This window comes from Sander lucioperca, chromosome 3 (genome assembly GCF_008315115.2).
Source record: "Sander lucioperca isolate FBNREF2018 chromosome 3, SLUC_FBN_1.2, whole genome shotgun sequence".
NCBI classification, from domain to species: Eukaryota; Metazoa; Chordata; class Actinopteri; order Perciformes; family Percidae; genus Sander; species Sander lucioperca.
The window spans coordinates 12,185,092-12,473,449 of record NC_050175.1 but is presented as its reverse complement, the minus strand read 5'-3'; the positions used below and the strand labels follow the sequence as shown (position 1 = coordinate 12,473,449).

The 288,358-nt window shown below is 39.9% G+C and overlaps 12 protein-coding genes and 1 pseudogene across 39 annotated transcripts in view; 8 read left to right on the top strand and 5 right to left on the bottom strand.

The window, feature by feature from the left end:
- Positions 1–16,471: 16,471 nt before the first annotated feature.
- ube2q1 (ubiquitin-conjugating enzyme E2Q family member 1) lies at positions 16,472–30,093 on the bottom strand. Of its 2 annotated transcripts, XR_004896840.1 has the most exons (14): positions 29,353–30,093; positions 28,865–28,969; positions 27,020–27,142; positions 26,165–26,218; positions 25,565–25,705; positions 25,146–25,230; positions 24,454–24,514; positions 24,277–24,367; positions 24,115–24,173; positions 23,895–23,943; positions 23,658–23,753; positions 20,372–20,438; positions 17,961–18,165; positions 16,472–17,898 (listed from the first exon to the last, which is right to left on the bottom strand). XR_004896840.1 is itself a non-coding variant. In XM_031281481.2 (13 exons), exons 1-13 carry the CDS (start codon positions 29,509–29,511, stop codon positions 18,134–18,136), a joined length of 1,122 nt encoding a protein of 373 aa, XP_031137341.1. In that variant the 5' UTR covers positions 29,512–30,093; the 3' UTR covers positions 16,472–18,133. The 2 variants fall into 2 exon arrangements, 1 of the variants encoding a protein (XP_031137341.1); XM_031281481.2 differs by having other exon boundaries at positions 16,472–18,165.
- Positions 30,094–53,063: 22,970 nt separating this feature from the next.
- Positions 53,064–63,514, top strand: chrnb4 (cholinergic receptor, nicotinic, beta 4 (neuronal)). The gene is made up of 6 exons (XM_031281596.2): positions 53,064–53,419; positions 57,520–57,665; positions 58,757–58,801; positions 59,044–59,153; positions 59,624–60,677; positions 62,690–63,514. Exons 1-6 carry the CDS (start codon positions 53,371–53,373, stop codon positions 62,852–62,854), a joined length of 1,569 nt encoding a protein of 522 aa, XP_031137456.1. The 5' UTR covers positions 53,064–53,370; the 3' UTR covers positions 62,855–63,514.
- A 2,508-nt stretch (positions 63,515–66,022) lies between these two features.
- Positions 66,023–74,372, top strand: chrna3 (cholinergic receptor, nicotinic, alpha 3). Its single transcript, XM_031281595.1, has 6 exons — positions 66,023–66,178; positions 67,436–67,575; positions 70,824–70,868; positions 72,270–72,379; positions 72,685–73,894; positions 74,024–74,372. Exons 1-6 carry the CDS (start codon positions 66,118–66,120, stop codon positions 74,150–74,152), a joined length of 1,695 nt encoding a protein of 564 aa, XP_031137455.1. The 5' UTR covers positions 66,023–66,117; the 3' UTR covers positions 74,153–74,372.
- Positions 74,373–77,710: 3,338 nt separating this feature from the next.
- LOC116037602 lies at positions 77,711–83,775 on the top strand. Of its 3 annotated transcripts, XM_031281547.1 has the most exons (11): positions 77,711–77,794; positions 77,906–77,941; positions 78,058–78,357; positions 78,436–78,762; positions 78,894–78,983; positions 80,921–80,948; positions 81,201–81,283; positions 81,810–81,840; positions 82,132–82,202; positions 82,293–82,361; positions 82,824–82,925. In XM_031281547.1, the coding sequence occupies exons 1-10, from the start codon at positions 77,746–77,748 to the stop codon at positions 82,340–82,342; spliced, it is 1,065 nt and encodes a 354-aa protein (XP_031137407.1). In that variant the 5' UTR covers positions 77,711–77,745; the 3' UTR covers positions 82,343–82,361; positions 82,824–82,925. The 3 variants fall into 3 exon arrangements, with proteins under 3 accessions (XP_031137407.1, XP_031137406.1, XP_031137408.1); XM_031281546.2 differs by lacking the exon at positions 82,293–82,361 and having other exon boundaries at positions 78,436–78,756; positions 82,824–83,775; XM_031281548.1 differs by lacking the exons at positions 80,921–80,948; positions 81,201–81,283; positions 81,810–81,840; ... (1 more) ...; positions 82,293–82,361; positions 82,824–82,925 and having other exon boundaries at positions 78,436–78,756; positions 78,894–79,076.
- Positions 83,776–85,041: 1,266 nt separating this feature from the next.
- Positions 85,042–87,182, bottom strand: LOC116037595 (UDP-glucuronosyltransferase 2B4-like). Its single transcript, XM_031281535.2, has 2 exons — positions 87,022–87,182; positions 85,042–86,913 (listed from the first exon to the last, which is right to left on the bottom strand). The coding sequence occupies exon 2, from the start codon at positions 86,904–86,906 to the stop codon at positions 85,311–85,313; it is 1,596 nt and encodes a 531-aa protein (XP_031137395.1). The 5' UTR covers positions 86,907–86,913; positions 87,022–87,182; the 3' UTR covers positions 85,042–85,310.
- Positions 87,183–87,631: 449 nt separating this feature from the next.
- chrna5 (cholinergic receptor, nicotinic, alpha 5) lies at positions 87,632–99,669 on the bottom strand. Of its 3 annotated transcripts, XR_004896839.1 has the most exons (9): positions 97,659–98,208; positions 97,145–97,288; positions 92,686–92,837; positions 92,561–92,605; positions 91,549–91,658; positions 91,051–91,228; positions 90,083–90,778; positions 89,158–89,593; positions 87,632–88,941 (listed from the first exon to the last, which is right to left on the bottom strand). XR_004896839.1 is itself a non-coding variant. In XM_031281538.2 (8 exons), the coding sequence occupies exons 2-8, from the start codon at positions 97,236–97,238 to the stop codon at positions 89,435–89,437; spliced, it is 1,434 nt and encodes a 477-aa protein (XP_031137398.1). In that variant the 5' UTR covers positions 97,239–97,288; positions 97,659–98,208; the 3' UTR covers positions 87,633–89,434. The 3 variants fall into 3 exon arrangements, 2 of the variants coding, with proteins under 2 accessions (XP_031137398.1, XP_035855197.1); XM_031281538.2 differs by having other exon boundaries at positions 87,633–89,593; XM_035999304.1 differs by lacking the exon at positions 97,659–98,208 and adding an exon at positions 99,565–99,669 and having other exon boundaries at positions 87,878–89,593.
- LOC116037598 (UDP-glucuronosyltransferase 2A2-like) lies at positions 99,650–109,762 on the top strand. 12 transcript variants are annotated; one of them, XM_035999297.1, is made up of 4 exons: positions 102,803–102,903; positions 104,370–104,500; positions 104,673–105,982; positions 108,922–109,762. In XM_035999297.1, exons 3-4 carry the CDS (start codon positions 104,699–104,701, stop codon positions 109,228–109,230), a joined length of 1,593 nt encoding a protein of 530 aa, XP_035855190.1. In that variant the 5' UTR covers positions 102,803–102,903; positions 104,370–104,500; positions 104,673–104,698; the 3' UTR covers positions 109,231–109,762. The 12 variants fall into 12 exon arrangements, with proteins under 12 accessions (XP_035855195.1, XP_035855186.1, XP_035855196.1 ...); XM_035999296.1 differs by lacking the exon at positions 102,803–102,903 and adding an exon at positions 103,251–104,118; XM_035999298.1 differs by lacking the exon at positions 102,803–102,903 and adding an exon at positions 104,148–104,164.
- On the bottom strand, positions 108,944–162,827 carry rec114 (REC114 meiotic recombination protein). Of its 5 annotated transcripts, XM_035999306.1 has the most exons (7): positions 162,589–162,827; positions 160,037–160,126; positions 155,901–155,984; positions 155,397–155,570; positions 154,216–154,314; positions 153,795–153,989; positions 108,944–109,188 (listed from the first exon to the last, which is right to left on the bottom strand). In XM_035999306.1, the coding sequence occupies exons 1-6, from the start codon at positions 162,664–162,666 to the stop codon at positions 153,825–153,827; spliced, it is 690 nt and encodes a 229-aa protein (XP_035855199.1). In that variant the 5' UTR covers positions 162,667–162,827; the 3' UTR covers positions 108,944–109,188; positions 153,795–153,824. The 5 variants fall into 5 exon arrangements, with proteins under 5 accessions (XP_035855199.1, XP_031137402.1, XP_035855200.1 ...); XM_031281542.2 differs by lacking the exon at positions 108,944–109,188 and having other exon boundaries at positions 152,509–153,989; positions 154,216–154,311; XM_035999307.1 differs by lacking the exon at positions 108,944–109,188 and having other exon boundaries at positions 152,509–153,989; positions 154,237–154,314; positions 162,589–162,826.
- Positions 115,463–153,590, top strand: nptnb (neuroplastin b). Of its 3 annotated transcripts, none has more exons than XM_031281540.2 (9): positions 115,463–115,975; positions 130,859–131,206; positions 136,099–136,273; positions 138,405–138,499; positions 141,874–142,007; positions 146,295–146,568; positions 152,181–152,190; positions 152,308–152,381; positions 152,474–153,590. In XM_031281540.2, the coding sequence occupies exons 1-8, from the start codon at positions 115,900–115,902 to the stop codon at positions 152,366–152,368; spliced, it is 1,173 nt and encodes a 390-aa protein (XP_031137400.1). In that variant the 5' UTR covers positions 115,463–115,899; the 3' UTR covers positions 152,369–152,381; positions 152,474–153,590. The 3 variants fall into 3 exon arrangements, with proteins under 3 accessions (XP_031137400.1, XP_031137399.1, XP_031137401.1); XM_031281539.2 differs by having other exon boundaries at positions 115,467–115,975; positions 152,169–152,190; XM_031281541.2 differs by lacking the exon at positions 130,859–131,206 and having other exon boundaries at positions 115,468–115,975; positions 152,169–152,190.
- On the top strand, positions 162,039–230,647 carry hcn4 (hyperpolarization activated cyclic nucleotide-gated potassium channel 4). 2 transcript variants are annotated; one of them, XM_031281534.2, is made up of 9 exons: positions 162,039–162,353; positions 164,384–164,425; positions 187,597–188,020; positions 199,481–199,642; positions 203,761–203,979; positions 215,395–215,541; positions 215,828–216,068; positions 225,008–225,172; positions 227,223–230,647. In XM_031281534.2, exons 3-9 carry the CDS (start codon positions 187,616–187,618, stop codon positions 229,529–229,531), a joined length of 3,648 nt encoding a protein of 1,215 aa, XP_031137394.1. In that variant the 5' UTR covers positions 162,039–162,353; positions 164,384–164,425; positions 187,597–187,615; the 3' UTR covers positions 229,532–230,647. The 2 variants fall into 2 exon arrangements, with proteins under 2 accessions (XP_031137394.1, XP_031137393.1); XM_031281533.2 differs by lacking the exons at positions 162,039–162,353; positions 164,384–164,425 and adding an exon at positions 166,001–167,370.
- A 23,817-nt stretch (positions 230,648–254,464) lies between these two features.
- On the top strand, positions 254,465–260,994 carry LOC116037552 (annotated as a pseudogene).
- Positions 260,995–262,345: 1,351 nt separating this feature from the next.
- Positions 262,346–267,193, top strand: dhdh.2 (dihydrodiol dehydrogenase, tandem duplicate 2). Its single transcript, XM_031281410.2, has 7 exons — positions 262,346–262,596; positions 263,563–263,674; positions 263,977–264,140; positions 265,269–265,521; positions 266,220–266,344; positions 266,595–266,745; positions 267,001–267,193. The coding sequence occupies exons 1-7, from the start codon at positions 262,396–262,398 to the stop codon at positions 267,108–267,110; spliced, it is 1,116 nt and encodes a 371-aa protein (XP_031137270.2). The 5' UTR covers positions 262,346–262,395; the 3' UTR covers positions 267,111–267,193.
- Positions 267,194–267,653: 460 nt separating this feature from the next.
- Positions 267,654–288,358, bottom strand: part of pkma (pyruvate kinase M1/2a) — a 24,138-nt gene continuing 3,433 nt past the window's right edge. For 3 of the 5 annotated variants that reach the window (XM_035999290.1, XM_031281409.2, XM_035999291.1), the window contains exons 2-11: positions 281,488–281,672; positions 281,040–281,131; positions 274,670–274,801; positions 274,375–274,561; positions 273,981–274,251; positions 273,592–273,742; positions 273,177–273,329; positions 271,100–271,266; positions 269,119–269,300; positions 267,654–268,952 (exon numbers count right to left, since the gene is read on the bottom strand). In XM_035999290.1, the coding sequence (XP_035855183.1) occupies positions 268,846–268,952; positions 269,119–269,300; positions 271,100–271,266; positions 273,177–273,329; positions 273,592–273,742; positions 273,981–274,251; positions 274,375–274,561; positions 274,670–274,801; positions 281,040–281,131; positions 281,488–281,672 (1,627 nt within the window). In that variant the 3' untranslated portion in view covers positions 267,654–268,845. Of the gene's footprint in view, positions 268,953–269,118; positions 269,301–270,524; positions 270,692–271,099; positions 271,267–273,176; positions 273,330–273,591; positions 273,743–273,980; positions 274,252–274,374; positions 274,562–274,669; positions 274,802–281,039; positions 281,132–281,487; positions 281,673–286,580; positions 286,868–288,358 lie in introns of those variants that run through there. The other 2 variants (XM_031281407.2, XM_031281408.2) reach the window with 2 other exon arrangements.

The following is a 288,358-nucleotide window of genomic DNA, read 5'->3' as shown; positions in this document are numbered from 1 at the left end:
CACAGCCCATTTCCAAAGGGGCGTCACCAACGGACGCCGCTCAAATGCCTCTGGGCGCAATTGGATAGTCCTTCAACCAATCAGACCAACCATCCAGGTGACGTAGCAGCGACAGCGGCATAAACGGGTCGCTGAACATCGGTGGCTATCATGTTGAATGTAAACAAAAATCTGCTTGCCGTCGTTGCGCTATTGTCACCGTGTAAAGCCCACCTCAACGGTTGTGATTGGTGCCTCGAGTGATTGGAAATGGGCATGAATGGGCCCTTGGCTAGACTGACTTGCAGATCAAATCTCAAATTTGCTGGAAGTTCGTCAGGGTTTTCCCAGGCTACCAAAATACACTTTTAGGTGTGTATCTGTGTTTTGTTATTACTGATAAGATTTGACCCGTAAAAAATTTAAATATAATTTATTTAATGGTTGTAATATAGGTAATTTTTTTATATACTGTATAATTACAGGTAATTTCTGTAGTTTGAATCATAACATAACATGGAATTAAATCTTAAGAAATTACATCATAATAATGTGTTAAATTCCTGTAATTACTTGTAGTTAAAGTTTAATTACCCATCTTAAATTTATACCCCCAAATACTGCCTCACATCTGCATCAGAGTCCAAAGCTGCCTTGCAGTTCACTCTTCTTCTGTTCAAACTGTCAAGCCAACTCTCAGTGCCTCACACTTTCACAAGGCATTATGGTGTAGAACCAACAGCCTTCTCTCTTCATCATGGCGATACATTAATACATTAACAATAAATAATGAGGAAATTCATCAGAGGAGACTTTGCATATAGATAGCCTACTTAAGCCGGAAGCGACCATTAACATAACTTGCAGGCAGTGGTGGATAATTGGAGTGGCTCTCCTTCTTTCCTCCCCTTTCTGTGACTAATAGAGAGACCATGGTGACAGAAGGAGGACACATAACATGCTCTTACAATCCCTACACCATGAAACAAACCAAACCCTTAAGGTTTGTGACAACAGTCTGAAAGTTAGCATTATATATTGTAATGACTGCTTTTAGTTTGAACGGATGTATGGTGACCAGCTACTTAGATGGAATGCAGAGGGGGTCTTACAACCCACAGCGTCAGAGGTGTGTGGGTGCGACAAGATGAGTTGAGCACAGCTTTCCCAGGGCCGGTTATTGCCACGCCAACTGCCAACCCCTAGAGGGGGAAACTCTGGGGACTGTTGGCAACTCCAGTCGTTCACCTTTGAAGGGGTGGGGAAGGTCTGTGGCATTTTATCTAAAGGAGCTGGGTCGACACAGCTCATTTGATTTCATGTTTTACACTCCTATTTAGAAACTTCCGTATCTCAACTGATGACATCATCTATGACTACACAGAACAGGCAAATACTTTAGAAACGGAGACCAGTTTCTAGACCAGATCAAGATAATGCCTGAACTGTGACATCATCTGTGAGGAAAAACATCAGATACATACCCTGTTATTTTTCCTCTGATGATGTCATCAATTCAGTCAGGTTTTGGGGACACTGTAGATAAGATAAAAAAAAGATCTTCCTTAATTATTAAACTGTGGTCGAAACGTGAAAGTTGATAAGATGTCTGCATTACAGGCAATATTTGATCAATCCCAACAGTAACAAAGTTAGGACAACTGCAGACCTACACATTACATTAATCAAGTCATTAACATCTGAGAAATATAAAAAAGAAAAGAAAAAAGAAACTGTTTGACTGCAGAAAGTTTTAATGGTAATAGTATACATTTCAACTTAACTGATCTTAACTTTCTATTAGGTGGTTTTGGTAGGTCTCCTGGTTACTGCTACAGACTGCAGACTGCATGATGAACAGCTATCTGAGTTATGAATTATTTTAGTAGAGATGTGACTTGCTCAATTGCACCTCAACAGAATTTGTTGAGAGTGTGTTGAGAGTGATTCTGCCTGTTACACCCAAAGGATTTGAATGTTCCTCCAGGTTCAAGCAACTTTCCTTATCATTTGGTGCAGTGGTGTGGCTGGAGGAGAACTGATCCTTCTTGCTGTCAATGTGTGTGAATTACACTTCCTTTTCTTTTTTTTTTTTTTTTTTATCTACCATAACATAAGAGACATTTAAGCCACTGCCCCTCTCGCCAGGCTCAAGTGCCCATGTGGTCAGCCGAAGTGCCCCTCTCGTTTGATTTTAAGCCAAACATTCATTCTAATTCTAAATCTGACTGAGTGATTAGATGGTAGCTGTGACAGTTTCATGTCCACCCATGGGCTCCTGTAGTTGGTTATTCAACCACCGTCGACCTACGAATCTTAACCTGATAGATGAAATGCTTATCCCTGCTAGATCCCTGACAGCACTCACCTAATTATACAAATCTCTGGGAACAGGTCATTAAATACAGGATATATTAAATATCCTCAGGATTTAGACCCAATCCATCAAACATCCTGCCTTTATTCCCATCGGCAGGATGGATCTTATGCACATCAATCAGAGCAGGGTGCTATTTACAGTATATGAAGCAGGTGGAGGAGTTGCAGGCATATGCTAGAGAATTGGACTGGGATCCAGAGTTGAAGCATAGGCTGAAACCATTGCCTCTTGTGTAATCAATGTTGGCAGCATGATAGCAATTTTGAAATATGCATGCAACTGTTTCCCTCATTACCTTGCCAATTTTATCTTTCCTGCTATCAAATGCTTCTCACTGGCATTAGCGACCCTAGTTGTTTTCATTTTGTTCTCTTGAAATTTACTGTCACACACACATAGAAAAACTAAGAAATGACTAATAGCTAGCTAATGCGGCTTGGCTTAAGTTTGGATGACGTTGCAAATGAAGGAGAGCAATACACACCAAAATCTGCTGAAGCATCCTTATTATGATGCATGCAACTTTCTTAAGGGCACCACCTGCAGTGCCAAGTGATATTTAAACAGCTGGAGATACCATTGTTATTTTATCACAACATTTTTCATAACTTTGGATGACACCTGCAAGTAACACATTTCCCATGATTCCCATAAAAACAAAAAAAACAAAACTGCAGGTGTTCTTTGGGACATTAGCTGAAGAGAAATATGCTGTGCCTACATTTTCTCACTGGCATTTAGGCTATTATCAGATTATTCTGAAACATAATTGGACTCTATGTCAAAGGTGCTGCAATAAATGATGTTATTGGTATATTTGTAGAATTAATTGGTAATTATTAATATTTTCCCACATTAAACTTTATATATATATATATCTTTTATTAATATCTTTTTATTGATTCCACAGGGAATGTTACTTTAAACATAAGGGCTTATTTTTTACATTTCCACCCCAACCCCAAGTCCCACATAGAGTTTGCAAGTATAACAGCAGAAATTATTTGTACACTCATACACCATTTCTTCACTATAACAGTGAAAAATCCTTCAGCAGTTCATTCATTTGATGTCTTTGCCATAGCATGAGTGGTATGTTAGCAGTGCAGCCTAGTGATTTGAAAAGAGTCATGTCAGGGACCTGGAAATTGATTCAAGGACGTGACAGGGCCCATGTGCATTACTCAAGTGCTTGACTGCTGCTATGCGTCTCTCTGAAGGTCTGCCCAAGGCTGCCTGCCATGCATGCAAGGGTGAGAGTGAGACGTCAGGCTGTGAAAATATAATAATATTAAGACAAAAATTCTCTATATCTATACTTTGCATACAGTCTTACCCTGAGACATGACACGGCACTGCCAGGTAATTGTTCATTCATCACATTCATGTATTGGAGTGTGTGTGTGTGTGTGTGTGTGTGTGTGTGTGTGTGTGTGTGTGTTCAAAGTAGCTTATTGTCATTATATTGAGGGGTCAGACAACAATATAACGAAATTTGGGTGGCAGTTCCATGGGGGCATAAAAACATTACACAGTTAAAAAAGACAATTACAACAGCTAAATACATAAAATTATTAAGTGCAATGCAATGTGCAAACACAGCGAGCAGCAGCATTGCTGTATAGTAACAAGGGCAATGTAAACAACAAAAACAATTCAATGTTATGTTGTGTTATTGCACGATGGAAATAGTTCAAGTCCTCCTGTGGGTGTGTGTGTGTGTGTGTGTGTGTGTGTGTGTGTGTGTGAGTGTGTGTGATGTGGAGGGGGGTCTCAGGCCATGTTCAAGAGTCTAACAGCTTGAGGGGGATAAGGTGTTTTTTAGTCTTGTTGTGTGTGTGTGTTTGAAACTCTTTTATTAATAATGCGTGGCATGCAAATTTGATCTTAGGTTGATGGAAATAAATGACAATGTTGCTGTAAATGGATATCAGAATTGACAGGACATGACATGTTTTATTAGCCTGGTTGGCACCAGACCCTTCTCGGTTGTAACTGAGAGTGGGTCTGGGCAAGCTTCATTCGCAGCCCATTTCCAAAGGGGCGTCACCAACGGACGCCGCTCAAATGCCTCTGGGCGCAATTGGATAGTCCTTCAACCAATCAGACCAACGATCCGGGTGACGTAGCAGCGACAGCGGCATCAACGGGTTGCTGTGCTTCGGGGGCCGTTATGTTGAACGTGAACTAAAAGCTGCTTGCCGTCGCTGCGCTATCGTCATCGTGTAAAGCCCGCCTCAACGGTTGTGATTGGTGCCTCAATTTGGAAAAATTGGAAATGGGCTTGAATGGGCTCTTAGCCAGACTGACTTGCAGAGCAAATCTCAAATTTGCCGGAAGTTCGTCAGGGTTTTCCCAGGCTAATGTTTTATGCTCCATGTGAAACAAAATGTGTGGCCACATTGTTCATGTATATTTTCTGATAAACAATTTTCTGGAAACTCACGTATTCTAGTGTTGATTATAAAGATGAGCAGAGTTAGATGAGAATGTAAATACCACCCTCATGCTAAATATGATGCTACCACTAGGATCAATCAATCAATCAATAAATCAATCATGTTTTTATTTCTCACATGTAATCGTACGAGGTACAATTCACTTTATTGTCATTTCACTGAGTACTTGCATATTCAGAAGAAATGAAAAGTTCTTTCTCATCAGTGGTAATGTAATCCCATCAGCTCCTTTAACGTGTGCAAGATTCATCATAACGCAGAATGTGTCCGTCAGAGTCACCCGGTTGAATGGCACCAAGTCTCGGTGAAAGGACACCATGGCTCCCGACATCCCGCTGGAAACCGATGCAGGCACAGAGACATGGAGGCCACCCAGCTCACCGTTCAACGCCTGCACACTGGCCAGCAGGATGCCCAGCAGAGAAGTAGCAATCGGTGTTCAATTCCTCCACACTTGCCTTGGTGGCCCTGTGATGTAGAGATGGAGATGGACACAGAGATGGTCTTGCTTGTCCACTTGGTCTCGATCGTATAGGTCGTAGCTGATTGCCATTTTCACCTTTTCCTCAAATGATTACATTTGAAAACTCCGACAACAAGGGAGTGGTGAGTTGATTTTCCCATCCTGATGAGTAATTCACAGTCATGCGATGACCGCAGAGATGGTCATGTTAGCTTGTGCTCATCTTCACCACCTTTTCCTTTCTCTGACATTTGAAAACTTGAGTCAGCAGGAGACTGGCAAGTCAGTGCAGTGCAGTAGCATAGCTATATGCTATTTAGAAATAACAGCAACTAGATTGCCTTTGGCATAGTACATCTGGATATTTATCTTACCGTCAATCCATTTGCCTGCTTGTCCTTATGTCTGCTTATGCAGCCATTTATTTGTATAAATCTATATTCTAAAACTGATTATCTTCGGTCTCAGATAAAGTCTCATCCATATATAAGCAAAACATCCATGCTGCAGCAACAGGAGGAGGAGGACGGCAGTGACGTTTCCCTTTGTTGAGGACAAGAGGAGAAAGGAGAGAAGGTGGAGGGATTGTCAGCAGTGTTCATTTCTTCCTCTCACAGTTGACGATGGATGGCTGCAACACTCCCGTCGCTGTTGGCGTCTGATAAGCCCTCTTTCTGAGGCCCAAGGTGGAGGGCCCTCTTAATGGAATTGCTCTCATCCGGGTAGCATTGGTGTATCGACTGCTCTCTCCCAGTGAAAGAGGATCCCCTTTGTGAAGCGAATGAACTGGGAGATTGATGAGGCTTGGCTATGTGAAATCAGCCCAGCCACATCTCCAATCTAGGCCAAAGCCACCAAAGGGGTACTATTTAGGGGGCATACTTCATATGTATGTGAAAATGAAATGCCCCCTATGGTTGTTGGAAAAGCAATGTAATGCCAATATATGTCACAGTCAAGTGAAACAGCCCTCCTGTGTAATTGGCAACAGAAAACACACCATAATGTGTGTCTCTGTCTCAGTGTTGTGTATCACCAGCCTCTGCAAATATGATAACATAGACTGTACAATAGAAAAAGATGAGAAATTGTTACGTATTAGTACAATAATTAATGGCACTGCATAAACTTTTAGCATGGCCCATCTTCTGCCTGAGAGAAATGATCCATGAGTTAACTGAACTGTCAAAGGGATGTTTTTTCCTAAATGTATGCTGTGCAATGGTAGAAAAACAGAAGAGTCCTTTGTCTGCAGGTAGCAATGGCTGTCTAACATTCTGTAGTACAACAGGTATCCTCTGAGAGTTCAGGAGGCAGACGACAGGCAGATAAGATACTTATCACCGCTGAGGCTCTACAACCTTATCTCTCTTATAGAGGCTCTTACCTTTTGGCTCTCACACAGCCAGACAATTATCCTTTCTCAACAGGACTTTCAGCTCTGTGTAAAGGAAACAATTTGTTGTCTTTGTCAGTTTTCTGCAACCTGTCTGAACTGCTGTTCTACTGTTGTGATGTGGTGGAAAAACAAACACATTATTAATATATATATATATATATATATATATATATATATATATACATATAAATTGTGGACATTTGGGCCACAAAGTTTAGTCTTTTAATTGAAAAAAAAAGTTTTTACGTTCTGTTTTTACTCATATCTGCAGAACGCTTTTCCATATTTGTGGTCATGATTAACACTAGCAGTAGCCTAGGAGATGCACTTTGTGCAAATAGCAATTCAAATATTACTTCATAGCAAAAAATCCATTCTGTTAATGCAATTGTCCCCCAGTAATGGAGAGTCCTTTGTCTTTTCTGTTGGCTCCTGTCTCATCCATGGTGATATAGCCATTTAGCCAATGTAGAGATGTCATTCATCAGGCCTGTGAGTGCCCTCATGTCTGCTCATCTGTCACCGGCTTCCTTACGTCTTCCACATCCCTCCTACTGCTTCTCAAAATAGAGCAGGAGATTAGAAAGAGGGGAGCATTTTAGCCAAGTCCCAGGAGGTCCATCATCCCCCTTCATCCCTCCTTCAAACCTCCCCTTTCTCAACCCCCTCCTTCCCCAGTCCCTCCTTAAACCACCCCCCTTTTCCACCCTTCCTCTTCGTCCTTCTCCTCTCCATTTCCTCCAGCATCTTCACCTGATGGAGCCATCAAGGGGAATCATTGTCCAGAAGTTGTGCTGTGTGCTTCGGGGGCCACCATCAGTCACAGGCAGACACACTAGTCCAGACATGGACACACACTGGTGGAGAAGAAAGGACAAATATTGACTAATTGCTGAGACAAAATGCACTGCCAATCAAAAGTTTCTGAACAACCTATATTTTAGCATTACTGCTAAAATCTAAAGCAGTGTAAATGTGAATTGCAAATGGTCTAAAATGAAAGAAAAAAACACAAATAATAGAAATGGGTGAACTGAGAATTGCTTGTTATTTTTAGTTATGTGCAAGTGGGCTAGACCTTCAGCACTTTAGAAAATTTCTGTGTAGCACAGTTTATTATTAATTAGAGTAAATTAGCATCCCATCCAAAGACATAATTTTTTGTGTAAATAACGAGTGACTATTCAAGTTCTAAGATCCTCATGGGACGCTTTATTTTTTTATTCCTGAAAAACTTCAACAAAGCAGGTAATAAACTCTGCCTTACAGACATAATTCTACTATAGTGCTAATAGACCTTTTTTCACAGCAGACATTTTGACATGTCATAGCAAGAAATGCACAAGTGTAATAATAACATTAACAATGGCTCTGTTCCATTCTCAGTAAGTTGGTCAGTGAGTCACTATGCACAACAACAGGACCCTGGAAATAGGGTTATATGCATGGTTAAAGGGCATTCACAGTGCTTCTATGGAAACAAAATAATGCAAATATCATCCAACCATGTTTTATAAGATATACAAATGTAAATTAGGTTTTGTGAAGTGAAGAAATTAGACTTGTATCTGAATATTTGTGCAAAACAAACTAAATTCACATTTTTACATATCACAAATGTACACTGCTGGATCTCAGGTACAAAACTAGTGTAGTGGGAACAAATCTTCATTCGCATTTGTGGATATTAATTTGTGCATTTGTCATTTTCATCCCGTAGGTTGAAACCCACCCGGCCCCCCCGGGGTTTTTTTGCACTGCTTTTCTTTGTCAGTATCACCAGGGGCTCTACACATGAACTTGAGCATTGAGAACATTGTTTGTGTACACAGAGTTTACTAAAAAAGAAAGGTTTTGAACAACTCACTTTAGCAGTTGGTTTTTCCGGTCTCCGCCATCTTGCCAGTCAAAAAGAGTCGATCTCCGAATGCAACGTAACAGGGAGGAGAGTAAAGATGGAAAGCTCCTAAAGCTTAGTTCTATATAAATGCACGGATAAGTCGTTGTTTTGTTGTTAATGAAAAACAATATTGACCTTGTGGTTGAAATAGGAGCCTCATATAAGAATGACATTTTCTCCTATGGAGTCCGTTCTTTCGCATTCGGAGATTGACTCTTTTTGACTGGCAAGATGGCGGCGACCGGAAAAACCAACAGCTAAAGTGAGTTGTTCAAAACCTTTCTTTTTAGTAAACTCTGTGTACACAAACAATGTTCTCAATGCTCGAGTTCATGTGTAGAGCCCCTGGTCATACTTGGAGAAAAGTTTCAGGTTGTGTCGAGCCTTATTAGTGTTTTAAAAAAAGCGATTTTGATGCAATCATAGTAGTGCCCCTAGCTCTCCCATTTAAAAGGCCATTTGACGGAAAACAAAAATACACTAAAATCTTAAAAGTGGCGCTTCCGTCCTAATTATGCTTTTAAACTAAAGTTTCACTCGGGTGCATTCACAAAAAGAATCTAGGTTGCATTTTGGCGAGAGTTACGCTTTAACCAAGTATTACAGTTAGAGATGGCTCGATACCATTTTTTGCTTCCCGATACCGATTCTGATACCTGAATTTGCGTATCGGCTGATACCAGTGTGTCATATATTTTATTGTGTTTTAACAGCTGTATGCTACTACACAGAACACATAACTTTCTTTTATTATCCAGTTTGACAGTCAGTTATAACGGAAAAAGAACATAAATAAACTATTTTAACGTAGATTTTCTTTAGGGCTTTATTATGTGGTATCGGATCAGTGCATAAACTCCAGTACTTCCCAATACCGATACCAGCGTTTTAGGCACTATCGGAACATCTCTAATTACAGTATGCACTCATCACAGGGGATGGTGGGCAGTTGTAAGGAGTGGTGAAGCTACAGCTATAGGGAAGGAGATTTCCCCCATGAAAAGAATCTGATCTTAACACAGCTGACAGTCAAAAAAACAATTGAGTTTGTAATGAATTAAGAAGTTCATCCTTCCACGATATGTTTTGACCTGCAGAGCTAATTGCAGGCTTTAAAAGATGTGTACCAGTTCTAATTCAGGGCACATCACTACAGGTATTTGTATCTTTGGTAAATTAGCTATTTTCATTAAGATTCCACAGAACCTCTACGGAGAGAAGTGAGTACTGCTTCTTTAGACAGTTTTAAATCGATGCTCAGACAATAATTCAGTTCCATCTCTTCTCCTCAGCTGCATAAGGGAATCACAGCAGGATGGATGGTCCATTTCACTGAGATTATTGCTTTTCCTATTGATCGTCCGATGCAGGTCTAGCCTGAGTCCAGACATTGCTGAAGAGATATATACGTAGTAGTTTAGAGGAACATAACACTGCCCTAAGCTCCCCCCCCCCACGCACACACAAACAGATGTTGATACAATGTGGTAGTTTCAGCTAAGCAAGCAGTGTCAGAGATGCATTTTAACTAAACTAATTCCCATTAGTTGTTCTGTATTGCTTACTTTGCAGAGCTAGTAAGCAATCTGTCTTGTTGTCTTCCATGTTTATTTGTGTACGCGTGCTTCTTCGTTGAACAGCACCCATACTGTTGTCTCCACACCACAATACCAACGACAACCCTCCTTGCTGTGATAATTGCCACACAAGTAATGCAAAAGGTACGAGGCGCAGACCTCTCTGGACGCTATCTCATACAAGAATGTTTGGTTTTGTTGTCCTTTTTGTTCTGTCTGGAGGAAACTTTCTGCTACAGTGCCCACACAGTATTGAGTAAGCATCTGGAATGAGTCATAGCCCCTCTAATGGAAATCCATTTAGCTTGGTCTAAAGTATAAGTCGGCGCAGGGAAGCATATCGTCACGCTGAAGTGAACCCCTGGCTACCTTTCAGTAAAGGGAGGACAAGCAGGCAGCATTCAAGGTGAAAAGAACTCATAGACAATCAACAAAAAAAGCTCATTTTGAGACCAAACAATGACAAATATGCAGCACAGAGTGTATGCAGCTGGATTGCATCTTTATCAAACTATTTTTTTTCGTGTTAACCATTTTCTCGCTAGATACACACAAATGATTGTATTCTAATGCAATAAATGTTAAGCGCATAATCTTGGGTGATTGAAAACTGAGTGTCCTCAGTGAAAGAATGCTTTGATCTGAATGAATGGAAGTTTTAGCATATGAGGCAAAATGCAGATCCATTGATCATTAATATTTACATATACTTCAAGCCTGGGAGAATTGGATTTTGAGGCTGGCCTTTTAGTGTAATGTATCCGCTCTGACTCTTGATTGTGACGTTGCTGCGGCCTGAGAGGCAACTGTGAATACATTTGAAGTGAATCTTTAAATGGAGTATTTTGGAGACATGAAAGAAGGCCCGTGAAGGTCAGTCTCTCAGGGGTGCTGTGAGAAATTGTGCTCTCCTAAAATGTTTGGGTTGCTCAAAATGAAATAAGACTGTCTTTCTTTTCCAAAGAGGAAGTACTGTAATGTATTGACCAAATTGTGCCGTCTTCTACTTTGCCACTGGAAATATGAAGCTTATGTTTTCTCTGGACCAGAGGATCATCATTGTAAAGCATTGTTGCTGGTGGATAAAAGCACTGGATTTCTGAAAGCTTGGTTATGGAATAAAAATGCACTGGTATTCTTTATCTTACAACATAAATGTTTTAATGATTTCACTAAACTAGATTTATGAAACTTATTCTGCAACATATCAAAGCAATAAAGTACAACACCAAGTTAGGTATCACCTTGATATTCCATTTTCTCCAGCAGAGGTGGTGTCAGTGTCCCTATAAAGTGACACAACTGCTGAAGGAGAAATGAGCTCCATCACTTTTTTCATGTCTTTGCCCATCCCTCTCAACTTTTATCATTTTAATCTGTGTGTGTGTGTGTGTGTGTGTGTGTGTGTGTGTGTGTATATATATGAGAGAGTGAGAGTGAGAGTGTGTGTGAAAGTGAGTGAGTGAGAGAGAGTGTGTGAGGGTGTTCAACATAATTTATGGTTCATTTACAATTCTTTGCCCTATTTCAGTGGCAATTAGAGCGATCGATGTTTGTATGAATTCTCCCTGATGAAGGTGTGGGGGCCGAAAATAAAGTGTGTAAATGTGATCAGTGTGACCAGAATATAAGGTTTCTTTTTCTGTCATTAAAAAACCCCAAACAGTCCACTGTGCAAATTTACTTTGCTGTTGATTTAAGCAGGAAGACCTTCCCATCTCCCTAAAAGCTCCTCTGAGTCCATCCAGCCAAAACTCACCTTGGAATAAGTTCCACAAACATAGAGCATATTTTATTCAGTAGCCATTCACAGTGCTCGCCCCATGAAAATTACTCCCCACATAATATATGACGACCTTATCAAAAATATCCTGACCTTAGGTCTAAATTTAAAAACAATTGGCTGTAAATGTGTAGTAACAGTGTCTGTGGGGATGACACCTGTCTTATTGCTCTCCAGATGCTCAGCTCTAACATCAGGTCACTGAGAGTCACGCTGGGATTGATTCTTCTTCAGCTACTGATTCTGCTGTGTCTTTCAAAGCCAGATGCCATTACTGCAGCTCTGTGCCTGTGTTCTCAATTTAACTCTAACAAGGCTCACACAGACCACTATACAAGTGTTGGTTGTCTATTAATATCCCCTGCTGTCTGTAAAAGCATCTGCTTTTGTGTGTATGCTGCTTCACTGTTTAAAGCATCTTTGGGACACTGACCAGAGGAGTTGGCAGGAACAGATTACATTAATTTAATGAATCTGGGGGGAAAAGAAAGGTAACTGCAGGATCTTGCAGTTATTTACATACTAATGAGACTGTATAGGTAGTGCAGGGATCAGGTGAGACTCCAGGAAGTTACTACTCCCAGCCAAGAAGTAATCAGGCACAAAACCCCCTTTAAACAGAAAATTGTTGTTTTTACACTTCGCTTTTTGTATGGATTAAACAAACAAAGATGTATTGTGTTCAGTGAGCTTAGAGGTGCGCGTAGGCCGATTCGGTTACCTTTCAACACAGCCAGAGTAGCTGTTTCCCCGTTTCCAGTCAGTATGCTAAGCTAAGCCAATTGGCTGCTTGCTGTACATTTAAAAAATAGATATGAGTGGAATCTTCTTATTTAACTCTCAGCATGAAAGTGAATAAACATATTCCACAAAATGTCTAACAATTCATTTAACATAAGCACAAAAATGTGTTGATGGAATGGAATCTGTGGGAATCAAATCCATAATGTATGCAGCAAATCAAAACCGACTTATGTCAGTCACGTATTAGCTCATTTATCTGTATTATAGCATCTGAGCCAACTGGTCGTTGAAAGAAGGATGAAGCAAGGCAAAAGACTGAACTCCTCGCAGCTTCTCTAAAGTTATTCAGTCTGAATCTGGGTTTACACTTGTATTATGGAAGGCAAAGCAGTGAGAATCGGGCTCTGGATGCAGCAGTTAAGCTGCAGGCTATCAATCAACTCCAGCTGATTCTGAATGCGGCCCACCGTGTGCTGGGCTGTGGCCCAGGGTGAAGGAGGAAAAGTCAGCTATTTCTTTGCTGTCTCAGTGTGGGCACCAGCAAGTTAATCACAGAGATGCACAGCCTCTTTCCTCCGGGCCCAGAGCCTTGACGGCCTCCTCACGGTGTTGTGTCTGAGGCGGGCGACAGGCTGGACAAACAGATCGGCTGAAGCTGGATAATTAGGCGGGCTCCTCTCCAGCCAAGAGTCCTGCTAGCCAAACCTACACATAATAAACAACAATACAAAAGTGCTACAATAATAGGCAATTAGCCTTTTCGTTGTTGAACTGCAGATTTCTGAAATCGTGAAAAAGTACACTCTGGTTCTTGATTTCTAATATCCAAACATATCCAGGCTGCAACAACATGATCAACCACAGACTCAATAGGTCACACCATGGTATCTACTTCAGCCCTCCTGCTTCTCATAAGAACGGATGGGGATTGATTCAGCTATTTATCACAAACCTGACACCTATGAGAGCAGCGCTCGCCAACCCACCATGACAATATCTGACTCAAACACACTCAGTGGAGAATATGAGCTGTCCATATCAGACTGTGTCCCATCAATAGCAGTCCTCTCACTGAAACAAATGATCTTCACTCATTCAACCTTGAAGGAAATGAGCTAGAGATGTTAAGAGCAAGAATGAGTGTAATAATGGAGCACTGACTGCTGACTGAGGTTACAAGCAGGCAGGAGTTTTTGACTGTTGCCAGTGCCTAAAAAACAATAGCCTGGAGTTACAAGAGTGCTCCAGTACCATCTAGTGGTGATTTCTAGCCAGCCATTGTACTGTAAGAATTGCCACTGTAAGAATTTCTAGCAAGTCCAGTTTCCTTTGCTTATCACAGAGAACTACCATGACCTGGATGACTGAGAACCTTCAGACTAGTTGTTACTGGTGTTTTGTTGTGAGAGGTTGAAGGTGATGTATGCTGTGGCCATTTTCTGCATTTTATGTTGTTAAACAAAATGAATGTGATGATGTTGATGGAGCCATGCTGCCACACACACACCGGAAACAAATTGTACCTGCTTTGCTGCATCATCATCCTCACACCTGAGTTGTAATGTTTTTTTTTTTTAAATCAATAGCTAGTATACTTTGAGCAACAGAGGCCCTTGAATGCCCACCGTTTGAGTCAACAAGGGTTCCAGTAATGTATGTCAGAGACAAACCAAAAGAGCACTGCCTCAAGTGCACTAGCTCAGTTGCTGGGGCAAAAAGGGCAAGGGTGGTTGTCCCCCTGGCTGTTGACGGCAGCTCTGGATAAAAACTGAAACCTGAATCTTCTGGCAGAGAACACCATCTACTGGAAAGCACAAGAAATACATTACCTGGAAAGCCAGGATCTATGTGGAACATCTGTAGCTCTGTAAATTAATTGTAGATTGGTGGGTAACGTAATGCATGTATAAGGTTCGTTTCACTGCTACCAGAGAGTTTAGGTGCCAGAATCAATTAGCCAATCAATAGTTTTAACTGTTCCTATACAGGGGTGATACTTTTTAATTCAATAGCAGGGAGATTTTGGATAGATTCCTCCTCCAGGAAATAGTTTTACCTTTCCTACTGAACAATTTTCATTTGAACAGAATAAAAAGATATTTCATAAAATTCTTTATTTATAAACTTGATGCAAGTTTACAAATTACTTTACATGGTCAAAATCACCCTTGCAATGGAAAAAAAAAAAAATGAAACCAAACCAAAGCATGCTAACAGTGCATAACTTTATAACCCGGCCACTGCAGTTAATGAAGCAAGGTAAAGATCCCAGAACCAGGCTAATTCAGAACTCAGACCAATATGTCACTCGCCAAAGCGGAGACATTGTTAGTCAAACAACAGGAGTTGGTGTGAGAGAAGCTGTTATTCAGTACACAACAGATTGAAGTTCACCATTATTTCAAAGGTCAGGTTAAAGATGTGGGCTTACAATTGTTCTGATGGCACACAAATCTGAACTGCTACTTTTGTTGGGAATCCTGGCATCTTTAAAGGTAATCCAAGCAGGTAGGATGTCTTGTAAGTCCATGCGTCTCTCGTAGTATCTGGCCTGGTTCAATAAGCGGCACACAGCGAGAAATGATCCTGTGCACTGATGTAGGAAACCACGAGTTAAGTAAACACTTAATGAAAAACGGATACATCTAGTCTTTTTACCAACCTAACCCACCACTTCTTCCTTCAGTAGCTTTGGGGAAAAACACCCATTGATATAGTGACATGCAAAATACAGCAATATCAAAGAGACGGGGTAGATGTGTTCTGAATCCCTCACCAAGAGCAAGTTAATCTGAAGGTGGGAGCAAATCCCTGCTCCATACATCTAATCATTTCAAAAACTTGCTTAATTATTGAACCTCAACAGTTCAGAAAATCTAAGTGTGTGCAAATCGACAGCAAAACACACTGCAATGCCTATTGGTAAAACAGATGCGTCATTTTAAAAATGGCCCAAAAAAAGATCGACACATTCAATCTTGCATTTCATGGCGATATTCTGAAGCAATCCTTAGCAAAGCCGAGTGTGCAGTATGTATTCCTGAGTTTGCTTCTCCAGAGAATGCAGGGGTGGGCTCGACAAAGTGACCAGAACGAAGTGATTAGTACATTACCAATGGCATCACAACAGCTAACAACCATGCCAATGATCCATAGTCATGTTGGGATTTTGCTTTTGGTGTGAAACAAGAAAGGAGGGTGACACTTGTCAAACATATCCTGCAAGTCTAAACAAATGTCAAGACGTGTTGAATATGAATAGGCTGTATGTTTTATAACCCATCTCTACTGGTTTTGAAAATGTTGGTGTTGTGACTGAGGTTAGTATTACTGAGAACAATTCTAAATCAACTTAAAAATGAGGAATGACTGTATGAATTAGCATAACTACGCTTTCTACGCTGGTTTTCAGGACCATATACTTAAAACAATGCAAGTAACCACACAATAGAACACCCACAACAAACGTGTAACTGCATTAATTGGAATGCTCCAGTTTTCTGCATATTATTCACATTACATCAAAGACCCAGCACGCTGAGGGTTACAGCTGTGCTGAGAGTGGTTATGAATAGCAACCAGAGAGGTGGTAATGGGAAGAGCTGGGTCCCTACAAATATTTATCAAACCTACACAAATACTCTGGAAATGGAACAGCCTCCAGTTGAACTTCCCAGGTGTGAAGCCAGAAGGTATACGGTCGAGACTATTGCTGTGAATTTGAAACTCTGGCTGCATTTTTAAACAAGCCACGAGGTCAAGGAAAAGTCAGAAGGTAAAAGGTCACTTTTTTTTTTTTTTTCCCCAGACTGTTACAAATGCAGGATTGGCAAAGTGCTCAGGATGTGAATCAGCTACAAGAACTAAGCAGGTGACTACACTGTTAAGCTGTTAAGACTAACTTTCTTCAGTACAACAAAACTCCACAAGACTGTGTCTTCACTGCATAGCCTTACTGAGGTTCATCCGGTTTGAGTGATTAGATATGAATAGCCAAACCTCTGGAATGCCAGAAACAGCCGTATCTACGCCATTATTGTTAGGCCATTGTAGAGGTGCCATCAAATAAGGGGAATGGTACTGTCGGTGTTGTCAATAACATGAGGATTACAAATCAATATTTAAAAAAAAAAAAAAAAAAAAAAAAAAAAAGGACAAAACCGCAGTAGTCATTAAGCTTACATAAGATCACGGTGTACTTTTGTTTCCTTCTACAAGAGTATCCATGAAGCAATGTTTTCTTATTCTAAATGAGTCTCGAGAATTTGCAGTGCCCCTGCTGTTAATAGACAAGGGTAAATAGTAATACAGTCTTTGCCCAGCCAAAGACCCAGACAAGGTTACATTATAAACAATTAAATCCTTTTGCAGAAATACAAATTTACATGTTTACATGTGGCGTTAAAATCAACTACATTACAGTGTGATCCAAACCAAACACGCCCCTGCTTTGCCTGGTTATACTGTAGTTCTTGGGTTGCCAACATAGGACACACCAAACCTCTCCTGCAGGGAGTTGTCCAGTTGCTGGTTGTGATGACGACGACAGTGGTCTCCAACTTTGGAGCTCAGCAGCTGCTGTTCTTCATTATGGGGTATCCCACCCAAGTCTCTATATCTTCCTCCCGACCTGAGGACTTCAAGCTTTAAAAGATAAGAGATTTGAAAGCAAGCTAGCCTCAGAAACATGTTATTCCAGAGGAGGGATCTTGGCATTGCAAAGATAATACATGAGCACAATATTACAGAGGCCGTCCATGGAGAGAAAAGGTAGTGGTTCTTCCACCACCAGCATTTAAATGTCCTTCCCAGCCACCACTGCATCATATCAGGAAATGTCACATGCCATTCTCGGATCCAGTCTGTGGCCAGAGAGGCAGTGTCTGGCGACTGGAGCATCAGACTGCCACTGCTGGCGGATGAAGCCATGCTGCATCTTTCAACTCACAACTTGCTGATCATGCAAGTAACCTTGGAATGCTCAACGCCAAAACCAAAGGGTGAGTTTGTGTGACATTTAGTCCACCGGTTTCCTTGAGTATGGGATGAATGTCGCAATGGAAAAATTAAATTGTATCAAACAGATGTACAGAGAGATAAATATTGAGGAGAGGACACCCTCGCAGGTAGCTGATGAGCTTGGATGTAAATTTCAGGTGGGAGTGTGTGTGTGTGTGTGTGTGTGTGTGTGTGTGTGTGTGTGTGTGTGTGTGTGTGTGTGTGTGTGTGTGTGTGTGTGTGTGTGTGTGTGTGTGTGTGTGCGCCTGCCTGTGTGTTTATGTGCTAGTTTCTGGGTGGGCACTGAATGAGGAATTTGGTTTGGAGTTCAAACTCTCATGTAGAGAACACAATGGTTTGCAGGATAAAAAAACAAAATAAAAATATTGGTCGCAAGGAAAAAGTAAATCAAAGACATGTGGTCCCAGTGCAGGAAAGGCAGGAATCTGTTTTAGCCGTCCTCCTTAGGGGGTGTGTACCAGCCTAAGGGAAAAACAACAACAAAGAATGATATAGAAAACAAAAACAATATACAGTCAACAGGGGTTAGTGAAGATATCCTAGACATTTTGAACTTGCTTCGTAGTACAGGACCCAGGTCTCCACCACCAAAAGTATTAGGGTTACATGTAGATGCTTTTTGCATGTGCATAATTTTCTGCCCCATTGTCTTGTATTAGGGCTTGGTGGTATATCAACCTTTTAAAAAGGTATATCGCTATATTTTCAAACGAGACATGGCATGAGCCATTACCGTTTATATCGATATAGTTTGACGTTGCGTTATATAACACAGTTCTTCCGTAAAGCCGCGCCTGCATCTCTCGTCTCTCCGGGCAACCCTGCTCCCACTCGCTCACAGGCTCTCCCGCAAAAGCACTGGCCCACACTGCTGACATTTGCCTACTTTTATTGTTATTTGCACAGCTGTACTTTTTTTAAGCAGGAATGGAATATCTCTCTCACTCTCTCTCTCAAAATACAGAGATGCCTAATTTCTGGTCCAATGCCCTAGCTTGTACCTACATTACCAACCATGTCTGGTAAGAGAACCAAAACACTGGATAGAAAGTGTTCAGTGGTTAGGCCCAGGGCACATACTGTATGGCTCATATGGTTAACGTTCAGCCAGGCTTTCAGCTCTCAACTTTCACATTCTACTGCAGTTAAATATAGCCCAATGTAGCCTGACAGAATAAAAGAAATTTACATATTTTCACTGGCACTTCTGGTTTTAAAATGCAGCGGGGTGTTTTAACAGAGGTCAAGGACAATAAAAATCTGCATTAATGGTCATCTTTGAGCAACAGACCTAGCAGTGCTGTTCCTCGAATAAAATTAACTTTCAAATTTAAATATTGATTCTTATCTTGCTCATTCTATGCAATTTGATATTCAACTGCATATTAATTGGATTTGACTGTGCACATCATTTCTTTATTTCGGCTCTGCAGAAACAGCCAAATATCAATTATAATGATCAAATTCAAAAATCACAAAGCATTCAGTTCATATGCAGTAATGTGACATGTATGTGAAATAATGGTAAAACATTCATCATTGAACCTGAACATGACATTTTGGTAAACAGCAAGTTATATAAGTAAATGTAATAGTAATTAAGACCATTGTTTAGGACATTTGTCATCTACCATAATAGACAAGATAGAATAGTGTGTAACAAGGGCACCTTCGCACTCCAACTACTTTCCTGACAGTGTATAAGCAACACTTGTACACCTTTAATGTTAGTTAATTATGGATTCAATTGCTTCATAGAAACCTAATCAGAAATAAATTAATAATAATAACCTTTATTTGTATAGCACCTTTCATACACAGAGTGCAGCTAATTAAGAATACCAGCACTAAATAACTGTTGTTAAACTTCATATCTCTCATAATGCAGTTTAAAATACACATGGACAGTAGAGTCTAATTTGTCTTGCTTCCAGATTCTTTACTTTGTGTTACACACTCCTGAAATTGCCAAATTCTTAGCTGAAGGCAAAAGGTCTGAAAAATTGAGATTGTTTACGGTGCTAAAAAGGAGCGTTTCAGACCGAGGGTAAATACAGTATAATCAAAGAAAAAATAAGAAAAAAATAATTTAGTTTTTTTTTTTTTTTTTACATTAAAGCATGTAAACGTGTTCTTGCAGAAATCCAAAATACAAGTATGAACATGAAATGCATTATATGTCTCCTTTAAACACTTAAATCCGTCTGCTGTAACAAAAACCTAGAACCTAGCTGGTGTCTCTGAGGCTCACACAGACTCCAATAAGACCCCCAAAAATAAGCTGTGTGCTACTGTAAGGTCAGTAAGATCTTTAACATTAAATGTAAAAAATGGTAAATGTGATCAATAAAATGGTCTGTAACAGACTTTAACAGAGTCATAGTGAGAGCACAGCCAAAGTGACATAGTTAAGTATAAATCTATATGCGAATAAATGGCCGTGAATCACATGCATGTTGTACTTACAGTTTTGTATGTGTATTGCTGTGTTCTATATCCTGCTAGCTACTATACAAGTTATACAAATGGAGTGTAATAATGTGGACTACAGGCATGTAAATGTTGTCCATGTCCATGCAACATTAGAAGCAACAATTGCCCTCAGCTTTAAAGCATTGGAGGGATTTGGTTTCAGTAAACAAGGTCAGTTATGCACAAAAACACTCACCGTTCTTTTCATGGATCTGAACAAGGGATTTGTAGGACTGCTGTGCTCTGGCAAGATTGTACTGGTTCTGCATTAAAAAAGAAAATGAAATCAACCTTAGAGTGCGCACTGGGTTTATGATGACAGTACAGAACAGGAAACAGCAATGACAGCTGTTTTCTACAGGCAAAAAAATAAAATAAAAAAAGCTTCTCTCCATCTCCAATTTCAAGAACAAAACCCAGTGTGTAGCGCAGGATAACGAACCTGCATTCTTCCCTTGTTTGACCATTCATACCAGATTGCTTTTACACAAACCTGGCCATCAGCATTCACTGCATAGAATTACACAAAACTTTGTACAAAATTAAAAAAAAATTTTTAGGACTTATTTGTCTTTTGAGACTGTTTTCAAACCTAAACAACATGGCTGACTATTCAAACCACTCAGCTCCCTTCACTTCAGCAAAAAACTGTTCTGGAAGAAATCAACAGTTACGAGGACATTTTACAGGGAAAATTCAATGGGAAAAAAAACTTCCAGTAAAATGAAATCTCAACACTGTGCAGACATGTAGCAGTTGAGATGCTTTGGCTTCTTAATGTGGCAGGGCTGAATACTTTTGCTAACTCGTCCATCAGGCTCAGGATCCTAAGGAAACTCCTTAGGCAAACAAAAACTCGATTCCCTTACTAGTATATGTACCTGTATGTATATTTCTAACTTGTTACCATGGGCGTAAACCTGATCTAACAGTAGAAAATTTCTGAAGAGCAATTTTTGAAGGGGACACAAATAATACAGCCACAATTATACTCGTAGAGGACATGTGTACACAAGCCACAGAAATACCTTAAAACATGACTTATCTTGAAAAAGTCTCCCCATATAAAAGAAATACAATACTTTTGTACACTTGTTAAATTAGCTGATCATAATGTAAATTAGTGAGCCACTAGTAAAGCTCATCAAATAAGGATTAGGATCATAGGTTCACCACGTGGTCATATTATAACTATAAAATGATCTTGCGTCCTCCGCATAAATATTAGGTTTCTTCTGGGACAGAGGATATATATTCAACTGCAGCAAACCCACTGATCAGCCACTTCAAACACAACTGTAGATCTTCAATATTAACCCTAATATAAGTTCACACACACAACGTTAGGCTTATCGCCGTGTTAACGTTAGTTGGAGTGGGTGCAAGCTATTAAACAAGCTAGCTAAAGTTACATGATATTACACTAACATAGCGAACTTTTTGTCATAACTAATTCATTAATTACTCAGCATCATTTCTATTTGAGAAAAGAACAACTTCATCCGATGTTTAATGTGAATAAAACAGCCTTGAACCACCTACTTACTAGCTACATTCCTGTCACTACCGATGTGACTGTGAGTCTAGTGCAGATCCGGTTCCTAACATACAGCATGCAGTGGACCAAACCACTGTGAGGCAAAGGAGGGGGGACTCAAAATGTTTCTAAACTTAAAAAGCATTTTTTTGGGGTTTGTATTGTTTTACTACTTACACAGATATTTTAAGTATACATCATTATGTCCTGACCCCCCTGGGATTTACGCCCTTGCTTGTTACTGCAGACTCTAAAAACACTTTTTTGTCTTTTGGTGCCACTAAACCAAAGCATGTTACCACAGAAACATTGCCCCTAGTTCTGAGTTAGCCTCGGTTTGTAGGTATAATATGCTAATTTTTTAGGCGTACAGCAAGTCAGTTTGTCAAGTTTTGCGAAACACACATTAGACTAATGTATGAGAAAAATTAAGACTGGCCTAAAACTACAGATCGGTCTAAAATCTTTGTTAAACCGACTTTAGGCAACCAAGTAATAATTAATTATGGCCAAGAGGACTTAAAGTTGCAGCCAATAATAATAATAATTTATACTTTAAATTTATACTGAAATACACACACGTTCTCAGTACCTATACATGCACTAATGGAGAGATGTGCTGCAGCTGTCGATGGACAGGCGCCCCGAGCAGTTGGGGGTTCGGTGCCTTGCTCAGGAGCACCTTGTACGTTAACTTGTCTACAAAGAAGGGGGTTTAGCCACGTTTTTCCAGTTGTCCTTCTCAAGTGCGTTTAAAACCAATACGCTTCTATTTTAATCAATACAGCTGTCTGCACGGGCCACATCATGGCTCGTATTTCACTCGCATTTTACGTGCGAAACTGCAAACCAAAGCATGTTTTTATGCATCGAGTCTATCATCCTCCATTTTATGCAAGCACATTCAGTGGTTGTGTGTTGGGCACTGAGCGCCTCAAAAAAGTAGATGACCTAAACTCAATACTCTGCCTGAACACATCCCGTGTAGACACAGAGGGAAGACTGAAACTGCCCTGCTTACGTGCTGCTTTTACTGTGTGGGCTGTGTAGAAATTGTGCAAGACTGCGGCAATTCTATAGTGACGCTAGAGAAACTATAGTTTTTAAAAGAACTTCACATTTTCATACTAATCTGAAGTGGTTTCAGATTAGGTGCTTAACCCTGACTGAGACAGGTCCTGACACCAGGTTGTCTAACAGGTGTTGACCCTTTTCACGCCGACAGCTTATAAAGCATAAAGTTGGCAAGTTGCGGGTCGGGTTCACGTAGTTGATTATTGCGGATCGGCTTGCACACGCAAGACGCCAACGCTGTTGTGTTACACACAAGTGTGTGTTCTCCAAGTAAAAAAGTAGCGGTTATAAGATGCACTCAGTAGTCAGCTAATTAAAGTACCTCTTACATTGGAACAGTGCAGAGGTTCAAATGTAATGTACATTATGCGTCCCCAGCATTTATCAGATTGGGGGAAGCATGAAAGCCAAACACATAAAACTAAAAAGTGAGCAAAATCAACTAATTTAAGCCATCATACATCAAAATATATGACACACTAAATGGGATTTGCATCTATGAGCTTCTGAGAGGGGCTTAAATATCTATGTTTTCTTGGGACTTAACTTATCAAACTCTGAGAAAAGCCACTAGCCAGATTAGGTTTCATTAAGAGAACATGACAAGTACAAGTGACAGCACAAAAAGATAAGCATCTACCTTGGCCATCCCAGTAGTGACACCCTGCACATCCCACCCCATTCCAATTGCAATACAAAAAATAGCACATAACTAGCTTTGGCTGCAGAAACAGGAGATTCTCACACAGCACAACAGGCCGCCGTTATAAGGCCTCTGTGTCAAAGCACTGTCATCGTGGTCCACATCATTCATTATGTGAGCTCAACATTATCACAGGATATTTCCTGAAAAAAAACCTCTAGTGCTTACTTTATTGGCTCCAAACTGCACTCTGGCTTTTCCTTTGACTAAAGTGGCATTGATCTGCATGATGACAGACTCAATGGAATAGGCACTGCTCCATCCCTGCAATCAGGAAACCCAATGTCAATAAGAGTAGGTTTCAAAAGCGTAAAACAGATGCAAATATAATCCAAATGTATATGTAATGTTATGCAGTGCAAATTCACATTAATGTATGGCTTTAAACAAATACATTTGGCATACCTGTTTGGTGAGGAGTTCCATGCACAGGGCACCCCCTCCAAGAACATAACTAAAGCAAAGACAAAAAACAATTCTCAGAGAAAGGGCTATGAGAACAACACAATGAGGTACTCTTTCAAAAAGACCCTTTTAAATCACTTTGTTCACAAACTCAGCCTCAACTATAAAATAGTCAATGGGGATGGAAGAAATAGTGAAAAGTGTACCAGCTAAAACTCACCCTCCAGAAAGCACAGGCGAAACCACGCGGACAAACGGTGGATCAAAGGGGAAATTATCCTGTAGAGCAGGACCAGCAAAAATAGTCAATTTACAGACTTCAAAGACTTCAGACTCCAAAATGCTCCTTCATTGTTATTAATGCAAAGTAAAGTTTACTCACTTTATATGAGAAGTTTAATAAAATGTAATCCATTCCTTCCTTCTCCTTTAGTACTTGTAAATCACTGTGTAAGGGACTATCTGGATCCACCCTGTTGGTCAGTAAATTATGCAATCAATCTGTGTTTATGTTGACCTAGGGAACGATAATGTACGACACAAGATCCCAGTTACTTACGTCCTTAGTTTGACGTGCCATTCATACAGGCTGTCGTTAACAAGCTCAACTGAATAGATGCCTGCAAAAGAAATTGATTAGATATGAGTTCTCAGATGTCTCCCAATGCAAGGTCTTGTAAAAACTGTAATGATTTAATCTCCCCTTTCATTTTATAAACTGAAAGGTAATACAGTGAGGCAATGCACGAAATGTATTTTAACAGCTCCACTACGTCATATCACTGTCAGTTAATTCTGCAGAAATTTGAAGACTTGTTCAATTGTGAAACAGTTATACAAAATAAAATAACAATCATCAAAATGGTCTCTGCCTAATTTTTTTAAATGTGTTTTTTCCCCCCAAGGAATGCCATTTTTCTTTGTTAAGACAAGAGATGATTGCAAGTTACATTAAAAGACAAGAGGGTGGAGTTGACTTCACATGGACAGGTGTAAGGCACCATTTAAATTCTGCACAACTAAACTTACTCTCAAATGTTAATTTCTGATTGTGTCAACATCATTGTTCTTGTATTACAATGCTTGATGTTCACCAATACTCACCAATCAATCACATAAAGTGGATAGAATTGATGGTGATTGTGTGTGAGGGTTTGTAGGATTATGTTAGTTTCCGGGTAGAGTTATTTGTAAGTGTTCTTTTCACTCAGATCTGCACCAAAAGAGCAGAACATTGTACAAAGTGCATACCGGTCTTGTAACTCTGAGACCTGTAGATCTCTCTTAGCTCCTTCATCAGGCGGTCAGAGGCTTGCACTGAACCAGACACGGCTCCCTGCAAAATTCAAAACAACAACGGAAACAATAAAGACAAAGAACACAGTGCTTTGCAATTCACCGTGAAGGTAAACCTGTCATCGTACCTAACATGGGCCAACATCAAAGAGAAAGCTTTATTCCATTAGACATCAATATTTATATTAATACACCCCTTGAGAGAATGTTTCACTGATCCTCAAAATACTTTTTAAAAATGGTCAAATAAGTGCATGAAAGATGCAACACTGGTTCCATAGTTTAGATATAATTCAAAATAAGTTATCAACCATAAGCATCTTAGCACCCCAAAAGGTATACACTATGTACTTTCTTCCTATTTAAAGACTTACATTCAAATGGTCCTGCCTCTGGTTCTTTCGAATCTTCTCCAGGATGGCCAGATTCTCCTTCTCGATGCCATCATCCTCGGATTTCTTCCCATCCACAGGCTCCTCCTCTTTCATTTCATAGTGGTCCAGATCCTCTATGTCCTGTTGGTTCATATTTGATATTTTAGACATTTTAAGTAGTTTCTGGCTCTCCAGCAATGCATGCAACATAAAAATACGGCCCAGGGATCAAAGCCAGTGCCAAGTCAAAAGATGTGATAAATCTCCCTTGTTCACTGGAATAACATTAACATTAGCTCAACAATATCCAGGGTGACTAGATCATAATCAAATCATACCTAAAGACAATAACCATGTGTATGTACTGGGGGAGGATAAGGATCAACATACCAATCAAAAATATGTAAACATTGGCATCTTTAACGATATGCTTTCCCAAACCACATACCATACTAACATGCAATACCAACAGCCTAAATATTTCTCTTTCAAATTATGTTATGACTAAGATGGGAGGAAAATTCAAGAGTTTCATTCCTGAACCAGCACAATCTTATAAGAGTAATACATTAGATGTTTAGACCAAAGATTATTACTTACCTCGCCCATCTCTTCCTCCTCTTCTTCTTCAGATGTGACCTCCTCTGTCCCATGCTACACACACACACACACACACACACACACACACACACACACACACACGCTGATTAAAGTCATCTGAAAGAGACTCCCTAAGCTGACTGGTGTTTTTATTGGCTAGGGGTGTAACGATTCTCCAAATCCATGGTTCGGTTGAGGGGGGGAGGGGTTAGAGAAAACATCTGGGTTTTATTTAAGTCAATTACAAAAAAGGCAGATAAAATGCATGGAGACTCAGAGCTAACAGTTCGAAATCCGGGTTTCAGATGCTTTCTTTAACGATCACGTGACTGGGGTTACACCACCTGTTATTCACAATCACAGCAAGCCCCCCTGCATTCGTCTTACCGCTCCCTCCGAGGTCTCTGTCCGCCCGTACCGTCTGAAAGCTGGCGATGGTTGCGCTTGTGCCTGGAATGTGTCCATGCAGCCATGTCTCTGTGACAGACAGAACGCTGCATTCATGAGACCGCGACACGGAAGACGGGACTGTGACACGAGACCGTGAATGTTTGTGTTGTGGATTTCGGTCTTGGTTTCAGAACCGTTACACCCCTACACAAGACCACCGTTTCCTGACCATAACCACGGGAAGATCAGCTTAGAGAACAACTTCACATAAATCAACAAGGCCCTCTGTAATGTAGACTGCTATTTCATTACTGAGCAAACGTGGTTCAGAAGTACATATTAAAACATCCTTGTTTAAGTATGCATGTCTTATTCCTTAAAAGTAATCAAATACTGGCCATATCCTGGCCACGCCATTCAATGCCATGCAGAGGAATTTCACAAGAGCGAACTAGACTGCCTTGCCTTTCGGTCTGGTCCCACAGGGCCTGCAGGCAGGGGCTGGTCAAGCATCTCCACATCTGGATGTTGGGGAAGGTTGTACAGCCGACAAAGGTCACAAATGAGTTTCTTCAACTGCTGCAAAAGCTAGGAAAGACAAACCACAAAGAGGAGGGGATACAGAGTTAGATAAACCAATGCAGCTACACAGCAATGCCACGTGGCAGACATGTGACAGAAACAGACAGGCATGAACAGTAGTAGATTATCTTTAATTAAGTCTAATTTGTATTTATATAGCCCAATATCACATATTTGCCTCAAGGGGCTTTACAATCTGTACAGCATACGACAGCCTCTGTGATTTGCTTCAGATAAGAAACCCACCTCCCCTCCCAATTTGTTTATATATATATATATATATATATATATATATATATATATATAAATAAAGTGAGTAGATTATATATATATATATATATATATTATGAGAGTGAAAAAAAAAAGAAATTACTCTCATATGACTGCAAACTATAAATTTAAAATAAAAAACACTGACATTATTTGCACAGATAGAAAAAGGGTTAGGTAGCATAGTCATTAAGCTGCCATCATAGTGTGTTTTGCCTTTGCAAATTTGGTGCAATTCAAATATAGGGTACCGCTAAAACATCTGTGCAACAGTAAGAAAATAGATTGATCTTATCTATTCACAGGAATGTAAGGTATGTCCCTTACCCCCTACCCCACACAACATTAACAATGTTGTATTCTTTATCTGAATGTAGACTAACTTATGGTGCAAACTGCAAAAAAAAAAAAACTCTCAAAAGAAAAACTGACAGCACTTCTATAAAAAGCACATTTTGTGTCCTACTAACAGAGCAGCATGAATAAGTAGGCGAACTAAGCTCAGGATGGCACCACACATGTAGGATTACATAACAATCTGCTTGTCACAGACATTTGACCTCAAAAGGTTGTCCCAATGATCTAATGACACAACCATTCAGTCTGCTGAAAACTTGTCTGTTTGTACCTGCCAGGTATACACGTTTAACCCATTCCATCAATACAAATTGTCACACACATTTATGCAGTACATGCAAGCTGTTTTTTAATAAACCCATTTAAATAAGCTCCTAGTTGTGTACATCTTGTGAATACACTAAAATGGCAAAAACTCAACCTGCACCAGTGAAAACTCTGTTTTAACTAGTTCAACATAAAAGTATGCAAATAAATGTTAAAGGACAACACTTTGTGAAATGTAGTCTAGAATACAAATATAAAATCCAGTAAAAAGTGAACTAGGGTTAACACATTTAAAGGATAGCTGGCTTGACAAATCAAAGTCTTCAATAAATGATTTGCCTCCTCCTGATGAAGCTCAACACAGCAGGCTGGCATTGTGTCACAATAATGCAAAGAAAATGCTCCTGTGGAGAGGCAGCCTGGTCATTACTTGTTAAGCTAATCAAGTCAGTTAAGTCAAATAAAGTGTAGTCTTTTTATTCAGCAATATGCCATATACCTCAGACATAGTATGAAAGCATTTGGGCTGCAGTTGTATCAGATATATGTTTAAATGTATCAGGCTAAGAATAAGTCAGCTGGGAAATAAAGTATCTGCTCATTATTCATTTTTGTTTACTTGAACCAATTGCTGTATCACACAATAACCTATGTGTTGTAGTAAGTATTCACACAAAACCTAGGCCTATGTGATCAGGCAATATTTTTTTATCGAGGTTTTAAGGTTAACATTCACTATGAATACTAAAATTGTCCTCACAAAGTATACATACATCGTTGAGTTTTCCTCAATGACACAGTGAAAAACAAGAGTGTTAGGATAGCTAACGTTACCAGGGTGCTGCCTTTTCTCACATCTTCCAACCTCTCCAAAACTTGCGCCAAGCTTGGGTCATCAGAGTCCACAAACCATATCGGCGAAGTAGATGGATACGATTCCTAAATACAGTGGAACACAGCAAAAACAAGAGTAAAATCAACACATGTGACCTGTATATTGCGTGTCGCAGGGCTAAACATAGAATCAGTAAATAACGTACAATTTGAATTGGTGACATTAGCATTGAGATTGCTGCGTTAGCTAGGGTTGCTTATCAATTCTGTTTAATGTCGGATTGTCAGACCAAAAACCCTCAAGACTGCGTAGCTTCTACTGACACCGGCTAATGAAAATACGAAAAAGCCTGTCACGTACAGCATCAGATTATACAGTTGTTGAGATAACGTTAGTCTGCTATCTGGCTAGCAGGTTAACCAGCTAACTTTAGCTCGCTAACGACCAACAAGGGATACATCCCGGCACTTGTATTCCTTCATCTTACCGTTATATTACAGTGGATAATTAACAGCTTTTCCCCAGTTACATTAAACTGACAGCTCAGCTCGTCAGGCTTCCAGTCAATGATCCTAAAGCGTTCGTGGTTTGGATCAAAAATGGATTCCAAAAACTTCAGTTCGGCCTTCAGCCCCGACACCGACATCTTCCACGCATCTCCGGCTGGGCCGCTGGGGAGGGGGAGAAGTCGGGACTTAGCTTTTAGCTAGCTAAAGCCACAACGTAAATTTATGTACCAAATTAATTAAAAAAAATGTGGCAAATAAATGGTTGCCTGCCCCTGTCGATGTAGCTGGATACCCAGTGCCAAGTATAAACAGCGTCCCGGTCAAAATTCACCGCAACCGGACAGATTTGCTGATGAAGTCACTCTCGGATGAAGTAGCTAACGTTAGCTAGCTTTTAGTTAGCATTTGAAAACAGCGCAGCACTCGGCAAGATGCTAGCGAGCGACTTAGCGAGCTCCGTTGTTGTTGTCTTTCTGCCTATTGTTGTTGTCTGTCTATGATAACAACAGCCTAGGCTTCTCGCAGTGTCCCGTGACCGTTTCTCCTTACAGTCCCACCGACAGTTCCTTATTGTTTACTTGACCGGGAAACAATCACACCATCTCCACGATTTGAACTTATATCCCGCTGTAGTGTTTTTCATCCCGGTGTACAACTGTAGCTGGCCTCTTGTGGGGTTTAAAGATGGCGTTCTGCAACCTCCCCGTTCCGTTCCCGCAGAATCCCAGCATACAGCGCGTTCTCAATTTATTTAAGATAAATAAAAAAAAATATTTAATAAAGAAAAGTTGGATGTGGACAGTGGATCATTTTGTCAAACATTTATGTGACTGTGAATGTGATTCAAAAAAATTGTAAGGGAAAGAACCAATTTCCTGCTTCAGATAATACCAGAGAAAACTGGTGCGCATAACTTAGATAGAATTGGCCTTTTCCAGTGAATAATTCTACCTTGGTACCTCAAAGATGGCTGAAATTATTCAGAGTACGTTTACGTAGAAATTATGTTTGATGCAGTGTCAATCCAAAATGTTTGACTTTCTTGATATTATGACTCAGCATTAGTGTTCTTTAATATCACAATAATCAAACACTATCATCATTTCAAATTGTGTTTTACTAAGAAATGTACAAATATATCTAGACTGTAGCCTATGTAAATGTTTACATACTAGGCTTTGTTTGACAATTTGAGTGTAGGCCTACACACCATTCTTATTGACTTCCTGTTTTTTTCAGTTCAGCACATTAGTCTGATTTGGCCTGAATGAGGCTATATGATCCCAATTTATTTTATTCTGATATTCTAATCTGTATGTTATGTCTCAACAGATGGTCATACCTGTGTCTGTCCCATCTTGAAGAAGAGGAATATATGTAACAGTGACTTTACTTATTATATAAGGTCATACATGTTTAATTATCAAAAGTATATAGGCTACAATTACAGACATAAGCATGGAAAGTTAGGATCATGTCCAAGGCCATCTAGTTGGCAACTTCTAAAGAAAAGGCATGTAGTTTAAAAATGCTACTACAGTTGGCTACAAAATTGTCTAGCTAGGAACAATAAGCAGGTGTGATTGATATTCACATCCAAAGTTAAGTCATTACAATTTGTGTAATCCCAGCCATCTGATTTATGTAAGTATATTAAGCATGTGTGTGTGTGTGTGTGTGTGTGTGTGTGTGTGTGTGTGTGTGTGTGTGTGTGTGTGTGTGTGTGTATGTGTGTGTGTTTTCTGGTGTTTTGTCTAACTAACCAGGATTGATCACACTATATATCATTTATTTTGTAAGATATTACATCTAAACAAGTATATGATATAATAATAATAACATACTATATAATATTGACCTTTAACATGTATTTTAATGGCTGTTCAGCCCAACTGTCATTTTCCCACCACCTGATATTGAGTTGCAAAAAAAATCTACTTTGCTCACAAGGATCCATGAAAATGACATGTCGTAGTCCACATGATATCTGTGTCTTTCTCCAATAGAAACCATAAACAATGTTTATCAGATCATGTCTGTAGTAGTACCTGGTGCCCACTAGGAGGTAGTGTCACTCAAGGTTTGAACAACTAGGGTTAGGGTTAAAGTAGGGTAAGCTTATGAAAACACACTATGTTGTTAGTCCTGCTCTCTAGTAACTGGTGGTTATTGTGTTTTAGGTAGGCTACATGAATATCTCTTCCATTTCTTTATATTTATGTATTACAAATGTTGACGTAACTGATGGTTGAACAACTGACAAAAGTGTTTAGATCATGTTTGCCGGGAAACTATTTTGATCACTGTCTCTTATTAAAACTGGAAAATATTTTGACTTTGAGGTTGAAAGCCAGACAGGTTCAATAGTTTTTTTAATGCTTTAATTAAATTAGACAGATTGCGTAAGTTTCAGGGAGCACACCAAACCTTAAAAGCAAACTTTAAAAAGCCTTTGTGAGTAACTCTGTTATCGGCAGAGAGATTTGGAAGTCACTGACTGGCCCAGAATAGTGCAGTGCTGTCGCCTCTAATTATGCTATCATAGGTCTCCCTTTCAACAGGGATAACCTTTCTTTTGTTTGGCCCTCTCTGAATTAGTATTCCGTGACAGTGGAGGACACAGCGATTCACTCGAACATTACTTGTAGAATGTCAGTGCTAGTGTCTAATTTAGTCATATGTTATACCTCAGACCTCTCATACCTCTGACATTCAATGTATTGAGCAGAGGAATGCAAATGTCCTACTAGCTAAGCAACCCATGTTAGTGTGCTGAATTGTTTGCCCCAGTACTTTCAGTTCTTGAGCTACGTTGCAGTTTGAGGTTTAAGTGGTAAGGAACAACATACGATTTGCCATTTTAAAGGCCCATAGGGTTGGGGGTGGTTGGCCCTCTTGTCCAAACCTGTGCACACCACTGGTGATGTGAATGGACCTACAGCTGCAGACCCGGGCCCAGTGTGAGCAGTGATGACCAGCATTCTCACATGTCTACTTATGCGAGTTGACACATTCTTAAAATCACTGTGTAGAATATTGCAACTATGAGCAATTAATTCTAGCAATCTACCTGAACTCACTAAGTGTGCAGTAAGGTCAAGGACTTTGTTAAAGGGTAACTACTGTTTTTTTCAACCTGGACCCTATTTCCTATGTTTTTGTGTCTAAGTGACCGATGGGAACAACAATCTTTTTATTTTTTTAAGATTATTTTTTGGGCATTTTTTAGGCCTTTTTTATATTGGACAACTGAAGACATGAAAGGGGAGAGAGAGGGGGAATGACATGCAGCAAAGGGCCGCTGCTTCGAGGAGTAAACCTCTATACATGGGCGCCTGCTCTACCAGGTGAGCACCCGGGAACAACAATCTTTGACATTGCTCCAGTATTTAGCGAGATTGCTGCAGTCGGCAGCGGCAAACCACGCTACAATGTAAGTTAATAGGGCAATTGTCTTGCTTGTATTTACCTTCACAAATGTGCTCTTTTTGCCGCTGACAGACTCAGATTAATATTCTAAGTGTCTGACAACATTATGGAAAGGATCCCTTCACAGATAGACCTTTAAAACCTCTTTGAGCCCTTTCTGTTTAACCAGTAACAGCTCTAAAGTCGCTAGCGCTAAACCCACCAGACTCCATTTAAAAAAAGCAATACTTTTAGCGTGTATAGAGCCAACATATTTTTACATGTAAATCAGTAAACTGTAAAATGTGTTTATTTCAACCAAAACTAGAGTTGTGATGGTTGGAAAAGTGGAAAAACAAACCCAGAACGGTTTTTCATAGTTTTATTTTGTTTCTGTCAACTTTGAATGAAGTGTATTTTACGATGCTAAAATTACTGCTTATTTACATGCAGTCTGGTGGGTTTAGCAAACGCAATTTCACGGATGTTTTTATGTTTAAAAACAGGATCTTACTCTTTAACAGAAAGGTCAACCTCCATAACGTTGTCAGACACTTACAATATTAATCTGAGCCTGTCAGCGGCGAACGAGCACTTTTGTGAAGTGAAATACAAGCTGGACAATTGCCCTATGAACTTACATTGTAGCTTGTTTCGCTGCTGCCGACTGCAGGGATCTTGCTTTATACTGGACCAATTTCAAAGATTGTTGTTTCCATCAGTCACTTAGACACATAAACATAGGAAAATAGGGTCCAGGTTGAAAAAAAACGGTAGTTACCCTTCAATGCAATGGTTCCACAAGAAAGGTCAAGGTTCCAGTCTAACAAACACTATAATTCATTTTTTGGGGTTTGGGCAGCAAGAGTGAAGGTGGTGGTGTAAAATCAACAAGGATGGATGTGGAGAACACAAATTGTGGCCACATTTTCTTTTCTTTTTGTTTGGTTATGTATGTATAGAGGTCTAAGCCATTTTTTCCAATCTGTGTGTCACCTGGTTTCATTGTGTAATAATACTTGTATATCCTCTACCCTGTAATGCACAATCAAGTTATAGACATCATTTTTTTCAGGGCAACCTGGGCTATAAGGATAGGTATGCTGCAATCTCACAGAAATGTATTGAAATCACACAGCGAACAATTATGTGTAAGACTTTGGCTTTTGAAAATTGTTCTCCCCAATTAGGGGAAACACAAATTAACACTGTAACTAACACAAATATGAAACTATGTTTTTTTCCCAGAAAAGTCCATACTCTTTTATCCAAAAAGTTATTTATATCATCTACAATGCATTTCCTGTCTGCTATTAGACAACAGGAGGCCAATCTCATTTACACATCCAGAGCTGCCTAAATGACCTGCCTGTGTCTGCATCATGGATGTATAAGCCTGCAATAAACACAGAATATATACAAGGCCCTCCTGGTTGTATCAGGTTAGGGTTATCTATTGGCTGAGCAAGCTGCCTGTCTCCTGACATAACTTTATGTGATTTGTCAAGACAGCCATCAGTCAAGACAGTCAGCAGCCAAGATGGCAGTGGCTAACAGTAAAAGTTCGCTTTTCATATGAAAAGATGTCTAAATTATAGATTTATCATGGATTTATCTTTCTGCAAAGTCTCCGAAAAGTCACTGAAGATCTAGGCAAGATTACTAAACTTCTGGAAGGGCTACAGAACGAGACTAGCTTGAAGAAATGCGGAGATATTGGAGATTACGTGACTTGATTTTTGAATTCATAATTATTTATTTATTTTACAAAGACACCGAAATTCCATAATGTATTAAAAAGCTTCTGGATGGCCTACAATATCATGAAGGAACTTGTGTAAACAGCACATTTCTCTGCTTCTGAACAAACAAAAAAGTAAGTCACTCAGTCAGTCATTGATCTGAATATATTAAATATGCCATAAGGTGAGGTCGCTGGCGTCATATACGACGATGTATTGAGTAGTGGCTGTCTCTTAATGTGCACTTCTGTGTGTTTTTGTGCAATGAATTATCAATTCAGAAATCAGGGTATGGGCCAGACTATGATCATCATAATTTATTCTGAGTAGGTCACAAAGGTTCAAGTAATTAAGGAGGGAAATTATTTAGTTCCCTGTTCAAATTATAATATCACAGCCTACTTCCAGATATGAAAATAGGCCAGTTAAATGGGCTGCAGAAATAAGGAAACACAATTCGCTGTATCAGTCATGAGCAACAAAAGACATTACAAGAGCTGAAAGTATTAATAAACTTAGAAGATTACATCAATTATTGATTAAACTAGACTATCTCTGTTTACAACTCTTATTATAAAGTTCAATTCATTAGTATGAAGAAAAAGTGTTGTTTTTTAACGCGTATCAATCTTTCACATACTTTCAGCGCTTTCACCTCACTTAATTTCAGTGTCGCTGACATGTATTAACACAGTTCATTTTCCACTTTGTTGATGGACATGTGTCTGCTGTTAGGATGCCATGTTATAAAAGACAGCAGTTGACAAAAGCAATTAACCCTCCACGTTAAACATGTTTCAACTTCTCACAACTGTGAAGTTGCCTTCATACTCTTAGATCTCATTAATATACCAGAATATGTCCTTTTAAAATTTTTAAATCAAGTCAAGTCAATGAAGTGCTTGAGTAGAACGATGTTTCATATATTTTAGGCTGAGTGTATATAAAAAAAATTCTTGGCAGAGCATATCTTCAGGGATGTCACAAAGTCAAGCTTGTCAAAGGTCAGAACACACCAAAACAAATGTCTTTGGTTGAATCCTGATTGTCTTTTCAGCCTTGTTTTATGATTGAGCAGCTGACGTGCTGTTTGTCACAGCGTGCAAGTGTATGCACTAATAAAGAGGCAGATTGCTGTTGTCCTCTGTGATTTATCCCGCTTTTCTGTCCTCTATCTGCACTAGACGGAAAGTTAATTAAAACCCTGCCATGTCTCCTCATTCCATCCCAGACAGCAAGAGCAAATCATCTCCCACCATTTCCAGCCTTTATTATTTCTTCATGAACAACACCAGAGCAGAGGTCAAAAATGCATGAAGGCTCTACATGCCTTCATTTTCAGCTTGAACTTAATCCTCATTATAAGATGGAAATGCACAACTTTTAGCATGTTTTATTTCCGTCATCCCATTTATACACTCTCTTACAAATTATTGCCTGTGAATAAGAGGCAACATTTTCCTAATTAAATTTTAAAATGCCTGGCCTATCTTTGTACTGTATTTACTTAAAATTAATAGTAAAGCGGAAGTGAAACTGAACCAATGGTTCCCCCTTAAGCTCTACTTCACAACAGAGTGCATTGTGCATGGTGTCAATGAGTTCAGCTCAATAGTCCTTATCAACAGTATTAGTTAAAGGTACAATATTAACATTTCTGCATTAAAAGGTCTAAAAACGACTAGTTGCCGACTTACACTATCCTAAATGTTTCCAACAACGTTCAAACACAGAGAAATCTGTTATTTTATTTTAATGACACGGGACGTATCATTTAGTCACCTGCCAGTGGCGTCATAAAACCTTTGACTCCTCTAGTTACTCTAACTTCCGTCAAAACACGGGAACCCAGATGATACATTCGAGAGTAATTGTAAATTATACAATGTCATAGAAAGAATAATACATAGTAACCGTAATACAGCTTGCTTTCTGCCACACAGCATCATTTTTTCATTGATTACATGCCACTTACAACACAGTAATACAACAGAGACCTAATTTATTGATACATTTCAATATCGATTGATCCAGCTTAACGTTATATGCTACGTTGACAAGTAGCTCATGCTAATGCTTAGTGGGGAACGTTATAAGTTTACAACATCGTTCAACACGCTCATCAAGTTATTTTAAGTATAATTGTTTCGATTAAGGTAAAGTTAACGTTAAACAGCACTGGGCTAACCCACGATTACGTTCACCAGCTAGCGTTAATGTTAGCTGTATGGATAGAAGACAAATCTAATGCTAATTTAGCCAGCTATCCCACCCTGGTTTTTCTGCCTCACTCCCCGCCGCTAAGGGACTTCAGTCGGGATGAGAGCGGACAACAGCCCCGGGACACGACATATCCACAGTTAGCCAACAGCCAGCAGCAGGACGCGGCTCGGCCCCGAAGATACTCGGCGGCCAGCCCCAGCCGCGAAGTAGCTAGCTAAGTTTCTCAAATAACATCCAAAAAGTGACATTGATGTGAAATATATTGAGATATTGTGGTGTGAGTTGCTGACTAATGTTAGCTTTCTTGCTCGCTAACTGGTCAACTACCAATACAAATTGAATCAAGAACACGTAATTATGTGGGGAAACTGCAGCTATTCTATCAGAATGACATCAATAAACTCTACTAAACGTAACGTGGATAAAACTGTAATGGATGGATCCATCCGTGAACAGATATATTTTAATCGGCAATTGTGTTAAACTATGAAAACTACAACTCCAATAATGCCACTTCATGACGTCATCAAAAGTCTGTGTTTACATCCATTGTTTTGATTGAGAGACCCCTTACAGCAGAAAATTACATATTGTACATTTAAGAAAAGTGTAAAAAGAATTAAGCTGCATCTAAGCCACTGTGGTGTTAAACCAATGTCTTGTATGGATTTGGAGTTGCTTCGATGTAAAGCTTTGGATAGCTGAAGCCATTCCTCAACCACCCCTACTGCTGATTCACCACATGCAGCAGGGCAGTTTGTCACAGGAGACTGCACCAATCTCACCAAGGAGGAGCAATATTCAATTTTCTTCTGGGAAACAGTGAGTAAACGAGCAGAGACTGAGACGTTGGCTCACATCCAGGACACAGAGCCCGCATTTATGTGTGTGTGTATCATTCTGGGCTGAAAACATAGGCTTCATTATAATTTATTTGGTCAAGTCAATATTTCATATATACCCAGGCAGAGCTGACTTAATCTAACAATAGGAAATACATGGGACAACCATTAAACATGTTCCCAAGTCTGACTTTTAAAAAGCCAGGACTTGAGACCCTGTGTAAAGGTATGGTAGGTGGTGCAGTTTCTTATTTCCATTGGTAGGATGCTCCATATATGAAAGCCTTTACAGAAAAGCATGATTGACTGAAGGAGCTGGGCCTGTAAGTCCCCACTCATTTATACTATATGGTACATCAGTAAAGTACCTTACTGAAAATGTCTGATTTTTCATTTTGGCTTTTAGATGTTCAGCTATGTTGTTTATATATGCATACCTATCTTTTTTTAGCATCAAGCCAGAGTAACACAGCCCTCCAGGCTTATTTTCAATCTCTAATGGGAGGTGTCCCACCTGATACTGACAAGCATCTTGGGAAATTGTCCCCCAGATGTCCATGAAAGTTTTTTACTTTGCCTAGACCCTGCAAGCACACTGCATCTAGAACACTGTTAAAAAATGAACTGAAATGCTAAGACAGCAAGCTATGTGCAATAGTAAAGTACAAAGCTGAACAATAAAAAAATGTTTGGCCAAAATGTTTAAATCCCTGTACTCCTGTGAAAATCTACTCAGGGGGGAAAACCCTGTTGTTGCCGGCCACTAACCATGCAGATCCATAGGCGCTTTCTCCAATGTGCATTTATATTTTACTGTAACTACACACAAGGACGGATTTACCACCGGGCCGACTGGGCCAGTGTCTGGGGGCCTCTGACCTCTAGGGGGCCTCCAAAGAAAGAAAGAAAGAAAGAAAGAAAGAAAGAAACATAATTACATAAAAAAGGCACTTGTCAATTCCATGGGTCTTAGTCGACTTAAGTGTTTCTCCAATGAGCCCACAGAGGGCCATTACTCTCAAACAGTACTGAATAAAGAGCCAATGTCACCTTGAACAGCAGTGGCATCGCCAGAAGTGTCTTAACAGTCCCTTTTCTTCATTAGTAAAAAAGTTAAAGCTATAGATGGAGTCACGTTTTAAGGAGAAGTCTACAGGTGTGACACTTTGTATTCAAAAGCATATATGAAAATGTAGGACGGTAACAGATGTATCACATTGAAAAGTTGCTGATGATTCATTGATCATTATCAAGTTGACGTCATAGTCAGTTTGTTGTGGTAACACAATAACAGCAGCAGGTAAACGGCATCAACAACAGGATCAACTTTACATGTAATAATCTAACACATCTCATCAATGATGCTGTTTGTAGGTTTTATAGCTTGAGATCAAGATAGCGTAATGTTACCTTGCTCTTTCTATAGTAAAATGCCAATCATTAAATCAGATTGAAGCCATTATACACACTAATATATACAGTACATGTGTGGGAAGAGACAGGTTAAAGAAGAACTTTATTGTGAAATGGCAATATCACAGCATGTAAGGATGCAAAAAAAATAGTTTGATGGCAGTCTTAATATTTTGTAAGGTCATGTATTTTTCATACAATTTACAGTGTAATGGATAAATGCACTGTGTGATGCCAATCTAATTGGATAAGGGTTATCTGTGGAGCATCGCTGTTCAGTGGGATCTGTTGTTCCTCATGTGGTCTAACCAAGTAAACTGCTGCCTAATCACATTCAAGCTACAGTCTATTTACTTTCTGGGGCACTGCTGCTCTGGCAAGAGGGAAAATGGCCCGGCTGGAAGGGGTCTCGTAAATGAGTGCACCATTGCCAATCTATTCGTCCTAATGCTAATACAGTTTACAGGGCCAGTGGGAAACCCTGACAGGCTGACAATGGGGGAAGGAGCCCCAGCTTAAATCAATTAGCTAAGAGGACAAACATCATCTAAATCATACCCTGCCTGGCCGTGGGCAACAGGCCTAAAATGGATGGTACATGTAGGCAGAGAGTAGCACTTACTCAGTCCTGGCCAGAGTTATGATTGAGGTGCCGACAGTTAGCATACATTTACTGTATTGACTAGCTCAGAACTGATCGGGCACCAAAAGTCGAATCTGAGATCACACTTTTAAATAAATCATTTGCCTCATCAATCAAAACACTGTTGCATTAGAGTCAGTGTTCAATATGTCCACTTAACCTTTTGCTGTGCAAAACTAAGCCAGAAGTTAATAGTTTTCATCTATAAATCATCAATATAACACGTCAATATGGTTCAAAGAAAGTGTGTGTCAATGTCTAAATCAGGGGTCACCAACATGGTGCCTGCGGGCACTAGGTAGCCCCCAAGGACCACATGATAGCCCTCAGGCCTGTTCTAAAAATGAAAATTTAATATTGATATTATCTGTTTCCCACCTTGTTAAGTCATTGTTGATAATTATTGTGAGAAATCATTAACGTGATCAGTGTCTTCACATAGATGAGTATCATTAATCATTAATAATCATATATAACTAAAGGCAAACTGAGCAAATTTGTTATTTCAGAAGAGTGTATCAAACTGGTAGCCCTTCGTATGACTCAGTACCCATGAAGTAGCTCTCAGTTTCAAAAAGGTTGGTGACCCCTGGTCTAACTTGACCTCTTTGACAGCTTCAATTATTTAAAAACTCCCTCAAAGAGACTTTTCCAATAAATACATAACAATAAATGATCAGTTGTATGACTCCAACTGCGCTAAGTTAACTAACTAACCCAGCAGATCCTGCTTCCTGGGACTGGCTGCTTGATCCTTTCACTTTTTAAGGTTGTACTTCACCTGTAACTGTCTGCTTTCCTGTCCTGTGAGCATGGGAGGGTGTGGAGAATAGGGAGGGATATCACACAATTAGAAAAGGTGGGGACATATGGTGACTGTGCTGAGAAGCTGTGTGTGGCAGATAACATTTTCCAGCAATTGTGATCACAGAGGGGACTTCAAGAAGGATAGGGTCTAAAGGGGAGCAACATACCATCTGGAATCTTGCGAGCTGTGACACATCGACTTTACCTCTACCTGTGGACCAGTCTGTGACCTCTCTATAGTCCTCACCGGGGCACCATCCAGAGAGATTAGATGTAGTCACACCTGACAAGACACGACTGTTAAACTTTTTCTATGGATGTCCTCCACATCAGCTACAATGCCGTAAATGTACAGGGATGTAATTAATTTTAAGATTAGCAGTCCAGACTAAGTTATGCAATGCTAGGATTACAAAATACATTTAATCAAGCCAAGTACGTCACCCTAACCTCGCTCTCTGGTCTAATGCCAAGAAAGCCTCTTTCATACCATCATATAACTAGACTAGTTACTAGTCTAGTTACTGGGGATGAAAAGTCATCAGTCACATTTTATACCAGGAAAATGTCTCTCTAATAACATGTAGCTTACTTTTGAACAGTTGTGTTATGTCTCGTCAAGTCTGTTAAGTCACTCATGTCTAGTCTTGTTGTGCACTTCCTGTTTTATTTTGTATTCACCTTTCCCTCTGTGAATTTCCCGCCATTGTGATTGTCTACCCCACCCGATTGGTTTCACCTGTTTTTCCTTACCTCATGTATAAATAGTCCTTGTCTCCCTTTGTCTTGTGCCAGTTTGTCTTGTTCTGTCCATGTGATAGTGTCGTTAAGTGTACCAGCCAGATCTTCATGTAATCAGGTTTTGTTTGTAGTTTTTGTGACATTGTTTGTTCCTCCAAGTGAGTGCTTTTCTTTGTTTGAACTTTTTTCAGGTAAATACTTTTGATAAACCTACTGTTTTTCGAGTCGTGCATTTGAGTCCACCAGTGTCGTGTCTAAGGTCGTTACAAATTGTCTTCATATTAAACCAACAAATGGGAATAAAAGCAACAAAAATACCACATTGAAGAAATTGATCACCCTCAAAAATGTAATTTGAGGCTCAAATTACATTAGTGTCAAATTTTGAGGGTCATCTCAAATGTCTCAAATGTCTACACTAATGACCTTATGTAAAATGTACTTTCTTATGAGTTCTAGCCAATAACAACACATAATCTGCACAGCCCACTTTTGGTGCATGTATCCTATACAGTATCTATTATACTTTGCTTTATCCATTATTATTTACTTATTTAATTCAGCTTAAACTAAAAAAAAGCAAAGACTGCAAACAGCACAGACGTTCAAAAGAATAGTTCAACATTACACTTATTTGCTTTCTGACAAGTTTTCTGGATTGTTACATGAGAAAATTGATAACATTGATACCACTTGAAGTAAATATGAAGCTACAGCTAGCAGCCGGATAACTTCAGCATAGCATCAAGTCTGGACCAGGGGGAAACAGCTAGCTAACAGGTGTTTCAAGGGGAGATACTGTATGTGTGTAACTCATAGAATGTATACAGTCTATGATGTAACTATGTCTCAACCGCGACCAGTTACTTCTTGAACCCTCTGCTGGTTGCATGGCAACTGCTCAAAGGCAAGAAATAGTATTTAGTTAGTTTAAGATTGGCTGGGATTTGACAAACTCAGGCTAGCTGTTCCCCTGTTTCCAGTCTTTGTGCTGAGCTAAGCTAACTGCCTGCTGGCTGTAGCCTTAAACAGACATGAGAGTGGGATCGATTTGCAAATATGCATATTTCCCAAAATTACAAACTTGCTTTTTTTTTTATCATAGCCTATCTTGCACGCAATCAAATAGTCATCCTATAAGGTAGAATTTGCATGTCATGTTTGCACAAAATGGAAGGTGCTGTTAAATCGATTTTCATGAAATTCAAGGAAATAATGTCTTTTATTGCCCCAATCTTTCATTTTAAGCAGTGCTGGCTGGCTGGATGGATAGGTGGGGAATGCAACAATATGTAGCCTATTTGTTACTGACTACCCAAGCAGTGCATGCTTCATTTGTAGAGACTAACCTACTATTTTCTCTGTACACCCCGTCTCATTTTTGACAAAAATGGTATTACCCCATACTTCAAGATCCCAGTACCTGGTGCAATATGCAGGCCATACAAAGGATGGAAAGCATCTATGTGTGTACACATAGCTAATTGATGGATGGTTGGATTTCAATGTGGGAAATGCAGCTTCACATCCAATCTTTTTCACTTGTTTTTGAGTAACTACCAGCTACGCTGCCTGTGGTTAGTTGATTATCTCTGCTCTGCCTCATTAGCAGCCAGTCCAGGCAGACGCGCAGCAATCAGTCACTTTGCCATCTGAACCCAGCCCCCAAGGATGAGCTCTCTGCGATGATGAGGGCCTGAGGGTCTATTGGGCACCATGGATGACAGACAGAGTTCATCCTCTCTATCCCTTTCCCTGGAGAGTGGGTTGTATGGTTACACAGACACTGAATTGAATTACAGAGACATAATCCTGCCCAAATGTACAGACATCATTGACCAAAGATATCCACAGAGCAACAACTAAAAGGATATAGTTGCGTCATGAACGTTCCAGTCACATACAGGTCAGTTACATTAATCACACAACTCTAGCTTTTATAGTGAAGTTTCTAGGTACTCTGTATTACTGCCTTTTAGTAACTGTGATGTTTTATGTTGGTCACAATGGATACACATGGATCCAAGTTAAGAAAATAAACTCACATGAAATCTATCCATGAAAACCTGTAAGACATAAGTCATATATGCTGTATTAATGAATAATAAGGAGTGTCCCACCGCTTTCAACTGTGGATTAAATTTTGTGCTTGTAAAGATGAATCCTCCCACTGGGACTACCCTTGTAGTGGTATCTCACACTCCTGGTCAAGCTCAGGTGTGTCATTTCCATGTCCAGCGTTGATAGACAGTGATTGAATCTGCTCATCTCTGAACTTATGAGTCCCAGGAGAGGAGTTCAACTTCCAAGGTCCAATAATGCCAGAGTTGCAATGTCAATCCTACTCCATCATAATTATGTCCAGCCAGGACCAATGTCTCCGGATCTTCCTGTTCAACACAAATGCGTTCAGAGAAATGAATGTACTGTAGCACTAGATTTTTCATGCTGCAATATCAATGGCAGACAGAGGAAATTTTATTTCCAAAATGAGTGAACAACATAATAGTGTGCAATGCAATACTGGAATGTACTTAAACACAGATGTCTTCCATGATGGAATTGTATGTAGGTGTATACTTTTGGAGAACTGAGTAATACATTTTTATGACAAAACTAAATGCCAAACGCTAAATGATGACTTCCATTTTGATTTTTATATAATGCTGTAACAAGTTTCATTTATTTTGTCAGTGGAGTCAATTTTCACTCTTCACAGATATTGGTAACAGGTTTTATTTACAGTCATGAACTACCTCCGCAATATGGAGTGAAGGTTGTTAATACTTTTGTCAATTTTTGTGCGCAAGTTGAGAAACAATCAATATTTTGAATCTGCATCATCAATCAGCATCTCATCCACATCTATTACTAGTCACTGACTAACATGTTTGTCTCCCTGCCTGTCTAGTACAGACAAATACTATTACAGGAGACTGGATAACTGACTTCTTGAACATTTTCCCACATTGACTTGCATGAGAAATATATATCACTAATATTTGCAACATCAGCACCATCTATCTATCTACCCAGTAAACTTCCTACAATCTTCTTAATTTTTTTTTTTACTGGCTGCTTCCTTTGTCTGTGTCTCTCCCAGCTTTCATTTTGTTACCGACATCTAACCTATCCTTGTGACCGAAGAAGCAGAAAGAAAAGATTTACAGATAGACACAATTTGCTTGGCTTTGCTTTGATCGGGCTCTTGTCTAGGAGCTCCTAGACACACCTTTCTAAGCACATTAAGATCTCATCTAGGGTAGAAAGAATTGATTTTAGTCAGCTGTGATTCTGCGGATGCATGTCAGTAAATAGTGCCTTTGTGAAAGACCTCACAGTGACAAATGGGATCAATTTTACAGTTCTGTTAACACAGAAAGAATGTGGAGGTGTTTTGTCATTTAAATTACACACATGCAGAAAGACTTGTGCAGTCAGAAAAAATCACCTGCACATAGGCTACAAAAACCTGTTTATATGCACACGCTCTTAAACACATACACTGACTTTTGTGTACATTGACATCTATGACCACGTCGCTGCTTCTTTTTTCTCAATATTTTGTATTTATTCTGTCTCCAGGGCACCATTTAAAAAGCTGTAATTTCTTTCAAATACCAGCAAAGTCATCTTCTCAGCTTCTAATCTGTGTATTTTTTGTGTGTCATTTTGTAAAACAGCCATTCAACTTTCAATCCCCTTCGGTGAAAGCTTTGATGGCTAAAACGAGACCAGACAAGCGACTGTGGACATCAGGAGGCCATCTCTAAATCAGACTTATGGGGGAGGGAGTACAGTAGATCAGGGATTGCCCAGACCAGTGAATCCCTTTAGGATTTGTGGCATTGTGCCTCTAGACAGGTGTGGTTTAATACCCCTCCCTGAGGTGTAAAGAATGGCACTGCATAGTACATTCAGGAGGTCACATTAAGTCCTGCTCTATCTGCAGGTGTCACGGATGACAATTTATCTTTATCTTACTTGCTCTTGCTGAACGACATATTGGACACTACACTCAGGAGCGGTCTCACCATCCTGTCTGTCACTCACTGAGAAGCTGAATACATTAATGAAATCTGTCTTCTCCAGAGACTATTCATTACTAGTCTATATCCTTGACGTTCCACTTCCGGGATTGTGCCGCAGGAAATTCCGCCGGATGCATGTATTTTCCATTTCCTTCCGCTTTCTTTGTGTTGGAATTTTAAACTCTGGTGGATTTATGAGAACTATGGTTAACTGCTCCTCAGATCTCTGCATGGTAAATTGAGACAGCTAGCTAGACTATCTGTCCAATCTGAGTTTTCTCTCGCACGACAATTTTACAGCGGCTCTGTGCGGATCTTAGCGCCGCCCATGACGATTGTGATTGGTTTAAAGAAATGCAAATTAACCAGAGCACGTTTCTTAATAACACTGTCCATCCCTAAGAAATATTGCAAATATAGTGTGGATTTAGCATTTACATGTTTAGCAGAGTTTCACCTCATGTACTTTACCTACACTTTCTTTTAAAAAAACAGCCTGTGAAAATGGTTAGCTTTCAGGAATATGAAAAAATGAACAATAAGTAATTAATTTTGTGGTCAGATCATAATGCATTTCTGCAGAGTTTGGAGATGGTCTTTTAGTGGTTCATGCCAAATAAAAAGTGCTGAACATTGGATGCCTGCCAGTGGCCACTGATAAGCAGTTCCAGTGACAGGCCTCAAACAATCAAAGCGCTTCCTATTGAAATCCGCATAGTAAAGCTGTTATAGTAAATACAGCTATGTTCACATGTAGTTTAGGTTACTGTGTGTGTTACAGCTCAGAGCACCACATTTGGATCACTGTTACAGCACTGTTTGCTCATTTCTGACCATCGGTGGAAGATGTATTCTGATCCTTTACTTCAAGTAAAAGAAGCAATACCACAATGTAGAAGTAAAGTATTAAGATCAAAATGTATTTAAAAGAATAGAAATGGCTGCTATAAGTATATTATATATATTATATTATTGAATAATGTATTATTAGACTGTTAATACTGACGCATTAATGTATAACTGGCATTTTATTTTTACACTTTAGCTGTTTGAGGTAGAGACAATTATATTTACTCACTAAGATCATCATTTTTTGTATGTATTCTAATGTTAATCTGCAAGTTAATTGGAATTTTACCTATCAAAAATGTAGTAGGATATAAAGTACAATATGTCCTTATAAAATGTAGTGGAATGTAGTATAAAGTAAAAATAACCATTAAATGGAAAGTAAAGTACAAGTGCTGTACCTCAAATTTGCATCTACGCCGTAAGAATAGTTTGAGTGACCTTGTGATTTTTACACTACATGCATTTTAAACCTGATCAGAGGAAACATGATAGGGACAGACATCCACACACCCACACACACACACACACACACACACACACACACACACACACACACACACACACACACACACACACACACACACACAAAATCTCAGTTGTAACACTAATCATGCATGAACCAATGAGATGGGTTGATCCCTCTGCAGGCAGTGGATGGTGGCCAATCGGTCTCTTCACATGAGGCTGCAACTTTCTGGTACAGGAGCCAAGCACTCCAGGTAATGAACTGCCTGCGTGATATATATCATATCCCTCAGTGATGCAACATGGTACTGCAACAACAGCAATTCTTTGATTAGTCATTGATCTTACATTGTGCTTCCCTGGCACGCAGAGAAATCTCTAACACACATACACTAACTGTCTGTCAACATGTCCATTGTAAAACTGACATGTGGCTCCTGCAGCACACTTACAGGGTTAATACCACCCTTCACACTGCAGACACAGACAGTGTTGCAATGCTTTTGACACTTTTTAATCCATGGTCAATAAACCTAATTTACATAACATTATATCTCATTTTTGAGTTATGAAAAAAAAGCAGAAATTATAAATGATTTTGACTAATAGTTACGGTCAGAGGATGTTGAGTGGATCACAGACTGGTTTATGTCAAAGTTTAGTCAGGATACTGTTTTGAATTTTTTTTTCAAATGCTATAAAATTGAATAAAACACCCAAAATTCAATAAAAGTCATCATTAATTTTACTTGCGATGAACGTTGTATGGAACCCATACAACGTATATCCATGCATCATAGTTTTTTTTGGGCAATTTGGTTGAAAGAAACCCATATTTCTGATATAAAAAAACTTTTGAAAACAGGTCAAATTTGACCTGAGGACAACACAATGGTTAATTACAAAAAGAGAGAGAGAATGAGGCTTTCTATGTAAAGCCAAATTGTGAGTTTAAGAGGTTTTGGGCTCTCTTTTCATGATGCCATTGCAAACGATTTGTAACCCCAGCCTGATGTGACACCACACCAGGCTACTAGTAATGACACACTTAAACTGTCTGAATCATTAATAGATAACCAATGAACATAAATGTTTTTTTTTCTATTCAACTCCACTAAAATGTAAAGCACTGAGAGGTTGACAGTCTGCCATATATGTATGGATCAACAATCATATTTGGAAATGTTTCCTGTTTTTATTGAATCTATTGAGAATCCAGACAGACTTCCTTCTAGAGTGAACATGATTAAGATGATTTAGACGTGAGCAAAATGCTGTATAAGCTGATACACTTCACATCCAGAACAAAACAGGGCCTCTGCTGACATGCGAGCACACCAGCCCAGACTTTTAGACCAGAGATCTTCAACAGGGGGTCCAGGACCCCTAGGGGGTCCTCAGAGTCAATGCAGGGGGGCCACCAAATAAGTTGTTAATTTTTGAAAGTTTTTTTGAAAGTTTTTTCAAAACTTAAAAAGTCTTAACATGAATCCAATATACTATTAGCAAATATAAATCCCCACTGCTTATTGGCCTATAGGTAAGGTAGTCACTAAGGCCATCCACAGATCATACAGTTAATCCTAAGGATTCACTGTGCCACATGTATGTTGGTGATTTGTGAAATCATGCCAACCCTTATTAGGCTATTTTAATAGCTTAGTATTCTATGGTCTAAAAAGGTATAAGATTTAGGCCGCCCTACACGTTATTGTAGGCCCAGTTAATTTCATACAATACATGTAGTAGGGGGTCCCTGCTCTGTCTCTCTTTCAGTTAAGGGGTCCTTGGCTTAAACAACATTGAAGACCCCTGTTTTAGATAACATACTCTTCAGCTGACATATGCTGTGACCCTTGAATCTTTTATTGGCTGCTTGTTATATTGCTGAACATAATATATATTTCCAAATGTTATTCTACTGCTTCACCTATTTTAAGTGTGTGTAGATGAAGTGTAGAAGTGTCAGCAGTGTCAGAATTTTTAAATTGGGGATTCATTTTCAAATTCTTTGCCATAATTATGATTGTCATTTCTTACACTAACTGTGAAACGATATACACCAATTAGGTAAGATATAAAAAAAAAATGAAATATATCAAAATATTAATAGAGATTATTTGACCCTGGTATGTAATGCTTTTCACAATCATATTACATTTGTTATGGTTCTATCCAATTACATTTGCTGCTGCAATGATCCATTTCCCCACCGTTATGATTAAAGATACCCTCCAAACATGTTTTAAGACATTTAAAAAAAACTCTGCTTGGAATAATAAGTTGTGTCTGATAATGTTTCTCCACAAAAAAAGTTACATTTCCTAGTTAAATACTTTTAACAGCGCACTTGCTCCTTCACCCTCATTGAAAAACCCAGAATATATGAATATGCAAATTGTAACTGGACACAAGGTGTCACAAAATCATCTCGTACATACATGTCTCAAACTCAGATTTAAGGAGGGCATAGAGAAACGTTCCCCTCTCAGCAGATGAAGGTCAAACATCCAAGTCAAGTAACAAAAAGAACACATTTTTGAGTGGAGGACTTCCATTATATCTTCCATTAACATCCAACTAAATTGGCATACATTGTTTTTTGTGGTGAAGCCGTTAAACTTCTAAGGCCCCATGTTGTGTGGCGATAAAGCTTTTCTTTTTGGCTGGGCTTTTACTTTGTGGCACTTAAACCTTTAAAATGTTGCACCTCCCTAATGAAAAAGGAAAGCTTGCACTTCATGATTCAGAAAGGTCGGAGAGAATCTTTCCCCAGGGCCTTGTTACTGGGGTTAATAAAAGAGAGCCACCAACATCTTATTTGATTCTATCAAATAGTTTATGTGCCTGCTTACTATTAAATGTTATGTGTGTGTGAATATATACAACCATTTAGAAGACATTATCAGGCAATTCCAACATAAAAATCAGTTTGCATCAAACTCGTCATCACGCTAAAAAGTAAAATGTTGACCAAGCACAACTGATCGAATTTCTTGTTTGACATGTACACACATTTATACCCGGGAGCTGCTTAATGCAACTTCCATACTGATTGGATATAATAACCACCTAAACGTTTGTATAAAAGTTGCTCTTTTTGAATCAACAAGTATATGTTATATGTCAATCAAGAAGTTAAGAAAAAGAAAACCAGAATGGTGCCAAAGACCTGTAACATCTGCAACCCCCCTTTTTGTAATTAATGATGCATTTATCCTTTTATCCTTTGAGATATTAGAGATGATATCCTATAAGTGATGGGATGATTGGCTTCAATCCAAACTCCAAACAACATTCTTGCTTTCTAATCAGAAATGATATTGTAGATATGGAGTATTTCACAAAATATGTCCCTGTAAATTGTCATCACTGTGTGATATGTTGAAGTAGGCGGCCATTTAAGAAATGAACTGGCCCATGGTTCATTTTTGAGCTGATGTGTCACCACTCATGACTGCACTGCAGTTCATTGCATATTCAAAGTATACTGTCAAGGCTGGTGCTTATCGGAACAAAGTTCTCTCGAAATAATGACAGCTGATTAATTGTATTGCTTGTATTTTAAAGATTTGTCGTGGCTTGTTTTGTAATGATGTGAAGAGAGTGTGATAAAAATATGACTCACATAAAACACATGATTTATGGTCACTTATGATACATTTAAGGCATTTCCTACCAGCTTCTGGTGTTTCAAAGAAAACACAAATAATGTCCTCACTACTTTTCTCTGATTTCATTATGAAAAAAGAAAGTAAAAACTGCACTGACGGGAGCCACACTTTTTGCTTTTTGTATAAAGACTTCCAACAGAATGACATTTGCTGAGGTGAAGTCAGGCTATAGCATGGCAGATTTACAGTACTAAACTTATGGTACACCATACAGTAACTATATAAACTAAATTAATGTGTTTTTGTTCTTGTTGCTTCACTTGGATGTTTGAGCTTCACTGTGCAGATCGATGTGCAGAGTTAGAAGGCTGTTGTCACATTTATCAAGGAGGAAAGTTTCTTTGTGCCTACCTTAAATCGAAGCAGGATATTGTGACATCACAAATAGTTTTGGTCCGACATGAAAATGTAACATTCTGGGGAAACTAGAAACCTCCATTGCACACACACAAGAACGTGTCATGTCTGGGGATGCAGGCTTAGACCCAAAAGTAGTGGACAATTTTAAAAGATTTATTAAATTTATAAAGCTTACAACTAAGGAAGTCCTGAGACAGGCAGGCAAAAAGGATTTCCAAAACACTCACAACAGAAGACTAAGGAATAAAAAAACACAAGGACCAGAGAGGCGTAGGGGGTAACAAACACAATCATCTGACAACAGACAAAGGAAGCACACAACTAAATACTTGAGGTATTGAGGGTAGTAACGAAGGACTAGTGACATGAGGGCTGATGAACAGGTGAGACACATCAGGGCAGGGCAGGCAATCAAAAAGGCGGGAAAACACAAGGCAAGAAGTAAAACAAGACATGGCACAGGAGAAACAGACACTACAAAGTAAAACAGGAAAATGAAGCATGAAAACACACACAAGGATGGAACTAGGAAAACAAAACACAGAACGAACACGGATAAAACATAACCATGAACAAATAACAGGGAAACCGTTACACACAGGGAATGAATTGATAAAATAAAACAGGAAAAACCACAACTGAAAACCACAAGCATGACAGAGAAGTAGGAAACATCTTGTGTCCAGCAGTTTTTTCTAGCTTCCAGTCAGTTGTTGCTATTCATTTCCCTACTGTATGAAATAAACTTAACTAAACTAAACACTTGAAACTTATTATAAAATATTCTATCATAGTGCCCATCATATCTGCTTTTATTTTTGTCAAAGTCAAGCTGTCATTGAGTTGCAAGTCAATTAGTACTTGAAAAGTACTAATTGCACTGTGCAACACTCCACAATATCGTAATTGAAAAGTAAAACAACAGCAGACATAATGTTCACTGTAATGCATCCTCTATCTCTGCAAATGATATACAGTGATATCATACAAAGATTTATGAAAACCAGCGGCTGACTGTATGGTAGGAAAAACATATTTAGCAGTCTTAAACACTGTCATATACTTTGCAAAAAAGATCTGCAGTAATGTAAAGTAAGCCCTGTACATAGTTTGTAGTTACTGGGATTTTAAGCCTGTGAATGCTGGATAATGTGTATTGGCCGCTTCAGGGCTCCTATCAGAGAACACGAGTCACCAGGTGGGGTTCAACTTTTTACTTGGTAGTAAGATGGTGCATTACAGGCAGTCACAAGCTGCCAACATATTGGTGGATAACGTTTCTGAAATAAACCCAAAAAAGGTACATTAATGTCACAGCTCTTATAACTACTATTATCTGTTATCAAACATTAGGTTAACTAGACCAAAAAAAGCAAAAACAATAGTTTAGTCTTCACCATGGATCCGATTCTGTCTGCATCTGGATTTAAAAATACAATGTTGTTTTGAATGTGTGATACTAATACTGTATAAACAATATGTCTGACACATATATACGATTTTGCAAACAAGTGCAGTCAAAGGTGCTTTCCCCTTCTACCTGATAAAAAACATGTGAGGGTCAAAACCTAATCAGCCCCCATTGATCTGCGCTTAATGATCCAGAATAGAAGTCTTTGGAGTTCAAAATTTATAACCCCAGACGAGTCCTTGAGGCTGCTCTTCATGCTGGATACAGTTCCTTTACTGACCATTATAATGAGGCTTTAAGCAGCGTGGCGGCTGTAAATCTGCCTCGCTAAGATTGCACTGCTCCTGTTCTGACTGGACCTCACTTCACTAAATCTCACATGCAGGACCAGAGCATAATTTATTGTCCTCTCCTGAGCACAATCGCCAAAGCAGTGTGAAGTCAGCAAATGATCACACGTCACCAGGATGGTCAACTAATGTTTGTTGGTGGGAAGAGAATTAGGCCCAGATGTGTATATCAGCATCTGGACTCAGATGTCTGGGTTGTCTCAATGAGGATGCTGTTTGACAAAAGCTGTGAGGACTGGAGGTGTATCGCATGTATGCTGACATACAGTACATGCTGGGTTTAAGACAATTAGGCTACATAGCATAAAACTGTCCTGAAAAAGTCTGTAGAACACCCTCAGATATGATCTTTCAAAACTTCTCTTGAACATGAACTTGTTTTAATTATGAGTATTGCATGAGCAGTAGGCCTATTCAGATACTGAATTCACATCCATATGCAATCATGTATTAGGGTGTGCGGGCTACAAAAGTCAGATAAATAAATATGGCTCACAGTGCACTGACTGCATATTATTACTTCCCTAACATGCAGGCATGGCCTCACCAAATCCAAGTGCAAAAGTATATGTTTAGAAATGAATAAATCCACTTTCCCCTTTCAATTAGCCTATCACAATACAGCGTAGGCCTATACCATATTTAATGGCACGTAGGCTACAGCATAATGTAACCTACCATATAATACATCTTCTGAGCTGGTGTACAGTAGCCGATCACAGACCGGGTACAGGACTTGCTGGGGACAGAGAGAGCAGGACAGGCTGCTGCGCGTCGGCAGAGCGTGAAGACCCTAGAGGAGACTCGGGGATTTTTTATGGGGCGTATTGCTGTAAAGTAACCCCACGACGGATCAACAGACCGCTTTTCGGTAAATGATCTCCTTTTTAAGGCATCAGCACAGTGCTGGTTGAGTATCCAAACCGTGAGCGCGTAGATTCCAACAGCGGCATGTCCGAGAGGAAGAGTGCTCAACACCGCAGCTTTGAGGCTTCATCACCGACAAGTCCCGCGGATCAGATGGTGCCGAAAAAATGACTCGGGCTCTCTCCATCCTCGCTTACTTTTTCACTTTGATTCACTGTAAGTGTGTATTTCTTTACGTTATGTGAATAAACCTACTATTGTAGGATGTTCGAACATGTGCTTGTGTCTGTGTCAGCTCCGAAATTTATTTCGGGTGAAAGTGCTTAGAACTGTGCTGACAAGGGATTGTCCCAAAGTCGGATCGCAGCCTTTCATTTTGAGTGCAGCTAAGTTTTCAGTGCAGTGGCTCAATTGCATAGTGATAACAAAAAAATGCAGAGACCCCCAAATGTTTTGCTTTAATTTTGAAACCAGTAAAGTTTTCTTCAGTATTTAAATATAGGCCTACAGCAAAACACATGCATGAATACCATTAACCGTTGTTGTTTTTTTCCCCAAGTTGAGCTTAGAGATAAGATAAGCTGAGATATTTTAGCCTCCTTCTGTATTTCAACACTGTGGAGAAATTTGATGAATCGGTCCTGCTATCAAATGAGGCCTGTATTCACCTAATCAGGACTGATATGAAGGTTTCAGATTGGGTCGAAACCAACATGCATCTACAAAATATAGAGTCTACGTGTTGCATTTGTACTTCCTTTTCTTCACTTCTTCAACATTATTATTTTACGTGACCAAAGTAGGTTTACTAAGGGAGATCAAAAGGACTGAACATTTCAACTCTGTCTAACAGGATTCGTCTATTTAATGGAGTGCAAAGTGCAAAGAGTATATGCTGCGACACTCCCTGTACATGTAAAATGTCATAACTGACTGACTAAATACTTACTCAGTCAGTTATGACATTTTAGTGATGAATCCTCATGTGTTACAGAGACAATTATCTTTCTACTTTTTTCTCCATATAAAAGGGGAAAAGACAAATAAGAATATTTGATAATGCCCTATTCTTATTAATACTGATTACCACATCACTAAAATCTGGAACACAGAGGAGTAGAAGAGAAAATTTTTTTTATATTGTTTATAATTTATAACACCTCACTCAACCTTTGCCCCATGTTTTGGTTCACTCACACACTTCATTATGCTCTCGGATCTCTAACTGTATTACATTTTTGTAGAACAATGTTTTTCAGTGTGCTGTGCAGAGTGACCTTATCCACAACGGCCGACTCTATCAATGTATTAACACGCCTGACCTCACTTTGAATCAACCTAATGTCAACACAACACTTTTGAGGCGCTTTTCATTTTATACATTAAACCTACACACACCCACACCACACACCCACACACACACACACACACACACACACACACACACACACACACACATTCACACAAACACACACACACACACAAATATACACAAACACACAAACACACACACACACACACACACACACACACACACCAGCTGTAGCAGTTCACAGCAGGTAATCACAAGTTTGGGTGGTGTGCCACTGGCCTTCATCTTTGGAGAAGGCAGAGCTTGACTGTGCTGGATGGGACCTCAGCCAAGTCGCTGACAAAGGCACAGTCACGGCAGCATGTGCTGACCCTTGGGGCTAGACTGCCGGCACGCCACGCCCTGCAAAGCTCCAGGAGTCTGTGAGCCGATAATGGCACACACAGTTTGATACAGGGTAAGAAGAGAAGCATTTGCGTTGGAAGTTTAACAGTGTTCTTACTTATAGTAAACAGAATCATCACATGGCTTCACAAACGGCACAAGTGCTGATTCTCTGAGGTTCTGCAGCCATGAATATCACTCTGCTGAGTATTGACAACAGTAGCGAGTCTTCTTCTACGGGCCCATCAGTAATAGTCTCACCTCATTGGAGTGTTTACCACGAGTAAGTCGACTCAGCAACTCTAGACCATATGGGGTCATTAATAACCAGCTGCATGTAAAGAAAATGGAAGAAGTAGTGCTACTGTATTCATTCTGGTCCAGATGAAAGGCACTGATCATCAGTTTCAATCAGGCTTGTCTTCATCCCTGACATGGGCTTCATTTGTCAGGGATGGAGGGAAGGAGGTGGAGTTTAAGTGTTGGTATTCATAGCTTATTCTCACTTAAAACATACATCCAGTGGTTTGGCTTTAGGCAAAAGCTAGTCTTGCATTGCCAGACCTATCTTCACAGCGCTGTGGAGGAAGGTCTGGCTAGTCCACACAACATTCCTGGATAGGAGAAAAACATGTTCTGGTTTATTGCCATTTCTTTAAACCAATCACAATCATCTTGGGCGCGGACACAGTAACAGTGCCTATGCAAAATAGCCTTGGGAAGGAACTTGTTTTGGTGGAACATGTACGTAAGGAGGCGAGCTCTGGAATTAAAATGGCTGCTGAGTGTGTGATGAGAATTTTACTCAAACAAAGATAAACATAATTTGATTGTCCGTTCTAGCTCGGAGGATGTTTCCCGAATCGACCGGAGTTTAGAATGCCAACACAAAGAAAGCGGAAGCGGCCGAAAATGAGGAACATCTGGCGGAACCTCCGGCGGCACCAGAAATTTCCTGTAAATGAAACGACATCGATGTAGACTAGGAAAAAGCAGACTTATTAACATGCAGTGAAAATATCTGCCCTCATCCCAAATGCAATTACTTATTTGGAAATTTGGGCCCTCATTAAATTTCAGTATAATTCCACAACACAGCCATCCCTGGCTTTCTTAATTGACAGATGCTGTTTCCCTTGAGACTATGCATGCATTCATTTGTATGAAGCAGTCTCACGGATAGAGGAGGAACAGATTTTATACATATTTTGCTAAACAGGATTTGTTCACGTCCTTTTCATAATGTTTTAGTGTTTTAGCGCAGAGGTAGGCAGAGAGGGTATACCTTTCTACATGTAGCTAAGTATCATAGGCGTCGATTTCGGTGGGGACGGTGGGTACGCGTACCTATCAGATTTTGTCATGAGTCATTTTGTACCCATCACTTTTTCTGAAAACCTCGAGCTCAAAAAAAAATTAAGTTCATAAGACATAACTCTTGAGCGACAGATGCCAACAAATCCACAAAAATCTCTATCCCCACAGGGCAGGCACAGACACAGCCGTTCTGCTACTGCGCTGGATACACACTTTTCTGTTCACAACACTGCAACAACTTTTTTTTTGGAAAACTTAAGGCTTTCTTCTTCATCACATTTTTGTATACATTTTTATTCATTTGCATTAGTAAGCTACAGGACAGCGTCTTTCAAAACATGACCTGCGCGAAAGAGACAAAAAAAATGAATGCATAATTGTACCCAGCACTTCTGAAAATGCACTTCAGAATGCGTCTCTGTCCCCAGCACATTTCAAACCAAACTGACGCCCATGCTAAGTATTACTATGAATTACATAGATATAGGACCAATATCATATAATGCCAACACTTAATGCCTAAGCAGGAAGTGTAAAGAGAAAGTAAGGGTGTGGAAGTCAGGGTGGTCGACAGTCGTGTAGCTTCCAACTTTTATATAGTACACTGTGAGTTCATGTACTGTCATCGACCAACAGTTAATGTTGGCTTGTAAATAATGTAACCACAATCTTTCACTAACCCTAAAGACACAGTGAAATACAGGTTTATCCTCCGTCCTCTATAGCTCTATATTTGTCTTATTTGCTAAGCCATGCCCATTTTAAGTGATCCAATCACTTGTGAAGAATCTGAATTTAAATTCTGCTACTAATTATACCCCATCCATTATGCCTTCTTTTGAAGTTGTTATAAACACTCTGTGTTTCAGTTCTGAATGCCCAGAACAGCCAGAAAGCAAAACAGCCATTGTCTGGATTGTTTGGACCATAGTTGGACCACTGCAGTATACCTATCCACTTGTGATTTCCAGACAGCTCCGTCCTCAATTTAAAAAAAATAGTTCAGCTTAATGTAGTGGCTTTAAACAACCAACTCAGCAGTTAAGTTATGCAAATGTGAGCCAATCTGTAATTATGATGGTCCTAATGGATTAAATGGATTGAAAATCAGCAAGGAATATACCAGCATAAGATAATATATATGCAAACAAGTAGCATAGACCTTAAATTGTTCGAGCATAGTCTCTCTCGATGGAACACTGAAGGTCTAATGTTCTGAACCTTTTGTCTTGATATTGATATTTTGGATGTGTATACACTACCTGTGGATAAAAATAATCATTGAACAAAATTGTGTCACCAGGTAGCAGCTGTGCTGACTCAGAGGAGCGTCTCATGAACTGGTTGCTGAGAAAGGATCGCTACAATCTGCTCATCCGCCCAGCTGTCAACAGGACCGAGAGAGTCCCAGTGAAGCTACAAGTGTCTCTGGCTCAGCTCATCAGTGTGGTAAGACACCAAATACTTCTGCCCACCACGAGGATGTATGTGTATTTATTTATGTGTGTGTGTGTGTGTGTGTGTGTGTATCTGTGTGTGTTTGTGTGTGAGGGAGAAAATATGTGCTGGGGAGACAAAGAGGAAGACAGAAAAGGAATGACAGAGTGAAAGAAAGAGGATTCCTCAACGCTTTGAGAAACCAATTAGTTACATACCATCCTGTGCAGAGAGGCCATAGCTTTAAAGGGAAGGATGTAGTAGAGGATAGATCTGCTCAGCTGTGATCTCTGCCTCTGTCATGTCCAGATTGAAAATTCAGCACATTGGATTAAAAGGGGCCATAAAGCTGTTTTAGCCACAGTGATAGAGGCTCTCCTCTGATTTACAGTGGAGGCTCCTCCCAGCTGCACACCAAGGCAGCAAGGCTCATTCACAGCCTCACTTTATGAGTTTGCATTGTACCCCTGGGAGTATTTGGCATTTGGTATCACTTTACTGGATGTGTATGTCATGGGAGTGTGATTACAAAGCCCTCAGCAAATATGTCAACATGCAATCAGGGAAGAGCGGAGGATGTAAATGCATTTATTTTTAATTTTTTTACTACACTTCAAAGTAGATGCCAGAGTAAAAATGACAGTAAGCAGGAAGGTTTGTCTAATCCAGCTAATTAGTGTTACAAAGACTCTGTCCTTATATCTTGATAACTTTTGCTTTGCAATGAAAGTTGCCAGAAAGATACCTGGTGGTTAGTAGGTTGGTGGTAGGTATGTACTGTGCAGTCATCCTATTGTAGCTGTAGCTTACTGGTTATTGTAGATGTACTAAAGATCAGCATTACATCTTTTTAATCATATGTGGCTTTATATTTTCCTTCTTCACACGAAAATGTGGATATACATATATATTAGTTTTTGTCATAATTTTCCTTTTTTTTCAAATCAGCTATTCCACAGTTTTTCCACTGCCATTGTGAACTATAGTAGTATCCTGTAGGGTACAGAACCTCTGGTTGGGAGTATTTCAATGTTCAATTACAATCGTATTTGTGCATGACAACTGTTCTCAAAGTAATTCCCACCCTACTTGTACATTTCCAGAATGAAAGAGAACAGATCATGACAACAAATGTCTGGCTCACTCAGGTAAGTGTGATGAAGCTCAGAGTCATCTACTCTCAGTCAGCCTATGTCTTGTTAAATGTCCTTCCCCCTGAACTTGAATTAAACCATATCCATTCTTCCTCTCTCAATGTGGAACAAACTGCTTCTGTAATTGTGCTCCAAACATACTTCGCTGATAATGAAGCATGTAATTAGAAATGAGCTGGTCTTGAGAAAGTGTGTGGAAGTCGGACTTGACATCCAGGTCTCCTCTGTCTCTCCAGCACTGGGTGGATTACAGGTTATCATGGGACCCCGCAAAATACGAAGGTATCGACAAGCTGCGCATTCCTTCCAGACACATCTGGCTCCCAGATATTGTCTTGTACAACAAGTAAGCATAACAGGACTGTTATAATATATTATATTATTATGTGCTGCCTTCTTGGCCAGGGCTCACTTGTAAAAGAGATTTTAATCTCAATGTGATTTTTCCCTGGTAAAATAAAGGTTAAATAAATAATGTTATGATAGCTTTTACATCCATATGTGCCATGTTTGTATTAAAGATAAAAACAAAAGATTACTATATGGAATAATCTGTTTATGCTTTCTCTATACGATTAAATCTATGTTTTTGGATGGGAATGGGAGCTAGACATTTGAGAATTTTCTCTGTGGATTTTGGTTTCAGTATTGACTTAACTGTCCTTGGCTGTAGGAAAAAAACAATACAAATGTTCAGCATGAGTAGCTTTCCTGTTATCTTCCCTTCACTGTGATTGCAAGGTTGATAACACAAGCCTCAGAAATTGATTCACAGGCTCCCTAAAGTTTTCTTTCTCTTTCTTCCTCTTCTCATAGTGCTGATGGTACATATGAGGTAACAGTCTTCACCAATGCCATTGTCCTTTTCAATGGCAGCATCAACTGGCTTCCTCCGGCCATCTACAAAAGCGCCTGCAAGATCGAGGTCAAGCATTTTCCCTTTGACCAGCAGAACTGCACCCTCAAGTTCCGCTCTTGGACATATGACCACACGGAGATTGACCTGATCTTGAAGTCTGAGGTGGCTAGTATGGATGATTTTACTCCTAGTGGGGAGTGGGATATCCTGGCGCTGCCAGGCAGACGGACTGTCAACCCTCTGGATCCCACCTATGTGGACCTTACGTATGACTTCATCATCAAGAGGAAGCCCCTTTTCTACACCATAAACCTCATCATTCCCTGTGTTTTGATCACCTCTCTGGCCATTCTGGTCTTCTACTTACCCTCAGACTGCGGGGAGAAGATGACCCTCTGCATCTCTGTCCTCTTGGCTCTCACTGTGTTCTTGCTTTTGATCTCAAAGATTGTTCCTCCCACCTCACTGGATGTGCCTCTGATCGGCAAGTACCTGATGTTCACCATGGTGCTCGTGACCTTCTCCATCATCACCAGTGTGTGTGTGCTCAACGTGCACCACCGCTCCCCCAGCACCCACACCATGCCTTCCTGGGTCAAGCTAATATTTCTTGTCAAACTGCCTGCCTTACTCTTCATGAGACGCCCTCAGAATAACTCTGCACGCCAGAGACTTCGCCAACAGCGGTGTCTACGGGCGAGGAGATCCATTTTGGGCTTGGGTTATCCGGTCGCATCCGAAACAGGTATCACCATGTCGACTTCTGCCCTGCTGTCTTCTGACTCTGCCTTCTCGACCCCAGGATACAAAAACGTAGCTCATCCGTCGGGCTACAGCCACTCCAACAGGAAGGGGAACTTGCGCTCCACTGATTACCTTCCCAGTGGTTTCACTTCTATCCAGGACCTCCAGCCGAGAAGCAACTCAGATTGGGCTGCTGATGTCCAGGAGGCGGTGAACGGGGTGCGCTTTGTGGCTGAGCACATGATGGGAGATGATGATGATCAGAGTGTATGTATACACATTTAAACCAAATGTTTCTTTGCATCTATACAGTGCTGTAGCCAAGTTTTTACTTTGCTATTCTGCTCATCTAATATCGAGTATGATGTATATTGAATGAGCACTGTCACTGCATACACATATATTCTTACTCATTCACCTAAGTAAACTACTCAGTCCCTACCGACCCCAGAGGTGATTTTCTGTATCTGCCTAAAATAGACGAGAAGTGAAATCTGGAGGTGTGGAGTTAGAAAGAAGTGAGGTCATCAGATCTCTGTAACCTGATCCTCATCTCTGAGGCTAGAAGCTCGAGGATACATTAGTTGCTACTAGTACACACCTGAATCTCCATCCAAACTGTCAACGCTCAAGTTGCAGTGTGGGTATTGTAGGTACCAGGTTTTAACCTGGGAAGAAGAATGCATTGAATAAAAAAGACAAAAATATCCATGAGTCCAACAATGCTATATGAGTGCAATGCTAAATTAGTACTCTTTTAAGTATGGAGCTGAAGCCTAGCTTAGCATAAAGCACCAAAGCAGAAAGAAATAGCTAGTTTAAATCTCTCCAAGGTTTGAAAATCCACCTTCAAGCACCTCTGAAGCTTATAACTGTAATTGACACATATCTTATTTGTTTAATTTGTGTACAAATCTTAATGTAAAATTGATAATGGTTTTATGGGAGGTTACATGCTGCTGTCACTATATTCAGCCAAGCTGAGATGCTGCAAAAAGTAATGGGGGGCCAGGATGTTCATAAAGGAATACTATAGTTACTGCACAAAGCTTCTTCTAAAACCACAAATTGGTGATTTTTACATTTCTGTTGTGTATGGATTAAATGAAAAGGTTGTTAATTTGTGATTGTAATTAGGTATTTGCTAAATTCCATCCCAATAAACTGCATCAAAGGTGTTTTTATTGGCATGATAACATTTAGTGCGTTCTTTGACCCCCGAGGTGCAGAAAGCAATACCACTAATCTTAAGTAGTTGCTGTGACCTTGCAAATTAAAGGAAGACTTTTGGTAATCACTCTCTTTCTCTGATAAATCAATAAAATAAGGAGGGAACCAGGAATGAGAAATGACTTGTTTCAAAAACGACCAAGGTCGTTATTGAAAATGTTGTAAAAGGGTCAACAAGCTATTTCAGTGAATAGGTCTCAGCCATATGGAAACGTGCTTACAGGAATATAACTTAACTATGCCAGCAGTCAGCATCCTTAGAATAGGCATAGCTATACTAAGCAATATTATTGGTATGAACGGATTTAACACATTTGAAAAAGTATATTATAGAACACTTTATGTTCCAATTCAATCCTATTTAATTGCTAGCAAACACAATAGACTACAAGACATATTAACACAAGGCTGCCCAATTTGGGGCCTGCAGGCCAAGTTTGGCCCCTGCTCTCTTTGTTTTGGCCCGCCATGGCATTTGACATGCTCATGCTTATTTGCCTCTTAATTGGAAAGTGCAGTAAAATCCTAACCGTAATGACTATAAAACGTACATTTTGTGCAGCTAAAAAGTACTTAATCTGAGTTTTATGGCAATGCAAAGCACAGTGCCGGTAAACCTTCCTATTAAATTACATACGTAAGTTTTATCTACGAAGAATTAAACGAATTATGGTATTCTTTAACATCAACATTTATTTTTGGCCTGTGGCCTTCCATCCAGATACATTTGGCCCTTCATCTGAAAGAATGTGGGCACCCCTGTATTAACATGATGTCTGTTAATTGTGTCAACAGGGTTTTACAGTTTGTTTGGATGTGAAGAACCTAGATTTAAAGTGAATCACTCTCACACGTATTCACTCATTCATTCACTCAGTTACATTCTCTGCCCCCGAGTGGCTATACAGAGGCATGGCAGCGTCTGCCAGACACTAAAGCAGGACTATTTTGGTCCTCTCAACCCTCTGCAATACTGCTGATTTGTAAAATTAGTTGTGACAAAAACATGCACACTGACTAATTTTGATTTGATTTCTGTATATTTGCAGGTGATAGAGGACTGGAAGTATGTGGCTATGGTGGTGGATCGTATGTTCCTGTGGATCTTTATAATAGTGTGTGTCGTAGGCACCCTGGGCTTATTTCTCCAGCCTGTCTTCCAGAGTCAGATTGTTCCCAACCAGCAGCCCAGCTCAGAGACTCCTCGCATATGATGAGCTACGAAGAAGACAGGGCTAGTTGTCGTTCCTTTAAGCAATCAAGCTGTTAGGAGGCCTGTAGTTAGTGCAAAGTCTTTTTGTTTTTTGCTTAAAGTCTGTAGTACCATATTGGTGGGGTTAAAAAGCAATGATAGCAACGTTGTCTGTGCCAAACCTCACCAATAAGGCACCTGAGAGTTAAAGCAGACAAAAATGTACTTGCAACCACTCACTGTGTACATCAATGGAACAGACAGCATATTTGTGCAAAATAGAACATGAATCAAATGTCTCCTAATAATTAAAACTACATGGTCCACAGCAATAAAACCCTCTACAGCAGGAAGGAAATGGTACATCTGCAAAGGCCCTAATATGACATCAGTGCACTGAGGTCATTTCCTTTCATGTTTACAAAGGACAGCTGCAGAACTGGACTGAATGTAGCTTTCACTGCGTTGAAGTATGCCGAATTGTTGAAGAAGAAGAAATATACCCAATAATGTCTGAGATATGAGGAACATCGGTCTGCTGTCAGATGTTGTTTGACTCTTGATTTGTGTTTAAGTTATATTACCATGTCATTGAAATGTGATGTGTGATTAAAGTATAAATAATGTCCTCTTTCGGTCTGATTAAATGTTTAAAATCTCCAATAAAGTCTTAAAATTGTCAGGGTCTTGCCAAAGTGCTTAGTTAATCTGTGTTGCCGGTGATAAAGTTTGTCCTCAGAGCCAATACGTTTGCTGAAAATGTGCCAATTAGAACATTTCATCACATAGATAAGACAGCTGTTCACTTGAAATGTGAGAGGGTGTGACCAGGCAAAAAAAATTGTTGATACAACAAAACTGTCAGAGAGGGAGCTGATCTGTAATACAGTGTCTTGAGGTGCAGCCATAGCCATAGCTCTGACACACATCATAAAGCTAAACAAAGATCTGCACAATGGCTTTGACTGAACCCTCACTCCCCCACACGCAACGTTTACTGCTCAATAAACAGTGCTGAGTTGGCTCGTTAGAGATTCTGCAGACTGTTGTTTCTTTGGTGAGACCTTCATTGAAATCAAGAGACAGCAATCGGTGTATGTTTACACTATTCAAGATCATTCATGGCTTTCTCATTCACCTGTTAGATTCCTGTCATTAGTGAAGAGAGGCAATGCAGTGCAGCAAATCCATCAACAATCCATCTGTTTCAGTTCAAACAAAGCGGGAGGAGTCGTCATTTAAAACTCAATGGAAGGTATCATAAATCACAAGCCTTATGTCAGCGGCCTTCTGTCATTAGTCTCCAATAAGATATGCATGGAAGCATTGTCCTTGAGAATTGTCCTGCCCAATAAGTAAGGATTTAAGAGTTTTCAACACATTTCTACCATAATATAGTCCTTGGGACATAGGTAGAGGGTTCAGTCAAAATAACAGGTTCCACAAGTCTTTTTTTTAACTCTACAGGATAACCTTTGCAGCATGAGAAGTCTTGTTAAATGACCTGAGACTCTTGTGTAGGTGTACAAATAACCTAAGTTTCATTCTGTGCTGTCTGGAAGAATAAAGGTCAAATTGACATTTATTTATACTTCTATGTGATGTAATCTTATATTAATCCTTCATGGGGACAATTCTCTTTTCACTTGCCCCACTTAAAGAAGTAGAGAGTGCAGGGTCAGACAGCATCTCTGGTGCTGGTAGGGATGTATGTATCGTAGGGCACTTCAGCAAAGTGGATGTTAGCTAAAAAGCACTTGGACGTCCCCTTCATCCAGGAGAAGGACAGAACTGTCAAACCATTGGACCACCCTGCTGACTACAGGAAAGAAAAATGTTTCTCTGAACTGACAGTAAAGAAAGACAGAAGGAAAGCTGGAGTCAAAGACAGAGCTATATATCCCAATTAGAAGTGGGCTTACCAGCATATATTGACATATTTTTGAAACACAGGATGTTATGCGGGAAAAAAAGAATCAATCAATCAAGATCAATTCTGAAATGCTCATAAACTGATGCTGAGTGCACCCAAACCCCAACCCATGGTAGCACACATGCAGTGGCTATTGATATTGGTTGATGAATTGAAGGCTATTTGGTGATTTAATGAATGAATGAATGATTTTATTATTGTGTCATGCATAAAAAAATATATGCCCAGCCCAAACAGACACCATTATTTACCCCAAAGGACAAGATACCAGAATAGCTGCATGAATTAATTAAACAAATAAACCTTTCTGTCGTTAAAATGAACGTCCACACTGTGAGCTACATCAAGAAATGTTCATTCTGCACAACCTCGGTGCCAAAATATCTTCGTGCAAGAGATCCAAAAGTTCAAATATAAAATTTGGCTTCAAAACTTTTATTATAACATTGTGTATGTATCACTAAATAAAAAATAAAGAAAAAAACAAAAAAACATCTTTAAGTATTATTTGTTAAGAGTTTACTACTGAAAAACTCAGCTGATCTGCTCCATCAAGACTGTGTGTGGTTTGATCAGATTTGATTGACAGTAAGAGCCCACAAGCTGATTCGAATGCTGCTAAATCCTGATTGGTACACAGGAGTACGTGTCATCACCTTTTTCCAACGGAGCCCCACCCACTTCAGACCAGTGAGATAAGCACAGAGAAAGAAAGAAATAGGCTACAGAAATCTCTCAACCTGTTCTAACTTTTGCAGAAAACAATATTTTCACTCAAAATAGTCATCATAGTCATCACTCATAGTTAGAGGGTTATTGAGAAAACAGAAAATGCTTTTTTAGGGTCTTTAATATGAAAGATTTTTTTTTCTGTCCCATAAACCTCCCAATTAGGAAAATAGTAAAATATTAAATTTTTTTTATTATATTTTTTAGTATCGTAATCTAATTTCAGTAGGTTGGCGTTTTTACCAATTCCAAGACATGTTATAACAAAGCAGACACATCCTGTCTTGGGAAACTAAAGGAACTAGTTAAAATCAATGAAAGGGTTGATTTGTAGCCAATACAAGCTTGTTGTGATCATTAAGGGGAAAATTTGCACCACTGACCAGTTTTCTCCTTGTTTTATCAGATTAGCTCGCTATAGGTTGCACATTTTTTTTGCAGTGCAGTGTGCCTCCTATCAGTGACTGTGTTCCTCAGTGTGGCTCTGCCTCCCTCTCTCTGCTCTCTGCTTCTCTCCAGAGCTGCGGATCTGCTTTCACTCTTCCCACTTACTCCTCCTGTCTGCTCCGCAGCGCTGCTGCTGCTGACCCTGGATACCATTTCAATTTGTCATTTGAAACAGGATGAAAGCCAATTTTTGTGTCGTTCTGCCCACATGTTCCTTCCTTCTGTTTCTTCTGCCAGGTGAGTAGCCTAATAAGCTACTACTTTAACACATCACCGTCTTATTACTTAGCCTACTTGTTGCTTTACTTAGCCTAAATGTGTTGAATAATATTGCCAAAATTAATGATTTTTTTTTTTACTTTACTTGCTATTGTTATTTTTTTTATTTAAAGGGATGCATTTATAGATGACAATTATTATTCTATTATTCTACACTGAAGAAAAACTCAAAAAGAAATCAGACCAACAAAGCATGATTGAAGGTAGACTGGGATTTGAAACAAGTGGTTAATACAGTTTACAGGTTAAATCAGGGCCGTAAATATAGACAGTGGGGCCTGTAGGGGGGGGCATCGACAGAGCGGTCCCTCCATCAATGTTTTGGGCAAAGAGCGAGACTTGCGAGTGATTTCAATTTCCACCTTGGAAATACGTGTTCAAAGAACTTACGTTAAATGAAAAATGGTGCAGTTTGCTATACATGCCCTCGAAAAGGCAAACACAGCTCACAGCTGTTTTTTTTTTTTTTTTTTTAATAGTCAGGAGCAATCTATAAAAAATGATATGCTTATTCTACATAAACTACTAAGATGATTCAATTAAATGCAGGGGTGCAAACTCACCAGGGTTAAAAAAGGTAACAAAGATGCCCCCATATCAGTTTTAAAAATGTGGATTACCGGGCGATTTTAGCATGGGGATATAGAGGAAAAACTCACCCTAGAATTAATGTAATTGCTGCTACAAATGTAAAAAAGAAAAAAAACAATCATCAGAGCGACACAAATCACAAAAACAACCTATTTTGTGGTGACAATTTTATCCACTTTAAATGAATATTTTTTTATTTCTTTGGTATTTTTGTCATATACAGATATGCAAAGATGTTAGCTGGGTAATATGTTGATGTCCAATGTCAAGTCTCTATTTGATCATGTGACAAGACGATACAATATACGGTGGCTAGTTTAGGCACAAAACCTGTCAAGTCTGACTGAGCACATCTGCAAGCCGAACACCTAATGGCATCGTGTGTGTGTGTGTGTGTTCCTAGTGTGCACTAGGGCCAGTCATAATAGCATGCACTGGGGCCCGTCGTAACTACCTCACCCATAACAAATTTACTTAAATATGAAGACATGCACTGCTCCCCTGGAGTGATCACAAACCAGCAATCATCTGGTTGTTAGTCACCTCGTAACCAAGCTGTACTGTATAACCCACTAAAGCACATTGCAGTGATAGCTCAATGTCTGACCCTCTGCTCTTGTTCAGGGGGCTCCTCTTCAGATGCAGAGCACAAGCTCTTCTCTGTGATATTCTCCAACTACAACCAGTACATACGACCAGTGGAAAATGTGACCGACCCAGTTGTTGTACAGTTCGAGGTGTCCATGTCACAGCTAGTCAAAGTGGTAAGTAGCCTACAAAAGGCCTTTAGACATTAAGCTGATGTCTATAGTACATGTGAGTCATGGGCTACTGTTTCATCACAGTCAGACATACATATATCACTCTGCTTAATGAGCAGTCATGACCAGGGATGTGCACAGACATTTGGGGGGCAGGGGCTAAAAAATTATAATTATAATTATTTATTCAAAAAAACATGTTTTTTTCAAATGTTAACGATACTAACACAACTCTGACTTCCTTACCAATTTATTTTAATTGGGACTCAACAAGTCTAATCCCCTGACTGGATATTTTGATTTTGACGATTAGTTTGACAGGAAAGCTGTGCGCAAACAGGATATATATTCATTTATTAAAAAAATAAAATAAAACTCCCAAGAAAAAGGGCACTTTCTCTCGAGGAAGAAAAAGGGCAGGTGCTCAAGCCCCGTTTGATGTCTATGTGTGCACATGCCTGGTCATGACCTGAGGAAAATAAAAAAGGAATAACATAGACAGCAAATGTGGAGGGTCTGAGCATACGAAGAAAAAAAAAGTTTGTGTTGATTTGTGAACTTTGGGCAACAACGTTTTAGAGAAAGGGACAATTGCCATTTGAGACACGTAAGATACACAGTAACCCCTTGTTTAAAATCCTCAGGAGGGAACTAAATGAAAGAAGGAGTGGTCTGGCTGTTTGTCTGGCCAAAGCAAGATGTGGAATGTCAGCTGTCTGAGTACATCTCAGTTTAGGCAGCCTCTATAACTCAATCACTGCCACTTCAGATGAGCACCTCTGGATTTAACAGCATGTTTTGCTGGCACTTGTTGGCACTTGTTGACTGCAGACGGAGAAAACAGAGACTCAGACACGTCTAGAGCAGATGGTGATAATTAAGCAAAGAGGCTTCTGTTGAGGACAGGGAGGACAGCTTCAATCACAAAATGAACAACCTTGGATGTATTGTTCTCTATCACATTACCCCTCTGCTTGTGTTGAATGACAAGAGGAGATGCTCATCAGATCTTTCATCTGAGACATTTTACTAAAATTATCCCCCAATCCCCAATCAAATTGATTTATATTAAAAGGAAAAGTTAATACTTTTGGGAAACCCACCTAATTAAGTTCTTGTTGAGAATTACATGAGACGAATACCGCTCTCATGTGTGTATAGTAAATAAATAAGCTACAGAAAGGAGACTCAGTAGCTTAGCTTAGTATGTAGATTGAATGTATTTCCCAAAATGTTCCACTTTTATTTAAACATTAATATTCAATCAAAAAAGTTATTAGTCAATAGTAGCTAATAGCATAAATGTCACAATGTATGAAGTCATAGCTATACACAAGGTTTATTCTAGACAGTTTGAATGGATATGTGGGGCCTTTCTTTTGTCTATTGCCAACAGGCAAATTCTTTCCTTTATTTTTTTCTGAAGAGCTAGATAAGTATTAAAAACCTGTCTGATCTAGAGATGTCAAAAAGATAACGTATGTTTAGTTTTATTCTCCTTAACGCAACTGATGTAGCAGACTGCAGTGCTCCCCGTGCTGATGGATGACTATTATTTTCCTCCCCACACCTGGTGCTCCTAACACAGATGAAATTGGTATGGTCAGCCTACAGCAGTTACAGCAGGGCTAAATGAGCTCATTTAGACCATCAATAGCTCATTGCCCGTGGTGGCTGAGTCATCATCTCCCAATCAGGCATCTCACACAGGCTCTGTGTTTGTGGGTTTTAGAACAGGGGGCACAGTGGTAACAGAGGCTGTTTTTCAAAGAAATAGTTGGAAACGAAAATTTGCTTATTCACTTTCTTGCAAGAGATAAGAAAATTGATGCCACTCTGAGAGTCGTATCGATCGTCTCACCTTACTCACCTTACTAGCGTAAATTTCACACTATTCCTTAAAATGTTAGGTTTGATCACCACATCAGATCATGTGGTCAACTATGTTTGGTGTGTATATTCGCAAGGTAGCAGGTGAAATGATGCTACTCCTGCATTTCGACCATTCCAAAGATCATACTGTTACCATAAGATGCACCGTCTGATGCCTGCACACTGGCTAGCACAGGATGCCCAGCAGAGAAGTCGCAGTCGGTGTCCAATTCCTCCACGCTTGCCTTGGTGCCCCTCTGATGCAGAGATACAGATGGACGCAGAGATGGTCTTGCTTGTCATAGCCGTAGGTGGTAGCTGTGGTAGCCATCTTCACCTTGTGTTTACTCTGATGATCTCAACCATAATATACTGTGTTTCCATTCTGCCCATGCACTTGGTGGTGATAAGATACAGAACGTGTGCTTTGGCTATTATAGTGCTGTAAAATCCCCAGTCTCCCAAAGATAATTTGATAAAGATTGTCCTACCGCCTTCTGTCCACCTGTGTTTACCAGCCATGTAGAACCTCTCCTGGATACTAAATGGTAACATCAATGGTTCCTGAGATTGGTTGTTTAACGGTCTAAGTCACCAAACACCCACAGTTTTTCTCCCTTGCTCCATTAGTCCCTCTGCTCACGCTTTACCACTGAGTTGTTAGAATTAAAGCTTAAGGTTGTGCTGGGACCCCCTGGCTCCAGCTGTCATGTTATGCTCCAGATGTGAAGGACCCAGGTGGGCCTCTCTTAAAGTGCTCGTATTATGCTCATTTTCAGGTTCATAATTGTATTTAGAGGTAGTATCAGAATAGGTTTACATAGTTTAAGTTTCAAAAAACCTGTGTGTTGAGCTCTCCATTTTAGCTACCGAGTGGGTCTTCTCACTTCTGTTCCATCTTTGTTGGGAGTCGCACATGCACAGCACCTAGGTCAGTCAGTTGCAGAGTGTGAGGGCATGCCACACTAGCAGCTAGGCGAGCATTATATTGTGTGTTACAAAGTGACGCACGTTCGTCACAGAAGTAAAGGCTGGACTACAATAGAGCTGTTTGGAGCAGTTTGTGAACAGTGTTTTCTGTTGGAGATGGTAAGTCCCTTTGGGGTGGACTTTGGGCTTTTTCATTTTGTAAACCTATAACATGCACAAAAAAGATATATAACACAATTAAGGAAAGGGAAAAAGCCAACAAGCATAATATGAGTGCTTTAATACTCTTGTCCGATTTACACAGAGCTCTGACCCTGGGGAAAGCAAACAAACAATCCTCACTGGTGAATTGGATGATCGCATGTGACAGTCCTGTTTGAACTTTTAGATGTTAACATTAATGCTTTTGTTCTTTACTTAAATGTCTTCATTATCCATTCTATTCTCAGGATGAAGTCAATCAGATCATGGAGACAAATCTGTGGCTGAGACATGTAAGTTTATGATGCATGACTGTGCAAATGGACCTTGAGCAAGGACATCAAGTATGGATCCAGCCTTCTGTCATACATGATTCTTTGGGACTACACTGACATGCTGAATTATTCATGGAAGGAAGCTTTTTAAACAAATGGATCCTTCTTGTCCTATTTTTTGGAGAAAAAAAGAGAGAAGAAAATCCTATGAACCAAATGAGACCAAGATTTCATGGTCAATTATTATGATACATAATTTTGTAGTTTGACAGTGGTCTGGAATTTATGTCATACTTGTCCATAATATTGTTTTTGACACTGTGACAGAAACCTCTATGCATCTGCAGCACACTGAACCTAAAATATAAAACAGATTTTACCTTAGCTGTATTTCATAATCATATAGAAAAAGTATACAAAAAAAGCAGTCCATACACGCTGTATGGCTTGATGGTTTTGCCATTTACTCCCAGTCCCACATGGTGTCTTTGCTGCCATGATGTAAAGTGTAGTGATCCAGTTGTGAATCAAATGAGGCAGGGCATGTCTCTAGGTCCCACATTACAAGTGCTGAGCAAATACACATGTGTGCTGGAGCCATGTTCATGCTAAAGAGTTGAGGTGTAATTGCTGTAATTGAGTCTCTCTAACCAATGTATATATTTCCCCTGCTGACCATCCAAATCTTACAACATACTTTAGATAATTACTGCTTCTTATTTAAGTGAAATGATTGCAGCTCTCTGAGGTTACTTTACCATTGTTGCTTTATGAGTCTCACAAGGATCAATGGCTGTCCTCAAGAGGGGGTCAAAAACAGTGGCCAAAAGGTCCATAAAACACACTGTAAACTGTGGTCCATTATATCTCCTCTCAGACTGCATAAGCTCTGTTTATATGCCAGTTGGAGATGACGACTTGTCGTTGTTTTTATGGGACATTTCACAATGTGTTTAAAATATAGACCGTATTTAAATATGGACAGCTTGTCAGCTGTGAAGCCAAAATGTCTCGTTTTCCACCCTGGTGGCAGGCTTCAGTAAAGGGCATAAACCCCACGCCCTCCATGTTAGCAGATGGGACATGGGCCAAACAAAAAAATCTAAGTACACCTCAAATACATTTTTAATAAAAAGGATTTATGTCATTTTATGTAGTTCTTGTCTTGCTGGTTTTTATGTTATTCCTTCTAATAATTTTGGTTTTAATTAGTTATTTGATTCTATAAAAATTGGAGTGAAACGTCATGATTGATTTGTGATTGGTCTGGCTTTGATAACGCAGCTCCACTGTCTGATCACTACTGCGCAGACTCTGGCTCCAAAATTACAAGATGGCAGCGCTCGTATCTGGGATTGTCTACATTGTCATTTTTGTCACTTATTTTTAATGTAAAAAATAATTATGTTTTTTTTTTAGATCTGGAATGACTACAAGCTCAGATGGAATCCAAGGGATTTTGGAGGCGTCGAGTTTATCCGAGTGCCGTCAAACAAGATATGGAAGCCAGACATTGTGCTCTACAACAAGTGAGCATAACAACACATTGATTGTTGGGTGCATTTAGAACAAAGGATTACAACAAAGATATCATTCTCCATTGCTCATTTTACATGGGTAATTTGTTGTTTGCATAATCTTAAGGGGGTGTATAGGAACATCTGAGGGTGTGATTTAGTAAGACCACAAGGCATCTTTTTTGATTAATATCACCATGACACAATAGTCAATTGATTAGATCCTTCAGTTTATCTTCAGTGACTCATCTGTCTCCAACCTTCCCTCTGTCTTCCTCTTTTATTCTCTCACTCTTTCTTTTTTTCTCTCTTCACAGTGCTGTCGGAGATTTCCAGGTCGATGACAAAACGAAGGCCCTGCTTCGTTACAATGGTGATGTTACCTGGATCCCTCCAGCCATATTCAAGAGCTCCTGCAAGATCGACGTCACTTACTTCCCCTTCGACTACCAAAACTGCACCATGAAGTTCGGCTCCTGGACGTACGACAAGGCCAAGATCGATCTGGTGTTAATTGGCTCAACCATCAACCTCAAGGACTTCTGGGAGAGCGGCGAGTGGACGATCATAGACGCCCCTGGTTACAAACACGACATCAAGTACAACTGCTGCGAGGAAATCTACACGGATATCACTTACTCTTTGTACATCCGCCGTCTGCCACTTTTCTACACCATCAACATGATCATCCCCTGCCTCCTTATCTCCTTCCTCACTGTGCTCGTCTTCTACCTGCCGTCTGATTGCGGGGAGAAAATCACTCTGTGCATCTCTGTCCTGCTATCTTTAACTGTCTTCCTCCTCGTCATAACAGAGACCATCCCCTCCACCTCGCTAGTCATCCCCCTGATTGGCGAGTACCTCCTCTTCACCATGATCTTTGTCACCCTTTCTATTGTCATCACTGTTTTTGTGTTGAACGTCCACTACCGCACACCAAAGACACACACTATGCCCTGCTGGGTGCGGACTGTGTTCCTGGGGCTGTTGCCCAGGGTAATGTTCATGACCAGGCCAGAGAGGGACCCCGAGACGGTGGCAGTGACCAGCAGTGTTCAGACGATGCATTCAAGGCCCTGTGCTGTGCATTCATCAGGTACTTTGCAGAAGCAGCACAAACCTCAGGCCCTGGCGTCAGGCCAGGCCAGCGTGGTGTCCAGCCTGACAAACCGCCAACGGATTTTCAACAACACAGAACTCTCCAACCTCAATAACGTAAGTGGCGAACCAGCCAAAGGTGCAGGCTCTGTGTTTTTGTGCTGTGAGGGCCGTTGCAACCATTGCTGGCACCAGAGATCCAGCAAACTGCCTGCAGACTCTGGGGGAGGGAGCGGAGGACTGGGCAGCCTGGGGGCGCTGACTGGAGGCAATGCTGTTGGGACCGGAGGGGAGAGTCAGTGCTCTAGCTCAGAGTCTCTAGATGGAGGAATAATGTCCCTGTTGCCCCTCTCCCCTGAGGTCAGGGAGGCTATTGAGAGTGTCAAATACATAGCAGAGAACATGAGACTACAGAATGAAGCAAAGGAGGTGAGTGCTCACAATCATAAAAAAATAGATTTTAAACCTTTATAGGTAATTTGCTTTCAACGAAGCTGTCATCACATCCTTGAAAATGTTTTGTTTGTCTGTTGTTTGTTCACTGTGATCCTCTCACAGGTTCAAGATGACTGGAAGTACGTTGCCATGGTGATCGACCGGATTTTCCTTTGGGTTTTTATCCTTGTGTGCATCATGGGAACGGCTGGCCTCTTCCTCCAGCCTCTATTACTTTGGGATGACATTTGAAATAGTTTGATAAAACAAATACTTCAATACCTTCGAACTGCACAGCATTCATCACTTATAAGATTCTCGCCATGGCTCGGACAATGCAGGGTGGATCCAAAGTCAAGAAGAAAAGATGACTGTGTCGGCCAAATGTTGATGCAAATGTATTAGTGACTATGTTTTCCCAGATTAGATGATTTATGTGTGATGAAGTGGTTTTAGGACTCACCATGAGGACATGGTGGTATGGAGGAAATATTTATTCATAATTCAAATTGAAAGTCCAAAGAGAAATTGAAAGTCCAAAGAGAAAACGAAGCGAGATCAAATTAAAAATATTATTATTTTTTTAAATTTTCCATTGATCAAATTAAAAAAATACATATATTTTTTTAATTTTCCATTTGGCTTTTCCATTTGGATTTAATATTTGGCTTTTGAATTTCAATTTAACATTGGCTTTTCCATTTGGATTTAATATTTGGCTTTTGAATTTAAATTTAACATTGGCTTTTCCATTTGGATTTAATATTTGGCTTTTGAATTTCAATTTAACATTGGCTTTTAATTTGGATTTAATATTTGGCTTTTCGATTTCAATTTAACATTGGATTTTCATTTGGATTTAATATTTGGCTTTTGAATTTACATTTAACATTGGCTTTTCATTTGGACTTGACACATGTCAATGTAAATGAGGAGGCGTGGCCCAAAGGCTGGTGGGAGGGTCTGAAACGAAAGGGGTGCAGAGGCACCTTATGAACAGCAGGGGGAGCTGACTGCTGGAGAGCACACTGTTGAGCATCTGTCTGCAGTTTGGCCACAAGGCTGGCTTATCCTCTTATTTCACATGATAGAAACTGATGATGTAGGCTAAACACAAACGACATTTCATGCAACAACCTGTGTTAGTGAGGACTAGGAACACATTGTCATCAATATTAACAAGGTTTGAAATGACCCATTTTTCAAATTTGGATATCGTTTCAAAATCGGAAATCAAATGAACGAAAAAGTAGCCTACACAGGCTGTACAAAAGGGCGTCAATCAGGAGTGATTGTTGTGAGTACGTGCCGGAGAATAGCGCGGACACGCACCTCACACTGACGCACCACCCGGAGAAAAAAGTGAGAGAAAGAAAAAGGAGAGGTCGCAGTTTGGACGATGACTACCCGGTTGAGATTGTGTATGTGTGTGTGTGTGTGTGTGTGTGTGTGTGTGTGTGTGTGTGTCCTCAAGATCTGACAACACACAGACACACGTAGCAGAGCTACCCACACCCATGTTTGTACTGTTGCTTAATTAAATAAAACATCAAAAGAGAGAAGTTGTCTCCGTCCGTGTTTTAAACAGACACACCTGGGGCGAAGTTGGAAACCAGAATCAGCTTTAAATACAGTCCTAATCTAGTCCTCACTAACACTAAATGTAATTATAGAATTAAATGTAAATTCAAAAGCCAAATATTAAATCCAAATGGAAAAGCCAATGTTAAATTGAAATTCAAAAGCCAAATATTAAATCCAAATGGAAAAGCCAAATGGAAAATTAAAAAAAATATATATATTTTTTTTAATTTGATCAATGGAAAATTTAAAAAAATAATAATATTTTTAATTTGATCTCACTTCGTTTTCTCTTTGGACTTTCAATTTCTCTTTGGACTTTCAATTTGAATTATGAATAAATATTTCCTCCATAATATGATGGTGAACAAACAATTGCAAAGACCATGGTAGTTATTTCATTGTGTACAAACTAGTTCTGCAGTAAATGACAGTATATAATGCCATGGCAACATCCTTGCAGAATCAATTATTTTGAAAACTAAATTATGGGAACAGTGATAACATTTACTGAACTTGAAGCACCTAATTTCACATTAAGCAAGTATGTACGTACATTCACAAATGCAACCATTATGCCACCAGAAAGCTCAATATTTGAATTACTATTATGTTTTATAACAATAAAATCTTGAACATCTTTAAATGTTAAGTCTTCATTGAGTGTCATGCCAAATTAATGTATTAATGTATTAATAAATGTGTTATGGAGATAACAGAAAAAAAGACAAATAACATGGATTGATTTGATGGATTTCCATGTTTCTGAGAACTAAGCAAGAATGTTGACTGTGTTCAAAGAGTGACATCATGTGGTAAGTATTTGCTACTGCAAATTATAACAAGGCCTTTAAAGGTATATGTCACCCATTTTGTCATCATCTCTGTTGTAACATATTCCCAGTTGTAACATGTTATGAAAATAAATACTAATATTTTATGCATTTAAAGCATAACATGCTGTTTGATCTGGATAGCATGAGCCTCTGGAAAGGGTGACATGAGAAAATGTCATCAAGGATTTTTTTGTTGACCTTGTGAATTGGATATTTACAATGCCCTGAAGGTATTCTAATTTCAAAGCGAAAATGCATCTATAAATATATACATTTTACTTCTGTTTTACTTGCATATTTCTGTAAATACATCTTAACAAAATCGTTATGTAAAGGTGTAAGGTGGAGCTCTATTGTATCTTCTCTGAACTACCAGTATTTCTGACACTGGAAACAAAAAGCTGTGGGATGTATATGTAATTTCAAGGAGGCCACGAGGCTCTGTTTGTTACTCTGTTCCACATCCTGTGTGGCCCCTTGGAGCTAACTAAGCTTATTGGATCACAATGAATATAGAGAACGAGTGATGAAGGACCTTATTGGATTCCTGTATTTTCTTCATCTAACCCTCCTTCCTGGCCATAATACAATTTTCTGCTCTTACTACACGGGGTCTGCACAGCCTCTTAATAGCTCAGTGCTTACACCACAGGTCTGATGCTGTCAGGGGTAAGGGTCAAATTCTCCCATGTACTTTATTTTTTTTATTTTGCTCCAGTTGCGGATATAATGTTCTGATGGATATTACACTTAAATCACAATCTCAATGTTAGGTACAAGCTACAAAACCCCTAAGTAAGTACCTACATGTACTGTGGGTCTCAGTGCTCAAAGAATCTCAGCGTCCTGCATGGGGTCTTATTATACAACAAAAAAATCAGAGCAGAAAGCGAGCTATGTGATTACATAGAAAATCTAGCCCATATTAAATTGAACGCTGGCAGGGAAGCACAGACAGATACTGTATATGAGCTCTCTGTCGCATCTGATAAGAAAACCCTAGGCTAATAAATGTAATTAAAGCTCACTCAGAACCCATGTGTGGCTGATCTGCAGGCGAGCAGGAGACCTGCTGAACAGATACTGTATATGATGTACCAAATGAATGAGCTTCTAAAGGTATCACTGAATGTTTTTTGATGTGTCCTATTGGGAAGGTACATCCTGCAAAAAATGTATATAAATACGGGGGAAGAGGAACAAAAATGAAAGAAAAAATGTACAAGTTTTACCTGCCAACAATCAACAACAGTTTTAAACTGATGCTATTTAATTTTGGAACAAAAGTGTTCAAATGTCACAAGACACCACATAGTGCACAGGAAGTGGTTTATTATAGTGTCTGCACATTTATTCTTTTAGCTGGCTGTGGGTGTAGACAAGAACCTGATAGGTGCCTGCAGGGTTTCACAAAGTGCTGTGGAGTCTATGGGTGTCACATTGCTTATAATCATGAACACAATCACCATTCTTCTGTGTAAGTATATTGACAAGTGATATGTTTAATTATTTGTTTGTATTTATAATTGAGTGAACCTTTGCATGCATGTACAGTATAAGGATTCATTTTACTTTTCTTTTTTTCAAGGTGTTCTTGCAAATCAGGTCACAAGTCAAACTAACGGTAAGCTTTTATTTAGGAAAACACATCTGTGTGTTGCATTCTCAACTATGATTGATTTGAATTGTATGATGTATCAATTCAAAGTCTGTTTCTGTTTCAACAACTCAATGTTACAGATATTTTTCCTGCGAGGATCCTGGCTCAACAAAAAGCTATAAGTGAGGACAGTGACCTTTATGTAACCTGCAGTACATTTGGGTTCAAGAAACAGATCGTGGTTTATGTTTATTTATGCAAGGATGACATTTGGATCAATAAAAATATGCAGAAGCCAGATCAAAATGACACCACCTTTATGATACACAGTGTTGGTCTTCATAACAGTGGAAACTACAGCTGTGTTTACTCCATTTGGAATAATTCGCTTCCCAAAGTAGCCATGAGGGGAGACAACGTCATTCAGATCCTGGTCATATGTAAGGATTTTCATCCCTGTGAAAGCATTGTGTCAATGTTTTTTTCTCTCCACTCATTTTGTCCTTCCTGCCGCACAGCCAATTTTCTCCCTGCAGATATTTCAGTCGCTGGGCCGTCCACTATCAGCGAGGGAGACCATGTGGCATTCAGATGTACTGTTTCTGACACCCTGCAAACACTCGGTAAATGTCAACTCATCCACTCTTACCTAAGGAGGAATGAGACCATCCTCCAAGTGCAACCATTTAATGTCACCCGCATGGAGGCGACTTTCACCATCAAAAGTGCCGTCATGAGGGATTCAGGCCATTACAGCTGCGTGGTGCTGCCATCTAAATGCATCCGAGAGCATGAGAAAACACTCTATGGAAATAACGCAGTATTACTCGAGGTCACAGGTGAGGGTACCAGCTGCTCATGGTTACAAAATGCAGAGCTTTAGATAGCACTTTCTTTTTCAGTAAGATTTTCTCTTTTCAAATGGTAAAAAATCTTTTGAAAAAGTGATGTCCTTTATGTGCCTTTTGCTTTCCAGTAAATTGGGTCCTCCCAGTGTTTATCTCTTGTGGAGTGATAACCCTGATTCTATCGCTGGGTCTGAGTCTGTGGTGGATCAACAAACGAGGTCAGAGGATCGGAAGGAAATCGAAAGGCAAATCACTCAATTTTAGAGTTCACATTTTGTATTAAAGTAGTTCTATCATTGACTGACAGACAACAAAAAGATCTGTTACTAGTAGGGCTGTCAAAATAATGCGTTAATTTCGATTAATTAATCTGAGAAAAAATAACGCGTTAAAAAAAAATAACGCAGATTAATCCATTCCATATTGACGTTTGACCCGGAGCCGTTCTAGCCACCATTCGACTGTAAAATGAAGGAGGGAGACGAGAATGTGCTGCCTGGATCATTAACTGGAACATTTACTTGTAAAAATCTTCTTCCTGCCAACCCTGGCTACCGAAATCTGGTGCCACTGATATGTCTGCGCTTCTCTCTGGTGCTCTGAAGACGATACAGGCAACACAAACACCGCTGCATGTGACGCTAGTTAACACTATACTCGACAGCAGCTAACGTTAGCCTACCGCTAGCTAGTAGCTGGATTAAACACGGTTACAATGCTGACAGCTAACGCTGAACGGTGTAAAGTTTGACTGTGTTTTACCAAAGCCCGTCTACAGAAAGCCGTTCCACTCCCTATTAAGCCCCAATGTACCTACTTTGGTTGCAGTTCCACTGGGGGTGATCACGGTCCAGTGCAAAATGAATGGGACCCTATGGAGCTAAATTTGTCTCTTTCGCCTGATTGTCGTTGAGAAATCTCAGATTTGATTGTAGTTTTTGCAAGTTCAACATGGATTATAGGTCAAAAGTTGAATGAACGAGTACTTATGCCCTTTCGATTTGTTACAGGTTGAGTCGTTGTTGCCCATAACACGCTAGCATTCTGCTAATAAATGCTGATTGGTCAGTGAAGGACTGATTACGATCGGAGATCCCGCTTGACGGCATCCGAAGCAGAACCAGAATGTCAGAGTGAATATTTCGGCGTGGTCTTTAAAACATTAGCAAACCTCTTTCTAGCACGTGTATTGACAGGGAGAGCCTAACCTGTCAGCTGTGTTGTCGATGCCTCGAGAGAAAAAAGGAAGCGACTCAGAGCTTGGCGTAAAGCAGTATCTCTGGCAGTATATGTGTATGACGTCATTGACATTTTAAAAGGCTTTTTAGAACAAAAAAAACACTTTAAAAAAATCTAACACCCAGCAGTGTGTATTTTCTTAGCCTCCCCTTTCGAATGCAACATTCAAATTACTAGACAAAAAATTATATCCTGAGAAAAGTGGATTTTGAGGGGTATAGCTCCATAGAGCCCCATTCATTCTGCACTGGCCTGTGAGCACCCCCTATATGGAACTCTGGTGGAACTGCAACCAGTTCAGAAGCCGGAAGTAACGAGAGAGTGGAACTTCTTCCCATATTAGAAATTCTTTGGTTTTACTGTGGAGGACTGTGACTCAACAGCGGGATGTAACAATCTGCAGCTGCCGAGCTGCAGTCGGAAAAACAACACAGACGGTGCGTTCAATGAAACTAGTAAACTACAGCTTCATGGTGCATTTGAAGTTATTGTAAATGTCCTTTTCCCATCTGGTGGTTGTTTTTGTCGTTCAACAGCAATTTACTAGTGAAATAAGTTATTGTTATACATTATTATTAAATCATTTAATTTTGACCATATGGCCTTAACAATAAACAAGCCGTTCTTTAATGTCACCAACTGTTGTTTAGTACCCTTTGTTTTCTTTTCTTTTTTTACTTTCTTAAAAAATATTGGTTCAGGCACCGTTAATTATGCATGCGATTAATTTTGATTAATTAATCACAGAGTCTGTAATTAATTAGATAAATTTTTTTAATCGATTGACAGCCCTAGTTACTAGTATTCAGATGTAACTTCTATTCTGAAGTGGCCTGTCACATCAATCACATCAGGACCTTTACTATATAGTATGCATGCTTTCTTTTACTTTAAAATTATTATTTTCCTATTTCAGCTGGCTACTCAGCTTCATCTAATCCATGGTGAGTTTTGACCCAGTCTCACTGATGCTGTCTAATGGATTTAAAAGCATTCCCAAACATATGAGCAGATAAGCAGAAAGTCATGTTTTTCATGTTTTCATTGCTGTGTTCAGCGATTTGTGCTAAAATATAATTTTTTTATATGCAGGATGTTTACAGTGAACTAATATATATATTGGATACACAACTGAATTTGCCACTGATGTGCCAAAGCTGAGTTGATTAAAGGGCTTGAATTGTGTTTTCTTACAGTGCGGCGAGTCAGCAGGCTAATGCAGACATGGTGGAGGAACAGCAGGTGCAGACAGAGGGAGAGGATCTGGACACACAAGAGGGTATGTTGAAAATGGAATTATAGTAAAGGCATACCCTGGGAAGTTCATAATGAAATGACCCATGATGACTTAGAAAGAAAACATAATCTAGCTACATTACGGCCTGTTATTACAACAATTCCTCTCCCAGGGTGTATAAAACATTAGGAACACCTCCATATTTGTTTTTACATTTTTCTAAGGAATAAAAATGGGTTTTTGCCAACTATCTCCTAACGTGGATCAAAACCTAAAATGCATGAAAGATTATGGCTTTTACATGCATTCGTGAGGTCATCCCAATTCCTGAACAACAGCCGGAGATCCCCATATTTTGTTACAGTAATTCTGTTTTGTAAAATTATTTTCGTCATGTCACGTCTTGTGCTCATTGTCAAAGCACTTTGTGACTTTCTTACGAAAAGTGCCAGTTATAATTATTTGTTGATTAGATTGACATGCATTTAAAGTGATAATAGAACAACATGTAAGCCATTTATTTCTCTCTTTTATACATTTTTCAATCTTTTTTTTATACAACTTTCAGGAGACTCTTTCAGCATGGAGGAGGAAGAAGAGTAAGACTATATATTCATTTTAATACAAATTATTTCAGTGTCACTTTTACGCATTTGGCAAGTAAGATTTGCTTTATGATGTCATATTATAAAGGTGTATGTGTATGTGTATTATAAAGGTGTATGTATTTTACCGCATGAGAAATAATAATTTGCTAAATGAAACTGACTACATTTATTGAAATACACAAACTTGAATTTGAGCTGAATAAATGTTATACATCCTTTACGGTTTCTATAATTCTTAATATAAAGACATGTCATTATGATTGATTGAAAACATTTCCTCAGGTATCAAAATACTGTGGCTGCTGAGGACTTCACTTACTCCGATGATTGTGAGGGAGTGTACAGTGTTGCGGGTAAGTGACAGCTTACTTTGCGCTATCGCAGAAGTGGTTTTTCTTTGCATATTGAAGATCAAGTCAATGACTTTGATTTCCAACATGCAGATGAGGTTGATGATGAGTACGATGACATTGATCAGATGTGTGCCAAGTGACACATTTTGAGTGCTAAAGGTACTGTAAAATGTATCATTATAGTGCGAAAGACTATAGACAGTTGGCAATGTGAGAAGTAGTCACTCATTAAATGCACCGCCTGTTCTTGTTATTTCGATTTCTTTTTTAATTGCACTGCTCAATAACAAAAAAACAGGGACAGAAATTCAGAATAATGCAAGTAATAAAGTATACAATAAAGTCTAGAAGGCATTACACAGTATGATGCTGCTTTTCCATTTCAGATGAGCAGGTTTTTCTGTTAGCGAGTTTAGTGCATCTTACAGGAAAACCACATCTTCATTTAAAGCAGTGGCGCAGATGTGAAGAGCATTTCGTAGCATGCTATCTGACTCACGAGAGCTAATTCTGTCATGACGTGAAATGAAAGAGTAAAAAAAAACAGAAGAATAAATACACGAGCGGTTTTAAACATTCACGGCATTTACCCGCTTTTTATGTGTGAACTTCTCACCACAGATGATCCACCACCTGCAGAACCAAATCCGGCATGTTTGTATGCCAAGTCCTGCAGACATAGAAAAACACCAGATCCAGGCCTCACCTGATTTTATTTTCACTTAAATGCAAAACTGGAACACCTGCCTGTGATGTTTTGTTCAGTCTGTGTCTCATGAAATTAAGGAAATGTTAATAATTAGAATGGATGAATGAAGATGTTTTCTGAAAGTGCAGTGGCTGTCGAACATCTGAACTTTACATTATTACAGTCCACCATAACAGCAATATAGCAGGAGGTTGGATAGAAAATGTCCTCATACATTCAATTCTTATAAGGATCCTTTCTTTGTTGAGGGGCGAGATTACCTTTCGCATATTTAATGAAAAGACTGGGTGTTACTGCTTTATAAAATATACTACAATTTGTTTTCAGTAATAAACACGGCAGGTGTTGTAAATTGTGTTGATTGATTTGAATTTGTATTAAACATTGTAGAAAACAAATCATTCCTCTTGTTTCATTTAATCAGACACATTTGTATGTTGTTGTCTCCATTGTCCATGTTTGTTTTGTAACACTGTCTAATCAGTAATCTAGTAGCCACCTGCATTCATTGTTACCACAGTGTCCCCTCATGGAAGTTCAAGCCAAGAGAGCAATGACCAATCTGATAAGAAAGGCACTCCATCAGCAGCAGTGATTGTAACGACTAACCATGTTGTTCAGCTGATGAGCTACCACTCAAGAGGAGCATCCAATATCTGTGTCGCAGCTGCTTTCCTCCCCTCTCTCATTACTGCCGCAGCTCCTGTGGGAACGGAGGAGCTGATGGAAAGAATGAAGTAACGATTTTGTCATCAAACAATAGGGAGCAGCATTGTGCAATGCTGGAAATGTTCAACTTTCATTTCATTTTATTATTTATCTCGAACAATCAACAATGTTGCAAATGAAAACAAAACAAAAAAATTAAAACCACACAATGAAACACAAGCATTCATAATATAACAAAAACCAAATAAAAAATTAAAAAGTATTATTCCGAGAAGGAGCATGCAGAAGCAAATAGCTAATTTGGTCCTGCCCCTATTTCACAAAATCATATTATTACAAAGCAAATAGACATGCAAATACAGCATACAATTTTTCAGGTTTTACAATAACTTACAACAATACAACAAAATACAACAATACCAAACAATTCCATTCCTGCATTTCGGTCTATTCTTTTCTGTATTGGTCATTGGTTTCTTTAATCTATTTTTGAACTGAATGATATTATGGCCCTGTTTGTTGTCATTGTTCAGTCCATTCCATAAGGTCACCCCACAGACTGAAACACACATGCTTTTAACAGCAGTACGCACAAGAGGTTGTTTGAACATACATTGTCCTCTTAGATGATATCCCCGTCTCTTTCATTAAACATTGCGCATATGTTACATGGTAAATTATTTTCTTTAACTTTAAACATAAATTGTGCAGTTTTAAATTTAACATTGTCCATAAATTTCAGAAAATGTGAATTAAAAAACAGATGATTAGTGTGCTCATAATACCCGCTGTGATTTATTATCCTGATTGCTCTTTTTTGCAATGTGCAAATATTTTGTAAGTAGCTTTTGTAGGTATTTCCCCAAACTTCCACACAATATAACATATATGGTAAAATAAGTGTGCAGTATGTAATGTATTTTGGTTCAATATGTATCTAGTTTTGCTCAATATACCAACACTCCTGGCCATTTTCATGCACAGATAATTACTTCTGTACACAATTCTGTTCATATACATATTTTAATATATTTCATTTGTGTATTTCCTGTTATGGACCTACTTGTGAGTCTGAAATAAAGATACAATAATATTATTATAGAGGCTTTAACTGTGAGCCATGTCAACTGTTTTTCACTGCGATTTTTCTTCTGAACATGTGAGGTCACCTTACGTACCAGATCACGTGGAAGAAAAACTATCTCAGGTTTTACCTACCATTAAGCCTTAAAATGTAATAAACGTGTTACTCATAATGAGTGACTGCAGTATTAGCAGCCTGCATTGAAAGAAAACATCTAATCAAACAGCAAGTGGCTCAGTCAACCTCTAATCAGCATTTCTAAGTGCTTGCTCTGCCTGCCTAACCTGAATCTGGATTGTGTCACACTGGTTTTCACCCTGCCCCTCCTTGGAAGAGGCCTGGCCTATTCTCATTGTTACACAGCTTTGAGGAAAAACTCTTACACAACCAATCTTTATCCTACATGGAAAAGTAGAATTACAAATTCCTGTTATTCAGTGAAGGCTCACATATGCATCCAAACCATCACTGCTGTTCCTTGAATGGGACCATTAACCAGTGCACATGGGTGTACCTGTTTTATGTTGTATTTTTCGTTTTATGAAAATGTAATGAATTCCATTTCAGTTAATTAAAAAAATAATCCGTAACGACATAATCACGTATAATGTTTTTGTAGAACGAGCAGGACAGAGGTCAGTGATTGTCATTTCTTATTGGTTTTTCTTTTCATACATTTCTCAAGACACACATATCTGACAAACACTAGAGGGAGAAAAGTAATCACTGCAACAGTAGCCAGGAAAGATAGAACTACATCTACAGAGTGGTAGGAATACCAGGGCATTTTGTAGGACTCTGTTCTCAGGTGAGCTGCACCTTTGTGTCTCATGACAAACTCTATCCAGAAGAGGGCGTTATCTAGCGGCGTTATTGGCTGATCTCTGTGCAGCCTGGAGAGTCTCTGCATGTTCATCCTGTAGGAGGGCTCATTCAGGACTTCCTGAATGGCCTCTACGAAGTTGTTGTCTTTATCCACTGTATTAATGGTAAGAAGCGTAGCCGCTCCTCTCTCTTTTAGGCGCAGCAGGTTGTCATATTGGTCGAAAAACACAGGTAGACCCACAACCGGGACTCCGTGATACATTGCTTCTTGAACTCCGTTTGTTCCTCCATGAGCTACAAATAGTTTCATCTTGGGATGTCCTAAAAGATCATTCTGTGGCATCCAGTCGACTATTAAAGTGTTGTTGCCCAGAGTGGCTGGTCTGTCACCTTTATGCCTCCAGATGACTTTCTGGGGTAATTTAGCAAAAGCTGCAGCGATCACGTTTGTTATATCAGCAGGAAGTTCACTCACAAAAGTCCCCAGAGACATGATAATGACCCCATGCTCACCAGAACTCTGTACAAACTCCTCCAGGTGTTCAGGAAGAGGTTTTGCTGGTTCGCACTGGAATCCGCCAATATAGATAACATTAGGCATGGTGGGTCGAGGGAACTCAAAGACAAAGTCCACTCTCATGAGCCACAGATCTGCTCCCTGTAATAAGTCACTATATCTGACTTCTGGGCCAAAGAACTGATCACAAACAGCTTGATATTGAGGGTGAATTAAAAATCCATCCTGAGCTTGCCAAATGACAGAGAAAATGAGATTTTTGACTCTTTGTATGAAAGTCATTTTGTCTGACAGTCCTGAACCTGTCAATGGGATATAAGATAAAGGAGAAGGTGCAATGGCCATATGTCCTTCTCCGCTAGTTATCCACCGCACATTATAGACCAGAGGTAGCTTAAGAGCATGAGCCAACATTATACCTGTACCCCATGCTGGGTCAGTAAGGACCAGGTCATACTTACTCTCATTTAAACTATTCATTAAATATTTATCTTTAAACATGTTAGTAGCAAATTTGCACATTATTCGATGCATGTTAAACATGGCAGTAAACATCTCAGCCTGCAAACTTGCAAAGCTCCAAAGTGAGCTCTCTCCCCTTTCTATATCAATGATCTTTTTTATGATTGAGTTAATGAAGTCATGATTAAATGCTTCAGTGACAGGAACTGTGATGGTCCGGTAGTGCGGAGAGTTATCCTGGATGTACCAGCTTTTATTGGTTCGTACCACAACAACAGAGTGTCCTCGAGAGTGGAGGGCTTTGATCATAATGTCCATGTTCACCCAGTGGCTTCCCTCTAAAGGAACAATCAAAATCTTCCCTCCATGACAAATTCTCCACGACAAGAACACAATAGATAATAAAAGTAGAAAAGCTGCATTTCCTTGGGAGGGCATATTTAACCTGAAAGGCAGAAAAAAACAGCATTTTTAATCCCTCCGGATAAGAAAACTAGCTTTAAATGGCATAAAAATACACGTATTACATACGTAAGATTAAACGGCAACATACCTGTTTTACATGAAGTAGCTCCGAGCATGCATGTGCGTCAATGTTGGTGTGAAAGACCAAAGTTACCACTGAATATATAACTATAAGTTCCAGAAAAGCTTATATAAGGGGATTATAGATAAACTTTTCTTTGGGCTTTTCTTCAGGGATTGACAACAATGTGGCCTCTTTGTTGAAGCTGTGGGCAGAAATGTGTTGGAGCTACTTATTTGTACCTCCTTGTGTAAATACTGTTCTGATTATGATGATTATATATATATAGTCAATGACAGTGGATTTTGAAAGGTATGCACATACAAAATCACCAATAAGATGAAAAGCCTTTGTTACTTTAATAGTTTCATATTGTATTTTGTTAGATGCCAAAGTACATGTAAGTTGGTGTAACATGTTCTCCCCTCAGGATCCCAGACCAATCTGACTTGTGGGTGGATTTATTTACTATTGCCAAGAAAAAAAAATCCAATCAACCCACGTGTGGTGCCATAATGTGCAACTCTGCCTCAGATGCATTCCATGTTTTGGTATTTGTTTCAGCCGTAGATGTTTTTCACCATTTTTAATTCCATGCAAAACCTTTATACCTATTATAAAAAAGGAGACAGGTGGAGACAAGATAGAAAAAAATGTATGGGGCTGATATGAAGGAATTGACAGAATCCGGGGCCAAGAAACAGATAAAGGTAGATAGTAGGTAATGTTAAACTGTTAAACTGACCAACTCAGTAGAAGCCCTCACTTGCTGAACTCTTCTCTTCTTTTCCCCCTTAATTCGTCTCATCCATCTTTGTTTGGATTAAATAAAAAGACAAAAAAATGCCTTACATTCTCTATCTGTGCTTGTTTTTTGTTTGCCATTTTTATTTACAGTCTCTATATTTAGCAGAACAGTAACTGGAACTGGAATGTTACAGATTTTATCATTACAATAACCAACATGTTCGTGCTGGCGGTGCCTTTGTTGATTTTTTTCAGCTGTAATGTGAAGACATGGCCATGCAGAGGCAGTGCAGGCTCAACCAAAGGCTGAGCTGCTCAGCTGCCCAAACACAGAAAGTCTTCCTGGTTATTGGAGAGGTTGATAGTGGTGTAGGGAACCTAAGGCCTTTTACTACATTTCTCTACAGTATTACATCATCTGAGGTATCTGCATGCAACACCAATACAATAACAAGACAGATTTGGAGTTGTTATTAGACCTATTTTCACTTTTGATGGAGCTAACTTTTGTGCTGAGCTACATAAGGCTTAAAACATCCTGGACCCACAGTGCCTCTGCACTAATCTGTTACTAAGGATTGTATTACAGTCCCATAAAGAATGTGGGATTTGTCCTCAGGCTGAAAGGAAGGGCTGCCAGAGACACTCAAGTCTGGGCAAGAAAGGCCACCCATTCTTTCACGCACAGTCAAGCAGAACGAATAGAGAAACTATTATCTAACTCTGTTATCTATGTGTATCCCTGAAGAGTAGTATCTGACCTGCGTGGCACTCACTGAATTATGATCTATAGATTGTGTTTGTGTGACTGTGGTCTTCTGAATGTACACAGGAGGAGAAATAACTTAAAAATACACGTCTTTTATTAGAAGGAAGGAATATGTTGTTCTATTCTTACTTCCTTGATTTTGCTCTTGATCACATTTGTGAAACTGGAATTACAGGATAGCAAAGTTAAACTATCACTTTTATTTGAACTATGCCCCACAGATAAAGTGGTCATTTTTCCAAATGTTATACACAGCTGATATGCACACAGAGTAGTATGTAAAATGAGAATGATGGTCTTCTCCTAACTATTGTGTGTGTCTAACTAGTGTGTGTATCTGCCAATCTGGGTGGCAAGCTGCCATGTAATTAAAGAGATAAATAAAGTTATATTGAAATTAATTAAACTGAATTGATATTCATCACTGTGTCCTGTAACCTGCAAAAACAAAGGAGGCATCACTGGGGCATTTTTCCGAAATGATCCTGTTAGGACATGTTGTCTTGCTATTTTGTATCTACGAATCTCTATAAGACCTAAAGATACATCTGCACGCTATGATGCCAGCAAGTATAGTAGGTGCAATGTATTGAAATTTATTGATGTGTGAGATGTGGACAATGGCAGATTTTTCTTCTTCGTAATACATCAATTGAGTCTTTTCATTTATCGTTACTTAACTCAGAAATACATAATAAACAAAACAAAACCATGTGTCTGTGAGATACACTCAGCAATCGAGTCCCCAAATCTGCAGCTGGATCTCTGGCACAGCTGTGGCTTACAGAATGACTGTGGATAAGCAGAGCAGGGCCCTATCTGAGTGGTAATCACAGTATCTCAGTCTTTCAAATCTCACAATGGGACCCATAACGAGCTGTTAATGTGCTTTGCCTCCATTTGTTGTAAGTTGAACTGTGGCTCTTAGAGGGTACTTCCAGCATGGTTAGGGACAATGATGTTGGCCCATTTGTAAATGACTGGGATGAAGAGGAGAGCAGTGCCCAGGATTGACACCAGGAGGAAGGCCCAAAGAAACACTCGATCCAAGACCTGGGCTACAAATTTCCAATCTTGAACCACCTGGTACAAAAAAAGAAGCACATCAACGCTATAGTTATGCACAGAGACATGACATACATTTTGAGAATCTATGTGGTGAATAAGTAACATACATTTTCTCATCTTATGAGGTTTATTACAGCTTTTGACATCAGTAAGTAAGTATGGGGCCAAAAATCAGAATCAGAATCAGAATACTTTATTGATCCCCTCAGGGAAATTATTTAGTTGCAGTTGCTCACAGTCAAATGCAAGGTAAAATAAGAGTAAGAAAAGTCAATAAGTGTATAAAGTAACAAAAGTAACATAGCTACAGTAATAAATAAATAAAAATGTTAAGTAGAAGTGAGAATAGGTTACAAGTAAGAGTTGGTTAAAAAGATTGTTTCAAATGGATTGTACAAATTCTATTGTAGTGCAGTGTCAATATAAATACAGTATGAACATAAATAAGTACAGTGTGAATATAAGTAGCAGCAGTGGATATCAGTGGCAATCCAACATACTCACCTCTCTGACCTCATTTTCTTTAACCACATGCATGTTTATGTAGCGAATAGAATCCAACGCTGCTTGTAGGTTATGCCTGGTGTAGAGCCGAGGTGTCAGTTCAGGTGCTGAGTCCTCCGTCACACCCTGTCCTACTGCTGCTCCTGCTCTGGCTACTCCAGCTGGGTCGTAACGGTCCACATGGCTGCGCATGCACAGCAGCTTAGGCAGTCGATGCAGGAAGATCCTCCTCACCCAGGGTGCCATGCCGTGATGGGTAGAAGAGGAGCGATGGTGGATGTTGATGGCGAAGACGGTGATGATGATGGAGAGCGTGACGAAGATCATAGTGAAGACCAGGTACTCCCCGATGAGAGGGATGGCCTTCGAAGATGAAGGAATGATCTCCTCAATGACCAGGAGGAAAACTGTGAGCGACACCAAAACTGAGGTGCAGAGGGAGATCTTCTCACCGCCATTGGAGGGCAGATAGAAGACAAGGATGGTGAGGAAGGACAGGCCAATGCAGGGGATGATGAGGAAGAGAGTGTAGAAAAGAGGCAACCGGCGAATGATGAAGAAGTAGGTGATGGTAGGATAGGAAGAGCTGTCGGCTGTCCTTAGACCACGGCTGCCTGTGGCCTTCACTATCTCCCATTCACCATTGTCAAAATAGTCCTGCTTGTCCACGTGGAAGTCCTCCAGAATTATGTCCACCTGTTAAATACGGAGTGAAATCTCATGTCAATCACTGGTCATGACCAGGGCCACACGGAATCTGTGGATGCAGAATTTCACAGAATATCCCGCAGATTTTAAACAAATTTAAAGAATTAAAACTCATGTTAACACATCTCCACCCCAAAAAGAAAACAGTCTGCTTAATCCGCAGATTTTCATTCTGTATCACTGCTGAAAACTGTAAAGAAACCCGCAGATTCTGTTAGGGTCTTGGACTATCAATAACATACTGTAGAGTAGAGACTCACCTGGGAGCCATCATATGTCCAGGAGCCAAACTTCATTGAGCAGTTCTGGAGATCAAAAGGGAAGAAGGTGACATCAATGGTGCAAGCTGACTTGTAATTGGCTGGTGGTGTCCATGATATGGTTCCATCATACTTAACAACTGCCTTGGTGACAGTACCCTCAAAACGCCCATCTGAACTGTTGAAAAAAACAAAACATTTATTCATCTGAAAGATTAACTGATAGCTAGATTAGTTGATTTATAGTCATTGTTAGAACTTCTAATTCATGCACAGCTGCACGTTTCTTTCAAGGTGTACATATTATTCCACACTTGGAATTTTTTAGATTGTACTCTTTCTGTGTAGGTCCTTTAAAATCCTTCAAAGATTTTGTATGATACAGTGCTGTCAGCATATCAGTATGGTCATGATTGTTATAGGTATACATTTTGAAAAATATAAAATGCAGGACATGCATGTCATTTCCATTTCCATACACAGTATAATGACACATACTTATCATACAATACCACGTCAGGGAGCCAGATCCTGTTAGATGGGACTCGGATAGTTGTGATCCCCAGATATTCATCAGGGTTCCATCTGAGTTTCCTGTCAAGCCACTCCTACATAAAATAAATTAATAAACTCAACACATAAACTCTACACTTTAAAGGAATGGAAGTGCTTTAAAGGATGGGTTTGACATTTTGCAAAATATTCTTATTTGCTGTCTTGCCAAGGGCGAGATGAGAATATTGATAACATGCATCTGTCTGTATGCTAAGAAGCTACAGCCAGCCTGGCTCTTTGGTAACAAAATCTGCCCACCAGCACATCTAAAGCTAACAAATCAACACGTTGTTAACACAATTTACTGTTATTAGATTATTAACTACAAAATTGATTTGATTTGGCTTAAATATGCTTTACATGGTTAGTACCTTGTAAGAGAATAATCTGGAGGGTTAACCAGTGTATCAAAAAAAGCTAAAGCTCAGCATTTTTTTTCTAAATCAAAAAGGTGACCGCCAAAGGAAGGAGATAAAATACAATTACTAAATATGACAGACTTTGAAAATTACAAGTATGATAGATAGACATCACTACCGGGGCCATTACCCTTCCATCACCCTTTTTGCATAATGCAATCCATCACTGTGAAAGGGAGCAAGTGAGCCGGGTGGCAGAGTCTGGTCTGTGGGGATAACTCAAAAGATGCATGACAGACAGGACACCAGAGACCATGAATAAGCTGACAGGAGCAGGAGTGGGGAGGATGCGGCTTGTGGAGGCAGGTGCGTGGGCACAGGGCCGAAAGGACTCATATAGATGAGGACTGTCAGCGAAATGCCACCAGACCAGATTAAAAAGGGATGACTAAATGCCATGTAAGGCCAGAGGTTGTTTTAGAATATTTCATTGACCACAAAGTCACCACTAACAGCCATACCCTAACAACCTTACCTGTATGTTTTCTGATGATGGTGAAATGTAATGTTTAGGTTGGATGTGTAGCTCTACTTGCCTGTTTCATCCATACATTGGTTGTCATTCGCTGGTTTTTCTCATCCTAGAACGGTCAAACAACAAAAGTTAACATTTCAATTTAAAAAGTAGGTATATCAATAATGAGTGCTGTTCTGTGCTCACCACATCAACTAACTGGGAGATGGCCAGTCCAAACTTCACACGGATCGTCTGGTTGAGGTATTCCACTGGACGGACCCATTTCTGGTAGTTTACAAAGAGGTATTTGAACAGCTTGTCCTCTGCTTTTGCAAAGGAGGAGAGTTTTGGAACCCCTAAAAGGTGGGGGAAATTTAAAAGGTTTAATCAAAAAATTACAAACTTATATTAACCTGTAGATAATTCAGCAAATAAAACAGAACCTTTGATTTATTCAGTAGTCCCATGCTTGATGATGAGTCCGTTACCAGGTCTGTTTCTAGCATTGCTCTCAAACAGCACCGCATTTACCTCTCTGACTTTACAGTGTGTATGCCACTTGGAGTTTCTGAATAAGATCTCCGTGGTAAAGCTTTGGTTTCAAGAGGCAGAATAAACAAAAGCGTTGACCTAAACACACACAGAATATACAAGATCCAGGAAGGATCCTAATAACACATTATGTATGAAAGCCAAAATGACTCGATTGACCCTTCTCTGAATGCAGGTGTCCTTGATTCAGTTAAGCGTCTGTGATAGAGCCATTACCAGAAAGAAGGATAATATTCAGGAGTTCATAAACGGAGCGTATTTTTTATATCATTTAGCAGCTTGCCTTTCAACTAGAGCCAACCTATTTCAACAGAATTATGTTTTCTCTTAGTGCTGTGCTCTGTCCAGATAAATACAGTATGAGTCTCAAAGGAGCTCCAGTCTGGTGTTTATATTGTCACTTGTTATTATTCCATAGCTGCAAGCTGTTATTCCATAAAAAAGCACTTTGGTAACAATGCATTGCACACAAGGCTGTTGATGAATGGTATACCAACTAAGCATTTTTTTTTTTATATGATTGGAAAAAGAGATTTGGCCCACTTCCTATTCCTACTGCATGTCCTTCACTACAGTAAGAAACTGGTATGCCTACAGTATTTACCTGTTTTGCACTGGAACTCATATGCATTGGTGAGTGTAAATAATGCATGCACTCTCAAGTCAGGGTGCATGCTTTTTATTAAATGAATAACCGCTTACCAATGGATCTTGGGAGAATAGGTGTAACTGTAATGAAGGATACAGTAAATTGATGAAATGAAGTATGTTGCGTGTCAAAAAGGACAAGAGCTACAGGTCAAAAAAGATGTCTGTGGACTGATGCTGGTGATATAGCTAATTATTGTATATTGACCCCAAAATGTGTCCAATTATTTGTTGTACTTTGACATAAAACAATTTGCCAAGACATGTAGTTATGGCATTATGTGCAGTAGGGGTGCAAAATTCTGAAAATGTCACAATTCGATATTGATTTTTAGGCTCAAGATTTGATTCAAAATCAAATTTCGATTCAAAAACAATTCTCGATTAAAAAAAACAATTCACAGTATGTAAATGTAATTACTTTTCCCATGTGATTGCAGTAAACATACAATTTAAAAGAAAAGAAATGCAACAAATTAAATATAGTTTGATATTACTTTATATGTCTTCATACAAAAATAAAAACTTTTGCAACTAAAAACTGCAAAGTGCCAAGCTTTGGCCAGCTTTCAAATACATTTAATTCAAGTATAAAATAAAACTGTTAAATAAAAAGAGCTTTTCTTTCAGAGTTTGGTGGAAGTTTAGAGCATTGAAAGAGAGTGCGTTGGTTGACTGGTATGTTAGGTACTTTAGGTAGTTGTTCATCCACGTCTTTAATGTTAATCTCTGGGTGATGGCGTACCATGTGATTTCTCAAGTTTGTGGTGTTTCCAAAATACTTAACCTTCACTTTGCAAAGCCTGCATATAGCATGATTCCTATTAAGTTCCATCTAACCCCTCGAGGTTATAAAAGCCGAAATGTGCCCAAACTCTCGCCTTCAATGAGGATGGAGCAGGGTGAATAATTCTTTCTGTGAGGTTTGCCATTGTTTGCGCCGACTAAACTACATCTGCTGCACTCGTTCTTCTTTTGATTATAACAAGAGTGCCCAGGCTTTAGTGTGAATTCGATGCAGCGCCATCTATGGGAATGGCGAGCTAAACTCATTTCAGGACAATAGTATACACGCCATTACAAAACGAGAAAAAAACAACAAAAAAAAAAAACAATATATGAATCAGTTTTTGGAATTCTATGAATCAATTTTGAATCAGTAGAGCTTGAATCGCAATACGAATGTGAATCGATTTTTTTGCACCCCCCCTAATGTGCAGGTACAAGATGAGTGAAACTGAACTGTTTTATATAGCAGTGACACTGTTTTAATCACAGTCAAACGGGTGCATTGTTTTGCTGAAGCCGAGCTCCTCTACAGTGTAGAGAAATATTGATTATATTTTGAATTACACATCATTTCTTTCATCCCGCTCTTTAAAGCAGCCATATTATGCTCATTTTCAGGTTCATAATTGTATTTTAAGGTTGTACCAGAATAGGTTTACATAGTTTAATTTTCTAAAAACACCATATTTTTGTTGTACTGCACCGCTCTCTCTCACTGCTGCAGATCCTCTTTTCAGCTGGTCTCTGTTTTAGCTACAGAGTGAGACCTCTTTTCTTCTTCTTCTTCTGTACTATCTTTGATTGCACTGCACATGTGCAGTAGCTCAGATGTAGATCATGTCAGCTAGCTAGCTCCATAGACAGTAAAAGAAAGGCTGTTTCTACAACTTCGGTCAGTTACAAGGCAGGATTAGCTGGGAGACTTCTAAATGAGGACGCACATGGAAGTAGTTCTTTTGTAGATTATGGTGAACTTGTGTGTGTTGTAGCAGTGCTTTGCTATTGAGAATGAGGTAGCATGCTAGCATTAGCATTAGCGTTAGCATGCTAACGCTACGAGCTAATGGTTACGGTTAGCCTGCTCGTTTCGGCTTGTGACGTCACAAGCCGTGCCGATTCTGAACAGCTCACCCAGAGACTGAAGGCAGGACACATTCAGAAACCGTATCTCACTCTAAACAGCATGGATGGATTTTTTTCAAAGTTTGTATGTGTGTGGAAGCACCAGAGACACAACATAACACCCCAAATTTCATAATATGGGCACTTTAAATCATTCACCAACGGGGTTATAAACTCAATTTATGGATGGAGAATGTGGCTGGAAATCTACCCTAAGACTGACCACAAATGTATATTGTCACTCTCTCAGTGTGTGCAGATCAATAAAGACAAGGCTGCAACACCCTCAATCAATGACTGTGTGATAAGCAAATTCATCATCTCTTCAGTCTCTCCCCCACCATCACCAGCATTTAGTTTGACCGAAATGCAAGCTGCAGATAGACAACATTACATCCAGCTGGTGGAGTCATGTTTTAGTGTATGATAGATGGAATGTATTGAGTCAGAAATACACAAAGATGATGTATGTGATACAGTATAAGGTAAAGGAAATGATCATTTGCAGCTCATTCTGAGTAAAAATGAATACTTCCAAGGACACCTGAGTTAATGCTGTCTGCTCGGTATCGTGGGTAGCATGACAAACAATAAATCCATATAAATTAAACATGGAATATATAGTGTATGTGTGGTGTCCTACCATGCAGATGGTTTAGGATTACAGTGAGATCAATGATGACAACAGCCAAATATGCAAAACATCATAACAGAAAAAGAGAAACCAATAGAATGCATAGCAGAAGGCAAAGAAACCCATATGCTTCATACACATACGCACATATGCATAAACATAATGTATTAGGAGACAAATCTTTGGTTATTGTGTTTCTGTTTTTGAGTTTAGAAATGTGCTGTTTGGGGCGACAGTAGCTCAGTCTGTGGGGACTTGGCTTGGAAACTGGAGGACCGCTGGCTCAAGTCCCAGTACAGACCCAGTATGGAGAATGGACTGGTAGCTGGAGAGGTGCCAGTTCCCCTCCTGGGCACTTTTGGAGTTTGGTGCCCTTGGTGCCCTTGAGCAAGGCACCAAACTCCAAACTGCTCAGAGTGCCTGTCCATGGGCAGCCAATTCACTCTGACATCTCACCATTACTGCATGTGTATACTGTTGTTCATGTGTGTGTATTTCAGGCCTGTGTGTTTGTAATGTGTAAAATAACAGAATAAAGAAACTGAAATTCCCGTCGAGGGACTAATAAAGGTATGCTTTCCTTAGCTGGATAGTTTATATACTTTATATATATGAGCTCAATTATTACAGCTTCCATGCAGCTGACATCATTAATTGCCAAAAAAATGGAAATCAAACTACCTGAACAATTTGAAAATTTGATATGAAAAGGTAAGTGGTCACATTGACACCAATACTTTTTGTTTGATTTGGCAAGCTCTCTTCACTGACCATCTGCCAATTTCTATATCTTCTTTCTCTCATTCTATATATCCACTAGAGTCCAACTTATCTTCGACTATGCCATCTGTCACACTGAGGCTGTTTCGTTCCACCACGGTAATTTGATGAGGCATTCCCAGTCGTTTGGAAACTTACGCAGTGAGTGGCACATGTGGCAGCAGCACAGCAGCGGCAGCAACAGCAGCAGCAGTCCGAGAGAGGTGGCTGCCCCTCCTGCTCTCAGCATCATATCAAAGGTGGCACTGGATCCACACAGCTGGTCCCACGGGCATTACAGAGCTGGAAAACAAATATCAAAAACAGTTGTATGAACTGTAGCTTTTGTGTACAATGGGCAAACATCTGAGCTATTACGAGTATGGCTTTAATCATGCCTTGGGTTGAGGGTTCAAATTGCAAGGCAGCTACTCCTGCTCCCCTTTGCTAAAGCTCCATGCAATCCCAGTTGCTTAGTTCAGTGAAACGGCTTTCTAAAGCTAAAGATCCTGATGCCGTCCATACTAAATAACAAACTGCATTCATCACACCTTTAATATTCAGCATCCTGCAAAAGCCAAGAATGCACTCTACCCTCACCTTGCTAACCTGACCCTCTCCAAGGTAATTATTACATTTCTCGCAGTAAGCATGCCAATGCTGTATACGATACCTGCTCTGAGTGTCTTCCATTAACACACAATCCAGAGTGGCAGCAGTGGTGGAGGCGGTGGGAGTCTTTATGACAGCGATAGTGATGCTCTAGAGCTCCTCCATTCCATGCAGGTTCTTTCTCTCGCCTCATACAGATGCTGCTTCACTCCCTGCTGCCTCCAATTGGGCACAGGCAACAAATCCTCATCTCCTCCTCCTCCTCCTCCTCCTCCTCCTACAGCAAGTCCGCCCCATGCCCAGCCCCCCTTCTCCTAGCATTCTCGTGGTCACTAATCACAGACGGGGATAGTCGCCTCCTCCATGCAGCCACCTCACTGCCTCTCCACAGCAGCATCGGGGAATGGCAAGTGCAGCTCGGTCACCCATATTCTGCTTGTGATCTGATGCTACGTTTTGTATACTCTCTCAGTTCTTCTCTCTCAGTTCAGTTTTTTTTGTATCTGTGAGTGTGTGTGCTTCCATGGCGACAGCATATTATGAGACCCAGAGATGATGTATGGGATGAAAAAAAATCTGTATTTTGGTTTTTGTTGTATTGTATTTTGAGATTACTTCAATTCAAATATGTCAGTATGACCATGGTAAAGAAACACAGGAGTTTTGCTTCATTGCACTCCACTTTATATTTGTTGCTTGTAAAACACTTTGCAAGCATTTGATTCATTTTTGTTGTTGTCTTTATTTAATTTCATATATATATATATATATATATATATATTTGATGTATGGAGCTATGATAGTCCAACACACACACACACACACACACACACACACACACACACACACACACACACACACACACACACAGAGTCATGTGACACAAACTATTTTCAATCTTAAAAAAATAAAAAATCTCTGTATCATCTTATGTTTGTTAAATATTAATTAAACTAATGGCTATGGATGGCCTGCAAGGCTACAGTTGAATTATCTATGAAGTATGATTACATAGTCATAAAAGCCTTGAAGGCTTCTTCAGACTACTGCTATTAAGAAATGAAAAATCATTAGGGCCTATGTGAAAATTTAGCCTACTCCTGAAGTGACTTTTCAATTTGGTGAGTAAACAGTGTTTTGGAGGCTGTGTGAAACCAATCTTGTTGCATCAATATGACAAGCTCCTTTTTCAATATTGCATACATGAAACAAAGTTCAATTTTACCTACTGCATGTTTTATAAAATGGGTGTGAGCGAATACACTCCAAAAGCTTAACCAAACTATACATCCAAATCAAATCCATCCAAATATATAGACCTAAGACCTATAGATAAAATATCCTTTAAACATATTTAATATGAATAATACTAATGACATACAATATGTCCTCTACAGAAAATGTTGCAGTTTTGCTATAAGATTTTGATATTGTGTTGGTTAGTAATGTTAATTGTGTCATCACTCAGTGAATGCTTTAAACAGCCTACATACAGTACGACAGACAAGAAGAGAACTACATCCAGATACTGTAATGCTGCCAACTCAGGGTCACTAACAATTTAGGTTGTGCTCTCAAATTATAGCAGTTCAGACTGCAATGGAACAAAGCCAGAGCAGATTAATATTACCCCTATTTAAATTACATTTCATGTGTAGCCTGCTTTGTAATACTTTATTACTATAATTATAGTAACAAAATTATGATAAGATGACAAGATTGCCATCATGTCATCTTGTGTTTGGCTGGTCAACTGAGGTTAGGATTAGGGTTAAATAAACAGACAAATGGCCATAAAGATGATGATGAATGACTGAATGAAACACTTTAGCCAAATAGTCAGCAATTATTAAAGCACAGCCTTTGAATTCATTAAGTCGAAGCAGACACATTAATGATTCATCGTACGAAAGTATTTCATCACACTACAATGTAGCCTATAGACTACTAAAGCTTTCAATCATTAACTTCCTTATCGCGTTTCACTCATCTCTTCCTCGTATAACCGCCCCTTCCTTCATGGTACTGGCCTGGACTCGCTGAGTTTGGTAGGCAGCTAACGGTGGGAAAAGCAGTTTACTAACTTTTCCTGTGTGGAGAAACGTGTACAGACCACGTAAGTACAGACGCTTCGTGTAAAGAATGTTTGACCGCAAATATGCGAGTTTACAGACCGTATGAGTTAACGGAATGCTAAATGTACTGCTCAGACAGAAAAGCGGTGGTCAAATCCTGCTGCAGTTTGTAATCTTACTTTAGTATTTTGCAAAATGTGTGTGTGTGTGTGTGTGTGTGTGTGCGCTGAAAGAGCAATCACACACTACAGACGGCATATAACTAGGCGCAGTCAATTTAAAGGACTTAGCCTACGTCAAAACAACCGACGTTCACAAGCACACATTTTAACCCATCCCCCTGATTAAAAGAAGTGGTTTCAGTACAGAATGATGGAGGTAGGCTATACTGTATCAAATTGATCATGAAAGTAAGAAATAATAAATTTTCCTGCAGCATGGACACCATCACTTGCTGTTTAAAAACATGTTTCTTCCCCCCATGGTCATTTGATTATCCATTGTTTTCATTTCAGATGAGGGTGATAATTTGCTGCGGTGCTTTGCTGCTGCTCGTCCTCATTCCCAGAGCCTGTCAAGGTGGCAACATCTTGGTCTTTCCCAGTGAAGGCAGCCACTGGATAAACATGGATATTCTACTTCAAGCTTTGCACTTGAAAGGACACAATGTAACTATTGTGCGTTCTAGCAAAAGCTGGTACATCAAGGAGAAATCCTCTTATTACAATACCTATACGGTCCACGTGGAGAGGAGCTTGGATCAGAAGTTCATTACAGAAATCATATCTAAAGCCATAGAATTTGAAAGGGGGGCTCTTCCCTTGACAAGTTTTCTCCACATGACTTTAGGAATGTTGGGCACATTTGTTGATGCTCACGCAGCTCTGGGTGAATTTGTATCAGCAATGCTAGATGACCAAGACTTGATGAGAAACATGAAGGACAGCAGGTTTGACCTGGTACTCGCCGACCCCTGCTGGGGTGGTGGAGTCATATTGGCCAAATATTTGAACCTTCCTTTGGTTTATAATGTTAGGTGGGTAATAGCTGGAGAGGGTCATCTTGACATTGCTCCTTCACCTTTATCATATATTCCTATAACGGGATCTGGAAGCACTGATAAGATGACCTTTTTTCAGAGAGTTAAAAACATTGGTTTGCATCTATTTAGCCTGACACAAAATCAGCTGGTGACAAAGCTTGTATACCAGAAAATGTGTGACAAATATCTTGGGCCCCATAATGACTTTAACCAGTTAGTGCTTGATGCAGACATTTGGCTCATGAGAATGGACTTTGTTTTTGAGTTCCCTCGACCCACCATGCCTAATGTTGTCTATATGGGAGGGTTCCAGTGCAAACCAGCAAAACCTCTTCCTGAACACCTGGAGGAGTTTGTACAGAGTTCTGGTGAGCATGGGATCATCATCATGTCTCTGGGGACTTTTGTGAGTGAACTTCCTGCTGATATGGCAAATGTGATCGCTGCAGCTTTTGCTAAATTACCCCAGAAAGTCATCTGGAGATATAAAGGTGACAGACCAGCCACTCTGGGCAACAACACTTTAATAGTTGACTGGATGCCACAGAATGATCTTTTAGGACATCCCAAGATGAAACTATTTGTAGCTCATGGAGGAACAAACGGAGTTCAAGAAGCAATGTATCACGGAGTCCCGGTTGTGGGTCTACCCTTGTTTTTCGACCAATATGACAACCTGCTGCGCCTAAAAGAGAGAGGAGCAGCTACGCTTCTTACCATTAATACAGTGGATAAAGACAACAACTTCCTAGAGGCCATACAGGAAGTCTTGAATGAGCCCTCCTACAGGATGAACATGCAGAGACTCTCCAGGCTGCACAGAGATCAGCCAATAACGCCGTTGGAGAATGCCATTTTCTGGATAGAGTTTGTCATGAGACACAAAGGTGCAGCTCACCTGAAAGCAGAGTCCTACAGAATGCCCTGGTATTCCTACCACTCTGTAGATGTAGTTTTGTTCCTGACTGGAGCTGTGCTACTTGTACTATCTACTATTTTCATTTTCTTCTGGTGTTTGTACACTACATTGTGTAAACATAAAGTGAAACGTGACTAATCACTCAAGGAATATACATTTTGAAAGCAAATGTATCAATATGAAAATTGATTTTGGGATTACTATAACAGATTATTATGAGATTTGTTTGACTGGCCATTTAAGCAACACGTTGGTAGTTACTAAGCAACAGCATTATTATGCATGTTATTTTATTTTGTTTGATTATATTATGATTATATGATTATAATGGATGATGTGACTATTTTCATAACCAACACTGAAGTAAAATACTAGGAATTAATTTAACTATTTTATTAGTCCCACTGGGAACACTTTGAATCTACAGTTGGATTAGTGCTACTAATCCCTAATGTGTTTAGGTATTATGAGGTAGCAGGGGCTCAATTGGGAACAAAGAAAGACCACAGTTGGGGTTAAACCCTGTATCTTATCTAAGTTGTCCATACTTATTGTAGCTAAAGGTAGCTATATGAAAAACTAATCACTAAAAGAGAGTTGACCAGCTCTGATTGTTAAGGTCTGATTCATTCCGGAGAAGCTAAAATGTGTTTTCTGACTCATACATCACTTCCCATTTGTTCTGTGTTGTGAGCCATTTTCATTTCTACACCTCCTACTACTACTACCAGGCGGGGCAATCTTTCTTTTGACATAACTGATGTAGATGTACTTAAGGAGGTAATTGTAATCAGCTTCAGGTGTTGCTGCTTTGTGTTGTGTGAGAAGCATTTTTTAGTCTGCCATGCCGAGCCACCGCCTTTGTTAATGCCCAATTTTGTGGTTTGTAATTTTCGTGATACATTTGAAAAGGAAACATTTGACAATACTGGATCACCAAATGGTAAGCTGTAAAGAACCATCCAATAAATAATTTCTTGATCTTTAAACTGGGTATTTATTGAAAGAACACGTCACTACTAAGTCTCACAGTAGCAGCCATTCAGTGGCTTTTTAAGGGTAGATAATATGTACCACACTGTTTGACCTTCTACAATAAACCAAGAGGTGGAGTCTCTACCTCAAGGGTGTGCACAGGGATATGCAGGTACTATGATATTATAGGCGTGATCAGTACTTGCCTTTTATTACGGATCCGAAGCTCAAGATGAAGTAATCTTAGATCAAAGTGTATGTCAATGTTTTGACCTTAGACTGAAGATTCAGCTGAGTGAGTTCTGTTCATCTTTATTAATTTGACATCTTGTTTATGTTGTCTTGTAGTTTCAGATTACTTCAATTCTAATAGGTTGAATGTCAGTATGACCATGGTAAAGAACTTTTCTGTTGATTACTTTGGAGTTGAGCGGGTGAACGTTCCTGAAAGAAACAATAATTTAATGTTCAGTTTGGCAGAACTGCCGTCAGGGGCAAGGCAAAACAAATACATGTATATACGTATATATCAGGAAGTGTTTTTTCAGTCTCGCTGGTTTGAATACAGCACTGCACAGTCCTTCCTCAACAATATAAAGCAGAAGTTTAGCAAAGCAAGAAGGTTTGAATGTAAGTTTGCTATTTATAGATTTGTTTCTCGCTTGTTGTCATAAGATTTGTAGATGCTTTGTTATATGGAATAAAACTGCTATACTGAAAAAAATGTGAATTATCTTAGGCTTGTTTCATAGCCTTTGAAAGTTAAACTTCATAATTTTACTATATCAGGTCTGTACATTTGAGAATTATGTTCATCAGAAGATGTATGTAACAAATTAAAAGCTGTCATTTTACATGCTCCTACTGAGGGAGTTTGATATATAATGCATGCAGTATATTAATGTGATTTAGATTCCTCATTGTACATTAAACTACTGGCATTCAACCACACTCACTGCTTACTGAGGTGTCAGTTGCACAAATGTCACACTTAATGTGTCATAGCAAATGTTTTAAACAGCTTAATCAGTAAACCTACCATCCAAATTCCACTGTATGCGGTGCAACTATAATATCCACTGTTATTTAAGGAGCACAAATCTTGAGGCATAAATAAACAGAAATATTTTTCATTTTTTGTCTTTGTATTGGAACATATCAGTAATTCTAGTGCAGAAGGTCCTGCTGCATTTTAAAAGAACATGGTGCACTGACTTTGTTAGAGGTCAAACTATGAAGTACACCACATATGTATATTCATTATACAGTAACTCTTTCCTGTTGACAACACTGCAGCTCTGTCTTATTTCACCATGATGACTAAGCTTCCCCAGTAAAAGGGACACACATCTTTTGCAACTGTCTTGTGGGTGGGACAAAATAAACCAGGAAGTGTTTTATAGCCAAACTGGTTTGACGTAAAGCTCTTTAGTGGTCAGCTTTGTTTTGTTTGGGGCTTAACAATCTGGCGAGAGAGTTTGTTGACATCAGTGCCGGGAAAGATTTCACTGTAAGCTTGACATTTAAAGATTTTTTTTTCAGTTTATGAGAAAACAGTAAGTGATCCTCGTGGAGAGGGTTGTAAGCAGCTGTTCGGTACTAAAAGGGAAATATTTGTTTCTAGCTTTTACCAGCTAATGTTACTGAATCAAGTCCTTTGTTGAAAGACACTTGATCAATAGGAAAATAGGTGCATGGCATTTGTTACACAGGGATTTAATGTTTTTTTCTTAGAAGCTATTGAATATTTCTTTAATGCAGAATGAAGACAGTTCTGGGTTGTGAAAACACTTCTGCACAGGGAGATTGGGGTCAGAACAATATGCATGCAGAGCTCTTGGCACCGAACAGCCCTCTAATTTCCTGAGAGAGGCTCCATGTGCTACATCCACGTGAGGGCTGTCAGAAGGAATTTTTCCACACAACTAAAGAGACAATTGAAAGGAACATCATTGTAGCTTTCTGTTGTGGGCATCCTGCTATATCAGCCGCCTTTGTGCACACATTTCCTGGAATACTTAACTAACAGCTTCTGCTTTTTTGTTTGTTCTACTTGTATTTCAGACTGCACCGTTTGAAAAGATTTGAAGATGGTTTTGTCATTGGCTTCCATCATCTCTCTTTTGGCTGTCATTATTTCAGCTGCACACGGTGGGAAAGTTCTGGTATTTCCACATGACGGCAGCCACTGGGTGAACATGAGGGTACTTGTTGAGGAGCTGCACTCAAGGGGACACACTGTGACTGTCATTCGTGTTGCAGACAGCTGGTACATCAGTGAAACGTCTCCACATTACAATACTGTCACAGTGGATATTGCTGGTGGTGCAAATGAGGATTTCTTTCGTCTCTTTGTCTCTAAAAGTATTCAAATTAAACGAAGCAAGGGGTCTGCGTGGGCCCGTTTTGCTTTAGACATGGAGTTAAAAGACAAGTTCTTTGAATTACACAAGAAAGTCTGTGAAGTGGTCATGTACTTATTTGAAAACAAAGAGTTAATGAAGTCCTTCCAAGACGCCAAGTATGATGCAGTTTTGACGGACCCTGCTAACGGAGGAGGAGTGATGCTGGCTCACTATCTTGGATTGCCGTTAGTGTTTAATGCTCGATGGACTGTTCACGGTGAAGCCCATTTTGCTATTGCACCCTCTCCGCTTTCCTACGTCCCATTTCCACCTTCAGAATTAACAGATCAAATGACTTTCTTTGAGAGGGTCAAAAACCTTGTTTTTTACACCATGAGGATGTATCTATACAAGCAGATAGTTGGGCCACATTATTCTGCATTGTCCAGCCGCTACTTTGGTCCAGATGTAGACTACTTCTCCCTGTTTCAAGCAGCAGACATTTGGCTCATGAGAGTGGACTTTGTGTTTGAATTCGCACGGCCCACCATGCCGAATATTGTCTATATGGGAGGGTTCCAGTGTAAACCTGCAAAACCTCTTCCTGAACACCTGGAGCAGTTTGTGCAGAGTTCAGGAGAGCATGGGGTCATCATCATGTCTCTGGGGACTTTGATTGGAGAGCTTCCCCATGACCTAGCTGATGAGATTGCTGCAGCTTTTGCTAAATTACCCCAGAAAGTCATCTGGAGATATAAAGGTGACAGACCAGCCACTCTGGGCCACAACACTTTAATAGTCGACTGGATGCCACAAAATGATCTTTTAGGACATCCCAAGATTAAACTATTTGTAAGTCATGGAGGAACAAATGGAATATATGAGGCTATATATCATGGAGTTCCAATTGTAGGCATTCCCTTTGTGTTTGATCAAGCCGACAACCTCTCTAGACTGAGAGCAAAGGGCGTTGCAAAGGTTTTGGATGTTTCTGAATTGGATAAGGAAATATTTCAGAATGTCATACAGGAAGTCCTGAATGAGCCCTCCTACAGGATGAACATGCAGAGACTCTCCAAGCTGCACAGAGATCAGCCAATGAAGCCGCTGGACCGCGCCATCTTCTGGATAGAGTTTGTCATGAGACACAAAGGTGCAGCTCACCTGAGAACCGAGTCCTACAAAATGCCCTGGTATTCCTACCACTCTGTAGACGTCGTACTATTTTTACTTACAATTGCATTTCTTGTTTTGTTATTTTTTGCTGTGTTGATATGGTCATGCTTTAGATTGTGTTTGAAAAGAAAAGTGAAATCTGACTAACCAGGAAAAATGATTTTCAACTGTACTTTGAGTTGACTGCAAGTTACTTGAAAGTTTCTAGAACAATATGTAAAGAAATAAAATGTAACTACCAGTTTTGACTGCCAACTTGAAAGAGTGAAATCTGTTTGATTACTTTGTCTAAGGTGGAGTCATTTTAGTTGATCTTTATGCAAGCATCGGTTTACCATGAACTTTTGGTTACAACCAAATGAAAGTCTGACAACTCCCATCAAACTACCATAAGACTAGTAGATCAACTGACGTCATGACCCTGGTTGTAAATTTGAACCCTCTAATACTCCTCTATATACTGTATAGTACATTGTGCTAAAATCACAATGTTAAAGGATGGATTCTGAAAAATAAAAAAGACTCACAATGTCAATAAAAATACATAAAACAAGGTGGGCTGTAAGACTTTGCCCTGCTGAAAGGCTTGTTGAAATTGATGTATTTTAAAAATCTAAATGAGGATTTGTTGATACCTTTTACTAGCAGGTGATGTTTTTCAGCCATTTAGAGTATCCCCCTAGCCTCTTAAAGAAAAATACCAGCTATTTTAAAATATGACATTTTTCACAAGACAAAAGAACACTCATCTTAGTATTGTAGCCCACTAAAAAACTATTATCATGGAATGTTACTGTAGCTTTATATATACGGGACTGGATTATGGAATTGCATCAAAATAAACAGTTTAAACTGAAATGATTGCACAATCTGAACCTTTTATGTGACTAAACAGCTGTAACACAGGATAATAATCCTGCTGTTTTCAAAGTAATTTTTTGTGTTCTAATCATTTCGTTTACTACTATTAGGTTAAGAGTTAAACACATGGACAACTTTTATACCCCTTTTCTTATCACCTGTGCGTTTAAGAACATTTAATTGCAGTACCAAAGTCCTACTCGGGTTGGATCCTGGAAGGAATAGAACATATTCTGCTCTCTGGCAAAGGAGAATATTGGAAAACATACATTGGATGCCAAAAAGGTAACAATAGCACTTGTTTAATATTTAGCCATTATAGGTGACTGATAGCTAACTATTTGAACTACTATTTTTCAAAAGAACATTTTTTATGGACATTCAATAGATTTTCAGTTCAGTTTTCTGTGATGAAACTAACTGCAGCAGGCTACACATACTACTGCAAAATTATTTAATGCAAAACGTGAACAATTATAAACTTTTTAAATATAGAGGGTAAATAGCAGGACCTTCACTGACAAATAATACAAATCTCATTCTGTATATTTAAGTAAATGCAGCATTTTGATAAAAAAAAAAAAAAAAAAAATTTAAAATGATGCATTTGCTAAGATACAATATGCTTTCTTCCCAACTTTAGAATAAAAATGTATTGGAACAGCATCTGGATTACTCTCTGCTTGTTCTGTCCAACTGTGATCTCTGGTGGGAAAGTTCTTGTTTATCCGGTGGACGGAAGCCACTGGGTGAACATGAAAGTCATTATTGAGGAACTACATTCAAGGGGCCACCAGGTTTCTGTTGTACGATCATCAGGCAGCTGGTACATCAAGGAGACCTCCCCATTTTATTCTTCAATTACACTCAATATAGATTCTGAATTTGATGAAGACTTTATAACTACGTTTGTGGCCCAGCTGCTGGAAATCCAGAGGGAAGGGAAGTCTGCCTGGACACGTTTTAAACTGGAAATGGAACAAGTGCAAAAGGCCTCTGAGATGCATGAAAAAACAAACAAAATGCTTGAGCTGCTTTTTGAAAGCAAAGATCTGATACGGTCGCTGCAGGATGCCAAATATGACCTTGTGCTTACAGACCCTGTTATACCAGGGGGTGTTATACTTGCTCACTACCTCAGGTTACCTCTTGTTTTCAACGTCAGATGGACTAGTCAAGGTGAAGGCCATTTCTCAATTGCACCTTCACCTCTTTCTTATGTTCCAATGACAGGGGCTGAGCTTTCATATAAAATGAGCTTTCTTGAGAGGCTTCTTAACGTAATCATTTTTGGCTTCACAGAATATCAAATAACACAGTATATTGTACCACATTATGTTGGCTTAATTGATAAATATTTAGGTCCAGACGCAGACTATATATCCCTGTTTCAAGCAGCAGACCTTTGGCTCATGAGAGTGGACTTTGTGTTTGAATTCCCACGGCCCACCATGCCGAATATTGTCTATATGGGAGGGTTCCAGTGTAAACCTGCAAAACCTCTTCCTGAACACCTGGAGGAGTTTGTGCAGAGTTCTGGTGAGCATGGGGTCATCATCATGTCTCTGGGGACTTTGATTGGAGAGCTTCCCCATGACCTAGCTGATGAGATTGCTGCAACTTTTGCAAAATTACCCCAGAAAGTCATCTGGAGGCATAAAGGTGACAGACCAGCCACTCTGGGCCACAACACTATGCTAGTCGACTGGATGCCACAGAATGACCTTTTAGGACATCCCAAGATAAAACTATTCGTGGCTCATGGAGGGACAAATGGCGTTCAAGAGGCAATCTATCATGGAGTTCCTATTGTAGGACTTCCATTGATTTTTGATCAGCGTGATAATATATTTAGAATTGAAGTAAAAGGAGCAGGGAAGCTAATTGATATTTTTAGTATGAATGAAGACATCTTCTTTCAGGGTATTCAGGAAGTCCTGAATGAGCCCTCCTACAGGATGAACATGCAGAGACTCTCTAGGCTGCACAGAGATCAGCCAATGAAGCCGCTGGATAACGCCCTCTTCTGGATAGAGTTTGTCATGAGACACAAAGGTGCAGCTCACCTGAGAACCGAGTCCTACAAAATGCCCTGGTATTCCTACCACTCTGTAGATGTGATGCTCTTCTTAGTTGGAGTTGTGCTGATAATTCTGGGCACCTTTGCTGCCTTAGTAAGGTGTTTCTGCTCCATGTGTCTGAGAAAAAAAAGTAAATGTGATTTAAAAAAATCTAAGTAGCAATCACAATGAAATCTAAACCACAAATATGCTTTAAATGTGTAAAACACGACAATGTTGGCTCAGCTAAATTTGTACTAGTTATTTAATGGAGATAACAGAAAAACATTTCCATTGAGTTTCGAAACCTTTGTCAGATTATAGTAAAAAAGACAACAAACCTAAATCATTCAGTGATTTATAATTCTTTATTTCATCAATACGGAAAAACACGTGTTTAAGGCTGATTATATTTGTTTTCACCATATTCTTACAGTATTGTTATTTCACCAACCCCATACTCTGGATAAACAAACATGTCATACCTTTATGCAATTTGTCTATGCAGGTTGGCAAGTACATTATTTTGAAATATTCTAGTCAGGGTTTCACATCAACCAATCAATACTCTTTGAATATGTGGCCCTAGATATCTGCAAATTTAGATCAGAGTACACATGGATACAATGTTAACCTTTAGGAGAAAGGGTTACCAAAATGTACAGTAACATTGCTGTATTCGAGGGAAGAAAATAAAAGCATTTATAAATTATACTGTTCATGAGTTGGTCTTTAATTAACCCACAGTGGAAATAACCTTTGCATGCGTTTGCTTTTATCTCTTAACTTCACTGATTTTCAAGACTGTTCAAATTCACTCTTACACTGTAGGACAATATATTTTGCATTTTTAAAACTACTACATACTTTCCTCAATGTTGCAAAGTATTGGTGATACATGTTCTTATAGCTTCCATGCAAAGTGTAGGCTTATATAGATTTAAACAGATCCAATTTCACACTTGAAGATTAGAGTGAGACACCAGAGCTATACTGGCCCTTATATGCAAAAATCCTTTCTTTATATAAGCCTTAATGTGTTTTTACAGTAGGATTATGTAATATGGACTATTTTTTGATAGCTCAATCTCGGTTTTTAATACAACGCATGCAATTACATTAATTCCAGTTATGATGAGAAGCCTCTCTCATTTTAGTTTGATCACCTGGCTTAGAGATTTCATTTTAGAAATCAACATGTTTAGATAACACACACCAAACAATTACTTTTTCAACATGGATGTAACCTTTTTAAAAATAAAGAAGTCAAGTGCTTTTGAATGCTATTAACTAATACAGTATTTCTGTTTTTTTCTAGCAATGTTCTGGAGTGGCATGCACACCATATGAACATTTTTACTTTTGATATTTCTCATGCCTGTTTGACTGTCTTTATGCCTTTATGTGAACATAAATGTCATCATCAAAAAAAACTTCAACTTCATTAATAGTGTGAAAGATAGTAAGCATTATGATTTGTACTTAACGTCTGAGAAAATCAGCCATCTTTGCCTTTACGTAACTAAGGAACACCTGGCTCAGGTCTGCTTTTAAAATGCTCTTATACTTACAAGCAGAGTGTGAGTTATTTGCCAAACAACAGTTACATGTTATTTGTGATGAATACTTTGGACCTGAAGCCTCGTACGTAATATAGGATCTATGGCTTTGGAAAGTTGCCGTCGTGCTTAATTCTCCCTCTCCCATTTCCCCTGTAGCTGTCCCTTAATTATTGAATGTGGCTATGTCTCTGGAGACTTTTGTAGGTGAAATTCATGGTACAAAAAATTGAGCTAGCTGCAGCATTTGCCAAATTACCTCTGGGAGTCATAAGAGTGATAGGCCGGATAATCTGAGCAAGAACAATTTACCGTCAAGGTCATCCAAACAGTTTATTGCTCATGAAAGAAAGAAAAGTAATTCAAGACTCCATTGAGTCCCAGTTTTGGCCAATAATATGATGCCCTGCTGTGTCTACAAGTTAGGGGAGTGGAGTGGATAAAGACAACAACTGTCCTGAATAAGCCCTCCCACATGATGAACATGAAGGGTCAGCCCTGATTTCCACACTTAAAGGGGTTAACTGGCACTTGGGCAATGTTGTAAATAACTACAATACAAGTCAGAGCTACACTACTGCTGTATCTGTTGGTTTTGGCAGACCTGTACAGAATGTCCAGGCTGCAGAGATCAGCCAATACAGCCTCAAAATCACAGTCCCTTCTGAATAAAGAGTCCTAAGACACAAAAGTGTTGTTCACCTGAGAATCTACAGACAGTCTTTGCATTTGCCTGTAGATATACTATTTGTAGCATGTGTTACATTGATTATTCAGCTGTTCTTTTTTTACAAAGGGCCCCTGTTTCAGCTGTGTTAAGGTATTGGATGTCTGGCATTTAATATAAGCCCAAAGTTGAAAGGATATTCCAAATGTTACCATGCGTTGCTTTGAATGACAAAAACACAGTATTTGTAATTCAAATGATTATGTTCTGTCCCACTGTGTATTGGTATTTGTAAAATTCACTTGCTAGAGAGATGTTACAGTAAAACCTACCACACTTTAAGACAAACTCAAATTCCCAAGACTGCAGGTTTGTGTAAACTATCTGCTAACTAAATGTATTATGACATGACTGTACAAAATCCCTGAGGGTTTTTCTTAAATAAATAAATTCTTTTATTACAAAATAATAATAAAAAACTTACTGCAGATTCTGTTACAGAATTTGTTTCTACATGCTGCTATTGGCTGGTTGCAGCCATGATACAAATCAAAATGTACTGTACATGTTTTTACATCTCTAGCTGTCAGACAGGTAAATCATTAGGAATATCAATTCAGTCTGAATCGTCACTGTTAGGTAGTATTAGAAATGACGGGGGTCCGACCCTCCATAACTCTGGAGACTCCTTGACACAACCCAGGAAGGAAAACAAAATTATTTTAAGTGAAATTTCACCTTGATGGAACATTTTCATTTTTTGGCACACACACCTCAAACTAATAGTACTTGTCAACTAATATTAGTCAGATCAATATTAGCTGCCTGGTGGACTCCACGAAAAACCTTCCAGGTTAAAAACACTGAAATGTTATTTTCAAGGAATAAAAAGTTGAAAGTGAGAGAACAGTACTAACTGAGTTTCTCAGAGCTGCTGACTGACAATTCATGTCGACTGAACACATTAAATGTGCCTAAGTGAAATATCACTTTAAATGAATAGTTTGACATTTTGAGAAATATGCTTATTTGCTTTCTTGCTGAGAGTTAGATGGGAAGATCTATACCACTCCTATGTCTGTCCGGTAAATATGAAGCTGGAGTCAGCAGCCAGTCAGCTGGCATAACGCATGAAAACAAGATAATTCACTGTTTTATAGAGGGTTCTATGGACTATTTCTTGCAGTAATTTCCTAGAGTCTCCACTGGTTGCTTGGCAACTGCTCCCATGCAAGAAATAGTCCAGCACATAACCCCTTGTAAAAAAGCAAATGATTGTTTTTACACTTGTACGGATCAAACTTACGAGATATAACGGATGAATTAGTAACCTTTAGAGGTGCTGGCAAGCATTGTGTTACCTTTGGACTGAGCCAGGCTGGCTGTTTCCCCCTATTTCCAGTCCTTCCATGCTAAACTAAGCTAACCGGCTACTGTCTGTAGCTTCGTATTTACTGAGTGGTATCGATCTTCTCCTCTAACCCAAAAAGCAAACAAGCATATTTCCCAAAACATCAAACTATTCATTTGAAGACAGGTAAAAACAAATAAGTCGCTGCACAAGTATGAGATGAACACAGACACAAGACAGGTTACATATTCAATGGTAATACAGAAAAAAAAATAGAAAGACTGTTTTCAATAATACTCATATTTACGGAAACTTCATAGGGCAGCATCACAGACCATTCACAGACCTATGTCCAATTAGTTTAGGGAAATACTTTGAAACAACACTTATTGACAATAGTTATGAAAAGTCATAGTAAAGTCTGTTCAGGGTATTTACAAAGTGTCCATGCCAGCAAAGCAGGTGTGGTGGGCGGTGTAAGTCCTCTCATGATGTCCTGGTCCGTAGAGAGCTCATCCTGAGCACAGTGAGCTCAGCTACATCTGCATCCTCCATCTCCACCTCTTGTTCGCAGCTTTCTCTGATTACATACACTACGAGACCCACACAGATGAAAATGAGCAGGATTATGCCTATAACCTGGGGTACAAAAGAGTAAAGCAACACTTTGTTTAGTAAACATCCACAGGAAATTTGTATTTTTGGTTAACAAAGTGTATTAACAGAGCTATATTATAGTTTCCAAAGGCTAATGGCATTCATTCAATGATACTTTCTCTACAGTTTTTTTTTACTCCACTCATCCTACATAATCTTCTGTTATCTAGAACATGTTCAACTTACCTGAGAAAAAACAAACAGCTGCTGTGAGCGGAGCATTAGTTCTTGTGGGGTGACATCTCCCTCACTAATTGGCTCACACCACTTCTGCGGAGCTGCCTTGTCAACTAGTACAAATCTACCCTCCCAGTCTGTCATAGCACAAGCAAAGTATTGGCCATCGAGGAACAACAAAATCAGCCACACGATAGCAGGAACGAAACTGGAGAGGGTAACAGGTTTCCGGCACCACATATCACATCTGCATCCTTGAATGATCAGCATCAAGGTGAAGGCCATGACGGCAGGAATTATGAAGAATGCTGATGAAAACACTCCGTTCCATGTAGGGTTGCAAGGACACTCAAACTCCAGCTCCACCAGCTTCTCTAGTCCCATGAGGATAAAGCCAAAAGCCACATTTGATACCAGAGGACTGTTGCTAAGTTCATTTTTCAGCCTGGTAAGCCATTGTTGTCTACTTTCCATACTAGATTGAGCGAAAAATGAAGACAATCGCTGTAAAAAGCCCAAAAGAGGGTCCACCGTTGTGAACACATTGGCAACAGCTAAGTGATGCGTAATTAACTCATCCAGGGGTAAGTTTTCCCCTCGGGCAAAATGCCACACTTCCACTCTGATTGGTTTTGAACAAAGGAGGGTGTGCCGAGTGCTCTGACATTTCTCTAGCTGATTGGTCTGTGCAAGTTTTCAGGTGGGGTTACATTTTAAATGTGGTCTCCCATGCACAAACTGGAGGGAGGGCTGTAAAGTGGAGGGAAGTTTGTTCTGCAGTTGAGCACAGACTGGCCCTTTTCAATAGTCCAGCAAAAAAAAAGATGCATGGAGGTGTTGGCATTTAACAAGATGCAAGCCTTTACATTGAATAATCAAGTAACAGACCAACATGCTCATTAAAAAAAGGACAAATAGGACAATTCAAAATATATTTCACTAAAGAGAGGTTACTGAATTAATCAAATCAAACCACAAGCCTAGTTATACATGTATCAAGTGCTCAGGTGTTTTTGGTTCATGTGTTGCAATTGTCTGCAATTGAAAAAATGGAGTGTATGCCGACTCTTTTCAGTTTACCTCAACTGGCCACATGAGGTCGCCCATGTAGCAGCACAGACTAAGGATAGAGGGGATTACAGGAGGCCATGTTGAACTTTCAAGGGGATGTGGTACATACAGCTTGAGAACACCCAGGCCACTGATGTGATGACATAATTTATAAACGACCTCAGTGAGCTCAAGAGCATCACCATAATCTCCTCACATTGAAACCTGACAAGACAAAGTATTTAGGCACTGTGAAACAGGCTTGGAAAGATGTGACTGGTAAAAAAAAATTGCGGCTGGGTTGCTTTCAGTTCGTCTGCATAGATAGATAGATAGATAGATAGATATTTATTGACCCCAAAAATGGGAAATTACAGTGTTACAGCAGCAAAATATCAGTCACACAGCACAGAATATACTATACTAGGATACAATGTGAAATAATAGAATACACTATACATACATACAATATACATGAAATAATAATAGGATAGAATACAAGAACAATAGGCTAACCATTGCAATTGTTTCAAATCTTGCCTGTAGAAATATCTGCCATTTGTTCTGCATATAGTTTGTGACAACTCTGACTTGACTACTGGTGATAAACGGGCTGACAATTTATAGTTACATTAATATTGCAGTATGTTGAAAAGAGTAAGGGGATCACATAGGGCAGGCTGGTTATTACTGTAGTCGCAGACAGTTTAGTAACTGTATTAGCAGGATGAGGTGACATGTGCACGTCACCTCGTTAAAAAGATACAAATTGACGCTTATAAGCGGAGGAAATGAAGACTGAGGAGGCACATAATAACTGCCTGAGTTCACAAACAACATCAATTACATGCGTGTTATGTGTCTGTGTGTAGCCTATGCCTGTGTGTATTTATCATCGGTCATGAGCGCATAGGGCACGCGCAGCTTTTCGTTGCTGCCGTTGGTGTCCTACCAGCATCTGTTCTTCTTTTTTTTGGAACAGACTCATGTTTCGGTCACGTCGGGAATAATTTCTGCGCTATACTTTCATTTTAAATCACCGAACCGTGACCGCAAATGCGCATCGGTCTGCGCATCTTTGAATCTTTAGAACTACACTGTGGACAATCTCCCTGACATCCAAAGACCTCTCCTCCGCAATCCGACGAGGCGTCTTCATCGCCTATGGCCGCACATCGGCATCCCTGAGCCGCTGGCCTCGTCCCGGACCTTTCACCCATCGCTGTCCTCAAAAGGTCTTTGCATCAGGAACACATTGCAGCAAACGATTTTTTTTAAAGAACCTGGTGCTATGCTGGGCCCATCTCTCTAGATCTTGTGATTAATACACGATCTCTCCTCCCACATTCGTCCGACCGAGACGCTGGTACTCTCATCGAGCCCCGGCAATGCATCCTAACGCAGTGATGCTGGCGGTGGTCCTTTTGGGGAACTTGATGCTGCCTTTCATCTCGGCTCAAAACGGTAAGAAAGCAGATGTGACCATGGCATAATTGTAAACATCGCGTTGAGGGAAAGTGACTTGACTTGTGTGAGGACGCCCCGAGCGAAATGTTTCTGAAGAGGATTTTGACTTGAGTGTGACTGCGTTAAGCTACTACTACAGTTCCACGCATCTCGACAATAAGGCCAGAGTTAGACGCCGACACATGAGCTTCAATTAACTGACCACAAAACGGAACTCTTAACTCATTAACTATACAGAAAACTGACGTTGTTGTGACGTTTTTGCAAGGTTATTTACTGGCAACTGAGTATACTGTGAATACTGTATACTGTACTGTATGTCTGTAAGGGGATTTAACTGCCACTTTCGGGCAAGTCGAATATGTTTTCAAATGTGTTTTAAAATAGACAATGAGTAGTGTTGCTGGGGTTTTGCCATCATGGAATAAGTTGTAAATATTAACAGATAGTAGTAGCCTAGCCTTAGGCTGCCAGTTTGCCGTTAAGTAGTCAAAGGGGGTTGGGTAGCAGAGTGTGTCACGCAAGACTAACCTGCTATCCAGTAACATATTATCAACACCCAGCACAGACTAAAGACTCGCCCTGTGTGTAAATAGCCTACTGTAAGTACCAGGCCCTTCTGGATCAATGCTATTAGGCCTATGTATCTATTTGATTGGCAAAACCTCTCCCTATACTGTACCATATTTCCTGTCATGTCAGCTTAAGTGGATCTTTCTCTCATGCCCAACTGGTTCAGTCAGTGCTAATTGCAAAACTAAATGCACACAAAATATTTTTCTGTTCATTCATGTTTGAGTACCAGATGTTTGTCCTTTTCAAATTTTCAGACAGGGAATAAGAGGTTGGTTTATAGAGGATGCTCATTTGTGACTTTAATTTCAAAAGTTCACCATGCATTAATCACAATAAAACTAAGGATGATTTGGTTTGAGTAAATGTCAGTAACATGCTGTTGGGTGTTCCAGGCTGCCCTGCTCTGACACAGCATGCCCTGACTTCAAATTCCGTTGAATCACATCACCCAGAGGGGCACGCAAATCAGTAGCCATTTATGAGATGAAAGTGGAATCTTTTCAATCTTTATTTTTTTTTCAATTTTTAAAATAACCACAATGGGTCCCTTGAGCAAGCCTGACATGATTGTGAAGATGTTGGCGCTTTAATATACAAATAGAATGATCACTGCCTGTATTCACATCGTTTAAGAAGCTTCTATACCCACAGGTCAAGACACCTGTGTTGACAAGTCAATATCACGGACATGATCTAATCCACTTTTGGAGAAAAATAAGGCAGGGAATTACTCCGCATACTTCAAATTTGAATGCTTAATGTCCACCTCGTCTTTCTGTGGGATAATCGGATACCCACTATGCAAGACTTATTAATAAGACATGCATTCTGATGAGAAGGTTGTGTAAAACCTCACTCTAGCGCTGGCCTACCTTTACCTTTTTATTATACTTGCAATGGACAATGTCCAGATTATTTATATCTAAAGAACTAAACTAAACATTATACATTGGAACAGTTTGTACAATTTTCCTGTAATACTAGTAAAACTCAATATTACAAGAAAAGCACCGAAGCAAACCTATGTCTTCAGATTGTGAGGAGACTAAAACTAAAGTACCACAGCTGTTATATAACATAATATTATCCCCTGAATTCCTTTCTTTCTTCTTCGTTAATTTCTCTGAGGTGTTTGAAGTGTGTGCACACACAGTGAGGTGTTCTCTGATCTTGCAATCTGGAAAATCAAATACCTAATAAGCCCTCCATTGTTTGATAAAGCTCAAGCAAAGGCATTCCAAACACTTCCTGTGGTCTTTGCCCAGTGTTAGTGCCCAATCACTGAGGCCCAGTTCACACCACATAAACTAGCACACACATACAACCAGGGGTCAGTGAGAGACAGACTGGTGCCACCCAGTCACTAAATGTGTGGGAGCTTTATCTGTTTTATGTGGAAATCCTAAAGTTATAGCTAATCGACAGACCCATTTCTATTTCAGTAAACAGACCCTACATTCATCACAGGTTTGATCACAGTTGTAATAACTACAGTTATTATTTTACACTGTTGGTAATATTTTGATATTTGCTCTCATCACATTCATCCAAAGTTTAAATTTAGGGTAAAAGATAGGGGCATGGTTTCTGATGCAATCCTAGATTTTCCTGTTAAATTACAGAACTCAGACAGTGGCATGGGGGAGAATAATAATTATAAGTGCATGAGATGTAATCACTGTATTTGGGAAGCAGAGGGAATTCATGTCAGTATTTGCTCATGTTCAGGGAAAAGTAGGCCTACTATAGGTGGCCAGTTTCTGCGACAGATATTTGGAGGACTGTAAATAGCATCCGTTCATTCTGCCTCGTTTCTATTTTTACCACCGAGACACAGCACTGAGAACTGTGGCTTTAAGGTCCTTTTGTGAAAGGGAATTCATTAACTCTTAATGGACGGCCTCCTTGTGCACAGCTGCACAGCCTTCTAAAGACTCACTAGGTGGCTGTGAACGATTTAAGCTGAGAGATGATGCGTGATCTTTATGCAAAGAAAATAAAGGCTGTTGAGAAAGGTGGCTGACATGGAGAAGTGCTTTTGTGTCTTATATAAGTTCCTCCTCACGAAGCATGTAGCCCGCTCCTGCTGCCAACTTTGTTGTATTATCACGGCCTGTGTGAACCAAAACATGCAGATCATGTCAATACAACCTTTAGAAAAACAAGCTGATATTACTTCCATGTTAAGAATTAACTATTTAAATTGGGTTTCTCTTATTTAACTGTTTAGTTAGCAGTTGCTTAAGATTGAGCGCATACAACAGCAAATATTTGTCATTGTTGAGGTTACACAATCAAAGTATAAAAACATGATGTAGAGAATGCTATGCCCACGTGGATTTCAATATGTACTGCAATTACAATATGCTGGTTTATTTTGTCAAAACGTGGCCCTGTAATTCTTTTCTATGTCACATTATAGAAGAATTATTATCTACAGAGGCTACATTTCATTTTAAGATAAGCATTTTACAGCTATATACCATTCAATCAATAGACCAATGGTATATGATGCAGCAGCTTGTCCATTATCATGTCTCTGTTCAAGCTCTGGACAAGGGCACATTTGCGAGTCTGGAAAATATGCTGTAGGACTCAAGCCAGCTCTTTACACTGAGTCACGCTTGCCCACTGTGAAATCTGATATGGACTGCATTGATTAGGAGCAGCGTCACACAGTATAAAACACAGTGCAGGTATATACTGATGCGCAACTGTAAGGTGAGCAATGCTTTTTTTTATATGATGATTTGTCCAGGGACAGACATGCTGTTTCTGTCTTTCAGCACCACCCTGCTTCACATTCATACAGTTACACACATTCACAGCTGGAAGTTCCCCAATTTAGCCACAGCCCTGTACTACTGGCTGTTCTGCCGGAACTGCTCAGGTTAAGTGTGCTGCACAAGGGCAGCTCGGAGAGAGAATATTCAAAGATGTTACTTTCTTTTATACATGGCCCTATTTTTCCCATGGCCCTGAGTATTTTAACTAGTGACCTAGCAGACACAATGTTGTTGTTTTTTACCAAGAGGATCATGCCAGCTGATATTCAGCATAGGCTACCATGGTCATTGAAGTTGACAAATAATACTACTTGGAAGTATGTAGGAGGTTGAGGAATAACATTTGTCACCCCTATAGTAGTCTATTATCCACGATGTTCCACTTCCGGGATTGCTCCGTTGCCATCGGAAATTCCGCCGGATTTCACTCTTTTCAGCCTGATGTCCGCTCCTTCTGCTTTGTTTCTGTTGGAATTTTAAACTCCGGTAGTTTTATGAGGACTATGGTTAACTACTCCTCAGATCTCTGCAGGGTAAATCCAGACTGCTAGCTATACCATCTGTCCAATCTGAGTTTTCTGTTGCACGACTAAAACAACTTTTGAACGTACACGTTCCACCAAATTAAGTTCGTTCCTGAGGCTATTTTGCAGCGTTAGCACGGCTCCCTTAGCGCCGCCCAAGACAATTGTGATTGGTTTAAAGAAATGGCAATAAACCAGAGCACGTTTTTCTCCCATCCCGGAATGCTGTGTGGACTAGCCAGACCCTCCTCCGCAGCGCTGTTGAGGAAGGTCTGGCAAAGCAAGACTACCCCTATAGAGAACAATTAGTAGGACCTTCTAATTTTAGAAGTTATTTCGATAATGAGAATCAGTGTCCCATGATGCATCTGTCTCTGTGCGTCTTGGGTTTTACATCAAATCATTTGAATTCCCTTGTTTTGACCTCGGAAAGAGAAATAGGAAGTGTTGGTTGTGATTAGGGGATGAGATTAGAGCATTTGTACCTAGCACAGGGGTTATTGGGATTTAAATCTCATTACACTGTTGCCTCTCTTCTGTAATCTGAATGACAGATTTAAGTATTACCAGCAAAATGGAAATGGTACGCTTCCTTTTTCTGGAAATTCAGCTTTGCAAATAATGGCAGTATTCTGTCATGTTCATCACAGTGACATCAACTAATGTATAGCAATAATGTGATAAAGTCAGCGAGGAAAAGTATAACCACTCTGTCATCAGTGTGTTCAGGGCTATACATCATCACAGCCTCTCTGTGACAAATTTAGTTATACTACATATCACACCTACAAAGTGTATTCCAAGTGTATTGTAAGTTCTTATATACATACTTGATGAATTGTTAATTTATTTTAGCAAATAAGCAGTTTTTTAAAACTATTATTATAAGAGCAGATCAATATTAAATCTAAATTGAGTTGTCAACATTATATTACATTACTTCTACACATTGAAAAGCATTTTTACTGTATGATATGCCAATATTAATATCGCTACATTTGCTTGTAGGGATAGAAAATTGCCTTCTAGAACTTCCACTGGGTGTTTTGCATGACATACATTCTTAAACAAAAACTATGACATGTACTGAACATTACTGCTGATGTTATGACCATTAAGGAATTACCTACTGTCCACTGCATACATTGTATTACATTCATTTTAGTATATATGAATGTTGACGCATGTAATTCATCATATTAAACATAAGAACAATTTAATTATTTATCAATTTCTTGACAAAGGTAATTGGTAATTCACTTGCGAGCAATGTATGTTTTAGCTGCCAAACAGCAACCATTTTATTATAAGTATGTACCAGACTCAGTGTAGAAGTATTATTTGGCTTCTGGATTTCATCAACAAGGCTTGTGAATGATATGTTGACAGCCAGAAATATAGACAGCCAAAACTAAAAAAAGACTCCATTAATGTGTAACATCACCTTATATAATTTATGTATATCAATAAAAAATGTATCACAAAAAAAAGAAACTACAGTTCAGGCTATTCCCTATGTCAAACTAGTTATTAGTTTCAGAAGAATATAAATGAATAAGTAAGTAGGGAATTCCTCTAAAAACTCAAACTGTAAAAAGGATAGAATTTAATTAAAAGGTTGGCAGAAATGTGAAATACTTGTGACTCATGGTTAGGGTTGTGTCGCTCCGAAACGGACGTAAAAATATCACACTTTCTCTGTAGTTTAACGTTAGCTAGCTACCGTAAAGGTAGGCTACTTTTAAAATGCCATATTTTCCCTCTGGGCTCACCAAAACGGATGTAAAAGCATATTAACCACCCCGAGCCGAGGAAACCGAGCGCAGTCGATAGATTTGTGCCTTTCCGTTGATATCTAGCACCACGAATCAGCGAGACAACGGACAGAGCTTTCCACCGAGCCCGGCCATGGACGAACAGGCGGGGCCCGGCGTGTTCTTCAACAACAATAACAACTCTGTTTTACCTGGCGGTGGGAAAGGACCGCTGCCTGATGGCGACGCTGGAGAAGCAGCTAGGGCGCAGTACAGTATCCCGGGGATCTTGCACTTCCTGCAGCATGAATGGGCCCGTTTCGAAGTAGAGAGAGCACAATGGGAGGTGGAGTGGGCTGAAATACAGGTGAAAACCACTACATTTTATGTATACACGGTTATATATTAGTAGCACTACCTGGGTATTGCGCTGCTCCTTTCTAGTAACATGCGTTGAGTTTCTGTGTTTGATTGGTCTGGTTACTAGGCTAGCTTGTTAGCTTTAGCTCAGGAGCCAAAGGAGCTGCAGCGCCCCCTGATATCTTGAGAGCTGTCAGTGCAGACAGCTTACAACACATAAGCGACTGTGGAATCAGTATGTCTTGTTTATGAATCTTATTATACAGGCCTCTTCGACACCATCGGAGAATTTTCTTCTGTGCAGGACATGCCATAAGTCAGGAGAGGTGTCGTATCTTGCCAGAGAAGGCAAATATGGTAATTTTTCTGCAAAAGAACTGCTAAAGTTTGAAGCTGGTTTAGTTAGCATACCAACTCAACATTTATTTTGTTGTGACTTGTTAATAGTCAGTCCCTCCAGAAAAACGCGATTATGCGATCGCATAATTCAATGCATAATCAGCCAAAGTCCGCATATTTATGTGGGGACCACATTTTTTCAAATACGCCGCACTTTCACCGCATAAATTGCCGATTTCTGCGCAAAATATGCGGGGCTTGCATGATTTCATAATCCCCGCATTTTCGTTGCAAAAAAGTCACATATGTCTTAGCAGAAAGTTGAAAAATGTTGCGTTTACTTCACACAAGAGCAGCCAGTTTCCCCTGTTGCCATGGGAACGTTATGAAGTGACGTAATTAGGCGACGTGAACATCATCGAAAAGCTGCAAACCCCACGATGACGCCATGATGAAACCGCAGTTTTTGCAAGTTCCCGCAATTTCATCGCATAAAATTGCATAAATATCCCGCATATTCCATCGCATAATCAAGGATTTTTGCCCACAACAATCACAAAAAAACTCTGCATTTTTCTGGAAGGACTGAATAGTGTAACTGTTATTTATTGTTAAATTATTGTAGTTGTGTGTTAGGTGACTTACTTATTATATATTTAAGTACTTTAAAATGTTAATATATTGTTAAATTGAAATAATTTTCAATAAAAAATAAATAAATAAAAAAAACTCTATAAAAGAGCATTTCTTTGATATCATTTTACAGTTTTTCAAGAATCGGTTTAGGAATCGGAATCGTTTGAAAAGTACCGGTTCGGCATTGGAATCGTAAAAATCCAAACGGTACCCAACCGGTACCCAACCCTACTCATAGTTGATGGGATATAAGATGCAAGACCACCAATATGGCCCTTTCAACATTAACAATGTCAAGGTGCACAAGGGTGTTCACCCTCTGGTAGATAAAAAGTTAAGAAGAAAAGGTTAAAGAAAAAAGAAAACAAACATAAACATATCTTTGATGTTGGCTCCATATATACATATTATGACAAAACATTTAAACACTGTGGCTAATCTAGACACTGATAGTAAACTCACACAGGTGTTCTCACTTATGCCTAATTTGGCTTTTTTTCCACACACCTGCGTACCTGTGGGCGTGTGCAGACTGTTCGTGACACTGGCGACTCCCTGTCTCATCTTTTTTGTTTTGTGAGCAGGACAAGTTACACCCTTTCTGATTCTTTTAGGTATTTGGAGACTTGTGGCAGGTGCAAAAAGCATCTAGTATAACTGAAAACCGCTGTGTGGATATAGGTGGCCTTTGAATCTTACCAAAATCTGTCACAAGGTTAAATCCTAATTGCTTGATTTTGTTTGAGTAAACGACGATTGTCACAACTGTATGATCTATTGTGTTATACAAATGACCCGTAAAGGCACACATATCTGTCACAGTACGATGCAGGTACAACAAAGATGCGCCCGCACCGCAAACTTAAACACACACATACACACTGCCAAGCTGATAACTAGTTCAGTGGCCCTGGGGGGTTTCCTACTCGCTGCTTTCTCTGGTTGTAGGAAGGCAGCTGACTCACTCTCAGGCTGCATGGTGGTGTTTTGTGGCTTGCTATCAGTCCTCAGGGGAGTTTTCTTGTCTACCTACATCAGTAGAGTATGTAGGCTGTAATGACTGTGACTTCCATACAGCCTTAGACAGAGCTTGTCACAGAAAATAACGAGTAATTTTGTGATAGTATTGTGAACATGTCATAAGGGCTAAAGAGCTAAAGCCAAGAGGATAAGCCTTTCTCCGGAACGCGTAGCTCCTATGGCGCCATTCATTTTGGCGCAACTTTGACAGCGAATAACTTTACATCTGAAGCGTTTAAAGACTCTATTTGTCCGTTGTTTATTTCTAAAGAAACACGACAATGTATAAAAGCCTCCATTACCTTGTATCTCACATTATGGCTCCGTAGTAGACGTTTTTGTAAAAATAGGCTAACGATTGTGTCATAACCACACGACTTACTGTCGCATAGTAGAGGAATTACCGTATAGTACAGGAGAAGCGCGCAGGCAGTTTCGACTTACATTCGCTGTTTAAGTTTAATTACTAATGTTAACTAGCATTTTAGTTAGCAATAATTAGCCTGTGCCTATGTTATCTCCTTACATATACCTACGCTCTCAGTCTCTGCAAGATTGGGAATGATTGAGATTTCTTTTGGCACAGCTACCAGAAGACTTACAACTTTCAGACACGTTGCTCACGTCACATCTACGTCTTCAAGCAACTCAGTTTTCACAGAGCTACATTTAAAGCCGACAGACAGCAAGTATTTGGTACTCAAAAGATAGATTTATGGTAGAATAATTAGTGGACAGAGGCCTGATCTACATTTCTGCGGGCTTTACAGAGCTTTAAGGTTATAGTTTCACTTACTAAAACTTAAGTGAAGCTTTTAGTCTACATGTCTTTAGTAGTTCATGAGTGCTGTCACAACCAGCATTCCCCCCCTATACTGTACATACAAACAGACACATCTATTATTGTTAGACTTTGTTTTATGTTCTATTATTTCCTAGGTCAATCTATGTGAGAGAGCTCTACTGTTTGCACATTTTAATACAATAACTGTGCAGTGGCTTTATCATGTTCACCAGGTCTCTTGCAGCCAGCCGTGCTGCTGTTGCCTTTAAGCACTGCTGTCACAAACCACATACATAGTACTGTTAAATTGTCCTAAAATGCATGGAAACATTACATTTTTCCATGCTGTTCCAACTGTTCATTTTCTACAGAAGACTTTGCCATGCAATTAGTCAATTCATTCATTAGTTCATAAAATGGATCAACTGTTTTGATTAGAGATGAAGAAGCCATAAGCCATTTACCAAGCAAAATGTTGTGGTATCGCTGCATTTCTCAGTTTTATATTGTTTTAAGTTGAATATCTTTGAGTTTCGAAATAAATATCAATTCGATGACATCATCTTAGGCGTTTTGAAATACTGGACATTTTTGCATTAAACAATATATTGATTAAATGTAAAAAAAAAAATATCAACAGATGGATTAATAATTTAGATTTACTGTTCCTTGCAGCCCTAAACTGCTATCATCATAACATAAGATGATACCAGGCATAAAGATGAACGCCGCTCATCACCAAGTTGCTGAGATCTGACCACCCTCCTTTGCACCTCTCTTTGTCACTTCTTGTCTCCCAGCACGCCTTTGAAATAAATGAGTACCGGCTGGCTGCTTTGTGTTTTGTTTTCACTGCCAGTATAAGCTCCTTGTTTAAACAACACGAAAATTGGTCTGCTCACTGGCCGAGTGTTGTCTGTAGTTTGTTCTGTGGGTATTTCTCCACAGAGCCTCCCTGAGCCTGAATTTAAATGAAGTCATCTGTTCCATTTTCTGATTTAATTTGCCATCACCTTGGAGGACATGCAATTATTTTAAGCAGATACTATACTGTGATTATGAGCACTTATGCATGGCTGACAATGGTTATCTGTGCCATGTGCTGTGGTAAAGAATGCCATAGTAAATGTTCTGTCAAATTGAAATATTGCTTTAACAGTGTAGGCGGAAAGGCTTGGATTCACCCTCTGGGATTATGTGGTGAGCTTGATGGGCCCAGATGTTTCCAGAGAAAAGAAAGAAATGCTAATTACTCTGCATATCTCTAGGCATTGCACACAGAAACACAAGTTGTAAGCACCAAATATCCTCAGACACATCTCCTAGCAGGAATACTCCAATTACTATAATATTTATTTGCTAAATTCCTCAGAATTTCTCTTTCCTCTCATCTAATTCATTTTCATATCGCTGTGAGTCACAAACTGGTGTCAAGCAACAGACACTCACTAACTAAAATTCATGTATTGTTAAGTGTATGAAATATATTGGCTGTACTCGCCTTTTTGAGTCCAGTGCACAGAGAATAATGTACTGTGAACCTTGTGAATGGTATTTATTTTCACTTGTCAGTTATACTTTCAATCATTTAAAGGGGAACTATGCAGTTTTTTTAGCTTAATTTACCTTAACTGAACAGCTTTGGAGTCATTGGAATGGTTATATGATTTTTTTCGAGTTGAATGGTGGTCATCTCGCTTCCCCCTAGCGCCTGTGAGCGGAAAAACCACGCTAGCCAAACTTTCGGCTGGCGAATCGTCGGCCTCAGCGTCAGGAAGTATCGCGTGATATCAGGTCTCGCGATGTAGCGAATTGCTTCACGGCACTACACACATACGCCCATTCAGGAACCGGCTAACAAGGTAGCGATGCAGTTTTTCACACTATCGTCATGGCTGAGCATACGGAGCCCCAGACATGACATCCGAAAAAAAAAAAAAGTGTGGCAACAAAATGCTAATTTGTGGCCACAAAATAGTATTTTGGAGATAACGACGTAGCCTAACTATAATGCGGGCAGTTCTGCTATACCTGTGTAGGGCACATAAGCTACCCAGAGCAAGCTAAAGGTGCAGTCATGGACAGAGATGATTTGATTGAATTGTATTTTAGGCTGGGAACGGTGTAAACATTAATACATTACATCCACGGGTGCAAGCTGTATGATTATTCATGGTTTGTAATTGCTTCCTAAGGAGAAAGAGTAAACCGCTGGTGACCATATTAACCACCTCAGGCATAGTAACATATGTGGTAGGTAGGTTAATGAAGGTAAATACAATATATTAAGGTACATTTTCTCTGCAATTTTTCTAAACATGTATTTCTTTGTGACTGCATGCACAAGTTACATTTGTAATAACCTACCTAAAACCTTACACTAGACCTACATTTAAAACTTAAAATAATCATATTCTACTGTAAAGAAAAGAGATAACTAAATATTTAATGGACCAGCACATTGGGTAAATTGTCAGAATATGTGACCCCACTGTAACTGCTTAATAAAGGAGTTAAACTTCAAATATTGTTTGGGGTAGTTATGTCATCCCTTCACACTAATCTGGACACATGTTTTCTTATTTGGAGTCATCACAGAGCCAGTACAACAGAGGTCACCATATCTGACAAGAAGCAGCCATCAGAATATGTGACCCCACTGTAACTGCAACTGTACTTATACTATATGGTGACCTCTAAGGCAGGGGTTTTCAAACTTTTTGTGTGTGTGGACCACTATTTGTAATCAAGAATTTTTGCGGACCACCTCATAATACACATAATAAAATATGTCTACACACAGTCCTGCCTGAATTAATCCGCACCTCTTAATAGGCCTACTAGCACTAAAACTATAACTGGTCATCGTATCAGTACAACAGGCTCGTTGGCTGCCACATATTTAATTTTTTTATTTACTCAAACGCCCAAGGGCATAATCAGGTTCATTAACAGGCTTATTTCCATAGCAATCGAGTATTAAATCTATACAGTAATAAGAACACTTGGATATAGTCAAAATTTCAAAACCTTTGGCGATTTTAGGGTTAGGGTTAGGGCCGAGCGCCACTAGCCTATTTTAGTAATCACACAATAACTTGACAATTGAATTTAAATTGAAATTTGATATCAATATACATATTTTTTATTTTTTATGGAAAGTTCCTGGTAAAATGAAGGTTAAAAAACCATTATATTATATTTTATTTTGCTTTTCCACAGACCACCTGCAGTACCCTCACGGACCACTAGTGGTCCGCGGACCACAGTTTGGGAATGACTGCTCTAAGGTACTGGCTCTGTGATGACTATAAATAAGAAAACGTGTCCAGATTAGTGTGAAGGGATGACATAACTACCCGCATTATAGTTAGGCTACGTCGTTATCCCCCAAATACTATTTTGTGGCCACAAATTAGTATTTCGTGGCCACAAATTAGCATTTTATTTATTTTTTATTTACAGGTTCTCATTTGCAATGGCGAACTGGCCAAGAAAAGCGTAGGCGTGCAAGACAACAAATAGTTTCACATTCAATACAGTACAAGAATACAGAATATAATATGCTAGATAAAGTGCAGAATAAGTGGGCACAAATTAATATTTCGTGGCCACAAATTAGTATATTGTGGCCACAAATGAGTATTTGGGGGATAACGACGTAGCCTAACTATAATAATAAACATCTTTTTTTTTCTTCTTTTTTTCGGATGTCATGTCCGGGGCTCCGTAGAGCCGGCAAAAAAGAAGCAGAAAGCTAGGAAAGCATTGTCGGAGGAACAGAGAAAGAGGAAACGGTAGACTGACCGAGCGAGGACTCAGACACAAGTAAACATAGGAGCTGCCAAATATCTATTCCGAAGCTTTAGGGTGAGCGCTATAGAGAAACCTGAGAGCAAAAAGTGAGAAAACAGCAAAGAAATGGCCAAAACCGCATAGCGCCCCTTTAAATGAAATGGATCTGGCTTCATTATGGGGATGAGCTGAATGTAGTTGTTAACACTCCTTCCTTATGCTTCCACAGGCTTATCTGTTCATGTGCTTATGAGATACATTACTTTGAGCAGGGCAGACATATCTGGGAGGGCCTATACGCTGTTGTATTTAGACACAACACACAGTCTAACACTCAAGAGACCACAGGCTCTTTGTTGCCATTTCCTCTACAACAATTCAGGGCAAAGTTAAGGCAATGTTATTTTTTTTCTGATTTACTTAAGCACATGGGGTTTACAGCTGACGGGCTGCAGGGGCGGCAGAGAACAGTGTCTGTGGTCCAGATGATTTGTCATTAGATGAGGTTCATTAAGGTTGCCACTGCATTTCATATTTGAAATGTGTTTCCAATTCCACATGGCAGTAAGATGGTTAGAAAAAAATGGGGGTTGTTTGTACAACTCCTTAAGATGAAATGCCAGTGGCGTGATGTAATGGGGATATGATTGTATATTCAGGTTCCGCTTGTTACTTAAATGAAGTTTACTTTAAAAGCACAAGTCAACTTTGTGTGATTCTATCCAAACTATCCTGTTCCACTGTGACCATATGTGCATTTTGTGAATTTTGAAAACCTGCTCTTAAAGTCCAGCTTATCCAAAATGAGAGCTGGCTGTCCTAATTTCTGGTGTTACCAGCAAAAGCTGATATGGAGATTAGATTTATACATACATACAGTTGTATTTGTGATGATTTTTGTGAACTGCTTTTAATTGGCATTTCAGGTTCTTAGAAAAAAAGATAAACCACTTGATTTGGCATGACAATTTGAATGCATTAATTATTGTGCAAGTAAAATATCTGCATAACACAGAATGCAGACTTCAAAACTAATGTGAGCATTTTCATTCAGTATGTTTTAAAAATGTTTTAACATGCACATTCATTTAACATGCTACAATATCATGTACAAGAATTGCATGGGTTTCCTTCAACATCTCAGGTTTCCTCCCACAGTCCAATGACATGCATGTTATGTGAATCGTGACTCTAAATTGCTTGTAGGTGTGAATATGAGTGTGCATATGTTTATTCATGGGTGTGTGTTAGCCCTGTGACAGACTGGGCGCACCCTACCTACCCATGTGTGCTGGGATAGTCTCCAGCACCCCGTGACCCTGAACAGGACAAGTGGGTGTAGGAAATGGATTGCTGGATTATAAGAAACTAGTGTAGCATGTCAAAACATTTATGAAAAAATACATACAATATCATACAAGTGTATATACAGTATAATATTTACCAAATTTGGTGAAGACAGACACACTTGCAGGACTGGCAAAATATAATTTTGGCACGCAAAAAAAAAAAAAAAGATTCGTTGCTTTAGAAATGGCCACTATATGGCATAAAACCAACCAAAAACTTTGACTGAGGACAAACTTTCAAGATCTTATTGAGATATTCTTCTAACAAACTGTTAATGGGGTCATGTATGAGGGATGCCACTGATTGTTGCCACACAGTAAGCGTAGAAAAGGCTAAAGTGATTGTTCACCTACTTGACAAGGCTTTCTGATAAACAAACCTTTAAGGAGACTGATTAAACTCAGTGAGAATGCACAAATAGTTCTCCCCTTTACCATGTATTTACTGATGGATTTGTGAAATTTTAAAGGTCAGGTGTGCTTTACATGCTGCATTCAATGTACTGTAACTAATGTTAACAGTTTGCTCAAGTATAAGCACATGAAAGGTACACTTTAAAAATCCTGTTGCACTCATCTTTATAAGGTTAAATGTCAGAGAGAGAAAAAGACAAAGCGAAAAGGAAAAGAAATACACAAGATATCAGCACTACTTGCTGCCTGGACTTGGGACTGGTTGACTATGACTCTGTCTGACAGTTGTATGGCCTTAGTGGGCCACGGAACCATGATGTTGAACGGACTGGATTTAGGTAATCATTAACCTTTTCTTTTTCCACCTATCAATGATTTGATGATTCGCTTCGTTTTCATTTGCCTTTAATCATCCACTCTTTTTTTGTACGTACTCTGATCCTGTTTAATTTCTTTCTCCATCCCTTGGCCTTTCCACACCTTCCTACTGCTCTAACCCTGTTCTACCCTTTCCTTCCATCCCAATACACTTTTCCTCTCCAGCTGGGTTTGTGAAGTCGCCAATGTCTGAGACTAAGCTTACGGGGGACACCTTTGAGCTGTACTGCGACGTGGTTGGTAACCCCACTCCAGAGATCCAGTGGTGGTATGCTGAGATCAACCGAGCTGACTCCTTCAAACAGCTGTGGGACGGAGCCCGCAAGCGGCGGGTATCCATCAACACGGCCTACGGCGCCAATGGGGTTAGTGTGCTCGGCATCACGCGTCTCACATTGGAGGACTCTGGGACCTATGAGTGCCGGGCCAGCAATGACCCCAAGCGCAATGACCTCCGACAAAACCCTGCCATCACCTGGATCCGTGCCCAGGCCACCATTTCAGTGCTACAGAGTGAGTGGTCTATGTCCCTAGTACCTAGATGATGAACGAACTACCAATCCCCTGTCCCAACCACTCCAGCCCTTAAAAAACTCTTACCAGCCCACCCTCACCACAGCGGTCACTGGCCAGACAAAATTTAAAACAAACACCAATCGTGTTATTAATATATATTTTTTTAAGTTGTTTTTTACAAGTATTAATAGAAGGAACATTCAAATTGTCTAAATACATATGCCAGTGGTTGCCATTTGCGTTTTGTTTTCATTAATATGATTTTTTTTCTTCTTAATTTGGGAAATATTTACGTTCTCTTTTACTGAACTCCGTAAACTCCCTGTCTTATCCCAAATCCCATAGAGCATCTGGTTGTAAATGACCACAAACCCAGGAACTTTACCTAGTCTCTATCTACATTTTCTTCTTTTTCTCCCCCCCAAACCTTTGTTCTTACTGTCTCATGTGTCCTTTCACAATATTCTGATCATGATATTGTTCTCTGTATCCTAATTCCACCCATTTCCTATTCCTAGATATATTTGTGATACTTATTCCCTTAGCATTATGTTGTCTCCTGCGTTACATTATGTGTTTTATTTACTTCAAAGCCCTGCCTGCTTAATGGAGCGGAAACCTAGTGGTGCTTTGAAGTAATGGTGCTTTTGATTTGGCCATCTGACTCTGGGTACAGTGTAAATGGGACTGTGAGAAGACACAAGGAGGGATCCGTTAAGGTGTAAAAGAGTGATTCCTACTGTCAACTCTTTCCGGATAAAAGCAAAACATATTCTGCTTTCAAATTTGTGTGTGGTAATCCAATAAAGGATAAGACCACGTGAGGGCCTTGAGTCTCATTCCTCGTTCAGATGAGGTAGAGATTTCACTTCTACAAAACAGTCTCTCTGGTCTTGCCTGTGCACTGTGTAACCTTGTGCCTTCTCAGCCATCAAGCATGTGACTGTGAATCAGTAATGACATCATATCCTTTAACCTTCTGCTCTATGCACATAAACATTCAAACAAACTGAATTTCAACTGGACCCTTCTAATCTGTACATGCTTCAGTGCTCTGCCCACTGGAGCACAGGGATATGTGGAATGTTGTTAGTAATGGTGAAGCTCTCTGAGAAGCTTAGAGGAGTTTGATCCATGCTGGCTCTGCTGATTTGACTGACAAATTTTGATTTCTGTGAGCACTACTTTATTAGGTGTTGGGCTGATGTAATTTAAACTATTATAAGAAGTGCAGCAGCACATTTACTTGTTTCCCACTTTTCTTACCACAATGTAACTCATCAAACCTGCAAGTCCTCACTAAATATATTCTGTCATTACTGAGGAGTGAATGTTCTCCATATATACATGTAATGTCCAAGTTATTACATGTATATAGCAGGCTATACATAATAGCCCATTGATATGAATGTATAGTTTGTAGCTGGGGAAACACGACAAAGTCTGATTGTCTTGTTTTTGGCTTTTGTTTAATTTAGTTTGTTAATGTGGATCGCTCTTAATCAGTATACCCAGAATCAGTATATTTATGTAGTATTTCATTCCCATTACAAAGGTCTTTATTCAGAACTTTTTGGCATTTGGATTTGTAATATTAAAATTTTCCAACCACCCCTCACCCCCCAAGACAAAAAATCTACTGAAGATAGATTTTTTTTAACATATACTTTCTACATGTGCTTAAAGTGATACTCTACCCAAATGTATCCTTTGGGTATGAAACTCTCAATGTAATGTTTGTATTCTAATTAAAGGTGCTGTAGGTAGGATTGCGAAGATCCAGGACTTAGCCAAAACAGTTGAACATCGACATCTTCTCAGTCCCTCCCCCCTTTCTGATAAAGCCCAATATGGTCTCCTAAGCCCCTCCCCCCACAAGGGAGAATGAATGTGTGTGCATGAGCAGTGACTGACACACAGTTAGACACCCCCCTGGCCCTGATTGGTGCATCTGAACAGGGAGCTGTGGATTTTTGCCAGAGGAGCCGGATTCTTTTTTTAAATTACCTGCTTCATGTAGTTCTACTCGAACATAGGGGCAGTTTCAGCAAATATGACAGAAAGTTAGTTTTGTAGGTCTTACCTACTGCACCTTTAAAAGAATAGTTCGACATCGAGAACATCGATACCACTCTCATGTCGATACTGTAACTATTAAACTACAGCCAGCAGCAGGAAACAGTCGTAAACAGCTAGCTTAGCCCTGCCCCAAAGAACAAAACAGCCACCTCCAAAGCTCATTAATTGACCTGTTATATCTTTTGTGTTATATCTGTACACAAACCTTAGTGTAAAAACGTCTCATTGTGGCTTTACGGGGGTATGTGCCGGACTAGTTTCTTGGCCGAGAGCAATGACTTCCTAAAGCCAGGCTAGCTGTTTTCCCCTGTTTCTAGTCTTGAAGCTAAGCTAAGCTTCTAGGCTCCTGGACGTAGCTTCATATTCAGTGTACAAAAATGAGTGGACAGTTCTTCTCCTCCAACTCCAACAAGAAAGCAAAAGAAGCACATTTCCAAAATGTTCCACTATTGCTTTGGTCAGCTTTAATTCATGTCAAATACAATTGATTCCAACGGTTGTAAGTTTTCAAAACGTCTGTAGAAACATCTCTCCCCACTCTTGCATCATTGTCGGTTGGTACACCAAATACAGTGCACCTGTGTCACACTGCCTTTTCATCACCCTTCTTGAAACTGAAGCTTCCATAAAGTAGTTTATTTAGCGTAGTAGTTTGGTGAAAATAGAAATATTCTAATAGAAAATAGAATAGAATGTAATTGAAAATACAAACAGTAATCAGAAAAGTAGATCATGATGCAGGAATGGTTTGCGAAGTTTCTGTGGATGATTTTCCACTTTTTTCCAGCGTGAAAAGCTTTTCACCTTCCAAATTCATTGTGGCCCATATGAATTCAAGCTGAATACTCTTTCTCTATGAAAAAGTAAACCTCAAACCTTTTTCAGCCACTTTTCAAGCCTACAAGGGGTGAGTGTTTCATAAATACATACACATGTATGTTCTATGTAGTATCACTTTAACTAATAAAATAGATCTCAGTGGATTTTGAGTACAGACATACTGTATACTTCAAAGCAAAGTAGCTATTTTACAGTAAGCACATTTGTGAGACTTTGCTTTTTAAAACAGTCATAATGGTATGTGAAGTTCTACTGTTTGTATTGCAAAGTAACACAAATGTGTGTTGCACTAAACTAACAAGAATGTATTGAAAATTGCATATCCTTATGAAGAATGAGTGGTTCAAACCATTTAGCTCAACCACGCGCTCAGGAGGCCCACTATTCTCTCTTTGCCAGCACAGTTAACTGGGACATCTCCTTGGCCGTGCACTTTTTAGTATTGTGACACAACATCACAATTGGGGCCTGCCTTGCCTTTTACAATGATATGATGCTTCCCTAAATATAGACATTGCCAAGTTGGTTACTATGTCTCAGCTATTTAGTTTAATAGATTAAAAACACCTAGGAAAAATGTAACAGAATGCAGCCCTACTTGACATTCAATCAAAACTGACAAATTTAATAAAGTAACATCCCTCATATAATATCTGTCAGTTAATTGGATACAATCTTGATCTAAATGCAGCACTGTATTATATTGTACCAACAAGAGGAAAGGGGGGATGAGGTTGACTCATTTAGAGCAACATTTTATATGTAGTTCCATTCTGATATGGCGATACACCACATTTTAAGTTGTGACAAGGTGTCCGACAAACAACCTTCTGGTTAAGTTGCCCGTGGACCACTGTGCCGTGTTTGCTAAATGTTAATTTATGTACCTCACGTTGTGTGTGTATGCATGTCTCAAAGATACTATTAATAGTACATGTGGTTCTGCTTGGTGGGGGAGGGAGAGATGCAAGGGGGGAGGGAAGAGAAATCCCTTTAGCTATTGAGTAAACAGAATTGCAAGAAGGTGCCATGAATGCTAATAAAAGTCACTTGCAGGTCTCAGTAGCCATTCTTTCCCCTCTCCACCCTTTTGCTAGTGGCCTGTGATAGCAGCAGTCAGTAGTAGGATTATGATGCTTCTCCTCTCTGCTCCTCCTCTCGGGGGCTCCATCGTTGCCATGGTTGGCCCGCCCTGAAGGAGGAGGAGGGGCAGGGCGGAGGAGGCTTCCTGCTCACTACTCAAGGCAGAGCAAAGGGCGCCTCGCTCTCAGATGACACCTCCTGCTTCCCTGAACGTCCTTGAGAAATGGACCCTAGTATCGTTTAGTAACCATTGCTCAGCAATTTAACGAGTTAAGTAATGTAGGTAGTTGTGCAGCAGTAATCTTAAATGTCAAAGGCCTGTTCAGTGTCCAAGTACACATCTTTTTTTTTACTTCTATATTCTGATGACATTCACATGCGAGCACCATCTTTGAGAGCCCATTCAATTTAATTCAGACATTAAATTACTGCAGTTATCAGCTACGGTATATCGTCTATCTGTCAAATATCCTCCTAGAGTCAGTGTGACTGTACAATTAGAGCATTCAGAAAAGCCTTTATAAATGCATTGCTCTAACAAGGGATAGGTGTGATAAATTAAATATTTAGTTTGCCACAATATAAGAGAGAGATGTTTTGTTAGCATTTTCTCTTATACTCTTGATGTCGATCCATCCAGAAATATTACTTAATCACTACTTTTTTCTCTAAAGATAAATGATCGATACAAGGCTTAACAGCTGCTTCATGTACTTATGTCTTTTGTTTATTTGTTGTGTGCACATTTGTCTTCCCTTCATAGACACTCTCCTACACAGATCTTAAAAAACAGCATACAGCCTACAGCTACTATAGCACGAGAGGAAGCATTAAAACAACGTTGAGCCCCACTTCTGTGATAAGGTTTGACTGTCTCTGTCTTCCAGAACCAAAGATCAATGCCTCTGATCAGACCATCCTATCAGCGGACACCCCTATCAAACCAGTTACCCTGCAGTGTAACCTCACCACTGCCCACACTCCCCACAAGGAAAGCTTCTGGGTGAAGAATGGAAAGGAAATCACAAACACACGGACAGAGCAGAGGAACACAGCATACAGGTGACAAACAGCTTTGCCTCTATGTAGTAAGTAGGATATACTTTTGGTGAGAGGAAATTGCACAAGTATTCCACAAGTATTCCCTGCAATGGAAAGTGAATAAGAATGTATGTACAATTTTTCTAAATGCTTATTTTAAAATGGAAGTGGCTACGCAAACAAAAAGCAACGCTGAGGTAGTCTTGCATAATCACATCTCGGTCTCAAACAGTGGGGGTCTGGTAAAGTTCTTGTCAGAAAATGTTGGAGAGCAGAACCTTGCTGAGACAAAGGCAGTATACTGATTGCTCTCTAAATTTGAAGTAGGAGTGTTGCTCACATTTTCAGAAATCGTAAATCAGGTTTGTTGTTCAGCTTGGATAACTGACAGTCAGTATCGAATGGGTCAGACTACAGTGTTTTTCATTTCCCTGTTCTACTATAAGTAGTTAATGTGCATGTTTTGTGCATTTTCCATAGACATGGGAGATACAACAACTCATTGAAGCTAGATTCAGGGTTTCCGCTATATACATATAGCAGCGGGGCACCGCCTCAAGCGACCAGTCATCCGCTCTCTCTCCCCTTTGAGGGTGAGCAACTGGAACAGTGACAGGACGTCATCACTCGCAAAGTCATGGCAACCAAATAAACAACAGCGCGAGTATAGGCGTTTCTCAGGCAGAGTGACAAACAGTGACGAAAGCCTCCACATGAAATATGACAGCTATATTGGAAAATAGCGTTACGGACACTGAATTTGATGAATTTACTGTTTATCAGACCCCAGATGAGACAAAAAGCTAACGTTTTACATGCTGTATTAACGTTATTGTTTAAAACTTTCCAGGTTAGTGGGGGTGCATACCGCTCAAAACCAAAATGAAAAAACTTAGTAATGTTCCCTCAGCATTTTGTTTTGTTGCTAAACCGTGTGTAAAATGAGCGGTGACGTTAAATCACCTGTTTCAGGTAACGGTATCCTAGGGTAACGGTAGATAACGTTAGCAAGACCACTGACAGCGATGTTATGGTTCATGTTTTGGCACAATATTTTGTAATGTCAGTAGTAGTGGTCATAGTGAGTGAAAATGTGATTTGAGATGCACATTGAAAAATGTGTTATGTATCTGGAATTATTCATTAGCTATGTGTGATATTTGTAAAGCTAAATGTTTGCAGTAGTAACATTAGGCTTAGTCCATATCCACGACGTTCCAATTCTGGGATTGCTCCGTTGCTGTCGGAAATTCCGCCGGATTTCACTCTTTTCAGCCAGATGTCCGCTCCATCCGTTTTCTTTGTGTTGAGATTTTAACCTCCAGTCGATTTATGAGGACTATGGTTAACTGCTCCTCAGATCTCTGCAGGATAAATCCAGACAGCTAGCTAGACTATCTGTCCAATCTGAGTTTTCTGTTGCACGACTAGAACATCTTTTGAACGTACACATTCCACCAAAACAAGTTCCTTCCCAAGGCTATTTTGCAGCGGCACCGTGGCTTTTCCCGGTGCTTAGTGGCGCACATGACAATTGTGATTGGTTTAAAGAAATGGCAATAAACCACCACACAAATAAAGCAAACTGTTGCTAAAAAGGAACTACACGCTGTTTTCACTTAGGTAACGTTACTATTGACGTTTATTCACCACGCAGCTGACATTTTTAAATATCTCCAGACTGCCATTGATTGAGAACAATGCTGAGATAACTCCTGGATTTCTCACCAATTTGATTTTCAAAAACGATATGCAGCATATCACTGCCTTAAGCCAAATACTGAAGTATAGCTACCTATGCATTTAACTACAAAAAACGACCATACCTTAAGTACCAACTAGTTGTTAGTTCCTTCTGTCACACAGTATAATCACTGGAGCACAAAGCTACTGTCGCCCCCGTAGACATACCAGACTTTTCCTAGCCACAAGATAAGACCAATTGGTCTATTCCTTGTCATATTACATCAGTATTACTCTGACGTTTACAGCTAAAATGCCCATGGTGCCCTTCCTTGCAGAATCCAGAGCTGCTGTTACATAATATAACAGCATGTCCAAACTAATAACTAGAGTTAAACTGACATAAGTTGACTTAATTTACTTGACAGTGTAAGTGACTGGTGTTGGTGTTTTGTATTTTTGTGTGTAGAATTGCTAAACCACGGGCAGATGATTCCGGGGAATACATGTGTGTTTACACATTTGACATGGCACCGAATGCAAATGCTACAATTGAAGTAAAAGGTAAGATTAATCTGTCACATTTTAACACCTCAACCTTTGTTACATGTATGACTTCAAATATCACTTTTGATTTCCACAATGATGTATTAAAATTCTGAAAAAGCTCTGGCTTTAGTTTTTGCTTTTACCATGTTATTGTGGTTTTCTACTGAGAGATGGAGAGATAAAGGTCTCCTGAGAAAGTTAACCACTCAAAGCTGTGTAAAGAGGTTCCTTGTTGACGAAGATGTTTGAATTCATCCGGTGCAGTGCAGATGACAGGGGCCAATCCTGAGGCTGTTGTCACTCTTGGCTTTCACTGAGACAACAGTCAAAATAGACAGTCACTGGGCGCCTGGGTAGCTCACCTGGTAGAGCGGGCGCCCATATGCAGAGGCTCAGTCCTCGATGCAGCAGCTCAGGGTTCGAGTCCGACCTGTGGCCATTTGCTGCATGTCTTCCCCCCCTCTCTCTCCCCCTTTCCTGTCTACAGCTGTCCTGTCTATTAAAGGCTAAAATGGCCCAAAAAATATCTTTAAAAAAAATAAATAGAAAGGCACTGCACATGCTCACCAATACCTGCAAACACAAAGCCCACTAGGAGGCATCCTTAAGAGCAGTTATACACTTTTGAAAACTAAATTGAACTAACGATTTAAGGTTTGTAAATCACTTTTATATTTCATAGAACTAATAATGGTTTAAGTAGAGTAAGTGAACTAGGACAGTCTATGTAACAGCAAAACAACCTAACCAAAGAACTACTGTGTTGGTTTCATTCAAGCTGACAGCAAAGCCATCAACTTGAATAAGGATTCTTCTCTGAGAAAGGGCAAGTGAAACCCTGTTCAAGAGAAGCTTGCCTGTGTGTAGTGCTTAAGCCAATTTGTTGTGGCATGGCTATAGTGCATACTGAGCATGCCCTGACTCTTATTCCGTGGCTGTCTTAAAGCGCTGCCTGATTGCATAACATGGGTGATGACCATGTGTGTTCTGCTTCCACTGGATTGTGTGATGATGGGACTCATCACCATTCAAACTGAAGTGTGCTCGCCATCACTAGACTGCCGGCCTGTGACTGTTGAAGCTTGCTATTTGTCCCCTGGAGGAAGAAGTCAGTCTTTCAACTAAACTGATGATGCATGCCCTTTAAATAGGCCAACATGCAATGTCTAAAAAATCTTTAAATAACAGAATGTGTTGACATTTACAAAGCATTTTCTTCAGTTCTTAAACACTCTTATAATTATCTAGAGGTGTTTGAGATCTTTTGTGACCCAGGTAGCAAGCTCGCTGTTATGCTAGCCAGCTTTGCACTGCGCTTCTGGCAACAGTTCACTGAGATCCCTCGCCTACAGTGTCCTTGGCACACTCATCCTTGCAGGACTCAGCTCAGAGGCAACAGATGGAGGATTTTGTGATGTTGTAGGATTAAGGCTCTGAATCCCGTCCCAGCCATCTCTGTGGTTTATTGTCTGCGATACTAAGCTTACCACAGATACATATTTGGTACCTTATATAATAAGGTAGTTAATTAATTTAATTTTAGTAAATATTAAGCACATTTCTCTATGAAATTGTTTTAACATCCATACTAATAAATTCACATTTTCCTTAAAAATCAAATATTGATTGGCCAAATTTATACAATTTTAAACAAATTCTCAAAACCAAAACATGTAGCCACTTAAACATAAAGCAACTAATGAAGGATTTGATTAAATGGCCCATTCATGTCTGATGTCATCTTAATCAGCTTTTTTTCTATTCTTTCTGACAGTTTTGACCTTGCTCCTCTGCTCACACAGATTAATAACCACAGTAATCGTAGTCAGGAGTGTGAAATGGAGGTTTCTGCGTGTTTAAGCACCACTCTGAGGGCTGTCTCTGTGCTGTCTGTCACTGAGATAATACAGTCAGGATAAGGCTCTGGGAGCACGTGTGTACCATAATTAGAGCGGGGTGATGTCACCACAGAGCTCAAAACCCTCCTGCTTCATTATCCATACACAGCTGAAAAATGCTCACTCCAGGCCTTTCTCTTATCCTGCTTAATTGCATGGAAGGAATTATTGTAATTTTGAGGATTAGTGGAAAAGCAGGAACTGTTATCTTCCTGATGTTGTGCAGAGTTACATGGAGAGTCTGTGTCTCACCTTTGGGAAAGACTATGTTCTATTGATAGAGCACTTTGACTTGGCATCTGCTGCAGTGCTTAATGACATATGCCAACATTTATTAAATTCATAACCTTTTTGTTGCTTTTTTGTTATCAGTTATTTCATTAATTAGGAACAATTCACACCATTTTCCTTGGGCTCAAAATCTCTTTTGTGGAATTCACTGTGGAATTATTTTAAAAGGGAACATCTGGAAACTCTCACATCATACTGATCCCCCTCTTCCCTGACCTCATTTTGAATTGTACTGGAATGCTTTTTATCTCTTCCAGGGTGATAGTCCCCATTGCTGGGGTTTGGTGGTGGGGGTAAATGTGGTTCCAAAATAACTGCACACCCAAAAATATACTTTTTATAAGGCAAGCCTCTGTTCTACTAGACTCAATGTAGTTTTACAAATAGGGTTTCTTTCATTTATCTTTCTCATATGCTAAAAAATCATACCAGATTATTTTTTCTATATTTTAAGATTATCAGGTATCTACTACCAACATAACTACTATTATCTTCTACTTAACACAACCTCTTTATATTAGCAAGTTATTTTGTAAGCATTCATCAACTACTGCCCCTATGTGGTTTTCACTGCACGCCTATGTCAAAGACTAATGGGAGCTGTAGTCTAATACTTAAAATATAATTAATGTTATAGTATGTGTTAAAATGATTGGGTGTTAAAAGTATATTTGCAAATATACTTAGATAGATTAGGTAGATACCCATTTATCTTAGAATAAGATCAATACCCCCTGTTATGTTTTAGCTTTTCTTTTTAGAAAGAATTAAAGAAAAACCTATCAAGAGATTGCAGTCAAATGGAGAAAAAAAAATCCAGTGACCTCTGTGTGAGATACTGTTAAGTACATATGAAGTAATGACATGCCTTGAACTAAATTATGCAGTGTGATGCATGATTTTTTTTAAATCTCTGAAAATAGCCCACAAACTATCCTTCTTATCAACTGCAATTGCTTTAAGTTACGACATTTCTGAAGGGAAATTTACATGCCACTTTAGTGTATCAACCCCGCTATAGAGACTCTTAATTACACTCCTCTGTCTTACATAGACATCTGAATAACACAACGTATTACCATAGCCAGAGCAGCCAATCATGCTTTCTTTATTCATGCCATCTGGTCGGAGTTAAAACGTTCTTTTGAATGTCTTACTTCTGCCAACTCAGCTAATGATCCATTTATTTTACCTTTCCAGCAAAACCTGATATCACTGGCCACAAGCGAAGTGAAAATAAAAACGAGGGAGAAAATGGAATGCTTTACTGCAAGTCTGTTGGTTACCCACATCCCACCTGGACATGGCGTAAAGTGGACGGAACATCCTACACGGTATTACTACACACATACACACACACACACACACACACACACACACACACACACACACACACACACACACACACACACACACACACACACACACACACACACACACACACACACACACACACACACATACCCACACACACACATATATATTAGTGCTGTCAATCGATTAAAAAAATTTAATCAAGTTAATCACGATTAATCACAAATTTTAAATACTAGAATTTACTTATAAACGTGCAGTGTTAAAATATATCAATACATGACAAACTGGTTTAAGAAACAAATTATTCAGTTGTATTATCTCAGCCATTAACATTTATTAATCAAGTGTTCAATAACAATCTTAATTTGTTGAAGCATCCATATGAACTGCAGAAATATTAAGCAGTAACTAACAACTGTTACAAAGTAATGTCTGCTACAAAGTCACAAATAGCTTACCTGTAATTTGTTTTACATAGTAACATCAACTCAACTGAATGCAACAATAAGTAGACCTATTTTAGGAATAGACTGCCATAATGTATGTGGAGAGGCAGAGAGAACAGTCTCTACATTCTTGGTTAAAGATAATTACTTCAAAAAGTGTGCATCTGTGCATCATGCCTCCTGTCAACCAATCACACAGTCTAGTCTTCTTTCAACCAGTTGCTCAGGCAGATTTTCAGATGATAGAGCTGACCTCTTCTTCTGCAGAATGTTGCCTGCCAAAGAGAACAGTCTCTCACATGGCACTGTTGAGCCAGGTGTAGCCAATTACCTTTTTGCAATATGGGCCACCTTATCATAAGCACCTGCTTGTGACAACCACCACTGTAGTAGACATGTCTCCATGCTGACACAGGCCTCTGCCTTGTACCTCTCTAGAGGTTTATCTGTGGGCAGTATCTCATCATCAGAATCTGACTCTGATCCCATCAGTAGGAGGGCCATCTTCTTCTTTGGTGGCTTCAGCATCTCACTCAGCTTTTGCCACACCTCTCCCCTCTCTGCTCTGGGCAAGCACTTAAGGTCTAAGTCTAAGTTCTCCTTTCGCCTTTTCGCATTTCCAACTTTGCCAGCTGGTCATATTCAGCTGAGGTTTGCATGGCTAACTTTTGCTTTTGCTGTGCCAGCGTTGCTTTCAGTGGATCTTTGTTGTGTTGAATCCGCCTGATCATTCCAAGAGTTGAATTCCAGCATGTCAGTACATCCTGGACGAGGGACTCTTCTATTAGTCCATGAGAGGATTGCTGAGCTTTCAGCTCTGCTGTGGTTGCGGGACTGTGCCTAAAGTGTTGACTATTTTACAGCATTTGGCTAAAACGCTGTCAAATCTGCTGTCCCGTAAAGCCACGTGATCACCCTTTGTATCACGTGCGGCACACATGGCAAATGCTCGAATGGTAGACTCCTTGCAGCGGCAATCATATTGCGAGCGCTGTCTGTTCCTATAATTGTGACCTTGCCCGTTATGTCCCACTCATTTGCAACTTCAAGAAACTGGCTAGCGCATTTTTTTGGCAAAATGCCTTTCTGCTGTTTTTAAACACGCCCAAAGAGAATGAGTGCAGCTGCCAGTTGTCATCAATTGGGTGCGCTGTTTGCCGAGACACACGTATCACACAAAGCATGACCATCCGCATTGCGATAATGGGAAGAGGTTGGGGTCAAACTTAAAGGGATATTTCACCGCTGGAAAGATGAATATGTATTTAAAATGGGTCATTTATGTAGTAGAAACAAGAAATAATTTTAGAAGTTGGTGCCTTTTAGACCGAGTATGAGAAGAATTTTTTTTGGCTCATGTGGATGAAAGACAACAACTCCCAGAATGCACTTGCTTCGCTGCCCTACGAGGCCACTCCCAAGCCACGCCTACTGGTTACAGAGGGCAGTCAAGTCAAGTGAAGTGGGCTTTATTGTCATTTCAACCATGTACACTGCATATAGTGAAACGAAACAACGTTTCACCGTGGCTCAAGTGGTGTTACACATTTAAAATATATGAAAACGACATTTTATAAAAACGACATTATATAAAAACGACATACGAGACAGGCTAAATTTAGTGCACACACATTATAGACTATACATAAAGTGCAATTACTACTTAAAGTAGAGCATTTAAGATAGACGTGAGACAGGACAGACAACAGACAACAAAAGACAGGGCATAAGTAGACTTGTAACAGAGCACTGATTGTTATAAGTTAGGTTCACCGTGAGGTGAAGGTAGAATGTAAGAACTTTCTTGAGATTTGCATGGTTAAAATCACCAGCAACAATAAATAGTCCATCCGGATGTGCGCTTTGGAGCTCACTCCGTAAAGTTCAGCTAACACATTGGTAGCATTAGCGCTTGGTGGGATGTAAACACCGAGTATAAACACAGCCGTGAATTTGCGTGGAATGTAGAATGGTCGGCATTTAACAGTCACAAACTCCACCAGCGGTGAGTAGTAGTTGGATACAAGCGCCACATTTCTGCACCAGTCCGTGTTAACATATATGTACAGCCCACCACCACGAGTCTTACCTGACAGAGCAGCATCTATCTGCTCAGAAGGCTAGCAGCCCTGGTAGCTGGATAGCGGAGTCCGGTACACTGTTGTTCAGCCATGTTTCCACCTGTTCCATCAATCCCGCTTGTAAGTGTCCACTCATTAGACAAAAACTGGACTACATCCAACTTCAACCAAACTCCCAACGCGAGTTCAGAGACTGCAGTGTTTTTGTTGTTGTGGAAACAACAGTGTACCGGACTATCCAGCCTGTTTCTCTGTCGCCGGGTAAGAGTGGAGATGGGCTGTGTTAACACGGACTTGTGCAGAAATGAGCTGCTCATTAACCGGTGATCACTGGACGTCAGTGAGTAATCAACATTATTTAGGAGTTACTAAACACTATATTGACTCTAGTGAGGATAGGGATTTTTAGTTTTTTAGTTATGTACCTGGAGGAATTGTGCAATAATGACAGATTCACACATTTTTCCTTTGTTTACAGTAAATAAATAATTACAAATCTTAAAATCAAGTTCATAAAGTAACTTTCTTTGCATTCATTTGATTCCCAATCAAGATACACTGGTAAAATTGCTTTCAATTGTTAATATGTGCTTAAAAACTGTTCTGAAATGCAAAATAATAGAATTTTAATCATGTGATAAAATATGCGATTAATCGCAATTAACTATAGAACTTCAGCGATTAATCGCGATAAAAAGAAATTAATCGTTTGACAGTCCTAATACATGTATATATATATACTGTACCTATATATACTAGGGCTGTCAAAATAACGAAAAAATATAAAAATAACGCGTTAAAAAAAATAACGCAGATTAATCCATTCCATATTGACGTTTGACCCGGAGCCGTTCTAGCCACCATTGGAATGTAAAATGAAGGAGGGAGACGAGAATGTGCTGCCTGGATCACTGATTACTTTTACTACAAATCTTCTTCCTGAATAGGGTTGGGTACCGAAATCTGGTGCCACTGATATGTCTGCACTTCTCTCTGATGCTCTGAAACAGACGTTACAGGCAACACAAACACCGCTGCACGTGACGCTAGTTAACACTATACTCAACAGCAGCTAACGTTAGCCTACCGCTAGCTAGTTAACACTATACTCAACAGCAGCTAACGTTAGCCTACAGCTAGCTAGTAGCTGGATTAAAAACGGTTAAAATGCTGACAGCTAACGCTAAATGGTGTAAAGTTTGTCTGTATTTCACTGTAGAGGATTCAACACCGGGGTGTAACAATTTGCAGCTGCCGACGTCGGAAAAACACAGACGGTGCGTTCAATGAAACTGGTAATTTACAGCCTTGTGGTGCATTCGAAGTTATTGTTAAATGTCCTTTTTCCCATCTGGTGGTTGTTCTTGTCGTTCAACAGCAATTTACTAGTGAAATAAGTTATTGTTATAGTTATTACATTATTATTAAATCATTTAATTTTGACCATATGGCCTTAGCAATAAACAAGTTCTGTAATGTTGCCAACTGTTGTTTAGTACCTTTTTTTTTTTCTTTTTTTTTTTTACTTTATTAAAAAGTATCGGTTCAGGCACCGTTAATTATGTATGCGATTAATTTAGATTAATTAATCACAGAGTATGTAATTAATCTGATTACATTTTTTAATTGATTGACAGCCCTAATATATACATATACATATATACTGTACCTATATAGGTACAGTAGGTAGAAATGATAAAGGGTAATGCTATATATCTACTCCAACTTTTGTTAAACATTTTCAAATCAACTTTGAGAAATGATAATTGTGTTCCAGGACATTGACAACTCTACTGGACGTTTCTTCATCACAATCAGAGACAACTACACAGAGCTCAACATACTAAACCTGGACATAAACACCGATCCTGGAATATACCAATGCAATGCAACTAATGTGATTGGAAACACTGCTGAGACCACTATACTTCGGGTGCGCAGCAACCTTGCACCGCTTTGGCCTTTCCTGGGTGTGCTCGCAGAAATTATAATCCTAGTAGTCATCATTGTTGTGTACGAGAAACGCAAGACGCCAGACGACATTATTGATGGTAAGAAAACTTTTGCTCTGTTACTAGCAGTAGGCATTAATAAATAAACTATGAAATTAGATATGACATTATTTATGTTTAAATTACAACATTGCAATTTGAAATCTGTTGTGTGATGTCTGGTCTTTGCTATAAAGGTATTGCAATATTTTAAAAAGACATTACCTTTGTACTGTACATACTGCCCTGAAACTGAAACTAAAACAGAGATGGACTTGTCATATGTGTATCCAGTGACGCCCCCAGTAACTGAATTTAATCGCAATAAGTAACCAGTCTCATGTTCGATTTCTCACATTTATAGCACACCAAATTTCAAAGACTTCGGTTAAGAATTAATCGAGTTACAGTCCATTTTGTAGAGAAGTCTGCATCTTTCAATACATTGTATTTATTTTCTAGCGGATCTTGACTGCTTTCCAATATGGCAAAATGTGGTATCTTACCTACAGTTGCATAAACCGACTTACAGCGTGACATGTTAATGTAAATCTACGTTGTTTAGTTTTATAGATCCATATGCACATAAACAAACTGCTTGCAATTTGCAAATATGCTGGAAATCAGTTAATCCATCAAAATACTTTATTGATCGTGGCGGTTGTTACATTGTTACATTGCCCCCATTCTTGAGTAGAAATATTTAGAGAAGTTATAAGAACAAACAGAAATAAGAAATGAATTAGAATAAGAAATATGTTAACACAATAGAGGTAAGAAATATATATGTAAAAATAAAAATATGTGCATTATCCTAAAACAATATGTAAAAATAGAGAATATATGAAATATGTGAAAATATGAATACTAAAATATATACAACATTGTAAATAATAATAGTGCTGAAAAATGGGATCTAATGTGCGGTATTAATAAATACAGTATTAATGTATGTAAACCTCAGTATTGCACAGTTGAATTATTATTGTAGTATTCACACAGTGAATATTGCACCATTGAAAATATAAATAATGAATAAATAAAACAGCTGAGAGGTGTGAAATAAGTCCAGGGGCCAGTCTATTGACTCAGAATATCTGACACTCTGAGGAAGTGGTTGAAGAGTTTGATAAAGCGGCATTGATAAATAATTTTAAGCATTCATAGGAGCAGGAGCCGCCATATTGGGGATGAACATTAATAGTGTGACGCATCGACCCATTCCATGCAAATCAACATATTTACGTGTGTTACGTGTCGTTCCAGCTAACCTTTCCAAAAGTTGGCTATTGGTGTGCTGTGCTAATGGCAATGGTAACCGCACATTTGTTTCCATGTTGATAGTTGATTGTAGCACAATAACAATGTTCATACACATGTGGGGTTATCAGCCTGTGGCTATTAAACATAATTTAAAAAGACATAACTTAATTGGTTACTATTCTTTTCCCCTTCTTTCCAAATGGCAACATAATCTAAATGGGTGGTAAGTGAGAGATCCTGCATGGTTTCAGAGATTTTATTTTTTTTCTGTCAACTTGTATGTTTTTTACGCGCCTACAGTCCATCCAAAACATTATGATCTTTGCTGAGATATTAACACAGTAAATTAAGTTTATTTTTGTACAAGTTATGGTGTCTTGATTCATTTCCTTTTTCATTAGGTTTAAACCCGAAGTCTCGCATGTTGCCACAGGAGATAGTTCAACGATTTACAGTAATAGGTTTTGACATGGATTCAATTCTGTACATATCTCCAAGGAGCCATTATCTTTAGTCATATTAAAAGCCCAATCAAGATTTTTTTTTTTTTTTTATAAAAAAAACCATTACTATTTGGAAGGAAGAGATAAAGTTATCCCCTTATCCACCTTGCGACAGAATATTCCTTAATATTCAATTGTACTTTTACATATTCAAATCCAAACCACCTGCATGCCTTGATTCAGTTTCACAATATTAGGGTAACTGTGGCTCCTGCTTGCGGAATACCCCCCTTTCTATTTTGTCAAAGGTGCCCTGCCACACTTATTTCATTACTTTGTGGTAATGTTTGAAGTTCTACCATGGACTCTGAAACATTTTTTTGTGGAAAAAATGCCTTGGTTACCTTGTTTCAAGCCATTCTAGCATGGTATAGAAAGCCTGCAGGAAGACTCAGCTTGATTTGTGCCAGTTTTCATATTTCAATATTCAACGAGCTAAGCTGCTTGACTCTGATTGGCTAACAGCTAGCCAATGAGAGCCTGGCTATCAGCATCCTTTACCCAGCGCAACTGGGCAAGCTCATGAATAGTAATGAGCTCAGGCAACACCACGTCAGACTGACTAGCTTTTGTAATTGGCCTGATTTCTCCGCTTTTTTCTTTTCGGTGGCTAGAACTGACAGAGGAGGTAGCAGTATATTTTCACATTCACGACATAACACAAACACATATGGACCTAACATATTAAATGAAAAAAATGCAAGTAAAAACGGTTTTGTGTGGCAGGGCACCTTTAAGGTAATTGACATATCATTTAAAACAAAAATGTTAACACCCTCAAATCATTTCTCCTTTTGGACTGAGTCACTCAGACACACTGTATATGGGCACCTGCCCATCCTGCCTAGCAGTATTAAGGCTGTATACCACCCATATAACTTTTTTTACACGAATAGGACCACTTTGAAACACGCTGATATTTACTTCATTCAATAAGACCATCTACTGGTTTCTAATTACTGTACTTTAACGTGTGGTCCTCTAATACAGGGTCACCCTTGTTTTTCAAAGTAATCTATAGAATAAAAGAAAACACTGTACTCTATTCGGGTCAATACAGTAGTAGCATTACAGAGCTACTTGACTATTAAGAGTACAAAAAAACCTCAAGGGCTCCTACTCTAGTGGCCAAATAAGGTTATACCTAAGCATCTGCAGTCTGGTTCTGAATATTGTACCAACATATCAAAACCACTAATGTGGCCAAAGAAATAAAAGAAACAAATGATGATTATTAATTAATTTTGAATCCATTTACTCATTCTTTGTTGGTTTTGTCAACATACATAACCAATGTATGCATTTATTTCAACCTGTCTAGTGCCCCCTGCATAAGATACATTTGTTCCATTTTACAAAATAAATGGCCTATGCTTTAGGAGGCAGACACAAATCACATGATAAGAATGTGACAAGATGAAAATGTCTAGAAAGCCTAAGGGCCTTTCCAGTCACCACAGGTTCTGTCTGACCTCTACTCATGTGGCTTTGTCTTTTTTTTCATTTTGGAATATAACAACACAAGCAAAATACAAAGCTATAACCACTAATATGAATCATTCCAATTGGGCAACAGTTGTACTCCACACTCTAATACAGACAAAACAAGTAGAGCTTCGGGGAATATCCTGCCTTTTATTTACTTAAAAAGACGTCTAAAAATGCAATCGTAGTCCATACAAAATAAGATTTACTCAGTCAAATGGAAGGAATATTAAGTCAATGAACCTGTTTAAGGCTTCAGTGTCATCAGAAGTGGTCATCAGATGTGATGCTGTTTCTCTTTTCTAGTTTCTTCCTCTTAACTCCCCATATATACTGGTATACACAGACTTTAGGCAATCCCACAGTAAAGAGCGACAGTTTTTAATAGCGACCAGAACACATTTCTAAAGTTGAACATATGTTATTAACTACTAGCCATTATTTAATGTAGAATGTATGCCTTTACTGAACCAATAAGACACTGTGGTGGCTAACAGCATCTATAATCATCTGTTATCTTTATTTAAATTGCATTAGTTAATCATGTTACATTATTTGTTTCTGACTGGTACAAATAGTTAATTACTTGATCATTAGAAGAAAATACAATGTTTTACTTATTACTTATTTGCTTCAAATACATGCACACACAAACCAAACAGCTCAAGTAAGCTCTGTGCGTGGCCTCTAGTTTGGTTTCATCTACCGGAAAAATGAAGCGATTAAGGTGGATTATATTTGCCATGTTTATGTCATTCAAATCAGGAATGAGGACTCCCTGCTCACGATGCAAAGCCTCTCTAAAATCTCCTTTTAGCATCCCAGATTCCCGGAGGTTTTGGCCCCTGCCAGGGTGCATTATGAATTCTGGTCTCTTGATGGCTTAGCTGTGTTTGAACACTTTTATGCTCCAGAGCCAAGGGCTGACATTTCTATCCTGTGTTTCAAAAACCAGCTAAAAATACAGATTTTGCTGTGTGATTTGCTAAATAACAGATCACTTTATGTAATAAGGCAAATTTTAAGCTAAAATCTTTTTTTAAGCTAACTATAACTCATGCAATCAGACTTGATGCGGAACAATGGTTATTATCAACATTCAACTCAATCTCACACAGAAAAAATCTGTTATTTTATTTGTGCTTGCTAGGCCATTATAGTAAACATAGCTTTTGTGGGGTATACATATGAGGTGTGAAAACGGTGTGATAAACCGACAAATGTTCCTCTTCGAAGTGATCACAGAACCATGTTTTTTTGTCTAACATTATAACTGTCATAATCTGCTCCACGTTAATGCCATGGAATGCTGCTAATGCTGCTTATCTTAGACTTGCATAACTGCATGGAAAATATCTCACTGTGACTGGTTACTAACCTGTTGACACATTTTCATCAGTATGCCAAACACCAACCCATGTCAACCCCAAGGCTGTGGATTATTTAACTTATTTGTCACTCAATCCAACAGTATTCAGTTCCTCTTCCTGCAGTGTTTCTTATTGTTATATTGTAATGGATATGTATTGCACTGTTGTATGGTGAGAGAGAAAATATTTCTAGAAAATGTGCATTTTTATTAATTTGATGTTGATAATGTGAATGTAATTAGTACTGAATAGAGAGAAATGAACCAGTGTACTGCAGAGAATTCATGCTGAGAGAAAGCTTTGAAGGGATTCGTATTTTTATGCCAAGTCAGTCACAATGTCACACCCATGTACTAGGCTCTCTCAAAACCACTATGAAATTGCTGAGTGTAATTAAAAGATGGCTTTAAGTGAGCCATCTGTAACCCTCCTACACATATGCTCAGTCTGAAATGAACAGGAATCCCATGAGATTCAGATAGTATGTGAGGTTAAGTTTAGAACGCTTGGCATTAAATATGTGGTTATTTAAGAGACCATACCACAGTTTTTTTTTTTCAGATGTCAGTCCTTCTACGACAAATGTGTCACAGCCTTCAGTAGCTTTTAGTGTCCGAAAACCGTTTTTAATGCAAGACGCAACTAAATTCTGTGTATGCTTAGTGCGTTCCTTCTGAGTCTGTTAATCAGACTCACGGCTTGTGCATACAAAGCTGTTCAGCAGCTGACTCCCATGTCTGTGATGTCAGCGCTTCCCACCAGTGCACGACTCTGCCACACCAGTATTAGAGTATTCAAAGCAATCTGTGCTTTCAGCTGCATCATCTGACAATATTTATGTTCACTGATGGATTTGGATTTCTGAAAGTTGATTTTCACACCAAATAAAGGAAAATTGTGAAAACTGTCCGCAAAGTAAAGTACATATTATTTGCAGTAAATGTGCTAAAACATGCAACACGGATATTTTGCTTTTATCTTTATCTCATATTTGACTTATTTGTTCTGTTTTTTGTCCTGTTCTCTTCCTGTGTCAAAGATGATGAACCAGTTGGACCAATGTAAGTAAATACATATTCTTACTGCTACACATTCATAATTCATACAGAAATACTGGCTACTGTGATTTGAATTGCTATAACCTGTAGGTCACTAAATCATAACTCCTTTTTTCCTAGGAAAACAAATTCAACAAACAACCACAAGGACAAAAACATTCGCCAGAGGAATACAAAATAAGCAATTTACTCAAGTAAGACACTCGTGTAGGGGATGGGGGCTAAATATAGAACACACTGTGAGGATTATCCATAGTCACGCCTTCTCTTGATTTTCTCTTCACAGATGAGATGGCTAAACTGCATTTTTTGACTACATGAAGGTTTCAGAGATGGATACAGCTCCGGGCAGTTTTGAAAAAGGCATATCTTGTCTCATTTTATGAGAAACAATATCAGCATAACACTGGCAACAAAAAGAACATAATGGCTGTCTTAAGCATGCCTTATTCAGTCTGACGTGGAGATTTCAGGATGACGAATAATGACTAAAACCACCACAAAGGTGTACACATTTTTAATGTGCTATTGATGTCTCCTTTATTCATTTTATCATATCCTCAAATGAGGTGATCCCTTTTGTATTACATATCATGTACAATGCATGCAAGATAATTACGCAATAGGATACTCAGAATAGACATTTTCTGTTGTTATCCCTCGTGTGGCTTTTTTTGCATCTAAAATGACCTGTTTTTTATGGAGTAATCCTTATAATATATATATATATATATATATATATATATATAGTTAGTTAGTTTTATTCTTGAAAATTTGTACAGCATATCATGGTCATTTAACTTTGATTGATTTTGTGACAATGAGTCCACTTTTAACAGAACTTGTATTGTGAAGCAATGGCTTCAATGACTGACAGTATTTAAATTTAATTGAGAGTGGTTACAGAAAATGACTACTGTATGTTTAACTATCTAAACAAAAATGATAAGTGTATTATTTTTTTCTTTCCAGAGTAACTTAGGTGTCTTGTATATGTTGAAGTATGAGTGTTCAAATGATAGGAAATCTGTAAAAAAAAATATTTTTTTTATATTTCCCAATTTCATCAATTGATTTTTATTTTGTATTTTTTTCTCTCTTTAACTGTATAGCATGGCTATAATCCTATGCAATATGTATTCTTAAATAGATATATGGGGGCAGGGGGGGGCAGTTTATTTTACTCAGTGAAGCTTTAATATCGTGGGATCACGTGGAAGCTGGTATAGCAAAATTCACTGCTGTAGCTGCATGACTCCTCATTCAATACAATGTATCCATGTGTGTTGCAGTGGAAATGGGCCTGCATTAAGGTGGGAACAGAGGGACCAGAGTATATAGCCACGATTAAATATATGAGTGAGACCAATATTTTTTTTCTGAATAAAAAATTGAAAAATGAATGCAGATTTTTTTTTTTTCTTTTTGGTTTTGCAAGTTCTTCCTTATATTCAATACCATTCAAAGCATCCTCTTCAGGCCATATACAATACCAACCAATGTGTTACATTTCAAACAACATCAGCAGCACAGCAAGAAACACTTCACCACCAACAGGCACTGCCCACACAAACTATATACGAAAAAACACATTGCACTGACTTGACCTTTCTGCCATCAGCTGTTGTTTATATTCTTCACTCTTGAAGCAGTTTCCTCAGCTCCCCCTCCACCTTCTCCACATATGCAGGAAAGCTGGGATCCAGCAGACAAACACGCAGGATGGGCTCCAAGTCACCTTGTGCCAAAGAACTGTGGCGATATACTTGAGGCAGAGTCAAAGCAGTCTCTCCCAACATGTGCTGTGGAAGGTCCAACAAATGCAATAACAACAAATGGTTGAGAAACCTATTGTTAAATCTCATAATTTAAGGAAGTAAATGAACTGAGCAACCTGTGCCTCATGAAAATCGATGAAAACATTTTTGCTCCTTTGTTTAATTTAGTTTAACACGTTTAGGTTAACACAAAATGACAAGTAATATGTCGCACAGTGGATGTTACACTTTGCTAGTTGTTAGCTCTCACTTTTAACTTAACAATCACTACCTGGCTAAGATGCTTGATGGACAATGATCCTTGGACAACTTCAGGCTCAACTTCCACGGCCTTTCCCTGCCATGTCTGCTGACACACAAAAGAAGAAAAAAGATTTGACGAACACAGCAAGACTCCACAGGGTTAAGAGGCCAATCAATGGCTTCATTACTAATTGACACATATCCACCCCTCAAACCCCTTTGATCTTAACTGTGAACTCTTTCAGTTTGTCTCTTCACTAAAGGTCACATTCAAACCCATGGCAGACTCCATCCCTTTCTCTGACCTTCATGTCAAATGTTCAAAGCCAGATGGCTTTTATTCCAAATTGACCAGTAATTAACCGTATGCTCTGAGTGTTTTAAAGTTTTTTAAATAAAAGGCTGCTACCGAAATGAAGCAGAATTGTATTATATAGCACCAACTATCTTATCTCTATAGTGTGTCATTTTTTAGAGTGTAAACCTCAACTGGTTAAATGCCTTGATAGCATGTTGTATGTTTGTTGTTGGTTTCTAGCTTTGGGACAAACATTTTTGTTTTAATAATCAACAGCAAAAAACTATTTGACTGTTAAAGGCAATATTAAAAATATTTAATGGGATGCCACTTTGATGCTTGAATTTACTTTGTATAAATTTATTATATTATTGTTCTGCATTCCTGTCTGTGCATTTGTCTTTGGGGTGGGATACACTGTATTCTACACCATATATTGTATTGTGATTGGCTAAATGAGTCATGTACAGTATATACTATCTCAGTCCACCTGCTGTAGCTGTAGTGTCACCTCTGAAAATAAGACAGTATTGTAAATAGCACCATCTAGTGAGGATAATGGCCACTGCTGATGAAGTTGACACCAGCATTGTAGCACAATACTGTTGATTAAGCAATCGGTATTGAATATAAACTGCAATTATGGCACTTTAACTTACACTGAAATACTTTTTTTTTTTTATTTACAAAATACTGTACAGTGACATAGGAGATCAACCAGTGCCTAATTTCTACCATATCAAAGAGCAGTAGCTCTTTGATACTCTACAGCTTCGAACCAGACTCTCAGCTTCAAGTTCTCTATTTTGGGGATTTCTATGGGCAACACATTTTAAATGTCACAACAAATGATCTGGGCGTCAGTGCTACTAAATTGTAAAGTGGGCAACCTGTATCACTGCTGCAGAGACCTCAGCAGGGGACTGATTAGGAGGCAATGGGGCGTCCTCCTGATTGGTGACAGGCATGTACTCCATCAGTTTTTCCACAGCAGTTGAACACTCCTTTATAGCCTCTTCCCTGCTACGTCCATCAAACTGCATCCTCATCATGCGGCTCTCTCCCTGCAGAAATCCACAAATACATTCCAGCGGTATTTGTCAGTCTAAACTGTGCCAATAATAAAACTGTGATTTGTATGTTGCTTTTGCTAAATCAACATCTCATTACATTCCAAATGTTTTACAAGTTATCTGGGTAATAATTTCAGTATGAGGAGGCCGTTCATCACAGCACCTAAGTAAACAGTATTAAACAAATCCAAACCTATTATTTTAATTTGTTGTAGTGTAATAAATGTAATGATTCTGGTATTGCAAGGCAATTAAGGTACTAGGACGGACCATGAGAAAACACTACCCATTGTGAAATTTGCAATGCACCTCACGACTCACCTTCACAGAAAATCGAAACATAAGGTTATCAGATTTCTGGTGTACTTTGAGAAGATCGGATCCCGTGAGCAAAGGGACTGTATCCTGAGAAAAGACAAGAGAATAAATGTCTTCAGCTGCCAGGACAGGAAATATTTTTTTCCCCGTAAGCTGCATTAACTCATGGATAACATAAAAAAAAAGAAATTTAGTGATTTTTAAGAATGTAAAATTGCACATACTTGAGGTAAAAGCAGCTTGATTTCCACTTGTACACTTGTAAAAATGACTGGATGAAATTAATTGACATAAAAGAGTATTATACTTTTATCAAGCTGACTAGAAAAAAATACTTACCTAAAACTGTCTGCAGGGGTCTCTATTTACTCATTAACCTCTGAGCCTCAGCTTTTTATAAGCGTTTCCACACATGGAATCAAACAAGCAGATGTATAGCCTAATATTGTGACCAGCCTATTTTGTTAAATATGCTTTACAAATACATTTGTGTTTTGTCTTTGAAAATAACAATGTATATCTATCAACAGGGTTTTTCATCTGAACAATGGCACTGCAGCAGTGAGTACTGTAGGTGCTCTTCTTTACTGTAGCTCCATCATTCCACATCCATAGCACTATTATGCTTAGTACTTTAGTAATAGTATGCTCACATAAGTGTATCTGGTTTCAGTGCAAAACATATATTGCTGGAAAAGAGTTATTGCAATTGTGGAAATAAACATATAAGTAAATGTGTAATCATTTCAAGGCAAACTTTGGGGATAAGCTTGTTTTCTGTGGGTTATTTAAATTAAGGAAACACATGATTGGCTTTTGACCTGGTGACCAACTGTGTGCTACAATTTACTTTAAGAACGAGAATTATAACCTTTTTAAACTCCAGTGATGAAATATTCAGCTGTGATAAGGTTGTGTGTGTAAAGCTCCTTTTGTATGAAAACATGCAACTGATTAGGACATAGGCATGCATAAAAAGAGTAGCTTCTTATTGCATAAGTGGCCCAGGGGTGTAGACGATTAATTGAAAGTGGTTTGGAGCACGCACTCACGTGTCACTCAAGCAGTTAGCAGCTGGCACGCGCCCCCGGCGACGAGAACCGGAGCGCACAGAGCAAAAGTCTGTTGTCCTGCTGGGCGCAATCTCGACTTCTTTAGCAATACTCTTGTCAAAATGTACTTCTGCTACAATCGCAACCGTTGCCTCGGTTGAACCCGCCATATAACGCCACAGCTTGCTGGTCTGTGTGCAGGATTGGGTGACTGTCGGGGTGGACAGATCATGACCTGGCTCGCCAACCCTCCCCTTCTCCCACACATTGGCCAGCTCTGGCAGACTAGCTCTCTCCTTGTTTTCCAACATGAAATAAAAAATATAAAAAAGTCATCAAACTTGCAGGTGCGAGTAGTTAAAAAAATACTCACACTGTCTCTTTACATTGTGTCATGAATATTGCTATTTTATGGAGAGCACAGGAGCTCCTCAGTAACCCATAGATTCTCTCTAATACAGAACATTTCAGTTATGTTCAAACTTGAGAAAAATCCAAACGTCTCCTTCAGACCTTATTATGCAGCCTAAAGGCCTAAGCTTTCTGTATTGAAAGTTCCTAAACATACATTCCCAAATCTATAATAGACCAGTCTATCATCCTTGGTGAAAGCTCTCTGCAGTCCGACCTGAATATCTGTCTGGCTCGGCACCCTGGCGCAGCAAGATAGCTGTGTCACCTGCCATAACTCCATTAATGAAACATTGAGTACTCCCTTACATTTCTGTTAAAGTTAACTTTTTTATGTCTGAAGGCCCTGATTGTCCAAACTGGTATTGGCCTATTTGTGGAATTAAGATGTACGTCACTCTGCTGTGCCAAGGTTGGCAACAAACCAACGTTCGAATGGGACAAGAAATGTCAAATCTATGCTCTATAAGGAATATAAAATAGAAACTGAATAAATGCATGTAAATTTACGCCCGACCTGACCACATACAATCAAATCAAAATCTGAACCAAGTCTGAAGTGGGTTTTAGCTTTATGTTAGCCTGAACCTGAAAATGTCCCCCATAATAGCTTATTTTGAACCTGTACCCAAAAACTTCTGAGGAACATTTGGAGTGACCCAACCAAATCAATAATCCGGTCAAATGTCATCGGATTTGAGCAGAAACGTCAAGCTCTTCAGCAGAATATTTCACATGGCCTTCTTCGAAGCCTTTTATCTGGAAAGCAGATTTCCGTTACAGATTTAAATTAGGGCTGAACGATTTTTGAAAATAATCTAATTGCGATTTTTTTTCTAAAATATTGCGATTGCGATTCAATATGCGATTATTTTTTAAGCTCTTTGTCTTCTGTATTATTCAACAAAGACAAGCAATAAATGATTATATAGTATGAACAACACAAGATTAGATAGATTAAACTAACTGTTCTTTCCTGGAGGCCAGGCTGGATGTGATGATGAAATTAGGTGATGCATGAATTTATATGAATGACATCTTTTATTTAACTACTTCAATCACAGTAGTATATTGAGGACTGACCACCTGGTGTAAACATTCATATGAAAGTCAGAAACAAATCACACAAACTAAAGTGCCGATTGCAGAAATATAAAAACAAATATGTGGCTTTACCACACTTAGTAGTATTTAGATGATTTAGTTGATTGCACATTTTAAATACTGTCTTTGAAATAGACAGCTAAATAAGTAAAAAATATATATGAAACGGTGTATTTTTTACAGCGCACACAGAAGAGCTGCCTCCGGCCCCTCCCTTCCCTTATGAAGTTGCGTGCCGCGTGCATGACAGCGTCACAACGTTGCACTTTCTCAGAGAGGCTATCGTTATGTTAGTAGTAGCATGTTGCTGGTGGTCTTGCCGTGGGATTAACTGTACTAATAAAACCGTTGAAACAACGCAGCCACGCTGCTGTGAAAGCTCCCCGAATGTCATTTATCAGAGTCTGGTTGTTACCCCTCTCCTCCACTCCATAGATTTATAACGGAGCTAGCTAACTGGAGCTAACCGCTAATCAGAGCTAATGGTTGCTAACAGAGCCTTGAGTTCTGCGTGTCTGTATTCATTAACTGCATGTATGGACACGAGCCCGAATAAAACCCTTCATTTTATTAAAATAGCTGTAAAAGTTTTAAACTACAACTAAAAGTTGTTTGAATGACTGAAATCTGCTCAAGGTACGGCGTAGCGTTGGCGTGCTAAGTTGACGCTTTCTCTGCGGAGTGCAGACTGATTTGCTCTTGCGAGTCACGTGACCAAATCGCAGCCTTTGCGATTAGGAAATCGCGTTTTAACGTATCGCGATATAATTGCAAATGCAATTAATCGTTCAGCCCAGCCTCAGAAAATCTGCAGAGAGAATGGCAAACTTTTTCTTTGACCATTTTGTGAAAGGTGTAAACAATTCTACTTACTGTATACTGTCTTTACAAAAACATATAGCTTGTTAATTATTATTATTATTATTTAATAATAACATGTACACTGCGACACCTATGCTTGACAGTGTTTCGTGCACTGACACCAGCTACAGTCCAAATGTCAGGGTCTAATGAGCTAGAAGTCTGTATGTGAACAAAATGAATGGATGCACACAACAGAACTGCTACAACAATTTTAAAGTTTATCTTGAAGGAGACTACACTAAACATTGAATATGCTCATGATATTTTGAACCAATAGCTTTTAAATGTTTAATCTAATTCAATCTATAATTGCTAATATTTTAGAATACATATATGGAAACCCAAAATAGTTTTTTTCCCCCCATGTTTCTTTCTATTTTCCCTGTAGAAGTCACAATTCAAATAACATTCATTTGAAAGTTAGTAAGATTCTACAGTGAATTGATAGAACTGGAAACACCAATAAAGTGAATCGAATGTATGGTATTAAATCACATCACAAGTTTCAAAAAGCTGTAAAGAAACAATTTAGGTAAAATAATAGGCCTTCTCGCCCCCCACGAGCACACTCATAAGGCTGGAGCTAAACATACAATCTACCAGGACCTTGAAAATAAGGCTTTAGATGTTGCGTGCATACCATAAGGGACAATGCATGGAAAACAAAACAGATAACATAAACAGTAAGTCTAGCAACAGTCTTCTTACCAAGCTTTCCTGTCCTTGCATCACCAGCAAGAATCCAGATTCCACAATGGTGAGGACAATTTCAGGTTTATTGACATTAGCCTCAAATATCTGGTGAAGAGAAGAGAATTTTAGCTGCTGCAAAGTTATAGTGGGCAAATCGTTTTCCTGATCAACTTATGATGGATCTATATATTTCAAGTTAAGTTAAATGTAGTCTAGATCAATGGAAGTACATTTCCAGGATAAAGCCTGACATCCGATGTGGCTTTGCCCCTCACCTTCCACTCTCTTTGTGCCGTTTGCCGTTCTCAAAATCCCTTCGCTACGGGAAACAACAACAACGCTTCGTGCTAGCAAGCTACAAAAGTTTTAAAGAAAATTTGGATCGTAAAATAAGACAGGCCTGCTTGGTTCTTTCGGGGAATGATCGTTAGGATTTACAAAGAATATGTTAATGGCATTTTACTATCTAACTGGGACGTTTTGGGACCGATTGGCAGGATTGCTGTGGACGAAGTTCACACGGCGATACACTGGTAAGAGCAAATTATGTTTAACCAGGCTAATTAAAATAGCTCACGTTACTGTATTGGGTAAACAGTTAACTTCATTTAGAAAATGTTCCACCAAAACAAGTTCCTTCCCGAGACTATTGTGCAGGGGCACCGTCACTGCGTCCAGAGCTTAGCGCCGCCCAAGACAAATGTGATTGGTTTAAAGAAACGCAAACAACCCAGAGGGTTTTTTCTCCTATCCTAAAATGTGGTGTAGCCAGACATTACCCCACAGCGTTGTGGAGATAGGTTTGGCAATACGAGACTAAGGTAAATCAGACAGTCCATGAGCATGGAATTACACAGTTCTATCTGTTCTATGAGGTGTTTTATTGGATCATATGTGTGTAGAATAATTACTTTTTATTATATAAATCAGTCAGATACTTCAGTTCTTTACTCAGAGTTGTCACACAGGCCTATACTGTATAACAGATATATTTTAGTTTCACAGCCATCCATCCCTGCCTTCACGCTTAACATGCAGCTCCAGCTTTCCATCTAGAGTCAGATGCTGTTAATGAAAGACAAAACACAATCCTTAAAAGAAACACTTCCTAAATGTGTTACAGCACACAACAGCATCCCCAAATGTCTGTATTCCCAGCTCACAGCTGAAAAATCAACACAGATGGCAAGTTGAGGATGAATAACAAAGTGAGGGAAAAAAATATGAATCTAGAAATGAATAAATAATAAAGTTTGCCAACTGTCAAAATTTGAACACCTGATTATGTGTGACATTAGCAGGCAATACAGACCTTCAGAACTCTCACACAGTAGTTGCCAAATGATTGTTGTATCCACTGTATTAAACAGTAAACAAGTTCACTAGTCAATTATAGTAGGCTGTGGACACATTTATAATCTTTGATAATTTAGACATTTTATTTATGTATGTGTTCGTGTAAAAAAATAGCTTTACATTATTCATTTAGCGAATGCTTTTATCCAAAGCAACTTACAATAAGTGAGTATTACTATCACATTTAGTTGTCTTACTCTTGCCCAGGCAAAATAAGCATTTCCAGGTCTTCAATTTGAGCTCTGACAACATGATGGGGATGGTTTCCCTATTTTTGACATTTTAAACACTTAATCATTAACTCATTATGCAACAAATAGAGAAAAAATAGCTACTTGTACATCCAAATGGTAACATCCTAAAATGTATATTTGCTCACTTTACATCTCAGCCAGAGATCATTTGCAGTATTAATTAGAGACATATTTTAAATTGAAGCAGCCCAACTGTGGTTGTGTTAAAATGAGGCTAATTATTTGATAAACAATATTTATCAACAGACTTTAGTGGAGTTCACCCAAGTCTTTCATATCCTGCATGCCCTTTAGAGTATCACTGCATTGGGCATTACAATACAAGAACAATAAAAAGCATCATGAGCCTGTATACATGGGTAAATACATTGTTTTACATAGCTAGATGCGCACACCATAATAATAATAAATAATAATAACTTGTTTTTGTTATACAGTGTACAATGATATGTGTCACGTTGGGCTACAATCTTAGAATGACCAACCACTTAAAAGCATTTGTATTGTGCAGCAGACAGAACATTCTGTTTAGAGTTAAAGAGGATGATTAAAATACATTTAAAACAGCGGTTAGATTGTTAAACAATCTTCTGGGTTTTTGAAATGACACCAGCAGTTCATGACTTCAGCAAATTACAAACACACAAAAACCTTAGCTCTAGCTGTGACTGGGGAAACGTTACTGACACATCAGAGGCACACACTGGGCGTGCAGGTAGCAGGTAAGTTTTGGTCCAAAGCTATTAACAATATATGAAGTGAGTCTGAATTCATATGTGTGCACACAATTATGTTATAATAACCCAATACAGGGTAACGGCCAAACTATAGTTGATTGGGAATAAGGGCAGCTAATGTCAAGACTATGCAACGAGACGCTAACGGTAGCTTAGGAAAACTAACGTTAGCTATTCTTAGCTAGCATGATGCAGTTTAATAACTTGTCAGTTAAGTTACCTTCCAAGGCTTTTCCCCTGTAGAGCCTGGAACGAAACGCCCATAGCGTTTTAACCTCCATGCCTGACTGGTGGCCATTTCCAGTAAGTTAATTCTTTGTTAATATTTTAATGGCTAACCAACACCTGCCGTGCAAACAAACAAAGTGTGAGTAGACTAGCTTGGTTGCGTCTTGCGTGTTGGCGCACGGCGCGAGCACACGCCTGTTTTACCCATAGACTACCCAGGAGCGTATACAAAATGATTATATTCCTACCAAGCAATCAATGATAGATCGATGGATAGACAGACGGATAGACTGCATGTCTCAAATATAGACTATATTTTGTTTACAGGCAAGTATAAAAATACTTTTGACGTTAATACAGTATGTAGGCCTAGGACTTTATAGGTACCCAGCTAACAATTTATTCCGGGAACGTTCCTTAACGTTCTCTGAAGGTTATTGTTAGGTTCCCATGGAAAGTTTTCTTAACGTTCAAGGAACGTTAGGTTTTGGTTACATGCAACCTTTCGTTCCCCTAACGTTGTAACCTTTAGGCAACGTTCCCCTAAAGTTCTACATTCCCCCTAACCTTTAAAAAACTTTAGCAATCATGGTACCAATTTTATTATTACTTTAAACTGTCTGTGCATGAGCAGGAATTAATTATTATATATTTGCAGGAATTAATGAACAGGCAAGCTTTAATATACAATATAAAAATAACAAAATATAATAATAACAAAAAATATAAAAGGCCTAAAACAAATATACACAAGAATCAGAATCAGTTTTATTTGCCATATAGACACATAATAGTGCAAATGTAGTGTGCAAGATGCATATTGGAATGATAAAGTATGTAATGTGTAGGTGAATGGCCAAAGTGGGGATGACCCCACTTATCAGCAGTACATAAAGCACATAAAAAATAAACTATAGTTTTATGTGCGTAGAATGCACACAGCCTTTTGAAATACATTTGACAGTACAAGTATATTATGTACATACTCTCGCACAATGTCTGTATTGTATTATATTATAAAATATACAGTATATGTAACAGTGGTGAGAAAATGTGGTTTTGCAAGAAAAGTTTTAAAACTTCACATAGCTGTGTTACAAAATTAAAGGTCCACTTACTAGCTTTTTGAGCTTTCAACAGCATTGTGTCGTCATCTTCATCAGCTGGCAACATATGGGGATAGTAACCCCTCTGGGGTTCTGTTATTACCCCACTATAAATAAAATGGATGCTGTGACTTGGTCAGCTCATACTGGCCATACTATGGTAACTAGCCCCAGTTTGTGCCTCTTAGAGAGATCTCCTTCTATGACCAATCACCAAGATTTAAAGTTTTAGTACCAGGTTCAGTTATTGGTACTACCCTGTACTACCTGAAACCTGGTACTAAAATACTTGATATTTCTCTTGCTTATGTTTGTTTGGTTTCAGTAACTTGGGGAAACTATATGTTTTGTTTCCAGCTGGATGAGAAGCATTTGAGTGTCTGCAAACCGCGGTTACTTTCTGTCAAATGACCTATGGTTGGCCCACAGTGATGGAATGTGTCTGATTTTATATCATTACGGTCCTGAAATGTTTTTGTTCCTGGTTCAACTAAAGCATTTTGTGAATTTGTTTTAAAACATGCTGTAAATTGTATATTATTATTATTATTATTATTATTATTATTATTATTATTATTTATATCTGCAATAAGCTAATATCCAGCTTTATTAGATGTCTGCCATGTCTAGCTCAAAGCAGTTTGCTAGTCAACATCTCCCCTCTGAATTTTGTCTTCACAGACCCAGCTGCTAACTTGACTAACTAAGAGAGGCACAGCCCAGGTAGGACATAAGACAGAAGATAGTAAGAAAAGGTATAATGGTGTTCAAAGAATTTTACAACAAACTGAATCAATTACATTTGTATTCCCTTACAGTACCCTGAACAACATTGTCCCTGAACATTTATGTCTGATCTAATGTCTTAAATCATATTGAATAATACAGAATCAGGCATTTGAATTATTTGAGTTTGAAGGTTGGTATGGCGTTAATCAAACGCTATCTCCACCTTCCTTCAGTGTTCCACTTTGACACTTTCACACTGTATAACCTGACAGATGCTGGATTTGTGAGACTGATACCGATATGATATCAGAGTTTTAAAAAATCCAATAACAATATTATGTAGGACGATATTTTATTACATGAACACAACATAAAATTTTTTTTAAAAGTTATAGGCTCCCTTTATTTATTATTATTTAGGCCTGAGCAGCACATTTTACTGTTAAACTTGTCAGTGCTCGGTGATGGACACACTTTATTGGCATCACTGTTTCTTAATGACCAGAGACATATGTTTGGCATTTCTGCACTTCACTGTCTTGTTACTTACTACAACACGTCCAATATGTTGGTCGGGCTCTCCTTGATTTTGCTGACCACAAGCTCCCTTAGGCCAGTTAAGTGAGGTGTACGTGAAAAAAATAATTGTTTTTAGCTGTGTTTGGCAACCCCACAATAGTTTTCATTTGTATCTATCTCCCTTCAAATTGCAACCAGCCAATAAGTAGGTTTAATAATAAAAATCTGGAAATGGGCTACTTAGATTATGTGTATTAATTGAAATCAAACAACTGGGAGGACTTTCCCTGGGTGCAGTGTATGTATTTGTGGCTAGGATTCAGTTCATTCGTTTTTGAATGGGGAGCCAAAATGACATTACGCAAAAATATGACCCTACTTTGGGCATTGTGAATGAATGACACTAACACTGAGAATTCAGGCTACCTGTCACTGACAATGAAGGTGCTTCCTTTTTCACATAGCTTACAGGTGGTAAATGTTAAATTATTTTAGAGCAAAATTATGGTGATGTTAATGGTCATTACAAATCATTACTGTTGATATTACAGAATTGTGAATACATTGAGCCATGGAATTAGATCGCCTGCAGAAATGACAAGGAAACAACAAACTAAATATTTGCAGGAAGGGTTTACTCATACCATCATAAGTCTTAATTGCGGTAAAGACTATATTCGTTGTTTTTTATCAGCCTAGACGTGATGGAAATATTTCAAATTTCGAAAATATATGTATTCATTTCAACAGTATGGGCGATGTGTTGTGGCACAATCTGTAAAATAGGCTTTGTGAATTATAAATCCATAATTGGACAAATACAATTCAATTGCAATGTATGCATGTAGTAATGTATTGCCATTTGAGAAGTCACTCCCATGCCATGTTTGATAAAACACCTTTTGCCAAATTATAGACGAGCCTATTCCAGTTTCAACTGTATTTGTGTGCGCAAATTACGCAGCGCGTCAGACTGATAAGGGATGACAAACTTGGTTTTTCAAAGTGAAGCCCACAGCAGGGCTGAACAATGGGTTTGCATTGCCTACCTGTAGCCTTAACTTAAGAGAGCAGGAGAGCGTTTTAAGAATGGGAAGAGCATTCCCCTTTAAACAAGGTGGGCTGAGCTTATTTGCAGTTCTCGCTCCTATGGCAACCCAATAGATCAGCATCATGAATATTCACAATTCGCCAAAACGCACCATGACAATGGATCAGTGATGTCAGCGGTCCTTGAAATGCTCTACTGTATTTTGCATGATTGTGTCGCCTTGTTTGATGGCAGCTTGCAAGATCTCTGGTGAAAAGAGCATCCTTCGTCGTGCATGACCTTTCTCTCGTCTCCATATCACCGTCCGTCGGCACGTCCCTCACATGTCACGCTAAGGTGACTTTCAAGCAGTTTTTTCCACTTTTGCGCACAATGTCGGAACGGCACACATGTGCACATCGGGGACGCAGTGGCCAAGCGGACCGCCCAGGCTGTGCGTGAGGACATATGCTATAACTGTCAGGTAGTCTAATTATGAGAAAGATTATCTTTCATCTGTTTCAGTAGAGCCACGGCGGTCCATGTCATGTGTAGCAGGGTAGCAGGCTTTCAGGGATTCAGATTAGCTCCAGACTGATCGCGCTCACAAACAGATAGGGAGCGCGGGGCTGGTGGGCAATAATTGTTGTTCAGCCTAACAACCTGGATTCATTTAATTTTCTCCAGTAAGTCTCAATGTCATAATGGACAGGCTGCACTCCTCCATGCGTAAAAGACTTTACAGTTTGCCACAGCACATTGGACAGAAAGCATCTATAATGGGCGAAGGAGAAGACGCAGACAAGGACACCCGGAGGAAGAGTCTTCGGATGAAGCCTCTACCGTCACCGTCGGCGACCTCTGGGGGAAGCTGCAAAGGCATCGGGGAGACCAAAAACGGGGAGTCTGTGATAATGGAGACGGACATAGGGAGACAGACGAAGACCAGCTCAAATGGTGATTGCCGGAGGTTTCGGGGCAGCCTCTCGTCCATCACAAGTCGCCATGTGCACGACTCTGACTCCGCGGAGGAGAGGCGCCTCATCACCGAGGGGGATGTCACCCCGAGCGAGGAGAACCCCCCCGGAGCCATCGGTGATGGGCCGCCGGACCAAGGCGCGCAGGGAGCCAGCGGTGGCGGTGGTACCCAAAAAGATTCCCCAGAGCAGCAGCCAGGGTTTATAAAGTTGGACGGCATTGATCAAATTTTGCCGGAAGACGAGCGATTATATCAAGCTGGGTTCATACACAGACAGTTTGGAGCAATGCTTCAACCAGGGGTCAACAAGTTCTCCCTGAGGATGTTTGGAAGTGAAAAGGCGGTTGAACGGGAACAAGAGCGGGTTAAATCCGCCGGATTTTGGATAATTCACCCGTACAGTGATTTCAGGTAAATTTAGATACCTTATACTCTCCACACAACAAACGGTTAAGAATAAAACATCACGTTGCATTTCACAGGTCCAGATGTTTTTTCTCAGTGGTTTTATCATTTATAATGGCATTCATTAGCTCAAGAACAGCCCATTCATTGTTTTAATCAGATTAGTAGCACCTGCAATTATCTTACCCATTCACTTTGAAAGATGACATTTTACTAAAGCCCACATAATTGTTATCTATTGGCTTTACTGGCTTTATAAAAATCCATACAAATTACCAATTATTTCATTGATTAATACTTATTTTTAGTGCCATAACAGAGTATTAGGATTATATTTATTTGTCTGAGGGTAAATTACCCAGGAGGCTAGATACATGTGTTTTGTTATGGAACAACACACAGATGCAGATAACACAACCTTTGCTAATTAGGCCAATTTACCCGTCTTGGACAGATGCTATCCAAATTGATGCACAGTTGAAGCCCACTAGTGGTTTCATCTGTATTTGAGAAAACTTGTGCTCAGGGGACATAATGTATCATTGATTAGGCTAAGTGATGATGAGGCCTTCACTTGACATTGTCTTTACAGGCTTACATATTGATTTTCTTATTCTTCTTTTATTTTAAGACATAAGTTATTTTATTTGAATTCATTTTGATTAATAGTTTTAGAGCAATTTTAAATGATCACATTGTATGTCTGCATTTAAAAGTGTTGTCTACTCTAGTGACAAACTGCAGCTGCAAAATCAATAGAGAAAGTCCATGAGCACTCTTTTGTTGGCCTACAGATTCCTCTCTGTTGTTAGTGCCCTTGAGTTTGTTATTGGCCATATGTATCTGATTCATGGCCACATGGAGGCTCTTAACTGCTAAGCAAGACTAGATTTAAGATTCTTCATCCTTGCTTTTAGGATTCATTCAAATGCCTACATATGCATATGGACTTGTTTTAGCCTCTCAGATGATCAATTTCTAAGAAGTGCCAGTGAGCTGTGGGTGTACCCTCATTTATTGCCAAAACAGAAATATGGTGGCTTGAACTACATACGGTAAACACCACACACGCTATAGTAAACACATTTGTGTATATCTTGATATTATTAGATGGGCCTCATATAATGATATTGTTTTGATTGAAAAGTGCTCATATTTGCTTTCTTTAACCTATCCAGTTAAATCAAATTTGAAAAAAAACCTACCTACCTACAGCTTGTACGGTAATGATCCTTATCTTATTTTTTTTAATTGAACACATTTTCCTCTGGTTTAATAATTCAGATAAAACGGTTTTATTACAAGCTGTGTCAGCCTTGGCATTTAGTTCACATACTGTATGCACCTATCATTTAAATAATTTAAATCAATCAACATCTGAGTTGCTGTAAAATGATACGGAGCAAGATCATCACAGTTACTCATTCTGTATTTCTCTTTGTCCGTGACGTTGAATGTTGTCCAGCCTGCCTGGTGTTTGATTGGCTACAATGGTGTAATGGCATGTGATATAGAAACTTACTTACCACAAAAGTGTGTTTCTCTACCTCAAGAACAAGATGTCTGACATTGAGAGACATGCGAGTTGTAGTGCGAGTTTCTTACAGGCCCGGGATGTCAGTAGGAAAGGCTTAATGAGTCTTCCTAGAATAGAAAACAGACACATCTATCTGCCTGTTTATCCTGAGAGAAGGGACAACTGTGGTGGCTAACATTGCAGGATGTGTTCTGTTGAATTTTATATTTTTTAAGATTGACTCATTTGTCAGCTGTCATTAGCAGTATTTTTTAATTTAACAGTTTGTTTTTGTATATTTATACATTCCCTACTCGCCCCATACTGGGTGTTTTTTTTCCTTCCTCCAAGCTCGGGTCCTCTACCAGAGACCTGGGAGCCTGAGGGTTCTGCGCAGTATCTTAGCTCATCCTAGGAATGCCCTCTACAGATTGTCCCAGTTGGGGGTTACAAACCTGAGTGTGTGTGTTTAGTGTTTCCAATCTGTGATTTGTTTATTCTGCATTAAGATATCTTTCTGCTGTCTACTCAGGCAAAACCTGTAAACAAGTGCAAGCCTGTCCCAGGCATCTCAAGCATAATGTTGTTTGAGAGCTATGTGCAGCAGATTTACTAAAACACATAAGCAATTGCTATTTCCAAACCCACCGTTTAGACAGGTCATCATCAGGAAGTGAGACATGTATTAGACAGTTTGCCATTTTTGTTATGCTCCTCCCAGCTGGTTGTGTTTCTTCTGACCCCCTCTGCTCTCTTACTCACTGTGGTAAATGTCATGTGGAAGGGTGATGTGGGGCTTGGGGAGACTGTCCTGATACCGAAAGGTCAGCGGTTTGGCACCAGTCATCAGTTTTGAAGAGCACCATGCTGAAAAAGGGGCTCCACACTGCACTCAGTGAAATAGGTGGATGTGTGACTCTCTCAGTGTGATGTACCAAAATAAATAGATAAATGAAAATGTGATGTGAGTGAGAAGTGCTCTAAAAAATGAGGTTAGCCACCCACTTGTTCAGGGTCTGAGGGTAGATACTGTATATTACCATAATTAAAAAAATTGCCAATCTGAGAGAAATTTGCTTGTGGTTAGACCACTCAACACTATGATTACGAAATTACGCAACACTACAATTAAAAACACAGATGTGGCACTCAATCAGGAGAGTAGAAGTACTGAGCCTGTGCTTCGGGTAACTCTATATATGAAAAGTTGTGTGTACATTTCTCTGTGACTAACATGAAACAGACATAGCAGCTCCTTAATTTACAAATAGATTAAAGGGTAATGGCCAATTGAACCCCTTTTAAACCCATCTCCATGTCAGATGGAGAAAAATGGTAAACCATGTCAGTGAGTTATCAAGCGTGTTGAGATGAGTTACAGCTAGTATTTTATCTTTAATGAACTGAAGGAGAAATGTGATATTTGGACGCCTACTTTCTCCAAAATCAGGATCAGAGACAGGGCACTATGACTGTAATTAAAGTACACAAGGAGATGAGGGGGAACTTTTAATGGGCCCAGAGAAGAGAAGGGTCTCTGTGACTAAAAGTGTTATTCCCATGTCTGCATCAAAGCTTTGGCACTACAGTATAAGCTCAAATTAGAGTGTCACAAGGAATCATATAGTCATCACTGCGCCGGAATTCAGCAAAATCTCCTCTTGTCAAGTATTGTATAACGCTAAGAAGCAAAGGAGGAGCAATATCTTGCAAGGGAAAAAGGCGGATTAAAATTGGCATCATAATCCAATCTACAGCCTCATTTCCAGATCCAAAGCTGAACAGCCTCCTTCGGTTTGGAACAAGCATCTCCCAGTGAGCAGATGTGGTCAGTTAACCAGAGAGTGAGATCTTCAACCCGAAAAAAAAAAAAGGATACAAGTGTTCGTACAAAATGAGTTTTTTAAATAAGGACGATTGTTACTGTCCTTAAGCAAATTCCAACCATGATGAAATATCTGTCTGGGTTTGAAAGGATTGTTGAACAATACATAACATTGGGGTTGAGATTCCTGCCCGCTCTAGTTCTTCACTGGATGCTTTTGTTTGATATCTACTCTGCTCTGCTACTACTTACTTGTCATGAAAATGTGACTTTGTGTATGCTGTTTAAAAGCTGCTGTACCATAAACTGTGCTGAGACCTAACGATGCCCCATGTCCTTGGTCACAAATAGAGATTGATAAAAAAAAAAAATCATATAATGCTTATTGCCCCTTTTGAAGATTGACTAAATGATACCCTTCTCACACAATAGATCTTCTATCTGTGCATGATGAAAACCAGGTGATTTTCTTACCTGTTTGCATAGAGCCCTTTGAGTGGATTCTATCAATGCAGCAGCATTGTGCAGAGTTCTAGACAAATGATGCGGTGCAATATTAGAATACAGCCCTCTGATCGTCAAGTGCCTTTTAATTATCTTGTGATTCAGAGCCCAGAGGACACATCTGTTGGAAAGTCTTCCGCATTTCCCTGGAGAGATAGAAAAGAAGGTGTCGCACGTTAGAACTTGTTTGTTTTTTTTTTGCACTGAAGGCTCTATTAATCCCCCATTTTCCTTTAGAACCGCGTTGCCAACACTATCAGAGATGGGGGTCGGCTGCCCTGCAGTTTCTGTCAATCACTTAAATCCCATCGCAACAGTCAGGCCAATTCTTCCATCCCCTCCGCAAAGTCCACATTTTCAACAGCCTTTTTTTATTCCTACCACACATCTAGACACTTACCTAGACAGTGGCAACAATAAATCCTCTGAAAAGACAACTTACATCTTCTGTTATTTTTTGTGGAGAATTAATTAAAGAAAAGTAGAACAAATGTTGTCACGGATGTGCACAAGCTGTGATATAGGTAAAGGGAAGTAACTTTTAGGCAAAGTGTTGTTCATTCTCTTGCTACAGTGAGCATTTTTCATAGCATTTTTGTATGTTCTCCATTAGTCCAAAAAGAAGAAAAAAACCTTTTTCGGACAGCTTCTCTTGCTGTGTTGACTTTTGCATGTTTGCATGTCTCAAAGACTAAAATGGTGAGGAAAAGTTCAGTGTACTTGATAAGAATAAAAAGAGAATGATAGCTGTGCTACCTGTACTCAGACTGATTTTGTATTTTGCGGGGAATCTGGGGAAAATAAATCCATTGGTATTCCCTTGGTGAATTTTTAGATATTTGAATACTGCACAAATAGTACACCTTAGCTTTACAGACCGTATCAAGCATTCGCAGCCAAGAACAGGGACAGGCTTTTTGTTGAAGATACAGTGCTCGTACTGTACCGGAGTGTGCGCATGTGTGTTTGTGTGTCTGTGTGTATTATGTTTGTGAGGTATCAGATTTAATAACAGCATTCTCTATTTCAGTCAGGTTAATTAGGGTCGATTTGAGAGTATGTTTTGCCATTGATTTGTTTGGGTCTCGTGGGGCCTCCAGCTTGTCATGGGTGGATTTATTGAAAAATGAGATGGAGAAACATACACGGCTGCAGCGAGCGTGATTCCCCGTCTTGTGGCGGTGGCAGGAGTCAGAGTCTGGGTGAGAGTTACACAAAGGTGAGATGCAGTAGAGGACCCCAAAACAGTTTGAACCCCATTCAAACCGTTTTTTAGTGCAGCAAGTCTTAATGATCATGATCGCAAGATCCATACGAGATCAAAACCTTTTAAATAAAAGATGCAGTCCAGACTGCAGAGTGTTAGCGTGTGCCCTCATGAACCATGTCTTCCTGTCTTATACCGTAGTGCTAATCTGCATGGGAAGGTGGTGGAAAAAAGCGTTTTGACACTAGGATGAATGACACTCTATTCCTTTCGGTCTCCATTAAATAATTCCTCCTTTTAATTGAGTGAGGGTAAAACATGGGGATTACAGATGGTTCTGGCTGGGCCTGAAAGTGGGGTAATCAAAATAGGCTGCTGTGCTCATCCACGGATATTAGGAGCCAAGAGATTATTACGGCACAATTTATTTAATGGAGGGAGCCCAGGGATGATGTGCGTGGCCGGTGGGTGGAAGGTTGCCTGTCATAGTGGCAGAATGATTGAACGGTACCGCGTGACCTCGACAGGCACACTTGTGTGGGAGTGTGAAATCAGGACTCGAGATCGCAACTGTAAAAGAATGCCCCTTTTTTTTTCATGTCAGTGTTTTTTCCCCTTTCTGTTATGCCATTTAATTCATCTTTACGTATTAGGCAGAGAGCTGAGTTTAACCTTGGTAAAGTGATGATAATCTCAAGGTGAGATTATATTGATTGATTGGACATCATATACATGGTGAAAATGGGAAAGCCTGCTGCATTTTCTGTTGAGTGCCGTCACCCAGCTGGTGTGCTTGATGTATTTTAGTCACCTGACAAATGTAATGACGTGTGTCCTTCCCGCACCACTATCCTCTACACTAAAACATTAATTGATAATCTTTTCAGGTGAATACACAACAGTACTCAGCCAAGTTTTTCCTCTTTTAACACATTTCAGTGTCAAATGTATTTCTCTTGCCGCTGGACAGATGGAAATATGTCACTTTCCCTTATCTCAACATTTCAGGGTGGTTGATGGAGAAAATGTGTAATTATTTATTTGATAACAAATTATTAAATTGTAGTCAAGTCACATTTGAAGTGTCTTTTGTGGGACAGTGACCATGACCTCTGTTGACCTTTCTGTGTTATTATATTCTGCTTCTGGCTTTGCTATGGCATTATTTTAGCACTGGTTTGGAAAAGAGAGTAGTTAAAAAAATATATTAAGCGTGCCCACTCCCTCCATACAATGGACTGACACTCCCTTATTGACTTCACCTGTCCACTTGGCTCATGCAGGGAATGAAACATTATAGCAGGATGTGTGAGCATTGTGACAATTAACATATAAATTATGCCAAAGGGGCTGCCATTGATTGTAACTGTAAGTAGATACTCTGAATTTGCCAGGGATGCCTTACTGTATGTTCTTTTTTTGGCCTGAATTTTATTTTCCATCCTGGTTATAAATCTCATTTTACATATTTAGGTTTAATTTCAATCTGACATTTGACATGTAATTAGCGCTGTCCAAAAGGCAATCAGCGTCAGCACAGATTATAAAACGGGTAGCTCAAATCAAGCAATCTGATTGGTTCAAAGCCGTGATATAATAACCATGTACAATGGCTATGACGTCTAATTCCTTTGCACAATAAGTATCACTCTGCTCTGAGAAAAAAAACGTTAGACTAACAAACTGATGGCTGGTGAAGATCCCTTTAAGTGTACACTATATTTAGAATATTTTCACCGCTCTTTGGCTTTACTTTGCAGCCAGACAGCCTTTTTTCTGACGGGAAACTGAAGCCATTATCAATGCTCTTCTTAATTCCACTAGGCTCAATTGACAAAAACAGATTTTACCCCGCAAAAAATGGGAGTTGCTGTTCTACGGTTAGTTTTTTTGCGTTATTGTGTGCCTTTCTTTAGCACAAAGCAAATTAAATAGCTTTTGCTTGCTTCTAGTGATGGTGAATGTTACCTGCGCTGCATTCAACCACCACAGTATGTGCAGGCAGCCAGCCCAGAAGGGCCTATTTTACTGTGAACCTATTTAATAATAAAAAATCTATTTAAATTGGAATGTGACTTTAACTGTCATATTGCCATACTTGATGATCGTTTTGTAAAAAGCAATAGCTGACGTGATCTATTGCTTAATTATATAAAGTAGGTGTAATCTTCCAATGCTACCCAAGAGGGCATTCTTGACTTTGATTGCATGTACTGCAGTGATTCAGCCTTCGGCATCATTACCTAATTGATAACCAGACTAAAGAATATTATCTCTGTTATTATCGCTTTTAATGACCCAAGTGTAATAGCTGAATAACCTATTGCCTATAAGAAATAAAAACTTTTAAAAGAGAAATGACTTGATTTCCAGCAATCAAGAAAGCACAGCATGCTTTATTTTATGGAAATCGTCAGCATAGTTGGAATGAATAGTTAAGATTGCTTGGGTTAAAATACCTCCTCTATGCTATCAATTTTCTCTGATGTCTTCCATTCATAGTCCAGGCACTTTATTAACACACAGACCTGGGTGAAATAAAAAAATAAAAAATGTTTGCAACTATGTTTCTTGGTTTCTCTTCATGCCTAGTTAGAAACCAGATGGCTGAGGTTTGCTCATTTTAACAACGCAACAAGGGTCTAACACGGACATTATAAGGCAGTTCAGTATACCACTGTTTTTGATCTGAGACACAAAATGGCCTGATATATGAAAGCCCATCCTTTCGTGGTTAGATTTATTCAGTGGTCAAATAAACTCAAGTAGTAATTGCAAACTATACTTTGGCCGTGGTTCGTCCTTCAGCTAGAGAAAAGTGGTATGCTGAGAGATTGCTTAGTGTTTAAGTTTCCCAAAATATATGCTATGTTTTTATGCATTGTTTGTATAGTACGGTTACCAAATCTCAGCTTCCCTTGTGTTGACCTCTGCATGCACGCTGCAGCCCCAGCCTGTTCATTCCTCCTCACACATTCTGCTACATACAGGTTGACCTTTTCAGCGCTGCCTGTGTCCCAGGTGGATTCTCACACCCCCTGTTCCCCCCGAAATTGGATTGCCTTTTTCCCTATCAGCCTATAGGAAATGGCTAAGATGTTGAACTGGCACTGATATGCTGCTTCAGAGGGGGGGAAATTACTTTAAATTTAATGCAAGACACTCCCCATTACAAAGTCTGCTTCATATATATATATATATTAGTTCTATTAGGTTCAGAGACAATTAGCAGAAACAATAATCGAAAAAAAGACTGTCACACCATTCCTATCTTCTACATCTTCATCATCGTTTCTGTTTTTCTTACTATTATTACATTGCTAATATCACTCTCTCCAGCCACATGTGCAGAACACACATGTGAGGAGAATGGCATTTCATTAGATATACTCTGTAAAAACATGTAGAAGGCTAAAGCGCTTTGGAAACAGTTGGGTTTCCACTCAGAAAGGGGCCAGGGGCCAGTGCGCTGAATGAAGAACTCTGTGTGTAGCTGGCGTGATTCACAGGAAACACTTCCCTGGATCAATGTGTTTGGCCTGGTCCTGCTACACGCTGGGTGTCTAGAAAGCTCAGACAAATAGCTGGAAAATGAGACATGCAGTGTTGAGAGACAGATTGTTTCCTCTCCACTGCTATGTTGGGGGGGCCTGATTTATCTTCACCATCTCCATAGTCAATTGCATGTCCTCTTTTTTCCCCCACACCAGTTTTGGTTGTACCAAGTCACCTGGTGTTTGATTGAATAGGGAGGCAGCAGCAAAGCTGTTGTGTATAAATCCAACCCTGACCCTGTTTAGCATGTACAATCGAGAAATTATAGAGCTAACAAATAAACATGATAAATCCTGCCCTGTTTGGTTTAATAGTCAGATAAGCCTCCGCTTTTGCTTACTCACGCAGACCAGCAAAAATCAGCTAAACTGCATCTCCTTTCAGATTTGATTTCATTTCATGCTCCGAGTGTCTTCTTAGTGAGGCTTTTCCATCAGCTTTACAGCTGTATTAGTTTTATTCACCTCCAGTTTTGTTCCATGTTTCTTAAAATAACAGTGGGGAAAGAGAAGTGATGACCATTTCCAGGAGACCATACTGACATAGATCTCTCCTCATGCGCTCCCTCTCTTGGTTGTCCCTGTCCTTTTGTCCTAATATGTTGAGTCTCATTTTCTCTCACTGTTTCCACATTTTCTCTTATTTTTTTCGTGTCCCTTCTTTCCTTGTCACCCTTTGACCTCAGATCATTGTTTGGGAGATGGATAGAAAAGGCTTTCATTGAGCTGCTCCATGTGCTGATTGCAGCACCTGAAATGGTGAAGATAATGGCCCAGTACGGGTCCAGCCCAGAGCAAGGGCATGAGGTGATAGTGTATAGTGTGACCAGCTTCCTGGTATTATAGACATTACATTATCTTAGCACTTCATCTATGTTAAGAGAAAGCCTGTTGTGCCATTTCTCTCTCAGGCTCTCTCTCCTGTCCAACCGAGCAGCGGGCTGGCAGAGGGGTTTTTGTGTTCAGTTGGGAGACACTGGCCAGTGTTTCCTTTGCCACACTTAGTGGCTGGCTGACAGGGGGCCCCTTTGACATTACCCTAAGGACCTTGTGGGAGATAACAAGGCATCATGATAAAACACAGATGCAATTAGTGGCAGGATGAAAGCTGGAGTGCAGATACTGGCACATGCTAGTAGGATAAGTGCATGCTGATGGAACCACCTTGAGAGCTTTGTGTCCTCTCCGTGTCTTCAACAGTATAGCCCTGCCGCTCACTGTCTCTATTTTTTCCCCACAGAGGGCATATTTATTTTCTGACTGCAGACTACCTGTGTACAGTTTTTGTTGCTCTGAGCAGATAGGTAGCAGGTTGCGCTCTGGGAAGCTGTGAAGGACTCTGCAGGCCTGCAGAGACAAGGACAGGGATACTGGGTAGCCACTAGTTGTGCCGGGCAAAGCCTCTCCAGAAGAAAAAAAAAATCCCACTGGTATGAAAATGGGACAGACTTCTTTTCAGAGGGCTACCTGATTACATCTGTTCAGTTTGCAAAGTGGCTTTGGTGATTTCATGGTTTAGTCAGAGCTCCTAAGTGCACACTTCTGAGCTATTGAAACATCAGAGCAAGTTTAGGCTGGACTTATTTCAATGAATGGATCTGATGCTGTGACATTTAGAAAGTTTTCCTGGTTCAGGACCTCTGAATCACTGCCCACATCTTTGCATCTTATTAGACTACTAAATGGTTTACATTCCCTTTAAACCATTAGAAACATGAAAGGGATGACCTGTGCTTTTTGTAAATAAACCCTGTGATCCAATTAGAAGACTTGCAGCAATAGCAAGTCTGTATTTTTTAGATAAATTGAAATCCAAAAACTGTACAGTGATCATACTGTACACATTATGGCATCATATTATGAGCATTATAATGCACCAAACACTAAATGACTCACAGACCAAGGGAGGTGAGGCTGTTTTTTTTATTAAAAAGTATTTTTTGACCATATCAATATAACCAGTTTGACCTGTAGATATACTCAGTGTCTGTATATGTCTTTGCTGATGTAAAACCAAATAGGCTAACTTAGATTCAGTGGTTGTCAAGTGTTACTCTGTGATTTAAAAATACCTGTGGATCGGTGTCAAAGTATACTATATCCACAACATTCCACTTCCGGGATTGCTCCGTTGCCAACGGAAATTCCGCCGGATTTCACTCATTTAGGCCGGATATCCGTTGCCTTGGGCTTCCTTTGTGTTGGCATTTTAAACACTGGTCGATTTATGAGGACTATGGTTAACCTTTTCTCAGATCTCTGCAGGGTAAATCCAGACTGCTAGCTAGACAGTCTGTCCAATCTGAGTTTTCTGTTGCACGACTAAAACAACTTTTAGACGTACACATGTTCCACCAAAACAAGTTCCTTCCTGAGGCTATTTTGCAGAGGCGTAGTTGCTCCATACTTAGCGCCGCCCAAGACGATTGTGATTGGTTTGAAGAAATGCCAATAAACCAGAGCACGTTTTTCTCCCATCCCGGAATGCTGTGTGGACTCACCAGACCCTCCTCCGCAGCGCTGTGGAGGTAGGTCTGGCAATGCAAGACTAGTGTCTGAGTGTTGGCAGGCTCCACTCTTGTGTTTTCAATTGTGGTGGTTGTGCGCCTCCTTCTTTCACTTTTGTCAATGCTTACCTTTAAGGGGTCAGACCTCTATCTATTAGATAATGTTCTACTGCAGCGGATGTGACATTGTCTTTAGCATTGTCTTTCTCAGGGTTGTGTTGAATAACAGTTCGAGACAGAGCTTTAGAGGTGAATGAAAAATCATACACTGTACCCCTACCTTAATGGCCGACCATAGAACTACTAGTAATTCTATTTCTGGATCTCTTTTAGCAGTGTTAGGTAACGTCTACTCCTTTCAGTTGATTTTACCTCTCCCCTCTGTAGGTATTTGGTAAATCCCTCTGGTTTCTTGTAGCCTATAAGGTTGGGGAGATTTGCCTCTTCCTCTGATGAAATCTTCTTAGTCCAGGTTTGATAAAACAGCGTGCCTCACCTAAATATAGCCACCTGCGACTGCACAGCCCCAGTGTCAGTAATGTGTTTGCAATGTGCCTGCTGGCTGTGCTTGGCAAAGACAGGGCCGTTATGACAGTTCATTGGAGCGGGTGACAACAAAAATAGGATTAACCCTTTAAACTAATTTTTTTTTTTTTGTTCTCCTAGACACTTAAATCTTTCTGTTTGCCAACTGGCTTGTTTAAACCATTAGGCTGCTCTTTAATGGGTAATACACAGGCATTTATTTGTTGTTAAAGATGTTCTCCTGTTAAGTGTGACAGGCTTTCATAGCCACCTCTTCCTAAGTGAGGATTATGTAAAATTAAATGATTTCTTTTCTTTCTCATATAGCCTTTCATGCTTAATTTTCCTTCAATCCTCATTTATGTCTTCAGAAATGGCAATGGACTAAATGAGGCTGTTGCGGTGTCAGTTATCGTTTAAGTTTAACTGCAACTTAGAACAGGTTGAGGTTGAGGTTACTGTACATTGGTGCTAAGACAGCTATGTGCAGTTAACATTCAGCTACTTTGGCAGTGAGCTCCAAACAGTAAAGTGAAGAGTAAGGTAATAAAATAAAGTAGTAAGTTACCCTCACTCTGGCTTTAAAAATAATGGACACATTTTAAAATAAATGATAGAATGGTAACACTTTACTTGAAGTTTTCTACATAAGAGTGACATGACACTGTCATGAACACATGAGACTGTCATGACACAGTGATGAAACATGAACACACTTTGCGTCAAACATAGATTTAGATTATGTGCCCTTAAACCACAGTTGAACAATGTATGCATCAGATTTGACTTAGACATCAGCAACATCTAATGGTAGTTAGGTGGTTTCTCCAATGAAGGCCAGTAAACAGTTATACCATAACCCAGCTTCTGCAGATAAAGAAAACTGTTTTAAGGGCCACCAGGTTTTGTTTCAGTCAAATTGGATTTAGACAAGACTGGCCCCACAAAAAGAAATCGCAACAGGATAATTCAAATTGGTAAATTTCAGTAAACATCACTGAGAAGTGACTTCATGGGGTCATGCAAAGTGCAATATTGTTTTATCGTCATAAAATAACTTTTAAGTAGGAGGTCTGAGTGGATGACACCGGACACCATGACTCACGTACTGTCTTTTACAAATGTCTTTTAACTATGAAAGTATTATTTCTCTAAACTTAACCAAATCATTTTAGCTGACCAAATTTAACCAAACTGGAACCAGAGAGGTGACAAATCAGAAAACACTCACTAACATGAGACAGACACACACACACACACACACACACACACACACACACACACACACACACACACACACACACACACACACACACACGACTGAATTAGCCTATTCAGAAGGGAAACTTTTTTTTTTTCTTTTTTTCTCATGCAAAAACAGACACATTTCAATCATTTAATCAGCCCAATTCACATTTACAGTGCACATACAGTGTTGGCTGGTGCCCTCGTGGAAGTGCAGTTTGGGAGCACCCACTGTTCTTCTGCTGTTCCCATTCAGTCAGTGTGGTACAGAATAAAGTGAGGCCTTGTTATATGCTGTCTGTCACTTGTACCTGACATGACAGATGATCTGCTTGCATGCTATGCCATCATTCTCCCAGCATGGCAGCAAACTGATAGACATATCTTCAAGAAATGTAAAAAAAGGCACACTAATGCACAACTAAAATCATATACCGCCTCTATGTCCCCTGTATTTGCGGGACTCTATATACCCTATTATTGTAACCCCTGTGCCCATCAATTGAAATATAGGCTACTCCTAAAGTGTGTGTCTCGGACTGTTTGTGGTGGCTCTCACAGTCCCTTTCAGGTAGCCTTACTGGCAGGGTGATGAGAATGAGAGAGGCTTATCGTGTAGTCAGATGCACTCTGAGGGTGACAACATGTTCTTGCTGTCCCTGGTCACCCCACCGGAGAGCAGAGTGGGCTGTGGCTCTGTCCCTACAGACAACAAAATGTCAGGGCTCCCTTCATCAGTACATTGCACTCTCATCATCACAACAAGTTATGTGTGAGCTATTCTGCTGCCTCTTTTTCCCAATGTTCCCATTGTTTCTCTGCTTTTCTGGACCTCGTTTTCAAAGTTTTTTTGTCTACTTCCTTGTCGTGCAGACAGCTCTGATGTTCCCAGTGATCATATAATTGTATGAACACACACACAAGCTCTGGACAGAGATTGTATTTATATCTTTTTTATTTTAACATGTTTTTATCTGATATATTCTGTTTTCTGCAAAGCACTTTGTCACGTGTATATTTTGTGCTTTGTCTTTACTACCAAATGCAAGCGAGACAATGGATTCCTGTAAAAAAAAAATGTCATAAAAGTCAACAGCCGTTTCCATTTCGATCTCTAATTATTTTCATACAGAAATTAAGACTTTAATTGCTCTAATAGCTTTAATAAATATAAACTGGACTTTTCACTTTACATTTACGTGGGGTTTAACATATTGCCAGTTTTGCATTTTTTTTGTGTAGGCTACTTATCTAATAAAATAATATAAAGTTTTAAATTAGATGTTTCTCTCTCCCCTAACACCTGGAATATCACCATGCTGCATTTATACCACCAAACAGCAGGAGTCAGTGATATGGGATTGTTTAATGCCTCTGAAATGTCCGCCTAACATGCCACACTCGCCCAACTGTATTTATAGAACAATGTTCTTCTATGTCAGGGTCCCAGTGAATAATAAAACACAGTAAATGGATCCTTGCTATGTTTAGGTGGCCTGACCTCCATTAGGAAGCAACCACAAGAGTGAAAAGGAGAAATCATGAGCATTTACACATGCATGCACGCACACGCACACACACACACACACACACACACACACACACACACACACACACACACATGCATGTAAAACCATAGTCTATACGTACTAGAGATGTTGAAATTAATCAAATAATCGACGCATCGAATCGTGGACATGGACGATGCTGCATCGATAATCGGCCGGGCCATAATTGATTATTTCTGTTTACAATTTAATGTATGTCTAACAACCTTTCTGTTTACATATTCTGTTATGTTTTGCACATTCAGAAAGTGCCATGTGCTCAGTGCTGTAGTTTTATGTATCCAATTTATTTAGTATTAGAGCACTGCAGAATGTTTTGTTTTTGAAGCTTGAAAAGCAATGAATTAAATATCCTATATGGCTTTAATAGAAAAATGTAGTTGACGCATCGTGATGCTTCGATATATCGAATCGAATTGCTGACATGATAATCGTAATCAAATCGAATCGAATCGGGAGATCAGTGAAGATTTACACCTCTAATATGTACACATGAAAACACTAACACAGCTCTTTAAACATTGTAGTTGCTCAATCACATTATTTGTTTCAGGGGTTTCCTCCAACTCTATCGGACTTGTCATAGGATGTCGTCCACTAGTAGAAAAAAATCCAATGGTGTCACAGAAAGGTACCATGCTGTGATTTGTTTTCTCTTTTTTTCCTGTTGGAATGTGATGTATTTCTCCTTATATTAAGAAAGATACATTTTTACATGAGCATTCACGATGCTGCTGTTGGCCTAATCTTACCAATCCCCACACTCCTATAACACGTGAGTCTTACTCAAACAGTTGGCAGCAGTAGCTGTGTTCTGCCAGAGTGGAGTCCAGAGGTCTTAAACAGCATTCTGTCTTGTTATTCTTTCTGCAAAGATGTTGAGAAGCTCTCTTCTGGCACTACTTTTTCTATTTCTTTTACTGTTCCTTCACGCTTTCATTCATGCCGCATCCTAACTGAAGCCAGATATCTTTGTCAGGCCCCGCCACTATGGCTTGTCTTGTTCTTTTCTGGATCTGAAAGATACCCAGTTGATGAAGAGTGCATTTACACAGCCAGGCTAGTGGCGTGGCTCACGAGATGGCACTGTTGGTTTGTCTGCATCGTCAGATCAAAGCCCATTTGACCACATACTATCTTCAATTCTATGGTACACTTCTGAAAATGGTTGCTGTTTGTTATAGATTTTGTAACAAAGAAGCTGCAGACCTGCAAAAACACGGACATTGTCCATGTGAAAATAAGTATTATGTGTGGTTGAGTCATCACAGTTATACAAATAGCAAAACAAAACAAAGGCAAGGATTTGCGTTGGTTACTGCATTGAAAAATGGATTATCTTAATTCATCGCCGATAGACCCTATCAAGTGCTGGGAACACACTTACATCCTGTTAGTAAACTGTGTAGCTTGGGGGATGCAACAAATGCACAGGCTATCTAGCATTTATATTATTAAGGAACATGGCAATATGAAGAACAAATGTCATTACCTGTGTTTGCGTTTCTTCTTTTGAAGTTTTTCTTGTCCTCTTGGGCTTTCAGTCTTAACATGAGCAAACACAGTGGTGGCAAGGTCTGTCTAAATATAACTCCACTTGACAACATGCTGGAACAGTAGATACCCTTTTACTTTGAAGAATTCCAATTACTGTCACTGTTTTCTCTTGTGTGTGTGTGTGTGTGTGTGTGTGTGTGTGTGTGTGTGTGTGTGTGTGTGTGTGTGTGTGTGCAATGGACTTGAAACTGAGATGTGTGTCTAATGTATACTTATGTATGCATGTGTAAGTGTGTGATGCCACTATAAACTGTAACCCAAGCATATTACGACTCAAGTGTCTGTTACATGGTTTTGCAGTATTTTACAATTATTATTAATTTAACGTGATGTAAAATCTGTCCACAGATGTACATGTTAAATGCAATGAGACCTCCTGTATCCAAATGCGACAAACAGACAAACAGTAACATGGAGATTACAGTGATTTCTAGGGGTTCACGATTCAGAAAATGTCACGATTCGATTCAGTATTGATTTTTAGGCTCACGATTCGATTCAAAATCGATTTTCGATTAAAAAAAGGATTCACAGTATATAAATGTAGTTACTTTTCCCACGTATGTATGTATGTACATACATGGGAAATATATATATAGCTTATACATCCCTTAGTACATTCATGTGGATTTTTTATTTAGTTTATTTAGTATCTTTTATTGTCCATATTATTAATGTGGATTTGTTTGGTATTTGTTATTTCAACATCCTGTTATGATATCGATGTGTATGTTGTGTGTGATGTCTGTAAGCTACTGGGACTTTGAATTTCCCCTTGGGGATCAATAAAGTATCTATCTATCATGTGATTGCAGTAGACATACAATTAAAAAAAATGATATATATATATATATATATATATATATATATATATCGATTTTTGGAATTCTATGAATTGATTTTGAATCGGTAGAGCTTGAATCACGATTCGAATACGAATCGATTTTTTTGCACACCCCTAGTGCTTTCCATCATCGATGTCTTTTGTTTTGGCTCCAAAATGCATCAGTAATGGTGTGTAGTCATGCTCACAGAAAGATAATAAAACATTGTTAGCAAACAAACTCTCAAATTATTGAATCAACTTGCCTTGCCTTCTTTTAGAACAAAGTGGGACATCAGTGATTGCAGTAGCATCAATGGGAATATCAAGGTACAGTATAAGGCTAAAACTATGTGAAATTATTGCGCTTCATCACAAGCATGTCTCGAAGGACTTTAAAGAGAAAAGGGTGTTTTAAATCTAACTAATCATCAATAAAATAATGAACTGTACACCCTACAACAAAGCAATCAAATGGGGAAAAAAACAAAAAAACACATTCTCTCATGAAAATCTCACAAGGAAAGAAATGGAAGACATAGTATGTGATAGGTTATCTCTATCTTTATGTTTTTGCTCTCTGAGGCAGACAGTGTACCTGTACTGATAACAACATTTTTACTCAACTCGACATGACATGGGCCAGAGGACTTTTTGGATCAGGCTGTGTCATCCTGTCGAGCAGCAGTTCATTGTTATTTACTTCAGCACAATGTGAATCAACCATGAAATCAATAGACATCAGCTGCAACAAGGAGGAAAGAGCAGTAATTACTTGCTGTAGACGTGCAAGCTTGCAGTAAAAATGCATATCCTACCCTGGTTATGTATGTGGCATCCTTTTTCCCCTTGTTTGTTATGGCCCTGCTCTTGAAATTGGTTCTGTGCAGAGACAGACCTTTGTGTCCCAGTAAAAGGTGAATGGGTAAATCACCCAAGCTCACTGGGCCAGCATACCATGCAGAACCCCCTCTTGGTGCGATCTATGGAGTATCCAAGATATATCACCCTTAACACAAAAGAGGCAATCTGGATTCAATTACCAAGCCAGCAGAGAGTGCAATTTATATCCAAACTCTCAGGAATGGAAGACGAACGAGGGCACAGTACAGTTTGTAATTAACAGTTAACCCTCATTGACCTTTGAGTTGTGATTTACAGTACAAACAAGCAAACTGGCATGGTGGGGAGGCTACATATGTATTGGTTATTACAATATCATTACACACTGTGTGTATACCAGTCCCTCCAGGATTTCGCGGCCTTTTTTTGAGATTGTTGCGGTCCAAAATGCCTGATTTTGCGGGAGCTTTTGTAAAAAAATTGCGATAAAAGTTGCGACGTCTTTTGTGTTTTTGTTGCAATGAAGTTGCGAGGGACAGTGAAAGTTGCAAAAAAAGTTGTGATTTTATTTGTATAGTTCTTTAAAAATAAAAAAGAAACTTGTTTCGGGGAGAATACAATTACTTTGGGCTGAGTTTTCCTAGTAACCTTACCAAAAACGCTCAGGATGCTGCAAATGTTGGTATAATATGAAAATGGCTGGTGGATTTAAGACAAAAAAATAATAAGTTATTGAATGAATCAAATTTAAACATATGGTTCAGTGGCTTGTTGATCTTTACATTGTTAGTTAATTTCCTATCCTGGCCTGGGACACACATTCATATGGTTTGATAAAGTACTTATTGGACTTTAACTTATCATTGCACTTACAATAATGAGCGTAGCTGTCCTCAATTTCGGTTATCCAGTACGTCTCATCTCCGTTTTTTTCTGCATCCACCGTGTGTTTGTGTGTGTGTGCGTGTCAGTCGCGAGGGGAACTGAGCAGCAGCCCGCCTGCTGCAGAGAGCCGAGAGGATTGAAACAGCAGCAGCTTTTAGTTTAGTTTACTTTAGAGTGAAAAACGTTACAGTGTACATGATGTTAAAATGTATACAGGTTGGCAGGACGGTCTGAAATGTTTTGCACGGTCTTTCGCTGTACGTTTTGTTGGTAAATGTGAGATGTTCGAATCACACACGTCTTGTCTTCATATCAGAAACAAGGAAATTAATTTGGCAACGTACGTCATCCCGTTCTCACTCCCGCTTGGTCATTGGCTCTCAGAGTCACATACTGATACAGAGTCTGGCACGTGGGACTGCTGGGATTGGTTGAAGTCGCGGGAAACTCCGGTTATTGGTGAAATTTGCGGAAAAGTTGCGGTGATTGGTCAAAATTGCGAGTCACACCAAATTCGCGGTGATTGGTTGAATTTGCGTGAATTGGTGCGATCGCAACATCGTGAAATCCTGGAGGAACTGGTATACAGTCACTTCTACTACACATGCACAATACCCAAAAGTACCTTAGGTTAAAACAGGCTTGTAATGAGTCCCAGAGTGCGTCCCATCACTGATTGTTTGCACAGTAAATCTGTGGTTAGATAGATAATGTTTGCCAAGCAGTTGCATTGTGTGTGTGGGTTGGTGTTTTGTGGTTAGGCCATTTTCTAAAAGTCACTTTTAAAAGATGGAAAGTGTAGTGTAAAATAATATTAAGACTTGAGCAGTAGTTCAAAGAAAGACTTGTGTTCTTTTACAAAATGTTTACACACGATAATATAGATAGATAGATAACTTGCGTACAAAAATAGATAATTGAACAATATATATGATCTCAGTAAGCCATAACAGCAAAAACAATTGGTCTGATTAAACAGAACAAGTTATGTGAAAAATACCTTTATGATTATCACAGAAAAAACATCACAAGTGAACATATAACTTTATTACATCTGATAGAACTTTTTTCACAGAAAACAAAAAGCCCAGGTGATACTACAAACATTAATGACTCTGATCTATTCAGGTGTCTCATTGAGCCATGACAGTGAGCCAGCATGAAAAATACCAGGACGCTGATAGTGAAGCAGCTAAATGGAATTCAACCATCGTTAATTTTACTATTACACGTTTCCAACGGTGACATGTCAATCGCTTCTGTGAAACACATTATTGTCACAATAATAAGACATTGCTCATTTAGAAATGAATTACCTTTGAAATGTATTTTTTGACTTTGTGTTCTGAGTCTAAGTTACAGAAAATAGATTATATATTTGTATTATATATTTGTTGGATGACTATAATATACATAGATACAGTAGTATGCTTTAGACAAGGTGCCTTGTAAAGTTCCTGACACATCTTATTTTTATAGGCTTGAAAAAATGGCAGCTCTTCTTTGAAATGTTTTGCTATTGTACACTGTGTGATGCAGAGGGATACACATACAGTATGTATATAAATACATCATGCTGTCCATATAGCTAGATAATTTGACTATGTTCTGACATCAGTATTCTCTCTTTCACCATCCCATCTCTGCCTTTCTCCATTTCTCTCTCCAATAAGGTTTTACTGGGACTTGACCATGCTGCTGCTGATGGTGGGCAACCTCATCATCATACCCGTGGGCATCACATTCTTCAAGGACGAGCACACGCCCCCCTGGATCGTGTTCAACGTTGTCTCCGACACTTTTTTCCTCATGGACCTGGTCCTTAACTTCAGGACGGGTATCGTCAAGGAGGATAACACAGAGATCATCCTGGATCCGCAACAGATCAAGATCAAGTACTTGCGGAGCTGGTTTGTGGTGGACTTCATCTCCTCCATCCCTGTGGACTACATCTTCCTGATTGTGGAGACGCGCATCGACTCAGATTTCTACAAGACGGCGCGCGCCCTGCGGATTGTCCGCTTCACAAAGATCCTCAGCTTGCTGCGACTTCTGCGCCTCTCTAGACTCATTCGCTACATCCACCAATGGGAAGAGGTAGGAAAGTGCACCTCGGTGTGTATAGTATATGTATAGTTGTGCTGAATGTTGCCCACTTTCCTGTATGATGTGTGCTATTTTGAGTTGGCTTTGGCAAACTGGATTCCCTGAATGACGACAAGTGGATTCACACAGAGCGAAAATACCAAGGTAATCACAATGATTGACAATCATACGAGCGTACTATTTGATGAAGCTAGTCAAACACATAGGGCCTCACTTCTTAAATCCAATTATAATCCAAATGGTATTCCCGTGCTGGGGAGTTGCTGTGAGTATGTTTGCAGAGCTCTGTACCTTCCTGTTTCCCCTGGGAAGGAAATATGGATAGATGCTGCTTCTGATTACATCCACCCTTGAAAGGAGTGAAGAGGCTCTTTTGCTGTGCCCTAGTCACCAATAAATTGACAAGGCCGGGATGTTGATTAGCATTTTCCCTCTCTGTGCCCATCCAGCTAGCAATGGGACCACAGAGCCCAGTGAGGCATTGCTGCGATACAAGCATGATTATAATTGTGGCAATAATTAGGAACGTTCCAATTGCTCTCACTGGATGGATCTTGTTGTTTAGTCTCAGAGTTAAAAGATGCAAAGTAAAGCATCAGTGTCTCAGTGTGGAGTCAACAGGAAGAAACTCCGCTAGAGGATAACAGTTTGTGTACCTCCAGGCCCAGAAGCCATTTAACAGAAGGGTGTGTAAGCAGTCTATAGAGCTCATGTATTACCCAGTAACGACTTTTTAGCCCAGATACATTTCACCCGATCACTAAATTAGTATTTTTTACATCAAGGAAAGAAATTAAAATTATAATTTTGTAAGTAACACCTGTTACTGTAATATAAGTTTTGATACTTATAGTATGCAATGGGAAATTACACATTATTTCTATAAAACATTTGGAAAGTTCGGTTTCAGTTTACATAAAAACTATAAAAGCACATAGAATAGACCTGCTCCATAACAATGACTAGGAAATGTATTAATAGTGTTCTGCTGCAGCTTCATTTGGCTCTAGTATTACTAAAGAAGAGGGTAGTTTGTCTTCATCAAAACAATCAGTCAACAAAACAATTATTTTAATGTGAGTCTGTGTGTCTCTCTTTGTGGTAGGGCTGGGCAATATATCGATATTATATTATTATACTGCATTACAGTAAAGTGATGTCATTTTCGGTGTTACCAGACTGTTCTAGCTCTTCTATTATTTTTACCTTTACCTACTTAGTCATTAGATCTACATTACTGAAGATTATTAATCTTGAATCTCATTGTTGAGATATTTTGTTAAAGCACCCTATAATATCGCCACAATATCGATATCGAGGTATTAGGGAAAGAATATCACGATATCTGATATTCTCCATATTGCCCACCCCTACTTTGTGGCACCACAGATTGGAGTTCTTTGATTTTATCTATGAAATGCAAATATGAATGACACATAATTTTGGTTCTTATTGACAAATACTAGCAAACTTTAAAATGATCATGGAACAATGAACATTTTCATAATTGAGATCCTTAGCTTGACTGTGTTGTGCTTTAAACTAGACAATTTTAGAGAGTGCAGAGTGGCTTGCTCAGGGTCAAATGAACAGAACATGTTTTTTTCTTTAAGTGTGAATTGCCTTTGCCTTAATTTCACATACTAACAACACTGTATTGATATCCATTAATTAGCCTGTTTGCACACTATTGTCAAAATGCAGTGCCACTCGGTTAGTCGGTGGGTGTGTGTGGGGTGTTTCCTGAGTTTATGACATTACATGGACAATTGGAAAGGTTGAATAGCAAGCTGATTGCCAATCATACCACAATATCTCAAGAGCTGCCCACAGGCATTCTGAAAAGCTCCTGGTTTTCAAATATTCAGCTGGCACTGTGTGTAGAACAGTGCATGTAAGTGTGGCGATCATTAATCATGCACGGCCTCTGTGATGCCATTTCAAAGAGAGGAAAAGTTCAAATGAATCACTTGGGGAGAATCCCTTTGCCACTTTGCGCCTCCATTCATGCCTGCTGTTGTACTTCTGAGGCTTAAGTGAAGGCAGGGATACTTGCAGTTGAGGCCAGCCTTCATTTGAATAGGGTAGTCACGCTGACAGTGAGCTGTCACATGTTCAGCCTGTGCAATGAGGCAACAAAGAAAGGAGAGGAGAGACAAAGATAAGGTAGAAGGAACTAAAAGGAAGGAAAAAGCAGTATAGCCTGACGAACTACCTGTCTCGAGCTATCCACGATCGATTCCCCACCCCAGACTAGTTCTCTGTTTTAGAGGGAAAGGAAGACAGTAAAGCTGTGTTCGAAACCATTCCCTATCACGCAAATAGTGCACTATATAGTGTTTTCGCCATTTTGTAGTGGTGTTCAAATTCTCTTAATTTCATTTACTATATAGTCCACTATAAAATACCCACAATGCACAGCTAATTTAAGTGTACATATAATGTACCCTACATTTTACTCCCATATACCACAATGCAACGTGGTCGTGTTTTCCCAGAGGAGAAGAAGAAGCTGAAACACCTGCGAAAACTGAAAATGAAAAATGGAGCGGGCTTCCGTTTCTAAACATTGGAATTGTAACATGTAACATACTGTATATACAACCTTTTATTATTCTCCTGAATACTCGGTTTGTTTTAGGGACCTATTAGAAGTATTTCTGTTTTGATTTGTTTACATGTTGCTGGGCGCACCCATTATCGCAACGATACTTTCAGTGAGTGTCCAAAATCTTGCTTGGTGGTTCCCTATATAGTTCACTATTTAAAAAACACTATACAGGGAATAGTGAGTGAGTGAATGAGGGAACGGTTTCAAACACAGCTTAGGATGAGAAGAAAACAAGGACTAAGAAAAAGAGGACAAGGACTTTGCAGGACAATGATAACTACGAACAAACCACCGAAATCACATGCCAAAAGGAGGGGACATTACACGCACACAGCCAGATGCCATTTACATGTCTTGTGTGCGTGTGTGTGTGTGTGTGTGTGTGTGTGTGTGTGTGTGTGTGTGTGTGTGTGTGTGTGTGTGTGTGTGTGTGTGTGTGTGTGTGTGTGTGTGTGAGTGAGGTTTGCTGATGAATGCTACTTAGGCAGACAGAGTGAAAGGCCAGCTTTGCCTCAGCGCCACAGTACTCCAGATGCAACCTCACAGAAATGTCATCTGTCAGTGCAGAATAACTTGTCGCCAAGATCTCATCACCTGACTGACTTTTTGACTTTTCCTATTGACAGCTACACTTCAGACAACGTGTATGTATCTCATCGCCATTTGAATATTTTAGTAACACTTCACACTGACCTAACATTGGTCTATTTGTCGGGCATATTGAGCTTTAGAGAGAAACATCTGCGCTTTTATACTATACTGTCCTGCAAAAGTTTTATTCTGTTCTTACTTTTTCATAGATAAATGCACAGTATTACACAAAAAATACATCAACTGTAAAAAAAATTGAAGCAGGATCCTGGTGAACCATGACCCTGTGCCATTTTTAGCCCCTGTAATATCACTGTGTTCAGCGTTTCTTGCCACTAAATATGGCGCCCCAATGACGCACACTTCTCTGACATGGCAGAATGATGTCCCAATGTCCTCCAACAAACAAAGCTGATTTATTTACTCATATTTCACAAGTATCTGCAAACTTTAAATAGTCATGCACAAATTCATTTGGAGTGTTATTGTTTGAGTTGTATTCCCTCCTCAAGAAGTCACACAGAGGACACTTCTTCACTTCTGAATACAGCTCAGTGAACTGTACTGCATGGTTTAGAGCGATACTGTCAAATTTTAAAAATAGAATATTCTCTCATGTACTCTCTGCGGTGAATCAAGATTTTTAGAATAAGACAAAGAAATAAAACTGAAGAGGTATCAAGATACCAAAATGAGGGACAAAATCAGGGACAAAACAGAGCTCAAATGTCGTCAAAGATTTCAGGGATTGGCACAAGACTATGTCTGTTTTTAAATTTGTCAGAAATATTATAGTAGCATAGAGGCCATATAGAGGCAATATAAATACGTCAAAGGGTGACTGGGCTAATCATTTGCTCCTCTTGCATCCTCACTCAAAAAATTGCACCAGTGTGACCTGCAACTTTCACAGCAATAGGCCAGTCCAACACATCATAAATCTGTTTCATTATCCTTTGGGGACACTTAGCTCACTCCCACACGTAGTATCATCCTCGGTCATAGCTACAATATTTCATAAGTGAAATAACAACATGTCTGAAAGACATAAAGGTGCTCAATCTACTGATGCTTCCTTAGAACCAAAAAAAGAATCTTTACAGTTCCCTTGGCTTTGGTTTTATGAAACAGCTTGACAGGTCAAGGGAATGAATCAAAATCTGACATACACATGTACATGTACATATTTGGCAAATACTTTATCATTAAGTGCATTGCAATCAATATACGAGTCCATTCATTGTAATATATGTGCAGTATGTGGAGTGTATGCATGCTTTTGCTGGCTTTGTTGACATGGACTATAATTGCATGTCCTTAGAAGGGCATAGTGTGCTAGTAGCCTGAAGCCTTGAAGTGTCCTTAAGCGTGATGCTTGACCCCCAAACTGCTCCAGAGGGGCTTCACAAAAGAGTGGATTTTAGTATAGCTACAGTGTCTTTAGCAGCTACAGTCGGAGCAGTAAAAGGCTTGTCCACGGATAACTGTCTACCAGTGTGTTTTCACAATTGATTAACATCCTCACAATCTGGGAGGGACAAAATGTCAATTTGAATACAAAGCGCAAAATGCTCCTAGGACGTTTCAGCAAGTAAAATGATGTCTGCAACTGCTATCATATATCATCTTCACCTCCTCAAAGACTCTAATCCGAACACCAATAACACCATCAGTGCTGTTTTGCATAACTGAAGTATGATGCCCCGATCCCCCACCAGCTCATGAATCTCAATCTAAGTCCTTTTTGTCACAGCTGTCATAAATTTGCTGATTGCTTCCATTTCCTCTCCAAACACTCCAGATTAAAGTTCTTCTTTTACAACAGAATGTTGTTAATAAACAAGGAGGTTTTGGTGCTGGTGGCTATATGCCAGTGATAACACTGTCATGCACAATGGCGTTCAACATGGTCTGCAGATATCCATCTCACACACACACACACACACACACACACACACACACACACACACACACACACACAGCATACTGACGTTATGGCGTCCTTCCTGTCTCCCTCTTGTCAGCTTCTTCTTGTCACTTTTCATCGGGATAAAAATAGGACTGTGACCGGATATTCTCCTCATTGGAGTTGTCTCCTGTTGACAAACCAGTGACTTGGATGAGATTAGTCATCCTGCTAAATAATAGATAATAATAGAAACAAAGCGATACATTATTAAAATGTTCAGGTGCTTTGATAGAAGTCCCGTGGGTCTAGAGAAGGAGTGAGGCACCTTTCATTTCCACCCAGTAAATCTTTACAAAAATATTTAAATAAGGTAAATCAACTAATCAGCCCCCCACTCACTGACCCATTTCCTTGGCCAAGGACTGGTCTTTTAGAGATAAGAAAGGCAGGAAGAATAGATTTAATGGGCTATTATTGAGTGCACAATGAGGATTGCCAGCAACAGTGACAGGTCCTCAACATTCTGAATGAGCCTTGTGTGATATCAATACCCACTGTGGATTTGCTTAAAAAACTATTACACAAAAAATGTGTAATCCTGCACAAACCCAATAGCGCATCTTGGTAGGTAGCATAGTGAAAGTGTTTTTTGTGATCCGAGCCCTCCAGGCTTGTTTAGACAGATGATGGAAGGGTGTTCCCAGTGGTCCACTCCCAGGCCTACTTCTCATTCTCCGCATGTCCTTCATCCACCAGGACAGCATGCATGAGCATGACATTTTGGTCGAGGCATTTATAGTGAGAAATCTAACCCCTGCCCACTGCCTGCTCCCAGAATCTGCCATCATGTGGGATGATTCAAAATAACACTGTGACATGCGTGGATTGATTTAGATGATACACCTAATTACTCATCAAAGGGAAATCATGCCTCGCTCAAAAACAGGAAGGTGCAGCATGTGGCAATTAACAGAATATCTTGGAAAAACAATACATGCAATTAAATTACTATTTAATACTAAAGCACTATTTCTAGAGAAAAGACAAATGACATTAAAATATCCAGCGTATCCATCTGAAATCTTTTATTTGTGTTTTGTAAAATGAGAAGTTGAAATGTACATTCAGTATGAGGCTCAAACTTAGCCACTGTTGCCTATGTGTTTTAAACTGATCAGTAACTTTCGGCACATGCGTTCCCATTCATATTTAAAACCATGTCTTTGTAGTACAAGCAGTTGATAATGAATCAACACACTGAGCTCCACTGTGTCTATAATTACATGATTAATGTATTTGTGCATTAAACACAAATATGAATTATTGGAGAGGTGTTCTGATCATGATGTTTGGAGACAACCAATTTCTGAGACAATGAAATGCAGTTTAGCATCTAACCAGAAGTGCAAAAAGCAGAGTAATGTACAGAGAAAATTGCGAACAAAATAAAAAAAGTATAAATTATAAATAAAATATTTAGTGTAGCTAATTATTTAAAAAAAACTGCTGCAGAAATGTAGTTTGTACAATTGAACTTAATCAGTACATGAATAATGCGAAACATATTAAATTAAACCTAACAACTTTAATAATAAAGGACATCACTTGTGCATACCAGTAAATCTCAAAAGCAAAGGGGCTTGGGGTGGAGATTTAAGGTAGACTGGGCATGTGTTGAGGTTCAGTTAACAAAATGGTGTCAGACAAAACAATATGAGTGAAGAATTTTGCTTTCTCTTATGTGTCTGGTCGCCATCATGCCCAAACATTCATCATCATTAGCAGGGTGAGCAGCAAACACCAGATGCCTCGGTATAGTGCTACATCAAATGTGTCTGGGCAGCTACCATCAGCACCAAGGGACATATGCATCTATTCTCTCACCTGGATCATGCTCTTCTCACTCCATCTGTTTGCGATGACTCGGCAGATGCCTTCACCCACTCTGTGCCTGTGTGGGCCTGATCGCTGGCTCACAAGGATACAGATTGGTTTATGACTTTAGTGCGTAACCCTGTTTTTGACCCCTGTCTCGTTTATTGGTCTTTATTTTCTGGTTTTATTTGTCTGTGAAACGCTGTGAATATCTTTGGTGTATCTCTCCCATAGGAAGTAGTATAGACAAAAATCAATTTGTGATTTTTGCAATTATATGTAAAACTTTGTACATTATGGATACCGGTATATGTAGCAGCCAACATGACATCATGACTTTGCGTAAACATACACGCCACTTTCCTAAAGCCAAGAGGTGTGTTATCTGTACACATTTTCAGCTGTCCGCATGTATGTTTACGTTGTATACAGCTGACTGCAGTCTGCAACGTCTTTCTAAAGCCACATGGCGTGTGGGGGTTGGGTTGAAAAGAAAAAACGGTTTGGATTAGGAAAAGAAGAACAGGGTTGAGTTTAGGGACACAAATCAACCTCCTCATGGAGATTTTCGGCCTTTTATACGGCGTCAATTCACACGCAATCACAAGGTAATGTAAGTCAATGGAGGCTAAACGGCGTTGATGAACACGCAAAATAGCGAGTATGCATCTTTATAACACGCAAATCATGGCATATGAATTGGCGTGTCATACATACGCCACTTCATGAGATCAGTCTGGTAGCAGCAGTAGTAGTACTACTACTAGTAGTAGTAGACAGCAATGGTAGTCAGCAGGGTAAGAGAGTTTAGTAATCATGTTATTTCTAGCAGCAATGAATTAATTTCCATTTGAATTTATTTTGCCTCATAACATTGCCTGTGGTTGAAGTGGCTTTTCCCACACAATTACTGTTTATAAAATACAGCCTCCATCTCAAAGTGCTTACAATTATGTAACTGCTATTTCATTAGTTGCATTTATGAAACCACTATTCATTATGGCATTGACTTCCTATAGGTTATGTGATGTGACCCATGTTTTTGATTTAAAAAAGGCAAGCAGATATGAGCATGGCCTCTCATATGGAAAGGCCTAATGAGGGTAGTGAGAGTAACAACAAGCTGTTGTGTTTCGTCTCTGTGCCCTCATCAATCAAAGCTCTCTTGTTTGTGCTGATGCTAATACTGCCAGGCTCACTCTGTGTCCCTATCAATTAAAAGAAAGTGGTCAGCCATCCATCCTCGTCCATGTAACACGCCGTGTTGTGAATATGCAAACGGTGCGTGAATTCACATTGGTGCATTTGTGTTAAATACTGTATGTCTGCATTTTTATAATACAGTACATGTGAAATTACACAGAGCACAGACGTCCTGCTGTATGTGGCTATTTTTTAATTTACAAGAGGTGACAGAAACAAAAGGAAGAAGACATACAGAGAACTCATTTCTTTGCCTCGGAATAATCATCCTTTAACAACCTTCTAACAGAACCCATCTTGGGAACAATTTTTCTATAACTGGAAAGTCTGTTCCTGCTTGGCATGGGTGTATTTGAATTGATTACAGCTGTGAAGGGAGATAGGGGAATCACCGTCCTCCGGTTTCAGTACATTTTTGCTTACAAACTGGAGATTTGCATGGCATTACCCTTGACGCTTCTCATAGGCTTTATTCTCCACACAGTGGAGAGGTGCCAGAGGTCTTTCGAGGGCACATTTACAGTAGCAATATGGCAGTTTTATGTAGAAGATATTATGTAGCAGGAGTTATTGTTAAACAGAGTCATTCAGGCTGTGCTATGAGAAATTGAAATTAATTTTGTCCTGCTTCAGAAATATACTGACACTGTAGAGAGTACGATACTATCCAGTATGTTGACAGGTTCAAGGCCAACCCCACACAATGCAATGCGACAGTGCATGACACACCAAAGACAGTAGATCATTCCATGCTCCATCAGAAGAGTAATTTCCCAAAATGAGCCAGTGCTACGCACCATTTTAGATGATAGAGGTAACACCTGTTTATCAAGCTCAAAATGAATAATGTTTTTTTTCATAGTTGATAAAGGGCTGCTCCAGCAATTTAGTTTGTAAATCCATAAGTTTGGGGGACTCACAAGAGACATATTTTTAAAAGAATTGATGCAGCAGGGGCAAGTATCCTGACTTTTAGTTTTTAGATGCTCCAAAAATATATTACATCCTACATTTTCCATAATGCAACTTGATAGAGGCTTTCATCTGTCTGGTAAACGCCCACATCTATCAAACTCCGTAGGTAAGATAACCCTGATGACATAACTATTACATCATCAGGGTTATTTTCTCATGTTTTAAAAAGCTTGAAATTATATTGTTTTCACACGCTGTATAGTGCCTCCCAATGACAAGTAAGCTCATTTTGATGTGTGCAGTGTCCCTTTAAATGGACTGCATTTATAAAGTGCTTTTCTACCTTTCCAGATAAAGCACGTAACAATTTGCCTCTCATTCACACACACTCCCACACGTGTGTGCCATGCAAGGCGCTTGCCTGCCCATCGAAAGCAAATTAGGGTTTAGTGCTTTGCTCTAGGACACTTCAGGCAGGAGGAGCCGGGCATCTAACCATCAACCTTGTGATTGATAGCAGAACGTTCTACTCCTGAGCCACAGCCGCCCCCCCCTTAAATTTTTGTCCTTTATCAGACCGAGCTGGAAACAAAACAAATTGAAAAAAAAAAAATAAATCCGTTAAGACATTTCACATTTTATATCTCCACATTAAACCTAAATATCCTGCTTTTACATCAACAAAATATGCAGCTTCTTCTGGCAGAGAGCTTGAGGGTAAATGTTATATTGCAACGGTAATTATGCCACAATCTCAAATGACTAATTTTAAAAACAGTGATTTGAAATGTAAACAATACACTGTGCGCTTGTAGGCTTTATATCTTTGTCAATCCTTAATATCCCAGGAATTGTTGTATTTGAATTCACATCCTGCTTATGATGTTTTTATAGATTTAAAAGCAGTCTGTGTTTTTTATAAAGCTTCCCTTTCCTGTCTGAATTTGCCATTTCACAAATGAAATATATATCAGGCTCAATGTGGGAAATGGAAAGGGGTATGTCATGATTTATTCATTTGCCACGGAGTGAATTTAACACTTTAATGTTATGGAATGCCATTTCGGCTTCTGCAAGAACTTTGATATCAGATAACTTAGATAGCATAACATATTTATCACTTTGTTGAAGAAAAGACTAAAAACATTTGACGTGGAGCTGTGAGCAAAAGTGTAGAAAATTAGGGGATTTGGTGGGTTGAGCAAGAAAAGGTGCAGCTGAGTGAATGATTCAGCTTAGGTCATTTTGAACAAGAGCCCAAGGAAAGATGCAAAGGGACAGAGTGGTAGAGAGACACGTTGTGTTTCAGTATGTGTGTGTGTGTGTGTTTGTTTGTGTGGACAGACAGGGAGTGCTTGAGAGGGGATGTCTCCATCCACTCTGAGAGAGCCTGGCTCCCCTCCTCGCACGGCACATTTTCCCGGATAATACCTCTGGGTTCATGCTGGCCTGTTGACGGAGCTAAATTGATGTGATTTGATGGTGCAGCAGCACCCACACTATCCCCGACAAACACCACACTGATCCCTGCCAGCCTCCTTCTTAACACGCACACAGAAAAAAATACACAGATGTGTACTCACATTTGTATGCATTCAGATGGAAGACCCATGCTTTAGGAATAAGTGCTGTGATTAAACTTTGGATGACAAATATGTTGATGTCTTCATCTTCCTCTTCATCATTACCTACTGCTGAGCAACAAAGTGAAGATGGAATATCCCCTCTCAGTCTCAAGCCTTTAAAAGGCGCTGAGTGGATTTTAATAAGGAGTGGAGCGGTTAGCAGTGCACACCGTGGTCTTCAATGGGATTAAGAGGCTTTGAATGGTTGAGGCCATTAAAATCTACACAAGCCCAGAAGTCCTGGAGCGCCTTATGAGTATATTTATCATTAGGATTAACAAACCCAGCCTGTGAATGCTCTCACCCCATTGAGCGCAGCCACCTCTACCCTTGTGCCATTATTGTGTGTGGCTGAGTGGCTGATGATAAGAGCGATTCAGCAGCAGGGGAGATAAAGCTCTGGTCCCAGTATGCAGACCATCCCCAGTGGACCGTTCAGCAACATCTGCATCCACCTACTCATCTGTGTGCTATGTAAACATCTATGGTGTTTTACAGGCTAAGTACATTGTTGTCCAATAAACTGCAAACCTTGTGCATGATGTGATCAAAGAATCGACCCAGAAGTCGTTGAACTGCTTAAAGGAGAAGGAAAATCCCCCATTAAGACGTTTAGGTGTGTTCTTTGTAATAAAGAGAGATTTTAGGGATTAGACCATCAGCGTGTTGAATCATCCCACCCTAACCTGTTTCCTGGTTCCTTTCTCTCTCCCACCCCTTAGATCTTCCACATGACCTATGACCTAGCCAGCGCCATGGTGAGGATAGTCAACCTGATCGGCATGATGCTGCTGCTGTGTCACTGGGACGGCTGCCTGCAGTTCCTGGTGCCCATGCTGCAGGACTTCCCCGCCGACTGCTGGGTATCCAAAAATAAGATGGTGGTAAGTGCTTCTCCTGCACTGAGACCTCCTGCCTCTTTGAATCAGATTATGCCCTGTCTTATCTCCTCTGTCAGCTTCAGTAATTACTGTACCAAATTCCCTTTAGTATCCTGGGAAAGATTGCCTCACATATCTGTCATTATAAGCCCTAAATCAAATCTATTTATCTGCTATGTTTGCCCACATGTATTCAATTTGATGATTATTTATTATTTATTTGGAGCTCCCAAAATCTGTCCATATTTTTTTTTTAAAGATATTTTTTATGGCATTTTAGGCCTGTATTTGCATAGGACAGCTTAGACTTGAAAGGGGAGAGAGAGGGGGAAAGACATGCAGCAAAGCGCCGCAGCTTGAAGTCGAACCCGCGGCTGCTGCTTCGAGGTGTAAACCTCTATATATGGGCACCCACTCTACCAGGTGAGCCAACCGGGCGCCCAAATCTGTCCATATTTTGAAAGGAGAGAGACACTGAGGCTGCACAGGGAACATTGATTTTCTAAGGAGGACAGATGGCCCTCATTCAATATTGGTTGATTATTGACAGTTTCCAGTGAGCACTCATGCTGTGCTTTAATTTTGCTGTATTGTTAAAACAGCTGCTGGAGTAGAGTCTCTGTTAAAGCTGGATTCATAATAGAGTTATCTTTTATTTGCTTATGGAGGCGGACTGTGTCACACCTGATGTGCGACTCTGAACCACCCGCAGCTGATGGCCCTCATGCTAAATGAGCATGGGTGTAGCTCCAAAGGAATCAGAGTTATTGACAGGTTTTGTGGTGGAGCTCTCAATAGGGATTGATCTGTCATCAGTGAATGGATCTCTTTTCAGTACAACATACCAAAAAAATATGTTTAACCCTTAAAGTAACTACAAGGAACTTTGGCGGCCCCTGGGGACAAAAGCGGTAGTGTTTCCATGAGCACCATTGTCCCGTGTCATAAAGATGATGCAATGTATTTCATACATAAAATATACTTATTATATACCTGTCTCGGAGGAAGAGTGCCAATTCAGGATACGTTTTGAATCCTTTTGTGGTATATTGACCATTCTATAACTTTCTATAAACTTTGTCCTAAAGGTATGTTATAAGGGAGTCCTATGAACTTTACTCCACATTTACTGAGAACATCTGGAAACTGTTAACATGAGCAGAGGTCCCCCCAAGACAGAAGAGACCTTTTTTGGAGTTGTGCCAGATAACAGGCATTGATTGGTCAGTTATCTGGTCCAATGGTATACTTACAAATATCACGTCCTATGTTGATACAATGCACAGGATATATACGGTGTGCACACAAAGAAAAGGCAGAGCGACAAATTTTGATTGTGTTGGTCGTTCTCCAAGCTCTCTGCAGGAGTTTGTAAAAGTGATGCTGAATCTTTGCTTGTAATAAACCTTTTTATAATCAAGAACAGTGTCGGCGGATTCCTCTTCATACAGCATCACAGCATTACTATTTAAGGCACCACACTTTCAAATTGCGCAATTCTCTCCATCTGTTGAAAGATAAACATGGTTGACTCGTGTTTTCGCCCATGCTCTATCACTGTCCCTTTAAGCTTTTTATTGTTCTTTGGTCAATTTTTTGTTTTTGCTGATCTTGCCCCAGTATGAGCCATAACCACAAAATATAAGGTCAAAAATAAAATTCTCAAAAGAAAAATCTCCTGCTTCCTTTTAACTGGCTAACATACTACTCACTGTGAAACTTTGCCAAGGAAAATGTAAACATAAGCTCTAATGCGCTGTAAATCGTTTCATCTGATTTTGCAGTGAACTGAACCCGGGGACAGGCTTTAAGAATAACTATATACAAATTTAGAATGTTTCATAACCTGTTAAAAACTCCTTGTAGTTGCTTTAAGGAATGCGGCTGAAAGGAGTAGTTCCCTTATTGACAGCTTTTCAATATACATGTCTATGTACGTGCCAATAGGGCAATGTTTGAGATAGAATAAAAGCTTCCTGCATTGTATTAGTTTATTGGTGACATTTCGAACCTTTAATTTAGTGCATGCAGCTCTTTGGTTTCCATTGAATGATCACAGCCATTCTCTGTCACAATACTCTTTGTTGAAGAATACACAATGTCATATTCATTCGAATTTAATACTTATAATACAGGCTAAAATGACTTTTTGAAGTAATTATTCATATTTAAAGTCGCAGACAGAATACTACATTTATTAAAAGAAAGACAACAGATTAAACTGTGGCAACAAAACAACAAATTCAAGGAAGCCTACTTTGAGTTATACATAAACCAGCTTCGAGTCAGCTGTATGTTCAGCTCTCCGTGCCAGAACAGATGTCACATGAGTAGTTACATCGCTCAAGGTATGATGCATTTGGTTCATCATGCCTCACTGCCTCCCTGACATGCTCACTTGTTATATTTAATCATAAGAAAAGACAGATGTTGCAAACCACTGTCCCTTGAGATGTTTCACACATTAGCTAATTTTAGCTTGTTTGCCATACCTGTCCGTGCAGAGATACACACACTCAAGGACAGCGTCAGTACTGGGGATCAAACCTTCCACTTTAACCAACCTCTTTGTCTTTCAGTTATCTGGATTAATATGGATTAAAACAAAATACAGACTTCTATGTTGCATGTGGTGACATCCAAACCGTGACCATATTTTAAATTACATAAGGCTGAACTGTCAGGCAACATTGTGTTAACTGTGGCTCATCATCAAGGTACAGTACAGTACAGTATGCATGGATTAAGATTGGATTTGATGTATTTTACTGCAGCAGTGAAAGCAATATTAGTTTCATTCTGAAAAGCATATGGCATGTGAACTTTAAATACATTACATATGCAGAAATAATACTGTATGATACACAAAGTCACAACAAAGAAAGGCAGTACTATATACCTACTTTTACTTCCATTAAAACCTTAAAATCCAGTTTAGCTTTTCTTGAATACCTCCATCTCAGCTGCTCTGGAATATGGGCTTATATGGCAAATGCCTTGTCACCATGTGATTTCATGCAGTTCTGACTAGATTATATTTAGGTGTTTTCTACTCCTCGTGTTAACAGCTCAGAGTCGTGTTTCTAAAACTTCTACAGAGGTTGCACTGGCTGCCTCCTCAGATTTCTGCACCCACAAACAGCCGTTTGCATCTAGGAGTGCAGAGGCCCTGAGATGTGAGGAGAAACACTTATAATATACTTAGTTTAAAATCCCGTGTGAGGGATGTAGCCTCTCATTAACATCAAAATGGAGTTTGTTTTGTTTCACACAGTAAACGCTGTCTAATTAATTGCATTACGTAGAAAAGTGGCTCTCAATGTGACAGAATAACAAATATATCTTTCTGAATTAATTCAAGCCTCGAGGGCAGGCACCTCTCTGATGGAAAACTCCCCATGTTTTGCTCACATTACCTGCTAGACAAAGAGTTAGTCACTCAGTTGGTTTGGTCCTGATTAGAATCATTAGGAGACATTTGTTGTCTTCTTTTACAGTAGCTGTCCCATTATCTTGCTGGGTCATCGCTCCTTACCTTTTCAGGAGGGCACTAATAAAATTGCTATCTCTCTCTGCTTTTACCGCTGTGGAAATGAGTTTGAAAGCAATTTGGACATGTCACCCCCAGGAGAGAGTTGATATTGATTTGCCATGAACTACCACCGGGATCTAAAGGAAAAGGGGCAATTTATCTACAAATGAGAAAACTCACAGAGAAATGTTCTAAATAGCTGACCTACTTTCCGTCATGCAAGCCTCTAGTGTCTCATGCTCCATCCGCCCATTCTCAGGGCTCTGTTTTAGGCTCTTGCCCAAATGTCTGCTTGCTCCAAATGTTTGCATATTGAAAACTATGTTTTGCCCTGCCAGCTGCTCTGTATTGAACCCAGGCTGCCTGAAGTGGACGTCTGCCATTAGTTTTGTCTTAAGTAATTAGATGTGTGCCTGTATTTGTGTGAGCTGTCAGGGTGCTCATTGACCTTTAATTTGCCATCAACGCCCATATGAGAGATAGAGATAGAGAGAGAGAGAGAGAGAGAGAGAGAGAGAGAACAAGATAGAACGATAAAGTGTTCCAGTATACTCACCCTGACTAACCCCATCTCCTCTGTTTCATCCAGAATGACACATGGGGACAGCAGTACTCCTACGCACTTTTCAAAGCTATGAGCCACATGCTGTGTATTGGGTATGGCATGTACCCCCCGGTGGGCATGACAGACGTGTGGCTGACCATCCTCAGCATGATTGTGGGCGCTACCTGCTACGCCATGTTTGTGGGCCACGCCACCGCGCTAATCCAATCCCTCGACTCATCTCGACGGCAGTACCAGGAGAAGGTGGGTGAAGATGACTTGTTGACCGCTGTGTTGCTTTGATTTTTTTGTTTAGAGAGGACAGTGGTGGTAAGACTCTTCCTCACTTTAAGGCTTGGTGTTATTTTGTTGTTTAATGTAGCAGTTCACCCCAAAATTGAATTCCCTTAATGTTTTTGCAGCCACTAAACCCACAATCACATCTAGATGTTGCAGCTCCATCATAACTCTTCCCAAAAAGGGAAAACAATCATCATCAGAGTCCTCTTAACCAAATTCTGGAAGGAAGAAGGCATTTGGAGATGCATGGTTGCCGACTTTTTTTCTTTGGCTGAATGGGTTTTTGCGGTGGAACTATCCGCACAGAGGCAAGAACCCCAGCCTCCCCAGTTCAGGGAAAGGAAAGTCTGTGCACGGTGCCATGCCCTCTGTGGGCCGGGCATGGGCGATAATGAGCTGAGCTGCGAGGCTGCCACATTGCCCACTGTCTGTGGCGAGGAGGAGACGGGAGAGAATGACCTGCAGGGAACGGAGGCAGAGGCTCCAGAGACCCCACCTGAATTAAAGAGGGAGAGTGAAAAAGGGCAGTAGAAGAATCAGGCAGACAAGCAGAAGAACAGATTAGCTGACGTAATGGGTGTACTCTTCAAAAGAAGAAAAAGGGCACTGGATAAAATAACACCTGACATATCTTGGGGTGAGTAACAAAGAGACTATTTTCCCGCCAGATTCTCACCAGCTAAAAAGTTGAAAAATCTAAAAAGTAAAACATGTGTGTAGGTACATGACTAATGCTGCAGGACTGAGTAGCTGTTTAATGAAAGGGGAGCAAACCATCTCCCCGCTCAGCACTCTCCACTCGTCTGCTGCTCTGCTTTAGAGATGTCTTTCTGCCAAGTAGACTGAACAGCTGGCCTGTTTCAGCACCAGTCAGCATGTGGTACCAAAGTCATTTGCTGCTGTTTCTGGGATCATCCCCTAAGGCCCCTTAAGAATCCTCCAGGCAGGTAAAAAGGCTCCCCTGTGCTCCCACAGCTTCCCACGGTGCCTGCCTTCAGAGAGGTTATTACTACACACTGCAATTAATTTTTAAGAGAGCAAATTCCCTCATTTATCTTTCCACATGTCTCAGTGATAAGGCATTCTCTGGGTCACTGCTCATCTGGCTGTGGGAGCCAGATAGTAGTTATTTCTACTCCACTGTACTATACCCCCCCCCCCCCCCCTTCCTTGCTTATCGGGGTTCCTTCAAAGACACCTTTTTGTCATTGGCCCTCACAACGGTTGTGTGACACTGGGATCTGCTTCCCGGAGATTTCACTCTGCTTTTCCGTGTTAGACTGATACCATAATCCACACACTCAAGAAGTGGACAATCCATTGGTCAATCCCTGGAGTTTTGAGAAGACAGGTGGCTGCTTTCAGATGGCCATTGGGCTGCCGTGACAGGGACAGCTGTTCCTGTCTGCTGGGACTCAGCCTGTAGAGAAATCTGCTAACTGAGACACTCACCACCACAGGAGCTATCATACACCATGTTATTATACACACCTGTCTGTCAGACTGAGTGATTCTATGCTGTCTCATTTGAAGTACGGTGCGATGCTCTGTGTTACAATCTTAAAGAGTCACATCTCTTAAATCAACCAGGCTAAGATGTGACGGAAGGGCATTTGTCCTTTGCAGGTGGCCTTACTTCTAATGGGCCTTTAATAAACCATGCACAATGTAAGGATGGCAATAAGACAGAAATTAGGTAATTTTAAAATACATGATGATAACAAACAGTGATGCAATCCACAGCAAATATATTTATTTAAAAAGAACAGGGATATGATCAAGGATCAAGGCACTCTGCATCAGGTCCACTGCTTTGAAATACCAAATAGAAAACCTGTTCAAAGAAAATAAATCTCTTTATTTACATAATGTATGGTGGGTACTTTAAATAGTAGTATACGCATTTATATTAATCTGTGCTCTCCTGTCAGGGCGATTTTATGTGTGTTATTGAACTCACAAACTCAGTCTCAGAGTGGGTACTCAAAGTACAAGGACACTGAGAAGCTTTAATTCTCATCAAAAACCAGCGTGTATTTGTAAGATAGTATATGATACAGGGTTGCACAAAGTGGTTGTTGGTGTTTTTAGTATGTCATAAAAAAAAAAAAACACTTTCAACTATCGTTAGTAAAGCTCTGCCAAAAAAAGTATTTTTCATCTTGGGCCCACCACCTTGGTTTCTAAACAACATTGCAGTGTTTAGAGACACTTTTAATACTTCATTTGGCGTGCTGACTCAACACACGCATAGCTCATGTTGCAGATTACAGACTGTGAAATATGAATAATTAGACATTTTGACTCTTTAGTAAATGCTGGAAAAGCCACCAGTTTCTTTTCTGTTGGCAAGCTGAAATGGATCTCTGTAGTTTAAAGTTTGGAGTTTTTTTGTGTTTGGAAGCCAAATATGCCCATGTTGATATTCCAAAGACGTTGTCAGCAGCACTAAAAAAACTGCATGATTTGCATACACCCCCAGTCTGTGAAGTAGCATAAATTGTGACTTACATATCTGCAATGTAGACACTATGCAGCCCCAGAAATCACTGGCATGTGTTTAGATAGTCAATTCAATTCAATTCAATTCAATTTATTTATAGTATCAAACCATAACAAGATTTATCTCAAGACACTTTACAGATAGAGTAGGTCTAGACCACACTCTGTAATTTACAAAGACCCAACAATTCCAGTAATTCCCAACAATTCCAGTAATTCCCCAAAGAACAAGCATTTAGTGCTTATTACTCAGTAATCACATTCAAATGTGGATAGGAGTATAAATAAAAATGAACATTAGCTATTAGCTGTATTATTGTTTCATTGTGTATTGCATTTGACCCAAGCCAGCTAGTAGGTACACACCGAAGAATTCACACCCACTACTGTCACAGTAGTAGATACTGATTCTGATTCAGTTAGTGAAAGAACTGAAAAAGTGGATAAATGTTGAGCTGTGCAGCAACATTGCCATATTAAAATGCCTCATCCTGGTTTTGATGTGACAAGCTCTGCATTCATCCACTGTAAATGAGCTGTAAAAAGACTACGTGAGTATGTGTGGGCCGAGATGCGAGGTCATCTGTCCAGTTGGCATGCAGAGGTTATGTCTAGGTAACGGTTACATTTAGATGGTAAACAAATGAGTGAAACCCCTCTGGGGGACTGTGATGAAGAAAATCAGTCTATGAAAGAATCTCAGAAGATTACAGACAAGAAATAGGAAAGAAGGGAGAAAAAGAAAAAAAGCTCTGCCCTCAAATATGGCGAAAATTATCATCACAAAGCCTCGGTATAATCTTTTTTGAATAGAATTCTAATACAATATGGCACCATGTGTTAAATGCCTGGGCTGTCAGAAGCTAGCAAGCAGACTTAATATAGCTCTTAAATAGGAATCAGGCTGCCTGTTAACGGTTACACAGAGTAGAGAGCCCAACAATCACACTAAAGACTAGCTGTTGAAGTATGGCTCACTGAGAAGAAAAATAGCTTCATTAGATTAATTACTAAAAATATATGCCAGTCTTTGGTTATGTGTTAACAGAGCCTGTGGCTGCAGAATATTAAAGCCTGTGCATTTTCTACCTGTTTGCAGCTCAATTTGTTGCAGATGTATCTGACTGCATTGGTTAGGTTGGGTCCATATTAGATCTGAATGAAAAAAGAGAGAGGTTGGAGAGAGAGCTGGGCATGGTGTAAGCGTTTCTTCTCAGTGACACCCATGTCCTGGAGGTGCAGAGTAGTCACTTTCAAATAGTGACACACGCTGCTGAAGTATGTTTATTTGAAGTCTTTACTCCCTCCCTGCTAGTTGAGTTGAATTCAATTGTACTAAGTGGTACTCTGACATGGATCATTTTGATTTTGACTATTGATTTTCAAATTAAAAGATCATAAATAAAATGGGCAAATAGTGAAAAATGTCCCGACATAAAATATTCGCATTGACTGTTGTGTCCGAATGACAATTTACAATGTTAAACAGAAAAAGCAGCAAGTACCATCATTTGAAAATCTGAAAGCATTTATTGTTTGGCATTTGTTGTAAAATATGACAGAAGACTTGAGCTGCAAGGTATAACAGTCATTTGCTTTGCTTTTTTTTCTATAATTTTCTTTACATCAATAGTTTGCTGTACCAACCTTCATTTTATATACGGTAAGTCTTTTTACAGGAGGATGTAGTACAGTGCTGTCATTTTTTGTATTTAACTGTAGTATAGACTCCTGTAGTATTATAACACCCCAGTAATAGTAGTATTCAAAATTCTTTTGGGGTCTCTTTACCCCACATTGAACTCCTGTATTATGCAGTGAGCAGTTTTGCTACACTACAGTCTAAAACATTATGAGCTGGAATGGGTTAAGCATCTGCCAAATTCCCTCAAGGATTCCTCCCTCTTGTCTTGGGCATGTTGAGAACCATTATCACACAAAGAGAATTACATCTCTCCAGATTGGGGCCACAAGATGACTGCACAAGTGTGCATACAGGGTATGCCTGCCACTCCAGCTCTCCATAAGCCACTGCTTATCTGTCACTTTGGCCCTCTACAGTGGAAATGTATACAGAGATGGGGATGGGGACACCAAACAAAAGATATAATCTCATTAATTTGTAGGTCACTTGTGATCCATGTTGTCTTACTTACTTTATAGAAGCTCTCTGATCCCTTTGAGCATTTCTCCTCTAAGGTTTTCAAAAGTATATTCTAAACATAATTCATCATGGCATAACTGAGTGATGTTCTGTTTGTAGTTGGTAGTTAGTGATGAAATCAGGGATGCTCAGGAGGGACTTGAATATGGGTAGCGTGTTGTGGCATGTCAGTCCTAAATGGCTTTAAAAGAAAATGGCAATGGGGTGCTGCAGCCCCTCCCCTCTAAGTCTTTCATTAACACATGGCAATTAAACATGGCTCTTTGGGAAATAGTTAATAAGAGGCCCAAAGCTGATTATTTGTGGGTGAAGAGGCTCTAGAAATCTTTTGTTCCCCCACTTCAATCCCCCAATCAAGACCTTTGGAAATACAGTCAATAGTCATCAGAGGACTATATTTGCACTTATAGAGTCGTCCCTTTCTTTCCAAGATTTGAGAGACATGGATTAATGCTGTCAGGGAACTAGTAAAACATGCAATTTTAGTGTTTTCCTCATTTAGGCTAATTATTCACTCAGTCATGTCTGTGTTGTCAGTAAAAAAAAAGATGTAGGGTTCCTCCAACAATAGCAATAACTTTGTAGTGCCTTGTGAAGGTGATTTTCCCATACAATCAACCCAAGGACACAACTGTCAACATGTTGAGCTTAAGTCTGATTCTGCCTTACAGTAAGAGTCATTCTCATTAATCTGGATCTGACTGATGGCATTAATCTGAACCCTGTTACATTCCCTTTTCCTCCTTGTCTGCCACACAACCTTTACTACTGAGTCCAGGAATGTTGACATGCCCCAGAAGTAATATAATAGTATAACCAAAATCAAATAAGTACAACCGATGTCAATATACTGTATATTTAATAGCACAGTAAATTCATGCTTTCTGCAGCATCTGCAGTGTTCATGTCAAGATCGTCATTCCTCGTAAAGCATCTAATTAGACAAGCAGTGGTGATTGAGAAGAGCAAGCAAATTCCCTTGCTTAAGTAGGCTACGATGCACCATAGTGACCATTAATCAGTTACACTCTCTTAACTAACTATGGCCTAATTACATCCCTATTAATCCATCTCTAAATGATCAATACATGCTACATACTTACTCCCCTTAGCAACTAAGAAGGTGACTTAGCAGACTTGGTTAACCTACAGATGGATTGCTGATGCATCCCCACGCGTGATTATTCTAGTGGTGTAAATTAAGAGGTGTCCCAAGTCCACTAGATAAGCGTATATAGTATTTATGCCGTACTGAAGAAGCTTTTATTGCAGACTTTATGCAATGAAAACAAGAGTCACCAGCCATGCTAGCAGCTCTGTGAGGCTGTGTCTAGGCTAGGGTGACCAGATTTCCCGGAACTAAAACCGGGACACTTTGCACGTGACCGTAGTGCTCGTGCACACACACGCTTTTTAACGTGAACATGTGCCAGCCCAGGTCAGACATAGACACAGACAGATTAGACACAATTTTGCCAACAGCACACGTAGGCCTACTGCTCACAACATAATGGAGTATCTCAGTTAATATTCATGAATTTTCTTGGTATGTAGCCTACATATCTAAGAAATAATATTAAAAAACATTGAGTGAGTTTCATGTGGGACCAACTTTATTTTTCAGAATTAAAGCATTCTTTTGGAAAATGCACCCATTGAACTTGTGAAAAACTTTGTGAAAAGGTATTTTTCATTGCATGGCACTAAACGAATTATTTGGAACTGCTGTCACAGGCTTGAACTAAAGTTATGGTAACACTTTACGGTAAGGGTACATGAATTATGAATTCATGCATGAATTAATTCATGATTTGTGTATTACTTCATTCCTTTATATCTTATGAATCATCAGGAATTGACATGAGTTCATAGGTTCGTAGCATTAGGTACAAGTTGTGTCAGAAAATCAGAATTTACGCAGTAATGACCACATTTTTTGCAGAAAAATAAATTATCATGATCATGCTTAATAAATCATAATGATGTGCCCACGTACCTAATGCTTTAGATGTGTTGTTCATGTATTAGGTCACGAATGACAGACTATGAACATCAATTCCTGATGATTCATGGGATATTAAGAAATGCAGTAATACATAAATCATTAATTACATAATGCATAATAATACATACATCAATTAATTCATGCATGAATTCATGATAATTCGTGTACCCTTACCATAAAGTGTTACCAGTGTTATTCTAACCAACAACACAAACAAATGTAATCTCATTTGATAGAGCAGATAGCTTCCCTATTGGAAACATTCATTCCGTATATTTGTTAGAGGAGTGAATTTGCTCAAGAATCAATTTGTTGGCTGAAAGCCTAATGTGAAATTGCGCACAGGTGTCAGCAAAATTGGTCCGTGTGACGAGTAGCGCCTTTAACGTGGGAATGGTCATGCGGTTCCTCTCGTCAGTCCATGTGTTGTTCATGAGCAAAAGGATCCGCTCAACGGGAGCATTTGTGCCCGGTTAAAACCCTTTCACTGTCTATGGTTAAAACGACACAGATAAGAAGAGGAATTGCAACAATGTTTACAAATATACATTGTAACGCTGGCTGCACAGATTATGCAGACACAGACCGTTACGATTGACTGACACACATACACACACACACACACACACACACACACACACACACACACATTGTTAAAATCATACGCTGGACGCTTTATTAGTCTTTCTACATGGGTTTAGTTAATGATCGGGCTATAATAAGACCACGTCGGCTATGTAATTGCTGACAACCGGGACAATTTCATAGTGGTTGGTGTAAACCGGGAATTTTAGCGTCCCGACAGGCTTTTGTTGGGACTGTCACGGTCAAACTGGGATGTCTGGTCACCCTAGTCTAGGCACAAAGGTGCTTTTAGCTAAATGCTAAGATCACAATGACAGTGTTAAAATGCTGATGTTAAGCAGGTATAATGTGAACCATGTTCTCTGGGTGCAAATATTTAAGATTTCAGTTAGCCTTACTGTATGACCCATAACTTTTGACCATGCAATGCAAGGTTATGGAGTAGGAGACAGATAACACTGGAGAAAAATAAATGTTTAGAAAGTACAATTAAGTGGCTGACATCTCTGTTGGGAAATTAATTATTCATATTTTATTTGGTAAAAATTTGCATCTGCTTGGAGAGCTACATGAGAGAAAAGGGAATTAGGGAAAAAATGAATAGCGTAATAAAAGGGTAGAGGGACAGAAAGAAAAAGAAAAGTATGAATGGGAAACAGAACAAATAATGGCCATGTAAAGAGTGATCAAAACTAAGAAAGGGAGAGAAAGGATTTGTGAAATGAAATAGCATGAAGATGCAATTCTGTGTAGCTCAGGGGACAGATTATGCAACTACTGTCATATTGCCAAAGCTGGTAGCTAACATACACACACACACACACACACACACACACACACCACACACAAAAAAACTCTACTGTAACATACTTATAAGACTAAGTTACAGTAAGGTAAAGTACACAAATGGAGAAAAACTGTAGAAGACAACTTTGACTTCAATGGTTGTTTCATTTGAAGAACAGAAAATGTTGAATAATGCAGCATTTCATTGTGTCATTGCCTTTTATTATGCTACAAATTTTAAATATCACCAAAATTCATCATCAAAAGCTAAACATTGTAGTTTTAAAACCAATAAAAACTGGATGGAAGATTGTCAAACTCTACTTTGACTTATTTGCTGCCTTGCCCAAAGTTAGATGAGAAGAATTGATACCATTCTCGGTTATGCCAGATGTATGCATCTTTTAATCTAGTGATTTGGCGGATTCCCCAAAATGTCTTAAGTAAAGCAAGTAAGAAAGAAAGAATCAATCCTCTGGTTCTCATCAGCTACTCCAACATTTTGCACTGCCCCCCTGCTTCCTGAACCCCCTGGTTTTCAGAGTGCAGCTGATGGTGGAATGATTACCTCCTTAAGATTTGATTTAGCCAAGTAGAGCAGGGGAGCAGGGATCTTCCTGGTGGTAGTGTGATGGCGGCTGTGTAGCAATAAGATCATTTCTCATCACAGGGGGTGTTATCAGCCCAATCGCAGCACCCCTCCATGGTCGGTGTCTTTACATCCCTGTCAGCTCCTACTTTCAGACTCAGCAGTGATTAGTAAATATGAAATGCCTTTGACTGAGACACTGAGCTACTGTATGTAGTACAGTTGTACTCGTCACAATATAAAAGCAATAAGACATTATCTTGCATTTGTTCACTTGACTGATGCCCTTTCATGCTGGGAGAATCAAATTGGAACATGCCGCAAAGCTGAGGATAAATGGTTGTTTTTTTATGAATGTAAAAAAAAAAAAGGGTTGAAAGACATTCTGAAGGAGATGATATTCCACGCCTTTGAAACAGGGCACCATGCTGTGGCATGTCTAATGCAGGAGACACAAAGACATTAGACAAAATGCAGAATGTGGGTTAAACCTGTCATCTTCACCCTGGCATCACTCGCAGACAAGCCATCTTCACTGCAATACTCTGCAGCCAATGGGACTGCAGCTGGAGATGTCGGTGATTGTTTTCTAGAGCTTTCTGTTTTTTGAAGTAGAGGAGCAAAACTTCTTGGTGCAAGGCTTCTATTTCATCATCATGGATTCAATGGATTGTGGGGATAAAGCCTCAAACCCTTTCCCCATGACAGAACTCATGCATCTTTCCACAGACGCAGAGAGAACGGATATGTAAAAGCTTCTTTCCACAACTTATTCTTGCTTCTTTAACTTTACACAGCATCGACACACAAATGTCAAATATTTCACTTTCCTAAGAGGTGAGCGTATATTCTCTTTATCATATGAGCAACTTGTTAGCGTTAGAAATACCGTAGTCTATATCCTTGACGTTCCACTTCCAGGATTGCTCCGTTGCTGCAGGAAATTCCGCTGGATGCATGTATTTTCACCGATGTCCGTTTCCTTCCGCTTTCTTTGTGTTGGAATTTTAAACTCTGGTGTATTTATGAGGACTATGGTTAACTGCTCCTCAGATCTCTGCATGGTAAATTGAGACAGCTAGCTAGACTATCACTCTCTGTCAAATCTGAGTTTTCTCTCGCACGACTATATTACAGTGGCTCCGTGCGGAGCTTAGCACCGCCCATGACGATTGTGATTGGTTTAAAGAAATGCCAATAAACCAGAGCACGTGAGAGCGAGACTAGACATACAGTATGATAGTTAAACTAATCTGCCTTATCTGCAGCATTTCTTGTTGTAGCCTGTGTGTGCACCTTTTCTTCATACAGTATGCACAAATTATACACTTCCATATATATATATATATATATATATATAGACCTTGTAGTGTTTTCTCATTGTCTTTGTGCAGCTAACAATGCCTTACAAATCATGATTACAAGCTGGGGCATACAACAGTTTACAGTCAACTGGTCACAGTTGAGGGAGCTGTATCATCTAAATGCACAGACTGACTCCAGACTGCTTTCTTTGTCTGTGAGAGACTCGAAAGGCTCTGGTCAAACACAACTAAAATCCATCTGCATTTGGCAAAGAGGGGAGAAAAAAAGGGCACATCGCACAACTAAGCATTGTAGAGGCTTACAAACACACTGCAGGGTGTCAGTGGGTTGTTGGCATCTGATCAGACTCATTTCAAAGTGGTTATACAGTAGTTTAGCCCTGCACGTTTTATAACACTGGATTACAATCCTCGTAAGTGTTTCTTTCCAACTCTACTCGCACCTCTTGGTTTTCAGGGAGCCTGACCGGTTTAATGCTTTCACAAAAAAAAACAATTTGACTTGCATGAGACAGCTGCCATTATTTACTGTGCCATATTTCAAAAAGATTGGCCTTTTGATGATATCCTGCAAGATTAGGGGTGACTAGGGTAGTAGAGTGGGATAAGAAAGAGGGCGACATCTGTGGTTAGCCATGTCGTTGAGTGGTAAGGCTGTTGGCCTAGAAATGGTAATCAAAGAGCACCTCCAATGTCGCCCTATGAATGGTTAATTTCTTTCTTTTTTCTTCTTCTTTTGCTTTTACTGAGGGTCAAAGATTCTACCTGTTATTAGGTGCTCTCAGTGTGCTTTGATCTGCATCTGTGCTATACTATACTATAGCATCAATGAAAGGCCATCCAACACATTTGAATGCTTTTATTTTTAACAAGCAACATAATGACTGGAAGATGCAGACTGTTAAACATACAGAAAATACACAAGCGTTTGGTGGTGTACATGGTGTTTGAGGAGCCGCAGGGCTTTGTTGTCTTTTTTTCATACTAATTGCACATACTGTATGTATGTGACACCTACAGTACATATTGTGCATGAATGCTTTACAAGATCTAGTTTATTACCAGCATTAGTAAACACTTGACAATGATCACACCTCTCTCAATTATTCCAATAAATTTAGAGAAGTTATGATAGTTAAAATAATGTTGAATGTGCTTTCAACCAATATGGTGTTAGTACATTATGTCAGATTGCTTTCTGTCTTTTGAGAGACAGACAAATTGTAAAAGGCATGTTCAAAGACTGGAAAAGTGCTATCTTGTTAGGATTAACCTGCAAGAGCCCGGATGGCCTGTATGTATCCGTCTTCATTTCCTTGTGTGTCTGACCTCAGTGCCAGCTGCTCCCTGTGGCTGTGTAACTGTGCTACAGCACTATGGCCTTTGAGTAACCTGATTGTTGTGTGTCTCTGTGTCCCTGCAGTACAAACAGGTGGAGCAGTACATGTCCTTCCACAAGCTGCCAGCAGATATGAGACAGAGAATCCACGACTACTACGAGCACCGATTCCAGGGCAAGATGTTCGATGAGGAGAGCATCCTGGGAGAGCTGAACGAGCCGCTCCGAGAGGTGGGATGAGTGTTCCTGTCTGGGGATCTTCTGCACATGAGATGCATTCAAAAGCTTGTGTACTGCTTGACATTCCCCTCAGTTCAGTTCAGTTCAGTTCAGATTTTTCTTAAGGCCAAATCCCAGCAAGAGTAAAACTGAGAGGAGCTCAGAAAAACAGCTGACATTTTGCTGTTGTTACTTTAATATCCCTCGTGTCTGAAATTGTGACAGGCCAATGCCTTTTGTAAAATGCCAGCTCTTTGCTGCTGTTCTTGGTAACTGCTTTCTCTGTGTGCTTTTGCAGGAAATCGTCAACTTTAACTGTCGAAAGCTGGTGGCGTCCATGCCTCTGTTTGCCAACGCGGACCCCAACTTTGTCACCTCCATGCTCACCAAGCTGAAGTTTGAGGTGTTCCAACCTGGGGATTATATCATCAGGGAGGGCACCATCGGCCAAAAAATGTACTTCATACAGCACGGGGTTGTCAGCGTACTAACCAAAGGCAATAAAGAGACCAAGCTGTCAGATGGCTCGTACTTTGGAGGTAAGACGAGCTGGCGCTGCACCAGAATCACAAACTCAAAGGTCACATACCCGCACATCTTTCTGTGGAGCTTAAATCTGCTCTGTTTTAATATTAATATTGCTGTCCTTTGGTAGCTTAAGAGGTTGGCTTGGGTTTTTTATTTTTATTTGTGAGGCATTCGGATAATTCTATTCTGGCTCTGACATTAGCTCGTCGTGAGCATATAGTGGTATGTTGTGCAGTGCATGTCGCCTCACTTAAAATTCTGCTTCATGGTTTATGCAGTGCCTTTCCCCTAATTCACATCATGAGCTGTCTCTTTAATGTAGGGCAAATTCAAATTAAGAAAACAGTACTTGCTGTAGCACAAATTAAGAGATATGCACTCAAAGGTCAAAGGGTTCAGAAAGCTGTGAAATGACATACTATAGGAATGCTTTAGACTTATGCAATAACCCAGAGTTGTTATGTACTTAACTCGTGTTATGTTCTTAATCAGGGTCAGATAATGTGTATGTCTCTCATAGTACCACAGAGTCTATGACACATGTAGAAGACAATGCTGCCATACTGCCCTCACCAAATACCAATTAATTTGCCCAGTGACAGCGTATCATTTAGAATACACTGTTAAGTAATGAGAAATAGTGGCAAAGCGTTTAACAGCACATGACCTGCCTGTGGAAGTTTAATTACGCCTTGCCTGCTCAAGTCCATCTCTATGCCCTCTCTCCAGGGGGTTCCAGAGAAATAATGAAAAGATGGCAGGCAATCTATCTCTACACATGCCAAAACTAATCAACATTTCAAACAACATGGCCCCAGCTCTCTCCAGGGCCATATTGTCTAAAATGTTTTCCCAAATGTTCCCTTCCTTCGGTCCCTCCTTGGCAAGGCAGAATTCAGATTCAAAGAGAGCTCATAGACTTGTTTCTACCACAAGCTTTGTGGTAATGGCACAGTTTGTTTGACAGCTTGGACATTTTGCCACTCAAAGAAATCTTAATGCATTAAAGTGAATGCATCTATTATTTACCTTTTTTTTTTCCTTGAGTAAACATGAGTAGTGTAACCCACAAAAGTGCGAATGCACTGGTTTTTAAACAGAAACTGGCCTGCTCGCTTTAATCTTAAGCCTTGGATGTGTAATTATTTTCCCCTCTTGCGCATTATAGGCACAAGGCTTTTGACTCCTTTATCCTGTGACTATTCCTGGCAGTGCCACTCCTCCAGGGGGGTGGAGGGGGGTAAGCCTAGAGCCACTGGGAGTTTGTTACTAAACAGGAGTTAGTCATTCATGAAATTAATTGGTGCAGGATCAATAACAGGGAGTATGTTGCACATGTGGATCTCAGTGTGGCTGTCAGTATCAGCAAGCAGGAACTGAAAAGCAATAAGTATTTTTTTGTATATTATGTGCAGAACACGGGGGCTTGCTCCACATGGATTGCTAGCTTTTGACTCTCTACCGTGCATCTGGATGTGAATGTAGAGCAGCAGCCGTTCAGTCGTCGAGGAGCTTTCTTTTTAGTCAAACACACTCAGCGTCAGTAGGCTCCAGTTTACAGTACAGCAAATGGCATGCGTACATGCTCATCAACATCCGAGCAATCTCATGTACCACAACTCTTTCATTCATCGACGACCTGAATTATTTACACAATTATATACTCAGCAGTCTGCTTCAGTTTGTTAGCTGTTGGATTAGCTCGAGCCAGAGAGCCTAAAGTCTAAAGTGGACACGACATATCCTGGATGGGAGCGTCGGCTGGGCACACAGCGATCCAGTGGATAGGGGAAATGTAATGTGACTGCAGTACTAACGCCAAGGGACACATGGATCGCTGCCAAGCCCGCTCTCTGAACGCTGCTCTGGGCTCAGAAAGAAAACATGCATCATCCACCCTGCCTCCACTTCCCACTTTCTCTCCTTATAGTTCAGTATTGAAACACTTATCCGAACAGCATCTCCGCTGCCCTCTCAGTGCCCAGACAGAGCAGGTTATTGTGTTGTTATAGTTCATCCTTTGTTGCCTGCAGTGTTGCCAGTGCAGACTGCGCCTCTCCCTTGGTTGGAGCAGAGCTCAGTAACCTTGTGGTGGCCCTACATGCCAGTCAGAGTTGTTATCAAGGCTGCCTTTGATTGCACCTCTAAGATGGCTAACTTTGCCTCTGAGTGAGTGGCTTGTAGCAGCTCTGTGAGTGGGGGTAAAAGAGAAAAGTGAAACAGAGTCGGAGATGGGAGTGCGGAGTAAGAAGGGAAAGTAAGTTGACTGCACAGTTTGCAATCTCCTGTGTCATCTTTTTGGCTTTACTCAATCTCTGACCGTTTCTTTCTGCGAACGGTGCGCTCTTAATCTGTAGTCTTGTGAAATCCTGGGTCAGGGAACTAACACTCCTCCCATCTCCCCTCTCTTTCAGTTTTTTTCCCCTCTCAGAGCTCAGACATGGCTGTGCTATAGAGCTGCCAAATGGCCACCCTGACTAAGGGAGTCAGTTAGAGAGCCTGGCAGCAGCAAAGGCCCAGGTAATCCTCCCGGTCCTTAACCCAGTTAACACCCCTGCAGCTCTTATTCTGGAGTAGCATCAGCTGAAGATCGAGGCACTACAGCAGTTGACTGAGTGACAGAATGGGGGATATGATGATATATAGAGTAGTCTTATATAATATGACAGGTTGGATAGAATAGGACGATACAATGCTGTGTTTTGATACAACGTATGATGTGATACGACACAGTATGTTGTGAGACATTGTTGGGTGCATCATCCAAACAGGGTGGAACGCGGTTGAAGGAATATGATGGGATGCCACATAATACACAATGTTATACAAATATATACAAGTATGTATCGGATAGGACAGACGTGATACAGTAGAATGAAATGCAGGAGGATATTTATCAAAATTGATAATTTACTGGTCAAAGCAATACTTACAATAGCAACTACTTTACCAGCTTCCATTCTGAGTACGTGTTGCCATAATCAGATGCGTTCTCTAATAATAATAAATGCCAGTAATGACTATATTTTTGTTGAAAAGTAGACTATGCCTGCGTTACTTTAGGCTTGTTAAACCAAAGATTAGTCCATTTGTGGATTTGCATCTGTACATATACACAAACATCTTCTGGCCCTTGAATGCTGTTTTATTGTGCATTGTGTCCCTCACCAACATAACCAGCCTCAGTTCAGAGGGTGAAAAAGAAACAATGAGATGTGACGGGACTCCTGCTTCAGCCACGGTGCAGAAAAATACCAGATACATATCCCCAAACTGCAGCATGCTAGCCAAACGTAAGGTGTTGCGCAGCTATGCTAATGCTGTGAGGGAGTGAGCATGGCATGTCACGGGGAATCAGGCAGCCCACTGTGGATGTTTGAAAGGTTAGAGAGTGTCCGCTCCGTGGGCTGGGGGCAGTGTCGGGGAGGGAGATGGGAGCTGACGGCAGGACTCAGAGTCCAGGTGAGCTTTGCCAGACCAGGCTGCAGGACACAGATACTTTATCACAGACCAAGCAGTCCAGCTCATGCTCATTAATTCACATACAGCAAGAGAGGAAGGTCCACCCATGCACACGTAGAATCACATGCACATACACGCACACTGAGACTCATTTAAAAGCACACTCAACGGCCAACATTTGCATTCACTCAGATTCATGCACAGTTTGCAGTTGCAGCCATTTGCATGTATGTTGTGCTGTATCTCCTTTTGCTCACACATGAAGATTGTAATGTTATGTTAACTGTAATATGTTAATGTAATCTAGAAACACAGATGTTAGAAAATATATTATATTATGAGACACAGATACTCACTGCACTAAATAGTTTCACACACTTGTTTCACACCTGGGCAGAAGATCTCTGTGATTTTGGTTTGGGTGCGGTTTGTGTCCGTAATTTTTTCATCCAGGTATACTGCCAAACCCTAGGCCTTTTGGTAGCTATAGTCCATTTTCTAAAATTTAATGAGCACAGGACTGTAGCCATTACAGTTATGTTTATCATACTTACATTTTTTCTACATACATTCAGCGTGACAAGCTGTGGTTGGAAACCAAGTTATGAGTTGTTATTTTTTAGTGATACCTTGAGCAGATTTTACTGTTTATACCAACATTTTAACTTGCCAAGTGTCTTCCATTTACCAGTGTGTTTTTTGTATGAATGAACACCTGTGATGGTTTGTCTTTCTTAGAGAATGATCTCTTGGGTATTTATGATTTTTAGAGCTTAAAACTTCACAGATGTTTGAAGCTCAGTGCTACAGCCCCTCAGAAAGTGTTGTTTTTTATTGAATGTATTTTGCTCCTAGTGCTGATGTTGCCAAGGGTAAGTCAATAAAAACTCATAGAGAACATAGTTTTTGTATCTGTACAACATGTACTATAGACATGCAATAACACTGTGAGCATACTGTATCCATAATGTAAAGACAGTAATGTAAGATGTGCCCTGTTCCGTTTTTCTACCTTTCTTGCATTCTCTCCCACACATCCACATACACACTCACACACACTGACATCTTGCATGGCATGCAGTCTGCTCTCCACTTTGGGAGCTGATGCAGAGACTCGGGTGAAGCATCTTTCCAGTTAAGAGCCCAGTACACGTGGGCTGCACCATCCAACCAATGTGTCATGTGTGTTCTCACTAAGGTCATAGCAAATGACCTCGTAGTACTCCTTTCCCTGAGAAGCATCCAGTTTGAACTGATGTCATTCAATTTTAATGAATGCATTGTCACTTACGTGTGAAAATTAAACGCATCATAGCTATGGCAAAGTAACATCTTCCTATGCACAGATTTAGTTTTTCTCCTAGAAACTAAGGCATCTTTGTGTCTGTAGCGCCAACTTGCAAAACACAGTTTTGGGAACAAGATTAACTTAAAGCAGAACAAGACAGCAGGGGTACAGGGCAGGATGATTTATCAAGTAAACCTTTAAAGTTTATTCTCAGAGTTGCATCTTTGTTTTTACCTTTTTTTAATGATTTCTTTCCTAAATGCGATTTTTAGAATCAAAAAATATTATGTATGAAGACATTTAATTCACAGCCAATTAGTTATCTCATGTCATGATGATATTATAGCTTTGCTAATTTTGAGTTGACAAAGCCCACAATTTTGGGCGGATCATGAATCATCTCATTGTTATTGAGGACCACACAGAAATGGGTAATTGTAGAAGCGGCAGTCAGTCTGGGGAGAAAACACACGCCCCTTACAGAGCTACACCAACTAAGCCTGTCCTGTGATTTCATGCAGGATTTGGGGAGCATTACGATGACTCACAGGAGATGTGAGTAGGCAGTCAAAGTAGAGCATTCATAAATAAATTGAATGTAACTCACAAATCATCCGCAAAAGCCATCTACAGAAGAACAGTGCAGGGTGATTGGCTGAATTGAGGGGCGGTGACAACGCCACTGTCATGAATAATGACATGAAATAAAAGTGTCATTGGGGGGGGGGGGGAGGTAATCCATTATGACATTTATTTATTTCGTGAAATGACTTTTAAATTTAGTAAATAATGAAACTGCAAAAATAAGAATGATGAATTAACATTTCATAACAATGAACTTAGTTTTAATAATTATTTGATAATTTATTGGTTCTTTTCTATATTTTACATGCTCATAATTTCTTGTTTATTTAGGAAAAATAAATATGATTCACTTCATACAAAAATGGTAAATGTATTTTTATAGAGAAATAGAAAAACAGAGAAAAATCAAAACCTGAAATGAATTGTTCAGTGGTAGAAGAATAGATGTGATTTATTTATGTATTTTACAAAAATATTTTTGCTTTAATGTTAACTACAATTTGGTGACTAGATTTTGAGTCGTTTTTTTCCAAATATGCATTTACCATTTTATGTGAAACTCATCACATAGAGTTCTTCAGTCCTGGTACAAGTCCTGAGATTCAAGACAGTGTTGAGCTTCAGTGCAGCCGCCTGCATTTAGCCCCTCAGCACTCAGAGATATCCACTAATCTCTTATTGTCTAGCTCGGAGCGGGTTACACCAGACCCGGACCCTGCCATGGATTTCTTTTCCCGCACTTGTAGTTCAGATGGCACCGCTAAGTGTCTGGGCTTCACTTGCGTTCTGCAGGACAGTTAGATGAGGCCAAAGGGCACACTGCAGCTCAACGTCTCATCTTGGCAGTGTTGGCTTCATCCAGAAAGCCACGGGACAAGAGGATATAATACAGAGCTATGATGCTCCTCTCCAGAAGGGATTACTGGAGCAGTGCCGCCGGAAATGGACCCCCAGCACAGCTACAGCAGCGGCTGCCCCACGCGCACACACTTACAGTACACACACACAGAAGAGCATGGTATTTTTACTCTCTCACATTCACACAGCTCTCCTGCTAACTTGGCCATTGTCCATTCACCCATGCTCTCTCTGACACACATACGCCCATAAACAGTAACACACTGCACATGATATGTACATATTCCTCATTCTCTGTCTCTGTTAAATCATGCATTCTGCCTTTATATGTTGCTCTATCTCATTTTTCAAACCATCACACACAATCATAACCACTTTACACTCAGTGACCAGAAAAATGCTGTGTAGTGAATGCTACGTATTTGAACCGTGTAGTGTTGACATTGTTTAGTATTCACTCGGTTCCACTACTTCAAGGTGATTTTTGAGGCGATGTTTGTTGGTGGGTTTCTTGGCTTTTATTATATTGAGAGGTGTTTTTGCAGTCCCTTCTATATGTAAATAGGGTGGACAAAATGCCGGTCTAAGTGTCAAAAAGAGAATATTTGTATAGGGCTGTTTTGTAAGATTGTTTGCATAGTACAGATGTTTATATTCTTATGTCCTATAGGATATATTCTGTAATTTCTGTATTGTGAGGTCCAATTTCAGTGTTTATTATTTGCCAGATAAGTCAAAACATGTGGTCTATGTGTGAATCTAAAGGTAGCAGTTTCATGGCGCAGTGGGATTTTTTCCTTCTATGGAGCATATTTTGGGACTTTGCCAGTGGGAGGTGAAGTGCAGTAGGAGGAGTGTCATTGGCAATCGGGCAGCACACTACAATTTTGGAATCAACATTGACAGCATTTTGTGACATCCGCCTGCTCAAAGTAGGTGAACCCTGCACTGCACCCAACGCCCCCTTTAAGATCTCTCCAAAATCACCTCTCTGTTTTTAAAGTCATGTGTTACTTGTATTTTCACTTCTACCTGTACCAAATTGCAATTCTAATTATTTCAGTGATGACAGGAAGGCAGAGTGAAAATTGAAGCTGGTGCTTACCAGCATCTGTCATCGACAACAGCTAGCATGCTGTGGCTAATTAACTGAAATACTTTCCCTCTCAGTTAATTATCTCCTTTGCAGGCTATGCTTTACAGAAAGTTTTCCATCTGCAGTTCCTAATGTGAGTGGTGTGCATTGTCAAATTGCAATTAGCTACTTGGATCAGATTTTGCACCAACACCAGGCTGTTGCAAAGTAATAACCACACAAACCTCCAGGCTCTTGTTGACATCAAACTGCCCAGTTATATATTGGTGTTTAACACAGCTTCCTAGTCACTGTAATACAGTAAAAATGATGTGGTAGAACACAATCAAGGGTTCATCTCCCATCTCATGTTTCAAGTTGTTGTCAAGTTTTATAATATTTAACCAAAACTATGATGTTCCCATAACCTGAGCCTTCAGTATGAATGCATATAAGTTGATTATGAATGTATCATCAAAAATATTTGCCGGTGAACATTGTCAAGATTAATGTTAATAGGTTTTGTTAATATGTTGATACAAGCACTGATTTTAAAGGAGATGTCATGATTGTTACTAGGCCAGGCCAACACATCCTGGCTAATTGACTAAATCATTTTTAATGGCGCACCCACACACAGCTCAGTGTAATCATACCCACATATAAACACATACAAAAACAAACAGGGCTACCCATGTTTTTGGGGGGGTGGAGATAGAAAAAAAGTGTATTGTGTGAGAGAATTGAGAGCATGTCTGTGTAGATGAGCTGGAAATGGGTTTCTGAGAAAGAGGTGTGTGATGGCAAACACAGAACACACAGAAAAACACAGAAAGGGAGGGCAGAAGATGAGATGAAAGCTAAAGAGAAAAGACATGAGGGAATTTAGATAAACACATGGCACACTAACACAAACATACGTCAAAGTCACCTAACCCCCTGTCCATATAAATACACACATACATGCAATATATAGTATTTTTATAGATGCATACAGTACATTCATATAAATATATTCTTATAGCCTGCATTTTTACATTTATAGATTACTCTCCCATGCTGCCTTGCTCTCATGAATAAAACACTGGCATGTATACACACAAATATAGTACTTTCACATGCATTGTGTGTATGTGCACACACACGCACACACACACACACACACACACACAGTGTGCAGACACTGGCTCTCACATAGACACATCCTACTTGAATAGTGCATGCATGCACATGCGACATCTGCAAACAGTACAGACACACTTGCACCCACACACATCATCTCTGTGCCAGAGCTCTACAGCAGTGCAGCTTGTTTAATGGAGCATTATTTTCCTGAGTGGGCATGGCAGATGAGGGCTGGCAAACCTCTAAGCTCTGAAAGTGGCATTAAGTGCTGCTCCAATAGATTACAGAAAAGTTGTAATGCTACAAAATAAAAAATAAAAACTCTTGAGTTCACGTTTTGCTTAGAAAGTGTATTGTGCTTTACTTCACTTAGCATACAGTATCTGCGAGGAAATAAAAAGCCTTAAAATCCTACTCTTGTGAATGTTGGAAAAGGTACTGTAAGGTTAAATTACAGATAGAGAAATCTGTAGTAAAACTGGTATAGCTGTTTTAACAGAGCCTCTGGGTTTACCTCCACTACATTACCATTTCTTGTCTGCTGTGTTTTGTTGCAGAGATTTGTTTGCTGACACGAGGCAGAAGGACAGCCAGTGTCCGGGCAGACACGTACTGTCGCCTGTACTCACTGTCTGTGGACAACTTCAATGAGGTGCTGGAAGAGTATCCTATGATGAGAAGGGCCTTTGAGACTGTTGCCGTGGACCGGCTGGACCGTATTGGTAAGAAAAATAAAATTCAAACAATTTCAGAGGGAAATTTTTAAGATTTCTTTTTATTACAACAATTTCAGAGGGAAATATTTAAGATTTCTTTTTACTGTAAACAAGATGCCACCAACTGCATTTTGTAGACTTTCATCAGGACCAAGTGGCAACCTCCGGTGCTGAAAAATGACGCCCATGCGGAAGTGTGTTGATTTTGAATAATGGAAACCTTACCAACCCTACAATGAATTTTTAATATTTGCAAATATAGTTAATGTTTAATCTTGTCTTACCCAGTCACCATAGTAATGAGTAGACTGCATTACTATGTTAGGAGAAGATGTATGTCTTCAGCATGGCACACTGACACTTTTAGGAACAAGAATAATATTTCAAACCAGAGCCAAATCTTTTAGACATAACGCTACAGCTGTAAAAAAAAAAAAAAAAAAAAAAAAAATGTCCACACTGATACTCATTCAAATGACTGAAAGTACTTTCAAAGTCATCTGCATATAAACATGTGGATAGAGCTGTGGTTTTGAAGTCCTTGCGTGACTTCTTTTACGCATACAATTGATATTCTTTCCATATCCATCGCTGTTCCCAGGCTCAGCCTGAGTAGATGAAAAATTCACAATGAAAAGCACGCCTGTATCATCACTCAGCCATAGCAGCATGCTCTGTTTTATCCTCAGCTATGTTTAGAATGGAAGATAGAGAAATTGCTTCAGGGGGTCTCTTTGTAGAAAATGGCTGCTTTGAAAAGATGTGGTGGACTGATAGTGATGTTTCTGTGAGATGGTCTCCTGCGTATGTTCTCCTGAGCTTGATGCTCATGTACACGCTTCTTCCCTAATTAAGTCACTCACACAGCAATGATCCACAAATGAATTACTGTCTTAATGGACTTTGCCTTTGGACTATGTCTGATTGGAGGTGTGCAGGTGATAAAGGGTCAGGTGGTGCCAGGGTCACACTGGATGTAGATATAATACCTCAATGCAACATCTCTACTAATCCGCCACCAGTCATACCAGAAAATGGAGAGATCGATCTGGGCCTAATTGCATTTACAATATCTTTGGATTTCACAGCCTTTTGTTAGCACCAAATTGAAAATGGCAGTCATGTGAATTAACCCTGTCATCGCTAGTACAACCATTCAACAATGACTTATGGACATTGCGCTCAGAGTTGCACACATTTCTCTCGTAGATTGAGTCAGCAGTTAGTGTGCCTGTCATAGTGACGTAACTCCAACTTGTCTCTTTGACCTTGTGCTCAGCTCACATGGACTTCAGAGTACATGTGCCCATAGGGTGGAAAGTAAAGGAAACCAACTAGCAAAAAAAATCTCAAATCCCTAATTTTGTTATTGCGTTTTTTTGTGTGTGTCATGACGTGCTTATCCCACAGAAGATGTAGTATTTTAGAATAATAAGATTTCAAGTTTATACTTGATTTTTAATGTGCTTCCCTTTGATATTACCAGCCCATAACAGGACAGAAAATATCACACCAAAGAGATAGGTGTAGGCTTGACCCATTATCTTAGTGCAGCTTACACTCTATCACAGGCTGAACCTGCACCTTGTGGTACAATGTTTGCTTTATGTTTTGTCCCTGTTACTTCGGGAATCACAGTAAAAGCTAGTCAAACATACACCGTCTACACCTTAGGCTGTCATCCTGAGCTTCTGTCACCTGGTAGATATATGGCCCACCTATCTTCTGTTGTTTCTCTAATTCTGTGCTCTTTTATGTTTTGTCGTTCTCCTTCTGCTCCAGCCCCCTGTCTCTTTCTTAAATCTCTTTTCCTCCCTTTATCCCACTTGTGATTTTCAGATACACATTTTTTGTCTTTATTTTCTCCCTTCATAGCTGTGCCAGCTTCTTCTACTGGAAAGGGATGTTGGAAAATAGGGTGGTTACTTGAGTACACCCAAATGTCAACCTGGTTCTAACAGCCTACAAGATGTATGCTAATTCTCCTTTTATCTCTTTCTTCTCTCACCTGTCGCTTACTATGTGTCTGTGTCTCTGTTTGTGTGTGTTTTTACAGGCAAGAAAAACTCCATCCTGCAGCACAAGGTACAACACGATCTCAGCTCTGGTGAACTCAACTACCAGGAGAATGAGATCATCCAGCAGATTGTGCAGCATGACAGGGACATGGCCCACTGTGCCCAGCTCTTGCAGAACGCCCCACTCCAGACTCCTCCTTCACCTACCCCTGTCATCTGGGCCCCACTCATCCAGGCCCCTCTACAGGCAGCAGCCACCACCACCTCAGTAGCCATTGCCCTGACACACCATCCACACCTTCCACAAACTCTTTTCAGGCCTCCGGTTTCTGTTCTGGGCTCTCTAAAGGACCCTCCCAGCCGGCTTAGGAAGTTCCACACAATTGTTCCTCCATCCACAGCACCTGGCTCTGCTGGGGACTCTCCCTCTAGCACACCCTCTAAACTGCGCACTGGCATTGACATGCCATTGCTGGCCTCTTTTCGGGCCCTGCACATGACATCAGGTACAGGGGCAACTGGCTCTAGCCAACAGGCCTCAGGTAGCAGAGGCCAGCGTGGACCTAGTGGGGCTGGCTCTGGGTCGAGCAGAGGAGGGGCCTCTGCCTTTCCCTTCGGACCATACTCTTCCTCTGGTTCACCCTCATCTAGTATGGCCCAGCTACACCCACAGCCACAGCATCAACAGCCATTTCGCTCCAGCACCCCACCTCCCTCAAACCTCTTCCACCAAGGATCTACAGGTGGAAGCACAGGGTCAGGAATAAGTGGAGGGGCAGTTGGAGCCTGTGGTGGTGCTACAGGGTGGTCTTCAGCTGGAGTGGTCGGTGGGTCTGTGGAAGGAGCCACAGGAGGAGACACTGCTTGGGCTGGAGAGGACTTTACAACTGGAACAACAGGGCCACTGTCTGGGGGGAATTTTGGTTTGGGAGGAGCTACTGGTGGATCAGTAGTAGAGATCTCAGTAGAATCAATGGGAGGGATATCTGAAGGATCAGTAGTTGCTGCTTGTAGCACGTTAGCAGATGGGGCATCAGGTGGAGCAACAGAGGCCATTACCTGCGGGTCAATAGGAGATGCAGCCAGGAGATCAATGGGAGGGACGTCTAGAGGATCAGTGGGAAGAGTCTCTGGGGGATCAGTGGGTGGGGCTTCTGGAGAATCGCTGGTAGTAACGACTACTGGAGGATCGTTATGGAGGGCTTCAGGTGGATCAATGGGAGTGTTTACTGGGGGGTTGACAGTAGGGGTCTCTGGGGGATCACTTGGAGGGGTTTCTGGTGAGCCTTTGATAGGGAATCCTGGGTTGTTGGGAAGGGTTTCTGGTGGATCCACAACTAGCCATATAGGAGGAGGTTTGAGTGGGCCAGGGGCAGGGGTGATTGGAGGACATATTGGCAGAGCATCAGGAGGGGCAGTTGGGAGCCATTTAGGAGGGTCAACAGCTTGTCCTGAAGAAGGAACTTCTGCTGGAATTACAGCTGGACTTCTTAGTTCCTCCCGTTGTCAGAGTCCTATATCTACCTGCTCATCCAGCCCTATGCCTGGTCAGTTTCTGCATAGCCAGCCACCTCCCAAGCCTCCTCAGGTGGCTCCTTTGCAGCAGTTTGCTGGGGGAGGCAGGACTACCAGTGGCTTAAACCTCTTCCATTCCCCTCCACATGGCTCCCCATCCTCTAGCAGAGGACAGCACAGCCAGCAGCCTGCTGAGGGCTCCCCATCTTCCCTCAGCCATTTTAGCCTAGCAGGCCTCCAGTCTGGCTTACTGCCTCACCAGATGTCCCTGGAGAGATCTGCCCTGGCCTCCCTGGCCCAGTATGGTTCAGCAAATGCCTCCCCCTGCCTTACCCCAGTGGCTCCCAGCCCTACTGTTCAAAGCCCAGTGGCAGGCAGGACCTTCCACTACAGCGACCCCTCGAGTGCCACAGGATCCCACAGTTCTCTGCTCATGCCTCAGTCTTCTCTCCCTTCACAGCCTCACAGCCAGCCACACACAACAGGAAGAGATTCTCCACTGGGCCGCTTTTCTGAGGACCTAAAGCTTTTATCCAGCTCCCATCCATCTCTGCCCCAGGAGGTGGCCCAGGCCTTAGGCCACCATACTGCTCGCTCCTCTGTGGAAACAGGATATTACCCCTCACCCTTTTCCTCACCCACTCTTGCCCCCAAAACCTGTAGCTCAGTGCCAGGGCGAATGACTCCTCCAATTCACATATCTCCGGGGCACCCTCACCAGACTCAGTCCCCTGTAGCTGCCCCGGCCTTGCCTCTAAGGATGGCCTCTGCTGCCTACTCATCAGATCTAGAACCTCAAACTGTCCGCTCTAAACTCCCTTCCAATTTGTGAGGATTGATCACACCCTCCTGTGCTCCTCCAAACTGAAACACACTCAAACTATCTCCGTGTGTGGCATTCTTTTCTTTTGGTCCTCAGCCTTCACTGTGTTCCACCTCTCATTTTACCAAGATCTTAAACATTACTGTGATTTAAAAGACACTTTACCGAGTAACTCTGAGCTCTAGAATACTCTATATTTGTTTTATGCTTTTTTCTCTTTTTTTATTCATACATACTGTACATAGATAGAGATATATTTAAATGATAAGTTAATCAAGGGACTAGGAGGGTGTGAAAAAAGATTTTCATTTAAAGGACGATGTTTTTCTCTATTTCTATAACTATGCTAAATTCATCTGGTGATGTTTGGGGATACAATTCAATGGACTACAAAATAATACTCTTTTTCTGCAGGAACCTATGCACTAATACCTGCATGTATAAATGCTTTTTGTGTGTTTCAAAAAAAATTATCTACATTTTTAGCTAAAACAACATGCTTCGAGACAGACTGACCCTTGTACCATTTCATACAGGATCACATATTGTTGATCCCTAAATGTATCTATTAGATTGTACTTATTTATCCTCTGTATAAACTTTTCAAAATCTAATGAGAACTAGAGAAGAGATTTTAGGAAACCAAAAAAACTTTTCCTGTATGGTAATGATTCACCTCCTCTTGACCCGTCAATCCTTATTTTATACCATTTTATCGTAATAATACTGTTTTTTGAAGCAGGGGAGAGGGCTTCAGCGAGCTACCCTCCATCTCAGTATCGAGACATAACAGTATGTAAGTGACTGGCTTTCTGTAGGTCCTCAACCATGTCCTAACAAGCTCACTTTGTCTTCCAAGCTCATGCCGCTAATGTGTGTAGAAAGCATGTGTTGTTTTTCTTCCTGACTGTGTGCAACTGTTAATGCGTGAGTGTTTGTGAGAATAAGTGGTTGATTCAGTGGAACAGTCGGATGCAAGGAAATACTTTTCCCTGGACTGATCAAACAGATGTTTGCCTTTTTCACACAAAAACTAGGACTTCCATTAACCACAGCTTGTGTGTTGCATTGTGTAGAACTCAAAACCTTTCAGAAATAGTCAAATATAAAATAGCCCCCAAACTAGACTTTCGGTTATTGAGCAAATGCAGTACACACAGAACACAAGCTGAAATATCCAAAAAGTGCTGGAAACGGAAATATGCCACTTGATATTTAATTTGTGCATTACTTCTTCTACTGTAGCTGCTATGTGAACACCATAGACATGTTTCCTCATTGAAGGCCAGTGCTGAGTTTGAGATGTTGAATGTATGTAGATTTTATGTTGCTAAAAGTAAGTACTGTAGCTATGGTGGATGCACTGAAGGCACGGTGCCACCAGGGCTTAAGAGACTGTTCCATAACTAAAAAGGTCATTGGTTAAATATCTTTGACAGAATTTTTTATCAGCAGCCATTTCACCTGCCAAAGTGTCCTTTAGCAAGACACAGAACCGACTCAATTGTTGTGAGGCAACCTGGATATATGACTCTGAGTACGTTGCCTAAAACAGCCCACTCTTTATTGCATGTTCTCCATAAAGTATTGCCATACTGCTGCGCTGCTTCTGTAACAGAGAAATTGCTTGCATGAAGGTGCAGGGAAGAGTGAATTTTGTCAACATTATGGAAAGATTTGGATTTCAGTTCTGATTGCATTGATGCAGGTATATCTAAATTAATATAATATACACTATGGAGCAAATCTAGATGTAGCTGTTTGCAGTCAAAAAGACTGAAGAAAGATAGTAAAAGGTCCATCATATATGTGTATTCATTCAGGATCTGGTGGCACTGTCAGAGAGCCTCACAGTGGTCAAGAAAACGGAATACACAGTGGAGGAAGGTATCACTAAACTCCCAAAGGAGAGTTGAGCAGTGATATGCTTCTACGTGTTTGTCTATAGCTCATCACCAAAACAGACCCAGGTTCCACTCAGACAGCTGAGTCCCTAACTCAGTCACAGCACTCAGCCACAGTAACTTAATTTAACAAGACATGTCTATAATCCCTTGACCCTCGCAGGCTATCATGGACTCACACACAGAGGTGCACGGTGACCACGTTCACCCCTCATTACAGTTCCCAGAAGTCCTTATAATAAGGTATAGAAGTACACATGACATGACACACAGGTGCACGTATGCACAGTCACAGACATTTCCTTATTGCAGTCCGATCCACCAGGCCAGTTTATATACCAAGCAGTTTTTAACCACTATTATGATTAGTTATTTAATGTATGTTTTTTGTTTGTTTTTGTTGAAGACATTAATACATGCACTGCAACCCTTTGAAGACTTAGACACATAAAAAAAAAAAAATTCATCCATTTTAAATAACTGTTTAGTCTTCGATTACAAGCAACTTGATCTAAGTGTAAATTATTACACTGCACATCTGCATCACTATATTCATTAACTGCTTCATAAGATATTGGGGCAATTGTATCATTAAAATAACAACATTATTTCATCAACCTAAAGGGAAGGTCTATCTGGAAAGCTGCAACTGTGTTTTAAGCAACACTGTTGATGATGTGTTGCATTTTGGGGTGCATGGTGTTGTTTGATGATGTATTTTCTTAGTTTTGTTTGGATAACTGGCCAAATGTAGACAGTACGTGATTTCAAGATCATGCAAAGCCAACAGCTGAATGCAGTATTATCTATGTTACTAGTCATGTGACACGTGAGGCAGAGTCAGGGGAAGTGGACGCAACAAGAACTCTTTAAATTAGCTTATCATTGCAGAATTACTCTTGAATTAGATAACATAAAGTGAAATCAATAATGGATCATAGCTTTCATCTGGATACGTGACCTTTTCATGGTTTTCTTAGCAGACGGAGCAGGCGTTACTAATGGCTGGAGCAGCGTTTTGTTCACCTCTCCCACATTCTAATCTCCAACACCTGTTTTACATCTGCAGTAAACAGCTATCTGAAATGTTCTGAAACATCGACGCTGGCCTTGCCCCTCATGGTAGGAAGACTCTTTAGACCACCATCCAGAGCAGCTAAGGGGTGGGAGGGACAGAGCTCTGTGACACAAAGTAAACACATAGAACTGTTTCACATTTGGAATACTGATTGTCTGCACACAGTGTAGGCGTTAAAACCTTGGTCTTCATGTACCTGCTAGCATTGCACTGCACATAAGCAAACAGTATGCTGTGCCTCGCACATCAGGAAAAAGTCCCCTTTTTTCATCACAATATGACCTTATTAAGGTGTGGAATTGGAGAACTGTTTGAAGCCAGTCTGTAAGACAGAGGTGTAGATATGATCTCCTCACATTGATGCACTGAGGGAATGATGCAGTCGGACTAGCCACGGGGAAGACAGGTAGACAGACACCCTATGGGGTATTCATTCTGATGGGGTACCTGTTTCTTGGGGGGTCTTGTGGAATGGTGCCCCCGTCCCGTGATTAGTTGGCCTGAACTAAGTCTGGTCTATTATCACATATAAATGGTTTAGGGGATGCATGATGTCCTGTCTGTTTCATCTGGGCCAACATCTTTGCAAAATCAAAAGTTGGGACTTTTTTATCCAAGAAAACTTCCAACGTTTATGAAATTTACAAAAGCCATTATTGATTGATGTAAATGAAATGGTGTTTCATAATAACTTTCTCAACTCGCAGAAGACCATGTAATCCGAGAAAAGAGATGAAAATAACTGAAATTGGAGTAACAAGATTTTGTACCTGACAGCAATGTTTATTCTTCAAGGGGTTTTGCTATTTCCATCCTCCCATACTGTTTGGTGCAGCCTCATGTGTAACGTAATGTAGTGGAGACAGTGTTTTTTAGAGGAATCAGCTGGGAATTAGATAAGGAGGCATTGAATCGTTGTGTGTCTTTTTTGAGAAGCGAATAAAGAAAAACAACTGTGACTCACTCGCTCATGCGGAGAACTATTTTCATGATGTCTCCCTGTGTCACCCATCTCAACATGGGAAGAAAACGGCTGTATGAGAGCAATAGAGGAAATAGCAATGAAGGGCAGTTAAAGGATCACAACAGCTGCCAGCGTTCTGTCCAAATGCTCCAAGCTGTTCAGAAATCAGCTCAGAGGAAATACTGGAAAAGCACCTGTCTGTGTTTTTTTATCCTGTTAGGTGTTATTGTTTCATTTTAATATATTGCATTGTTGTGAATAGGTTGCTCTATTTTAACTGAATCTAGGTCAGGGCTACCTAGTCTTGAGAATGAGACTGTGTATTTTGGGGTAATAAAAAAAATATATATATATATATATATATATATATATATATATATATATATATATATATATATATATATATATATATATATATATATATAATAATAATGTCTGACAGAAGTAATTAATCTTTTCTTCTACCTGAGGCCAGACCTGGCTCTGGACCTGCTGCTGGACATAGTTGGATGTGTTGTGAATCAGCCAGCAGGTTTGTAAGTTGCTTCAGCCCCAACATCGCAGACTTTTGCTGGAGCTCCACATGGCACCTGTACCATTTCCAAAATCTTGGTTGCTTCTGTAAAGCAGCATTCTCAGATTCTGTTTGGTGCACTTCCAATTTCACTGCCTAATCTTAGCCTCCCTCTCTCTTTGTGTTGCCCTACTCGCCCATAAATATGGGTTGGTGAATCAGTGATGCACGCTGATGAAATCATTTGCTGTGATTGAGGATTATATGTAGCAGCAGCGGAATCAAACCTGCAATTTCTCTGGGGAGAAAAAGGCACGTGTGTTTTTCTGAGGCCCTCGTTATTCATTCATGACCATAAATCCCTCCTACCCTTCCACAAACGCTCAATTTATTTCGTACACAAGCACCAGAATCAGGTGTTCCATATGACAATGTACCTCAGAGCGATTGGATATGATATGAAGATTGCTATATGTGGTGAAAAGTTGTTTATTGTAGCGTCTAATACGACTGACCTCTTTTGCTGCCGCTCCAGTGAGATGGAATAACACAACAGTAATGTTATTTTGACCGCAAAGTGAGCTGTTGGGCAGTGTTACTTGGATATGACCCATATTAGGAATAATATGCAACAGTGGGAAGCATATAAATTCACACTAAGACTGTATAACCTAAAGATCCTTCAGCGTAATGGCGCTGTAAAGCTAACTGGCAGGAGTCTGGCATGGTTCTGTAAACTAATAAATATACAAATTAGATGCTTAGATTTGGTTCTGAAAAGACATGGTTTTAATATGTTTCTCTACTGGTTGCAGCTGATCAGAAAATCCTGTGTAGCAGCCATAGGTGAGGCTGCTCTTCACTGGATTAGTCTGAGGAAAAACAGAAAGGGCACGCTCATACTACATTTGGAGTGATGAGGGTTTACATAAAAAAGACTGCTTCTCGAAGCTTTCCTTCATCTGCTAAAGTATGTACTATAATTAAACTTAATCTGATGTTGGGAACATAATGTCGACAAGGTACTTATACAGATTTATATATTTCCATAGGACCTATTTATATTTAAGTATTTATTTGAGACTCTTAATAAGTGATGTCATCACCCTAACAGATAATGATAAGCAATGTTCACCAAATTGTGTGTATGTACAGAGTTCTTAACATGTCCATGATTTTTAAGGAAACATGTCATTTGCATTGTGTAATCAATCTACTTTTGGTGTGGCGCAGGAGTGGGGACATTTTCATTACATGATGCTACAGACCAAGACTTTCTACCTGAAGGCTAAACCTTTTTGTTTTGAGACTGGTTCAACCCTTCTTATGAGGACACGCAACCTTTTGGGGAGGACAGTATTTTGACCGCTTTGCTATTGATCAATGGATATCTATTTTTTGTGCATTTAACACAGGAACTGTGGGAAAAAGCAATAAGGGTAACTGTACAGGTATGATGTGACTGGATGTGTACCTACGGGACATTGCACTGACCCACACGACAACCACACACGCAGTAGCCGTGGCTTGTGGTTTGTGCGGCAGTGAAAGGAGTGAGGCAAAAACGGCATTGTCGATAAGCACACATACTGGATGAAATAAAACGGTATAGAATAAAATATAAGGAACACCTGTCTGGAGTGGTTTTTTTCTCTGTTAACATACAGCATGCTCTCAATTGCACTTCACGAAGTTGCTAAGACATAGCACGGTGCAATATGTGCACCTCTTTAGGGCATTCTGACACCATTTTATTGCCTTCCTGTGTGCATATGTGTGTGCAGCTTGCTGCAGGAAATGGCAAATTTGTGAGGTTACTCTCATTATTTGTTCTCTGCATCTTGTGAGAGATGTCAAAGCAAAAGTCTTTCCCACACACACATTAATTCACGCAGATGCACACGAAGAGCGGTCAAGAGACAGGTGAAGCTTCTCCGAATGCTGGAAATGTTGGCAGATTGTAAAAACAACAGTCTGTGTCTGCCCCTGTGAGCACTAAGCCATCTGCTTCATTAGAATTCCCCCTTGAGATAACCTTCCCTTCTCTAAGAGCAACTCATTTAAAGTGAAGGGCTTTGTTTTAGATTGTCTTTTGTAATTACACATTATTCTTCTTTTCTGATGCCTGCCTGCTGAGAGGAGAGGAGCTGGCTTACAGTCGCCCGCTTGGCATCTGAAGGCAACAAAAGAACGCACAAGAGCAGCACAACAGGAGTGTGGTGTAAACGCTGCATGCCACGTGAGCCTCCTGTATGCTGCCTCTGTGTGGTTTTGTGCAGCGGGCCAAATCAGCGAGGTCATGGTGACATCCTCGCAGTTGAGGTGGCTGTCTCTCTGCTGCCATAGAGGGACGACCAGAACTAATGCCTTCCTCTGCAGCATCTGGGATAATCTGCTCTAGTTCTCCTTGGGTCAAACTCAACAGTAATTAATCCTACCATTACCCTGCAGGCCTCAGGGTTAAAGCACTATATGCGTGTGACTCAAGTTTTTTCTTTTTCCAGATAGCCCCTTTCAACTCCACACTGGGGCTGGATGAGGGAGAAAGCCTTGACTTTTACATAAATTAAAATGTTTTGATAGTGACATTTGAGAGGGACATGGGGATTTGGGTGGATTTCAGGGAAACTTGAGTGTCCTGAAAGTCTAAGATCTGTATAGAGCAATAGTGGATCAGAAGTAGAAATTCAATACATAGAAAGTTCCATTATCTTGTTTTCACATTGTCTTTTTTGCTTTTTTTCTGACTTATATATTTGTAAGTTTTTTTTAAGGAAAATGCTTTTACATTTCCCACATTTTCTTACGCTTGTAGCATGGAGGCCTGGCACTATATTTTTGGCAGCCCAGGGCCCAGAGCACTCAGAAACACACACAGTAACTACAGCACATCCGTATTAGTGCATTTTTTCCTTTTAAACCCTGCCGTCAAAGCCCTTTGACATCTGCCAGTTTGTTCACAAATATTGTCCTAATGCCAACTTTGCAATGCTCCAGCTTTTGATGTGCATGGCTAAAAGTTTTCTTTTTGTGCCAATGTGTCTTTCCATGCATGTGGGTGACTGTGTACTTGTGTATGCCTCCTGGGATTAATTTCATGAAAGCATACGCATGGATAACATCAGAAAGATGGCCACAGGTTGCCAACCTGATGTCCCCACTCTACCTCTTGCTCTGCCAACCCCCCTTCCAAAAAGGTCCTCTGCTTGCTACTTCCCTCCCTTGCTGAAATATTATGATGGTCAGAAATGGGCCATATGTGCCCTACTTAGAGGTAGAGGAGAATTCTGACAAAACAACTGAAATATGTGTGAGTTAGTATTAGAAATAAAAGGCTGCTAATGTCCAAGCTAATAGTTTTCCATCATGAGAAGACTTGAAATGTGATTAGCCCAGCGACGAATGCATGTCTGTCAAACTTGAATTCCTTGTCAATGACTTGCATGGACTTTGAGGACACTATATTCCAATGATGGAAAGTAACATGTACATTTACTCAAGTAGTTAGTAGTTCCATTAAAGAGACACTTCAACTCTACATTTTTTGATGGTTTCATTTAAATAAAAGTTTTAGGCCCAACAAAGTCAAACTCGCCAACATATCACAAACAAAGATTTGTGTAGCAGAATTTTTATTTTTTTCCTCTCCTGTTAATCATCTCATGACCCCAAGGGGGTGGCTGTGTCTCTGTTCACTAATCACAAGGTTGGCGGTTCGATCTCCAGCTCCAACTGTCCACATATTGAAGTTGCTTCCAATGGCCTGTGCCATGCATGGTAGCTCACGGACTACCCTGCACGTTGAAAAATTACGCTAAAGGGTATCCAGTGCATTAAAAAGTGACGCCAAGGGGTCCTGACCAAGCATGCGTATGTGGCGAGTTGAGAGTGAGAACGTGTTCCAAAAGTAAAGGATCTGAGTACTTCTTTCATGTCTGCTATATTCATATTGTGCTCATACTGTGATGTACATTGAAAGTAGTGTATATTACATAGTAATCACTCTTTTTTTTAACCTTTTCTGGCTACTTCTGTGTTATCGGGTGAATGTTAATCGAAACTGAGAGACAGACTTCGTTTTGATGATTTGATGATGTGCTGCCTTGAGCTGCGACCTTACTGTGATATGTCAACCCAAGAACCAGCAGCTCAAGTTTTCACCCTGCCATCTGCTAACAGTCCGTCCTATGTGTTCGTTTTGAAGCACAGCCAATCCCCCCTCCAGACGTTCACTCGGAGGCTGATACAGTTAGCTGCCTATTTCTGACTAAGGAGGCTTAAATCCATCTTGCAATGCTCATAAAATGTTTAAGTACTGTTTATTGAATCAGTCCTAGAGATTGAATTGCAATTCCAAAATGTGATTTCTGCTATTTCCAAAACATGACCCCTACTTACTGGCATGAGAGGAAACTATTCCAGTGGATATATTTGGGATTTTAATTGAAAGGATATTGATGTTTAGTGCTGTTTTTTTTATTTTTATTTTTTTATTCTGAACAGTAAGCTGATCCACAACAAAGAAAGCATTTAGCAAAGAAACCAAATACATTTCAATATATTAGCATGCTATATCGTTCAGTGGATGATTCCTGCATATATCATAAAACCTCTCTCTCTTCTCTAAAATATAATAACAGAAAAAGAACCCAGAGGAACTCATCTTGAAAGAGAAAATACCATTTTCTTATTTTTAGCAATGATAATCCTCCATGACTGGTGATCCCTGCAATACCATCCTCCTCCTCCTCCTCCTCCTCCTCCTCCTCCTCCTCCTCCTCCTCCTCCTCCTCCTCCTCCAGTGTGAGTTGATGGAGTAAAAGATCTCACCCCTTTATCCCCCTTGGCTCCGGAGATTCTGCATCCTTCACCATACACCATCCCTTGCTTTTCACAGGGTGAGGGTAAACTGTAGTGTGCAGAAGGCCCAAACCCCCAGCCTGCAGTCTCTGTTCCCTGTTTATCATATTAGCCTGTGCCCTTGAGCATTTTGCAGCCAGACTCATCCTTTGAACTAAGGAGAAAAAGCAGACCAGGCGACTATACCATAAATCATGAGGGTTTAAATTCTGACAGTAAATGGCCTTGTGCTAAACCATCGCCCTGCTTCAGAAAGGAGCGTTTTGATTGGCTGTGTTGGTAGGCTTGTGTTCCTTCCATGGCTCCTCTTCCAGCCTTGAGAGAGATCAGAAAAACACAGTCCTTTATCATTTTCTCTTTGGCTATGAAAACTAAATGAATATTAGCAGCACAATATGTTGTGTGATAAAATCATGTCGATGTGAGAGTCAGCCATGAAGAGCTGGGTGAGCCAGGATCAAATTAACATCTAGAAAGGCTTAATTACACCAGTGCAGGACGAGCCATTGTTCAGAATAATTAAGACAGTTTGAGTGTCATTACTGACTCCCATAGTTATAACTTTGCAGAAGAGACAGTCTGTTGAGCAGAATCACTCTTGCAGGAGGCAGCCAGCCAAAGCACTGAATGTGACACTGGCCCTGCTGACCTCCATACTTCATCCCACCTGCAAATGAATGTCTTACCTTCTGGTGGCAAAATTCAGCCCATTCCTGTAGTGGATTCCAGGGATATAGAAAGGCAAAGTCCCTTCCCTTCCGTTGGACCCCATGGATATTATTTTGTTAAAAATGTGTACAGTATAGTAAACAGACAAATAATGTTTTGATCCCATTGGAATTGAGCCATTTCTTACACATATGATGTTCGTCAGTTTAAAATATAATTTTGCAAGTCACGAAAGTCTCAGTTTGTCGTAGGTTTGTCTTAGTACCACTTTTTGTGTGAAACCGCTCAGTAAACTAGATATCTCGTCTTTCAAAATATACGTTACCTTGCACGTTAGCTAGCTAGCTATGTCCCACTACACATGTAACGTTGTCTTACCTGATGTGTTTTATCCAGCGTCTTTTTATCAGCCAGCCAGAGTCACAGCCAAAATTGTGATCATCCTCCTTGTGTCAAGTGGCCTGTAGTGTTATGTCATGTAGCTCAGGAGAGCTGTTACGTATTGAGTGGAATCAGAATCAGCTGCGATTGTTAGACCGTTGTACAACGGAAGGCTAAAAGGCCTTTCACTGAATGATTTCTTTCCCCTTTATGGAACATAAAAAGTCCCTGTCTCTGACCTGTCTCTGCTTAAGAGTCAAGAATAGATGTCACCATCAGGCTTAGAGGACTGTTGAACAATCAACAGCACATTCACAAAGAGGGCTGTGGAGGGGAGAGGAGAGGCTGGGTGGGTGAGGAAGGGGCGAGGCGAAGAAGACAGGAGAATGAGAGGTGGGTGAAAAGGGAGACCTCGAGCTAATTTAATTAAGTTGAATACAATGGCTACATGGTCTAAATTATGAAACACCTAAAATTGATTGACATTCCTTATTGACAAGGTCTTCTTTTGGCTGCTGCTGAAAAGGGCACTTTGAAAGGATTTCTGCACTTTTGCCAATATGACTTCAGAAAGAATCAAGTCACATACCGCTTTAGGAGATGTGCAGATCTGTCACGATTCAGCAGGAGGACCCAAATTGCAAGACTCTTCCAGGCAGAAGTTCAGACAAACATGCTTATTATTATTATTATTATTATTATTATTATTATTATTATTAGTTCTGACTCTACAACTTACAAACTTACAACTACAAACCTACAAACGAACAGGACTCTCACAGGACAAACAGAGAGACAAACCGACAAAGGACAGAGGAACACCTGAGGCCTGTACTACGAATCAAGATCAACATGCCCTGGATTTCTTTCAGTTATCCGGCTTCACCAAACCTAACAACCGCGGTCCCGCATAACCTGTATCACGACGCTGGTTAACAACTAGTTCAATCAACCCAGGGCTTCCCAATCCAGCGGCGCGCGCGTTCACATAAAAGAGGCGGTGTTTGCGCAGCACAACCAATCAAAAACATCTACCAGAACCGCATATTTTACATAAGAAGAGCAAACTATAATTCTACATAAATATGAAGAACACAGACATGGTTTTACAGGCAAAATGCAGGAAGGAAAGTTGGCATAAAAAGCCGACACTGTTTTGCGTAAATCACAACGCTTATCCAATCAATATCACTTCCAGTGGTGTAGTCTACGTGATAGCTCCAGGATGTCTATATACCCACTTAAAAATGCCCAATGACACATAACATACTTTCGATTATATTTTTGATAGATTTTGAATTGTTAACCTCCTCCTGCTGCCTTGATATTCTACCAACGGGCCTTTTCAAAAATGTTGCAAATTGTTTGGCTACAGATCTTCTACAGATTGTAAACACGTCTCTTCTCTCAGGTATCTTCCCACAGGCCCTGAAAACTGCAGTCATTAAGCCACTCTTAAAAAAGAACAATCTAGACACGTCACTAATGAGCAACTATAGGCCGATATCAAACCTTCCATTTTTAAGTAAAATCATTGAAAAAACGGTTTCTCAACAACTGAACCTTTTCTTGTCACTAAACAACAGTTTTGATGCATTCCAGTCGGGTTTTCGACCACACCACAGCACTGAGAGAGCTCTTGTTAAAGTCTTTAATGACATCCACTTAAACACAGATAGTGGCAAAATTTCAGTCTTGGTATTACTTGATCTCAGTGCTGCATTTGATATGGTCGACCATGACATATTATTAGACCGATTGGAAAACTGGGTTGGCATTTCTGGCTCAGTACTGAAGTGGATTGAGTCTTATTTAAAGAATAGGGACTACTTTGTGTCTATAGGGAATTATACATCTGAGCATACAAATATGACATGCAGAGTTCCCCAAGGCTCAGTTCTGGGGCCTCTCCTGTTTAACATCTACATGCTTCCACTGGCTCAAATTATGGAAAACAACAAAATAAGTTACCATAGTTATGCGGATGACACACAAATTTATATAACCTTATCGCCAGGGGACTATAGTCCAATACAACAACTGACTAAGTGCATTGAACAAGTTAACGACAGGATGTGCCAGAACTTTCTTAAATTAAATGAAGAAAAAACTGAGGTGGTTGTTTTTGGAGCAAAAGAGGAATGATTAAAAGTCAGCACTCAGCTTCAAACGATAATGTTGACAACAACAGATTTCAAAATACTTTTGCTGGTTTATAAATCACTAAACAGTTTAGGGCCAAAATACATTTCTGATCTGCTAGTACACTATGAACCACCCAGACCTCTCAGGTCGTCTGGGACAGGTCTGCTTGTTGTCCCCAGAGTCAGAACTAAACAGGGGGAAGCAGCATTTAGTTTTTATGCTCCACATATCTGGAACAAACTCCCAGAAAACTGCAGGTCTGCTGCAACTCTCAGTTCTTTTAAATCAAGGCTGAAGACCTATCTATTTGATGTTGCCTTTCTTTAAATAACTTCATTTCTTATACTGAAGTTGCATTGTTGACACTGTATGACAATCTATATAAACATATAAAGAGAAATTCCTATTTTATCTGCTTTTATATATTTAACTGTTTTAATTGCTCTTCAATGTTTCATTTCTTATACTGCACTGTAACTTTTATTCTTGTATTTTATCTGTTTTAAATTTTTTAATCTGTTTTCATGTAAAGCACTTTGAATTGCCCTGTTGCTGAAATGTGCTATACAAATAAAGCTGCATTGCCTTGCCTTGCCTTTTTTCTAAGGTAGCCTATTTTTTTTTTTTTTGCATAAAAGTGTATCGGAATGCAGGAAATGAAGTCGTTGATGCTTAAAACTTCCCTGGGGGAAGACACCCAGACCCCCCACTATGATATGCCCCCCTCCTCCCCAAAGGCAGATTCTGGCCAATATACAGTACAGTACACCCACTATAATAGCCAACATTAGACTAGTCACTTTCCCATCAGTCAGGTACAAGAGCTGACCATAATTACACTTTTGCTTTCCATGAACTGTCGTTGCTTTAGCCTTTTATTTCAGTTGCAACCCCAGCAGTGGTAAGCTGTGAGAGAAAATAAAAAAATATCAAAACAATTCTAACCGATGTGCGTATTGGCAACACACGGCTGAAGAAGCCGACAAATAGCCTGTATGTAATTCCCTCCGCTTCAAGTCTATATCTTTCATAAATATACCCATCAGGGAATGTTAACGGGGTTGTCGGTCTCTAAATGTTTTAACTTTTCTGAGCACACCTCTCTCTCTCTCTCCGCCCACCGAGCTCCAGCTGATCTTCTAAGAACAGTGACGCCGTTTTCAGTCGAGTATTGATTGGTCAGTAGGCGGTGCTTTTACACCGGTTGATCTCTAATCTCCAACATAACCTGCTCCCGACCAGGTTAGGCGTTCAGGATAAGTTACCACGGCGATTGAACCCGATAACAACTAATCCACCTTCGTACAGAAAACCCTGGGTTGAACCTGAAGTTAGCTCGTTAACGCCAAATCTTGCTTCGTAGTACAGGCCTCAGGAGTAGAAATACACAAACCAATTAACAGGAAGACAGGGGACTGGACAAGACCATAATTGGGAACAGGTGAGAGCAGAAACGGAGGGAAACTAACAAGACAGGAAGTGCAGACCATATAAGGGGATGGGCGGAGACAAAGACACATGACAGACAGGTAACCACAGAGCACATGGGAAACAGCAACAAGCACAAAACACAACACAATATACAAAATGGCCACCGGAGTGGCACAAAGGCAGTGAGTCACAGCAGGATCCTGACACAGATCAGTCAGGCATTTGGTGATGCTGCCATTCACTCCTTTTGCCTGTCAGCACTGCAAAGTTACAGTACAATTTATGTCAGTCCCCTTACAACAGAGAGAACTACATGTGTAAAAGAACTATCATGTGAATGAGGAACATACAAAACAGGTATCATTCATTTAAAATTAAAAGTCCAACAGATCTGTCAAACCTTTCAAAAATTCAGTTTCAAATCACTGTTGCCAAAATGAAACCATTTAGTAATCTTACATGGCAGCTGTGGTTAAGGTTTGGTTGAGTTTAGGATAAACAATGACTTGGACAGGGAAAGATCATGGTTTGGGTTAAAATAACTAGTTGGATAAGTTCAAACCTGCAATAGCACATTTTTGTGCAAAGCTGTGAACACAACATTGACGTATCACCTTTTAAAGTCAACCTCCACCCACAAATGTGTTTCACTCATGTTTATCTCCCCTAAAATATCTGACTTTGACTATACTGATTGTATCTGCAATGTTTGTTACTAGAGAGGTGTTTTCCCATTCCTCTCCTGAGGGGGAGATGTCTAGCTAACAAGCTAACAAACAACATAAACAAATAAAAGATGCTAACTACACTTACAATTCTGATACGTCTGCTATTAAAGCTGTCATTTTGTTGTCCCATTCAACCACACCGACCCCTTCCCTCTTTACTAAATGGCTAACAATAATAATATAATAATATATATATAAACATATGTTGTTTTGAGGTATTTTCTGTTGTTTTTCTAAAAAGTGACATCATTGGGAGTCAGGTAGCCTATCTGAAGCAGGTTTCACAGAGGCTATAGTCTTTACATAAATGAAGGAAGCAAATGCTAATTGATGACTCACTTTCATTACAGAGGTGGATCCTTTTGCTAGCTATTGTACCTTTGATGTTTCCTCCTCAGGTGTTTCACAGGGATTCATGTTTTAGTTGCAAAATGTGCAAGATTTATGTTGCATGTAATTGTGTGTGTGTGTGTGTGTGTGTGTGTGTGTGTGTGTGTGTGTGTGTGCCTCTTTGGCTGTGTCTATGAGTGTGTGTAGCCTAAGCCAAACGCTCTAGTATGTCAGTATGGAGGAGGAGAGAACCCAGAGATAGTGTAGGAAGGAGGAGGAGGATGTGAGAGGGTTGTGCAGGGGAGAGGAATGACCTGTAAAGGTGATGGGTGAGTGATGGAGTGTGTCTGCGGCCATGGTGAGACTACTGTAGGTGTGTGTGTGTGTGTGTGTGTGTGTGTGTGTGTATGTGTGTGTGTTTCTAAAAAAAAGTGTGAGGAAGAGACGGACAAACGGGGAAAGAAAGAGGCAGTGTTTTTGAACATCCAGTTCTGCTTCCTTTCTAATCCTGGCACAGCCGTTGGGATTAAAGGAGGCAGTTAAACTCTGAATATGTCATGATTTGTATGTGTCAACCAAAAAGAAACTGAGATTATTAGCATGCTCCTTTCTGCTGTGATGATTAAAAGAGTCAGAAGTGTTTGTTGTTTTACTTGTTGACCCATATCTCCTGTTTCCTGTTTACCCAATTGACCGTTTGAAATAGTTCACCAAAAAACAAGATAGTTTATCAGTCCCTCCAGGATTTCGCGATGTCGCAATCGTGCCTATTCACACAAATTCAACTAATCACCGTGACTTTGGTGTGACTCACAATTTTGACCAATCACTGCAACTTTTCCGCAAATTTGACCAATAACCGGAGTTTCCCGCGACTTCAACCAATCCCAGCAGTCCCACGTGCCAGACTTTACGTCAGTATAATGTGACTCTGAGTGCCACCAAAGCCGGTCTACGGAAAGCCTTTCCACTCCCTATTCAGCCCCATTGTCCCGAATCTGGTTGCAGTTCCACCAGAGTTCCACTGGGGGTGATCGCGGTCCAGTGCAAAATGAATGGGACTCTATGGAGCTAGACAGCTAAATTTGTCTCTTTCGCCTGATTGTCATTGAAAAATCTCAGATTTGATTGTAGTTTTTGAAAGTTCAACATGGATTATTGATCGAAAGTTGAATGAACGAGCACTTATGTCCTTTCGATTTCTTACAGGTTAAGTTGTTGCCCATAACACGCTACCATTCTGCTAATGAATGCTGATTGGTCAGTGAAGGACTGATTACGATCGGAGATCCCGCTTGACAGCATCCTAAGCGGAACCAGAATGTCAGAGTGAATATTTTGGCGTGGTCTTTAAAACATTAGCAAACCTCTTTCTAGCACGTGTATTGACAGGGAGAGCCTTGAGTCGATGACTCAAGAGAAAAAAGGAAGCAACTCAGAGCTTGCCGTAAAGCAGTATCTCTGGCCGTATATGTGTATGACGTCATTAACATAGGCTTTTTAGAACAAAAAAAGCCACTTTAAAAAAATCTAACACCCAGCAGTGTGTATTTTCTTAGCCTCCCCTTTCGAATGCAACATTCAAATTACTAGACAAAAAATGATATCCTGAGAAAAGTGGATTTTGAGGGGTATAGCTCCATAGAGTCCCATTCATTCTGCACTGGTCTGCGAGCGCCACCTATATGGAACTCTGGTGGAACTGCAACCAGTTCAGAAGCCGGAAGTAACGAGAGAGTGGAACTTCTTCCCTTATTAGAAATTCTTTGGTGCCACTGACCAAGCGGGAGTGAGAGAGAGCTTGTTTCCGATATGAAGACGAGCCTCTCGCATTTACCAACAAAACGTAGCCCTACAGCGAAAGACCGTGCAAAACATTTCAGACCGTCCTGCCAACCTGTATACATTTTAACATCAATGTACACTGTAACGTTTTTTTCACTCTAAAGTCAGTGGCTGCTGTTTTAATCCTGTCGGCTGTCTGCAGCGGGGCTGCTGCTCATACAGTTCCCCCTGCTACTGACGTGCACACACACAAACACACATGGTGGATGCAGGAAAAACCGGAGATGAGACGACACGATGACCTAAATTGAGGACAGCTACTCTCGTTATTGTAAGTTCAATGATAAGTTAAAGTCCAATAAGTACTTTATCAAACTGTATGAATGTGTGTCCCAGGCCAGGATAGGAAATTAACTAACAATGTAAAGATCAACAAGCCACTGACTCATATGTTCAAATTTGATTCATTCAATAAATTATTATTTTTGTCTTAAATCCACCAGCCATTTTTATATTATACCAACATTTGCAGCATCCTGAGCCTTTTTGGAAAGGTTACTAGGAAATCTCAACCCAGAGTAGTTTTATTCTCACCGAAACAAGTTTCCTTTTTATTTTTAAAGAACTATACAAAAAAAAAAAATCACAACTTTTTTTGCAACTTTCACTGTCTCCCGCAACATCATTGCAACAAACATACAAAAGACATCACAACTTTTATCGCAATTTTTTACAAAAGCTCCCGCAAAATCAGGCATTTTGGACCGCAACAATCTAAAAAAAAGGCCGCGAAATCCTGGAGGGACTGGTTTATCTACCTCTGTCTGAAATTTAAGAATCCATTGTTTCAATAACTACCAAGATTTTTTTGTGAGAAAATATGCCCATCTCAACATTGTAAACTGCATAGGCTACAGTATGTGCCGTGCAAGAAAGGAAAACTTGACAGGCATCAGAATGGTAACTGCTCTGAATGAGACAACATTGCTGTCAAATCATAAAATATGGTAAAGAAAATCCGGATGTGGTGCATATTCTTTCATTCGTTTTTTCCAGAGTTCAGAGTTTTACATTTACCCTATTTTGGGAGAAACTGATCTTGCTTTGTGAAATAGTGTGACTAACTGGCTGTATCCAATCAGTGTGTGGAGTGACCGTAGTGAAATGTCTTAAACCACACAGAGGGAGTTGCTGAACGAATTCAGTAATTCCCACATGAGACAGATCTTGCACTCAAAGAGGTGAAATCCACTTCCATAATCCCCTGCCAAAAACTCAGCTGGAAAAATGAGAGAATTGGTTTTCTGCAGTTAGTTGGCTGGAGCTCCAATAAGGATCCTATACTGTTTCTCTCTCTGGTTCCCCCACTGACACTTTCTCCCTTCACCTCCCTCCAAAGCCCTAAATCACTCTGACTGTGGATGTGGACAAGCACACAGTTAATAAACCTAACAGCCAGTAGGGAAATGCTAGTGTTGCCTGTGTGTGTGTGTGTGTGTGTGTGTGTGTGTGTGTGTGTGTGTGTGTAAGGTCCACCTTTGTACTCTACTGTATCTATATATAGAGTTTTCTTGGCAAGAAAAAGCACCCTTTCTGATACTAATAGCAGCTTGAATTGATAAATCCATCCACCATATATTCCAGAGCCATCTTGAAACCTCAAACATCCTTCTATCGCCACAGTGGAGGAACAACTGTATACTGTATGTGGGAAGATATTTCTCAGTGATAATATTTAACAAAGCTACAAAGTGCTGAAGACATGGTTCATTATCTGAAGCACAATGATGATGAGGCATCAAAGCCAAAGCCAGATTTAGGCATGGATGTTCTGTGCTATGCCACGGCTGAGAGGTTGGGTCACACAGTTTGATATGCAGGTGCACAGAAGCCCCAGGTTTTCTACAGCAATCAGGCAGCTCTCTTGTCAGAGGTGTACTGAAGCATGACACGTAAAGACACACACATGAAACACACACACACGTCCCCTCTCGCCAGCCATCCGCCACAGGACGGCTGATAAAAATATCACAAGCCCTATCAGGCAATTAAACAGGGAGACTCAGCAGAGTGTGTTGGCTGCTTAATGGCTTTGGCCTCCCCGCAGAGGAGCCAGTGTGACTAGCCATCAGGGGGGCTACAGACCACTGATGGAGTGGGAAATCAAAAGGTGGGTGAAGCAGCTACATTGGTCTCAGTGAATAGTTTTTCTGTCACGTGGTAGAAGAAGACTGCTCAGGGAGGTCTTACCACATACTGAGGAAATGTTTATTCATCATCAATGTAAATAAACAAACTTTCAACATTACTTTTTATGTATATTATGTTGGTACAACTTTTCACTGAGTCATAATTTATGAATTGTCAAATAGAGGGTTTATTAATGGTTAATGAATCATTAGGTAATGCTGCCATGTGTCGGTAATAAGCCATTTATGAGGTTAGCGCTTGGGTTGCCAGGTTGTGAAAAATCCTCCACCAGCCATGGGCTCATCCTCAAAACCTTTGAATTTTTAGCTTCTTTGTAGCTCTTTACAAAATGGTTTCTAAGTTAAAACTAATGGGTTTATAAATAATGTATTATCAATGCCTTAAACATTTGTAATAAGGCCATTAATAACCAGCTCTGATACTGCTCTGTATGCAATGTTAAGGAATTACGATTCCTCGAGTTTTATTAATTATCATTTGTACATTTTTCTGTATGCAGTGTTCAAAACTGTCTCACACTGTTCTTTGAGCTGTGATATTGAGATGCAGTCAGAGGCCCATGTAGAGGTTTTGCTTACTGTGACAGGTGCAGGTACATTCCTGGGCTCTTGGCTTGGGTACCTTATGGAAATCTGTCTGTTAACTAAGTAAATATGACAGCCTGTCACTGGTGAAGAAGACAGCATCTCTGAATGACCGTTAAAGGAAAAGCTATGTATATGAAATTATATGAATACATACAAAAGCTTGTCATTGGTCACTGAGCCTTTTTCATTTGTTTAGAAATATATTCATTTGGCAGTTTTCGAACGAGCATAGACTTCTTGTTTTGTGACAAATATAAAACCACTATGCTTCTCTATGTTCTTTGGGGGTTGCTGTTAAAAACTGATTTGGTAAGACATGTTACTTTTTTAATTTAATTCAATTACATAAAATATATCACCTTAACTATCCCTGTGTTTTCTGTGCTCTGATTATCCCTAACAGCAGCACCACAGTCCGATGTCCCTGGACAACCATACAGCAGTTTATTATCACATCTGTGCATGTAGACGTCATACCCCTGATCCTGCTTCACCTCAAGACATGCAGAACACCATGGAGGTGATGGACCTACACTTCATAATGGACATTATCAGCTGGGCAATAGAGGTTGGTATCTGCCCCATGGCATGTTTTGGCTCCTGGCATGTCTACCACTCTCACCTCAGCGGAGGCTCTGTGATGGACTCCATATCGCCTCACACAATCTCAGCCAGCCCATACAATGTTAGATGGAGACCATAGACTGTGATAGAGACACGTCTTTTTGGTTTTGTGTGTGTGTGTGTGTGTGTGTTTTTGTAAGAGATATACAGTAAGAAAAAGGAGACAGAGTGACAGTGTGTGTCCCATGTTTCTGAGATTCAGGCTACAGTTAATGGAGACAGATAGTACTTACTCCAGTGGAACAACAGCAATGATAAACTAGACACCTTGTGTATAACTCAAACAGAAATAAACATTCACCACTGGTGGAAAACCTTTTCTCAAATGGCTTTCTTTGTTGGTTGGAAAAACCTCTTTCAGCTCCATTAGGGTGTAAACATTACAGAGAAGATCAGACATATTTTAGCACATTTGTAATCATGAAAACTCACCTTCGTAAACCCATTCTCCTCAGCCTGCAACTTTGGTCAGAGTAATAATAACTGATATTACGTGGTTTGTAGGAAGGATTACACCACAATGAGACATTGCAAGTGTTGCATCAAATTAAATCTAGCTGGCTGCATCTCATTTCTCTGTCTTACCCCTTCCCCTTACCCCTTCCCCTTAGTTTTGCACGTTCACGTGAGAGTAAGGGCTATCCCAGTTCCCCTTAGTTTTAAGCAAAGTCGCGAGCTTACTTGAAAGCAAGGGGTACCCAGAATACACTGCGCAGCCGGCAACAACGGCGATCAGATCGACCAGAGAGACCCATAAATGTAAGTATTTTCAGCTTAAATAATTGATTTAAAAATTACGAAAGTCTTGTTTTGTGGTCTACACAGTCCTGTACATATATATTTGCAATCATGTTCTTAATTGAAACATTTTTAAAAATCGCTAGTTTGCAAATTTCGTTTGATATCAGTGTATAACACTACTTGCTTTGGAGACATTGATATGTGCTTTACATTTACCGTCCTGTATCATACAGGGACGCATGAGGAAACCGAGCAGAAGTTTCTGCGTTCATGTTGTAGCCATTCATTATTGTATTGGTACTGTATTATTGTAATCATGTGTAATTCATTCCTGTTCATGCACCTGTACATTGTTGTTGGTTATGATACAGGACACTAATGAAAGAATGGGGGTTGGAGGGAAAGGTTACTGGCCAACAGGCCGTCAGACTGTGGTCTGGAATTTCCGAATAGCTGTAGTGTTTTTGTTTGTTTGTGGTCTTGTGTGTCTTTTTTTAGTTTTATACATTTGAGTGCCTTTTTTATATGTGTGTGACATGTAAGTTATGGTTCTAATAGTTGTAATAATGTTATGTTTACTTTCTTGGGTAATAAAGACAACTTTTTGTTAACAAAGAAAGTGTTTCTGAACATCAATGACATTCAAAACAGTGATAACTGAAACAGATATACAACACACCATGCAGTGTGTATAGAAATATTTATTGCAAACAGACCTAAGTATGTATGATGACCTAACCAAGTGGTGTCTCATTTCATAGGGGTATGTTTTCACCCCTACCCCTTACCACTCGGTTTCGAGGGACAAGGGCTAGGGGTAAGACAAAGGGGTAGGGGTAAGGGGAAGGGGTAAGACAGAGAAATGAGATTTATAAATGTGCTTGGAGTGTGTTGGTTCGCAGATGTGAAGATTATATCACATTGCTCTGAGGCATATGAGTAGCAGTGTGTACAGTTGGTACAAGTGACTCCTGTCGTATTCAGTGCTGTACAATTAACAGTGTAAAAATTGGATTCAAGAGGCAATGAGGGACTTACTTGCACAATACTGATTAGAATAAAACTATCAACCATATAATAACCAGCCTGCTGACATGTTGCCTAATGTGTCTCTTTGTGTTTTCAGCCAAACATGGCTCACCATGGCAAATGTGGATTTGGCTGACAAAAACCATGGAATGGAAACACATGGAGAGTGGGTCAAAATGAAGAACGCTAACTCAATGTAATAGCTCCATGTTCAACTGTACTCTCTATACATCCTCCTTCCCTCGCTATCAGCACTGACATCCAGATGAAGGGCTGCTAAGTCAGCTCTGGTCCAGCCTGCTCTTGCTCCTCAGCTCAGCCTCCCAGCGTGTGCGTGCTGCAAACAAAGATAGGACTCTCAAAGGGCCAGCACAATGCTGGGCTGCTCAAAGGTTCCCATTTCTGCTTGCTCCACTCAGTCTCCCTCCATCACACTTTTTCTAATGGAAAAAAAATAACCCGGCCCACACATCAGAACATGCTGTAGCATTGGCAAAATTACTTATTATCCCTCGCTGCACACTTCCCTCTCCCTCCCTGGATTCATCAAGCTCTCAACCTCCCCTCAAAATGGCTGGCACCTCCTGGCGCTTGTCTAGCCTGTCACACTTCCTCTGCAGTGACCTTGAGACAGAGATGAAGGAGTGATGGTGCTCCCATAACTGTTGCAATACTGTTCCTCTCCCCGCCCCACAAAAAGAAAAAAAAATACAAAGCAGCAAGATGGCTCACACTTACACTGACAGCTGGAGGAGAGGGGAAAAACCCTCTGCATATCCACATCAATCAAATAGGATTAGGGTGCCTCTCTCTGGTCCTTTTTATTTCCCATTAACTTAAAGTTGCTGATGTAACACTAAGCTGTTACATTGTAACTGGGGTTGCAGAGCCACAATGTAGCTTTTACGATCTTCAGTAATTACATTAAATTCAAAAAGAGTAGTAGTATCTGCAAGATTATTAACAGATTTTGAATTTGGAGGCTTTATTGTAACACTGGTGCATTGCCATTGTCAATGACCTAGGGGGGGGATTCTTTTGACAGCAATATGAAATTATGTGACAATGTGTGAAACAAAACTGTCTGCTGTGATCAACCACCTTCACAGGCAAGACGATCCACCCCTCTTAGGAAACTGTTTTGACCAGTCACATGAACCATCGCGTGCCATTCTTCCATGTCCTGGTGGAATAGGGACGCAGACAAGAGATGATGCATGAATTCTTAATCAAGTAAAGACAGTGAGAAGTGATAGGAGTGGAAGGCAATCGTCTAGGCCGTGCTGAATTAATGAGGCGCTAGCTTCCTTCCACATGCCAGGTTTCTGAATGACTCCGCTCGTCACCGTTGGCTTTCTGGAGTCGTCTTTATCATCCGCCCAAACCCAGGGCCCCAAACTCCACCCTGTGACGTCCAATCTTCAGCCACTCTTCATGAAAACTGGAGGACCGATTGGTTTACAGGCTTGTTCACCTCGTGTAAATTTTGCGTTTTCAGACTCCGCTGAGAAGTAGGCATCCATGGCTCAGTGGAGTGCACGGTGTTGGGCGACCCTGTCCAGAACAGCCTTCTCTGACCACCTGAGCCTCTGTGCTGTGTCCATCTGCTGGCAATCGAGTCGAAAGCACAGAACCAATTCATTGCTTCACACCAATTCAAAATCTAGTTGCACTTGCCCTGCAAGGTTACACCTCTCCCTTACACTTCTACTTCTTTTCTTGACACCTGTGGTGATGAAACCACATAGCCCTGCCAGAGAAATGCTGCTCTGTCCTTACTCCTTGAAGTGAAAAAAATATTACTCACAGAGGAGTTGGGCATTCCCACGACAACCAGGTCCTGTGGTATAGGCAGGGATATCAGGCCCAGCCCAATGCTATTTGCATACAAATTGCCCAGCTGGCACCTCGTTGTTATGACAACGGCACACAGCTCCCAGAATTAATTTGGAAGTGAAATACAAAAGGAAAGCAGCCAGCGAGGAGAGACACTGGCAAAATTCCTTCTTTTTTTATAATGACGATGTAGATGACACTGACACTATGTTCTCATGTAAATCCAATTGCCTGGTAGTACCTGCAGGAAATGAGGAAAAAATCATATACTCAAGACTGGAATTATTGGACAAGATAATGACTAGAATGTAGGTCATATTCATTGCAACATTAAATGGGTATGTACTTACAATAAGTTTTACTGAAGAAAAATTCTGTGAATAATTAACAAAATATGCAACTATTCTGACATGAAAATCTTTGTTTTTTCTTTACAACAATACATTTTGTATGAGCTCTGGCAGATACTTTCCAGAGTGCATCTGTCTTTTCCTTAGTTCACCTGATTTTGCAAACCTTAGTTTATATAGTTCCTTACAATGAGCCATGTCAAATCCTCAGAGCTTGAGGAAAGTAAACTCCGCTGAAAACACAGTGTCCTCTACTGGCAGCATGTGGCAGGAAGTTTACACAACCGCTTGTCTGTCTAAACGGATAATATTTAGCTCAAGGGCAACTGAGCTGATGCTTTTCCATAGTCACCCTGGCTCAGCTTACTGGTCAGTTAAATTGCCCTGCTGTGGGCACCATGAGCATTCTGTGAACCCAGAATATCTATTTATCCCAGCAACCCCCACAAGACTGATTTAATCATTGGCTTCTGTGCAGCTATCAGACCATCGCAGGCTAATCAGTGCCTCTCTCAGTGGGAAACAAAGCAGTTCCTCGTTCCAATACTTGACCCGTAAAACTGTGCAGGAGTGCTGATCTGTGGGCAAGGTGAGCACTTTTTCCCCTTCAGCATGTTAATGATGAGAGCACCACCGAGTCCTAGTCCTGTTACAGATTGTTAAAGACAACTGGTGCAAACCACTTCAGCCCAGATTGAAAGGCCTGTATCAGTATCAACACAGCTGTGTGTGTGTGTGTGTGTGTGTGTGTGTGTGTGTGTGTGTGTGTGTGTGTGTTGCACCCTCTACCCCAGGGTGGGAGCAGAAGGAAGGTGACACATCCTGCCTCCCCAGCATATAAATTGAGGAGCCTTCTCACTGAAGTGGCGCTGGCTCTAAGGCATGACAGTTAAGTACGCTGCTTCCCCTGAACGTGCAACCTTTCCCAAGGTTACAACTCGCCAGCAGCTCCAATACTTACTAAAGCACCATCCCGCTCATTTGTCACTTACCATCCAATTTACCATGGCAACCCGATGGGGACTCCGTGGTGCAGGTAAGATCTGCCATGACTTCAGCGTGGCCATGAAGACTCCGCCTCCTGGAGATCACCAGGTAGTGTATCCAAACAAACTCACTATGGGCCCTATTTTAACGATCTGAAACGCAAGTATCAAACACGAAAAGCAAGTAGCTTTGTGGGCGGATCTAGGGTGCTGTTGCTATTATACCGGCGGGATAAATGACTCTTGCGCCCGATGCAAATCTAAAATGGGTTGGTCTGAAGTAGCTACATTACTCATAGGTGTGGTTAAAAGCAGGTACGCTTGTTCCATGGCGGATTGTTATTATGATGGCGGATTTGCTAGGCGCAAGCCAGGAGCGGTTCACAGCCGAGAAGACCAACGTTCTCGTCAGGGCTGGAGTGGGGGCTGGAGTGGGAGCTGTCCGGGATGCGGCGATGTTGCTGTGGCCTCTCAGGCGCATCTCCTCAAGTCTGGAGAGGATTGCTGCAGCCATAGAGCGTGGGCCTCCAAACGCACCACCTGCTCCTGTTGTGCCCCTTCCTCCTCCCCCCACTCCATCTCTGTCCACCCGCTCCACCAGGAGCACATCGCGCATTGCCACTCCTGGACCCTCAAGTGTCCAATCCCGCCGTAGTTCAACATCACGTCTCCTTAAGTCCTCTAATATTTCCTCATTTATGTCATCAACACATCCATGATTCATGGAAATGCTGTGTAAAACACAACAAGCCACAAAGAATGCTGCGACTTTTTAAGGACTGTACTGTAAAGTGCCTCCTGACCTATCCAAACACATGAAGCGCATTTTCAGTAATATTTCCTTGTAATTATGTATGGTTTGCAAAAATGGGAACTGCTGCGTCCGTGTAGATGAGAGAAGCGTTGTGCACACACTACATTACGGCCAAGCATACACCCTAAAATAGCAACACGCCAATGACTTGAGACTAGGTTTTTCCTGGTCTGTGGCGGAATTGTTTTCTGAAACTGCAAAATAGCACCAGGGAACGTTGGCGCCTGAACACGCCTCCTCTTTTCGCTGAACCTCCCCCGGGAGCGCAAGTTCATTCCCTAATTTACCGACGTGCGTCTGTGGAGGGATTAAGTCCGCTGTGTGTCGGGTGCAAAATAGGAATGATACATGCGTCGGTGTACAAAGTAAATTGTGCTGGGTGCAAGATAAGGCCCTATGTCTTCATTGCCACACAGGGTGTCTCCCTTGCACTGAACAGAGCGGCTGACAGAGCAACACTGATGAATGTGTGTTTGTGTTTGTGTTTGTGTTTGTGTTTGTTTGTGTGTGTGTGTGTGTGTGTGTGTGTGTGTGTGTGTGTGTGTGTGTGTGTTTTTCTCTCTTTCACACAGATAGCAGTCATTGCATCGAGGAGCTTGGAGCGTGCCAAAGAGTTTGCCAATAGGCATGGTATTCCTAAGGCTTACGGCAGCTATGAGGAGCTGGCCAACGACCCAGACGTTGGTGAAGAGCTGTGAGCGCCCTGGCTGCACAGGCAGAGATAATAGCATGTTGCTGTTTGAAGCTGAGCCTGGAACATCTTTGCCCTCACAGATTGGGAGTGCTGCACACAGAGCATTGGTGTGTCGGTCTGCTGTTCCTCAAGGCCGGGAAGAATGTGTTGTGCGAGAAACCGTTCGCTATGAACTCCGGACAGGTGAAAGACCTCGTCGCAGCAGCCAAGAAAATGGAGGTAAAGTTGTAGGGATACAGATATTCATGTACACCTTTGCTACCTTTGGCTACTTGCTGGCAGTTGGGGCCATTTCAGGCACAGGTTTGGTAGCAACACAACACAAAAATGAAGGTGTGTTTAGACATTAAAACTGGAAGGTAACACACAGACATCCTTCCCTTTAATATCTTGTGAAATGCACATGTATCAAATGCAGAAAAATATTTTGTTTATGTTGCTCCTAAATTAATTGTTTGACATTTAAGTAGGTAGGCTTAGCGTTATTTGCTTTCCTGCGAAGAATTAGACGAGAATATAGATACCGTACCCATGTCTTAGATTGCTATTGTTCTTCTCATCTAACTCACTGCAAGAAAGCAAATAAAAATGTGCACATTGTCTATCTATTGCTTTAAAGGGGTGATTTAATGATTATATAGGGTATTTCACACTGTTCCTTAAGGTCTCCTAATAGGGTACGTAACATTGGTTTGGCTAAAAATGGCCTGGGTGCTGTTCTATGCTCCCTAATGCAACCCTGTGAAATAGCCCTGAATGAAATGAGAGGTTTTCTCCCTTATATGGTATGCTCATGAATATTCAGATGAGCTGCAGGCTGATTGGTTGGTTTATAACAAGGCAATAGACCGCAACAGTCCCGCCCACAGCCGACTCCGGAAGTAAAAAAAAAAAAGTAAGGATTTAGAATATCAGTCATACTGTCTAAACCATCCGAGGTAGACTGACCCCGAGCTACCTTGTTTTAAGAAAAACATGTTTTATCTGCGATTTAATGGAGAAAAACTACACTACCCACAATCCTAAGCGTAACAGCAACGTCTCTGATTGGTCCAACTCGCTGTTACCATAGAAACGTTTACCGTACCTGCGAAACCATGAACGGCTAGAGCGAGCTTCTACCATTGAAGTCTATGATAGTTTCTGTACACGGTCTTGTACCTTTGCCTTTTTTGCGGTTTTCAAAATGTTTTTTTGCGCCGAATCAAATGTGTTATGCTCACTATTCATCTTGTAGCTGGTTGGCTTGGTTCCAGACTTAAAACTCTATATATAAGCAATTTTCAAAACGTCAATGAAACTGAAATTGGAAAAACGGAGCAGGAATGGCTGGAGCAGCCGAGGCCCGAGAAAATATCCCCGGCTGGCTTCAAACTTAATTTCTGCTCCGACACATTTAAACTCATCAACTGATGTTTCTGTACAAAGCACCAGAGACACAGTTTAGTTACAAGTTTAGTCATCCTCCAGTGTGTCGTGCGCGCACACACACACACACACACACACACACACACACACACACACACACACACACACACACACACGCACACACACACACACACACACACACACACACACACACACACACACACATCAATGCAAAGTTTCGACTTTCATTACAACTAGTGTTGTTGTAACGTTACCCGGAGAGTGAAGCCCACAAGCACACGGACAGAGAGCAGCAGCAGCAGCAGCTCCAGCAGCACATTGCCCATATAACTATTATCAGACCGGCCCTCGCGGCCTCGAAACACTACCGGCCCACCGGGAAAAGTCCAGACTCTCCGGATTGTCACTCCGCTACTGGTTAAGTGTATTATTTACATTGCAATATAAATGAAAACATAACTTAATTTATTAATATCAGGGAACATGTCTGCCACACTCGCAGTTACCCGGTAACTGAACCACTAACTACCGCTTACCTGGAAAAAGCTAGCAGCTAAACTAGTGTGTGAAATCTGTGTGACCTACTTTCAGAAGACCAGCTGGTCACAGACCAGTGGTCTGTATGTAAATTTTGGGGAGTGACAAAGGTACAGACCAGAGCAAATACAGCCACTGAGTTGACGTCAACTATTAGCTTCGTTGGGATTCGCCCGTTTTCAGCTGCAGTTTCAAATTGTGAGATTTGCATAGGAAAGGGATGTCAATTTTTGATTTTGAGGTTCTCTGTATGCCCATTTCACCCACCGAACTGTCGTTATTCAACTATGACAAGGTAAACTCGGTTTTGCATTCTATCACCCCTTTAACCTGTCACAAACAGTATTGCAGCAGGTGGCATTTTGGTCTACGCATGTTAAAATTCACCATGCAATTTAGGTTAACAGTTGCATTATTGCAGGAGTGCAGATATTTTAAGGACAGGAGAATAAAGTATTAAAAAAAAGGGAATATTTATGACTCATGGTGCAGGAATACATCATGTCATGTTTGACCAGCACATCTGCCACAGCACTCACAGGAGGTGGGAGAAGTGGAGAGCTGTGGTAATAAACTGCTGCTCAGGTGAAACTCCAGTATAAGTTGTTTACTGTTGCAGTGGTGGTATGTTGTCTCCTCTGTCCCTCGCAGGCCATCTGGTCCCGCTGTTTCCCCGTGCACGCTGAGGTGCGCAGGCTGCTGGCAGAGGAGTAGGGGAGCTGAAGCTGGTAAAGACAGCCTACTTCGGCTCCCCTCAGCTCCACATTCCCCGCTCGGTGAAGGAGCTGGGCGGTGGCGCACTGCTGGATATCAGAGTGTACTGCCTACAGCATGAATCAGTGATCACTGGCTATTGAAACCATAAAGAAACGGAAGAAAATAAGAATCCCAAGTGTGATGCAGAAGAAACTTAGACAGAAAATCACATTTTTTAAAGAACTGTCCAAAATGTAAACACCTCAGGGAAGAACAATCCCAGACTTATCTTTAAAATGTCAGACTAATCCAAATCCTCCCTGGAGAATACAGTAATTCAGTAAAACTGACTGGGGAATATGTAACTGCATGTCTCACAGCAAGATATCCTTTAATGTAAGACCATCACATCACACTATCCTATACATAATAACCATTTTCTTATTCTTTACTTACCTTTATGTAACATATTTGACCATTTGATAACTATAATGGAAGAAAGGTTTTTGTGACCTATTTATTATCAGGTCATGCCAGTAAAGCTGAATAGAATTTGACCTAATGAAAGTGTGCTGATGAGCAGTGTATTGAAATGAGGTGAACTGAACTAAATGGAACGTGAGAGGCAATGTAACTGAAATCAACGGCCGGTTTGATACCATTTATCAATCCATTTGCTACTCACCAATGTTTCAATGATTTACCTTTTTTAATTGCTTGACAGGAGTGGATGAGTCTGTGGTTGTGGTGATTTAGTTATCCAGGAACAGGATGGCCTTTTGTGCCTTTTCAATAGCTGCTGGACTTCCGAACGATGCTGTCATCAGCGGCACAAAGGGCTCCATTAAAGTATGCTATGCACAGGAACATTTTACTTAATTAAGAAATGATTGAGACGTGCAAAAACAGAGTTAACCGCTAATTACTTTCACATTTAATTAAACTGCAGTATTCAGACAAGGATCCATACCCACTGCATTTGATGATTTTGCATTTTTTTGCATTTGATGAGTTGAGTGATTGGATTAACCCAAAAATGCATTTCCTCTTTCCTCTCCAGGTTCTTGGCCCCATGCACTGCCCTACCACGCTCTTGGTAAACGACAAAGAGATAGGGTACCCTCTGCCTGAACCTCTGAATTTCACCAACAGCACCGGGCTTTGCTGTGAGGCAGTGCCTGCTTAAAGATTGGTCATGATAAAAGGAAAGACGTGTATTTGTCTTCAAAGAGGTGGAATTGCCGAAACCACCGTTTTAAAGGTAAGGTGAGTTTGAAAGAAAGACGCTGCAATTCAGTGAAACAATCGCCTTGCTGGAGCTTCTCATGAGAATTTCAATGAGTACACAAATGCACTAATCAGATTGACTCTGAATCAATGCTGCTATCAGTCCTTGGAATATCCTCTAGCTTATACAGTATTACACTCCTATTGGTTTTGCCTCCTATATGAATTTACATCCCTGCTTTGGCATAATGTATGCTTCATTGTGAATATCTTCATGATTTAACTGTGGTTAAACAGACATGTCTCTCAGTCAGTCTGATTATTCTGTTAAAATCCTCTTCATCTGCAGGATTTGAGGAGAGCCCACGGATGCCTCTGGCAGACTCTGTCTTACTGACAGAGATCATGGACTAAATCAGGAAACAGGTGGGAGTTGCCTTCAGCCAGGACAGCCAGTGACATCACTCCAAAGATGGGCTGTTTCACCTGACCAAAACCTACTCAAATGGAACAGAGGGAGCTGCTCGGGGCAGGCTTTGGATCTTTGGTATAAGCAGATCACTCATGGCACTGTGTGACAAAGCCCGAGCAGACACAGTGTCACTGAGACAACTGTGACTCGGATAACATAGTGAGCTGCCACTGAATTAAAGATACAATCAGCATATTATTAGGACATGTAAATCTTGGGTACATTTATTACTCTTTATTTTCCTTTTTTTTTTTTTTGCATTTTATACTTTATAGACTAGATTAGAGCTCTAAACTGTGCATGTAAACACCTTGTAGGTCCTTATACAGTACACAGCAAACACTGACAGACTAAAAATGTCTTAAACCAGATACATCGTGATGTAAACACACAGGGCAACCATGTCCTGTAATCAGTCCTAGTCCTTTGAAGACGAACCCAGCTGTCACTGTGGGGTGTGTGATTGATGAATCCAATAAAGGACCGATTGGGAAATCCTTGTTTCATTTCAAATATCATCCGCAGGAGAGAAGAATGTGTTCGAGTGGTACATTTGAATCAAAGTGTTCTGTCATGTCTGACCCCTGCAGCCGTTACAAATAGACTCATGTTCTCCATACAAAAATAGGTTGCACTGTCTGCTTTTCAAGGTTAGAACAGAGAAAGACTTTAATGAGTCAGCAATAGGGCTGTGTATTGGCAAGAATCTGGCGATACGATACGTATCACGATACATGGGTCACGATTCAATATATTGCAATATATTTCGATACTGTGCGTAAGGCGATATATTGGGATTTTTTAAAAGTATAATTTCAGAAAAACTAATATTTAAAAAAAGACATGATGTGCATAAAAGTCAAAGAAGTTTACTTTAGGTAAACAATTCAGTACACAGAAAATCAAACTGCCAGTCTGGGATTGTGGTTCACAGGTTCTTAGTGAGCAAATGTTTATATGCTAAAGTAGGCCAAAGTTCAGCCATAGCTACATTGTTAGCTTCTAGCAAAAAGTCAGGCACTGCTAGGCACGGCTAGGCATTGTTAGGCAAGGACACTAGTGGTGCGTCTCAGCATAGCCATCTAGTGGTAGGGGGTTTAAACACAACATAAACGTGAACCACTGTTTTACATGAATATTTTTGCACGTAAACTAAAAAAATAAATAAAAAATAATAATAATAAAAAAAATTAAATCAATATAGTATTGCTAAATGAAATATCGCGATACTCAAGTATATCGATTTTTTCTTACACCCCTAGTCAGCAAATAGCACGGCTCATTTAATACTTATTCTCCAACCTTTTGGGCTCATAGGTGGAGGGTGTCTCATTGATACATGATGTAGTCTATAAATGGAAAATTGCATATTTTCATGCAGTAACATTATGTTGCCTCCTGTTTGCTTGTTTAATGAATAATGCAGATTTTTATTTAGGAACAGAAAAAACAATTCTGAGGAAATTATAAACAATAACATACTTATTCCTTCCTATACATGTTGTGCTGTTTCTGTGCCACAACTTTTACTAAAGAGGTTAAATAAATGGACCATTCAGCCTCAAGCAATATAATGATAAATAGCAGGCCTGACAAAATGTCCTTGTACATGTCAGCTCTTACCAGAAAAAAATGAGGGTGGGTTCGTTTCGATACAGAACATCTCACATCAAAATAAAATACAGAATAATGTAAAAGATAAATAGTAAATAGTAGATTTAAAAATTGAAAATTAATTAAAATAACAATAATACATAAATAAAAGTGACCATCTGAGTACAGGCAGGGAAGAAAGAAGAGACAACAGCATTAAAAAGTAGTTTTGTCTATTCTGGTGTTATGATCACTATCTGGAGGTCGCGTTTTTGTTCTATTAGCACAGATCACCATTATGTTATTTTTGTGCAATGTCACACACACACACAAAATAATACTGCGTCTCCACCTTGTGGCAGAGAACTGCTACGGCAACTGCACTCAATCTGTCCGTTTCCTGTCCAATATGGCAACCAGGTGGGGAATCTGTAGCGCAGGGAAGATCAGTCATGACTTCACTGTGGCCCTGAAAACTCTTCCTCCTGAAGACCATCAGGTATCAGTATGAGTATATGCGTAGATACAAAAACATCTCTGGTTTCAAATGCAAGACGTCTCCTCAGGACTCGGCGAGGCTTCTCGCTCCGTGCAGACTGCCTGTATCTGTATCTGATGTTGCTGACGATCTGAATACTGTTACAATCAGGTCCTATTGGAATGTTTTATGCAACCTGCCGCCTTAACGGGCTAAATGCCACCGACACTGGGCATCAGTGAGTTTATATAATAGACTGTACAGTCAAGCAGTTTGCAGCATTTCGAACACTTTGGCACGCTTTCCTTTTTTTTTTTTTACCGTAAAATCCGCACTAAATGGGCATCTACATTTTCTTTATTTCTTTACTTTCTCTATAATCTAAGTATTACGGTACGTTTTTCCCCCTAGCAATAATTACATTGAGGCAAAACAGATTCAAAAGCAGCTTCAGATGATAATGTTTTATCTATCTATTTATTGATTGATTGATTGATTGATTGATTTAACGTTGAGATAAATAATATAAGAGAGAAACTGTAAGACAGTTTTAATGAATTTATTTTGCAATTCATAGTATCATAGTATAGTATACTATAGGATCATAGTATACAAAAACAACATGGCAGCTTTGTTGTCAAGAAATGGCCTAACTTGTTTAAAATTCCGCAAATTAAATTTAACTTTATTTGCCACCTTTTTCACATGACTTTTGAGCGTTAGTGTGGAGTCATACATGACTCCTAGATACTTGAATTCATTAACAATATCAAGCTCCTGTCCTCTAAGGAACACATTAGAATGTGACACCTTCATGTTTTGTTTAGTGAACGCCATACAAACAGTTTTTTTGGTGTTTAGGTAGAGACATGACTTAGTGAGCCAGTCATCAATGTGAACCATAGCAGATGTAAGTGTTGGGCCTTTCATTAAGTTGGAACAGGAGCACTGTGTGTAATAAATACTATGCTGCAACTGTATTCACAGGTGGTGGCTGTGGCAGCTCGTACCTTAGAAGATGCACAGGGATTTGCCAAAAAGCACAGCATCTCCCGTGCATACGGCAGCTATGATGAGCTGGCCAGAGATCCAGACATAGGTTGGTTTCTGTCAGACCTGGGTCAAATTAGATTGACTGATGGCTCTTTGCATTTGTTATTTGAATTTCTTTGAGCACCAGATCTAAGCGATTTGCTGTTTCAGGACACTTCAGAGTGAGTTAAAACTTTACAGTACAGCAAACCTCAACCATCTGTTGAATCTCCACTCATTTCCAGTTTAGTTTGAACCACAGCTGTATACCTTTCCTGTTGCTATTTTACTGTTACATGAAGTTTGACTGACAGAATAATCTCTCTTCCTACAGCATGCTCTCTGGTTTGTGTGTTTATGTGTGTGCAGATGTGGTGTATGTTGGAGTTATCCACCCTTACCATCTGATCACTTGCCTGCTCTTTACGAACGCCAAGAAGAATGTGCTGTGTGAGAAGCCGCTGGCCATGAACACAAAGGAGGTGAAAGAGATCCTGGCCTCTGCCAAGAGGAATGACGTCTTCCTCATGGAGGTAGGGATGGAGCAGAGCAAAAAATAAAAAGAATGTCCTCTTCATAGCTTTTATTTCTTCTTCTCCATTTGTCCTCTGTAAAATCACTGTGAGCTTGGGATGTCAGAGTTAAAAGTTGATCTATTTTATTCTTCGCTAGTTACAGAAAGCGTCTGCAGAATGATTGCAGCATTGTTACGTGGTACTTCTTTTAATATGTTTCTTGTTTCTGTGAGAAACAGGTCACACTACAAATTATTAACAGTCATGTTTTGCATCTATGCAAAATGAAGGCAGCATTTCTTTTTTTTTAATAATGCTCATTTGATTACAATTTTTCAAATCAAAATATAACATCCAAATTAAATCGTGGATAGATTAATTCACAAGTAAGACTTCTACTATATCTGTGTTGATATGTAGCAGTAGACATTTTAAAACAACGATGATGATTTTGTCAGTTGGCAAGATAACAAGTCACATTTTAATCTCAGTTTAGTATACTCTACCGAGGGTAGTTTGTCTTCACTTCAGTTGAAAAGAGCCCTGAAATTACTTCTTCTAACCAACCTATCTTTTCCATATGGACTGCCTATATAGCCAACCAATATTTTCCTTTGCCATACATGTTTAAAGGCCTATTATGATTATTGTATATTTTTTCTCTTTATATGATTGTTTATTTTCTCCTTTGTCTTTCTTGTCTGGTGAAGACTCTAGGCCATGTCACATTGAATGTATGCGCTTAGTCTGGTAATGATTGTGCTTGTGTATACTTGCATATATTATGAATCAGTTTTCTTGATGTGTGTGTAGAATTATTGATAAATGCTTACAAATTGTGTAAAGATTACATTGACATGATTATTTCCTGTAATATGCTGCCTGGAGAATGCAACCTTTCAAGCCCCTGGAGAATTTTTAAGGAAATCCTCCTTCACATTTCCCTTGCAAATTATATATTGTATCTTTTAAATTTATTTATATGCGTAAATAAAGAAAAGGAAAAAAAAAGAGGCATAGTTACAAGACCTTGAAAATTAAGTGAAGTTGTATTGTTTGAGCTATAGTGTAAGTCGAGACCTGGATAACAAAACACCAAGCACATAAAATGTAACTGTATGAAATGCCTCCTGTCCTTTGCTCTAGGCTGTCTGGACCCGATTCTTTCCAGCCTCAGTGGAGATCAGACGCCTGCTGGCCCAGGGGGAGTTGGGAGAGGTGAAGATGGTGAGATCGGAGTTTGGCGTGCCGTTGATGCATGTGCCGAGATCGACACAGAAAGAGCTGGGCGGAGGCGCAATGCTAGATATTGGCATCTACTGCCTGCAGTTCATATGCATGGTGTATAATGGAGAGAAGCCAGAGTGCATCCAGGCCACGGGGACCTGCCTGGAAACAGGTAATGACAAAGAGACCATTAGTGTCTCACAGATTTGATTTCTGAAGCTTGCTTCAGTAACATGTGGGGATGTGTTGTGAAAATAGCTGATTCATTTTCCGAAAAAACAAAAACAAAAAATAAAACAGCAACCTTTGTTCACATGATATGGGTGATATGAGTCTAAAGTACATTAAGAAGCATGTTGTAATTGCCAAGTAATCCTCCTCACTTCTGCTTTCTCTTTAAACGCATCACACAGGTCACACAGGTTGACAGTGGCAGGATAGTTACCCATTGACCTCAGTCGTATACACTTGCGTGCAGCTTCTCATATGATAACAGAATGGAGTTTTTATTATGTTGGAGCTTGTAAAATCGTTGCCAGTATAATTCCTGCTGTCTGTGAATTGAGAATTTTTAATCAAGGGACTGTGTTCCTGTCTGATAAGACTTCATCTCTGATGTGTTAACTGGCACAATAAATGTTAAGGTTTGATATCCAGATACCTAGTCACGCCCTGCATTCTTATCTTGTTCTAAATGGCATTCTTCTTCAATGTAAAGCACAGTGGAATCAACTGACTCAACATTTTGTTTGCAGAGGACGCATGAAAGACATTATGTTGCACTTTTTTAAAACTATGTCACTAACTTCACATGTTTTGTTTTATTATCACTTCATCAAATGTAAATCACATTTCTGTATGTTATTGCAGGGGTGGATGAGACTGTAGTTGTCACTCTGAAGTTCTCCAAGAACAGGATGGCAGTGTTTACGTGCTCTTCGTGTGTACAGCTGCCCAATGACGCCATTATTAGTGGTACAGAGGGCACCATCAGGGTAGGTCATCACAGCCGGGCTGCTTAATCAAATACAATTCAAATAGTCTGAAATGCAGAACCAGTTTGCACTATGTGCATTTGCATGTTGAATATAAAATGAAAGGTTGGTAAGTGAACCAATTGTTAAGCCACGTAGGAGGGAAATTGTGAAGTTAAATGGCTGTTGTGTAACACAAAGACAGAAGTATTTTCACTGCACACACTATACTCCATCATAATCATATGTCTACTGTTATTGTTTTTTTTAGATCCCTGCCCATATGTGGTGCCCCACATCATTAGTGGTGAATGGGAAGGAGACCCAGTACCCAATGCCAGAACCCTATTTGCCTCTCAACTTCCTCAACAGTACAGGGATGCGTTACGAAGCAGAGGAGGTTCGACAGTGTTTGCTTAAAGGTACAGACATTCATAATATTTTAGTGTGTATCTATAATCGCTAAAAGAATACATTTACATATTAACAAAATAACTAAAACAAGCATAATCAGCAGGTAATGAATAATCAGCGGTTTTTGAATTTTCATTTATACACACTTTCAACACAAGGTGGCATCAGAAACACTGAAATCTTAATGGCCATTTACTATGTTCGTACGTGCAGACTGAACAGTACACTACACATGTTCTGACAGTGTGATATTTCCTATGTAGGGCTGAAAGAGAGTGCAGTTATCTCCCATGCTGACTCTCTTCTGCTGGCTGAGGTGGAGGATGAGATTCGCAGGCAGGTCGGGGTGGTGTACAGCCAGGACTGCCAGTAAACGTTGAGCATGAAGCTGGATCATTTCCCCTTGATATATAGAAAAAGTTTGGAATGGAAAATAAATGCTTCTTTAGGTTTTAACTGGACTTTGTGTTTTAATTGGACTTTACATTAATTCACTCATCAGTGAGGAACATGGTACACTTTTGAGGAGGAAGAAAGCAAATCTTGACCCTTTTCTTATTTGGCTGACCAGGATTTGTTTTAGTCTCTCCAGAGTTTTTCACCTGAATAGATCTTTTTTCACCTGAATAGATCTTTATTTCCATTGTATGCAGTACAACGAAATTCTGTTGGAGCCATCCTCTCCAAATAGCAAGACAGACAGACTTCATATTCTCAATAAATAGCTAGAAAACAGTAAACACAGCAGTTATTGCAGAGTCCGATTGCACTGAGGGGGCAAGGGATGTGTGTATGTTTTTGTGTTTGGATGTGTGGATGACATGAATCATTAATGTAAATACAATGTACCACCTGAAATTTAAACTCATGAATATAAATTGTCAAACAAAACTCAAAAAATTTGGAAGACAGGGTCAAGTTAAGTGCTCATCTCTTTTATTGATGGAAATCCAGTCTTTTCGGACAGCTCAGTACAACAGCTAAACATAAAAACTTTACATTTAGTTAGTTCTTACACTCTATTATTACAATCAGAAGCATGTTAGACACATGAAGACAGCTACAGTGGGTCACCAACATAAAGGGAAAGGACAAGCAGAGGGGTTCTACCGCTTACCCACTGTGGTTGAGAGGAACAGCGTGTCAACCCTTCACCAGGTCCCCTTTGAAAAAACCCTAAAAGTGCTCAATAATATCAGTCAACTTTAGTGAACCATACACGAATGCCAACTTAGAAATGATCCAAATGCAAATAAAGGTAAAGGCTTTATGATGCATCTAATGAAACAAATACAGTAACTAGCTCAAACACCACTGAGGTGGACATCCAAAACTAACATTTCTCTATTGTCAGACAAAATATAAGTAGTATTGGATGTCCCAAAACAAAACTTTACCATTCACAAAAGTCAAGTATAATATCGAATGTAACATTGTCTGGAGGAGATTAGGAGTGCAACACTTAACAGATACACTTAAAATACAGTGATAGCTGGCATAGAGAAGGGACACTTCATACAGACACCACTAAAGAAGGATCTGTTTGGGTGGAAAGTTGGAGCCAAGGCTGCTCTGTGGGAGGAGCCCTTAGATTTAGGATGCCACATGTTTGTTTGTTATATCGGCAGAGGAGTGTGATTAGTAAACTGGTACATACTCAAGGTGATCAGCCTGCCTTAACACCAACTACACCTAAACAAGAGCCAGTATGCACACGCACACAGACCAGGATGCAGTCACTCTCAGACTGGTTCACCTTTAGAAATACAAGTGTTTGAGTGAATAAATACAGCAGTTTTTGGTCAGGGTGTATTAATCTGAGGCCCTGTAGACTGGTTTGACTGAGAAAATCAATGAAAAACAAATGGAGACATAATGTGGAATTGTAGCCTTCACTCCCACCCAAAACAGCCCCTAGGCCATGAAGACTATACTCTATTTTCTAATTTCTTTGCATTATTGCCTAAATGATTAACTGGTCAGGGATTGAGTCTGTGAGCCCGGGTGTTGGATGAGAAGGGCTGTGAGCTGCAGTGGAGTGTGGGGTGGAGAGCTATGAAAGATAGATGAAGGTGGAGGGAGAAAGCAGAGCAGCCCTGTTCGGCTGTTCAGGCAACCAGAACTACGCGCATGGTGTTGGTGTAACCGGAGCCTGGGCGCCAGCCGGTCAAGACGATGACAACATCTCCCACTTTGAAGAAGCCTCGGGCCTTACCTGGTAATTAAACATTAAACATTTAACTAAACATTGCTTTTACATTGTGTTTAGCACAGTGGCACACCAATAGGCATTATGCTGGAAACAATGTACATTTGTACAATTGTTCTTCTACACTGTTAAATAGTTGTGCAAACTACTACAAAAGGTGACAGATTCTTACCCATATCCATGGCAAAGTTGACGCGCATGTCAACGTCCTCTGCCCACACGTCGTGGGCGGGCTTGGTGTAGAGGACGGGGAAGATGCCACGGTACAGGTGGGCTTGGCGAGCCGTCTGGGCGTTACGGGTCACAGCGAGGATGGGGGCACGGGGCCTGTACCTGGAGATCAGGTGGGCGGACCTGCACATACACATACAAACATACAGCTAGGTATAAAAGGTTTACCTCACCTCATTCACATTGTCTTTTAAACTAATGATTGCAACAGTATGACGTAATACTTCTGACGATTAGGGAGGGAAACAGCTGAACAAGTGCAGTGCTAAAATAATAAATCATGCTTACTTTAAGTGTGCAAAAAAATGTGTTTACTCTTGGTTTTAAAAGTCTGTAAGAGGCTCAGTTACCAGGCATGGCAGTATGTTGTCTTTTACATGAGTATAGATTACTGTGATATACATTTAATAGCAAAATTCGGAGACAAATATTGTTTAAAACCTTACGTTGAATAACACTTTTAGCACAGTATAAGCTGTTAACCTTAACACCTTGTACATAAATTAACTCAATGAAGATGGATTTTTAGAGGAAGCAATTCAGTGTGATTAAAAACCCTGCATCCCACGTACAGCAGGTGTTTTCAGATATTTTGGCTGGTTTAAATTTTGGCAGAGCTCCTGTATGCTGGCCGTTTGCTGAGCTCAACAAATTTCATATACTTAAATCAAAACAACAACAAAAAGGTTGAATTGTCATGCCCAAACAAGTGCAACACAGCTAACAGGGTAGTTAGGGAAGGGGAGCAGAGTCTTTACACAATCAGCCAAATTAAGTGACACTTCTGGTGTATCTTGGGTGTGCAGAGCCTTAATGTCAGTGGCCCAATCAAAATGTCCACTCTCACACACTTAGTCTTTGATGTGCATTAAACCAGTGAGGACTTAGGGCTGAAGAAATTACCCAACCCACAATTTATACCACAGTGGCATAATAACAGGGATGACAGCTGGCAAGAACAAGGTAACATGTATGTTACTGTATATAGCAGCACTGTGTACAAGTCATGATTTCCAATACAGTTTTCTAATTTGATATTATTTAATGTACTATAAGAAGCTACAGTATGTAGCAGCATTCAATTTGATTAAATCTCATATGATGTTAAATAAGGTATGTGAAGGGTGGCCATTGGGACTGGGCTAATGACAACTCCTACTCTTGCAATCTGTTGCTATCTCCACCCACCCTATGTAACAGCGCACTTCAGACACACGTACACACAACATCAAAGGAGAGGGGATCTGCAAGAGCAAATTAGGCGTTGGAGGGAGAATCAGAAGCCGTGTTGTCCACACCTTACCTTCTGGACTAGGATCATTTCAGCTTTTTCTTTCTCTTTCCTACCTCCCAGTCTTGGTGAGAACAATCAGGGCACTAGCGCAGCATTTGAAGGCTGACTCAACGGCACCAACAGCTACGGCCTCGGAGGGGTCTCTGGTCAGTTGGGAGTGTCTCCTCAGCTCCTCAAACTGCTGTCTGTGGAAGGTGGCCGCCTCGGCCTCTCGTGCTATCTGAGCCCAGAGGGACCATGAGGGAAGGGGGGGGGGTTACTCTCAATCCCCCACACTACCACAACTGCACGCCGAGTCAGTCATTCACACCACTGGGAGTGTCGGGCAAATACGTAGCTAGATTCCTGGTTAAACAAGGTTAGTTGTTGGTATAATGATGGACTAACATCAGTCAAACTTTTTGGTAAATGTGTAAATTTGTGCCTTTTTACTGCAGGTCTTTGAAAAAGAGCTTAAATTTGTCCACATGGGTAAAAATCAACCAGCAGTCTACTTAAGGCGTTTGCCAGACTCTCCCAGTTACTTTGTCAGTCAGTCCCTGTCTGGCCCTACTCTCCCTCTCTCAGACTCCTGAAGTACCGATTTCATTTTCCTCCTTGAACTGCTAGGACCAGATAAACTGCCTACCTTCCAGAGCCAGTGAGCACAATCAACCCAGAGGCTAAGCTCTTAAAAGAGGCCTCAACAGCGCCGATTGCAATAGCCTCAGCGGGGTCTTTGCAGTACGGTGTGGAACGACGCAGGTCCTCAAACACCTGCCGGTGGAACATGGCTGCCTCGGCTTCACGAGCGATCTGGCACAATTGAGGGCAAGATGCATCAAGACAAGGCATTCCCACACAATACACACACACAATGCACACACACACACAAAATGAGTGGAAAAAAAGGTGAAAGGACAGGAAAACGGAACAGAGAGGGACAATGTTAGAGAGACACAAGAAGAACACAAGATAAAGTAAAGAATTGCAGGGACAGAAGGAGAGGACAGGAGGGACAGTGAATAGAAGAGTAAAGGTGTGCAGTTAGTGGGGGAAAAAACTTTCAAAACGTATCCAAGAGGCAACATTTTACTACAACCATTTACATGGAGGTATTAGAATAACAAAACAGTACAATACAACCCACTCTAATCTGTAGACAACTATGCTGCTGAGATAACCTTTTTGAAAGGACTATTTAACCTTAAGTTTAAAAGAAGAAAAATGACAGAGCTGAGCTTAATAATAATTAAAAAAAAAATTACTTAAAACTATTGAAAAACAAAATTTAAGTCAACTGGGAGTTGAAAAATGGAGCTGGGAGTTAGAAGGCCACGCAGTGCACACAAATGTAAAGAAATGGTTAAAAACAAGAAATGTATTAGAAAGATTGAAGTAAATGAGAAGAAGACAATGCCAGATAACAAAAGTGACTTAGAAGCAGAGTTGGTCCACGTAATGTTACAAGACGTCTTCTCAATAAAAGTACGGTTTTAGGTCAGTGAAAGTTGTTCACTTTGGACTGTGAAGCACCAAGGCGGGGAGGGGGGGGTGCAGTACTGCTGAGTCACTCCTGCATCTGCATAGCAGTGCAAAAAAGAGTGTAGCCGAGAACAGTGGAGGTTAGCCAAGAAAGGCCTGAACAACGATTAAGCATTGAGTGCATTATCCATCCATGCAATTGATACTAATTGTGATTTTACCTATGACTTAATTATTAACAGTATTAGGTCCAACTTCAAAAACATGTTTTACTTGTGTCTGTCCCTGACTGAAAAAAAAACAAACAACAAATGTAGGCATTACTGATACAAATTTTAAGCATTCATTTTCTCAATCCATTATCAGCCTAACTTCATTTAATATTTGTGGCGTTTTCTTTCGCAGGGTGGAAATATTCAACCAAAACAAGTTCCTTCACGAGACGATATTGCAGAGGCCCCGTCGCTGCATCTGGAGCTTCACAACAAGACGATTGTGATTGGTTTAAAAAATTGCAAACGATCCCAGAATGTATCAGAGGTGTAGCCAGACCTTACCCCACAGCGCTGTGGAGATAAGTCTGGCAATGCGAGACTACCTCAGTTTGGGTGGATTAAAATGTCCCAACGTGTCATTACGGTAAGTTACACATTTGACTGTGTTCCTATTGTATCAAAAACCACTGTCACAATTATCCCAACTGAATGGAAATGATGCAGGTCCAGCCGTTTATAACATCTGTACAGATGGAACTAATCTCACAAGGATGCACGAATAGGGGTTTTCCCAACTTTGCACACCATTATCATACCATGACCTTTAACTGATCAAATTTGTAATGATGATCATACAATGATTACTCATAAGCATGCATAAAAGGTAGTGAATATATAAATTGGAAATTAGTGGATGGATAAACGAATAAATGAGAGGCGCTTCCAGTTGGCCTAACAAACCTAACCTGTTAGGCCAAGTGGAAAAAGAGATGCTGCGTCATTGGGAAACTGAATGAGAAGCCATAGAAGTGTTCAGGAGAACACAAAAATCAGGAAATGAGAAAGAGCAGCCTCCCAGTCTTAAGAGCATGCTTTAAGTTATATAAATCACAAATAAAGCAGATTCATAAGCCATAAGCATAATTATTCTCTCCAATCAATAATCCTTTTCTAAAATTATATCTCGTTATGCTTTGAGTTTGGATACATTATTGTAATGTGTATCTTGAATATAAATTAACTCACCATGTGCTGTGTGCGTACTGCCTCCAGAGGGTAATCTCCCTTGGCAGTCTCTCCACTCAGCATGATGCAGTCGGCTCCGTCCAACACGGCGTTGGCTACGTCACTGCCCTCAGCACGGGTGGGTCGGGGCTTCTTGATCATGCTCTCCAACATCTAAATGGTGTTCGTGTGAGGCGTTAGAAGGTAACATACACAAATCTCAAAATAACAGCCTTTTGAGTGATACAAACAAATTTAATGCTCACATGTTTTACGAAGATTTAACTGAGACTGCCCTCCTTCACATTAATATAGTTGCAAATATGGACACATTTGAGCTGTCCAGTACAGCCAGTCTTTAAAAATGACATAAACCTCAGCTCCTGGGGGTGATATAGCTGAAGAAAGACAGTTATGTCCTTTGCTTTTATCTAACCTGAGTTGCACATGTGATTGGCTTGCCAGCTCTGTTGCAGCGACCGATCATCATCTTCTGTGCTAGGAAGACCTTTTCTGTGGGGATCTCAATTCCCAGGTCACCACGGGCCACCATGATGCCATCGCTGGCCTCCATGATCTCATCAAATCTGCACAGGAGACAGAGAAGAACTCATTTTAATCACAAAGTAAAACTGTAAATTATCATAGGATGTTTGGAGTTGGAAGGCCATGTAAAAGTAGTGGATTCATAAAGAAAAAAAACAGCTAACAAAGGAATAAATAAAATAAGACCGACAAACAACTTATCACAGCACACATATATCAAGGTGTAAACGAAAGATCAATTTTTTGGACAAAAAACAAAAACACTTCATCCACACACACCTGCGTACACCCTCGTGGTTCTCGAGCTTGCTGATGATCTTGATGTCTTTGCCTTTCTCTCCCAGCACTGCTCTGACAGCGTGTACGTCTGCTGCTTTGCGGATGAAGGAGGCAAAGACCATGTCGACTCCGTGCTCCAAGCCGAACTGCAGGTCCTGGATGTCCTTTTCTGAAACAGCAGGCAGGTCTACAGCAGCACCGGGGAGGTTCACTCCCTTCTTGCTACCCAGGGTGCCACCGTTCTCAATCTCACACATGAGGAAATCAGAACCTGGAGAGACAAGAAAATATTAATGGGCTGAGGCCTTTCATTGGGAATCAATACATAGCAGTGCTTTCTAAACATTTAATGATCACAAGAGATTTTACTCATGTTTGCCAGTCCAAAACTCACCAATTTCCTTGACCTGCAGGGATATGAGTCCGTCGTCAATGTAGATCTTGCTACCAATTTCCACCACTTTGGTAATGTTCTTGTAGTCGAGCCAGAGGACCTCCTCACTGCAGTTCTCCTGATAACCATCGTCCAAGGTTATCTTGATCACGTTGCCCTTCTTCAGCTCCACCTCAGCTGTGCCGCTCTGTCAAAATCATTAACAGACATCATTTTTACTTTCTGGTTGGTTTGTTTTCCTGCTAAATGCTTATAAAGCCATTTTAAAAAGACTACTAGGCGATGCTAAACTCACTCCCTTGATGAGGCCAGTCCTGATCTCTGGGCCCTTGGTGTCCAGGGCAATGCCAATAGGCCTGTATTGGATACTGCCAGGCTCGAAGCTCTCACATGCCTCACGCACATTCTTGATGGTCTCTGCATGGTACTAAAGAAAAGAAGGGCAGTACAACAGGTTGAAATATCTCCAGAGATAACACCAAGCAAGATACTAAACTGATTTTTATTTTGATCATACCTGTGACCTCTAACTCATCTTTCTAACAAACCATGATACTATTACACGCGTTGAAATAAAAAGAGATCTCAATTTGGCAGAGGCACTGGTATTACTAGAGAGACTTACTAAAAGATAACGGTTTTATTCAGCAGACACAAACATTAGGCCAGGTCAACTGAAAGGCAAGGTGTGTCTGCCATATCACACAGTCATAAACATGAGTCATACTGTCAGCATCAGTATAAGGGTCATACAGTTCTTTCTACCAAGTGTCACAGAGGAATCTGGGTGCACCAAGCAGAATAACTTAGAGCCTTTAAAGGTGCTCTAAGTGATGTGACGTGTTTTTTAGGCTACAACATTTTTTGTCACATACAGCAAACATCTCCACACTATCTGCTAGCTGACTGTCCCCTGAACACACTGTAAAAAAAAAAAAAAAACGCGGTCTCTGTAGACAGCCCAGGCTCAAAGCCACAAGCACTGGCCAAGATGGCTGCAACATTAACGTGACCGTGCTGAATTTCTCTAAAGTTATCTTCTATCATTTCCCAAAACATTTTTCAAGGGTCAAGGAGGAGTTGGTTGAGTCATGAACGTGCATTGTGGAAGTAGCCTACTGGCTAATGCTGCTGCAGTGATGGCTCAACCAGCTCCTTCTTGTCAGTTATTGGCTGGAACACTGTTATGTTTCGTGGTGCAGGTTGGCGCAGTTTGTTTTTGTTGGCGTTTGTGGAGCCTGGGCTGTCTACAGAGACCGCATTTTTTTTTTTTACAGTGTGTTCAGGGGACAGGCAGCCCGCGGATAGTGAGGAGATGTTTGTTGTATGTGACGAAAAATGTTGTAACCTAAAAAACACGTCACATCAATTAGAGCACCTTTAAGTTCAAGTGCCTTGTGAATTAAGCATTAAATAATTCCATTAAATAAGACCTGAGAGATTACATAACATACAGTATCACTTAAGTAGCATTATACAGATATAGAATGTCATCATATGTGTCCCTGAGAATTGCAATGTCTTTTGCCTCAAGTGTGTTTTATGAGTCAGCTCCTCAGTGAAGTTGGTGTTAAACAATAGACACAATACAACCCAACAATCCTATCATAATCAGAAATGTAAACAGACTTGTCTAAAATCATTACTTATGTGGCCTGATATTGTTCACACCGTCAACAGAATCTGGTGGCCGACCTTGACCCTTAAAAAATGTTTTGGGAAATGATAGAAGATAACTTTAGAGAAATTCAGTACTGTCACGTTATTGTTGCAGCCATCTTGGCCAGTGCTTGTGGCTTTGAAGACAGCTCTCTGCTGCACATGGCTTAAACTGCCCACCTGGGGAACCAGAGCTTTCAGTAATAACTTAAGTGGCAGGTAATCACATTGGCTGCCTTTCACACTGGAAAAAACACATTGAGCTAACACTACATTCACTGCACTGGATAGTGCAGAATTTTGGTAAGAGACCGAGGTGAGGTAGACAGTGTAATGTTTTGAGACCAATGCTGCACAGGTGACTTAACGGTATATCATTTTTGTATATAGGTCAGGGTCCATAAATTTGTAATTCCATTTTCTACATGTATAGCAAGCATGTAAAGTGAAACTCCAGTTAATGTTCAGCTAGTTCTCATTTTATTAGATATTAATACCGTTTTGTTTTTTTTAGAAATGTGACTTTCTGGATTTGCAACATAATCTACTTCCCACTTCTTACTTTAGTTTAAAGTGGACTGACCTTGGTGTTGGTTTGTCAACACACAATTACAGAGTATCAACGTGCTGCCTGCTGAGGAGATAAAGGGCAGGGCAGGAAGCTACAGATGACGTATTTATAGTACCCAAAGTCAACAAAGCTCTGATTTATTTTGCTTTTCTCTGAATCTAGACCAACCTTCGATCTTGTTGAAACACCTAGACCTACACAAACCAGATACTTTTCACTAAGAAGAACTTAAAACAGAACTAGAAAATGCATTTCCTGCGGAAAATGCGTGGGAATGCTGAATAGCTGAATTGCTAAAGATAAACTGGTTGAATAGCTTAAATCAGTAAGAAGCAGTTGAAGTAGTGAGAATAGTTGAAAAAGTGGAAATCGTTTTAATACATATGAATTTCATTAAAAAGTTAAAAGCTTATGCTAAACTGAACTGTTGGCTTCAAAAGTTGAATAATGACAAAAGACGTAGAACATTGTGAGGTCTGAGTATATTTTCTAACTGATAATCACTCACAAATGCAGAAATATGAAACAAATAGTACAAAAAAATCTTAAAGCTCAAATGCACTACACTGCTAAAAAAAAAAATCAGGAAAATTGTTAGAGTTGGAAGCTAAACTACATTACCTTAGTGAAGAGCTAAAATACATTGTTAGAAAAGCTTGAAGCTGAACTGTAATACTGTCAAAGATGAAAGCTGAAATGAATTACCTAAAACGGCTGAAAGAAGAAATACTTTGTATTATTATCAGACACTGCATAGAATGAAAAAGCATCAATCTAGCTGATATGAGATGTGAAATATATTAGGTAAAAAGAATGGGGCTGAACAAAAGGAAAGAGAGGACAGAGAGAAGGAGAGAAGAGAGGAGAGAGGAGAGAAAGAGAGGAGAGCCAAAATAAAACATGAATAGCTGAATTGTTAAAGCTAAACTGGTTGAATAGCTTAAATCCGTAAGAATAAGTTGAAGTAGTGAGAATAGTTGAAAAAGTGAAATGACATCTTGATCAGGGACACAGTGACTGATGTACCCCAGTGGGATTCAAACCAGGATCTCCCAAACCAAAGGCATGTGCCATATCCACTACACTATCATCTGTATACATCATGAAGGTTCCTTTAGCACTTATAAAGCCTGTCTTTGATCATTGATCACCACACCTGCTAATGAGTGCGAGACAGTGTGAGAGAACCGTAGGTTCTTTATTTAGAACTGTAGGTGAAAGTATGGAGGGGCTGAAAATGTTGGGAGCGGAAGAAAATTTGAAGGATTTGAAGCATGAGCTCATTGACTTCAATGTTAGAAAAAAGTGTTAAAAAGCTTAATATTTTAAAAAGTATAAATAGTAGGAAAAAAGTTGAAGTAGTCCCGTCATTAGCTGAAAGAGCTGAACATTTTAAAAGTTGAATGGTTTTAATAGCTCAACGTATGCAGAAGTTACAGAGAGCCAAAAAACGTACGGAAGAGGGAATAAGAACTAGAAACAGAAACAGACAAACAGACAGAGACAGACAGACCGAGACAGAGAGAACCAAACAGAGAGACATGGACAGACAGAGAGAGACAGAGACAGGGAGAAACAGAAACAGACAGACAGAGAGACATAGACAGACACAGAGAGACAGAGACAGACAGACAGACAGAGAGAAACAAACAGACAGACAGAGAGACAGACAGACAGACAGACAGAGAGAAACAAACAGACATACAGAGAGACAGAGAGAGATAGAGACAGGGAGAAACAGAAACAGACTGACAGAAACAGGGAGAAACAGAGACAGAGACAGGCAGAGAGAGACAGAGAGAGAGACAGAGAGAGAGACAGAGACAGACAGAGAGAGACAGAGAGAGACAGAGAGATAGAGACAGACAGAGAGACAGAGAGAGACAGAGACAGACAGAGAGAGAGACAGAGACAGGGAGAAACAAACAGACAGAGACAGGGAGAGACAGAGAGAGACAGAGAGAGAGAGAGACAGAGACAGACAGAGAGAGACAGATACAGACAGATACAGACAGAGAGACAGAGACATAGACAGACAGAGAGACAGAGAGACAGAGACATAGACAGACAGAGAGAGACAGACAGAGACAGACAGAGAGACAGAGACAGACAGAGAGACAGACAGAGACAGAGAGACAGACAGAGACAGACAAAGAGAGACACAGACAGTCAGACAGAAGTGGAACACTAAAGATGTAGACTAATGTTCATATTACTGCCTGTAGTATTCAATTCAACTGTCTGTGAAAGGGTTGTCATGGCTACTAATGACCTGTGACCATGTTGATAAACACCCTTTGAAGTCTGTGATGAGCTATTCAAAGACACAGAGCAAGCTCTCAAATAAAGCCTCAGACTGCTAAAACGATAAGGGCTATCAGTGAAATGATGTAATCGTGACCACCACAAGACCTTTGTGAACATATTCATGTAAAATTTATGTTGATAAACTTAAAAATGTGGGCATATCAGCGATTTAAAAAAGTGGTTCGCTCTGCGTTTCGCTGGGAAATGTGGAGGACATTTAACATGGCCGTGAATGGAGGGAGATGTGGAACTCTTGTCATTTGGAAGCTCATCGAGCCAAAAGTATAAGGCATATCACAAAAGTGAGCACATTGGCTGAAACTAGACAAAAATACCTACGTTTTGATGTATAAATTGTGTATGACAAGTAGATATTGTGGGCATGAGAGCAATTTATAGAGAGGGGACAAAGATATTTTTTCTAAGGTGCTGCACTCTAGCGATGACATCATCCACTCTGACAGACGCAACACACACTCACTAGAAACACAGAAAAATCCTGAAATGATCACTAAACTTAAACAGCTTTTTCACAAAAACTGTAAACGATATCAAACTGAAAAGCCATAGCCTAATACCTGAATATTTTGTGAACATTTTAAAGTTTGTTTGGCGTCTGTAGGTGAAAGTATGGAGGGGCTGAAAATTTTGGGAGCGGAAGAAGATTTGAAGGATTTGAAGCTTGCTCTCATTGACTTCAATGTTAAAAAAAAGTCATAAAAAGCTTAATATTTTAAAAAAGTATAAATAGTAGAAAAAAAGTTGAAGAAGTCCCATCATTAGCTGAAAGAGCTGAACATTTTAAAAGTTGAATGGTTTTAATAGCTGAAAGTATGCAGAAGTTAGGGAGAGCCAAAAAATGTACGGAATAAGATATAAGAAGAAAAAAAATAAAGAACAGGATAACAATAGTTGGAATGCTGCTGAACAGCATTCCCACTAATAATAAGAAGAAAAAATAAAGAACAGAATAACAATAGTTGGAATGCTGCTGAACAGCATTCCCACTAATTAATAATTTCCATATTCTTGGACGGTTAAATATTTGTGACTGAATCCATTTTAAATCATCTACACAAAACAAGTCAAAATGCTAAGAAGTGTGGGATGTATGTGTCACATCCGTTAGTGCAGTGACATTTTTGGATGTAAAAGCTAAAAAAAAAAGAAAAAAAAAAGAAAATCTATGGTCCTCATACAGAAAATTGCCATAATGTCAAATGACAAATGATTAAGTGACACTATGGAATTCAAAGAGCCCCACTTTGCATATGGATGTGCGTCTCCCCTCTTTGTTTTACCTTGAGCCGGGTTGGGGCATAAAAACAACACACCTGAACATGCTTTCTTAAGTTTGCCATAACTCATTCAGAGATTTGATTTGTCTTTTTCCATTAGACAAGCCAAGCAATCAAAGTGATATGATGACTTATCTGGCTTTTAGATGAGAACTTGTACTGACAGATGGCTAATTCTCATTTGTCTGTTTTTAAAATAACATAATTATAGTCAAGAGTAAGGTTTTACTTGTGAGGCCTCATGGGTTTTGACTTATGAATGGTTACTGAAGTTAGCTTAGGCACATATCGTTTTGTGCACTGATAAAGAGCTGGGTGCTTTAGGTGAGATCTGTAGCAGGTATAAGCCACTTTATTCATCTGTCCTCCAATAAAACTTCAAAAGTATTAACTTTACAGAGCACGTGCCCTTGTGTGAGACAAAGATTAGGCTTAGTTAGGCTGCATCAGTTTGAGTTGAACTTGGTTAGAAAGCCCATACTCTAATCTTAAGTAAGTTAGCACTACTATTTTTTCCCATTCATGCTGGCTGGCCTAGTCTTGCTCAATGTGCCAAGCTGATTTCAGTTTATAATGAATTACGTGCTTGCTCACTGTGCATGGTTGACCTTCTACTTTCACCATAGTTATTTTAGAGTTACCAACACTGCTTGAAAAGCTAAAGAACTAGACAAGAAAAAGCAAGACACACAAAGATCAACATACCAAGAAATACTATTCTGTGATAAGGCACAGAATGTTTATTGGAAATTATCAGCACAGTTTAAACGTGACTTTTAACAATGTGATTGGTTAGCTGTAACTTTAGGTAGAATTGTGCAAAGACCTACCTCATGTGAGCCATGGGAGAAGTTCAAGCGAGCAATGTTCATTCCAGACTTGATCATCTCTTGCAGCATATCCACCGACCGGGAGGCTGGCCCTGCAGGCAGTTATTGAAAGGAAATGATTTAGACTTGTCATAACTTTTTAAAATTTAACATTTATTTTACTTCTCCTGGTAATAAAGTGAATACATGTCCAGATTAATTTACATTTAGATGACACACTATCTGTAGGTGAGGAAAGACTCATTTTGATTTAATGATTAGTACATTTCTAGCAGGTTTTATTTAGGAGTTCATGAAGTTAAGTGCGTGAGCGCAACCAGGTTTAAAATGTTATTATGCACTAAAACTGCACTGTTTCCAAAGATAATTGTAATAATTATGGTGCAGCGCTACCAGGTATCCACCCACTAGCAACCCTATCACCTCAGCAACTAAAATGTTTACCAACCAATGGTGCAGATGATGCCAGTGTTGCGTGCGGTGGTGGGCTCGGAGTCAATGTCTAGCAGGCACATGTGTTCCAGGAAGGTGTCAGCCATGGCAGCGTTGAGCTGCTGTGTCTGGATGAAGGCAGAGCCCATGTCTAGAGATTTCAACTGAGGCATGGTGATCACTGGTGCAAATGGAGAAGTCCTGCAGAAAAGAAAAATGGAGAAAAAGAGTTAATATCGAGGACTCAGAGATGGCAAAATAGCTTTCTTCAGTTGACCACTGTTGGTCCAGGTTTCATGAACTTTTCTCAAAAGTTACCAGCCACTACCAACCAAAAGTTTAAAAACTGAATCTGCAGGTTATATTGTCGATATTATGCCGATATTCAACAACGTTATCGCATATTTTCCTCATATGGTGCAGCCCAAGTGTATAGTCTACATCAGATGGCTGTTAGAGTACACCAATAGTTAAAACTTAACAGCATTTGTCTGGTAGCTGTATTCATGTATAACTCAAAAGGACAGAGATCTAGGGTGAGGGATTTATTCCCCACTAAGGTCAGACTGGCCACAATTAATGGCACTTTATTCACCTTGCTGGATGTCCTTAACAACATATGGTACATAATCCCGCTGTGTAGATAACAGGGTGGGAAATTAACTTAGCCACTGTGGCTGGTGGATGCTTAATTTTACCAGCCACTTATATTTTTTACCAGCCACTTTTTCCGGAATTCAAATTTATAAAAGAAAATGCACTTGCATATTTTGAATTGCTTCAATACATAATTTTTTTTTATTATTAATACATATTTTATTAATAAAAAGGCAAATAAAATGTGATGTGAAAAAAAGCCTGCGAGGCCATGGTAAAATTGTGTTTGACTCATCTCTCAGTAACATAGCATTGAACAGTCTCTCCAGGATTTAGCGGCCTTTTTTTGAGAGTGTTGCGGCCCAAAATGCCTGATTTTGCGGGAGCTTTTGTAAAACATTTCAATAAAAGTTGCGATGTCTTTTGTATTTTCGTTGCAATGAAGTTGCGAGAGACAATTAGTGAAAGTTGCTTTTTTGTATAGTTCTTTAAAAATAAAAAGGAAACTTATTTTGGGGAGAATATTTATTGAATTAATCAAAGTTGAACATTTCTGTCCGTGGCTTGTTGATCTTTACATTGTTAGATAATTTCCTAACCTGGCCTGGGCCACACATTCATACGGTTTGATAAAGTACTTATTGGATTTTAACTTATCATTGCACTTACAATAACGACCATAGCTGTCCACAATTTAGGTCATCGTGTACGACTCATCTCCGTTTTTTCCTGCATCCACTGTGTCTGTGTGTGTGTGTGTGTGTGTGTGTGTGTGTGTATGTGTGGGTGTGGGTGGGTGTGTGTGGGTGTGTGGGTGGAACTGAGCAGCAGAGAGCCGACAGGATTAAAACAGCAGCAGCTTTCAGCGACTGAAAAATCGTTACAGCGTACATTGATGTTTAATACAGGTTGGCAAGACGGTCTGAAATGTTTTGCACGGTCTTTCTCTGTACGTTTTGTCAATGCGCCACATGTTCGAAAAGGAGGCTACCTTCTCTTTTTCTTTACTTTGCCCTCAACAGTTTGTACATTCATAGCTAATGCTGACTCCGCGGCGGGCCTCTTAACACCGGGGATATGTCGCCACGTTTTTAACCGATAATTTTCATTTCGTCTGTACCTCAGCTCAGCCACATGGTGTCATGGACTAGCGCTGAAAACTACTTGACAAAAGTCTGGAGTTGACGGAAATATGCGTGGTGAAAGCCCCGGCTGTGAACGGTTTAATTTCCTACAAGTTCTTCACAATAAAAGTCCTCCGTTATTTTGGTATTTGAATGTTTTCATTATGAAACGTTGGGCATTCATTAGCAGTAACGCGACTCCTATAAGCATTGTGCATTGTTTCTTAGCAACAGCATTCTTTGACAAACCCTGGTAGATAACCTTGTGATAGTGAAGTCAAAAGAGACGAGAATGTCCCAGTGGGAATCGATTAATCATGTTGATTGCTGACGTTCAAGTGTAGTACTTCCGGGACTAACAACTGTTGTTATTCACTTAAGCATTTCTATTTTCGACTAACCTCAACCACCAACACTAACAATTAAGATCAGGCTCATTAAATGCTGCCACTGCAATTCTATTTAAATAGCGATGGGAGCTAATAAGCACAAGACTGTCTTTTCTCGAATTACTATATGCCTTCAGGTTTCACAACCAACAGCTTATACAGTGAATAAATGTATGCTTATGACAACTGAGGTAAAGAAAAACACTCCCAACTTTTCAGTTAGCTTCTAATTGTTTACAATTTGATAACAGATACATAATGTTGATCTGAAAAGCTAAGGACCATGTTAAGGCCAATACTTCTGCACTGCCACCATACTCCACACAGAGTAGAGTAGTATAGCTTATTGAGTTGCTACATCATATTGTACATTCTGTTCTCATCCACGTCTCCCTGAGTCACCCATGGCAACGACAACATCACAAAGCTCATCTACAGGGCTGGAACTGCCAAGCTTTCATCACTCATTGCTAACCAGAAAAGGGAAAATATACTGCACACTGCAAGCACAGAAAGAATATTACATCAAATCCTGTGTAAATGGCTCAATACTTGCCTGAGACGCTTCCTTTTTTCTTCGGTCTAGCCCTGTCACCATTATGAAGGACGCTGTATAAACTAGGGGTGTCACTATTCTCCAAATCCAAGATTCGACTTTCGATTTTAAGGTCAGATCAGATCAACAGATGGTTGGTTTTATGACCTGACATCTGTCATTTACATTTTCAAATTCTTCTTTAAAAAGATCGGGACTATTTAAGTCCTGGGTTCTCATGAGGTGGTCATAAATTGGCCTAATTTTATTTCTTTACAGAAGCTGGGATCTAAAACGAGTAGCCTAGGTTATAGCATTACCAAAAGTCACTCACTTGCTTGCTTAAGGTGAAGACCTTGCTGGACAAAAATGTTGCTTCAATACTTGTAAGTGTAAAAACTCTTACAAGAAAGTGTGCTGACTACCTACATTCCCACTGCCATACACTGATGTATCTGTGCCCAAGTGGGGTTTGAACTGAACACTATCCACCTTTTGTACTTTTTACAATCAATAATACCCATCAGTACGATACAATGTGAAGATACTGTACATGATCATACATTTGAAACTTATGGCACTTTTTCAAACAAGGATAGAAAGTGTTTTACAATAAAAAACAAACATTAAATTTAAGAAGTTAAACAAAGCAAGAACGTAAAACATTCATAAAATAAAGGCGATGTATAAGATATGTAGTTGATAGAAGATACCAATAGCCCTATGTACATTTTTCTCAATTGGTTTGAAAATATGAGTGCCTGCCAGATGCAAACTCCACACCACAGTCTAAAACACCAATGGGACAGATTAAGTTCTCTCTGTTTAAATTATACATTGAAGTGCATTTCGACAAAGGACACTCTCACTGGTTGCTTCTTTGGCAGAGCAACGTAAAGCATAGCTGGGTTCAACGGTAACACTAGTGGTCTGACCTCCTGTTACTCATCACATCCTAATTACAAATGCATCATGGTGGGGGATTCGAGGCAATGGCGCTATACCAACAAGCTCCTTCAACTGGAGCTGCTGGCTGATGATGTAACACTTGAGTCAAAGGGGGAGACCAGTGCTGTACGTGAGGACAGTCACATCCCACTACTGCAACACACACAACCACGAAGGCAGTGGGCAGACAGTGTATTACTGTAGCGTATACAATAAATTCCTTTTTTATTCATTTATAAAATTTTCCTTTTGAAGAAACAGAACTGATTTTTTTTTTTTAAAAGTATGCTACATGACATTTCTTCACTAAATGTTCATTAATGGTACAATACCAAGAGTGGAACCAAGCTAAACCCCACCGTTGAATCCTGACGATAAATAATCAATTCATTGTTTTAGTATTTTAACCATTAAAAATAAATGTAAAAATATGCCGTTACCGTGGCTTGTTACATAACTTGGAAGGGCATTTCCCTTAACAATTTTATTTCAAGAATAACAATAGACAACAAACTATCTAGACATGCTTATGGCAGCCATTTGGTGAAGAATCATTCTTAACTGCTTGACCAATATAAATATCGCAACTTCACAGTTTAATGTAATACTACAACAATGCAACACTGACAGTTGCAATTGCAAAACTGAAAGGGGATGCACATTTAGCTTAAGAGGGAAATTATGAGACCCCCCCTTTTCCATTTGAATCATAATTTCCCACCATTTCCAGGAAGGATTATTAAGAGATTACTATGTGTCATGCACTGTTTTATGTTTAGCCTGTTATGTGCATCCACCACAAAATGTGCTCAACATCTTTGCATTACTATCATGGCGTCACATTTAATTAGTGAACAAGCATGTATCTTTGTTGGTTTAATTGAATGTCATCCTCAGGTTAGTCAACCTCAAATACTACCTGTCCTGTATCCTCAGATGAGGTGCTATTTGTGGAGATATCAGAGGAAATGTGCTTCTGATATTACTTTGAAAATCAGGTAGTAGCCTAACTATCCCTCAGCAAGTGCAGTAATGTCTTTGTATGTCTGATCCAGCTTGCCAAATCCTGGTTGTTATGGAAAGATAAAATTACATCATTGAAAGAATTGCTGACAGACAGACACGGATAGGGTGTGTGACCCCAGGACAGCCAGTGAGCGAGCAGCAGCCGTCACAAGCCAAAAGCAGCCATAATAACCCTGACACTGATGGCTGACTTTAGAGCTGGCTGTTAGTAATCACTGCCAATCCCCTCCCAAGACTTCTTCTGTAGCTTTGAAACATATACTTTGTAACATGCCCGGACTCATTGTCTTTCTAAACAATTTCCGTATCACTATGCCTGTGCAATCATTAGCAGCCATCGTAGCATTGCTGGTGCAAGGTGACATGACATTTAGTATTATCTACTATAATTTGATGCAACTCTGGGCTAATCCAAGTTGGCTCACACAGAGACAGTTTCTATCTGTCACACTCACTCATTCAACCACCATTTGCAGGTTGCGCTACATACCCCCAGTAGATTTTCCTGCTCCTCCTGGGGACAAACCGACAATTTCCAACAAATGACCTCCACAACAACCCCAGGGTGTTGGATCTTCCAATGTTAATGAGCGAACCACTCCCTGCAACAGCCTTCCAAGCTAAACTGACTGCTGCAGTGCGCGTGCATACATATGACACTTTCAGGTGCTCAAGAGTAAATCCCTTCAATAAGGATAAAGGATATGAAGAGTGCCTGCTGTGACCGGGCAATCGCCATGACCGCATACAATGGACATGCATGAGACTTCCACAACGACACACAAGAGCAGTGCCACACCAATGATATTAGCAGCCGAGGTCATACAACGCCCCAGGACTAAAAACGGAGTCTTGGCTAATAATAACGCACAGCATGCAGAGTCTGTTGAAATAGAAATATAATACTAAGAATGTACGATGGTATTTGCATATGATTATGTATGCCTGTAAACTCCTAAACAAACCATGTTGGGGAGGTACTGCTGTACATATTTAATTCATTTCAAATACACGTAAATCATCTGGCAACATTTTTAATCAAAGCACTTTGCATCAAATTGAGTGCATAGAGTTTTGTCAGTACAGTCTAGTGTATCTGCAGCGGCATACCAATAATTGGTAGTTTTCCACCCCATGGCTCCACGTAGCATTAGTCAGCAAATATGCAGCTATGGTGGGAAGGGAGGGACTGCATGAGAGAAGTGCCAGCTGCAAAAGGCCTAGTCTGCTGCACTGACATCAAGCTCAGCTGCAACTGTACCTTACCACAACAGCAGGTCATGGACACTTCAATCCAGAACAGAAAAATTAAAGTTTTGCCTGGTGGACTCCACATTAGTCGACTAATCGGTCGTTTTGGTCTTAGTAGACTAAGATTTCTTTAGTCGAATAGTCATTTTAATATGCTTTCTCATGCTAAGTGACTTATTTCCAAAAAACATATGAGCATATCTCTGGTAAACACAAGATTTAAAAAATGGCGCTTTTGCATGAATCTTTGTGAAGAAACTCATTTTTACTGATCTGTCGATTAAATCAACTAGACATTTTGTCAACAGTGCCAGAAAGAACATTGCAATGATAGTGTCTCCAGCATTTTGTTATACACTAAACAAATATTTCTCACAATACAACACAGCACAAGCGGGCTACACCAAAGGCCCTATGCATATCCTTCCTAAGTCACGGTTTATGTATTTTACATTACAATTTAAAAAGCACCTTTACGCAAAGCACTGCCTTGGTCAAATCATCTTCTTTCTGCTGTTTGAGAACAGGCCTTAGTAATCGCATACCAGGCAACACAGTCCAAGCTGCCAGACAGAGACTAAAAGCCATAACTACTTACAACTTAACTTGAACCTAAACCTACTCGTCATAGACAGACAATGTGTTAGACCTGCCTTCCTGCCCATGTATCCAGTGTCAACAAGGCCTATTATCTGTGACACTACCACTGCAGCAAGCTACTGCAGTGAAGCTGCACAGGCAATGGAAAGATTTCAAGCTTCATTTATCATAAGATGGTTATTTCCTACAACATAACGAACGAGGTTCAGATTTATTTTAAGTGTTTCTGATGAAATATAACAGGAAAGAATTATGTATAAAAGGATGAACATGAGGAATATATCGACTGACTAACTGCCATGTGAAGGAAAACGACGATAACACATGACTTTTAATAATGCAGGGGAGTTTGAGCGTTGGTGCATTTGTGTACCTAGCTGGTCAAGACGTATCAGTATTTGTATTCTAATATAGGCC

Bases quoted from the DNA above. Each gene is read 5' to 3' on its own strand.
- chrnb4 (XM_031281596.2), top strand. From the start codon at position 53,371: ATGACTCGGGCTCTCTCCATCCTCGCTTACTTTTTCACTTTGATTCAC. The intron at 53,420-57,519 runs GTAAGTGTGTAT...TTGTGTCACCAG, and splicing joins CTTTTTCACTTTGATTCACT to GTAGCAGCTGTGCTGACTCA. The intron at 60,678-62,689 runs GTATGTATACAC...GTATATTTGCAG, and splicing joins GAGATGATGATGATCAGAGT to GTGATAGAGGACTGGAAGTA.
- rec114 (XM_035999306.1), bottom strand. From the start codon at position 162,666: ATGGCCACCAGTCAGGCATGGAGGTTAAAACGCTATGGGCGTTTCGTT. The intron at 160,127-162,588 runs GTAACTTAACTG...TCTCTTCACCAG, and splicing joins CAGGGGAAAAGCCTTGGAAG to ATATTTGAGGCTAATGTCAA. The intron at 155,985-160,036 runs GTAAGAAGACTG...GTCTTTTCTCAG, and splicing joins TGCAAGGACAGGAAAGCTTG to GATACAGTCCCTTTGCTCAC.
- chrna5 (XM_035999304.1), bottom strand. From the start codon at position 97,238: ATGATGCTGAGAGCAGGAGGGGCAGCCACCTCTCTCGGACTGCTGCTG. The intron at 92,838-97,144 runs GTAAGTTTCCAA...CCCACCTTTTAG, and splicing joins CCACATGTGCCACTCACTGC to GGGTTCCAAAACTCTCCTCC. The intron at 92,606-92,685 runs GTGAGCACAGAA...TGACCGTTCTAG, and splicing joins TCTCCCAGTTAGTTGATGTG to GATGAGAAAAACCAGCGAAT.
- chrna3 (XM_031281595.1), top strand. From the start codon at position 66,118: ATGAAAGCCAATTTTTGTGTCGTTCTGCCCACATGTTCCTTCCTTCTG. The intron at 66,179-67,435 runs GTGAGTAGCCTA...GCTCTTGTTCAG, and splicing joins CCTTCTGTTTCTTCTGCCAG to GGGGCTCCTCTTCAGATGCA. The intron at 67,576-70,823 runs GTAAGTAGCCTA...TTCTATTCTCAG, and splicing joins TGTCACAGCTAGTCAAAGTG to GATGAAGTCAATCAGATCAT.
- LOC116037602 (XM_031281546.2), top strand. From the start codon at position 77,746: ATGGGTGTCACATTGCTTATAATCATGAACACAATCACCATTCTTCTG. The intron at 81,284-81,809 runs GTATGTTGAAAA...TACAACTTTCAG, and splicing joins GGATCTGGACACACAAGAGG to GAGACTCTTTCAGCATGGAG. The intron at 82,203-82,823 runs GTAAGTGACAGC...TTCTCACCACAG, and splicing joins GGGAGTGTACAGTGTTGCGG to ATGATCCACCACCTGCAGAA.
- dhdh.2 (XM_031281410.2), top strand. From the start codon at position 262,396: ATGTTATTTTTGTGCAATGTCACACACACACACAAAATAATACTGCGT. The intron at 263,675-263,976 runs GTTGGTTTCTGT...ATGTGTGTGCAG, and splicing joins GGCCAGAGATCCAGACATAG to ATGTGGTGTATGTTGGAGTT. The intron at 264,141-265,268 runs GTAGGGATGGAG...CCTTTGCTCTAG, and splicing joins ATGACGTCTTCCTCATGGAG to GCTGTCTGGACCCGATTCTT.
- LOC116037595 (XM_031281535.2), bottom strand. From the start codon at position 86,906: ATGCCCTCCCAAGGAAATGCAGCTTTTCTACTTTTATTATCTATTGTG.
- hcn4 (XM_031281533.2), top strand. From the start codon at position 166,685: ATGGACAGGCTGCACTCCTCCATGCGTAAAAGACTTTACAGTTTGCCA. The intron at 167,371-187,596 runs GTAAATTTAGAT...CTCTCCAATAAG, and splicing joins CACCCGTACAGTGATTTCAG to GTTTTACTGGGACTTGACCA. The intron at 215,542-215,827 runs GTGGGATGAGTG...GTGCTTTTGCAG, and splicing joins TGAACGAGCCGCTCCGAGAG to GAAATCGTCAACTTTAACTG.
- ube2q1 (XM_031281481.2), bottom strand. From the start codon at position 29,511: ATGTCGGTGTCGGGGCTGAAGGCCGAACTGAAGTTTTTGGAATCCATT. The intron at 24,174-24,276 runs GTGAGTAAACTT...CCTGCTCTACAG, and splicing joins TATTAAACTTCTCATATAAA to GATAATTTCCCCTTTGATCC. The intron at 23,944-24,114 runs GTGAGTTTTAGC...TCTTTGCTTTAG, and splicing joins TCGCCTGTGCTTTCTGGAGG to TTATGTTCTTGGAGGGGGTG.
- nptnb (XM_031281539.2), top strand. From the start codon at position 115,900: ATGCATCCTAACGCAGTGATGCTGGCGGTGGTCCTTTTGGGGAACTTG. The intron at 115,976-130,858 runs GTAAGAAAGCAG...TTTCCTCTCCAG, and splicing joins TTTCATCTCGGCTCAAAACG to CTGGGTTTGTGAAGTCGCCA. The intron at 142,008-146,294 runs GTATTACTACAC...ATTGTGTTCCAG, and splicing joins TGGACGGAACATCCTACACG to GACATTGACAACTCTACTGG.